At 40.0% G+C, this 252,685-nt stretch overlaps 1 protein-coding gene across 7 annotated transcripts; it reads right to left on the bottom strand.

Annotated features, from left to right (window-relative positions):
* Positions 1-10,020: 10,020 nt before the first annotated feature.
* FAM135A (family with sequence similarity 135 member A) lies at positions 10,021-157,233 on the bottom strand. 7 transcript variants are annotated; one of them, XM_088840491.1, is made up of 22 exons: positions 157,026-157,233; positions 133,338-133,427; positions 131,791-131,906; positions 111,237-111,316; positions 88,678-88,817; positions 88,495-88,565; positions 86,812-86,985; positions 83,639-83,765; positions 82,821-82,974; positions 78,798-78,875; positions 74,761-74,810; positions 67,899-68,054; positions 42,139-42,212; positions 40,675-40,829; positions 38,098-40,456; positions 34,963-35,132; positions 32,449-32,540; positions 31,871-31,968; positions 28,825-28,976; positions 26,934-27,044; positions 16,603-16,716; positions 10,021-12,019 (listed from the first exon to the last, which is right to left on the bottom strand). In XM_088840491.1, the coding sequence occupies exons 3-22, from the start codon at positions 131,865-131,867 to the stop codon at positions 11,814-11,816; spliced, it is 4,638 nt and encodes a 1,545-aa protein (XP_088696617.1). In that variant the 5' UTR covers positions 131,868-131,906; positions 133,338-133,427; positions 157,026-157,233; the 3' UTR covers positions 10,021-11,813. The 7 variants fall into 7 exon arrangements, with proteins under 7 accessions (XP_088696617.1, XP_055288787.1, XP_055288790.1 ...); XM_055432812.2 differs by lacking the exon at positions 157,026-157,233 and adding an exon at positions 156,408-156,679; XM_055432815.2 differs by lacking the exon at positions 157,026-157,233 and adding an exon at positions 156,408-156,679 and having other exon boundaries at positions 38,098-39,868.
* Positions 157,234-252,685: the final 95,452 nt, after the last annotated feature.

Genomic DNA, 252,685 nt, shown 5'->3' with positions numbered 1-252,685 from the left:
GTTGATGAAAACCTCAAATCGTGGCTGAAGGTGGACCCCCCCCAAACGGAGGGAATGCCTTCGTTTGTTCATCTTAATCCATTTGCTTCGCCTCAACTTGAAGGTGAAGGTCTCTTGGGAGCTCACTGTTCCAGGCCACAAAGATTGGCCAACTGGTACTCTTTTGCTTGTGCAATAGGTTTCTTTCCCCCTCAGTTCTAATTTTTTACATGTCTGCTTGTTCACTGAACTCGCACCCACTTACCGGGTGGACTGCAGTTTGAGTGCAGCACCAAGCAGAAGACTCTCAGCTGGTCCAGCTGCAGGGAGGTAGAACTGTGCACCTGCGATCCTGGTCCAGCGGCTCCAGTGACATTCGCAGAACGTATGGCAGGGCAGGAGGCTTCATGGGACCTGTGGAAGTCTACACAAAATCACAGTGGAGTCCCTTTGATTTTTTTTTTTTTTAGCAAAGTTTTTGGCTTGCTTTTGGGCCCATTACTTTGCCAACAAAGGTCCGTCTAGTCAAGGCTATGGTTTTTCCAGTAGTCATGTATGGATGTGAGAGTTGGACTATAAACAAAGCTGAGCACCAAAGAATTGATGCTTTTGAACTGTGGTGTTGGAGGAGACTCTTGAGAGTCCTTTGGACTGCAAGACGATCCAACCAGTCCATCCTAAAGGAAATCAGCCGTGAATATTCATTGGAAGGACTGATGCTGGAGCTGAAACTCCAATACTTTGGCCACCTGATGTGAAGAACTGACTCATTGGAAAAGACCCTGATGCTGGCAAAGATAGAAGGCAGGAAGAGAAGGGAACAACAGAGGATGAGATGGTTGGATGGCATCACCAACTCAATGGACATGAGTTTGAGTAAACTCCAGGAATTGGTGATGGACAGGGAGGCCTGGCATGCTGCAGTCCATGGGGTTGCAAAGAGTTGGACACGACTGAGTAACTGAACTGAACTGGGCCCTGGTAATGTCTGACCAAGTAACATCATGTGGCTGCAGAATCTGAGTTCTCTGAACTGGAGATATGATTCTCCTAGATAAGGACTCCTTTCACCAGGAGGAAGTGGCATTTTCAGAAAGGCCCAAAGCCCAGCAGTTTTCATTAAAAACTAGCTCGGTTGGTTGCACACACACCTTTTCACCCTTAGTTCATATTTACAGCTTGATGATGAGTTCCATGTGACCACTTGATCAAGGAAAAAAACTCAAAGCTACATTACAGAGGGCTTTGCTCAATATACTGACCAGCTGGCCAATGACTGCTTTGGTAATTTGAGCCCCATTTTACAGGTGCCTTGAGTGAACTCCGGGAGTTGGTGATGGACAGGGAGGCCTGGCGCGCTGTGATTCATGGGGTCGCGGAAAGTTGGACACGACTGAGCGACTGAACTGAACTGAACTGAGGAACAGCAGAGACAAAATAAAAATAAATCCTCCCAGAGGAAGGACTTTATCTTATACTCTGCCTGGAAGGAGACAGAACTTGAGATAAAGGTATACATCATTTCATGGGCACTGAAATCAGGTGGTGAGGGACTGGGAAAATGTAAAGGTTTTGTGATACTTTTTTGGAATTAGGACATCTCCAAATGACGTCAAAGCATAACATTTGGGTCCCACTGAATGCTCAAAAGAAGGGTCCTGTTGCAAAAGGGCTTTTAATCAGAACAAGATTCAGTTCAGATCAGTTGCTCAGTCATATCCAACTCTTTGCCAGGCTTCTGTGTCCATCACCAACCCTGGAGCTTGCTCAAACTCAGGTCCATACAGTCTGTGATGCCATCCCACCACCTCATCCTCTGTCGTCCCCTTCTCCCACCTTCGATCTTTCCCAGCATCAGCGTCTTTTCCAAGGAGTCGGTTCTTCACATCAGGTAGTCAAAGTACTGGAGCTTCAGCATCAGTCCTTTCAATGAACACTCAGGACTGATCTCCTTTAGAGTTGACTGGTTTGATTTCCTTGCAGTCCAAGGGACTCTCAAGAGTCTTCTCCAATACCACAGTTCAAAAGCATCACTTCTTCAGCGCTGAACTTTCTTTATGGTCCAACTCTCACATCTATACATGACTGCTGGAAAAACCAATCTTGTTGACTACAGAACAAGATTACTGTAGGTTATCTATTGCTGCCTAACATACCAACATTTTGTGGCTTAAAACAATAAACACCTTCTCACCCCTTTTGTGCCTCCTAAATCCAGGATGCCTCTGGCTCTGGGTATTAAATGAGATTGCAGTCAAGCTGTGAGCTGGGTTCATGTCTCACATAGAGGCTTAACTAGGGGAGGATCAGCTCCTGAGCTCACCCACCTGATTATTGGCAGGTATCAGTTCTTTGTGGCTTTTGGCCTGAAGACCTTTCTCAGTTCTTCACTATATGAGCTTCTCCAGAAGTCATCTTACAACATGGCATCTGAGTGTCCTTGAGTAAGCAGGAGAACAGTGGAGACTGCTGGAGATGGAAGGCACAGTCCCTTTGTAATCTCACCTCAGAAGTGACGACCTATCACTTTTGCTGAATTCTTCATTAGAAGTGAACCAGCAAACCCAGCCTATGTCAGAGAGAGGAGATTACACCAGGGGAGAATGCCAGCAGGTGGGGATCGCTGAAGGGCTTTTTAGAGGCTGGTTACCATCACGACAACTTTGTAGGCATCAGTCAGTCTCTGCCCCTCACCACAGCTGTGCTTGTTTAGTGCGTCCCTGACAAGACAGCCACAGTGGCATGGAGACATGCCTGTAGTGTTAACCTAGTTTCACCCTGGCCAAGTCTGATGGGCTAGCACCACTACTGCAGAGACCAACCCAATCCTGATATAGTATGGAACAGCCCGAGTGGCGGCTCTGATTACAAGTGACTCTACTATAATGAGTGAAGTGAAAGTTGCTGTCGTGTCAGACTCTTTGCTACCCCATGGACTATATAGTCCATGGAATTCTCCAGGCCAGAATACTGGAGTGGATAGCCTTTCCCTTCTCCAGGGAATTTTCCCAACCCAGGGATTGAACCGAGGTCTCCTACATCTATAATGGAGGAGGTAGTAATTTGCTGTATAGGAATAAACAATTATTCTGGGTTTGGATTGTTATGCCTGATTTGTGCACTTCATCTGTGGACTTACTGAATAACTTACATTACGTACACTTTATGTAGCCTCCCTTACAACATTGTTTCTTACAAAGAACTCACTGATGACTGTGGGTACAGAGGCCTGTGGGATAAACCAGCTTCATCACATATCCCATCAGCCCAGAAGCAACTGGTCTTGTAGGACAGCCCCATGTGAGAAAAATACACTTTGGGACCCTGTCCTAAAGGATCTGGCATATTTATCAAATGAATTAACAGTGTTCAGTGATAGCTCTCATGTTGACAAGAGTAACAGTGTCCAAGGAGTAGCAGAGGGATTGATATCTTGCTGTGACATCTGACAATTGTGGGAAGACACAGACTCCCATGGGTCAAGCATTCCTGCGTATTATTGCTGAGCATGCCAACTGCAGCTTCATTGCCTGGCAGGGCACTTTCTGTAGATGGTCACATGGGCATCTAAGTAGGTCAAGGCAACCACAGCATTACTACCATTTAACTGCTGCTCTCCTGGGGCATTCAGATGCTTATATCTTTCCTTTTCTCCTTTGCTTTTCCCTTCTCTTCTTTTCACAGCTATTGGTAAGGCCTCCTCAGCCATTTCACTTTTTTGCATTTCTTTTCCATGGGTATGGTCTTGGTCCCTGTCTCCTGTACAATGTCACGAACCTCCGTCCACAGTTCATCAGGCACTCTATCTATCAGATCTAGTCCCTTAAATCTATTTCTCACTTCCACAGTATAATCATAAGGGATTTGATTTAGGTCATATCTGAATGGTCTAGTGGTTTTCCCTACTTTCTTCAATTTAAGTCTGAATTTGGCAATAAGGAGTTCATGATCTGAGCCACAGTCAGCTCCTGGTCTTGTTTTTGCTAACTGTATACAGCTTCTCCATCTTTGGCTGCAAAGAATATAATCAATCTGATTTTGGTAAAAAATTAGATTCCAAGGGAACATTTCATGCAAAGATGGGCTCAATAAAGGACAGAAATGGTATGGACCTAACAGAAGCAGAAGATATTAAGAAGAGGTGACAAGAATACACAGAACTGTACAAAAAAGATCTTCACGACCAAGATAGTCATGATAACGTGATCACTGACCTAGAGCCAGACATCTTGGAATGTGAAGTCAAGTGGGCCTTAGAAAGCATCACTACGAACAAAGCGAGTCGGGGTGACGGAATTCCAGTTGAGCTATTTCAAATCTTGAAAGATGATGCTGTGAAAGTGCTGCACTCAATATGTCAGCAAATCTGGAAAACTCAGCAGTGGACACAGGACTGGAAAAGACCAGTCTTCATTCCAATCCCAAAGAAAGGGAATGCCTCAACTACCGCACAATTGCACTCATCTCACACGCTAGTAAAGTCATGCTCAAAATTCTCCAAGCCAGGCTTCAGCAATATGTGAACCGTGAACTTCCAGATGTTCAAGCAGATTTTAGAAAAGGCAGAGGCACCAGAGATCAAATTGCCAACATCCGCTGGATCATGGAGAAAGCAAGAGAGTTCCAGAAAAACATCTATTTCTGCTTCATTGACTATGCCAAAGCCTTTGACTGTGTGGATCACAATAGACTGTGGAACATTCTGAAAGAGATGGGAATAGCAGACCACCTGACCTGCCTCTTGAGAAACCTGTATGCAGGTCAGGAAGCAACAGTTAGAACTGGACATGGAACAACAGACTGGTTCCAAATAGGAAAAGGAGTGCGTCAAGGCTGTATATTGTCACCTTGCTTATTTAACTTCTATGCAGAGTACATCATGAGGAACGCTGGGCTGGAGGAAGCACAAGCTGGAATCAAGATTGCTGGGAGAAATATCAATAATCTCAGATATGCAAATGACACTACCCTTATGGCAGAAAGTGAAGAGGAACTCAAAAGCCTCTTGATGAAAGTGAAAGAGGAGAGTGAAAAGGTTGGCTTGAAGCTCAACATGCAGAAAACAAAGATCATCTGGTCCCATCACTTCATGGGAAATAGATGGAAAAACAGTGGAAACAGTGTCAGGCTTTATTTTTGGGGGCTCCAAAATCACTGCAGATGCTGATTGCAGCCATGAAATTAACAGACGCTTACTCCTTGGAAGGAAAGTTATGACCAACCTTGATATTATATTAAAAGGCAGAGACATTACTTTGCCAACCAAGGTCCGTCTAGTCAAGGCAATGGTTTTTCCCGTGGTCATGTATGGATGTGAGAGTTGGACTGTGAAGAAAGCTGATCGTCGAAGAATTGATGCTTTTGAACTGTGGTGCTGGAGAAGACTCTTGAGAGTCCCTTGCAGCGCAAGGAGGTCCAACCAGTCCATTCTAAGGGAGATCGATCCTGGGTGTTCATTGGAAGGACTGATGCTAAAGCTGAAACTCCAATACTTTGGCCACCTCATGCAACGAGTTGACTCACTGGAAAAGACTCTGATGCTGGGAAAGGTTCGGGGCGGGAGGAGAAGGGGACGACCGAGAATGAGATGGCTGGATGGCATCACTGACTCTGTGGACATGAGTTTGAGTGAACTCTGGGAGTTGGTGATGGACAGGGAGGCCTGGCGTGCTGTGATTCATGGGGTCGCGGAGAGTCGGACACGACTGAGCGACTGAACTGAACTGAACTCCTGGGGCAGAGAACTGGATTGTATGCTGCTGGGTAAAAAATAGCCCTGGGTTGCTTTTCTCTGATAATTAGTGATCTTTTCATGTGCTGTTTTGGTCCATCTCTGTGTCTTCTTTGGATAAGTGTCTATTAATAGATTTTGTGCCTATGTTTTGGTTGGGTTATTTGTGGGGTTTTATGTTTGGTTTTTTAATATTGAGCTGCAGGAGGGAGATGTTTGTATATTTTGGATATTAATCTCGTCAGTTGTTTGATTTGCAAATATTTTCTTCAATTCTGAGGGTTGTATTTTTACGGTTTCCTCTGCTGTGCAAAAGTTGTTTAATTAGATTCCATTTTTTAATTTTTGTTTTTATTTTCATTACTCGAGGAGGTGGGTCAAAAAATATCCTCCTGTAATTTATGTCAGAGTGTTCTGCCTGTGTTTTTTCCTAAGAGTTTTGTATTGTCTGGCCTTACATTCAGGTCTTTAATCCATTTAAATTTGTTTTTGTGTATGGTGTGGAAGTATTCTAATTTCATTATTTTCTATTTAACTGTCCAGTTTTCCTAGCACCACTAATTTAAGAGACTGCCTTTTCTTCATTGCATATTCTTGTCTACTTTGTAATAGATAAGGTACCATAGGTGCATGGGTTTATCTTTGGACTTTCAAATCTATTTCATTGATCTGTGTGTGTGTGTTTGTGTCAGTACCATACTGTGTTGATTACTGTAGCTTTGTAGTATAGTCTGACGTCAGGGAGTCTGATTCCTCCAGCTCCATTTTTCTTTCTCAGGATTGGTTTGGCTACTCAGGGTCTTCTGTGTTTCCAGAAAAATCATAAGTGAAAATCAAAACTACAATGAGGTATACCACCTCACACTGATCAGAATGGCCATCATCAAAAAACTGACAATAAATACTGAAGAGGATGTGGAGAAAAGGGAACAATCCTACACTGATAGTGGGAATATAAATTGGTACATCCACTATGAAGAACAGTATGGAGGTTCCTTAAAAAAAACAAAAAATAGAATTACCATATGACCTAGAAATTCCACTCCTGGACATATATCCAGAGAAAAGCATAATTGGAAATGATAGGTGCACCCCCAATGTTCACTGCAGCACTATTTACAGTAGGCAGGATGTGGAAGCAACCTAAATGTCCATCAACAGAAGAATGGATAAAGGAGAAACGGTGTGTATGCAATGGAATATTGCTCAAACATGAAAAGAACAATATAATGCACAGTGAAGTCTACTCAATACTCTATAACGGCTAATATGGGAATAGAATCTAAAAATAAAAACAAGTATATAACTGATTCACTTTGCTATACACATAAAACGAATACAACATTGTGTATCCACTCCAATAAAAGGTTTTGTTTTTTGTTTTTTAAATGGCTTGGGTCTCAGCCCTGGATTCTTCTCCCTAATGCAACCCAAAATGCTTGCTCCTGGACCTGCACTGGGTGTACACATGCCACCTGGCCCTCTGCATCACTGTGGGAACTGAGGTTCTAGGAACTGCTGTGAATATGCTGACACTTTGGCCATGACTTTGCTGTAATCAAGTTTCTTGTCTCTGACCCAAGAGTCTCCTGCCTTCAAGCATCCTTGGAATTGCAGCAAGACGGCAATTAAGACAAGCACAGTCTCAGACCCTCACTGCTTATCATCCATCTCCATGATTCCAGGTTCTGCCGGTATGCCAATTTTTGTGCCCAGTGTGGAGTAAAAGGGGATACAGTGTTTTCTCTGAGTTGGAAGCTGGGATTGTCAACTGGTCATTCTTAGCTCATCAGTGCAAATAGATGGGGAAAAAATGGAAACAGTGGCAGATTTTATTTTCTTGGCTCCAAAACCACTGCAGATGGTGACTGCAGCCATGAAATTAAGACGCTTGCTCCTTGGAAGGAAAGCTATGACAACCCTAGATGGCACAGTAAAAAACAGAGATATCCCTTTGCCCATGAAGGTCCATATAGTCAAAGCTATGGCTTTCCAGTAGTCATGTAAGGATGTGACAACTGGACCATAAAGAAGGCTGAGTGCTGAAAAATTGATGCTTTCAAACTATGATGTTGGAGAAGACTCTTCAGAGTTCCTTGGACTGCAAGGATATCAAACCAGTCAATCCTAAAGGAAATGAACCCTGAATATTCATTGGAAGGAGTGATGCTGAAGTTGAAGCTCCAGTATTTCAGCCATCTGATGCAAAGAGCTGACTCACTGTAAAAGACCCTGATGTTGGGGGAAGACTGAGGGCAGGAAGAGAAGGGGATGACAGAGGATGAGATGGTTGGATGACATCACTGACTCAATGGAAATGAGTATGAGCAAACTCCTGGGAAGTAGTAGACAGGGAAGCCTGGCATGCTGCAGTCCATGGGGACACAAAGTCTGACATGACTTAGTGACTGAACATCTGGGTAAGGGGTTAGAAGTGGTTAAGGTGCTAGCTGTAGTGATGGGCCATATGACCACAGGAGAAAAGGGAGTAGGGACTGTCTAGAACTGGGAGGACCTCATCTCCTGGAGTACCCGTTCACAATATCATGTTGAACTGTAAACATTAAGTAGACTACTGCAAGCATGTAGAGGCAAGATCACCCAAGTCTCAGATCTTTGGGTAAATAAATCAGCTGAGGTGCTGGCTGAACAGAAAGCAAACAGGGAATAAGAGGCAGTGGTGACAGCTCATAACCATCTAGCCTCGTAACTAGTGGCAGAACTGAAGACTATTTACCATGGCTTTGCTTTGAAACTGGAGAGTTTTGGGACATCAAACATGCTGCTCCTCAAATCCTGCCCTGGAGATTATGCTTCAGCTGGTCTGTTGTGGAGCCCCCCCAGCATTCACCAAGGAAACTTGCAAAGCACTGCTCTAGTTGTATGTTTTTCCGCACTGGCTCATGCATGTGCTTATACTGTTAATAACTTCTTTTCTCTCATTGTACATTGGGGGGTGGTGATGAAGTCATAGTTTTCTCTGTGGCTGCACATTACTGAGGCAAGATCATTACAGAACCAGTGGAGAAATGGACAGAACACCAACATCCTGGACCTGAAAATGGACGGGGTTGTTAACAGTATTAGGTGAGGAAGAAGCATTTGTAAAAATGTGAGTACAATATTTGTGATGCTGGAAAGGCAAAGAGGTGGACTGTAGTGGACATGGTGTGTTTTTCTATTTGGGGCTCAGTCATCACACCCATTCCTGAATTCTGGCAGAAGAAATGGTCCCATTTTCTGCTGGGGAAGCTGAGAAAGCCCGATACACTCACCTGGGTGGGTGCCTGGTAGCTTGAGTGCTGGCACAGGACAGCCTGTCAATCACACAATCATGAGACTTTGAATCTGGAATGAGTGATGCAAAGAAGCAGAAGTAATCCAGTTTTCAGAGGAATCCCTGCCATTAGAAACATACACAAACCTCTAGCTCCTCTGGAGTGGGAACTTGGCTATATATAATTTTGGTCACCTTACTTCCTTGGTTTCTACCTGTTTTCTAAGAATGGTTTTCCAGTCTTGCCGTCAATTTTGTGAACCATCTATATTTTTCAATAAATTCTTTTTCTGCTGAAGTTAATCATAATGGTTTTTGTTGTTTACAACTCAGAATTCTAACTGGTATACACTTTAATGAGATTCATTCTCTAAGAGTCAACTACACTGTTTCGGATGATCATTGACCCACCCCTGCACTCTGAATTTGAAGGTGAACAGTGTATAACAGTTTCTCTGGTAAATCAGAAGTTAAATCTACTGGACTGGAAACCATGATCACTGATATGTTTTTAAAACTATTAAAACAACAAACATCCAATCAACCAACCATGATCATAAGAGCAATTTTCCCTTAAAAACAGCAGTATGATTATGAATAATACTTTGATAAACCCAGAAGATTATTCAAACTCATAAGTGAAACTTCTTTTAGTTAAAAATAAGAAATGAAAAGAAATACAAGAAAAAAGTATGGTATTTTAAACTCAGGACCAAGGAATGTGAAGATGAAAAAATGTGTGTAGCAAAAATACAGGGTGAATAATGCATTTACATTTTCCAGTTATAATGCACTTGGTATATTATTGCTTACTCAATTAAAAATTTTTCATATGTTTTTAAAAAAGTAAACAATTATGAAGCATAATGAAATATGTTTTAACAAATGCAAATGATATAAATTATAAAAATAGTTCACAAAGGTATAAGTTACACAATCACACTGTCCTATAAAGTTAATTAATAGTCTATCCAATTATAAATAAAAATATACCTCTAGTATTCTGAAAATAAGCGAGTGTTTTAGCTGTTCCTCCAGATAGTCATTTGTTCATTTATTAGCAGCAGAGGCAATAACACAATGCTAAAAATAAACATGCATCAATTTTACAATACATATTTACAAAAGCTTTCTATCACAACTGGTAAATGCAAATAGACCTTCTATCTATCCTTAGTGCATTATTATTTTCACAAGTAAAACAGGAAAGGAAAATAGTGAATTTAATGCTATTCAGCACCTTGAGTAAAGTCAAGAGACTTAACATCATATATCAAAACATTTGCATCTGTGTCACCAAACATCTAAAGTTAATTATTTTGTTCCATGAATTATTGTATTTACATTACTCTTTAGTTCAACAAATTTTAGCAATATTTAAAAATTATCTAAATTCATAAAAGTATTTCATAAATTTCAACATTTAATTATTATGTACATACAAGGAAGTCAATGAAAAAGTTAAAGAAATATAGTCAGAAAGTTCAAGCAACATTACCAAATTTAGCAAAATTCCAACCAAATCAAGGCAGAGGGCATTCAAACATTCAAAAAATCTCTAGATGCTGTGACCATGAACATGAAAAGTTCCAGTAATAAAAGTCAATATGAGAAATAATGTTGAAATCACCGGTAGAAAATATATTTTAATAGGCATGACAGATGTTTACTAGCAACAGTAATAATAACTTTTTATAGAAAACTTTTATAACATTGTCATATATGAACTACCCGGTTTGAGAGGGCAAAATAGTTGATTTCAAAAAATATATTTTAGCAGCCATAATTTTATTTCCAGTTAAACATAGTAAAATGTTAAAAGTAAAATTTATGACTAACTAAATAATACCCCCATACTAGAAAATTTAAAATCCCATGTTATTCTAGCAATTCAGTTCAGTTCAGTCACTCAGCTGTGTCTGACTCTTTGTGACCCTATGCACTATGGCACACCAGTCTTCCCTGTCCATCACCAACTCCCAGAGCTTCCCTGTCTAGCACGTCGAGTCAGTGATGCCATCCAACCATCTCATCCTCTGTTGTCCCATTCTCCTCTTCCCTTCAATTCTTCCTAGCATCAGGGTCTTTTCCAAGGAGTCAGCTCTTCGCATCAGGTGGCCAAAATATTGGAGTTTCAGCTTAAGCATCAGTCCTTCCAATGAACACCCAGGACTGATCTCCTTTAGGATGGACTGGTTGAACCTTCTTGCCGTCCAAGGGACTCTCAAGAGTCTTCTCCAACACCACAGTTCAAAAGCATTGATTCTTCGGCGCTCAGCTTTCTTCACAGTCCAACTCTTACATCCATACATGACTACTGGAAAACCCATAGCTTTGACTAGACTGACCTTTGTTAGCAAAGTAATGTCTCTGCTTTTTAATATGCTGTCTAGATAGCTTCTCTTCCAAGGCGCAAGCGTCTTTTACATGGCTGCAGTCACCATCTGCAGCGATTCTGGAGTGATTCTAGCAATAATGGCCTTTAATATGATGTGTCTGATGTAAAGATTGTGGAAAGCCAATAATAAAACAATCATACATACATATGGGCTTAAAGTTTCACTGAAATACTTATGTAGCAAAATATATGAAAAAGTAATAGAAAAGTAAAAAGATGAAATTAAAAAATATTGCACAGGCACATTACCTAGAAAGTAAAGTTGATGTTTAAAAAGCTCTAAATATGGATGATATAAATTATCTTCCATATAAAAAGGTATAAATATTTCTTAGAACTTATCAGCATCTATAGTTTATTATAATAGATTATCTAAATCATTGTTGAATGAGGTAATTGTAAAGTCTCTAGCAATGTTTTTTTCAATTCTATTGGAAATATTTGAGGGCAGCAACCAGAAAGAATTTCTCGAGAAATATTTCTGAATCCAGAACAGCTATATGTGCAGCTCTGCCAATGAGTGAATCAGCTGTATTGGGCAATGCATTGATGACATTATAGCGAACCAAGTTACAGTCCTTGCTTTGCAGAACCGGGCGAAGTAAGTTGTGGATCATTTCTGAATAGATCTGTCCTATGGGACAAATATAAAAAAGGAAAATCTGTTCACAAAAAGAGCTGAAAAAAATTCTTCTCCAACTTTTACATAATTCAAAAAATTTAGTTACATTATTTCCATTTAAAGCAGAAAAATGTCTTTTAAAAGGACTTTTTGCTTGAATATAATGTTTGAGACTATTGTAGAGAAAATATAAATGATCAAATTATCTAGCCAACTAAAATAACAAATTTATTATACACTGTTTTTGTCAACTTGGTATTAATTAAAAATAATGACTATAGTAGAGCAAATAGTTTTTTTCAACATGAAGTCTCTTACGACTGTAGAGGAGCCATGATGAGACATTCTGACAATGCTAAATTTAAAACCTGAGTCTAGAGCAAACACTTTAAAAAAAAGTTTTCACGGCAGTTAACATTATTCCACATATTTCCAAATTATTTTGGAAAGAATAGTAACTTTCCATAATAAGAAGAACAATGTGAGTTGGCTCAAAGATCAAACAGAATTCTTTTTATTTTTTGGCCTGCAGGTTTATTTAATACTTGGTTTTGCTTTTAATTCCAAAGTTGTGCTCCTTTCTCTCTTTCTGGTTAATTCTTACAATGGGTTTATTGAGAGCATGCAAAGCATAAATGATAAAGTTTACATACATATACACATAAAAGCACAAACTGCCTTAAAAGGGGCAAGACAGTTTTTAATGCTCATACAGTACTTCATTATTAACAGATGAGTGCTAACATATATCCATCAAACATGAATTTTAGGCATGAAGGTATTAAATTTCAGAGAAGAGGAAGGATGTAGTCTGGAGGAATGATGAGAAGGCAATAGTATACAGAAGCATAATTAGAGAAAGAGGAGAGAGAGGTGTTTAAAAGAGCGATAAATATCATACAGATTTACAAAAAAGGTTTTAAAAATTTCTTTTTTAAATTGAAGTATGGTTGATTTACAGTATTATATTAGTTTCAGGTATACACTGATTCTATATTTTCATAGATTATACTCCATTTGAAGTTCCTATAAAATATTGGCTACATTCCCTGTACTGTATACTCCTGTGTCTTCTCAGGTAGTGTCAGTGGTCAAGTGGTCTGTGCCAATGCAGGAGACATAAGATACATGGGTTCTATCCCTGGAAGATCCCCTGGAGTAGGGCATGGCTACCCACTCCAGTATTCCTGCCTGGAGAATCCCATGGACAGTGGAGCCTGGTGGACTAGAGTCAATAGGGTTGCAAAGAGTTGGACACGACTGAAGCGACTTAGTGTGCATGTATATTCTAATAGTTTGTTTTACACATAGTAGTTTGTATTTATCCATGTCTTGCCTCTCCCCAATCCTTCTCCCCAGTGGTAATCACTAGTTTGTTCTTTGTAGCTGTGAATTTGTTTCTTCTTTGTTATATTTAATCATTTGCTTTATTTTTTAGATTCCACATATAAGTGATAACACGTGTATATTTATCTTTCTCTGACTTATTTCACTAAGCATAATACCTCTAGGTCCATCCATGTTGTTACAAATGGCAATATTCCATTCTTTTAAATGGCTGAGTAATATTCCATTGTATATATGTATCACATCTTCTTTATTGATTCATCTGTTGATGGACACAGGTTGCTTCCATATCTTGACTACTATAAACAATGCTGCTATGACTACTGGGGTGAATGTATCTTTTGGAATTAGTGCTTTCTTTCTCTTTGGCAATATACCCAGAAGCAGAATTACTGGATCATATGGTAGTTCTATTTTTATTTTTTTGAAGAAACTCCATATTGTTTGTCACAATGGCTGAACCAGTTTACATTCCCACTACAAATGTACAAGGGCTCCCTTTTTTCCACATTCTCAACATTTGTTATTGTGATCTTGATTTGCATTTCCCTGATGATTAGCAATGTTGAGTGGCTTTTCATGTGCCTGTTGGCCATCTGTATGTTTTCTTTGGAGAAATGTCTGTTCAGGTGTTCTGCCCATTTTATAATCGGTATTATATTATAATCGGTATTGTTTTTGTTTTTGATGTTGAGTTGTAGAGCTGTTTATATAATTTGGTTTACTGGTCATATCATTTGCAAGTATTTTCTCCCATTCAGCAGGTGATCTTTTTGTTTTTTTTGATGGTTTCCTTTGCTGTGCAAGAGTGTTAACACTGAAAGTTTCAGTTAGGTCTCATTTGTTTATTTTTGCTTTTGTGGGTTCTTTACCACTAACGCCACTTGGGAAGCCCATTGAGAAGAGACAGATGCAAATATTGCTATGACTTGTGTCAAAGAGTGGTTTTTTTTTTTTTGGCCTATGTTTTCTTATAGGACATTTATGGTTTCTGATCTTATAGTTAGATCTTTAATCCATTTTGAGTTTAATTTCTTATATGTTGTGAGAAAACGTTCTACTTTTATCTTTTTACATGCAGCTGCCCAGTTTTTCCAGTGCCTTACTGAAGAGACTATCTTTCCCCATCGTGTGTTTCTGCCTCTTTCGTCACAGGTTAACTGACCATAGGTGTGTGGGTTTGTGTCTGGGGACTCTATTCTGTTCCGTTGATCTCTGTGGCTGTTTTTTGCCAGCACCATGTTGTTTTGATTACTGTAGTTTTATAGCATAGTCTGAAATCAGGGAGTGTGACTATCCAGCTTTGCTCTTTTTTTCCTCAAGATTGCTTTGGTTATTTGGGATCTTTTTTGGTTCCGTATAAATTTTAGGATTATTTGTTCTAGTTCTGTGAAAAATGCCACTGGTATGTTGATGAGGATTGTTCTGAACTTGTAAATTGCCTGGGGGAGTATAGACATTTTAACAGTGTTAATTCTTCCAATCCATGGATATCTTTCCATTTCTTTCTATCATCTTCAACTTCCTTCACCAGTGTCTCATAGTTTTCAGAGTATAGGTCTTTCGTCTCACTGATTAAGCTTATTCCTAGGGATTTTGTTTTTGATGCAATTTCAAACAGGGCTGTTTTCTTGCTTTCTCTTTCTTACAGTTCAATATCAGTGTATAGAAAAGCAAATAGTATCATTACATCTGCAAACAGTAACAGTTTTACTTCTTCTCTTCTACTTTGGATGACTTTATTTCTTTTTCTGTCTGATTGCTATGAGTTGTTGTTTTTCAGTCGCTCAGTCATGTCTGACTCTGTCGGTAAAGTAATACCTCTACTTTTAAAATATGCTGTCTAGGTGTGTCATAGCTTTTCTTCCAAGGAGCAAGCGTCTTTTAATTTCATGGCTGCAGTGATTTGGAAGCCCAAGAAAATAAAGTCTGTCAGTGTTTCCACTATTTCCCCATCTATTTGCCATGAAGTGATGGGACCAGAGGTCATGATCTTAGTTTTCTGGACTTTCAATACTATTTGAATAAAAGTGGCAAGAGTGGATTTATTCCTGATCTTAGAGGAAATGCTTTTCACTATTGAATATGAAGTTAGCTTTGGGTTTTGTTTCCCATAAATGGCCTTCATTATGTTGAGATATATTCTCTTTATACTCACTGTGACGAGTTTTCATCGTGAATGGACAGTGAATATTGTCAAACACTTTTTAAGCATCAATTGAGATGATCATGTGTTTTTTATCATTTGTTAATGTGATGTATCACATCAATTGATTTGCAGATAATGAACTATCCTTGAATCCCTAGGATAAGTCCCACTTTTGATGTGTGATCCTTTTAATACATTGTTGAATTTGGTTTGCTAATATTTTGTTGAGGACTTTTGCTTCTATGTTCATCAATGATACTGGCTTGTAATTTTCCTTTTTTGTGGCGCCTCTGTCCAGTTTTGATATCAGGGTGATGCTGGCTTTGCAGAATAATGTAAATCTTTCTTCACATTCAATTTTTTAGATAGTTTGAGGATAGCTATTACCTCTATTCAAACTTTTGGTAGAATTCACCAATGAATCTGTGTGATCCTGTACTTTTATTTGTTGGGAGGGTTTTTATTTTCTGATTAAATTCCACTGCTGGTAATTATGCTCATATTTTCTATTTCTTCCTGTTTCAGTTTGTGGAGATTTTACATTTCTAGAAATGTATTAATTTCTTTTAGGTTGTCCATTTTATTGGTGTATGATTGCTCACAGTCTCTTAGGATCTTTGTATTTTTGTGGTGTCAGATGTTGTTAACTATTCCGCTTTCATTTCTCATTTTATTTTGGTCCCCTCTTTTTTTCTTGACTAGTCTGCTTGCTGCCAATAAGTATAGTTACTTTACTCTTTGACTAAAAGTAAAGTATTGCCAAACGTGGAGCATGACCTTTACCACAACCACCAATCCCAAGAAACCAGAGGAAATTGAAGCACAAATTACTTCTGAAGCAATAAAATGGAGAAGCATTTGTAATTATATGAAAAAGAGATTTCAAAAGAAAAACTACTGTTTCACTGGCCAAAACATCTTACATGGCAGAAGAAAACGAAGGAAAATGGAGAAAGGATAGCTGTTACTATCAGCAGGTGGAAAAGGAAGTCAGAGGAAAGCAAAGACAAAAGAAAGAAGAGAACATGAATGCAAGAAAAATTTGGGAGAGACTCATATGTAGACAGAACTCTTAAATATTTCTAATTTACTTCGTTACCTGACTGTTTGTCCTTCAAAGCTGTCTTGCACATTTCAATGCGGGCAGAATGATAAGGAACATAGCGATCTTGCAGAGATCCCACTAGGACAACATTTCTGAAGTAGTGAAGCCCTGTGAAGAAAAAAATACTGAGTTACAGTGCAACAATTAACCAGATTTTAAATAACTTACTAGTATCATATTAAGTGACCATAAATGTACTTCCTCAGTAGTATTAAGTTTATGCCTTTTTAAGTACCTGATGAATTCCTTCTCCAAATTTCTAGGTATGCTCTACCAAAACTGCCAGTTTCATTGTACGTAGTTTATGTGCTGATATGAGAACTGTGTGTCTGCACTGAGAGAGGCCAAGGGTTGCGGTATGGGGGTGAGGGAGAAACTGGATAGGTGGACTGAAATTTTACTATAATGTTCTTATTTCCAAAGGCTATTCATCAATATTCAGAATTACTTCCTGTAACAAAAGTACACTCTTCCATAAAAACAAAACACTCTGTACGAAATCATTTAAAGCTGACTTTGTATTTTAAGTTTGCATTTGACCCTAGTCCAATATTACTTATATTTTCTCCTTATTTAGCATGATGTCAAGATTATACTTTGAATTTTTAATAAAAAATTTTATGATCCATTCAATAGACTTTTTGTTAGGTCTATTCAAGTTTTTTAGTTTTTCAGTAAACTAGATGAATTTAGGGCTTGTGTCCTTGGGATGCTTTGCTAAATAACTCATTTAAATACTGAAACTACATTCCTGACCACTTCAGCACTAGTGATGTTCTAATTTTACTATTTGGCTCAGACCAGTAAATACAAAATAAAATTTTATATGATGAATTAAATAAGGTACAAATAGATATTGGTAACACATTATAATTGGTTATTTAGTACATAAAATTTTGTTCTGGAATGTTCCAGAATAAAATTTTGAAACTTTCTGTGCCCTGAAATTCAGAGTCTTAGAGACAGTCAATTCTGGGGACTACTGTGGATCCAGAACATAAAAAGCTTTCACAGAAGCTCCGTGTCTTCCCTGGAACTTAAGGACCCTAATGATGAGAAGAGTTTAGACTGACACACAGCCAGGTGAAATGGTATATACCTTCTGTGCCAAATATAAGGTCATCCCTTTTTTTGTCAATGAGAAGACACTACTTTGTGGCCACTTGAATATATAAAATTCTAGGAATGTAAGTGAAATAACAAAATGGCTATAATAGGAATTAATTCAGTTGCCTAAACATTTAAAAAATTGTATTTTAGAAAGGTTAAGAAAAAGTTTTCCCCTTCATTCTCACATTTCATGAGACAAATTCATTTCCCTCTGACATTATTTGAAACCAGTGTCTTCACTGGAGTGACTCTGGGAATCATCTGTGTGAACTAAGCAGAGGTCTTCAAGCTGGCATACACTTACCCTTTGGGGTAATTTAAGACTTCATGGGGCAGATGAGCATTTACATCTTTAAGAAAACTGGTTTCTAGATCCCAGCTTCCATATGAGCACTTTCCTAAAAATGATTTTTCCTTCTTTTGCCTTATGAGAGAAAGACATTTCTCCAATCTATTTCAGATCTTATGGTACATACCCCGGGAAAATCAAACCAAAAATGAAAGAAGTCTTACTTTCTCTTACAAAAAGTTTGATATGATCAATTGTTTGACAGTTAAGAAATGACTGTGTCAATTACATGTCATGGCACATATTTCCCACAAATTAAATGAGCTAAATTTATAGCTCCAAGTCTTTACATTTTTATGAAAATACATGGCTGGATGGCATCACCGACTCTGTGGACATGAGTCTGAGTGTACTCCAGGAGTTGGTGATGGACAGGGAGGCCTGGCGTGCGATTCATGGGGTCGCGGAGAGTCGGACACGACTGAGCGACTGAAATAAACTGAACTGAACTGATACTACCTCACATGCCAGAAAATATATCCCTTGTAACTATTTAAAATTATAGAAAATAGTTGTAGGTATGACTATAAAATTATACAAGGGGATACAAACTGTTTCAAAATTCTTTTAAGGGGTCAACAAGCCAAAAAAATGTGAAAGCCACCATCCCATGGCGTATTATTTTCACTTCTAACCCAGTTACCTTAGGTGCTGTGCTTCTGAAATCTGGCGCTGTTAACTGAAACTTTATCCTGAGCTGCATGAAACCAGCCATGTAACAGCCCAGTTGGTTTTTTCTATTACTTAACATGTGTGTCCTCTGTAAAGGCAACCACACTGCACAGCTCTGGGGGCATCACTCACATCACACTGACAGTAATGATGCTGCACAGCCTGTGGCAGCCTTGCTCAGTAAAGGTCATTTCTGTACTTTTTCTCAAAATATCAGCATCTTTTACATTTTTACCAGTATGTAAAATATTATATATCTCTCATGTTAAACGTCACTCACTCAACAAATCTGTCCTTGGACTTTATGCTCCCCTCCAATTATCACCCCATTTACTGGCACTCTATTTCTATAGTTTATAAAAATTATATCATTAATTTAAAATTTATTTTCCCAAATAATCACTCTTTGTAGAGATTCTGCTGTGCTTCTACAGAAATAATGGCATTTGGGCTCAGAATCACTGCTTTAGATATTTAGATCCTTGAGAGGAGTGTTGGTGTCTCCTAGGTTCAGGCAGCTCGGTGGAGTGGAAGTACGCAAACCAAGAAAAGAAGAGGAGGGGGTGTCCAAGAAACCCCTACGCTCTTTGATTCCATGATGATAAAATAAATACAATCAAAGACACCGACACTGATATAGATACACGATACTGTTGCATTTTAAAATGTGATTTCCAAGATAGCACTGTACTTTAATTTAAAAAGGCACTGTACTTTAAAAATGCATTTTAAATTAAATTATTTTAATAACACGTTTTCAAGAACGATAAATACATATTACTGATAATGAGCATCCTGTATGGAAGGCCTGCTTTTTGCATTAGCCAAGAGAAACAGACTCTGGCCCCTTTTTTGAGTCTTTTGCTTCCATTCCTGTGTAGCAGTGTTGGCTGGAGAGGGCAGAAGCTCAAAGAGAAACATGGTGGTCCCCGAGGTGCAGTGCTGGTGGGAATCATGGCAGCACTTCATCTGAGCAAAGTCCAGCTGACAGACACATCTCAGGGCTGTGTTTGGGGAGCTCTGTGCTGTAGGTTCATCCTCTGTATACCTGCACTGACTCTACCTGCTCAAAGACAGCCTTGTCCACTGACCTTCACTCAGCCCAAGGTGACTAATTCTTGGTTGAAAAGTTACCTCTAACTTGGTAAAGTAATACTTTTTTCCCATCTGTAGAATGAGACAGTTTAACTAGAAAAGTTTCTAAATATTTTAGCTGCTTTTCAGGATTGCCATGAAAAAGATAAAAAGTAAATGTTCAAAATTTTTCTGGACTGTATAATTACATGACTTATGTATGAATGAACATTATAATAGTAAATTTTATCTTTATTATTTTAGTCTTCCTGATACTTTTGACTGCTCATTTGTTTTTCCTGAAAAATTTAATGAGCTTTAAAGCAATTCACGGGAGAATCCCATGGATAGAGGAGCCTGGTGGGATACAGTCCATAGGGTCATAAAGAGTCAGTCACAATTGAAGTGACTTAGCACACACACAAAGCAATTCATTTTGACTCACCTCTGTTTATTTTCTGGAATTGACAAAAATAGCTGTTGTGAACTGGTGGTTTTGCACCTCAGGGAACATTTAGTAGTGTCCAGAGACAATGCTGTTTCTCACAAGCAGAGGCGAGGACATGAGGGGCTAAGGTGTGTGTGCACTATTTACTGGGCAGAGGACAGGGATGCTGCTAAACATCCTACAATGCACAGGACAGACCCTGACAACAAAGAACATTCACCCCAGAATATCCAAAGTGCTGACAGGTTGAGAAATCCTGTGCTTTCTAAAGGGACATATTCCACACAATATTAAACTGTTCTTATTATTACTCATTTATTTTAAACACATTTGAAAGAATTCGCTTCTTAAAATGTGAGTTGATGCTGATGCTTTCCTATACTTTCAGAAACAAAATACAAATGTTAATTACAAATCAAGTCATACCTATTATTAAACATCTCTAATCTGCTGTAAGAAAAAATTATTTTGTGCCAAAGTGGTACAGCAAGAGACTTTTTTAATTGTTATATTTTATTCGTCAGAATTCAACAGCTGGTAAAGAGAGTCTAAGCAGATGTATTTAGGAATATCTTAAGAATATTTTGTTTTTGAAATTCTAACAATGGATAGTTTTTTCTTTGGCTATTTTCGAGGCCTCATCACGGAATGCTGGGAGCACCCCTGACCCTTCTTTCTCTGTGATCCTGACCATTCAGTACCACTGTCACCTAATCTACAGTTTACCTTCCACATTGCTCTAGTTCTAGCTTTTGATTAAGGAAAGTTATTACCCAGTGAAATGTTGCAGAGATAAAAAAGACTATTTCAAAATGAAGACCCACAGGGGAGGCCTTGCTTAAATAAAAAAGGGAAGAGGATAGGAGTCTGATTTTGCTTTAGACAGGTGATTTTAGGCTTTCTCAAAAGAACAAGAAACTGGCCGTTTAGAAGAAACAGAAGCAATAATCGGACCAAAGCATCTGAGACTTTGTATTTAGCTTTAGCAAATTAAAGTATAACAGAACAGTTACCACCAGGGCTCCTGTTTAAAAATACCTGAGAATGGCATACTGGCTAAGTAAATCGGTTAAGTAAATGCTGCTCTATGTTTTCCTGTTTTATTAATATTTACTTAACGTTTCTGACCTGAACCGATCTATTTATATCTTGTGAATAAAGAATTATATGTACATATACAGGTGTAGAGGTTTCCTAGGAATTGACTACTTATATTTCATTGAGATGACCAAAAAAAAAAAAAAAAGGGAAAAAACATAGCTCGGAGAGACTTGCTCCAACTCCTATGACAATATTATAATTTAAAATCAATTAATGAATATTTGTTGATATTTAAAACTAAAATTAGAAAAACCTCCTCAAACTCTTGAAAGCACAAATTCCTGGCTTAGCATGGCCTGCTCTGGCCATGCAGGCTGGTACTGGCTTGTTGGCAGCAGCGGGCACTCGGCCACTCCATGTATCTCAGCTGCAAAGCGGGGCAACGGGGCTCCTATGTCACAGTTAAATACATTCACAGGTATGACATGCTAGCACTTTAATACGTCATTTGAATAATTTTATAGCTAGCAATATTGACAGTTCTGCTAAATAAACTCCCCAAGTTCAGTTCAGTTCAGTTCAGTTCAGTCGCTCAGTCGTGTCCGACTCTCCGCGACCCCATGAATCACAGCACGCCAGGCCTCCCTGTCCATCACCAACTCCCGGAGTTCACTCAAACTCATGTCCACAGAATCGGTGATGCTCCCCAAACAGATTTATAAATCCATAATACTATTTTAGTTCAGGCACCTCTTCATTTAGAGGTGTTTTTACTAATTAATATTTACTGAGTTTTGTATTATTCAGAATGCTGATCATTTCACATGAATTATCTTTATCTTGTTTAACCTTTAACAGTCTTGTGAGAAAGACGGTATTACTCCCATTGTACCACTGGAAAAACTGAGGGTTATTTAGATTAAGTAAACTCGTCAGTGTTTCTGCTAAAACTAGTATCTATGTGTGCTTTCAAAGTTTGGCTCCTAAACAGTGCTGGTACAACCAGACGGGAGATGAGAGTCCTGTCACACATTATAAGGCAAATAATAAATCAGTAACTTGTAAGCAAAATTATAACTAATTCTTAGAAAAGAATTCAAGTGCAAAAGATCTATTCAGATCTACAAATAATTATAATATAAATATCTTTTCAGAGGGGAATGTCATAGATTACAGAATGTTTATAGTAAAATTTTACAGTTATACTTTCTCTCGTGTTTTTCTTATGTTATTATTGTTCTTGTTTTCGCTAAGTTGTGTCCTATTCTTTTGCGACCCCATGGACTGAGGCCGCCAGGCTCTTCTATCTATGGGATTTCTCAAGCAAAAACACTAGAGTGGGCTGCCATTTTCTTCTTGAGGGGATCTTCCTAACACAGGGATTGTACTCGCATCCCCTGCACTGTGGTGAGATTCTTTACTGCTGAGTCACAGGGGAAGCCCTGCTATTATTACTATTGCTAATTAAATGTTACTTTGTAAAATGCAGTATAAATACACAGACCCCAGGGAACATTTACATTCAGTTTTGCCTTTTATATATTTCCTATCCTGTTCCATCACTTCATGACAAATAGAAGGGGGAAAAGTGGAAGCAGTGACAGACATTATTTTCTTCGGCTTGAAAATCACTGTGGATGGTGACTGCAGCCATGAAATTAAAAGACACTTGCTCCTTGGAAGGAAAGCTATGACAAACCTAGACAGTGTATTAAAAAGCAGAGACATCCTTTTGCCAATAAAGGTCCATACAGTTAAAGCTATGGTTTCTCCAGTAGTCATGTACAGATGTGAGAGCTGGACCATAAAGAAGGCTGATTGCCAAAGAATTGATACTTTCGAACTGCAGTGCTGGAGAAAACTCTTGAGAGTCCCTTGGACAGCAAGGAGATCAAACCAGTCAATCAACCCTGAATATTCACTAGAAGGACTGATACTGAAGCTAAATTTCCAATACTTTGGCCATCTGAGCCAACTCATTGGAAAAGAGACTGATGCTAGGAAAGATAGAAAGTCAAAGGAGAAGTGGGCAGGGGAGGATGAGATGGGTAGAGAGAACAACCGTCTCAATGGACATGAATGTGAGCAAACTCTCAGGAGACAGTGGAGAACAGAGAAGCCTGGCGTGCTGCAGTCCATGGGGTCACAAGAGTCAGACACAGCTTAGTGACTGAACAACAACAAACCCTGTCAGCAGTACAAACTCCATAGCTAACACAATGGTTCTAGTCAGTCTAAGTTTGTTTCACATGAGAACTATGTGATGTTGTAGGAATATCTTGTGAGTCTGTGAATCAAGCATATACTTCTGTATACTGTGAATATCTCATTACTTTGTACCCTTAGAAACAAATTATAAAACTTCACCTAAAAAAGAACCTTTCTTTCACAGATGCTAATAAGCAATAACACATGAAATAACCATTTCCAATTATCTTCCTCATATTCATAACAGTATTTAAGGCAGAATCCTGAGAAGGATAAAACAAGACTTAAATGAAGTGGGCTGTATTCAATGACTAAGTCTGCCTGGTGTTCATATCAAATGTTTCAAGAGCAGGAGGAGGACATGGTGAAAGGGATGAAGATGAAAAATAGATTTAAAAGGCTAGAGATTAAGTTTACTAGTTTAAGTTACTCAAGAAACATGGGTTTGATTTTCAGCTTACCGTACAACATTTGACCTGCTTTTGGATACTGAACATAATATTGAAAAGATCACTGATTCGATGGCTTTGTAGTGAACACCTACTGGGAAGAACTATGCTAAGTGGTTCTTGAGGGTATTGTAAGTAGTACTGAGGGTACATGTAGGGGGTGGGTGGGAAAGGGTTGTCATGACAGATTCTACTCAGGGAAAAAAAGGCCAAGAGACACAAAGATGACTGACATGAGACAAGCTGTAATGAGTACAATAAAAGAGGTTCATATGTAACATTAGAGCAGCTCACAGATGACACTCACAACTCGGGATGTGGTATACACAAAGAAGTAGGATCCACCACAGATGACACTGAGATGGTTCACACCAAGTCATCCAGAGGACAAGCACCATTTAGAAAAGGTTGAAAGAAGAGGAAGCAGCAGAAGAAAACATGTTCAATTTCAGACACACTTAGTTTGAAATGTAAGCACAGGTATCCAGCAGGTAAATGCGGACTGGAATGAGGGCTGCCCAGAGACAGGAGACTCAGGATATGAAGGTATATACTGGGTACTAGTCGTGCGTGACTCTCTGTGACTCCAAAGACTTTAGGCCACCAAGCTCCTCTGTCCATGGAATTCTCAAGGCAAGAATACTGGAGTGGGTTGCCATTCCCTTCTCCAGGGGATTTGCCTAACCCAGGGATTGAACCTGGGTCTCCTGCATTGCCGACCGATTCTTTACCACGTGAGCCACCAGTGAAGGAACATTAAATCAGACAGGGAATCAAGGAAAGCTCTGGATAGGTGATGGTGTGGAGTGTAACTTCAGAGAATGACGAGGATTAGCTCTGCAAGCATGTGCAGTCACAGGGAGGAATGGTGGTAGAAAAAGCAGGGAACGGGGGAAGCACAAACATGTACGACATGACTACAGCCAAGGATGTGTGTGTTCAAAGAAGACAGGATATTACAGTGACAGAACGAGAAACTGGTTGAAATTTCAAGGTAGCGTGTAGCCACGTGTGGTTTCACAGTGGAGTGGAATGGAACGTTACCAGAGTTGAGAAAGGCTCTTTAATGCTTGATGAACCATTTAAAGAGCTGCTTGTGCAATTACCAAATTGATGCCATGATTAAGTATGTTAAGATTCAAGAAAATATCTTTTCCTAAAGTATAGCTGTGCAGTAAACATTTGTCAATGAACTCTTATCAAAGTTCTCACTGACCATGCAAAGAGGGACCAGGAAGGAGGTCATCATACTTAAGAAGGCAGCAGAGCCTGGGTGGGATAAGCCTCACAGGAAGCAGCTTCATGTGACGGTGGAGGCATAACTGCTGTGCTGGGATGGAGAGCAAGAGGACGCACTCCCCCTCCAGGTGGGCCTCAATAATGAGAAATCAGAAGTCCAGCTGCTTCTACAGCAAAGGTGGTAGGTACAGTGTGGCCTGTGTGGTCTGGACTGCTGCCTTTTTACTTTTTTCATAAATAAAATCTGTTTGAAACGCAGCCACACTCATCAACTCATGTGCTGGCTATAGCTGTTTTTGTGCTACACTGGTATGTTGAGTCGTTACAACTGAGACCCCATGGACCACAAGCCAAAATGTGTACTATCCAGCCCTTCAGCAAAAAAATGCACCACTCCTCTGCTCTGTCGCCAGTGGGAGCAGGGAGCTGGGGACCGCAGGCTGGGGAACTTTCTGCAGGAAGCAGAGATCACGGTCTGTTCAGAAGACACAGATGAATGCAGTCTGATCTCCACAAGTCGAGACTTCAAAGGACACAGTGGAAAAGAGTGTGCCAGGAAGACATGAGTATGAGGATAAGCCAGGGAGAGACAAAAGGTCAGAGGTGAGGTTACTTAGCGAGAGTGAGACTCGATGGGGAAAGACCAGCTGGGGACATCTGGGAGTAACAGTTTAGAATATTCATGTAAGATAGGGAATATATTTAATAACCCGTTAATGCCCCCTGATGGCTCAGTTGGTAAAGAATCTGCCTGCAATGCAGGAGACGCTGGTTTGATTCCTGGGTTAGGAAGATCCGCTGAAGGGACCACTCCAGTATTCTCGGGCTTCCCTTGTGGCTCAGCTGGTAAAGAATCCGTCTGCAATGTTGGAGACCTGAGTTCAATCCCCAGGTTGGGAAGATCCCCTGGAGAAGGAAAAGGCTACCCACTCCAGTATTCTGGCCTGGAGAATTCCATGGACTGTATAGTGCATGGGATCACAAAGAATCGGATACAACTGAGCGACTTTCACTTTCTTTCACTTAATGAGAGATGACTAACCAGATTCATGCAGCAGTGGCCAGAATTTGTAGAAGGAATAACTACTAATAGTTTGAAAGTGAAAGTGTTAGTTGTGTACTTGTGTCTGACTCTTTGTGACCCCATAGAATGCAGCCTCTGTCCATGGAATTCTCCAGGCAAGAATACTGGAGTGGGTTGCCATTCCCTTCTCCAGGGGATCTAACTGACCCAGGGATCAAACCCAGGTCTCATGCATTGCAGGCAGGTTCTTTACCATCCGAGCCACTGGGGAAGCCCCAAGAATACTGGAGTGGGTAGCCATCAGTTTCTCACATTTTCCAGAAATACTTTAATAATAAAGTAAAAAAATATGTGGCAGTTTAAAACAAGGGCTGAAGATTGGGGTTGGGGGCACTGAGAAGGGCATGAAAACTAGGACCCACAGAGGCCTAGTTCAAAAACTGACTAACTCATGGTATGAATTATAAATGCTAAAATTTTTAGGATAATCTCAAAATAGCTGTGTAACTCACAAGAAATAAATACAATCATATAAAAAATTAAATCATGCTATCAATTGTTTGGTTTTAACTGTGAGTTGATTTCATTAAGAAATTACAACCAACTGATAGTTTTTTAATCACCAGAAACACATGTTAATTTATTTGCTAAAGGTTTATTTTAAAAGAGGTTTTCAAGTGCATGTTTTTTAAACTGTTACTATATACTTACCTGCTTTATTACTAAGCTTGTATAAGAAAGTTTGGCGAGGGTCTGAATGATCACGACATGTCAATTGTAAAAGAGAACCTGATTTTTTCCATTTCTGCATAAACCACAGACCTAGAAAGTTATTAATGGTATGAGATATTTGAGAGTTATAAACTGGAAAATATAGTACCATATAACAAGGTTATTAATTTTAATATACCTATTTCACTTTAAAATGATATTCCTCGAATTAGCATTTTGCTGGTGAATAAAAAATGTATTTGCAAAATATTTCCATTTTTCTGATAATAAATATAAACAAACACAAACACACTGTGGTTAACAATGGGTTAATGGTTGACAGAAGTCTTTAATGGTTGACAGAAGGCTTGTTACTTCTATTGCATTCAGTAATTAAACAGGTAATGGTCTATCAAGAACAAATTTGGGGATATTACACCTTTAGATATACTCATTCAAATTAAGATGAAGTAAAGGGGGATAAAACTTCAGACACAGTTGTAGCTCCACATGCCTGAGCACCGAGGCTTTATAGCAACCACAGCTCAGTCCTGGCATGAGCAATTAGATGATGTTTTCTAGTAACACTGATTATAATTAAATTTTCATATTTAATTATATATTTTTGGCTGTGCTGGGTCTTTGGTGCTGTGCACGGGCTCTCTATCGTTGCAGCTGGTGGGGGATACTTTTTGTTGAGGCATGCAGGTGCTATAGCGTGGGCTCAGTAGCTGTGGCACATGGGTTTAGTTGCTCTGTGGCACGTGGGATCTTCCTGGGCCACAGATCAAACAGGTGCGCCCTGCACTGGCAGGCAGACTCTTAACCACCAGACCACCATGGAAGTCTAGTTTCCTGTATTTAAGTGCATCTTACCCTTAAGTGAAACCTCAATCACTCTGGAGCTGGTTTTTAAGACTATAGATTATTCATTTCTACTTTTGCTGATTCTAACATCACTGAGGTGAACGAGGAAAAGAGGAAAAAACCTTTTAATTGATTAAAGCTGCTAACTGCAATCCTATCTGGAGAAAAGTTTAGTGAAGGAAGAAATTTAAAAGAAACAAATTTAAAATACTGCGTATTATTCATACTGGGTTCTACTTTATATTATTTATACGTTTCATTTTTCTCTTGTCCTCTTTTTGAAACTAAAAATCTAGAGCAAGCCAGACTTTGAAAACCACCCTTCAAAATGAGATCCAAAGGAAAATGTTGTGGTTTATCTGTCAATGAAAGCAGTAGAGGAGAAAACGGAATAAAGTGTCTCAAGACTTGATGAAAAAAAGTCAGGATGACACCTAATTTATTCTTTCAATGACAATCAATTGACTACACTAGAAAAGCCATTTTAAAATTCTAAGGGAAAAACAAAGCCAAATAAGCACAAATCAAGTACAAGATCTCTCTTATGAGAATATTTATTCTAATAAAAATTGAGGTCTTAATTTTTATTTTCTTTAAAAAGTTTAGAATTTACTTTCTCATAATATTCCTTTATTGTTATCAAATCAAAATCAGAGTTAACATTCTATATGAAATATTTTATAACTTTATGTTAATTATAGATATTTATTTGTTATCTGCTCAACTAATAACAGTATAGCCTGTTTATAATACTAACATTTACTGAAAATAAACGTGTAATGAAAACAAGAGAAAAAAATGCTCCTGTGCCTTGACAAATATCTCAATAGGATGTCATTTTCTGAAATGAGTTTTATCAGCTTATTTCTTATGCATGACAAAATAGAAAAATAGCTGCATCTTCTGTTTCATGAAATTCTAAGTATGTGACAAAATGGCTCTAAAATAAACATCAGAAAATATTAAATTTGGATTTAAATCTCCCCAGGCCTTATTTTTTATACTGAACAATAAAACTTCTTACCTGTATTAACAAGAGCACTGCTATTGTAGAGTGTACCAAGATGAGGTCCAGAAAGTGAAAGAAAGGTATGAAGCCTGCTGAGGTAATATTTAAACCGTGGTCTTGTAAGCACTGAACGGATTATTAAATTGCCCAACGAATGTCCAATAAAGCTATAAGAGAAAAAAATGACATTTCTCCCATAGCATTAGTTTTAAAAACAAAAGTCAAAGCTGCTATCACTATACAGAGATGTGAAATACTAAGAATATAAAATTTTCTAATATGTTTTAAAACTATGATTTGATACTCTGAAATGATGTAACTTACATTTTGAAGGAAAAGTGTGAGAATGTAGCAGAAAATTCCTATGATTATATAATTTATATATTTAATCTTTAGAAAAAAGATATTACTCAACAGAAAATTTTTACTCCTAGTTTGCAACTGCTTAGAAATACATTTAAAAAGTAATAACACATTGACTACATGATAAATTTTCCTTTTTAGGTATACACAGCAAGTACAATAAACTGTGGAAAATTCTGAAAGAGATGGGAATACCAGACCACCTGACTTGCCTCCAAAGAAATCTGTATGCCGGTCAGGAAGCAACAGTTAGAACTGGACATGGAACAACAGACTGGTTCCAAATAGGAAAAGGAGTACGTCAAGGCTGTATATTGTCAGCCTGCTTATTTAACTTCTATGCAGAGTACATCATGAGGAACGCTGGGCTGGAGGAAGCACAAGCTGGAATCAAGATTGCTGGGAGAAATATCAGTAACCTCCGATATGCAGATGACACCACCCTTATGGCAGAAAGTGAAAAACTAAAGAGCCTCTTGATGAAAGTCAAAGAGGAGAGTGAAAAAGTTGGCTTAAAGCTCAAAATTCAGAAAACTAAAAGATCATGGCATCCGGTCCTATCACTTCATGGCAAATAGATGGGGAAACAGTGGAAACAGTGGCTGACTTTATTTTTCTGGGCTCCAAAATCATTGCAGATGGTGATTGTAGCCATGAAATTAAAAGACGCTTACTCCTTGAAAGGAAAGTTATGACCAACCTAGATAGCATATTAAAAAGCAGAGACATTACTTTGTCAACAAAGGTCCATCTAATCAAGGCTCTGGTTTTTCCCGTGGTCATGTATAGATGTGAGAGTTGGACAGTGAAGAAAGGTGAGCGCCGAAGAATTGATGCTTTTGAACTGTGGTATTGGAGAAGACTCTTGAGAAACCCTTGGACTGCAAGGAGATCCAACCAGTTCATCCTAAAGGAGATCAGTCCTGTGTGTTCATTGGAAGGACTGATGTTGAAGCTGAAACTCCAATACTTTGGCCACCTGATGCAAGGAAATGACTCATTTAAAAAGACCCTGATGATGGGAAAGATTGAGGGCAGGAGGAGAAGGGGACGACAGGGGATGAGATGCTTGGATGGCATCACTGACTGAATGGACATGAGTTTGGGTGGACTCTGGGAGTTGGTGGACAGGGAGGCCTCGCGTGCTACAGTCCATAGGGTCGCAAGGAGTTGGACACGACTGAGTGACTGAACTGAAGTCATGATTTAAAACAAAATAATGAAATCATATCAGTGAGGATGATTTAGGAGACATTACATTCCCATTTCTCTTATTTTTGGTCCACATTCCACATTGGGGGAGTTCTTTGACTGAATGCATTTCAAGACACATGAAATATACATGCATTTTCCTACTTAAGTGTAAGATTATACCAAAATAATAACTAATACAGAGTATTCATTTTTACTAAGGAATAGCTTAAATCAAAAGAGCCTTTTCTGCTTCCCATTATTTTACAATAGACAGTACATGAATCCCTGGGGACAATTAATAGTGAAAGAAGAGAGCCTAAGAGTTGTCTCAGCAATGGTTTATAGACAACGACTAGGGAGGAGCTGACAAAATTCCTGAAGCTGGGAAGGCAAGTCTGATATCAAACAGTTCTCAGTCAGCTAGATCAGGCCTCTAGATTTTATGGCTCACTATAACTGACAATCAATCTAAAAGAGGCATACTCTTGTGGATGAATTTAAAAAAACTGAAACAATAAACTTACTTTCTCATCATAAAATAACAAATTAATAAAAGGAATACAAAATGACTACAGAAAATTTAGCAAACACATGAAAACCCATAAATGGCAAAAATAATGAGAAAACAATCTCTTCTCCCCCACCCCCGACAACATACTCACATCTCCCACCATACTCTTAACAGAAACATTTTTTAAAAATGACTTCAGATAAAAACCTGCTTCTCTCTGCTCTTTGTCCCTATTCTATACTAACGGGAAATGGACTGAACAAAGGCCTATAGTATAAAGAGCTAGCCTCCTCCTCTGACCTACCTGGGATAGGACAACCATCAGCTTATTCTACTCTTTTTTGAGTCAAGAAGATTACTTTTAATTTTTTCTTTATTTCTTACTGGAAGAGAAGAAACAATCACTTTTCTCTCTCTCATTTCTACTCACAACATGTGATTAAAGAATGAGACATACTGGTTTCATCATCATCTCCTGCTTGGGTACTCTCAAAGTATAGTCATGACACTGAAAATATTCTTACAGTTTCATTTCTTTACATGTATCTCCCTACAACTTTTCTTTTTGGGAGCAGTTTTGTTGAGATATAATTCATATACCAAACAATTCACCCACTAAAAGTGTACAATTCAATGGTTTTTAGTGTATTTACAGAGTAGTGCAGCATCACTATAAAAATTTTAGAACATTCCACCACCTTTAAAAGAAACCCTACATTCTTTACTTAGCAGCCCCCATCTCCTTCTCCCACAGTCCTAAGTAATCATTGATCTACTTCTCTCTCTATAATTTTGCCAATTCTGGATAATTCACATAAACAGAATTATACAATATGTAGTATTTCCCTAAAATCTTTTAATTTTCTCTTTATATTAATTTGAATTGCTGTCTCCTATATTTTAGAATAGGACAAAAAATTTCCAGACTGTCTGTGTAATTTTTCTATAATTCATAGAGACATAAAAATAAGTTACATAAATTAGAAAAGTTACCTTATTTTTGAGACTGTTAGACTATATATCTGAATATATTGTATTATCTCATCCAGAAGGCGATCAGTCATGCTATCAAAATCAGCAAAAGTATCATTCTAAACAAAAGCAAAATACACACATTATATACACAGGAAAGACTGAATATAAACATTACCTTTAATTTGGGCACTGAAAATATGGCTAAAGACCAGTTATTTTTAGAGAAGTTAGTGAATGTAATATTCATTATACTAAAATGAACAAGTAGTGAATTTCCAGGAAAAAAGGCTCAGTTTATACTTTGCTTAGACTGTTTAGCCCACTAACAGAACTGAACATAAGGTTATTTAAAATGGTTTAATTATTTAATGAACTATTTGCATAGAAATGTGAAATACTAGAAATTTTGCACATGTAAAGAGCTCAAAAACTGAGTTATAAATCATTTCAAATTCCTTAGGATATGCATGACTGTTAAATTTCATAGAAATCAGAAAAATTATTTCTACTACTACAGACATTTTGTAGTAAGCAATATTTAAGTAGAAACTGGTAGAAACGTATATGTTTTCACTGAAAACACAGCCATACTGTACCTGATTTCTTTCGGACATAAGAAAATCAATTCGTTCCCCAGGCAGCCCAAGTTCAATGTAAGTTTTTACTAAACGGAGATCTGCACTGTTACCTAGAAAATGAAGAAAATGAAAATTCTGTCTAAAGGACAAGATAAAGCAAAAGATGCAGCATACATCTTCACAGGTTGTTAACTGTCTTGAGGATAAGTGGAGGGCCTAAGTCAGCTGTGAAGAGACAAGGCCCTGTGCACCAGAACCCACTGTGTTCATGTCACAGCTGATCACCTCCAACAGCCTGTGTCTTCAGAGGTCTTGCTGCACGATGCTATCAACCCCTCACGCCCACCCCGGCTCCCCCTGTGTCTGTCTCACAGTCAGCACACACTCCGCTAACCGCTGGCAATGGTGGCTGTGAGTGACCAACTGACCAGCTGACCAACTTGTCACCATCACTCTCTGCATGAGCATTTAACCAAACTTGAATGCATTTCCGATTTAATCTGTTGACTTTTTCTTTGGCAGTACTAGGTCAGACAAATAGAAATAAAAATCCATTTAAATAATCTAAAGTAGTTTAATTACTAAATTAAAAGATACATATAAATATAAAATATTTATAACAGCTATCATACATAAATATAAATAATTAGTATACACATATATAATACATAAATAATTAGTACCTTTAAAAATTAGTTTAGTGGCTTTTCAGTTAATTCTTTAGGCTTACTTAGGAATATATACATATCATCAATTGCTGAATTTTTACTCTATCCCTCCTTTTAGCTATGTCATGAACAGACAGAATTAACTGTTTTATTCCTGGTTTTTAAAAGAAATGCCTCTAGCATCTCATTACTAGGTATATGTTTTCCATGAGCTGTAAGTATATACACTTAATTACATTAATGAATTAGACTAGTGCTCTTTAAGGCTTAAAGTTTGATGCTTACTTGTCATAACTGGAAATGAATATTGAATTTTATATTACTTGATTTACTAATATAGTATATTTTATTAATAAATTTATTTACATTTACCTATCTTTGCATTTTGGGAATTAAACTCTATTTGCTGTAGCTACTTTAATATATTGATTCATTTGCTGGAGGGTTTTGGGAGACATTTAATCAATTAACTAATTCATTTTTCTACAATGTTACTAGAGTCTTATTAAGTATATTTATGTTAGATTGCTCCACTTTTTTTTTGGAGTGTGGGTGTTACATCTTTTTCAGATATAATAACAAGGTTAGGTTAACTTCAAGGAATAAAATAAGCTCCATTCCATCTTTTTTCCTATTATTCTGGACCAATTTCTATAACATGGGATAGTATTTCTTGGAAATTTCTTGGAAATTTCAAAAAGGACTTTATCAGAGATTCTATTAAGCCAAGAAACTTTTCTTGGAGGATAATTCTCTGAAAATTTTATTAGGGGAAGGAAAGAGGTTAGTATTTGAGGTATTTTATTTCTTGGGTTGCAGGTTTTTTTTAAATTAAAAATCTCCAATTTAATGAGAATTTACTAGTTTAGACCTGTGGTGGCTCAGACGGTAAAGAGTCTGTCTGCAGTGCGGGAGACCGGAGTTGGATCCTTGGGTTGGGAAAATACCCTGGAGAAGGAAATGGCAACCCACTCCAGTATTATTGCCTGGAGAATCCCATGGACAGAGGAGCCTGGCAAGAGTCTATGGAGTCTGTGGAGTTGCAAAGAATCGGACACGACTGGGAGACTTCACTTTAGTATTTTTATAATCCATAAAATCTTTTGTTACTTTGTTATTACAGAATCACATTCAGTTCAGTTCAGTTCAGTCGCTCAGTCGTGTCTGACTCTCTGTGACCCCATGAATCACAGCACGCCAGGCCTCCCTGTCCATCACCAACTCCCGGGGTTCACTCAAACTCATGAATACAGAGTCGGTGATGCCATCCAGCCATCTCATTCTCTGTCGTCCCCTTCTCCTGATAACACAGTAATACTCTGCTAGTCTAGAGATATCTGGTATCTTCTAACGCAGCTCCTAACCAAGAAAACTAGGCTGCTGAGTAACCAAAATAGCTGTCATAGAATTAGAGCAAGTAAAAACAGGTATTAAGAATTTAAATTATACCGGAATCAATCAGTGAATCTTTTATTCTTAGGTATTGATTTTTCTTACCCATAAAGTTTAAAGCACCAAGCTAGACAGAAGCAGAAAGACAGCCAAAGGGAGACAAAATGATTACCATGAGTGACAGCTGATGAAAATAACAGTAAGAGAGCAGACAGAAAAACCCCAAGTTAATATAAGCAAAATGTCGGCATGTGGATATCAATTCCATGGAAAATTTGCTTTTAAAAATATCTAATATTATACTCAGCAAAATTAAACATATCTCTGTTTTAGAATGTCTTTAAGATAATAATTAATATCAGCAATTTAGAAATCTTCTTTCAGGCCAATGATTAAATAAAACTAAACGAGATCTACTAGGAAAAGAAGATATTGAGTTGGTACGGATGTTATACCCACAGATGTTACACACCGTCTAGGCCGTGCACACAGACAATGAGATGGACTCCATCGTCACAATGGTCCTCCTCCTCCTCCTCCTCCACGCAAAAATAAGGGACTGAGGATGCCAGCAGAGGAACATCACTGTACATGAACCCAGGGAGTTTAAGTTGCTTCAGTTCATCCTTTGCCTGAAGGAAGCTAAAGCAAAATGTTATAAAAGATATTCTTTACTATTACATTCAGTTTTTAGAACCAAAAAGATAATCTGCTGAATTTACAGAACTACAGAAAAGGAAACCCAGAAATATTTGATTTTAAAATACTAAAATATATGGGATCACCTAAATGATTCAGAAATTAGACAGTGATTTTCTTTACTAAGGCTTCCCTGGTGGCTCAACTGATAAAGAATCTGCCTGCAATGCAGGAGACCTGGGTTCAATCCCTGTTTTTTAGTACATACTCTGATCAAATACAATGAGTAATTACACCCTGACGTCACTTAAAAATATTCTTTTAAAGTTGAAATTCACTAGAAAATATTAGGAATGGAGTTATGGCTTTTAGAAAAGCTGGTAGAAGTACCGTAAAACGAGTAACAGTCTGATGCTGATCCTGTGACCAAATCTGACCCTCCTTGCTCCTTTTAGTGCTATATGTGCTTAGTTACTCAGTCATGTCCGACTCTTTGCGACCCCATGGACTGTAGCCTGCCAGACTCCTCTGTCCATGGGGACTCTCCAGGCAAGAACAGTGGAGTGGGTTGCCATGCCCTCCTCCAGGGGAACTTCCCGATCCAAGTTCTGAACCAGGGTCTCCTGCACTGTAGGCAGATTCTTTACCAGCTGAGCTACCTGGGACATCCCTTGCTTCTTTTTAATCTTACATAAATGGAAAAAAAGGCACTATTCTACACAGTGTACTGGTGAGAACGGCAGGTATTATATTTAGTAGATTAAGTTATTTGTATTTTTCTCTAAAAATATCAGTAAGAAGGAATAGAACTAAGGGGGGATGTGATTAAATAAAATTGGCACAGACATATCTATTCAACTTGGGGATTGAGAACACGAAAAATTATGAACTATTTTAATATTATATCATTTGGGCTGATGAAAGTAAAACTCAAGTAAGCTGCTGAACACTAAACTGAGGGGGACACATAAGAATACTGCTTTCATGTTTGACTCAGGAAGAGACTGAGCTGCCAGGAGGTGGAACAACCTCCAACTTCCTAGCACATCTGTCATTGTTTAGTCACTTTGTGTCCAACTCTTTGCAACCCCCTGGACTACAGCCTGCCAGGCTCCTCTGTCCGTGAGATTTCTCAGGGAAGAATACTGGAGTGGTTTGCCATTTCCTTCTCCAGGGGATCTTCCGAACCCAAGGATTGAACCTCTGTCTCCTGCATTGGTAGGTGGATTCTTCACCGCTGAGCTACCAGGGAAGCCCCGTCCTAGCACATTATAATTCTTCAGTAGGCTCATTTCACCTGGTTCAAAATTGAGAATGGAGTACGTCAAGGTTATATATTGTCACCCTGCTTATTTAACTTCTATGCAGAGTACAACATGCAAAATGCCGGGCTGGATGAAGCACAAGCTGGAATCAAGAGTGCCGGGAGAAATATCAATATTCTCAGATATGCAGATGACATCACCCTTATGGCAGAAAGTGAAGAGGAACTAAAAACCCTCTTGATTACGGTGAAAGAGAGTGAAAAAACTGGCTTAAAACTCAACATTCAAAAAACTAAGATCATGGCATCCAGTCCCACCACTTCAAGGCAAACAGATGGGGAAACAAAGAAAACAGTGACAGACTTTATTTTTCTGGGCTCTAAAAGCACTGCAGATGGTGACTGCAGCCATGAAATTAGAAGATGCTTGCTCCTTGGAAGAAAAACTACGACAAATCTGGACAGCAATATTAAGAAGCAAAGACATCACTTTGCTAAGGTCTGTGAAGTCATATATGTCTGTGAGAATTGGACTATAAAGAAGGCTGAGCACTGAAGAATTGATGCTTTCCAACTGTAGTGCTGGAGAAGATTCTTGAGAGTCCCTTGCAAGAGGTCAAATCAATCAATCTTAAAGGAAATCAACCCTGAATATTCCTTGGAGGACTAATGTTGAAGCTGAAGCTCCAATACTGAGGCCACCGGATGCGAAGAGCCAACTCACTGGAAAATAACCTGAAGCTGGGAAAGATTGAAGGCAAGAGAAGGGGACGACAGAGGATGAGATGTTTGGATGGCATCACCAACTCAATGGACATGAGTTTGAGCAAACTCTGGAAGATCACGAAGGACAGGGAAACCTGGCGTGGTGTAGTCTGTGGGGTCACAAAGAGTTGGACACGGCTGAGTGACTGAGTAACAATAAATTCTCATCTCAGTAGATTCACTAGCTGTAGGCACCATGGATCTCACTTATGTGTACACATCAGAATAATCTGGGAACTTAAAAACCTACAGTAGCCAAACCTAGACATTTTACTCTAGGAACTATAAAGCTATCTGGAGTAAGGTAATAGAAAACTGTGCTATACTAGGAAATCTATGCCATCTTCAAATTTTTCTGGATTTTTTTTTTAACTGGACCATTAAATCTCGATTCTGGAACCACCGACTTAGCTGAGGCAATCTGGGTCTGGTAGGCTGAGGAAGTTTCTAGTAATTATCTCGCTCAGTCGTGTCCGACCCTTAGCGACCCCACGGACTGCAGCCTACCAGGCTCCTCCATCCATGGGATTTTCTAGGCAAAAGTACTGGAGTGGCTTGCCATTGCCTTCTCCGAATTATCTAGTACTGTCCTTAATTGCTAGATGTCCTTATGAAACCTAACTTCTGTCTGGGAGTAAATGGGGGAGAAATGATGCGGAAAAAGGGTTTTAAGCTCAACTATTACACTCTCTTACCACACAACTACCAATGAAAAAGTTATATCAGGGACGTGCAGCCTATAGAACAGGACAATCATACAGGAACCCACAGGTCTGTCTCAGGCAGCATACTGAGTTCACTTCTCCATTTTGGACAGCTAATCAAAGAAATACTTTCTGTATTACAGAAGTCAGAGAACATGAAATATGCATGTTTCCAGAGAAAGATATACATATGTTCTCTCTCTGGCAGCACGTGCCATCACGCTCCACTACTTACGCTTGTATCTGAGGCTTTGGCGAGTTTTCGTACCAGGACAGCGATGAGGTGCAGCTGTGGGAGGTGCTGCTTGGCTGCTTGGTAACAGCATCACACTTACTCTTAGAAGAGTACTTAACGCCACAAGGGGACTCTCGTGGTGCAGACGGGAAGGACAGACAGCCAGAAGCACAGACAGTAGGCACCGTTACACCATCCCTTAGATAGTCGCTGGCCAGTCTTTCAGACTTGGCGAGTCTTTCTTCTCCTAGGTCAGCTCTGTCTGCACAGTGAGCATCTCCTGCGGCCTCCAGAGCGGAGTAATCTGCCTCCTCATAATACCCGTTTTGAACCATTTGTTGATCCTGCTCTTCCTCTTCCTCATCTTTACCCTGCTCCCGCTGAGGACTACTCATTTCTTTTCCAGAAGTTTCTTTCTGAGGGCTAACTGAATGGCTGTAGCTAATAGCGCATATGTCAGAAACATCCGTACTGCTTTGACAGCCAAAATAATTTTCCACAAGCCCTTGCTTTACCATATCAGGACTGGCTGAAAAAGCATCACCTGTACCCAGGTAAGTTTCATCTTTAACTGCAGGGGTTTCTGAACACATTTGTTTGGGATTTAATGTATCACTGTTTTTTCTTTTCACAGTTCTATCTTCACTGCTATCTGCCCTGGTGGAAATGGAACCTGAAACGACACAAGGGGTGCCTGAACAAGCCAGTTCTGAACTTAATGGAACTGTGGTTCCTACAGAGTCACTGAATTTATCAGGACTCTGCGAGTCTTTACACACAGTGTCCAAGTTAGGTTTGGAGCTACAACTACTTTTCACATCACTGGAAGTATCTTCATCTGAAAAAACAAATTGTAAAGGGTCTTTAGTGCTTGAATTTAAGGAATGTATTTCTATAGTTTCATTGTCCGAATGCCCTGAAAATATGACACTCTGCTGCTGCAAAATAATACTTGACTTTTTCCTATCATCACATTTTGGCACATCAATTGTTCCTAGATTGAACACAGTTTTGCTATCGCTTAGGTGGCACTCAGATACAGCAGATTTCTTAGGATTTTCATCAGGTGACAGCTCGTCATCAGAAGGCAGAGAATTTATGGATGTTAAGGACGACTGGATCTCACTGAAAGCACTTGTACTCTCAGTACAGTGACTGCCTAGTGAAAACTTTACATTACAGTCAGGCTTCATCAAAAGCTGAGGAAATAACCTTTCATTGATGTAAAGACCTTGCCCTTGTACAGTTTCAAAGACTATGTCAGGGTTTGGATGTGCTGCAACAGAGCTTGGTTCACTTTCCACACCTGAGTCTGAGAACCGAGATGAGGCACATGTGGCACTAACGTCTGGTAACTTAATGGAGTCTCCACTCACTATAAGGTGGTACTCTCTTGTAGAAGCAGGTTGATTATTTCTTAACTTAGCTAATGATTCTCCGACAGAACGACACTTAGCTTCCTGCAAAGCTTCCTTTTCAAGTGTTATTTCCATAGATTTAGATTTACCGCTAGAGTCTAAGGACTCAAAGTTGGGCAGTTGTAAATTATCCGCAAATGTTTCATCTTGTTGAAGCTCTGTCCAAGGTCCTATTTTAACAGTTACTTTCTCTCCACTGAAACAGTCTTTATTACAGGGCTTAACTTCAATTGTCCTAACTCCTGAACTGGGGGCAGACTGATGATCATGGCAATCGTCAGATGAGCTTCTGGATGCCACACTGTGTTCCACTTGTGCAATTTCACTATCGTCTTGGGAGATACCAAGTTTACCTGAAATGGACAAATTTGCACAAAGATTTAGGCTGCCAGAGTTCAAAGGATCAAACAGGTCTGGTTGCATATTTTCAATATCTGGAGACTTTTGTTCAGTTCTTTCTGTATTAGCTGGCAAAAAGCCAGCTTCCTTTTGACTTGTCTGTCTGATGTAGGTCTTTGGATCAAAATTATATCCATATATTTTGGGGTCCAGACCTTCCTTCTGACTATGTGTAGGGTTGCCTTCAAAGCTTTTAAAGAGATCATTTGATGCTGTATTTTTCAAGCATTTGTAGCCTACCAAAACCACCAAATCCTTAGAGTTCTGTTTTATTAATTTTTTTGTGTTTTCGGGTTTCATTGTTTTCATGAGCTTAGTAACCTTAACCTTGGATTTATTTGATTCTTCATTCTTTCCTTTTAGAGACTTTGTTAGCTGCTTTTCACCTTCTGTAGACCAAAAACTGGAGGTCCCAGCAGGTCTGACTTTCAACTCTGGGCTGGAAAGTCCAGCTAGAGCGCTTTCTTCAGTCTCACATTTATCCATTCTACTGGACTCTGATCTCTGAAGACTCTGAATTCCCATCCAGGGTGCATCTAAGTCTTTTATCCAAAGAAAAAGAAATTCAGATTTAAGACAAGGTGTAAGAACTCATATGATTAAGACTACTTTTTCTGACTATAACTTTCTAATATCCTCAAAAATAAATAAAACTGGAGGGGGAGAAACAGTCCCACATTAAGGAATAGCTTTATGTATAGTAGGTAGAATATACTGCCAATGACACATAGTTTACATATTATAGTTAGATTACACTTACCTTCAGTAACTGAATCTAAATACCTATCTTCAAAGATAATAGGTAATGAAGTGAGATCTCCATCTAATTCACTACATTCAATAGGCAGGGGTGGGAGAGAGCTGCAGAAGGAAGTGTTTTTGATAGCAGTGCACATCTGCAGATGACTCTGAGCACTGAAAAACATGTCTCATGTCAGGCTGCAACTGAGATAATCACACCAGTTCCACCCCATAGTCCCCCAGGCACCGTCCCCTCATCAGCCATGTGCTCCCCACCACTCAAGACACAGCTCCTGACAAAGGAGTTTCATGCTGAGATAAAAACTGCTACAATGAAAATTATTGACTTATAAAATTAAGGTTTATTGACAAGTGTTATTTCAAAGTAATTTATCTGTACTTAATATATGAACTTTCTAATTAGCTGAGAACAGCACAGAAGAGAAAGACCAAAAGCTCAAATGCCTACTAATGATTTGATGATAATTGTGAAAAAGTGTTCCGTTCCTACTGCTTATTTAACACACACTGATAAACACAACAGCTATTTTAAATAAGGTATATAGTTTTCTAATATAAAAGTTTTTTTTAAAAAACTTTTTCTTATGAAAAATTTCCTAAACAAATCAAAGTACACAGAATAGCACAATAATCCCATCAGCTTCAACAATGAGCATTTTCCCTCTTGCTTTGTCTGGACCTCCACTCACACACCCTATGATTATTTACAGTTCTCTTTTGAGGTACAGTTCACAGGCACTGAAACAAATACACCTTAGCTGTATGGTTCTGATAAGTGGACACACAATCAGAACATTTCCACCTGTCTAGAGAGTATTCCAATGTCATCCCAGGCAAACTCTCAGCCCAAGTTAACACCAAGACAACCACTGTCCTGACTTTTACTTCACCTTAGTTTTATGTGTTCCTGAACTTCATATAAACAGAATCATATATAATTTATTCTTTTATGTCTCATTTCTTTTCATTCAGCATAATGTCCTCAAAATATTCTTTAAAGCCAAAGAAAACCAGATCTAAAAATACTCAGTCAGGAAAAAGGAAGGCATCTACTCTGGATATTTGAATTATAAGTCTTTTACATAACGGCAAGAAGTTCCAGTCATTTTGAGAACCAGCAATACATAATCGTAAATGTAAGAGATTCTGATCAGTGGAAATAAAGACACAACAAGATGACCAAATGGAAGGCTGGAACCAGGGCCTAGTGGGACTCCCAAGAGTGGGCAGATCTCATGTGTGGGATGGGATAACAGTGCAATGTGCTCCTTTACAGAAGGCAGGGGTATTTCATGAAGCAATTCACAAGATTAAACACACTTGACTAAACAGGAGATTTCTGAACTTCAAATTCTCATTTCTTTTGCTGTAAATATTGTACATTCCACCATGATAAATCCTGAGATGATATCTTATATAAAAGGAAACAAAATAACTTAAACTTAGGATTTGTGCTACTCACTGAAGTTCCTGGTATGCAATGGCAGCTTCTCTTGGATGTTCAAAACAAAAGAAGGCCTCAGAAAACCTGCGCACCTGAAAAGTTCCAAAAGGGAGTATGAATAACATGGCACATCTAACAAGTCAATCAGGTTTTAGGTGGCAGGATGAAAAACACCCTCCGCAAGGGCCCCCATAACCACCCCAATGAGGATTAACCTCTCTCCTCAGTGTTGCCAAACCTCTGTATGTTGGTACTTACTACATGAGTTAAAAGAAAGAACAGAATTCAGAGTAAGAAATTTTGGCTTACATTATGGATTCACCATTCATCCTCCTTGAAGACGGGGATTCTGTCCATCTCACGTACAGCTACATCCCCCACACCAAGAAGAGTGCCCAGCACACGAAAAATTGGTAGGACCACCTAGCTCCTGCTCCATGCTGTGTGCCAGGCAGCCCAGGACACGACAGGTGAGCTGATGGGTGGACTCACTGACACTGTGACCTCAGGCATTTCATCTTGGGAGCCTCGATGACTCACTTTCAATTACACTTAGTCTACATACAGGGTTATTGTGAAGAGTAAGCATAATTATGTGTTGGATATTTCTTTTTTAAACTGGAAGGTATATGTAAATATAAGCTATGACAATTACCATTGTAGCATTCACCACATTTTTCCTTAAAATAATTGTTTATGTGAATTGTCTCCCCTCTTAATGTGTGATGGTCTTAGAGTAGTAGCTATGTTTGGGATGATCTTTGCTATCTTCCTAAAATATATCTTGGTATGTTATAAAAGCAAGTGCTTCGTAAATACTGGTCAAATCTAGTTGAATATTTCTTCCATCATATTAGTATTTTGACCTTTTCATTTCTAATTATTCAAAGGCTTTGTCAGCTACAGACAGCAACTGAAGCACCAGTAAGGGCATGGAAAATATATTTTGTTTGAAGGGTACGTAGAAGAGAGAGAAATCAGATTATAGCTAGGAATTACATTACTTTGAAACTTTTTTCTAAAGGGAAAGAAGACTTGAGGTTCTTTGGTTTTAAATACACAATGAATTGGAGAAATGTTTTATTTGTCATCAAGATACAGCAAGTTGAGTTTCTGATTTCCTCAGCCTGTCTCCCTGAGTTGGTGAGACAGGATCTTCAGAGGGACAAGGGGAGGCATGAGACATCTGTGAGGGAAGGATGTAACTGTGTCTTAGCCTTCAAATGCTGCAACTGCCTCTTCTTGCTCTCTGACACTAGCGGAGAGATGAGGAAAACTATCGGCCTATCTGTCAGAGAGGTTTTCCTGAGGGCTATAAAATGTGAAGAAATCCAGCCTGAAGTGATTTGTGGCTGCAGCTGGGCCTGCCTTCTCAGCTTCCTACGATAACAGCCATCATTTCTGGAGAGGAGCCTCCCTCCTAAGTGCCATGCTTAGCACTTTACTTTTTTATTCTTTGATTTAAACCATATGAAAACCCTATGAAGTGAATATATTTTCATTTAACAAGTAAGAAAACTGGCAGAAGGAAGTTAAATACTTGGCCAAGACAACAGAGCTGGCCCGTGATACACCTGGGATTCAAATAAGGACTCAGGAAAAAGTGTCGTCTTGTGCTCCAATCACTGAGCTCTTCCCTTCTGCATTAAGACTCCCTATTACCAGAAAGTCTTTCCTTTCCTCTCTGAGCCCAGATGGAAGTTCTGGTCTAAACTTTCTCCTGCCCTGACTTTCATGCAGTGGAAACATGTGATGAATAAGGCTGGTGACCACACTGAGGCCATGACTAAGGCATCACTGCCACCTGACAGAAACACAGCTTAATTCTGGGCAAAAGGCATTCATAGAAAAAATGTTAAATTTACAATTCAAACTCAGGATATGAGTAATAGATATTAATACTTTGGTATACATAGTTGTGGGCTTCCCAGGTGGCCCTAGTGGTAAAGAACCCACCTGCCAATGTGGGAGACATTAGAGATGCAGGTTTGACCCCTGGGTCAGGAAGATCCCCTGGAGGAGGGCATGGCTACCCACTTCAGTATTCTTGCCTGGAGAATCCCATGGCAGAGGAGCCTGGTGGGCTACAGTCCATGGGGTCACAAAGAGTCGGACACGACTAAAGTGACTTAGCACACATACATAATTGTAAAACAAGCTTTGAGTATGTACCCTAATTTTAAAGAATCCACTCATTTGGCAACATCAACTATTCAAAATTTAACCAGGAAGTTAAAAAAAAAATAGCTTTCAAGGGTTCAGAATGGGTGTTTATAGTGCTTTACAGAATTAAATATTTCTTTTATCTGTGTTCATCCTAATATGTTGCTTAAAGTGCTAAATGATGTTTATTATGATAACTTTAAGTAGTATTTGTTATCACTGTAACTATGTTTATTAGTTATTAAAATTAATTGTAAGTAAAATTATTTATTAAATATTATTTAATAAATATTATTATTAAATATATTTTATTATTTAATAAATAATTCACAATTATTAAAATATTTTACTATTAAATATAATATTAAGATTATTAAATATAACATGTTTTATTAATATATTATTAAATATAATATTTTACTAATTTTAAATTATTAAAATATTTTATTTATTAAATAGATATTAGAATATATTTTATCATAAATATGACATTATTGCATTAAATATAATATTTATGATATAATTTTACATCAAAATATAATATTTTAATATAGATTATTAAAACACAATATTTAATTACTATTTACTAAATAACGTTATACATCCACATCCAAGTTAGAGTCTAATCATTAGTCTAGAGTCTAAATATGTGATATATTATTTATGTTGCCTTGAAGAAAGAACACATCTCACAAATGTTTACTGAACAAATATTTTTTACATTCTTGCATTATGCTCACAGTACCACTCAGGTATGACCTAAATCAAATCCCTTATGATTATACAGTGGAAGTGAGAAATAGATTTAAAGGACGAGATCTGATAGACAGAGTACCTCATGAACTATGGACGGAGGTTCGTGACATTGTACAGGAGACAGGAATCAAGACCATCCCCATGGAAAAGAAATGCAAAAAAGCAAAATGGCTGTCTGAGGAGGCCTTATAAATAGCTGTGAAAGAAGAGAAGCCAAAAGCAAAGGAGGAAAGGAAAGATATAGGCATCTGAATGCAGAGTTCCAAAGAACAGCAAGGAGAGATAAGAAAGCCTTCATCAGCAATCAATGCAAAGAAATAGAGGAAAAAAACAGAATGGGAAAGACTAGAGATCTTTTCAAGAAAATTAGAGATACCAAGCGAACATTTCATGCAAAGATGGGCTCAATAAAGGACAGAAATGGTATGGACCTAACAGAAGCAGAAGATATTAAGAAGAGGTGGCAGGAATACACAGATAAACTGTACAAAAAAGATCTTCACGACCCAGATAATCACGATGGTGTGATCACTCACCTAGAGACAGACATCCTGGAATGTGAAGTCAAGTGGGCCTTAGAGAGCATCACTATGAACAAAGTTAGTGGAGGTGATGGAATTCCAGTTGAGCTATTTCGAATCCTGAAAATGACACTGTGAAAGTGCTGCACTCAATATGCCAGCAAATTTGGAAAACTCAGCAGTGGCCACAGGACTGGAAAAGGTCAGTCTTCATTCCAATCCAAAGAAAGGCAATGCCAAAGAATGCTCAAACTACCGCACAATTGCACTCATCTCACACGCTAGTAAAGTGATGCTCAACATTCTCCAAGTAAGGCTTCAGCAATATGTTAACCGTGAACTTCCAGATGTTCAAGCAGGTTTTAGAAAAGGCAGAGGAACCAGAGATCAAATTTCCAACATCCTCTGGATCATTGAAAAAGCAAGAGAGTTCCAGAAAAACATCTACTTCTGCTTTATTCACTATGCCAAAGCCTTTGACTGTGTGGATCACAATAAACTGTGGAAAATTCTGAAAGAGATGGGAATACCAGACCACCTGACCTGCCTCATAAAATACATGTATGCAGGTCAGGAAGCAACAGTTAGAACTGGACATGGAACAACAGACTGGTTCCAAATAGGAAAAGGAGTACACCAAGATTGTATATTGTCACCCTGCTTATTTAACTTATATGCAGAGTACATCATGAGGAATGATGGGCTGGAAGAATCACAAGCTAGAATCACGACTGCCGGGAGAAATATCAATAACCTGAGATATGTGGATGACACCACCCTTATGGCAGAAAGTGAAGAGGAACTAAAAAGGCTCTTGATGAAAGTCAAAGAGGACAGTGAAAAAGTTGGTTTAAAGCTCAACATTCAGAAAACTAAGATCATGGCATCTGGTCCCATCACTTCATGGCAAATAGATGGGGAAACAGTGGAAACAGTGTCAGACTTTATTTTTTGTGGCTCCAAAATCACTGCAGATGCTGATTGCAGCCATGAAATTAAAAGACGCTTACTCCTTGGAAGGAAATTTATGACCAACCTAGATAGCATATTAAAAAGCAGCGATATTACTTGGCCAGCAAAGGTCCGTCTAGTCAAGGCTATGGTTTTTCCAGTAGTCATGTATGGATGTGAGAGTTGGACTGTGAAGAAAGCTGAGTGCTGAAGAATTGATGCTTCTGAACTGTGGTGTTAGAGAAGACTCTTGAGAGCCCCGTGGACTGCAAGGAGATCCAACCAGTCCATCCTAAAGGAGATCAGTCCTGGGTATTCATTGTAAAGACTAATGCTGAAGCTGAAACTGCAATACTTTGGCCACCTGATGTGAAGAGTTGACTCACTGGAAAATACCCTGATGCTGGGAGGGATTGGGGGCAGGAGGAGAAGTGGAAGACAGAGGATGAGATAGTTGTATGGTATCACCGACTCAATGGATATGAGTTTTGGTACAGTCCGGGAGTTAGTGACGGACAGGGAGACCTGGCGTGCTGCGATTCACGGGGTCTCTAAGAGTTGGACACGACTGAGCAACTGAATTGAAGTGAACTGAGGATACTTTAGAGTCCACTTTTTATACAAAACTGATTTATGCTTACTATTAGATACAATCCAGCAACTGAACTGAACTGAACTGATTAGATACAATTTTAAGTGATTTAAGTTACTTGGTTTCCAACTCCACAGTACATTAAAAGAGCAAATAAACCAAGTGAAAAGGAGAGTTAGAGAATACAGATTGTGTACAGAGGCACTAAGTGTACGTAAGTATATGAGGCAAAAGAAACTTGATGCTGAAACAAAAATGCCTTCCTACACAAGGTGCATAATGATAACTAACTCATTTTCAAAAGGCTAACTTAGGTTCCGCACACTCTACTTTAGAATGTAGGGGACCATTAGGCACATTACAAAGTTTCCATGTAAAGTGTTCAGAAATAATTTAAGAAAAAATTAGCCCTTTAAAAAGCACATATTGGATAAAAATAAAGTTCACTTTTGGTTAGACTTATTGAGTGACTGAACTGAACTGAATTTCCTGAAAACCCCTTCATGGATCACTGCCTTGTCATGGTGAAAAGGCTTGTGTAACTCAATGACGATATGAGCCATACCAAGCAGGGCCACCCAAGACAGACGGGGCACAATGGAAGGTTCTGACAAAATGTGATATACCGGAGGAGGGAACGGTAAACCATCCCAGTACACCTGCAGTGAAAACCCCATGAACTGTATAAAAAGGCAAAAAGATATGACACCAAAAGATGAGTCCCCTAGGTCGGAAGCTGTCCAATATGCTATTGGGAAAGAGCAGAGGACAACTACTAATAGCTCCAGAAAGAACGAAGCGGCTGGACCGGAGTGGGGACAACGCTCAGCTGTGAATGTGCCTGGTGATGAAAGTAGAATCCAATGCTGTAAAGAACAGTATTGTGTAGGAACCTGGAAAGTTAGGTCCAAGAATCAAGGGAAATTGGACATGATCAAGTAGGAGATGACAAGTGTAAATAAACACTGACATCTTAGGAATCAGTGAACTAAAATGGACAGAAATGGATGACTTTAACTCAGATGACCATTATATCTACTACTATGGGCAAGAATCCCATAGAAGTAATGAAGTAGCCCTCATAATCACAAAAGAGTTTGAAATGAAGCACTTGGGTGCAATCTCAAAAACGATAGAATGATGTCTGTTTGTTTCCAAGGCAAACCATTCAACATCACAGTAATTCAAGTCTCTGCCCCAACCACTGATGCTGAGGAAACTGAAGGTTGATCAGTTCTATGAAGACCTAGAAGATCTCCTAGAACTAATGCCAAAAAAAGATGTCCTATTCATCACAGGGATCGCAAGGAGCTGAACACAACTGAGTGGCTAAGCACAGCACAGCATTCATCATAGGGGACTGGAATGCAAAAGTAGGAAGTTTAAGAGATACCTGGAATAACAGGCAAGTTTGGCCTTGGAGTACAAAATGAAGCAGGGCAAAGGCTAACAACATTCTCCCAAGAGAATGCACTGGTCATAGCAAATACTCTTTTTCAACATCACAAGAAATGCTTTATACATGGATATCACCAAATAGTCAATGGTAAAATCAGATTGATTACATTCTTTGTAGCAGAAGATGGAGAAGCTCTGTACAGTTAGCAAAAACAAGACCTGGAGCTGACTGTGGCTCAGATCATAAGCTTCTCATAGCAAGATTCAGGCTTAAACTAAAGAAAGCAGGGAAAACTGCTAGGCCAGCCAGGAACAACTTAAATCAAACCACCTATGAATATACAGTGAAGGTGATGAATAGATTCAAGGGAATACATCTAGTAAACAGAGTGCCTGAAGAACTATGGACAGAGGTCCGTAATATTGTACAGGAGGCAGCGAACAAAACCACCCCAAAGAAAAAGAAAACCAAGAAGGTCAAGTGGTTGTCTGAGGAGGCTTTACAAATAGCTGAAGAAAGATAAGTGAAAAGCAAGGGAGAAAGGAAAACATACACCCAACTAAAGGCAGAGTTCCAGAGAATAGCAATGAGAGACAAAAAGGCCTTCCATGAACAATGCAAACAAATGGAGGAAAACAACAGAAGGGGAAAGACTAGCGATCTCAATAAGAAAACTGGACATATCAAAGGAACATTTCATCCAAAGATTGGCACAATAAAGGGCAGAAACAGTAAAGACCTAATAGAAGCAAAGAGACCAAGAAGAGATGGAAAGAACACCCAGAAGAACTGAACAAAAAATATCTCAATGCTCTGGATAGCCACAATGGTGTGGTCATTCACCTAGAGCTAGACATTCTGGAGTGTAAAGTCAAGTGGACCTTAGGAAGCACTGCTTAGGAAGCAGTAACTGTCAGTAAAGTTAGTGGAGGTGATGGAATTCCAGCAGAGCTATTTAAAATCCTCAAAGATGATGCTATCAGAGTGCTGCACTCAGTATGTCAGCAAATTTGGAAAAGCCCAGCAGTGGCCGAAAAACTGGAAAATGTCAATCCTCATCCCAGTTAGCAAGAAGAGCAGTACTAAAGAATGTTCAAACCACCAGACAATTGCAATCATATCCCATGCTAGTAAGGTTATGCTCAAAATCCTGCATGCTAGGTTTCAGCATTACGTGAACCAAGAACTTCCAGATGTCCAAACTGGGTTTAGAAAAGGCAGGGGAATCAAAGATCAACTTGTCAACATCTGCTGGATCACAGAGAAAGCAAGGGAATTCCCGAAAAATAAATCTACTTCTGTTTCACTGACTACACTAAAGCCTCTGACTGTGTGGATCATAACAAACTGTATTAAAGATATGGAAATACCAGACCACCTTATACCTGTCTCCTGAAAAACCTGTATGCTGGTCAAGAAGCAATACTGAGAACTTTGTATGGAACAACCAACTGCTTCAGGATTGAGAAAGGAGTATGACAAGGCTATTTACTATCACCCTGTTTATTCAGCTCATACAGAGTGCATCATGAGACATGCTGGGCTGGGAGGTACAAACCGGAATCAAGATTGCCAGGAGAAATATCAACAACCTCAGATATGTGGGTGATACCACTCTAATGGCAGAAAGAGAAGAGGAACTAAAGAAGCTCTTGATGAGGGTGAAGGAGGAGAATGAAAAAGTCAGCTTAAAACTAAACGTTAAAAAAACTAAGATCATGGCATCCGGTCCCATAATTTCACAGCAAATTAGAAGGGGAAAGGTGGAAGCAGTGACAGATTTCCTCTTCTTCGGCTCTAAAATCACTGTGGATGGTGACTGCAGCCATGAAATCAGAAGACAACTGCTCCTTGGCAGGAAAGCTATAACAAACCTAGACAGTGTGTTAAAAAGCAAAGACATCACTTTGCTGATAAAAGCCTGCACAGTCAAGGCTATGGTCTTTCTAGCAGTCACACAGAGTTGTGAGAGCTGGACCATAAAAATGGCTGAGTGCTGAAGAATTGATGCTTTCAAACTGTGGTGCTGGAGAAGACTCTTGAGAGTCCCCTGGACAGCAAGGAGATAAAACCAGTCAATCCTAAAGAAAATCAACCCTGAATTTCATTGGAAGGACTGATGCTGAAGCTAATGTTCCATCGCTTTCACCGCCTGATTAGAACAGCCGACTCACTGAAAAAGACCCTGATGCTGGGAAAGACTGAAGGCAGAAGACAGTGATAGAGAATGGGATGGTTGGATGGCATCACTGACTCAGTGGACATAAGTTTGAGCAAGTTCTGGGAGATGGTGAAGGACAGGTAAGCCTGGTGTGCTGCAGTCCATGGGGTCACAAAGGGTGGGACATGACTGAGGGACTGAACACTTATGTATTTGTATGTGTGTATACTGACAATGGAATATTACTCAGCCATAGAAAAGAATGAAATAATGCCACTTGCAGAAACATGGATGCACCTAGAGATTATCACACTGAGAGAGATAAGTCACAGAGAAAGATAAACATCCTATGATATCACTTATATGTGGAATCTAAAATATGACACAAATGAACTTATCTGTCAAACAGATTCACAGAGAACAGACTTGTGGTTGTCAAGAAGGAGGAGGACAGGAGGAGGGAAGGACTGGGAGTCTGGGGTTCACAGATGCAAACTATTATACACAGACCGGATAAACAACAAGGGCCTACTGTATGGCCCAGGGAACAATATTCAATATCCTGTGATAAACCATAGTGGAAAAGGAAAACAAAAAAACAGGAACCAAAACAAAAAGGTATTCTTTCCAGAGGCAGATACAACCTGCCTTGAGGGAAGACAGGCTACATGTCAGTTCCCACTCCCCTAGCAGAATCCTCTTATTTAGGGAAAGGCCTAACGCTGTTCTCAGGTGACACAGTGGTAAAGAATCTGCTTGCCAAGCAGGAGACACACGTTTGATCCGTGAGTCAGGAAGATCCCCTGAAGAAGGAAATGGCAACCTATTCTAATATTCTTCCCTGGGAAATCCCACAAAAGAGGAGTATGGTGGGCTACAGTCCAAGGGGTAGCAAAGAGTCAGATGTGTTGGTGACTAAACCACCACTACCACCCAACCCTGTTAATCAACTGGAGAACTTAAAAAAATCTACCCATGTCTGGGCCCCATTTAGCACTGGTAATTTTTAAAGTTCCCAAGATGACTCTAATACACAGCCAAAGTTGAAAAGCACTATTTAACTTCACTGAGACCAGGACAGAGAAACTGGTATTGGATTGACTCTACTGAAAACAACTTACAAAACCAGACAAAATACATGGAGTAACTGCTTCAAGCCCTGAAGAACACCCACTGGATATGCAAAGAAGTGGGAAAATGTACCTTACAATCAAGAGATAAAAGCAGTTTGTTGAAACAGACTCCATAATAACCCAGGTGCAAGCAAGAATTAAAAAATAAATAAATAAAACTAAAGTTTTGAAAGAGCAGTTTTAGAGAAAAATTGATCAGAAAGTATAGAAAATTCCAATTATACATCAAGCTCCCAGGTTTTTCCTATTATTTGCATCTTGTAATTGTTATAATTTGATGTTGGTCAGTCGCTAAGTCGTGTCCCACTCTTTTGCGACTCCACGGACTGTGGCCTGCCAGGCTCCTCTGTCCATGGGGTCTCCCAGGCAAGAATACTGGATTGGGTTACCATTTCCTTCTCCAATAATTTGATGCATTTGTTATAACTGATGAATCGATGTTGACACATCATCAGCAACTAAAGTTCATCATTTCATTAAGGTTCACCCTTGGTATTGTGCATGGTATGGGCTTTGACAAATGTATAAAGACAAATACCTACCATTACAATATCATAGAGAACAGCCCGTGCTCCACTCACTTGACTTTCTCCCAATTCCCCAGAGCCTCTGGCAACTACTGATCATTTCTTTAGTTTTTCCTTTCCCAGAATGTCATACAGTTGGAATCATATAGTAGGTAACTCTCTTCAGATTGGCTTCATTTAGCAAAAATAAATTTTTAAGGTTTTTCTATGTCTTTTCATGGTTTGATAGCTCATTTCTTCTTATTACTGAAAAAAATTCCATTAAATGGATAAACAAAGATTTATTCATTCACCTGATGAAGGACAGTTTCGTTCAAGTTTTGGCAATTATGAAAAAAGCTGCTATAATAAATGTGCAGGTTTTTGCATAGACCTAAGTTTCAATTAATTTTGGAAAAAGATAAAAAAGCATGATAGCTGGACTATAATGTAAGAGTATGTTTGGATTTGTCTGAAATTGCCAAACCATCTTCCAAACTGGCTGCACCATTCTGCATTCCCAACAGCAATGAATGAGAATTCCTGTTGAGTCCTCATTCTTAGCAATATTTGGTGTTGTCAGTGTTTCTGATTTTAGTCATTCTTACAGGTGTGTATGGCATCTCATTGTTTTAATTTGCAATTCTCTGATAATGTAAGTTGGGAATTTTCCTTCCTCAAGTGAATGGCTAGAGAGGGCTGGAATTGGGTCCTCCAGGTCAGCTGGGCTCCAGAAACACAGCTTCTGAAGAGGAAGGTCTTGTTAAGAAGGATAGAATGCTCTGAATGTATCTACAAATGACTATTTGCACCTCTCCTTGCATGAAGGGATTTCTCCGATCATCATTATGCGAATCTGGTAGGATTCCTTGAGCTAAAACTCATAAAAGTGTGGGTATCCTCTAAGACTGGGCCCTCTGGAGTTACTAACTCAATCTTGTCCACATTGAACCTCCAGAAATTTGTCAATTACAGTGTAAGTTTTGCTCCCCTTGTAACTGGCTCCTGGTGACTTCTGTTCACGTATGTGTTTCTGCTTTAGCAAGATGTGATTCTCTGAAACTGGCTATCTCTCTTTCCAGTTCAGGTGAGGTGGGCAGAAGTTTATCATTCAGCCTCAATTCTCAAATGGATTTAAAAAGATGTGTTGACATTTGGTTTGTTCAGCTCTTTTCTTGTTGGTAGAAAGGAAGTGATGAAGTCCAAGTCTCTTACAAACCAGATCAGAAACCAGAAGTCCAGGCCAGTACTTTTATGCAATAAATATACACTACCAAATGACTGAGAGCAGCTGATTATAATGAAGGAAGAGATGAGGAACCTCAGCAGAAAAGTGAAACCATTTGGAAGTAAGACTATCAGAAATGAAAATTTTACTAGGTAAGATTTAGACCAGATCAGACACTACAGAAATGAGTTAGTGAATTCAAAGATAGAATAACAAAAATTATTCACTCCAAACAACACAGAGAAAAAAAACTAAAGACCCCAAAATATCAAGTGTAACAAGTGATAGGAGAGTGCCAGAGAGAGCAAGCAGAGGGAAAAACTGGGGCATAAAAAAATCTATAGTTATGGCTAAAATTTTGATAAAAATATCACACTGAAGATCTGAGAATTAAAGCAAATCATAAGAAAGATAAATTAAGAAAATACAAGGCACATGAGAATTAAATTGCTAAAAACCAAAGATAAAAGAGAAGATCCTAACAGCAGCTGGAGGAAAACAACACTATAAATCAGTGTTCCCCGACCTTTCGGGCAGCAGGGAGGGACAGGTTTAGTGGAAGACAATTTTTCCATAGAAGGGGGTGGTGGTGGTGGTTTTCAGGTGATTCTCATAAGGGGAGCACACCCTAGATCCCTTGCAGGCACAGTTTCACAGTAGGGTTCATGGTCCTATGAGAATCTAATGCCACTGCTGACCTGACGGGTGGTGGAGCTCAAGTGGTAATGGGAGCAATGGGGAGATGTAAACACAGAAGAAGCTCTGCTCACTCACTTGCTTCTCACCTGTTGCTGTGCGGCCCTGTCTGCGGTCCAGGGGTTGGGAACCCTGATATCAATGACTGATTTAATATCACAGAGTATGGAGGACAGATGATAACGGTATGTCTTTAAAATAGCAAAGCAGAGATGAGAAAAAATGGCAATCCAGAATCCAAGTTAGATTTATATCATACTGTACCTGTAAGTTTAGCAGGGTCATAGGATATAAAATCAATATGCAAAAATCAATTGTACTTTTATACTCTAGTAACAACCTTTAAAAAAAGTGAAAATAAAAGACGATTTATAACAACATCACATAATATAACCACATAAAGTTTATAAATAAATTTAAGAGACTGAAAACTACAAAACACTTCTGAGAGAAATTAACGAAGACCTAAGTAAATAAGAAGCCAGGCCATGTTCACAGATTGGCTCAATATAATTAAGGGGAAAATTCTGTCTAAACTGAGCTATAGATTCTACTTAAACTGAAATTCCAGCATTATTTTTTTTCAGACTAAACTTTTCACTATGTATTGGGTATAGTATAGCCAATTAACAATGTTGCAGCAGTTTCAGGTTGGAGAAGGCAATGGCAACTCACTCCAGTACTCTTGCCTGGAAAATCCCATGGATGGAGGAACCTGGTAGGCTGCAGTCCATGGGGTCGCTAAGAGTTGGACACAACTGAGCAAATTCACTTTCACTTTTCACTTTCATGCATTGGAGAAGGAAATGGCAACCCACTCCAGTGTTCTTGCCTGGAGAATCCGAGGGATGGTGGAGCTTGGTGGGCTGCCGTCTATGGGGTCGCACAGAGTTGGACATGACTGAAGTGACAGCAGCAGCAGCACTTTCAGGTGAATAGAGAAGGGAATCAGCCGTCTATACAAATGTATCCATTCTCCTCCAAATCCCCCTCCCAAGCAGACTGGCATATAATGTTGAGTAGAGTTCCATGTGCTATACAATAGGTCCTTGTTGGTTATCCATTTTAAATATAGCAGTGTGTTCATGACCTTCCAAACTCCCTAACTATCCTTTTCCCCAGGCAACCATAAATTTGTTTTCTAAATCTGTGAGTCTCTGTTTTTTAAGTAAGTTCATTTGTATCACTTATTTTTAGATTCCACATATAAGAGATGTCATATGATATTTATCCTTCTCTGTCTGACTTACTTCATTCAGTATGACACTGTCTAGGTCCACCCATGTTGCAGCAAATGGCCTTATGTCATTCTTTTTAATGGAATAAAATTCCTTGGTATATACATACCACATCTTCTTTTTTAAAAAATTAATTTAATTGGAGGCTAATTACTTTACAATATTGTGGTGGTTTTTGCTACACATTGACATAAATCAGCCACAGGTGTACATGTGTCCCCCATCCTGAATGCCCCTCACACCTCCCTCCCCATCCCATCTCTCAGGGTCATCCCAGTGCACTGGCCCTGAGTGCCCTGTTTCATGCATCGAGTTTGGACTGGCGATCTATTTCACATATGATAATATATATGTTTCAATGCTATTCTCTCAAATCATCCCACCCTTGCCTTCTCCCACAGAGTCCTAAAGTCTGTTCTTTGTATCTGTGTCTCTTTTGCTGTCTCACATACAGCGTCATCATTACCATCTTTCTAAATTCCATATACATGCATTAATATACTGTATCGGTGTTTTTCTTTCTGACTTACTTCAGTCTGCATAACAGGCTCCAGTCTCATCCACCTCATGAGAACTGATTCAAATGTGTTCTTTTTAATGGCTGAGTAATACTCCATTGTGTATATGTACCAAAGCTTTCTTAGCCATTCGTCTGGAGATGGACATCTAGGTTGCTTCCACGTCCTTACTATTGTCAACAGTGCTGCAGTGAACACTGGGGTGCATGTGTCTATTTCAATTCTGGTTTACTCAGTGCGTATGCCAAGCAACACCACATCTTCTTTGTCCATTCTTCTATCAATGGACATTTAGGTTGCTTCCATGTCTTGGCTATTGTAAGCAGTGCTGCAATGAACACTGGGGTGCATGTATCCTTTCAAATCATGTTTTCCTCCTGATACATGCTGAGGAGTGGGACTACAGGGTCATACGGTAGCTCTATATTTAGTTTTTAAGGAAACTTCATACTGTTCTCCATAGTGGCTATACCAATTTACATTCCCACCATCAGTGTAAGAGGGTTCCCTACTCTCCATACCCTCCCCAGCATTTATTTTTTGTCAGTTTTTTGATGATAGCCATTATGACTAGTGTGAGGTGCTATCTCACTGCAGCTTTGATTTGCATTTCCTTAATAACTAGCAACGTTGAACATCTTTTCATGTGTCTGCTGGCCATCTATATGTCTTCTTTGGAGAAACATCTATTCAGGACTTCTGTCCATTTTTTGAGTGCTCTGTTGGTTTTCAAGCTGTTAAATGTTAAATTTCATGGTTTTCATCACAAACTGTTTGCAAATTCTGGAGATTAATCCCTTAACAGTTCAGTTCAGTTCAGTCACTCAGTCATGTCCGACTCTTTGTGACCCCATGAACCACAGCACACCAGGCCTCCCTGTCCATCACCAACTCCCGGAGTCCACCCAAACCATGTCCATCAGGTCGATGATGCCATCCAACCATCTCATCCTCTGTCATTCCCTTCTTGTCCTGCCCTCAATCTTTCCCAGCACTAAGGTTTTTTTCAAATGAGTCAGCTTTTCACATGAGGTGGCCAAAGTACTGGAGTTTCAGCTTCAGCATCAGTCCTTCCAATGAACACCCAGGACTAATCTTCTTTAGAATGGACTAGCTGGATCTCCTTGCAGTCCAAGGGACTCTCAAGAGTCTTCTCCAACACCACAGTTCAAAAGCATCAATTCTTTAGCACTCAGCTTTCTTCATAGTCCAACTCTCACATCCATACATGACCGCTAGAAAAACCGCAGCCTTGACTAGACGGAACTTTGCTGGCAAAGTAATGTCTCTACTCTTCAATATGCTATCTAGGTTGGTCATAACTTTTCTTCCAAGGAGCAAGCATCTTTTAATTTCATGGCTGCAATCACCATCTGCAGTGATTTTGGAGCCCAGAAAAATAAAGGCAGCCACTTTCCACTGTTTTCCCATCTATCTGCCATGAAGTGATGGGACCGGATGCCATGATCTTAGTTTTCTGAATGTTGAGCTTTAAGCCAACTTTTTCACTCTTCTCTTTCACTTTCATCAAGAGGCTTTTTAGTTCTTCTTCACTTTCTGCCATAAGGGTGTGTCATTTGCATATCTGAGGTTATTGCTATTTCTCCCGGCAATCTTGATTCCAGCTTGTGCTTCCTCCAGCCCAGCATTTCTCATGATGTACTCTGCATAGAAGTTAAATAAGCAGGTGACAATATACAGCCTGACATACTCCTTTTCCTATTTGGAGTAAGTCTGTTGTTCCATGTTCAGTTCTAACTGTTGCTTCCTGACCTGCATATAGGTTCCTCAAGAGGCAGGTCAGGTGGTCTGGTATTCCCATCTCTTTCAGAATTTTCCACAGTTTATTATCATCCACACAGTCAAAGGCTTTGGCATAGTGAATAAAGCATAAATAGATGTTTTTCTGGAACTCTATTGCTTTTTCCATGATCCAGTGGGTGTTGGCAACTTGATCTCTGGTTCCTCTGCCTTTTCTAAAACCAACTTGAACAACTGGAAGTTCATGGTTCACACACTGCTGAAGCCTGGCTTGGAGAATTTTAGGCATCACTTTACTAGCATGTGAGATGAGTGCAATTGTGTGGTAGTTTGAGCATTCTTTGGCATTGCCTTTCTTTGGTACTGGAATGAAAACAGACCTTTTCCAGTCCTGCTGAGTTTTCCATATTTGCTGGCATATCCTGGGTGTTCATTGGAAGGACTGATGCTTAAGCTGAAACTCCAATACTGTGGCCACCTCATGCGACGAGTTGACTCACTGGAATAGACTCTGATGCTAGGAAAGGTTGGGGGCGGGAGGAGAAGGGGACGACAGAGAATGAGATGGCTGGATGGCATCACCGACTCTGTGGACATGAGTTTGAGTGAACTCCGGGAGTTGGTGATGGACAGGGAGGCCTGGCGTGCTGATTCACGGGGTCGCGGAGAGTCGGACACGACTGAGCGACTGAACTGAACTGAACTGAGTGCAGCACTTTCACAGCGTCATCTTTCAGGATTTGAAATAGCTCAACTGGAATTCCATCACCTCCACCAGCTTTGTTCGTAGTGATGCTTCCTAAGGCCCACTTGACTTTGCATTCAGGGATGTCTGGCTCTAGGTGAGTGATCACACCATCGTGATTATCTCAGTCACATCATTTGCAAATATTTTCTCCCAATCTGTGGGTTGTCTTTTCATTTTGCTTATTGTTTCCTTTGCTGTGCAAAAGATTTTGAGTTTAAGTAGGTCCCATTTGTTTTTATTCCCATTATTCTGGGAAATGGATTGAAAAAGATACTGCTGTGATTTATGCCAGAGAGTGTTCTACCTATCCTTTCCTCCAGGAGTTTTACAGTGTCTGATCTCACATTCAGGTCTTTAATCCATTTTGAGATTATTTTTGTATACGGTTTATACATATACAAAGTGATCTAACTTCATTTTTTTAAATATGTACTGTCCAATTTTCCCAGCACCATTTGTTTAAAGAGACTGTCTTTCCAACATGCTTCGTCATCAATTAATTGACCATAGGTGAATGGGGTTATTTCTGCATTTTCTATCCTGTTCCATTGATCTATATTTCTAGTTTTGTGCCAGTACCATACTGTTTTTATGACTGTAGCTTTCTACTTTAGTCAGGAAGCCTGATTCCTCCAGCTCCACTTTTTAAGCTTGCTTTGGCTATTTTGGATCTTTTGTGTCTCCATACAAATTTTGAGATTTTTTTGGTTCTAGTTCTGTGAAAAATGTTATTGGTAATTTAATAGGGGTTGGTAGATTGCCTTGGGTACTATAGTCATTTTGACAATACTGATTTTTGCAGTCCAAAAACATGGTTTATCTTCCCATCTGTTTATGTCTTCTTTGGTTTCTTCCATCAGTATCTTAGTTTTCAGAGTACAGGTTTTTTTGTATCCTTAGGTAGATTTATCTCCAGATATTTCTTTTTGATGCAATGGTAAATGGAATTGCTTCCTAAATTTCTCTTTCTGATCTTTCATTGTTAGTGTAGAGAAATGCAACAGATTTCTGTGTATTAATTTTGTAACCTGCAAATTTACCAAATTCATTGATGAGTTTTAGTAGTTTTCTGGTAGCATCTTTAGGATCTATGTATAGTATCATGTCATCTGCAAACAGTGATAGTTTAACTTCTTTTCTAATTTAGATTCCCCTTACTGCTGCTTCTCTGATTGCTATAGTTAGGACTTCCAAAGCTGTGCTGAATAAAAGAGGCAAGAGTGAACATCCTAGTCTTATTCCTGATCTTAGAGGGAGCGCTGTCAGTTTTTCACTATTGAATATGATGCTAGCTGTCGGCTTGTCAAATATGGTTTTTATTATGTTGACTTATGTACCCTCTATGCCCACTTTCTGGAGAGTTTTTTAATACATAAATGGGTGCTGAATTTCATCAAAAGCTTTTTCAGCATCTATTGAGATGATCATATAGTTTTTATTCTTCAATTTGTTGATGTGGTATATTACCTTGATTGATTTGTGGATGTTGAAAAATGCTTGCATCCCTGGGATGAATCCCACTTGATCATAGTGTAAGATTTTTTGGGATACAGATTGCTAGTATTTTGTTGAGGACTTCTGCATCTATGTTCATCAGTGATACTGGATTATAATTTGTGTGTGTGTGTGTGTGTGGTATCTTTCTCTGGTTTTGGTATCAGAGTGATGGTGGCCCCAGAAAATGAGCTGGGGAGTTTTCCTTCCTCTGCGATTTTTTGGAACAGTTTCAGAAGGAGAGGTGTTAACTCTTCTCTAAACATTTGATAAAATTTGCCTGTGAAGCCGTCAGGGCCTGGACTTTTGTTTGTTGGGAGGTTTTTAATAACAGTTTCAATTTCAGTGCTTGTGACTGGTCTGTTCATGTTTCATTTCATCTTGGTTCAGTCTAAGGAGACTGTACCTTTCTAAGAACTTGTGCATTTCTTCTAGGTTTTCCATTTCATTGGCATACAACTGTTCATAGTAGTCTCTTATGATCCTTGGTATTTCTATGGAGTCAGTTGTAACTTCTCCTTTTTCATTTCTGATTTAATTGATTTGAATCCTCCCTTTTCTCCCCCTTGGATTCTGGCTAAAGGTTTATCAATTTTGCTTATCTTTTCAAAGAACAAGCTTTTAGTTTCATTGATCTTTGAGATTTTTTTTTTCTTTGTCTCTATTTCATTCATTTCTGCTCTGATTTTTATGATTTCCTTCCTTCTGTTAACCATAGGTTTGCTTTTTTTTGTTTTAGGTGTAAGGTTAGGTTGTTTGAGGTTTCTCTTGTTTCTTGAGGTAATTGTGTATTGCCATAAACTTTCCACTTAGAACTGCTTTTGCTGCATCCCGTAAGTTTTGGACCACTGTGCTTTCATTTTCATTTGTCTCTAAGTTTTTTTTTTTTTTTTAATTTCCTCTTTGAGTTGATTTTCAGTGATGGTTTCTGAGTAGCATATTGTTTAGTTGCCACTTATTTATGTTTTTAGAGTATTTTCTTGTGGTTTATTTCTAATTGCAGAGCTTTGTGACAGAAAAAATGATATAATTTCGATTTTCTTAAATTTACCAAGACTTGCCTTGTGGCCCAGCATATGGTCAATTCTGGAGAGTGTCCCATGTACACTTGAGAAGAATGTAAAGTCTGCCACTTTTGAGTGAAATGCTCTATAAACATCAATTAAATCCAACTGATCTAAACTGTCAGTTAAGGTTTGTGCTCCTTATTAATTTTCTGTCTAGAGAAAGTGGGGTATTAAAGTCCCCCACTATTATTCTGTTACTGTCGATTTCTCTGTTTATATTTGTTAGTATTTGCCTTACATATTGAGGTGCTCCTATGTTGGGTGCATATATATTTATAATTGTTATATCTTCTTCTCGGACTGAACATTTGATCATTATCAAGTGTCCTTATTTGTCTCTTATAACAGTCTTTAAAGTCTATTTTGTCTGATGTGAGTATTGTTACTCCAGCTTTCTTATGAATGCACTGTATGTGGAATACCTTCTCCAATCCCCTTACACTCAGTCTGTAAGTCTGAGGTGGGTCTCTTGTGGACAATATATCTATGGGTCTTGTTTCTGTATCTACCCAGCCAGTCTATGTCTTTTGGTTGGTGTCTTTAATACATTTACACTTAGGGCAATTATTAAGGCAATATGTATGATCCCAGAGGTCTCTTAGGCTGTCATTTCTTTTCATTCTTTTTTCTACATTCTGTTTTGCAGCAGTGATTTCCACCATTCTATCTTCCAGGTCACTAATCTGTTCTTTTGCCTCAGTTATTCTCCTATTAATTCCTTCTAGATTACTGTTCATCTCTGTTTGTTTGTTCTTTTGTTTTTCTAGGCCTTTGGTAAACATTTATTTCATCTTCTCAATCTTTGCTCACCATTCTTTTTCCAAGATCCTGGATCATCTTCACTATCATTATTCTGAATTCTTTTTAAGAATTTTCAGAATTATTCTGAATTCATTTAAGACCAATAAATAAATATATTGAGCAAACAAAAAAACTCCTTGAGAAATATAATTTACCAAAATTGATTGAAAAAGAAATAAAATGTAGCATGCCCACTAAGACTATAACACCTAAATCTAATCATAATAAAATTGAAGACCAGATTGAAGACTGGTCTAAATATTACTGGCTGAAGTTGTGAAAGACAAAGAAAATAAAAGGAAGAATGAAGATTAGGTGAGTCTGAAGAGTTTAAAGGGATGTGATAACTGATTGCAATGTGTGACCCTGAGATTGATCCTGGAAAAGGTTGTCACACAAGGTGTTATTAAGACAACTGACCAGATTTGAAAATGAATCATGTAGTAGGTATCAGTATTTCAGTACAGTTCAGTTACTCAGTCGTGTCTCTTTGGGACCCCATGGACTGCAGCACGCCAGGCCTCCCTGTCCATCACCAACTCCCAGAGATTGTTCAAACTCATATCTATCTAGTTGGTGATGCCATCCAATCATCTCATCTTATTTTCTGTTGTCCCCTTCTCTTCCTATCTTCAATCATTCCCAGTATCAGGGTCTTTTCCAGTGAGTCAGTTCTTAGCATCAGGTGGTCTAAGTATTGGAGTTAGTCCTTCCAATGAATATTCAGGACAGATTTCCTTTAGGATGGACTGGTTGGATCCCCTTGCTGTCTAGGGACTCTCAAGAGTCTTCTCCAACAACACAGTTCAGAAGTATCAATCCTTCAGTGCTCAGCTTTACTTATAGTCCAACTCACATCCATATATGACTACTGGAAAAACCATAGCTTTGACTAGATGGACCTTTGTTGGCAAACTAATGTCTCTGCTTTTCAATATGCTGTCTTTAACAGGCTGGTCTAGCTTTTCTTCTAAGGAGCAAGTGTCTTTTAATTTCATGGCTACAGTCACCATCTGCAGTGATTTTCGAGCCCCTCAAAATAGTCTCTCACTGTTTCCAATGTTTCCCCGTCTATTTGCCATGAAGTGATGGGCCTGGACACCATGATCTTAACTTTTTGAATGCTGAGTTTTAAGCCAGCTTTTTCACTCTCCTCTTTAACTTTCAAGAGGCTCTTTAGTTCTTCTTCGGATTCTGCCATAAGGGTGGTGTCATATGCGTATCTGAGATTATTCATATTTCTCTTGGAAATCTTGATAACAGCTTGTGCTTCATCCAGCCCAGCATTTTGCATGATGTACTCTGCATATAAGTTAAATAAGCAGGGTAACAGTATACAGCCTTGACGTATTCCTTTCCCAATTTGGAACCAGTCTGTTGTTTCATGTCCGGTTCTAACTGCTGCTTCTTGACCTCCATACAGGTATCTCAGGAAGAATTTTCCACAGTTTATTGTGATCCACACAGTCATAGGCTTTTTGGTGTAATCAATAAAGCAGAAGTAGATGTTTTTCTGGTAATCTCTTGCTTTTTCAATGATCTAGCAGATGTTGGCAATCTGATCTCTGGTTTCTCTGCCTTTTCTAAATCCAGCTTGAACATCTGGAAATTCACGTACTGTTGAAGCCTGGCTTGGAGAATTGTGAGCATTACTTTGCTAGAGTGTGAGATGAGCGCAATTGTGTGGTACTTTGAACATTCTTTGGCATTGCCTTTCTTTGGGACTGGAATGAAAACTGACCTTTTCCAGTCCTGTGACCACTGCTGAGTTTTCCAAATTTGCTGGCATATAGAGTGCAGCACTTTCACAGCATCCTCTTGTAGTGTCTGAAGTAGCTCAACTGGAATTCCATTACCTCCAGTAGGTCTGTTCGTAGTGATGCTCCCTAAGGCCCACTTGACTTTGCATTCAGGGATGTCTGGCTCTAGGTGAGTGATCACACCGTCATGGTTATTTTGGTCATTTAAGATCTTTTTTGTATAGTTCTTCTCTGTATTCTTGCCACCCCTTCTTAATCTCTTCTGCTTCTGTTAGGTCCCTACCTGTAGGTTTCTGCCCTTTATTGTGCCCATCTTTGCATGAAATTTTCCCTTGGTATCTCTAATTTTCTTGAGGAGATCTCTAGTCCTTCCCTTTCTACTATTTTCCTCTATTTCTTTGCACTGATCACTGAGGAAGGCTTTCTTATCTCTCCTTGCTATTATTTGAAACTCTGCGTTCAAATTGGTTTATCTTTCCTTTTCTCCTTTGCCTTTAGCTTCAGTATTAAATGTCTTAAAGTTGATCACTGTACTGTGGTTAAGTAAGAGGATATCTTTGTCCTTAGTCAATATGCCCTGAAGTATTTAAGGAAAAATGAGCATGATGTCTGTAACTATCAAATGGCCCAGAAAAAAAAAAATATGCTTGTGTATATTTATATGGGTGCTGTGCTGTGCTTGGTTGATCAGTCATGTCTGACTCTTTGTGACCCCATAGACTGTACCCTGCCAGCTCCTTTGTCCATGGGGATTCTCTCGGCAAGAATACTGGAGTGGGTTGCCATGCCCTCCTCCAGGGGGATCTTCCCAGCCCAGGGATTAAACACAGGTCTTCCGCATTGCAGGTGGATTCTTTACCACCTGGGCCACCAAGGAAGCTCAAGAATACTGAAGTGGGTAGCCTATCCCTTCTCCAGGGCAATTTCCTGACCCAGGAATCGAACTGGGATCTCCAGAATTGCAGGAGGATTCTTTACCAGTTGAGTGACTGGGAATGTGTATCTATTGACATAAAAAAGGAATGATGAAGCAAATATGCCAAAATGGTAACCTGTGATTCTGACAAAGAATATACGGGAGTAAGTTGTATCACTTCTGTAATACTTCTGATAGTTCCCTATTATATTTTAGAAACTATGATTTTGCCTTTCATGTCTGATTTTAGTCCATCTGGAACTGAATTTTATATAATTCAGTTATATAATACCCAACTGTCCCAATAAAATTAATTGAAAATGTCACATCTTCCTTGCTGATCTGTACATATTATGTCCAAATATAGGTGTGTCTTTTTCTTGCTTTTCCCTTGTGTTCCACCAGAGATCAAATTGCCAACATCTGCTGGATCATCAAAAAAGCAAGAGAGTTCCAGAAAAACATCTATTTCTGCTTTATTGACTATGCCAAAGCCTTTGACTGTGTGGATCACAATAAGCTGTGGAACATTCTGAAAGAGATGGGAATAGCAGACCACCTGACCTGCCTCTTGAGAAACCTGTATGCAGGTCAGGAAGCAACAGTTAGAACTGGACATGGAACAACAGACTGGTTCCAAATAGGAAAAGGAGTACATCAAGGTTGTATATTGTCACCCTGCTTATTTAACTTCTATGTAGAGTACATCATGAGGAATGCTGGGCTGGAAGAAGCACAAGCTGGAATCAAGATTGCTGGGAGAAATATCAATAACCTCAGATATGCAGATGACACCACCCTTATGGCAGAAAGTGAAGAGGAACTCAAAAGCCTCTTGTTGAAAGTGAAAGAGGAGAGTGAAAAAGTTGGCTTGAAGCTCAACATTCAGAAAACTAAGATCATGGCATCCGGTCCCATCACTTCATGGGAAATAGATGGAGAAACAGTGGAAAAGTGTCAGACTTTATTGTTTTGGGCTCCAAAATCACCGCGGATGCTGACTGCAGCCATGACGTTAAAAGACGCTTACTCCTTGGAAGGAAATTTACGACCAACCTGGATAGCATATTAAAAAGCAGAGACATTACTTTGCAACCAAGGTCCGTCTAGTCAAGGCTATGGTTTTTCCTGTGGTCATGTATGGATATGAGAGTTGGACTGTGAAGAAAGCTGATCGCCGAAGAATTGATGCTTTTGAACTGTGGTGTTGAAGAAGACTCTTGAGAGTCCCTTGGACTGCAAGGAGATCCAACCAGTCCATTCTAAGGGAGATCAGTCCTGGGTATTCATTGGAAGGACTGATGCTAAAGCTGAAACTCCAATACTTTGGCCACCTCATGCAAAGAGCTGACTCACTGGAAAAGACTCTGATGCTGGGAGGGATTGGGGGCGGGAGGAGAAGGGGATGACAGAGGATGAGATGGCTGGATGGCATCACTGACTCAATGGACATGAGTTTGAGTGAACTCTGGGAGTTGGTGATGGACAGGGAGGCCTGACGTGCTGTGACTCATGGGGTCACAAAGAGTCGGACACGACTTGAGTGACTGAACTGAACTGAACTTCATCAAAAGACTGCATGAAGATAGTGTAGAAAACCATGAAATGAGAAAAGATTTATAAAACATTTAACAAAGATCAGTACTTAGAATACACAGAAAACTATTATAAATCAAGAAGAAAAAGAAAACTAACCTGATAGAAAAATGGGCAGCCAGTTTGGACAGGTACTTCACAATCTACACAGTCAACAGTCATACAAAATGGTGCTCAAGTATTACCAAGTCATAACAAAATATAAATAAAACCAAAATGATATACTATTTTACATCCATCTTGCAAAAGTTTAAAAGTCTGCCAATATCAAGAATTGGGGAGGAGGTGCAGTAAGAACTTTCATATGGTGCTTGTGGGAGTGAAAATCAGCACCACTCTGGAAACCAGGGTAGCATTATATGATAGAATTGATGTTATTTGTACCCTATGACACAGAAATCTCTTTCATAGGTAAATATATCACAGAAACTGTTATGACAGGAAATATGTATAAGAATATTCACAGCAGCTTGGTTTACAGTAGCTACAAATATGCAATAATCCAAATATTTATCAACAGTAAAATGGACAAACAAATTATAGGTATATTCAAATGGAAATACATTATAGCAATGAAAATGAGCAAGCTACAGCTACTAACAATAACAACAAAATAGATTAATCTCCAAAACAAAATCTCAACTGAAAGAAGTAATATACAAAAGAATACACATGTATGAATTCATTTATGTAGAATTCAGTAATATAGGCTGAATAACTAAAAGAGAAAGAAGGAACTTACTAAGAAGGATGGTGATTCCTTGGAAATGTCATAAAGGGTAGAAATTGGAACAAATACATAGACCATGTCTGTGGTATTGACAATATTCTATTTCTTGATCTGGGTGATCGTTAAAAGGGTATGTGCTTTTAATCACTTGTTAAAATGTGCATGTTTTATTAAGTTTTCTGATTTTGATTACATATTGTGCTTTATGTAGTAGCTCAGATGGTAAAGAACCCACCTGCCAATGCAGGAGACCCCAGTTTGATCCCTGGGTTGGGAAGATCCCTTGGAGAAAGGAATGGCAACCCACTCCAGTGTTCCTGCCTAGGGAATTCCATGGAGGGACCATGGGGCCACAAAGAGTTGGACACGACTGACCAACTAACACTTTCACTTGTACTTTATAATTAAGAAAATAAAAACCAGAAAAGAAAATACACATGATGTTTTGTGGAACTAATTCAGGAAAATTAGTGTGCATACAGAGTACATAAAAAGATAAGGCTGAAAAGACAGAGATTTAATATCTCGAAGCCTCTTGACACAATAAAATTGTACAAAATTTTCTGCATAGTGTCTATACCAGACCTATAACAGCCTGCATGTCTAGATTACTCCCCCAAGCCTGCAAAGTTCATAATATATATCTCTAAATGAGGTGAAGGAAGGAGAGAGGAAATGAGGGTGTATGAGGTTTGGAGAGAGATATTCTGTCTATTCTGAGATGGCTTTTTAGTTCTGGTTTCTTTTTCTTAAGAGATCTAGTGATAATTCCTGTTCCTGGATTCCAAGAGCTATCCTTTATTGTATATTTTATTTCATATAGGTGGTGTTGTCTCTTAGTAGCATGGGTTGTAACTGAGATGGGTCATATACTCAACTGTATTGTTCTATTATTAACTTTAGGAATCAAACAATAACACAACGATGTCTCTTTTCTCATTTATGAACGTATTAAATAAAACTCAGAATTTTTATTCATAAGAAGTTTCTAAAGATAATGACAATACTCATAAAATGCTCTAAATCACTTTTTTATAACTTACCCTCAGAGTATGGTGCTCTTGTGCTAGTAATAATCTTAGTTCCTCATGCAGTGTTATAACTTCCAGAAACTGTCCCCATAAAGCCATTAAAAGTGAGCAAAGCTGTGCAAGATTCATATTTATAAGTTCTGCCAGTTCATCAGGATTTTCTATTCTCTGAAATGACAAGAAAAAAAAACTGCTCTCTGAGAATTACCGTAACACATATATTACTGAGACAATCAATACAAAGGCAAAGTTTTTAGTTTTAAAATATGTACATCTGTGCACGCTTGCATGTGTGTGTAGAGAGAGATCAACTGACCAATGGCTTTTTTCAATCTTGGTGGTTACTCTAGAATTTTTGACAATTTAACCAGTATTTCAATTTCTGAAATAATATCACATATAGTCTAAAATTACAAATCAGGATTCTATAGAACATGATCAAATTCAAACACTAAAACTAGGAATTTTAAGCACAACAAATCATGATCAAAGTTATAAAACTTTTGAAAGATTATGAAATCTTAAAATATGATTTATTTTCAATCAGTTAAGTCATTTAAAGGTCATGTGCTCCTCAGAAAGGGTTGAGATTCTCTCTAAAGCTGCTCTTCCTTCACATCTCTGCTCCTAGATTTTATTTTGCTCACAGAAACCCTTTCCCAGAGTTGTCAAACACTTCTTTCTTCTTCTTTTCTAACAATTCATGCATCCAGTATTTACAGAGTACATTTTACATGCTAGGGGGCTACATTCTACAGACACCAAGATTAACATGAAAAGCTCACAGTCTAATGAGGAGAGAAAAGTGGGTAAACAAATAAATATTTATTTTATGTATATATATTATGAATGTTCTAAAAGTGATATTAAGTTGTCCTGTTTATTTAAATATTCACCTTAATTGATGACAGAAATTAAGAGTACTGAATGAGATATAGAATTTTCTTGAAGGCTTTTAGTTTTCCTGAATTGATAAAGAACTTTTGAACAAAGAATAACAAAGACTATAAAGCAGAGTGATGTTTCTCATAAGGACGTTTTGTCCACTAAGGCAGCAGTCACTTTCTATGCCGATAGAATCTTGATGCAAAAATCTGTCTTTAATTATTAGGGGTCACACAGAGTCAGACACGACTGAAGCGACTTAGCAGCAGTAGCAGCAGCAACACTAGGAAATCTGCTTTAAATATATACATGGGTGCTGATTTCACTTTCCTGATGGGGGAAGTCATGTATTCAGATTGAGGTTAACAGCCACTCCCACAACTCATTTCCACCTGCACACCAACCACCACTACAACTACATCTCTGGGTCAAGTATCCCTGATGTCTACACCCAACAACTATTGGACAACTGCGCTTGGACAATTCACCATGTCCCCAGTTATACTCATTATATCTGCACCAGTCCCCTTCTAAAAAACAAATGAAACCTCTAAATGTTGCTCATCATATATGATATTCTCTTTGTTTATACAGACTCCTTTTAAAAGTCTGAAATTCAGCAGGCTTTGTTACCCTGACCCGAACCAAGCTTCCATTTATCTTTTAAACTCAGAGAACACATAAAACATAAACTCAGCAAAATAAGTAAGAACGGGCGGGATCATGTCTTATTCACTTGTGTGACTGGTAACCAGTACACAGTAGTTACTCAATAGATATGTACCAAACGAATGAATTAATTAATTAATAAGGAATTACAGGCTCAGATAAGGAAAACGTCCCCAGAATACAAGAAGTTCAGAAACTACTGACAAATTCCAGAATTCTAGAATGGAAGCTAATGAGTCAACAGATGATAAACACTGACTCAACACACAGAGAAATTCTACAGAAGGGTTTTGCCTCAGGGATGACGTATAAATATTATTAGAAATAAAGCTAAAAGTTTTTTTTGTCTCTTAACACATAGAAGATTAAAATGGAGTATAAATAAGCTGAAACCTGTAGTATGGTTTCAAGAATGAGTTTAATGAAGTCAGGAAAAGAAGATTAGAATAACTATTTGACAGTAATTGATGAAAGTGAAAGAGGAGAGTGAAAAAGTTGGCTTGAAGCTCAACATTCAGAAAACAAAGATCATGGCATCTGGTCCCATCACTTCATGGCAAATAGATGGGGAAACAGTGGAAACAGTGTCAGACTTCATTTTTTTGGGCTCCAAAATCACTGCGGATGCTGACTGCAGCCATGAAATTAAAAGACGCTTACTCCTTGGAAGGAAAGTTATGACCAGCCTAGATAGCATATTAAAAAGCAGAGACATTACTTTGCCAACCAAAGTCTGTCTAGTCAAGGCTATCGTTTTTCCCATGGTCATGTATGGATGTGAGAGTTGGACTGTGAAGAAGGCTGATCGCCGAAGAATTGATGCTTTTGAAGTGTGGTGTTGGAGAAGACTCTTGAGAGTCCCTTGGACTGCAAGGAGATCCAACCAGTCCATTCTAAAGGAGATCAATCCTGGGTGTTCATTGGAAGGACTGATGCTAAAGCTGAAACTGCAATACTTTGGCCACCTCATGCGACGAGTTGACTCACTGGAAAAGACTCTGATGCTGGGAAAGGTTGGGGGCGGGAGGAGAAGGGGACGACAGAGAATGAGATGGCTGGATGGCATCACCGACTCGATGGACATGAGTTTGAGTGAACTCCGGGAGTTGGTGATGGACAGGGAGGCCTGGCATGCTGTGATTCATGAGGTCACATAGAGTCGGACACGACTAAGCGACTGAACTAAACTGAACTGAGCTGAAAGAGTTAGCATGAAAACTACCTTGCATCATAGAGGAATATGTATTTCTTGAGTTAAAAAATCCATGTCAATGCACAGAGATTTACCTAATTCTTTTAAATGGCTACATGGTAGTTGACAATGCTTTATATTCGTTTGTTGAAATGAATTAGCACTTTTTGTGGGATACATATCTAAATAAGAACTATTTTGTGGCAGAGGATGTGGGTGTTTTGGGAACAGATGATGAACTGACCTAAAAAATGTTACCATTTCTACCCTCACCAACAGCCTATGCAGACACTAGTTTGCTTACCACCTTACCAACAATGGAGATTAGCAGTCACTTTCTTTTCTGCAAATTTCATGGTTAAAATAAAACCACTTTATTGCTTAAATCTGCATCTTCTTGGTCTTCAGTAAGAATGAATGTCACCTAAGCAGTTAACTTGCTCTAAGAACTGCATTTTGTACATTGCCTCTACGTGTACCCCTTTTTCCCAGGGGTGTTTTGAAACTGATACACAGGAGTTCTTTATATATTTTCAGTATCATTTGTCACTTTCAGGTATTGCAAATATTTTCCTTCAGTCTATTGCTTCCTCTCACCTTTATATTTTATTTTGTTTTAAAGAAGTTTTAAATCATCAATATCATATGGTTTAGCGTTACTCTGAAGAAGTTATTTCATATTCCAAGGATAGATTGCTTATATATACATGTATAAATATATTTGTCTTACAGATTTTTTTGACATTTAACTCAAGTCCATTTAGAATTTGCTTCTATAACATGTTATTTTACCATACTACTATGTAACTGTGGTCATGTATGGATGTGAGAGTTGGACTGTGAAGAAAGCTGATCGCCGAAGAATTGATGCTTTTGAACTGTGGTGCTGGAGAAGACTCTTGAGAGTCCCTTGGACTGCAAGGAGATCCAACCAGTCCATTCTAAAGGAGATCAATCCTGGGTGTTCATTGGAAGGACTGATGCTAAAGCTGAAACTCCAATACTTTGGCCACCTCATGCATTGAGTTGACTCACTGGAAAAGAGTCTGATGCTAGGAAGGATTGGGGGTGGGAGGAGACGGGGATGACAGAGAATGAGATGGCTGGATGGCATCACCAACTCGATGGACATGAGTCTGAGTGAACTCCGGGAGTTGGTGATGGACTGGGAGGCCTGGCGTGCTGTGATTCATGGGGTCGCAGAGTTGGACACGACTGAGCGACTGAACTGAACTGAACTGATGTAACCGAATGTTTGTGAAATTTTATTATATACTCAATTCTTACACATATTTAACGATTGTTCCAGTGCTATTTAGTTTCATTGATTTGTCTTCCTGTTCTTTTAGAGAAATCCTACCGTATTTCGATTTCCATTGTTGTAGTTTTTATATATATTTCAGCATACACTTGGGAAAGCCCCTCCATATTATTATTTTTTTCAAAATTTTTTCTTAGTCATTCTTACCTTTCTTCAAGTGATCTTTAAAATAAGTTTAATTTTAAAGTTTCCAACAGGATTTTGATATAGATGCATTAATGTTATTAACTTGTGAAAAACTGGGTAGCTTTCGGTGATCATTTACCTTTTCATCTGGGAGTATCATATTTTTATTCACTCAAATTTCCTTTAATGTCAGTGAATAAGTCAGTAGATTTTTTCTACATTTATCACAAACATCTTATTATTTCTAAAATCCTTTGGGACAACTATTATAACAACATTAGTGATTTTTTTTTTAAAAGAAGACACTTAGCTTACTTAAACCGTGGGGAAAGCTTCTAGAATGGGATATGAAATTGTCTCTTCTATGTATAATTTTACAAGGAGAAGGTAAATACCTTTTTCAAAGGGGAAAAGGTCTCATTTATATTTACACACAGAAATATATCCCAAAGTCAAATACGCATTTTTGTTTGATTTGTATCTCTGATGTCTTCCATTAACGTAGCTAAATAACAGTGAAATACATAGGGCTCCTAAAACAGTCAAAACATTTAGTTCCATGGGGAAGAAAAAGAAAAACAAAAATCTATTCAATTTAATTGCAAGAATGAACTGGTAGATAAACAGCCCAAGAGAAATTCATTTCTTGAAATAAAATAAATTTCCATTTCTAAACAATGTCATTTTATAAAAGTATGTAAATTTAAGTAATGCTTAAAAAAATCTGTCCAGAAAGTCTTTGAGTTAACTAACAGGAGGAAAAAGCACACTTCTGATCAGTTAATTGTCTCTGCTATTTCATTTATATGCAGAATATCCAGAACATCCACATATCTATGGGCAACTTATCTTTGACAAAGAAGGAAAATATACAAAGGAGAAAAGACAGTCTCTTCAATAAGCATTGCTTGGAAAACCAGTCAGCTACATGGAAAAGAATGAAATTAGAACACTTCTCAACACCATACACAAAAATAAACGCAAAATAGATTAAAGACCTAAATGTAAGACCAGAAACTATAAACCTCTTAGAGGAAAACATAGGAAGAACTCTCTTTGACATAAATCACAGCAGAATCCTGTAAGACCCACCTCCTAGAGTAATGGAAATAAAAATAGAAGTATACAAAGGGGACCTAGCTTTTGCACAATTAAGGAAACTATAAGCAAGGTGAAAAAGACAACCCTCAGAATGGCAGAAAATAATAGCAAGTGAAACAAATGACAAAGGGTTAATCTCCAAAATATATGAGCTGCTCAAGTGGTTCAATACCACACACACACACACAAAAAACCCAATCAAAAAGTGAGTGGAAGACCTAACCAGACACTTCTCTAAAGACATACATATGGGTAATAAACATGTGACAGGATGCTCAACATCACACATTATTAGAGAAATGTAAATCAAATCTACAATGAAGTATCACTTCACACCAGTCAGAATGGCCATCATCAAAAAAGTCTATAGATAATAAATGCTGGAGAGGGTGTGGAGAAAATGGAACCCTCTTATACTGTTGGTGGGAATGCAAATTGATATAGCCACTATGGAGAACAGTGTGGGAGATTCCTTTAAAAACTAGTGACTTCCCTGGTGGCTCAGATGGTAAAAGCGTCTGCCTACAATGTGGGAGACCCAGGTTCAATCCCTGGCTTGGGAAGATCTCCTGGAGGAGGAAATGACAACCCACTCCAGTATTCTTGCCTGGAAAATCCCATGGATGGAGAAGCCTGGTAGGCTATGGGGTCGCAAACAGTCAGACACGACTGAGCGACTTCACTTCACTTCACAGCTACCATATGACCCAGTAATACCCAGTAATATGGACACATACCCTGAGGAAACCATAACTGAAAAAGACACATGTACCCCAGTGTTCATTTCAGCACTATTTACATTAGTTAAACCTGGATGTCCATCAACTGATAAATGGATAAAGAAGTTGTGGTACATGTACAAAATGGAATATTGCTCATCTATAAAAAGGAATGTATTTGAGTCGGTTCTAATGAAGTGGATGAACCAAGAGCCTATTAGACAGAGTGAAGTAAGTTAGAAAGAGAAAGACAAATACTGTATATTAATACATATATATGGAATCTAGAAAGATGGTACTGATGATTCTATTTGCAGGGCAACAAGGGAGAAGCAGACATAAAGGACAGACTTCTGGACACAGCGAGGGAAGGAGAGGGTGGGATGATTTGCGAAAGCAGCACTGAAACATATACACTGCCATATGTTAAATAGACAGCCAGTGGGAATCTGCTGTATGACGCAGGAAACCCAAAGCCAGTGCTCTGTGACGACAAGACAGGTGGGATGGAGAGGAAGGCGGGAGGGAGGTTCAAGAGTAGGGGACACATGTGTACCTATGGCTGACTGATGCTGATGTATGGCAGAAACCATCACAATATTGCAAAGTAATTATCCTCCAATTAAAAATCAAATTAAATTAAAAAATTCTAATCAATAATGATTAGAAAAAAAGGTAATTTAACTTCACACTCAAATCAAATGTTGTCTGATCAACTAAGTTGTGTTTCTACCTAGAATCAACAATTTTATCTTTGCATTTGAGAAAGGAAAAATAATAATCTATTTTCAATAAAGTATTTAAAAAGGAAACAGAATCCATTCAAATAATTTGGTAATGTGAATTTTAAAAACCAAATACCTTAACTTCTTCACATAATTCAGTAAGTCGAGCTTCTACATCCATTTCCTCTGAAAGGAGTAAACAGTAATTAAAGTAAGTATTTCAGTGTTATATATCTGAAAACTATTTTTGAAATTTTATAAGTAAATTACTTTTAAAAACTTAGGAGGTTGCAAAATATCTGGACTATATTAAATGAATTGAATTTCAATGTAATATATTTCCATAAAAACATTAAATTAAGCAGGTAATGTGATGATTATTAAATTATATGTTCTGATTACAGGCATACCTCAAAAATACTGTGGTTCAGGTCCAGAACACTACATTTGGGCAAATACTGCAATAAAGCCAGCAACATGAATTGTTTTGTTCCTCAGTGTATATAAAAGTTATGTTTACACTATACTGTAGTATATTAAGTATACAATAGCATTATGTCTAAAAAAACAACGTATATACCTTCATTAAAAAATACTGTATTGATTAAAAAAATGCCAACCATCATCTGAGCCTTCAATGGGTTGTAATTTTTTTTGTAATAGTTACATAAAAAAAAAAAAACCACTGATCATAGATCACCATGCTATAGGAATAATAATGAAAAAGCTTGAAATATTGGGAGAACTACCAAAATGTGACACAGAGACACAAAATGGTGCCAACAGACTTGCTTGGTAGAGGGTTGCCATAAATCTTCAATTTGTGAAAACACAGTATCCTGAAGCGCAATAAGGTGAAATATGCCTGTATTAAATTAAGAATCTAACACTGTCAAGAAGTACTGACTATACGCCTCAAGTAACTTGCACAACTGCATCATGGAAAAGATAAAACATATAACTAAAGTTTTATTGTATTTTACATATTAAAAATTCTAGTAATCTTAGTATTTTGTATTACATATACACATACTTTACTTTTTACAAAAGCTATTTCTAAAAAGTTCAAGTCAAAATAATAAAAACATACCTGGAATATAAGCTACTGAATGAAAATGACAAAATTCTTTTCAACAAAAATGTAAGTTTATATCTTAGTTTAATAAATTTAGTTTCCTATAAGGCAGTCTAAAACCAAGGCCATTTTTTTCTATATAATCTTGACCTATATTTAATGTATGCTATAACCATTTACACAGGGGGGATGCACATTAACTTACAATTAAAATGGTAATATTTACAAAGGAATACAGAAACCAACAGAATAGAAAGATCAGTTATTTTTTGCAGGGAAAAGATTTTGCTAACACCTAAAATATCACATTTAGATACACTTATGTTTATCTGAAATCAAAGTAAAATGAGTTTTCCTAGGACAACTCTAACAGCATAGTTATCAACACACAAAATTCTGTAATTTTGCTGCTAGAGTGACTTTAATTGATCATTCTCACACAAAGACAAGAAAACATTTTTGTGGTATCTTTGAATTCATTCCTCAGCTCACTATCTCATAAGGTATACTAAATATTTACTTCTTGATAAAAGAATGGTAAACATTTAAATTTGATAAAATAAGCAGTTACACTGCTATGGAGAACATGACCAAGCTATGATCTGAACAACAAATACTCCACTGATAACTAAAACCAGTAGGACACACAAATGTTTTGTAATTCACAAAATATGTATAAATAACCACTGATAACTAAAGAAATTTGCTTCAATTTCACAAATCATTTCACTATCAGATAAATCAGTGGCTTCTAATGTTATGTTAAAAAAAAAATCTGCGACAAACCCTATGTTAAAATCGTAACTTTCATATCACTCATGATGTTTTCCTGAGATATAAGAAAATCAGCAAAACTGATCTCAGTAAGTTACCTATCCTATTCATTTTTAAAAAATGAGCATAAACTTTGTAGAGTTTGATACACTTTTGTCACCTTTACATACCAGAGCTTAAATGCAGAAACTGGTCTATTTGCATTATGATTCTTGAGAGCTACTTCAATGCAAACACCTTAAGGGATGCTTAAATGTAAAACTTAACTTCAATATCTTTGGTTGAAATGACTTAAAAATAATTTAGGAGTTTAACTGAGTTTAATTTCTTTTTAAAATGCCCATATATCTATTTATATAATTTCCTAGAGATTTACATAAATTTCTAGAATAACAAAGGTTATTATTTTCTTACTTTTTTTTTTTTTTTGCTGTGTCATATAGCTTGTGGGATCTCAGTTTCTCTACCAGGATTTGAACTCAGGCCATGAACAGTGAAAGCCTGGAATCCTAGCCAGTAGGCCACCAGGGAACTCCCTACAAACTTTTTTAACTTGGCTCCTCTTGCTAATCCAAGGTAGCAACCTAGAACACATCCTTCCATATTTTCAAATATACACATATATGAGATCTGGAGTTACTGTTTTATAAAAATGGGCTGTATTCTGCAAACTTTCAGCATGAAATCTCTCAGCAGTATTTCATACAAATCTGATATGCAGCTCTAAACCACTTTTTAAAAAATAGCTATATAATATTCCTTGGTGTAGGGACCTCATAATTTTCTTCATACTCTATTCATTGCTGAATGATGCACATTTATCTGTGTTTTCAGTGTTTTGTCACCAAGAGTACTACGATGAACATGCGTGCACAAATACCATTACAAAGTAGTAATCCTTTCTATGCTACAGAAAACTAGTACTCCTTTCTATGAACAAAAGTGCAACTGCTAGGTCAAAGGGTAAATGTATCTTAAATTTATTTCCTAAATCTATTTACCCACTTATCTATCCATTCATTCAACAGATATTTACAGTACAGTTTAGATAATGCTAATACAATGCCAAGAATAAAGGATAAAAGATACACATATTTTTAGAAGTATTATTTAACTAAGTTCATTATGTTTTAGTTTTGAATCAAGTCTTTTCCCATCCAACCAAAAACTGGGCCCTTCTTTATACAGACCTTATTAAATGAGCAGCATTTAAAAAAATCATTTAGAATGCTCACATGTAAACTGATAGGCTGGCAATACAACAGGAAATGAGAAGTACAATTTTTTGCTAAAAACAACACTAAAATATGTCATAAAAGACCATAATTTCATACCATGAATTCTTTAAGTTTATACTTAAGTTACTTAATGAGAGGATAAAATTATGTTCCAAAATAATGACCATAAATAAATCTTCAACTTTTTTTTTTTCCTTCCTGATAAGTTTCTTGCTTAACAATTTTAGTGAAAACTGACCCAATGTAAATATTTCTGAGCTAATTTTCATCTGAGAAATGTAGACAAAGATTTTGGCTCCTTAATTTCCTTTTGTCCATACTTCTGAAAACAGAGACAAACATTGTGATTTAATTTTATTTTTTATTTCTATAGCTTTACATAACTTTTAAAAAATGTTAATTGTGATGGTCTATTCAAAGTAAAAACTTTAAATATACTTAGGGAAAGATAATAAATTAAGCACTATTGCTATTAAGAACAAAAGTCTAAAACATATAGAGAAATATATCAATGAAATAATGAAATCAGAATATCTCTTTTCAAATATGTAATATATCTTGGTAGCAGTGATTTGATATTCCTATATTTTGGTTTTTAAATTTAGAATAAAAAAATAAATGCAAACTGACTCAAAAAACAAAACCAGATATTAAAGATGTTAGATCTCTCTTTATTTCTGTAATGCATGAAATTAGCTTCAGTTTTCACACCACATTTTATTACCTTTAGCCCTACCCAAAGACAAATTGACTTTGAACAAATTTAAGCCATTACCATTAAACTAACAAATTCTGGCAATGAACATGGTTTCTAAAAAGTGCTCTTTGCAGGAACTCTAAAATGAATATGGAAAAAAACCAAAGAACTCTGCATTTAATATGTCCAATTTTAAATGTTCCAAAAACCTGAACATTAAAAACTAAGAATTAACCAAAGCTAATCTACAAATCAAGTAAGTTCTTAAGTAAGGGTGGCAGGAATATACAATATTAAAAAATACATATTTATGAAATTTGATACTAAATTAAAGCAAAGTTTCATATTGATTAAAAGGGATTATTTACTTAACCTAATTGTGAACGTACCTAGACAGGTGTCTTTCTGGGCTGGTGGCTGCTTTCTTCTGAGAAGGCGCTCATAAAGGACCTGCATGTTGGCTTTGGCTAGTTATAAGGATTGCACACAGCACTAGTTACTATACTCCTTTTACAACAAAATTTACTAGAATTTTCCATTTGTGATTAATAGATTTAGTACTGATTTGCTAGTGTAACTGGATTAGAACACCAAAGCAGAATCTTTCAGTTAGTTAATTAGCTTATTAGAATTACAAATGATGTACATTCACGTTTATGTTACTTTGTTCTTTTTTCTAAGTGCATGTGCCACTCAACATTTCATAATCCAATATTATTTTTATGTTTTAATATCTTAAACTCAGAATTTTAAGAGTTGGCAAAGGTGTCAGTGATCAGCAAGGTCAATCCTCTGCTTTTACAAGTGTATAGACTGGGGCCAAAAAGGTTTCATAACTTGCTAAAGCCTAGATTTCAGAATTCATGATGCTCATTTTCAAAAACAATTCTTTACCAAACCAGTATTTTAACTGAATGTCATTAAAAAAATGTACATCATTCATCTACGAGAAAAGAAAAAGACACAAGCAAAATGGAATTCAAAGCATTATTTTTAAAAAGGGAATGGAGTTTAGATAAACTCTTCATAGCATGGCAGAATTTGAAGACTTTATTAGACTTATTTGAAATACAGACTTACTTAAAATATTGACTTTAAATATAGACTTATTTGAAAACTCAAGAAAAGTGCTAAATAGTAGAAGGAACTAGAATACACCCTCTAACCAAGAATTGCTTTTTATAAACTTCTTAAAACTGGTGGATACAATAATATTTAGTGAAGAGTGTTTTACAGAAATATCTGGTACCTAACAAATTTAGTTTTGCTAGGATAAAAATAAACAATGTTAACAGTTTAGAAAGCGCAATAGTTTTATTCTATAGTTAACAAAAATTTTAGATTTTTTCCTAGAAGAAGCATTCAAGAATAAACTAAAAATCACAACAAACAGAAAAGAAAATATAAATAATAATGAAAAGTTTAAGAATAACCTGAAATATTACTAATAAATATTTATTGAAGATGAATCTTGATTTTTAAAAATCCCTAGGAAACTACTATAAAGTGTGTGTTGATGCCTAGGTACTTTTCAATTGTCAACAAAAACTTCTGTGCTATTTCATTCACTCATCTATTCAACAAATATATTCTGAGTAAATACTATGTTTCAGGTACTAATAATTTTATTCTATCACTATTATCTACTTATCTAAAACTTAAGTCGGGGTTTGCTTTAGAATTTTATTTTCTGGTGAAATATTTTAAGCAAATAATTTGGAATAAAATTGATATTTATTTATTTAGTAACTGACTCCTGAAATTAAATATAAGGGTTTTTAAAAATTATGATATTTTCTATACTATATCCATAAGCTCAAAATAATATATGTCATAAAAGCCATCTTTATCTGAGAGAAAGGTAAAAAGCATATAAATAAATGAATTATCAAACTGAGGTTAGCTAAGTTAGTGATAAAGTGCTAATACTGTCTATGCTTTGAAATAAATCTTTGCCTTTGACAAGAGATGCCTGTTTAAACATTATTTCCTTTTGGAGAAAAATATTTTTTTCTTAGTTAAAATGTGGTGTAAGTATTTTCATTTGAAAATATTACAGGTTAAAACTATTTGGAAATTACATGGACAGGCCCACTTCACTTAGGGCGCTCTGTACTGAAACCACAAGGAATGCCGCCTGACTGGGGGTGCTTCTCTGGCCTCTCAAAGCTGGACTGATTCCTTATTAAGGGAATAGGGAGGTCAAAGCTCTCCAGAGACAGAGACCTGCCCTTTCCTCAGCACCTTGCTCAGCCCGAGGGAATTCCTCCATTAACACCCTCTGCTTTCTGCATGCTGTCATCTTTCCTTCCTGACACACTCTGCACATCTGGATCCCATCAATCCTCCTGCCCTTAGAGCAGAAGTCAGTTTGTATACACAGTCCCAGTTACTTACAAGTAGTAAGGAACAGCAGTGGTGCAAACATGCAGTCCTAAGCACTACATGATGATGCCTCTGTGAATTCTACAACATTCAACACCTAAACTGTTAACAGATTCTCCTCGGAAATGCCATTACACGTGGCTTCTGTGTTAACCACTACTTTTCAGGAACATGGTATTGTCCTTTATTAATATTATGGTTTGACAGTTTTGTGGTCTGACCATTAAACCTAAATTAAACAAAATTCATCACATAATGCTCCTAAGAAAACGTGTTTGAGTTCCAAAGGACAAAATTTAAAAATAAATGGAGTATAATTTACCCATTAATTAAGAATAAATAATAGCCTAAATTAGTTCTGTTCTATAAACAATTCTTTCCTTTTCAAAAAACAACATTTTTAAAAGTTCACATTTTGAGGCAGTAGTCTCTTAAAGAACTTTCCTAAGGAAAACAGATGGATGCTAAGTATATAAAACAGCAAGAAAAAAGACTATTTCAGAGAAGAGTAACCACAATGTTTCTGTGCTACTGTTTTTGTCTTGAGGAAGAACACATGAGCAAAAAAGAGCAAACGTTTTCCTACTGCTTGTAAAGGAGCTACAGTGAGATCCTTGAATTAAGCACTCTAAATCGTCAACTGAGTAATAGCTATTTAATGGAATATCTGAATAGTGGAATTATCAAACCCACTGGAGTCACTGCAGGTAAGTAGGTGTACAACAGCCAGCCTGTTCTCACAGCTGAATTTAAGTGAGGCACAGATCATTTCACTTCCCCATAATTCTTTTGTAGCTTAAGGTAGGCAATTATAAAAGTGGGCCAGTTAGTCTCAAAGCTAAGAATTATTTTCAGTAACAGTGACTATTTTTGATAGTGCATCAATATTGTTAAAAGACTAGGATCCTTGAGAAACAAAGAAATAAGAACAGTGATCAACTTCAGTAAAATTAAAAAGCAATTTCTCATTCATTCAAGTAAGTATGATGAAAATAATTTATTCCAAAAGAAATAATTAAAATGTGCTTTTTATGAGCCAATGGCAAGCCACTCCAGTACTCTTGCCTAGAGAATCCCATGGACGGAGAAGCCTGGTAGGCTGCAGTCCATGGGGTCGCTACGAGTCAGACATGACTGAGCGACTTCACTTTCACTTTACACTTTCACATATTGGAGAGGGAAATGGCAACCCACTCCAGTGCTCTTGCCTGGAGAATCCCAGGGACGGGGGAGCCTGGTGGGCTGCCGTCTACGGGGTCGCACAGAGTCGGACACAACTGAAGTGACTTAGCAGCAGCAGCTCATATTTGAAAATAAAAGCTTATAAAACTTTCATAAAATGTCTGAATAAAAATATTTTCATAAATCAATAATCTTGTGTGAAATGATATATGTATTTTGCAAACTATAAGTGGTATACAAAATCAAGGCAAATGATCTTTATTATGTGTTACAACATACAGGTATATATTAATGGACTAAAACTGAAGACTGATTTTTAGAAATTATTTAAGTGATTTTCAAAATGTTAAAACTGAGTAATGTTATTATTTTCTGAAGTGAAATAGAAGAAAGAAGATCTGAGATCACCTAAAATCAATATACTTTACAAAAGGTTCCAAGTACCTATAATCTGCTTAGACTATTAACTATTTGGAAGTATGGATTTAATTTACGTTATTACCTAATCTATTGAATTTATTTTCCCTAATTTATCTTCCTATCTAATAATTCTATGCATAATTACATTTGCTTTCTAGTACATTTTCTGGTTATAGTCTAAAGAGAAGAAGGCACACTGTTAAAAAAATCTATCAAAAGACTCATTTCAAACTTAGCACCAAGAAATTATTTCTCAGTATCATAAAATTTTTAAAAATTTCAGTCAGTAATTATGAAAGCCTGAAAAAGATGGAGTTGAGAGAGCAGTAAAGGTGAAGCACATCAAGGTGATTTAGTGCAGAAACTATGGCTAAGCTGGTAACAGCAGTATGAGAATGAAGAAGGCCTGGCTACTTTCAACATACCCAGTTCTAGTTTCTGACAAGAGGGGAGCTCTTCTGTTACCGCAATGAAGTAGCTGTGCAGCCCCTTGAAGGCCAGCAGCAGGGCAGCGCAGAGGGTGTAGTGGAAACGGTAGGCGTGCCGCAGGAAGGAGTCTGCGATGACGAAGCTGCAGCCCTGAACAAAGAGGTGGTTTGGGACACAGTGTTAGTAACCAGAGTCTAAAAATAGCACATCGAAACTTAGAAAAATAAAGGATTTACTAATCACAGTTATTCTAAAACATGTAAGAAGTCTAGCAGCATCTTAGGAAGTTGTTTTCATTCATACAGGTAAATTAAACAAGGAAATGTGACTTGAGAAATCAGTTTCATTGGACTTTAAAAACAAGCAGATCAAATGATGATTTTTGAAAATTTGAGATTCATATTGTATTTCAACTGAGGGACACTCTGTTTTTATAGTATGAACCCTCTCTTCTTTTAGGGGAGTACCAGCTATACTTATACTGCTGCAAGTTAGATCTCAACTCTGGCAGGGGTTCGTCACAGGCTCCTCTGGAATGATCCTACCAGCTCTGTTAAAAGAGCAGGAAGTGACAGGAACAAGTTAAAGAAGGCACTGCCTGTCAAAGATCCCTATTCATGAAATCTTGTAAAATCTTGAAGCATCGGGTTCGTTTTCATAAAAAACAACTAGAACCAATCAACTTGTGAAGATCATGTTTAATTAGATCTGTTAAGTCGTTGAGCTCAAATAATAAAAGAGCTATTACATCCACAGATATATAACAGTTAAAACACATTTCATTCAAAACAAGAGAGAACACATCAGTTCTTACATCTGGCGATAACTGCTTTGTGTAGTTAATACCAAAGACCACACTTTCAAGAGTAGGAATCACAGAATCTTTGTTTTGTGCTGGTGCATTTCTGTTTAACCAAGTCGTCTTCACAGGACGAGGAAAACTGGAGGAACAAGCATCACATTATTGTTGTCATAACAGTCTATTTATAGAGTGCTAAGTTAAATGTTTACAAAAGTAAGTCTTTGAGGAATAGAATAAAAAGCAAGGACTTTGCAAGATTAAGATTTCTAAAGTATTCTTAAAGTACTTTTACAATTTTTCCTTTAAAATTTGAATTATTATTATTTAAAAGACCTGAGATTAGATGCTTGAGACTACTTCTGTATTACTGGGCTTTGGCGAGGGATAAAACGGGGTGGGATCAAGAGTAGCTCAGGGACAAATGAGGGTCCAGCTTTAATTTGGAAATACTCACCTGTCAGAACTGGTGATCAAATTCACAAAGTTAACAGTCAAATATATGTGCTGCTTACAGAAATAGGAGGTCCCACTTAAGGGCAGAAAAAGGAAAACCACGAGTTTACTTGTTCTCTCTCTCCTTCAAAAACAAGGTATTTCCTTTCTCTTCACTAAAAGTCTATAAACTCTAAGATAACCTAAGTAAGTGCTTCAAGGCACTACCTCAATTACATAGGGAATGAACCACTGCTGTTAGTACTAACATTACATTTAATATATCACAAATTCTATAGAATAAGAACCATATTCTGCTTGAATGTTTAAAAATCATAGACATTTTTTTTTTTTCTAAGATGAAGTACTAGCTAATTATAAGAAGGCCAAAGCATTTGACTGCCTGGCAGTTTGGCAAAAGGGATAAGGCAGGAAAGTGAATCAAATGTACCAAAAGCAGAGGGCAGCCCTCATGTGCAAAATCAATTTGCTTTGCAACAATGAAATCTCTAGATTCTAGCCAAGAGGGTGTAGCAAGGCAATGGTAAATTCCACCTGCTATGACAGAACTGAGTTTCTCAAGACTGAGTCAAAGAAGCTGTACTTAAAAAAAAATCAAGTATAAGAAAAATGTTATGCAAAAAACAAGCAAAGAAAGAAATCCTAATTCCAGTTACTTAAAATAATTGATTTATATCTATAGTTGGGTTGATCATAATGTTTTATGTAAAAATAATGTCTAAAAAGGTAATATTATAAATTTTTTTTCCATTTATTTTAGAGGATTAAAAAGTCCAGCCATAACACAACTTCAGGGAAAAACTTGTCTTCACAGAAACACAGTGAGGAATGTTACTGGTGACAGGACCTTCTACCGCCTGCCACCAGGAGAGAGCCTTCTTCCCCTTTCCTTGCTTTCCTTCCCGACCCAGTCATCTAGTTTACAGGTCAAGAAGCGCAGGAAAGGCACTGTTCCCTCAAGGGCACAGCTCCAGCAGCAAGACAGGGGACTTCAGAGCCCAGAAAACAATGGAAAAAGGAGCAACCTCAGCTGTTACAGGCGTCCGAGTCTCCTCTCCCATCACTGACCAGAGCCAACAGCTAATCCTCTTGGCTTCTGATTCTGAGCCAAAAGTGTCTTCTCCTTCCAGCAAAAGGTCTCTAGGACGCGAGCTGCCTCTTTCCCCTACTAGCTTGTGGCAAAAACAGCTGCGTTGCAAGAGGAAGCACACATTGATGTTACCAGGATGAGTTCTATGTAATCAGGGACTAAAAAGCAGCACTAATAACCCAAGTGAACTTCAATGAACTGTTCCTACATTTTTTTAGAAAAGAAACTAAGCCATAAATGTATTTATTTGTTATAAAGAAAAAGGAATGGTTGGAATAGTATAGTTCAGGATTCTTACTGAAATTACAAAAATAAGAAATTCAGAAGACCACAGGAATGTATTTTATAAATAGATAAAAACTTCATTTCAAAACCTAACATGTAATTCATACCAATTATACTACTTATTCAAAAAATGTATTTCAAAAAATATACTTTCCTATCAAAGAAGTTTCATTACCATGCTATTAAATACTAATTTATTTAATTGACATCTAAAATTGTTCTGAAGATGTTTATAATAAAATTATGTATAATAATAGGAACACTTTCCTGTTTACAAAGTTATAGCAACTGAGAACAAGCTCTCAAAGGTCTAATAGGAAAGACAAACCTCACACAGTAACTAGTTACGGATCTTACTACAGAATAAGGAAGGCAAAAGTAGGTCATCAGGAGAAACAGACTCTTCCTGGCCCCATGCTCTAAAGACATCCCGGGAAAACACAGGGCAGCCCTGTGTCACAATTTTTTCAGCAACTTAAAGATATGCAAAAGGGTGTTACTAGGGGGAAAAATTGTTAGTGTCTTGATTTTCTATAAATTCTCAGGGTAATTCCAAAAACCACCTACTTAGTTTTCTGATAAGTCAGTTTAGCATCATAACCCTCGAGCATCATCCCTAATATCAGTTGCTAGAATAAGATTTATGCCAGAAATTATAAAGTAGTTCAGAAATCAAGTCAATTTGGAATCTTTTCACATAAGTTACTGACAAAGTATCATTTCTATTGCCCCTACTATACGGATGATGTTATTTTGAGAACTAAAGAGTTCGAACTGTATCCTCACATTAATGAAAAGACAATTCATCTCCCCATGGAAGTGAGCAGAAAAAACAATTATCCCATTGCATTCATTATGATATAGAATATTATTTACCTTTAGGCTATTTATTATAGTTTAAAAAGATTTATTTAGTAAAGATCCATAAAATTGGTTAATAACTTAGAAAACAAGAACTGTTGTATAGTATAGATGAAAGAAGATACAACTAAGTCCATTCAGAGAAAAGACAAAAAAAGCTATGAAAAGATGAATATACTTTCCCAGAGAATGAATGATTATAGTGTTGCATTACATAAATGCTATACTAAACAATGCTATATGGTTGCTTCCAGATTGTATTATTTTTTCCTGGTCAGTTTGACAAAGATTGCTCCATATTTTTGCAATAAAAAAGTCATCAATTTAATATTCCTATGCTCTTAAATTTTACTAACACTTTAGTATAAAAATGAAAGTATTAAATAAGTGTGACTGTAGAAATTCCTATTTCGGTTATCTTCACCAAAGCATATGCTTTCATTATAAAAATAAAAGACACTATATTAATAAGGATCAGGGAGCTGGTTACATTTACCTTATCAGTGGCTGATGTAGCGCAACCAGTGACGCATGGACTGTAACAGACACGACAGAAAGGTGGAAGTAATCAAACATGACGTTAACGTGGTGATGGAGGCCTCTCTGGAGGCTGAAATGCAGCTTCAGCGTACGGCTGCTTATTAGCTGCAAGGCGTTCAGATCATCTGCCCTATGAAAAGTAACCCGTTTGTGTGTTAATACAGAAATTTAGTGAAGGCCAACGTTTTGTAGAGTAATTTATCAAAATATTTCATTACTTAACTACTTTTTAAAAACAAAATGAGAACAATTTTTAAAGCATCACATTTGCATTAGACAGCAATATGAAATCTAACAATAAAGAAATAACCAGATCTTAGTTACAGTTTTCTATCTGTACTTACAGTTTCCATGTTAATAGACTGTTTTTCACTACTGTGCCTACAAAATGAGTCTTTTTTTGATACTTTAGGAAATACTCTCATCCTAAAATTATACTCCAGTAGGGAATACTGTTTATAGTAAAGCTGCAGTATCATGCAGGTCAAATCCTATTATGATAAATCCCAAAAGTTATTTAAGACTGTTTTTATGGTATAAAATTTTGTTATTAAATGTGGTTCAAAAATAAGCAAGTAATTAGTATATATTTTGTCATCAATATTTAGTCATTTATACATACAAAAACTGAAACAATGCCATGAAAATTACTTCCAAATATACACATATTTTTAACCAATATGTACCTACAGCTATGAACTATGTACTCATTTCAGCTTACCCTACTTAAATAATTCTGACTTGGTTTAAGAAAGAATTCCCTCAAGGACTTCTCTGCAATAAGCAAGTATTCCAGAGGAGCAGCAGCTACCATGTTAAGACTCTTACTCCTCTGCAGTGGGAAAGAGGGCATCTCACATCAGACCTCTCAGTACTATGGCTGCCTCAACATTTATGCCATAAACAGTCTGAATTCGTATACAATGTTCAAGAAGCATTTCTACAAAAGTAGAATAGTAAAATGGATGTTTCTTGTTTTAAATGGATACAAGCACAGTTTGTCCCTACAATGTGTGACTACTTGTCCAGATGTGTGGACAAGTTTAGGGTTGTTTTAGTCACTAAGTCGTGTGTGACTCATGGACTGTAACCCGCAAGGCTCTTCTGTCCATGGGACTGCCCAGGCAAGAATGCTGGAGTGGGCTGCCGTTTCCCTCTTAGGGGATCTTCCTGAACCAGGGTAGCCAGTCCTAAATCTTCCTCATGGACTCTGGAAACAACTGTCAGGTCTAAGAGCCACAAGTCTCGGTAACTCTCTGAAGATCAAGAAGGCCCCATCTGAAGATGGCATCACTCACGCCACCAAGAAAGAATAGCCAGTGATGCAGTGGAACAGAGCTGAGGCAGGTTTAAAGGCCACAAGGCAGCGGTGCTGTGTCAACAGTGCAATTTCCAAGAGTCTCAGAAGCGGTTTCATGTTTCTTCAGCTCATCTGGCTTTGCTACCTGCAGCTCCTGGAATCAGCATGAGCACAAAAAAGCAGAACTAACCATTCCCATGAGACTCTCCCAGGGGGGAGAAGTTCAAAATAAATAAGAAGAGGGTAGGCTGGGTTCCAAGAAGAAAATGGGGACTTTAATAGGGATAGGTAACAGTCACACATGACTACAGATTTTTAACTGTTTTTTAGCCTACTCACGAATAATCTCCATCTGTGAAGTGTAGATCCAAGGATAACAGAAAATTCATTTCCTCAAGGGTTTCTTCAATCTGAAGAGAAATCAGACTATGAGATGCCTTTTGAATATTTTATAGAAAGTTAGAAATACGCTTTGAGGCTTTACAAAAATATTTATCTAAATATATGTGAAGAAATGTTTACCTTTTTTTCATCCAACAACATTTTAACTTTGAAGATCATGACATCATTTAAAACAACCTCCTCATTTTTATATAGAATTTGAAATGTTTTACTGCAAATCAGAGAATCATGAACTGAAGCTGGAAAGGCTAAAGTCATACCTAAAATAGATAAGATATGCAATTGACAGGTAAAAGGCAAAATACAGCATAATTAACACTTGTGGTTACTTCAAAATACTATACATTTGATTATACAACTCCAACACCATTATTTTATATCACAGTATTGGAACATTTCTGAAAGTTTATTAATTACTATGATAAAAATGAATAGATAAGAACATTATAACCATTACAGAACTCTTGTACAACTAATCTTAATCTGAGAAGGTAAATGAGAAACCTCAGGGTGGATTTTAAGAGTGAACAGTTCATTCATACACCAGAGGAATCTGGTTGGCTTTTGTCCTGGTTGCTAGGAAGTAACTTCTAAGCCCTGGGAACAAAAAATTTGGTTGGCTTTTGTCCCTAATTCCTGAGAGCTAGCCTCTAAATCCAGAATTTCTCAGTGACAAAAGTGTCTGTTATTCACGGTAGCCCAGATAGTATACAACAAGGAGGTGACTCAGGATGGGGACTGGCCATACCCGTAAGACAACTATGTGACCGGAAAGTTGGGGTTTTCAGCCGCATGCTGTACGCCCAATGTCCAGGAGGAAAGGGGGCTGGAGACCGAGCCATGTGGCTACTGAGCCGATCAGTCAAGTCCACGTAACGCAACACCAACAAACACGAGACACTGAGCCGTGGCCCCTTCTCTCTGTGTTATCAGGCTTCCTGGGTGTGACATGTATTCCTGAATCCCTGGGGAAAGAACAATGGGAGCTTCACAGATCTGGGGCCCTCCAGACCTGGCTGAATGTGTCTGTTCTTTAATAACAAGTAGAATCGTGTGAGTTACTAGTGAATCATTGAACCTGAGGGGAGATCAGGACTCCCAACTTGCAGCCACATGATCAGAAGTGAGGTTAGCCTGTGGATCCTCCAGTCATAGCTGGTGTCTGAGATGAGAGCCTCTTAGGGAAAACTGCACACTGGAAAGGGTGGTCTGCCTCCAGGCTGTTGGTGTCAGCTCATCCCAACAGCCTACTTGCTGTCTTATTACTCTATCCTCCAGAAATGGTGGTGGTGGTGGTTTAGTCACTAAGTTGTGTCCAACTTGCGATCCCATAGACTGTAGCCCGCCAGGCCCCTCTGTCCACGGGATTCTCCAGGCAAGACCACTGGAGTGGCTTGCCATTTCCTTCTCCAGAGAAATATCCTCTAGAAGTAACATGACAAAAAAAGCAGCCATAGAAGCTAAAGTTGGTCAGTGGGCACCTCTGCGGGCAGAGAGCTCAGAGTATGACACCGGAGTCCGCCTGGAGCAAGGAGGGTGTCCCCGTGGGGTGAGGTTGGTGCCTCTGCAGGCGGGGACGGTGGTCCAGGCAGAGCAGGGCGCCGGGCACTCATGTGAGATGAGGCAGCAACTGCACGAGAGGGCATCTACGGCTTGCAGAGAAGGGGGTCCTGGCAGAGGAGCACCCTGACAGAGCAGCCACAAAAGGATGAAACTTCCACCTGAGTGTGAAGGTGGGCATGGGCAGCCTGATGCACTCCAACAGGGCCAGAGAGAGGAGAGGAGGCTGCCTGCAGGAGGACAGAGAGGCTCAGGAGGGGTGAGGAGGGTCATGGGGACGGGAGCTGTGTGAGGGGCTGAAGCCCCAGAGGTGCGTGGACACGTCCACGAGGGAGCGGGCACAGCGCAGCAGCCTGCTTATGGAAGGGACTGACAGGTAACCAAGAGCCTCAAGGACAGTGACAGCCAGCTTCCTCGCTGAAACCTCCAGGCAAAGGAGCGACACAAACAGAAAGGAGACCCAACTACAGAGTGCGTCCTGCAGCACTAGATGACAATCAGAAACACTGATGCGAACTCAAGGTCTTTCTATATGCCTAGATAAAGAAAAACAGGTGCAAACATGTCCATGTATGTATAAATACATGGTGTGTATACAGCTCTGTCCACTCAAAGAGGGTAAGAACACAACCCCAGTACTGGCTCCTAGCACTGTTCTCTTTAAGAGGAACCAGGGCTTTGGAGAAATGGCTGACTCCAGAGCTGGGCACACACAGGACAAGACAAATCTGGACCATCATTTCACACCAGAAAGTAAGTGCTAGAAAAATGAGGGTACACATCAAAAGAACAGGAAGCCAGCTTGAAGCGGCTACCCTGGTCAGATCTGGGATCAATCGAACATCAAAATAAATTATGAGAGAAATGGATTAACATGCACTGAATCATAGAGAAATTCACAAATCCACAGATATAAATAAATAAAAGCCCAGAAGTCTGAAGGGAAAAAGAGTGACTTTATAGGGAGAAGTGACATAGAATCAAATGATCCAAGTTAACATCACATGAATGGGACACATTGAGGGCATGTGCCACCTAATAAGATACAATGAGATGAGCACAGCATCACTCCTGAGACAGCCCTATCAAAGACCACAAGGGAATCACAGAACAATGAAAACTGAAGGACATTCTACAAAGTGTCAGGATTACAGTCTTCAAGAGTATTATGGTCCTGAGAGTCAAGGACAGACCGAGGATCTCTTCCAGAACAAAGGTGACCCACGAGGCACAGCACCTGTTATAGGGCACGATTCTGAACTGGATCATTTGCTGCAAAGGCCTTTATGGGGAGAGGTCACAAACTTCAATGGGTCTGAGGATACTGTGGCAGGGAGGTATCAATGTCAGTTTTATAATCTGATGCTTTCATTGGGTTATACAGGACAATTCTCTTGTCTGAAGGATATACACACTGAAGTGCTTGGGGATGGTGGAGCACAGTTCAGGAGAGAAGTGCTTTGTATCATACTTACAACTTTTCCCTTCACACACATATAAAGGAAATCAAGTAGATCACAAACTCAGCTTCTATAAAGGGGCAGAGGTGAAAAGAGGAAGAAACTTTCCTCAATGGAAAGAAAAACTTTAAAAAACTTTTAAAAAACTTTAAAACTCAGATGATGCAAAGGTAGAATCTGGCACCTCAGAAAGTGCCAGAACAGCTGCAGCTCCGGAGCAGGGCTTCTTCTTCCTCCATGATCCCCTCCCACGCACCCGCAGCTCCTGTGCGCCAATGGGTGCTTGCAGACAGGCTCTCTGCCTCCTATGGCCACTTCCAAATGGCAGCACCACGCACCACCTGCAGACTCCTGGAAGCCCTTATGCTTGAAGGCTCTAGCACTCAAGTCAAGGAGATTGTGTGTGCGTATATGCTTAGTCACTCAGTCATGTCCAACTCTTATAATCCCATGGACTGTAGCCCTCCAGCTCCTCTGTCCATGGGGCTTTTCAGGCAAGAATGCTGGACTGAGTTGCCATTCAGTTCAGTTCAGTTCAGTTCAGTCACTCAGTCGTGTCCGATTCTCCGTGACCCCATGAACCACAGCACGCCAGGCCTCCCTGTCCATCACCAACTTCCGGAATTCACTCTACTTTGTCCCAAACAACTCCAGGCATCACTGTGGGTGATAAATCGCCCCAATTCATTCCCTCCTCTCCCTCAGGGTTCTTGCCTTGCAGCCCTCCTAGCTCCCACTCCTAGACTGGTCCCCTAAAGCTTTACATGACCAATGACTGCAATCCTTTGGTAACTTACATTTCAATCAACACCCTCTCATGCCCTGGCCTTTCTTTCCAGTTCATTCTATCTAAGACCAGCACTTCAGCAATCCTTTGGCCCCCCTCTAAGGAGGAGAGTCCCCGAATCCTACTCTTCTCAGCCCTCTGCTTCCTCTCAAGTCCTCACTTCCCTCCCCCACTTTTACTTAAACTCCATGGTCCAGTGTCATCGGTACCCCTTCCTCAGTGCTGCCGAGTAGTCACACTGCTGCTGCTGCTAAGTCACTTCAGTCGTGTCTGACTCTGTGTGACCCCATAGAAGGCAGCCCACCAGGCTCCCCCGTCCCTGGGATTCTCCAGGCAAGAACACAGGAGTGGGCTGCCATTTCCCTCTCCAATGTGTGAAAGTGAAAAGTGAAAGTGAAGTCGCTCAGTCGTGTCTGACCCTTAGCGACCCCACGGACTGCAGCCTACCAGGCTCCTCCATCCATGGGATTTTCTAGGCAAGATTACTGGAGTGGCTTGCCACTGATTTTCAGAATTCATTCTGTCTCCACTTTCTCAGATGACTATTTCATATATTTCCTCCTCTTCCTCAGTCTCAACCAAGAAGTTTGGTTCTTATTTCATAAGAAGATATAAGCTCCACTAGGGCATCTATCCACAGACACCCCCTGAACAAGTTCCTCATTTCTCTGACCCCCCTTTCTGGCAAACGCCTCAAGGGATTCTCTGCGTTTAATGTCCCTGCTTCATCTCCCCCTTTCTCTCTTTGGCCCATTTCATGACAGCTGGTCTTCAGGATGTTCCCACCCTGACTCTCGCCGTGTGTCTTTCACATCCTCGTGTCCGCCTCCCACAAAGTCCTGGGAGGATCTGAGTGGACACAGCAGAGGTAACAGACTGCAACCTCTTGAGACCCTGAGCCAGATGTAAGCTGCTGAGCAACTTCCGGATTCCAGATCCAAAGAAACTGTGAGATAATGCTTGTTGTTTTAAACTAAGTTTGGGGGTAAATTCTGATACAACAATAACTAATCCACACTTAATTAGACTTTGGCCAAGTAACTGCCCTTATCAAGACCAAAGAATGACCTCCACTTTGCTAAAAGGAATGCTCAGTTCTTAGAACTCATTGTGGTTGACTTACAATCTGCCTCTGATCAGTGACACACTCTCTCCTTCCTGATGGCATCCTAGATGTTGCACTTTCCTGGTTTTGCTCCTACCTCATGGGCCATGCCCTTTTAGTCATTTTTTTTTTTTGCTCTTGTTTTCTTATCCAAGAAGCATAGCCTCATGGTTAAGGACAGACTGTGGTTGAAATTCAGGCTCTGCCACTTATTAGCCCTCATTCGGTTGTTACTAATCTCTTACTCCTACATCCGATCTTCAGTAAATCCCACGAGCTCTGCCAACAAACTATGCACATCCAGCACTACTGAGTGAGAGTGACAGAAGTACTTGAACTGAAACAACCCCACTGTTAGCAGTGCCCTGAATGGGATTCTAAAGTATAGGAGAAGAAACTGTACACAGAATTAACTATCCTAAACTGCTTTGAAATGACAGTAATTAACCTTCTATGAGGGTCACTTCTGTCCTCAATTAACATCAATATTTAAAGCTTTCAAAAAGATGTACCAATGATTTACATAATAAACTCTTTAAATTTTATTCTCAAATCAGGAGCCAAGGGCAAAAGGTGGCACAATTTCATTCATTTATTCACTCATCCAGTCAACAAGTATTTACTGAATACCTATTACAACAGCTATTATAATAATCCATTAGTCATCACATAATACTTTCTAGGTGTTAGAAAGTAAAATTAAAAACAGTAAAAACAGTAAAATTAAAGAGATAAGAACTTCTGACTTTTTGGAGCTCACATCCTAATGTGAAGGGAGACAGAGAATAAAAATAGTAAAGAAGAAACATGACACAGTGTGTTTGAAGGCAGTTAAGTGCTGCACAGAAAGGTAAAGAGAAGAAAGCAGGTGAGAAAGGCAGCGGTTTTAAACAGAGAAGCCAGGCAACACTTAATGGAGAAGCTGACCTCTCAGGAAGGAACGGAACGCACTCCCACATCCTCTCCCCGCTATGGGCCCCCTTCACCTGAGAAGTCTAGAAGCTTGTTCCCTGGAGAGGGTGAAACAAGAGCCCTCTGAAGGGGCGGTCACCTGCCAAAGCAGAGAGCACCAAGGTATGAGCAGAGGGATCCTGACCCCGGATGCAGGAGTTCGCAGAGCTCTTCCTCCTTGGGTTCCCAGAAGGCTGGCAGTTAAGAGTCTTCCTCTCTAGGAAGGAAACAGGCTAGTCTTCTCTGGCATCTGAGGAACTGGGATGAGTCTAAGATCTAACCCTACTTTCAAACCAACAAGCTAGCTGGCCACAGGGTCATGGTGCTGGCAGGAGACACGGGATTCCTGGGCCAGATATACACAGCAACAGCCTGAGTTTCAAGTTCACCTCAGTTCCCCTTCTTCTCACTCCCCAGGAACATGCGGGAGACACAGGTCAATACTATTCATACAGCGGGGTTCTGGTCACAGTTGAGGAACTCTAAGCTTAGGAAACCTCAATCTTCTTTAAGGGGCTATAAGAAAAACCTAGATAAACTCTGAACTGGAGCCAGACCTTATCCGTGTCAGTGTGTATGTGTGCGTCAGTTGCTCAGTCATGTCTGACTCTTTGTGACTCTATGGACTGTTATCTGCTGGCCTCCTCTGTTCATACCAGGCAAGAATACTGGAGTGGGTAGCCATTCCCTTCTCCAGGGAATCTTCCTGACCCAGGGATCAAACCCCGGGTCTCCTGCATTTCAGGCAAATTCTTTTACCATCTGAGCCACTACCTACACCTCCCAAAGCTCTTTACTACAGCAACATCTTTAAAAAGATGATTTGGAACAAAAGCCTTTCAGTGTCTCTGCTCACAAGATGTACAGAAACTGGGAAACCATAGAGAATTACTTTCAACAACTTAGAAGGTAAAATCTGATTTTCCACAACTCTTGCCGTGGGGAATCTGACAAGTAGGTATATCTATAATAGATGTATTATGCAAATTTATTTTATTAGATAAGATCTATAGATGCTGACTTCACAGATTCCTTAGCAATCGGCTCACCAACATCACTCTACTATGAAGCTCAAAGACACAAGTCCTAGGTATGCTTTACCAAATGTACAGTCAGCTTCCTTATCTCCTCCTGCAGGCACCTGAGGACAATCAGACGTCTGAAGAAGGCTTCTAACATGTAAGTTAGAAACCAAAACAGAGAGAAAAGCAACTTGTAGAGAGAAATTTAAAAAAATCTATCAGTGTTGTTCTTAGAGAAAAGATTGCATTCATGAAATAAGAAAATGCTGCTATAAATGGGGGAAAGAGAGGGATGGATTGGGAGGTTGGGATTAGCAGATGAAAACTACTGTATATAGGATGCATAAACAACCAGGTCCTACTGTACAGCACAGGGAACTATATTCACTATCCTGTGATAAACCATAATGGAAAAGAATATGAGAAAGAATGCATATAAATACATATATATGTACATGTGTATATATATCACCTTGCTGTACAGTAAAAACTAACACAAGATTAAATCAACTATATTTCAATACAATAAATTTTTAATAAGGAAAATGTTGCTACAACAAAGGAACAGTCACAAAACAAAAGAGCATTTGAATTTTAAAAGAAAAAATGGGGCAAGAGGGAGCAAGGAAAAACAGGGAAGTGAGGAGGGACAGAGAAAGAAAAAGGGAGAAAGAGAAAACTAAAAAGCTCAAAAAAGGGGTTAAAGTTGAATAAAAAAACCTATTATATACAACAAAAAGACAGAAATGGGAAAAAAGTAAGAGGAAAAATACTAAAAACTATGAGAACCAGTGAAGGTGATCAACCATCTAAATGACAGAAGTACTATAAAGAAAGAACACAGAAAACAGGTGGGAGAAAATAACAAACAGAACATTTCTCTGAACTGAGGTCCACGTGCTTCTGGAGGAAAAGGCCCAATGAGCCTCAGAGACCACAGGGGCATCATCGTGTGCGCTAGGGCTGCAGAAACAGAGAGAGGGTTCCATAGGATTCTTGACAGGGGAAAGGATCACATCCCTTGACCAGCAACAAGAACTTTGGGGCTGTCAACAGCCAAGCTGCAACCCCAAAAGACAAGGGGCCAACATTCCCAAAATTCTGAAGGAAAGAGAATTCCTTTCCAACCTAGAATTCCATGCTCAGCTAAACACATGTAAATAAAGACATTTTAGAGATTAAAGGTTTCAGTCTTTATGTCTGAAAGAAAAGTATGCCACTTTTCCCAACAAGATGTTGGAGAACAGGTTCCACCAAAATGAGACAAAAAACCCAGAGGAAAAAACAGGTGGAAGGGAAGAAGACCAACACACAAGGGAGGCCGAGGGAATGGCAGGAAGAGGGTGAAGGATGCTTCCAAAGAGGTCCTCTGTCTTAGACAGAGGTCATGCATCAAGATTGGATCAGTGTGCTCAGAACAGACAGCTATGTTGAGGTCTACCATCTTAAAAGACCTCTGCTGCCATGGTGCCTTTTTTTTTTTTAACCTAAGGACAAATTAAAAGCTTGGCCAGATTCCTTTCAGCACTAGCTGTGTTTGAGGACATACTCAGGACATTTCTGCCCTATGAGAGCCTAGATCATACAAGGGCAGTCTTTGCACCTCACAGAGGCTTTCTGCTTTGCCTTACTCCTAAGAGTTGCAGGAAGGAAAACTGAGCGGTAAGTGTAGATGCACACCAGCCTATCTCATACATTGTACGTCCAGTGCTCCATCACACCACAACCTTGTCGGGAGCCCTGGATGCATGAGCTCTGTGTTGCATACAACTCACTCCTGACCTTGCCTACTAACTCCCCTAGAGGTATCCTGACGCCCCTCAGTACGCAGAAGCACACCACAACCAGGGACTACTTGGCTTTCTCATGGATGCTCCTTTCAAATAGCAGTGTGACTGCAGCATCCCTTACACCAGGCTTGTGCTATTACTCAGTTCTTTCAAACTCAACCAGACCCGTCCATGGCAGACACTCGTAGGTCATGAAAGTATAAACAAAACAAAACAATGATTAACACAAAAGTCAGGAGAGGTGTTCAGGATGCCTTTATGGTACTAGTAATATTCCATTTCTTAAATGAAGGGTTAGGTACCTGGGTGTTTCTTTATCACTTAATAAAATGATGTTTTATATTAGCTTAAAAAATGTCTGAACATTTCACAATAAATTTTTAAATGCTTATTGTAAAGGTACTCTATGTCATGTACTGTTCTAAGCTAACTAGATCAAACCAAAAAACCACTCTCTCCACTCTCTCTGTAAATTGCATTTCCATTAAGTTTTACAGAGAAGGACAGAGCCATTACATCTCATAAGATGAGGAGATGAGGATGAACTTGGTCAGTGGAGTCAGGAAAGGCTTTGGTGGCAATACAGCACTTGAGTTAAAATATTATTAAAAAGTTTGTCAAATTAAGATGGAAAAGAAGAAAATTTCAAGAGGAAGGAGCAGAAATTTCATGAAGGCAAGGTCCACAGTCAGCACTTGTGGAGAAATGGAAACTTGTATGCACTGTTGGTGGGAATGTAAAATGGTATCGCTACTGTGGAAGGAGTATGGAGGTTCCTCAAAAAATTAAAAATAGAACCAACATATGGTCTAGCAATCCTACTTCTGGGTATTTATACAAAAGAATTGAAGGCACAAATATCCACACTCTTATGTTCACTGAAGCACTGTTCATAGTACTCAAGAGGTGGAAACAACTGAAAAGATCATCAACAGATGAATGGGAAGAAAGTGAGATATAAGATGGAATATTTTCAGCCTTATAAAAAAAAGGAAATCCTGTCATATGCTACCACATGGATGAACGATGAGGACTTACGCTAAGTGCATGCAGCAGGTCAGACAAATACTACCATGATTCTACTTACACAAGGGCTCTCAAACAGTCACTCGTGGAAGCAGAAAGCAGAGTGGTTGAAAGGGGCTGGGAGAGGAGTTTATGTTTCACCATGCTCAACTTACAGTTTCAGTCATGCAACAATGTGCATACAATTAGAAACACTTACTGAACACTGAAAAGTTTGTTACTAAAGGAGATTTCATGCTATGCACTTAAAAAAAAAAAAACAGTGTGATTTACTCCGGAGTGTTAGTAACCTACATTGTTGTTCAGTCACTTAGTCGTGTCCCACTCTTTGCAACCCCATAGACTGTCGCACACCAGGCCTTCCTATCTATCACCATCTCCCAGAGCCTGCTCAAACTCATGTTCATTGAGTTGGTGATGCCATCCAACCATCTCATCCTCTTTCGTCCCCTTCTCCTCCTGCCTTCAATCTTTCCCAGCATCAGGGCACTTTCTAATGAGTAGGCTCTTTGCAACAGGTGGCTGGAGTATTGGAGTTTCAGCTTCAGCATCAGTCCTTCCAATGAATATTAAGGACTGATTTCCTTTAGGATTGACTGGTTTGATTTCCATGAAGTCCAAGGGACTTTCAAGAGTCTTTTCAAACACCACAGTTCAAAAGTATCAATTTTTCAGCATTCAACCTTCTTTATAGTCCAACTCTCACATCCATACATGACTACTGGAAAAACCATGGACCTTTGTTGGCAAAGTAATGCCTCTGTTTTCAAATATGTTGTCTAGGTTTGTCATGGCTTTTCTTCCAAGGAGCAAGCATTTTTAATTTCATGGCTGTAGTCACCATCTGCAGTAATTTTGGAGCCCAAGAAAATAAAGTAATCTATGGCAATTTATTTAGACAAAAGCTTTGCGATTTCCGTCCTGAAGTGTTAGTCATTCAGTCATGTACAACTCTTTGCAACCCCATGGACTGTAGCCTTTCAGGCTCCCCAAGGTTAACATTAATTTCCTGACATTGTGCCCTGGGCCTGGGGTGCCTGGCTGATCTGATTACAGACCTTTAATTTATCCCTGTTTTCAGGCCCCCATCTCACTTTCCTTCGTCTGCTATTCCTGTCCGCACTCTTGTTGTGGGGTGGGGAAGTGTCCTGGAAAGGTCATTCAGCTCTCACTCTGCTTCCTGTCCTTCAAAACTCACTTTAATATTTTTGTTATTCCTTCTTACACTTCTCTATTGCTATTACCAAGGAGTCTTGGAAACAAGAAGACCCAGATATATACTATACTCCAGTTCATTGTCTTGAATCAGAAATTTCCCTACTTTTCAATATTTATTTGATAATATCCTCTCTCCAGGAGATTAGGAACCACATAAACATTTTTCATTGCTCTAATTTGTGCGTGAAAACCATGTCTTACACATAATAGGTACTCGGCAAGTATTTATTGAATAAATGAACTGTCATCGAACCTCTTAATTTAGTGCTCTATTTCCTTGTTGAAATGATTCTATTTTCACTTTGCCTATCAGTTGTCTAACCCCAAACATCAGTCCTACACTCTGAAAGACTTTATGTCCATTAAATCATGACAATTCAGATTTTATTCTTATCACCATCTTTGTGCATTTCTATTTCCTTTGGTTAAACAGTGAGCATTTGTATCCTTATTTATTCTATGAACAAGCGAGCATTCATTCAACCATAATTTGCCTCTAAAATCAGGAACTAAGAGATATGAACATAAATAAGAATACTGCTCTTGTTTTCAGAATTCCCAATCTAAGTTGGATAGAAACATTCAAGCAAATAATTGCAGTACAATGTGATAATCTCCTGACTCACTATTTCCGGAAACCAAAGCAAATGGTGCTGTAATTATCACTGTCTCTTCAACCAGGTAAAAAGACAGCAAATGGCAGTGACAGAGGAAGCTGCTGAATCCAGGGAAAGAATGTGGAGGCTTGTGTGCCAAATGGACTCAAGTTTCACAATCTACGCAGAGTCTACTGCAAGATTTAACTTTATGGTGTTTTCCTTTCACAGTTGTTTCTTTTCACAATTATTTGATTACTGGTAACAGTAATGGATTAATGACATAATATGAATTGCCTCCAGCTATATATTTCTTTAAACTTCCCTCATTATTGAATGATTCTTACTGTTTGTTTGTATTTAGAATTCCATTTTTGAACTGGAAAAATTTACAAGATGCTAAGAGCTGAAAGAAATCTATAGAAAGTGCTATGACAACAGGGTCTACTGTCACTGCTTATGGGAGTCATCTATGGGTTAATAAAGGAGACGATGAGGAGGAGGAAGGTGCACAGAATGCAAGGGAGGTGAGAACCCAGCAAATTTGTTCCAGAGAATCCACAGGGACAATGGTAGGAAATAAAAGTCAGACATGTAGGATGGGGTCAAGTCATGAAAACCTTCACAATTCAGCAAAACTGTCACAACATTTCAGTGACTCTCAAATGAAGGCCCTGAAAGGTTGGTGGGTAGGCAGAGCTTAAGGAGACAGCTAACAGGGGAGAGAGAGATGGTTCTTGTAGCAGCATTCCAAAATGCTGATGCTTTATTACAAGTGGTCAGTTAGCTGCTCCCAAGGCAAAGCACTGGGCCAACCCTTCCTTACTCTGGTAACTAGCCCTCACTTGCAGACTTCCTTTTTTTCTTGACATTAATTTTTTTCACCACTACAAAAGCACTAGGTGGTAGTAGGTAGGAAGAAAAATGCAATATATATACACAAAAAGAATCTTATCCAGAAGAGATGGCCTTAGAAAAATACTGGTCAAATACAAATAGCTGAAAATTTCCTTTTGTTAAACCAGGTTGATTTCTTATTAGTCCAACTGTTTATCTAGTTGTGAAGCTGCTATCAAATTGGAGAATATTCTTTTTTGGTAATAAGACTCCCTGCATGTTACTGCTTGAATTTTGTACAATTTCCCTTTCTTCTTCCTCAAAAATAGCAGTCATACAGAAGAACTAAATTGATTTTTTCCCAAAAAGAATGCCAAAATGGCCAACAGTCACACAAAAAGATGCTCAACATGGTTAATGATCAGAGAAATGCAAATCAAACCCACAGTGACCCTCACACCTGTTAGAATGATCATCATCAAAAAATCTACAAGCAATAAATGCTAGAGAGGGTGTGCGGAAAAGCGAACTCTCACAAGATGTTAGTGGGAATGTAAACTGGTCTGACCATGGTGGAAAACAATATGGAAGTTCCTCAAAAAATTAAAAAAAAAATCTGATTTAGAGAAATACAGGGAAAAAATTTAAAAAACAGATCCACTTCTGGGCATATATCCAAAGGCAATGGTGATGGGATTTTGAAGAGATCTATGCGCTCCTGTATTTATTGCAGCATCATTCACAATACTCAAGATGTGGAAACAATCACAGTGCCCATTAACGGATGAAAGGATAAAGACGACGTGGTGGACATACACACAATGCAATGTTATTAAGCCACAAGAAAGGAGGAAATCCTGTCATTTGCAACAACATGGATGGACCTTGAGCCCATTATGCTAAGTGAAATAAGTTGAGGGTAAAAATGAGTAGTAAATAAGCCATACAGATCTACTACACAATATAATGAATAAAGACAATACTGTACTATAATTATGTAACGTGATAGATGTTATTACAATGGCAATCACAATACAATATATAAATGTATCAAAGTAACTTGTACACAATGTTAAACTTGCACGTTACATTTATTCAATAAAAATTGTTATTCAATAACAAGAAAAGTAACTTACTTTAATTACTTCTTATTTTTTATTACTTCTCACTACAGCTGCTAGCTGCCATCCACAGAGCACTTACTATGTGCCAGGCACTGTGTTTCACATATATTGTTGTTAATCCTTCAGGCAATTTTATAGGGCAGGGATTAATTGCCATGTTATAGATACCAAGGCTCTGATAAGAGAAATAATTTGTCCAGGAAGCAAATGCCACTGCTGTTTGCTTCACAGGCTATGCCTGGTCTCTATGACGCACTGAAAAACTAGTTCAAACACATATGTGCAGTTAACTCTTATGATTTCCACAGAACACCCATGCCAGAAGGGAAAAGCAGTCTCACTGGGGAAGGAAAGACCCAAAGATGGTTCTAAAGAGGGCAAAACCATGTCAATCAGCTCCCCGGTGCACAAGCAAGGCTGGCCCTTACACACGGCATAGGGAAAAGCAGGAAAACGGCCCCAGTCAGCTTCCTCTTCATTCAGGGACTGTCTCTCCCAACATCGACAAGTGCTGAGATCCTAGAGTTTACCTCTTTCAGTTTTTTAACATCGTCGTCTATGGGGTCGCACAGAGTCGGACATGACTTAGCAGCAGCAGCAGGGCAGTTAAAATAGAAAAAGAAGCAGGACAAAGGCACCCAACATTCACAGAGCACCACACTGGGCCTCTCTACCGAATTTTCTCATTTAACTTTCAAAAACAAACTATAAGACAAGGATTATTTCCATTTCACTAATTAGGAAAGGCTCAGAGAAACTGAATAATTTGCTTAAAACTATACAGCTAGTAAATGGCAGAGTAAGACTTGAAACTAGTTATATCTAAATTCAAACACTCTCTGCACATTTAGCTGGTTTTATATGAATAGAAATGGAAGCCCAAGGATCCAGATTTCCTTTGTAAGTCACAGAGTCTAGGGTCTTTTCTGAGGTCTCTTCCTCCCTTGAGTTTTCCCTTCGTGACTTTGGTCATTCTGGTTCATACTTCTTATCCAAGAAATGGTTTATCGATTAAAAAAAAATTAGATATACTTATTAACATGAGATATGCTATACTGCATAATAGAAAATATAAAAATCATAGGAAAACATCAAATTAATTTTAATGTAAGTTTCAGCTCTTTGCAGTATTATATACTTCACAAACAGCATTCTAGACAGCTTCTTACTTTCTTGTATTAATAGAAGTCCATTAATAACACCCAACATGTATATGGTCCTTCACAGTTTACTATGAACTTTCACTTACTGTAAAGCAGGTTAATATTTTGAGACGAGAAACCGAAACTCACAGAGGTTGAGTTTTCCAAGGTAACATAAAAGGAAGCTGGTATCCTGATTCCACATAACTACTTTCTTAACCATAACAAAGTTGCATCTCTGACTCCAAACAGACCTATATAGCTATCTCGATGTCACAGGTGACCTGATCCAATACCAAAACAGGAACTAGATTTGCCTTGTCTTGCCAGAAACTAAGACTCTTCTTCTTTATGTTGGAAACTAATTTCAATTTTATAAACCCTTTCCCTCTTGTGTTACCATAAAAATGCAAATGTTGTTTACTTGTTTTTAACATTTGGAATAAACCCATGGACAAAATATACAAGATTTGACTACAGCTTCAAATCTGAATATGAATGTTAGTAATCTCGATAATGTAAAACAAAGGATATATCTAAGAGGCTGAGAAGTTGAGAGAAAAAGAAAATTTGAAAAAAGAGGTAAGATTATGTATATCTTTACTTTTCAAAATGAGGGGTCTGTCACATTTAGCTTTAAATGTATCATATGAAGTTCCAGTGATGATCAATGAGAGATGTGGATGATGGTATCTCTCCTAAAAAGCAGGAGGAGAGGAAGTGGTGTGAGATAAATTGTCATTCATCATCACTGGATGTGGATGTCCATGGAGAGGAAACCATTAGGACTAGAGAAACAGTTAAAAGTGGATGCATCTAGAGAAGGAGCTATGCTTTTCACTACTAATCTTTCTGGATTAATGGATCTTTAACTATTTGCATATATTACTTACAAAAAATTTTTGTTTTTCAGAGAAAAGGGATGAATATCAAAAAGCAAATAAAATAGTATATATTTCTTTATAAAAAATACTGTCACTATTAGAAATGGCTAGTTGTTATCAACTTTTTATCAAAACTGTACACAGTCCTCTAACCTTTCAAGCTGGGGCCTGCTTCCATGAACCGGCAATGTCCTCTCTGTTGTAGAAATCTCTGAATGCACTGTTATCATTCCATTTCCAACAGCCCATAAATACGCATTGTCTTTCATGACTGATGTTACTACAGATGAGAGCTATGTGCTGACCCAAACCTCTCCCTGTCAGCACAATCTCATGCTGGAAATAATTTAAATATGTTGCAATAAAACTCCCAACCCGTCTAACCTGCCCTATTGCAACTCACAGACAAAATCATTTTTTCTCTTCTTTCCAAAAGTTTTCCAGAAATATACACAAGGTGTAGGATATGGTAAAATATAAACCTGGAAAGAAACAGTCTTGAGATAAAAGCACAAATCTAAATTAGAAGAAAAATAGGACTTGTTAATAAAAAGTAGAGAAAATTCAAGCCCTTGGAAGAAAAAGTCAATTATTAAGGAACAGAAGTGAAAAGAGACTTAACATAAAGATATTTATGTTGTTTTCAAGGATGAGTCTAGAAGTGACTGGTATATAGTTATTAAAAGAAAGTCAAATACATAGGAGTAATTTCTGAAGGCAGAAAATTTTTGAAAGGATACATTTTCCTAACAAATTTACTAAAATTAAAAAGATACAAAAATAAAAGATACACACATTTCAAGGACTCTTAAAAATCATTTTAAAAAGGAACAAAGCTTGAAGGAAGAAGGATAGAAAGAAAGAAAAGAACCTCTTAGACTGGAACAAACTGGCTGCCTGCTACGCTCTTTGCTTGTCAGACTGTTGGGGAGGAAGCCCACCTGAGCATGAGGATACAATACTGCATCTACTGTGCCCGTAAACCTCTAACAAGTCACCATGCTGCACCAAGCACTGTTCTCTACGAATTTCACACTGACTTAGACATTCCACGTAACAGGCTATCTGAGGCAGCATGGCAGGAAGTACAACTGCAATGACACTGATGTCGCCACGGAGGTTTCAGAGGATGGCTCAGAGCTGTGGAACATGACGCACACATGAAAGGTAACCATTTCCTGTACTGGGCAGGAAAAGCAGCACATCTCACAATGCATTCAGGGCTACTTTACAGGTAAATGTCGACATCTTTGTGTACCATAAAGAACAAAAATATGACATTCCAAACTAGAGCTAAAGAAAATACACTGACAAAACATTTGGAATAAAAAATATCTTGCGTAATCATATTAGGTTCAACATTTTAGGAATGAGAGACAGAAGTTGGCTATTTTTTTTAAAAGTGTGAAAAATGTTTACATATCTTTTTCCTTCTGTCAAAAATCTATTTCTTGTGTTTCCCATTTTGGATGCTATAATTTAATTAAAAGTATATAAAAGAGGAGCCTGGAAGGCTACAGTCCATGGGGTGACAAAGAGTCAGACAAGACTGAGTGACTAACACTTTGACTCTTTCACGCAACCTCTTAAAAATTTTCTGGTATAATGTTTTGTTTATACATACATAAATAATGCTTTCTCTATAGGTTAAAATTACATATCATAGATGTCTACTGTTTTCCAAATCCAGGCGTCTCTTTTAAAAACTGGTATCTGCTATAAACAATTTATTTTTAAGATACTTTCTTTTGAAAACTAGCAAGCTATCAGGCCATTGACATCTTACAGTCAGTAATATGCAGTTGACTGTATCAGAAACTTGAAGCTGAACTGGTAACAACAATGACTAAATCTGGACTTGTAACTAATAAAAACCAAAGTAACAGTGGCTAGCAAAGGGCACTTAGAAAGAAGGCTCATTTAGGTATTTGTGAAACACAAATTTTCACAATGTCAAAATAACATTACTCTGCAAAAAATATTAATTACATGTAATATTTCTGTCATACCAGTGATCTGGAAAGGTCTCAAACAACATAACCTTACACCTCAAGAAACTAGAAAAAGAACAACGAAGCCCAAAGTTAGCAGAAGGAAGGGAATAACCAAGATAAGGGAAGAAGTAAATGAAATAGAGGTAAGAAAGACAACAGAAAAGATGAATGAAACTGGGTAGGTTTTTTGAAAAATAAAATTGACAAATCTTTAAAAAAGGAGACGACTCAAATAAAGTTATAAGTGAAACAGGAGACACTACAACAAATACCACAGAAATACAAGGAATAAAAGACTATGCTGAACAATGACCCCAACAAATCAGATAACTTAGAAGAAATGGATAAACTCCTAGAGACATACCTTACCAAGACTGAGTGATGAAAAAACAGAAAATCTGCACAGACCAGTAAAGAGTAAGGTAACTGAATCACTAATAAATCTCCCAACAAAATAACAGTCCAGGATGAGAAGGCTTCATAGGTGAAATATACCAAACATATAAAGAATTAATACCAATCCTTCTCAAATTCTTTCAAAAACTGACTAGCAAGAAACACTTTCAAACTAATTTACAAGGCTAGTACCACCCTAATACAGAAGCCAGACAAACACATTTGGAAAAGAAAATTACAGGAAAAGAATCTGAAAAAGAATAGATATACATAGATTGTTTTGACAACCCATTCTAGTATTCTTGTCTGGAGAACCCCATGGACAGAGGAGCCCAGAGGGCTGTAGTCCATGGGATAGCAAAGAGTGGGATCACAAAGAGTTGGACAGGACTGAGTGACTAAGTACAACACATACATATATGTTTAACTGAAAGGTAAGTCAGGTCCCTGTTACTTTATTTGGTCAGAAATCCAAGTGGAAGAGAGTTATATTCTCTTGGGACTCATCATGAATTTCATAAAGACTGAAGAGAATACATTATCCAGTGCTACAGGAAATGGCCAGAGTACCACACCTGAAGCTTGAAAGTTCAAGCCCTGAGCCTTTGGAGTGGGAACACTGACTCCAAGACCCTAGACCACCAGAGAACTAACCCTCAGTTCAGTTCAGTTGAGTTCATTCACTCAGTCATGTCCAACTCTGTGCGACACCATAGATGGCAGCCCTCAGTTCAGTTCAGTCGCTCAGTCGTGTCCGACTCTTTGCGACCCCATGAATCACAGCACGCCAGGCCTCCCTGTCCATCACCAACTCCCGGAGTTCACTCAAACTCATGTCCACAGAGTCGGTGATGCCATCCAGCCATATCATTCTCTGTCGTCCCCTTCTCCTCCTGCCCACAATCCCTCCCAGCATCAGAGTCTTTTCCAGAGAGTCAACTCGTCGCATGAGGTGGTCAAAGTATTGGAGTTTCAGCTTAAGCATCAGTCCTTCCAATGAACACCCAGGACTGATCTCCTTTAGAATGGACTGGTTGGATCTCCTTGCAGTCCAAGGGACTCTCAAGAGTCTTCTCCAATACCACAGTTCAAAAGCATCAATTCTTCGGCGATCAGCTTTCTTCACAGTCAAACTCTCACATCCATACATGACCACTGGAAAAACCATAGCCTTGACTAGACGGACCGTGGTTGGCAAAGTAATGTCTCTGCTTTTTAATATGTTATCCAGGTTGGTCATAACTTTCCTTCCAAGGAGTAAGAATCTTTTAATTTCATGGCTGCAGTCAGCATCTGCAGTGATTTTGGAGCCCCCCAAAATAAAGTCTGACACTGTTTCCCCGTCTATTTCCCATGAAGTGATGGGACCAGATGCCATGATCTTAGTTTTCTGAATGTTGAGCTTCAAGCCAAACTTTTCACTCTCCTCTTTCACTTTCATCAAGAGGCTTTTTGTTCCTCTTCACTTTCTGCCATTAGAGTGGCATCATCTGTATATCTGAAGTTGTTGATATTTCTCCCGGCAATCTTGATTCCAGCTTGTGATTCATCCAGCCCAGCATTTCACATGATGTATTTTGCATAGAAGTTAAATAAGCAGGGTGACAATATACAGGCTTGACATATTCCTTTCCCAATTTTGAACCAGTCCATTGTTCCATGTCCAGTTTTAACTGTTCCTTCTTGACCTTCATACAGATTTCTCAGGAGACAGGTAAGGTAGTCTGGTATTCCCATCTCTTTAAGAATTTTCCAGTTTGTTGTAATCTACACAAAGACTTTAGTATAGTCAATGAAGCAGATGTTTTTCTGGAATTCTTTTTTTTTTTTTTTTGTGAGCCAAGAGATGCTGGCAATTTGATCTCAGGTTCCTCTACCTTTTTAAAATTCAGCTTGTACATCTGAAAGTTCTTGGTTTACTAACTGCTGAAGCCTAGCTTGAAGGATTTAGAGCATTACCTTGCTAGCATGTGAAATGAGCACAATTGTACAGTAGTTTGAACATTCTTTGGCACTGCCTTTCTTTGGGATTGGAAGGAAAACTGACTTTTCCCAGTGCTGTGGCTACTGCTGAGTTTTCCAAATTTGCTGGCATAGTAAGTGCAACACTTTAACAGTGTCATCTTTTAGGATTTGAAAGAGCTCAGCTGGAATTCCATCACCTTCACTAGCTTTGTTAATGTCATGCTTCCTAAGGCCCCCTTGACTTCACATTCCAGGATGTCTGGTCCTAGGTGACTGACTGCACCATCGTGGTTATCCAGGTCATTAAGATCTTTTCTGTATAGCTCTTCTGTGTATTCTTGCCACCTCTTCTCAATCTCTTTTGTTTCTGTTAGGTCCCTGCCATTTCTGACCTTTTTTGTGCCCATCTTTGCATGAAATGTTCCCGTGGTATCTCTGATCTTCAAGAGATCTCTAGTCTTTCCCATTCTATTGTTTTCCTCTGTTTCATCACATTGTTCACTTAAGAAGGCTTTCTCGTCTCCACTTGTTATTCTCTGGAAGCCTGCACTCAGTTGGATATATCTTTCCCTTTCACTTCTCTTCTTTTCTCAGCTATTTGTAAGGCCTATTCAGACAATCATTTGCCGTCTTGCACTTCTTTTTCTTGGGGATGGTTTCGGTGACTGCTTCTGGTACAATGTTATAAACCTCTGTCCATAGTTCTTCAAGCACTGTCTACCAGATTTAATCCCTTGAATCTATTTGTCACTTTCACTGCATACTCATAAGGAATTTGATTTAGGTCATACTTGAATGGGCAAGTGGTTTTCTCTACTTTCTTCAATGTAGGCCTGAATTTGGCAGTAAGTTCATGATCTGAACCACAGTCAGCTCCAGGTCGTTTTTTCTGACTGTAAAGAGCTTGTCCATCTTTGACTGCAAAGAATTAATCAATCTGGCTTTTCAGCCAGAACCGCCATCTTCCAGTAATTCGCCAAAATGACCAACACAAAGGGAAAGAGGAGGGGCACCCGCTACATGTTCTCTAGGCCTTTTAGAAAATGTGGAGTTGTTCCTTTGGCCACATACATGCGCAATTACAAGAAGGGTGATACTGCAGATACCAAGGGAATGGGTACTGTTCAAAAAGGAATGCCCCGCAAATGGTACCCTGGCAAAGAGTCTACAGTGTTCCCAGTATGCTATTGGCATCACCGTAAACAAACAAGGGCAAGGTTCTTGCCAAGAGATTTAATGTGCGTATCGAGTACATTAAGCACTCTAAGAGCCGAGAGCTTCCTGAAACGTGTGAAGGAAAATTATCAGAAAAAGAAGGAAGCCAAAGAGAAAGGGACTTGGGTTCAGCTGAAGCGCCAGCCTGCTCCACCTAGAGAAGCACACTTTGTGAGGACCAATGGAAAGGAACCTGAACTGTTGGAGCCCGTTTCCATATGAATTCATGGCCTGATGGGTGTAAAAATAAAGACCTGGACTGTACAAATGTTTCTCTTGAGTAGAGGTGTTGTGTCCAAATTCAGTGGGTGATTTCTTTTCAAATTTAGTGTTTTTTCTTCCTGAAAGATGTAAGATACTTTGCTGTTCAGTATGCTCCATTTTTTAATAAACTGCCAGATATTATTGAAAAAAGAATTAATCGATCTGATTTTGCTATTGACCATCTGATGATGTCCATGTATAGAGTAGACTCTTAAGTTGCTGGAAGAGGGTGTCTGCTATGACCAGTATGTTCTCTTGGCAAAACTCTGTTAGCCTTTGCCCTGCTTCATTTTGTACTCCAGGGCTATACTCACCTATTACTCTAGGTAACTCTTGACTTTTTAATTCTGCACCCCCACAATTGAGCATCATTTCTGCTTTGGCCCAGCTCCTCATTCTTTCTGGAACTATTCTTCTGTTCTTCTCCAGTAGCATACTGGATACCTACCAACCTGGGGGGGGTTTCATCTTTCAGTGTTATGTCTTTTTTCCTTTTCATACTGTTCATGGTGTTCTTGAGGCAAGAATACTAAAGTGGTGTGCCATTCTCTTCTCCAGTGGACCATGTTTTGCTCAAACTCTCCACCATGACCCATCTGTCTTGGGTGGCCCTGCACAGAATGGCTCATAGCTTCACTGAGCTAGCTTTATATTAGGTGTTTTTTAATGTTTTGTGATACATTGAAAACTATTAACTCATATTAGAAATAAAAACACTCCAGCATGTTTCATTAATCATTGTATTTTCTAACTGCTTAACAGAATATACTGTATCAAGAAAGCTGAAAAAAATGCCCAATGATTACATCAGGGCTTCGGCTCAAATCCTTTACTGCTAGAGTGTCTCCTTAGAATATGAGTAAATAAAAGAGCTGTTATAACATGTCTATTTTATATTTTCTGACCCTTTATTTTCTCATTAATCAAGTAAAAAAAAAAGGTGAAAAAATAATCTCAAAATAAATACTATAAAATTTTATCATAAAACAGTTTTGTGATCATATGTCAAATTATGTGTCCACATTCACTAGGCATTTGTTAAAAGTACATATTACATGATATAACTGATATCACCCTTACTTATGTTTGCTTTCATGGAAATTTCACATACTTTCTTTTACTTGCTCATCCTAAGAAACCTAAGATAGAGACAAGGAATATATAATCAAGCCTGTTTTACTGAGGCCTCAAATATATTTTTATATGAAGTATGAGAATGATGCTCTTTGGCATCCTGTGTTCATAATTAAAAGATAAAAATAATTATGAAAAGTTATTATTGGTCGTTATAATCTTGCTTCAGTTTTTTTTTTTTTTTTCATTGAGAATATTCCTTGGCTTACCTGCTGCATGTAGCAAACTAGCTTCTACTCTGTGTGGAACTCTTGGTGGAATTTTCATAGATGCACGAATCTGGTAAAAACTAAAGCAAAAGAGACAAAAGAAGTCACTTCGAAACATTTAAAAAATACACAATGCCCCTATTTCTATAGATCTATATGTATTAAAAAATAAAGTCTGCTTTATAAATCTCCCATAGTATTTACTATTGGTGGAAAACAGTGTACCAGATCCACATACAGATCAAACATTACAACTGCATCGCATACAACCCAAAGAGAAACAGGCATATGTAAAGACAGAAACATTCTTATTTTAAATGAGAGAATGTTATAACAATAATAGGAGTTACTAAGGATTCTAAGGATTTCACTGCTTAATCTGTTTATTTTTTCATTTAAAAGACAATAAAAATATTCTTAAGCACAATTTTGAGAAAACACAGGATTAATAGCAAACAGTTTTAAAAATTGGTTTCATGCCATAAGACATGTATTATGTTGAAAGAATTAAGTTTTATTCAAGATCAGTGCTATTCTGTTTTGTTTATGTACTTTTACTTGCATCTACCAGTTATTAACAATCAGTTTAAATAGAAAAAACTATGAGGTAAAAACAAATGCTTCTGTTTTAACATCATTACACTATAAGTTTGTACATGTAATGGAGGATATATGTATCTAAGTATACAAACACACATGCACACAAAGGATTACTAAAAGCTAAATGATGATTATAAATCAGGGATGAGTTTAGATGGGACACTAGAGAGTTGAATATTTAATCTTCATTTTTCTTTAATGATTTCCCAGGCAGGAGTATAAATCTGTTAATAATACAAAGATTATTTAAAATACATAAATTTATTACTATGATTTCTAGGAAAGCATGGCGTTGGAGAGAATATATGGACAAGACCAGATTTAAATAGTGAAAGAAAGAGTAGTCAATTAAATTTAGAATTTTTAAAAATCACAATTTGGCCTTAAAGAGAACTGGCAAAATGCCACAGAGATAGATGCTGAGTTAAGATTAAGACGAGGTCACCCTGAAAACATGAGATGACTGAGAACAAAAATCAAAGTGGAAAAAGAAGGAACCTTGGCATTAGATAGCAAACTTTTAATTTTAATTAAAGATTAAATGAAACACTGATATTTTAAAATATTCAGGTATGCCATATAAGAGCTAAGAAAAAACAACTGATAAGTTTCATTTTAAACTTCTTAAAACATAGGAACTATGACCTACTTATAAGTGTACACCCACAATTATAATAGATTTGTACACATTAGTTCAAAGACATTTAAACAGCACGGCATTTACTGTATACCATTAGAGTATCTTATGTAAAATTCCTTGAACTTAAATGTGCATGTGTACATATAACACATACACGGACCGTTAATTCATGACTTATAGAGGACCCACTAATGTGTTAGCCACTGGGCTAAGTACTAGAGACACAGGGAAAACAAACCACTGGAAGTAATTACATACGTTATTTTAAACAACGTATGTTATTTTATATTTGTAACAGCAGCCTATTATGACTGTAAATACATTTTTTTAATTAGAATTAATGGTACTTTAAGGTACAAATCTCAAAAAATGAAAAAAACTTTCAAGAGTGTGTGTGTGTGTTAGCTTTCAAGACTGTGCATATGCTAACTAGTTTTTACATAAAATATCAAGCAATAAAATTTTTTAAACACAGGATAAAATAGTTCCTTTTTAAGGGCCATGGTGAGCTGGGCTACTTAGAACTTCTTGCTTAAAAAACAACCCAAACTGCCAAATAAAGTAAATGAAAATGTATCTTTATAAGATTATTGAAGAAGTAACAAAATAGTATGGAATTATCAAAAAAATCAGTCAGATCAAGCTACCAACGATATTTTTCACAGAACTAGAACAAATAATCTCACAATTTGTATGGAAATACAAAAAACCTCGAATAGCCAAAGCAATCTTGAGGAAGAAAAATGGAACTGGGGGAATTAACCTACCGGACTTCAGGCTCTACTACAAAGCCACAGTCATCAAGACAGTATGGTACTGGCATAAAGAAAGAAATATAGATCAATGGAACAAAATAGAAAGTCCAGAGATAAATCCACGCACCTATGGACACCTTATCTTTGACAAAGGAGGCAAGATTATAAAATGGAGAAAAGACAGTCTCTTTAACAAGCGGTGCTGGGAAAACTGGTCAGCCACTTGTAAAAGAGTGAAACTAGAACACTTCCTAACACCATACACCAAAATAAACTCAAAATGGATTAGAGAGCTAAATGTAAGACCAGAAACTATAAAACTCCTAGAGGAGAACGCAGGCAAAACACTCTCCGACATAAATCACAGCAGGATCCTCCAAGACCCACCTCCCAGAATATTGGAAATAAAAGCAAAACTAAACAAGTGGGACCTAATTAAAATAAAAAGCTTCTGCACAGCAAAGGAAACTATAAGCAAGGTGAAAAGACAGCCTTCAGAATGGGAGAAAATAATAGCAAATGAAGCAACTGATAAAGGATTCATCTCCAAAATATACAAGCAGCTCCTGCAGCTCAATTCCAGAAAAATAAATGACCCAATCAAAAAATGGGCCAAAGAACTAAACAGACATTTCTCCAAAGAAGACATAAAGATGGCTAACAAACACATGAAAAAATGCTCAACAGCCCTCATAATCAGAGAAATGCAAATCAAAACCATAATGAGATACCATTTCACCCCAGTCAGAATGACTGCTATCCAAAAGTCTACATGCAATAAATGCTGGAGAGGATGTGGAGAGAAGGGAACCCTCTTACCCTGTTGGTGGGAGTGCAAACTAGTACAGCCACTATGGAGAACAGTGTGGAGATTCCTCAAAAAAACTGGAAATAGAACTGCCATATGATCCAGCAATCGCAATCCTGGGCATACACACCGAGGAAACCAGAATTGAAAGAGACACATATACTCCAATGTTCATTGCAGCACTGTTTATAATAGCCAGGACATGGAAGCAACCTAGATGTCCATCTGCAGAGGAATGGATAAGAAAGCTTTGGTACATATACACAATGGAGTATTACTCAGCCATTAAAAAGAATGCATTTGAACCAGTTCTAATGAGGTGGATGAAACTAGAGTCTATTATACAGAGTGAAGTAAGCCAGAAAAAAAAACACCAATACAATATACTAACGCATATATATGGAATTTAGAAAGATGCAAATGATAACCCTGTATATGAGACGGCAAAAGAGACAAAGATGTATTAAACAGTCTTTGGGACTCTGTGGGAGAGGGTGAGGGTGGGATGGTTTGGGAGAATGGCACTGAAACATGTATATTATCATATGTGAAACGAATCGCCAGTTCAGGGTCGATGCATGTTACAGGATGCTTGGGGCTGGTATGCGGGGATGACCCAGAGGGAAGATAGGGGAGGAGGGATGTGGTAGGGGGGTTCGGGAGGGGGAACTCATGTACACCCGGGGCAGATTCATGTCAATGTATGGCAAAACCAACCAATATAATATTGTAAAATAATTAGCCTCCAATTAAAAAAAAATCAGTCAGGCAGGCAACGGCAATGAAGCTGTTTCTGTCCTGAGGGCATCTGCTGATCCATTCAGACAAATCTTACTTTCACTTTTAAAAACCTGGCTTATAGTCCTAATATATAAAGAGCATCTAAAAACAGAGAAAAAGACCAATTAACCTAAATAAGGGGGGGGAAAGATATTAATAAAGAGTTCACCAGAAAAGAAATGCAAATGTCTCTTAAACACATGAAAAAATGTTCAGTCTTATAATTTTAAAAACCACAAATTGAAACTAAAATGAGCTATCTTTTCTTGCCTATCACATTGAGGGAAATTGAACAATTTGACAAAATACTCTTTTGGTGACAGTCTGGGCAAAAAGGAATTCTGCACTGCTGGAGAGGTAAAAGGGTGCAAGCCCATGTGGTACGGAATTTAGCCACAAAGAGCAAAAACACACATATTTACTCTCTGACCTAGCATCACACCTGTCAGACTATCTCCCAAAGATACTTTAGCAAAAATTGTCAATGAAGTAGCATAAGCTATTCACTGCAGTATTAACTGCAATAAGAAAACTCGAGAAAAAATGTCTATCAATAAAGGACTGGCTGAATAAACTATGGTGCAGTACCACACAGTTATAAAACATAATCTTATATACATATATCTATATATGTGTGCGTGCATGCTAAGTCGCTTCAGCCGTGTCTGACTCTGCGACCCTGTGGACCATAGCCTGCCAGGCACCGGTGTCCTAGGGATTCTCCAGGCAAGAATACTGGAGTAGGTTGGCATGCCCTCCTCCAGGGGATCTTCCCAACCCAGGGATCAAACCCATGCCTCATATGTCCCCTGTACTGGCAGGCAGGTTCTTTACCACTAGCGCCACTAGCGTATCTGTAACTATATTTAGCATATCTGTAACTATATTTAGCATATCTATATCTATATTTAGCATATCTATATATACTACAAAGCAGTGATCTCTAAGATACATCTTTTTACAGAAAAAAGCAAGTATAGAATATGTATATTATGTTACCTTTGTTTGAGAATAAAGGACATGATTATGTATTTTTTGCCTGTTAAAAAAAGTAATAAAAGGGAAGACGGACATACACAAAACTAATAAAAAATAAAATGGCTTTTATAGGTGGGGAGACAGGGAAATGGGAGTGAAGAGAAGGAACCGGGATGAAAATAAGGCCTTTTTCAATGAACGTACTTCAGAGTTTTTATCTTGGAATCATAAAATCTTTTTATAAAAAAGCAAAATACATTAACTTTAAAAAGCAATCCCTTAAACCACCCTAAAATAACTGAACTTAAAATGTATCTACTTTTAAGTGCAATTTCACAGAGTACTTTCAAGTGATTTTTAAAATACAGTACTTTCAGTGCCTGTTCCTCATGGGATATACAATAAAAGAAAACCCCAAAGAGGTTCCAAACAACATTAATAGTCTTGCTGGATATGTGGCTACCATTATTTTGAAATTATCTTAGACATATCTATACACACATGAATAAAGCAATGAGTAATTATGTTATTAGGAACCAAGACTTTCAGTATAAGTGAAGAGATAGAAATATAAAATTAAAAAAATAAATCAAAAGTTAGAACAGGAAAACAGTAAAAATTTATGAAGTATTTTTCTTTTAAAAAATGTATTTTCTGTGTCAACTGAGAAGGCATAGAAACAATGATTCAATAAAATTGTGTACTTTTAACACATATATTATGATCTCTAAACACTATTTCCCATTAAAAGGAACTAGAGCCCCTTGGCTGATTCTAAATCTAGAACAGGGAATATCACTAGAGTCTGAAAAAACTAGCAACAGTAGGAGACAAACACTGCCTGGATTATCCCATGAGAAGTTTGCAGAAATCAACCTCCAGGGCTCCCTCTGAACATCAGGAAGAGTTATGATGCAATATAACCCATCAAGTACGATAAAAATACTTGCCCACCTGATGCGAAGAACTGACTCATTGGAAAAGACTCTGATGCCGGGAAAGACTGAAGGTGGGAGGAGAAGGGGACGACAGAGGATGAGATGGTTGGATGGCATCACTGACTCGATGGACATGAGTTTGAGTAAGCTCCAGGAGTTGGCGATGGACAGGGAAACCTGGCGTGTGGCAGCCCATGGGATCGCAAAGAGTCAGACACAACTGAGCGACTGAACAACAACATTCACAGATATTTTTTAAAAGTTGAAGGTTTGAAGCAACCACGTGTCAAGTGTCTATTGGCATGATTTTCGCAATAGCATTCACTCACTTTGTGTCTCAGTGTCATATTCTGATAATCCAGGCTGTGTTTCAAACTTTTTCATTATTATTGTATTTGTTACAGTGATCTGTGATCAGTGAACTTTGATGTTACTCTTGTCATTGTTTTGTGGAACCAAGAACCACTCATATTAGGCAGTGAACTGAAACGTCTCTGGCAGTCCAGTGATTAAGACTCTGTTTCCACTGCAGGGGGCACAGGTTCAATCTCCAGTTGGGGAACTAAAATCCTCCATGCCATGTGGCCAAAAAGTATAAATAAATAAATAAAATTGGGCCAAATTTTTTTAAACAGAAATTAAAAAAGAAAGACAGTGAACTAATAAATACTGTGTGTGTTTTGAGAGCTCTACTAACTGGCTGTACCCCCATCTCTCTCCCTCTCCCCAAGCCTCCCAGTTAAGACACACAATATTGAAATTAGGCCAATTAACAATCCTACAATGGCCTCTAAGTGAAAGGAAGCCGTGGTTGTTTCTCACTCTAAATCAAAAGCTAGAATTAATTAAGCTTAGTGAGGAAGGCACATTCAAGGCAGTAAACTCGGCCTCTTGTGCCAAACAGATAGCCAAGCTGTAGATTCAAAGGAAAAGCCCTGACAGAAATTACAAGTGCTACTCCAGTGAACACATGAATGAAAAGAAAGCAAACAACCTTACTGCTGATATGAAGAATGGTTTAGTGGTCTGAAAAGAAGATGAAACCAGCTATATACCATTCCCTTATGCCAAAGTCTAAAACCAGAGCAAGGCCTTAAATACCTTCAATTCTACGAAGGTTGAGTGAAGCAAGGAAGCTGTAGAAGGGAAGTTTGAAGCCAGCAGAGGCTGGATCAAGACACTTAAGCAAAGAGGCCATCATCATGAATAGAAGGGCAAGGTGAAGCTGCACATCACCCAGGAGATCTAGCTAAGATAATTCATGAAGGTGGCTATTCTAAACAACAGATTTTCAATGCAGATAAAACAGTCTTCTGTTGGAAAAATTTGCTATCTAGAAGTTTCATAGCTGGAGAGGAGAAGTCAATGCCTGCTTCAAAGCGTCAAAGAACCGGCTGATTCTCTTGTTAGGAGCTAATGCAGCTGGTGACTTAACTTGAAGTCAATGCTCATTCACCATTCTGAAAGTTCTAGAGCTAAATCTCTGCTGGTGCTCTATATATGAAACAACAAAGACTGGATGACATAACATCTGCTTAATAGTTTACTGATAAGTCCATTGTTGAAGCCTACTGCCCAGAAAAAAAGATAACTTTCAAAACGTTACAGCTCACTGAAAATGTACCTGGTTCCCTAAGAGCTCTGATGGAGATGGACAACAAAATTAAAGTTGTTTTCATTACTGATAACATAACATCTATTCTGCAGCCTATGGATCAAGAAGTAATTTCCAATTTAAGTCTTACAATTTAAAAAATACATTCTATAAGGCTATATTTTCCAGAGACAGTAATTCCTCTGGTGGATCTGTGCAAAGTGAATTGAAAACCTTCCAGAAAGAATTAATCATTCTAGATGCCATTAAGAATGTTCATGATTTATGGGAAGACGTCAAAACATCAACATTAAAATAGGAGTTGGGGCCTTCCCTGGTGAACCAGTGGCTAAGACTCATCACTCCCAATGCAGGGAGCCCAGAGTTCGATACCTGGTCAGGGAATCAGATCCCACATGCTGCAACTAAAGATCCTGAGTGTAGCAACTAATATCAGGTAAGGCCAAATAAATAAAGAAATGTTTGAAAAAAAATAAAATAAGGAGTTTGGAAGAAGCTGATTCCAACTTTCATGGATGACTTTGAGGGGTTCGAAACTTCAGTGGAGGGACTAAGATGCAGATGTGGTTAAGAAAGCAAGAGAACCACAATTCGAAGTGGAGCCTGAGATGTGCATAAATTACTGCAATTTCATGATAAGACTTTAATGGAAGAGGAGTTGCTTCTTCTGCATGAGCAGAGGCAGTGGTTTCTTGAGATGGAATCTACCGAAGATGCTGTGAAGACTGCTGAAATGACAACAAAGGATTTAGAATATTAAGTTTAGTTAATGAAGTAGGGATGGGGTTTGAAAGGATTAACTCCAATTCTTAAAGAAGTTCTATTGCAGAGAAAATAGTATGAAACATTGCTAAATGCCACAGAGAAATGTTTGGTGAAAGGAAGAGTCAACCAATGGGGCACACTTCACTGTTTTATTTTGTCATATTACCATGCCAACCTTGAGTTATCATCATCCTGATCAGTCAGCAGCTATCAACACTAAGGCAAGACCAGCAGCCAAAAGATTACAACTCACTGAAGGCTCACATGATGGTTGGCATTTTTTAGCAATAAAGTATTTTTAAATTAAGGTACGTCCATTGTTCTTCTAGACACAATCCTATTGTACATTTAATTTTTTAGACTACAGTATAAACAACTTTTACATGCTCCAGGAAATAAATTCCTGGGAAAGTGTTTATTCTGAAATTCACTTTATTGTGATGATCCGGAACTGAACTCACCATATCTCCAAGGTATGCCCGTACTAAATAAAAACTTACAATATTTGAAAGATGCTAGGGCAACAACAGAGTATTCTGAAAACTAAAAAATAAGGAAAGGAATAAAACATCTGCCATGCCTTTCTTTCTACAGGATAAACTGTATTTCAAAGTAACCAAATAGTTAATGAGGTAAAATTCTTCACAGAATTACAGCCAATTAGTGCAGAAGATATAATAAAATATCATCATTTTGTAAGCCTTAGTAATATAAAACAATGACTCTGGACAAAAGTTATCAATAGGTACCACCAATTAAGTGATATGGAACTGCATAATGGATATATCAGGTTGACAACACCTTACTCAAATTTATGAAAAGAGACATTTTCTGCTCCCAGGTGTAATGTAACAGGAAAAACACAGCATCACCTATGAACGATTTTTCTCAAAAACTATCGGAATTTAATTAAGCCTAAATTGAGCAATTATAAATAAAAAAAAAATTTAAGAGACATTAACATTCAAAAGGAGATCAGTCCTGGGTGTTCACTGGAAGGAATGATGCTAAAGCTGAAACTCCAATACTTTGGCCACCTCATGTGAAGAGTTGACTCACTGGAAAAGACTGATGCTGGGAGGGATTGGGGGCGGGAGGAGAAGGGGACGACAGAGAATGAGATGGCTGGAAAGCATCACCGACTCGATGGACAAGAGTTTGAGTGAACTCCGGGAGTTGGTGATGGACAGGGAGGCCTGGTGTGCTGTGATTCATGGGGTCGCAAAGAGTCGGACTCGACTGAGTGACTGAACTGAACATTCAAATGCAACGTATAAATTTTGGTGGGATACTGAATCAAACATAAATTATAAAAACACATTTATAAGATGACTGAAGAAATGAGAAGCCTGTTTTATTTGATACCAAGAAATTATTTTTAAAATTTCTTTAAGTGTGATAATGACTTTGCAGATTTTCAAAAACGAAAGTCTTCCTGCATTAGAGACATTGAAAAAAGAAATAAGGAGGTAAAATACAGAGGAAAAAACTTTGATAATTATTGGCTAGATGGTTGTTTTATATGTGCTTACTGTACTTTGATGTTTCAAAATTTTCCTTCAAGAAACAAAAGGTGGTCCTAGATTGGTATTTTCCAAGGGCCAGACATAAGAAAAGGAAAATCTCTCTAAAAGAATAAATCTGAATATCTCTGCAGAAATCAGAACATGAGAAAAAGAGCAATATGGGGAAAAAATATGAGGGAATATAAAAAGCACAAAATATAAGATAATGGATAGAAAGACAAACATTATCAACAATCACATTAACTATAAATGGACTAAATGTTCCAGTTAAAAGACAAAGAATGCTCTAAAGAATGAAAAAGGAAATACCACTGTATGTTGTTTACAACAGACAAAGCTAAAATACAAGGATAGAGAAAGTTTGAAAATAAAAGAATGGTAAAAGGTACACTTTGCAAATGCTAACCAAAAGAAAACTGATGTTACAATATTAATATTAGAACAAAGTTAAAAGCAAAAAGCATTATTAGGATATAAAAGTATTTTCATAAATGATGCGCTAAGTCATTTCAGTCAGGTCTGACTCTTTGAGATCCCATGAACTCCCACCAGGCTCCTCTGTCCATGGAATTCTCTAGGCAAGAATACTGGAGTGGGTTGCCATTTCCTTCACCAATCATTTCCCTTCATAATGATAAAAGCTTCAATTCATCAAGTAAGAATTTTTAATTTGTACATATCTGTTCTCAAAACATGGGATATTTAAAATCCAAAAGTGCCTTTAAACAAGAAAACTTAAAAACTATTTTGAGTTTTATGGTCACAATAATTTTAAATGTTTGTATCTGTCATCTTATTCTATAGTTTTTGATGTTGCTGATGTTTTCCGTTCTTTCATTTGCTATGTTAAAGCTGGTTAGTCTGCTTATTTTTTTTCCCAATAACCACATTTAACCATCAATTTCATTAGAAAGCAATTAAATATTTCAGAAACATCAGTATATAGGTACAAGACTTTATAGAAAGACATTTTTAAAAATTTTCCTTTACATTTAGGTAAGATGCCGAATTTAACAATTACTCCTCCTACCATTATTCTCCTTTTCCCATATTTCAATAATAAGTCTAGAAAACCAATTCACTAATCTGTTCAAAATGAGCAAAATTTAAATGGCCACAGGACTGGAAAAGGTCAGTTTTCATTCCAATCCCAAAGAAAGGCAACGCCAAAGAATGCTCAAACTACCGCAGAAATGCACTCATCTCACACGCTAGTAAAGTCATGCTCAAAATTCTCCAAGCCAGGCTTCAGCAATATGTGAACCATGAACTTCCAGATGTTCAAGCTGGTTTTAGAAAAGGCAGAGGAACCAAAGATCAAGTTGCCAACATCCGCTGGATCATGGAAAAAGCAAGAGAGTTCCAGATAAACATCGATTTCTGCTTTATTGACTATGCCAAAGCCTTTGCATGGATCACAATAAACTGGAAAATTCTGAAAGAGATGGGAATACCAGACCACCTGATCTGCCTCTTGAGAAACCTGTATGCAGGTCAGGAAGTGACAGAACTGGACGTGGAACAACAGACTGGTTCCAAATAGGAAAAGGTGTACATCAAGGCTGTATACAGTCACCCTGCTTATTTAACTTATATGTAGAGTACATCATGAGGAACGCTGGGCTAGAAGAAGCACAAGCTGGAATCAAGATTGCCGGGAGAAATATCAATAACCTCACATATGCAGATGATACCACCCTTATGGTAGAAAGTAAAGAAGAACTAAAAAGCCTCTTGATGAAAGTGAAAGAGGAGAGTGAAAAAGTTGGCTTGAAGCTCAACATTCAGAAAACAAAGATCATGGCATCTGGTCCCATTACTTCATGGGAAATAGATGGGGAAACAGTGAAAACAGTGTCAAACTTTATTGTTTTGGGCTCCAAAATCACTACAGATGCTGATTGCAGCCATTAAATTAAAAGATGCTTACTCCTTGGAAGGAAAGTTATGACCAACCTGGATAGCATATTAAAAAGCAGAGACATAACTTTGCCAACCAAGGTCCGTCTAGTCAAGGCTATGGTTTTTCCAGTGGTCATGTATGGATGTGAGAGTTGGACTGTGAAGAAAGCTGATCGCCGAAGAATTGACGCTTTTGAACTGTGGTGCTGGAGAATACTCTTGAGAGTCCCTTGGATGGCAAGGAGATCCAACCAGTCCATTCTAAAGGAGATCAGTCCTGGGTGTTCACTGGAAGGACTGATGCTTAAGCTGAAACTCCAATACTTTGGCCACCTTATGTGAAAAGCTGACTCACTGGAAAAGAGTCTGATGCTGGGAGGGATTGGGGGCAGGAGGAGAAGGGGACGACAGAGAATGATATGGCTGGATGGCATCACCGACTCTGTGAACATGAGTTTGAGTGAACTCCGGGAGTTGGTGATGGACAGGGAGGCCTGGCGTGCTGTGATTCATGGGGTCGCAAAGAGTCGGACACAACCGAGCGACTGAACTGAATTGAACTGAATGCTAGTCCCAGCTTCCCAAGTGGTGCTAGTGGTAAATAATCTGCCTGCCAGCGTAGGAGATGGAAGAGATGTGGGTTCGTTCCCTGGGTTGGGAAGATCCCCTGGAGGAGGGTATGGCACCCTACTCCAGTATTCTTGCCTGGAAAATCCAATGCTGGAGAGTCTGGGGGGCTACAGTTCGTAAAGCGTTGGACACGACTATAGCAACTTAGCATCATGAAGGCATGCAAGGCTAGTCCATTTGCCTCCTTCTAAAATGAATTAAACTCAACTCCATTCTAGAAGTCATTCACTAATTCTAAAGCTGTGTTCTTTAAACTGTGGTATGTACACAGGTGGATCTTTGTGACATGTTATCAATCTGCAGTAAAATAAAGTAAATCAACCCTATTTCAGAGCACACAATTTTAGTTAGTCCTTTTTTTTTTAAGGAAGACTTTCTCACTGAAGAAAGCAGCAAAAGTATTACATTTTGGAAAAAGTATTTCACCTTTTCTTGAATTAGTAACAAACTGTGCAGATGAGTACAACAGATAGCAATATCTTAACAAATTCCAGAAAAAAATGTTCTAATAATTTTGCAGTGGTCTCCAAAGAGAGGAAATTCCCCCTCCAGTTTAATACCTAACTTTAGTTGTTATATCTTCAATTTAATCCCACTTTCATATCCTTTATGCTGCTGAGAGCAGATGTCCAAACAGCAATCTTCCACATATATTTAAAAGGCAAAATTTCCTCCCCCATTTAAGCCCTCTTAAGAAATGAACTTTGAAAGAGTCATTTGGGAAGACCACCATCTTGAAATCATGTATTGCTAGTAAATAAACTCAAAACAAGTTAATTATACTGAGCTCTCATAGCACTCATTTATAAGACATACATCCACATACCATTAAATAACATCAAATTTATAATCGATGCTTTAGCATCTCAATTTTGTTTTCAAGAGTTTACAATCTACCATATTTTTAAAAAGAAAGAACAGATTAAAATGAAAATAAAGGTAGTTTTTCTTTATATTGTTAGTATCTTGACTATTTGTTTACCATTAAGGAAACAACGATGTAATTACAGTAAAAACGGACCTACTCCGATGTCACATGTTCTCTTTGTGTCTGTCTGGAGTTCAGGCCCTGCCTAACTGCTTCCTTATTGTGTAACAACAGTGGCAAAATTAAACACTCAGCCCTAGGGACGTGAGGACAAGTACTGTCACCAAACGTGCACAAGTAGTGCTTATTCATACTCCGCTTCCATTTAGTTCCTGCCATGAAATTAAAAGGCGCTTACTCCTTGGAAGGAAAGTTATGACCAACCTAGATAGCATATTAAAAAGCAGAGACATTACTTTACCAACAAAGGTCCGTCTAGTTAAGGCTATAGTTTTTCCAGTGGTCATGTATGGATGTGAGAGTTGGACTGTGAAGAAAGCTGATCGCCGAAGAATTGATGCTTTTGAACTGTGGCGTTGGAGAAGACTCTTGAGAGTCCCTTGGACTGCAAGGAGATCTAACCAGTCCATTCTAAAGGAGAACAATCCTGGGTGTTCACTGGAAGGACTGATGCTAAAGCTGAAACTCCAATACTCTGGCCACCTCATGTGACGAGTTGACTCACTGGACTCTGATGCTGGGAAAGGTTGGGGGCGGGAGGAGAAGGGGACGACAAAGAATGAGATGGCTGGATGGCATCACCGACTCGATGGACATGAGTCTGAGTGAACTCTGGGAGTTGGTGATGGACAGGGAGGCCTGGTGTGCTGTGACTCATGGGGTCGCAAGGAGTCGGACACGACTGAGCGACTGAACTGAACTGAACTGATGACTACATGGCTATGACTCCAGCACTATTCAGTCCTTGATGTTATTTTTAAAACATGAAAGTAAAACACTCCACAGGACTGCAGGCACATCTCATTTTATCACACTTCAGTTTACTGCACCCTATAGATCACGTGCTTTTTACGAATTGAAGTTTTGTGGTAACTCTGTGCTGAGCAGCCTACTGGTGCCATTTTCCCAACAGCATTTGCTCACTTTGTGTCTCTGTGCCACAGAAACTGTGGTAATTTTGACAAAATTTCACTTTCATTGCTATTATATTTGCTATGGTAATCTGTGATAGGTAATCTTTGACGTGACTACTGCAAAAAGATTATGCTTCACTGAAAGCTCAGATGATGGTTAGCATTTTCTAGCATTAAGGTACTTTTTACTTACAGTACGTACATTGTATCTTTAGACATAACAGACTACGGTTTAGTATAAACATCATGTTTATATGCACCGAGCAACCACAAACGTCATGTGACTTCACTGTGATACCCACTTTCCTGCAGTGTTCAGAAGCTGAACCTGCAGTATTTCTGAGGTCTGCCTCCATTTCATTACTTGAATTTTTAAGTTTCTCATCTCAGTCTCCTAAAAAGTCATTTCACATACAGAAAATAAACTGGAAAAGATATATTTCCTAGCATTTAAATAGAAATTTGGATAAATGTATCTGTTTATATATCAAAGCTGACAGTTGCTTAACGTAACAGCAAACACAAGCTCCAAGTTAACTGACTTATATGGCAAAGGCAGTGAAGGCTCAAAAAGTAGCATAAAGAAAAGATTTAAAGGGTAGGAACTAATTAAATCAGAATAGAAAATAGACTAAATTATATCCTTGCAAACATTCTTACAAATAAGTCAAGTAATATATCTAAAAACATTAAGTCTCTAATTACTAGATTTTTCAAAGATCAGTAACAACATTCAAGAGTCCTCAATGGATGTGGAAACTAGACTGCAGAACAGCAGAAAATAAATGAAAGCAGCAATCACACATGCTATGCTTATGATGGCTGACAGTAAGATGGAAGAGCAGTTCACTTAGACCATATTTACAGTTCCATAACTTCAATTATGAACTGTCTCTACTTGGATCTTACCTCACACTCAACCTAACAAAATGAACCAACCTTAAATTCCACACTACGATCCCTTGTAACTTCATTATGTACATCAGTATCACTAATATTGTCCAAGTCAATGTGATGCAAAACTTCAGCATTATCATTTAAATTTTTTATTAAAAATTCCAAATTTGTAAAAAGTAGAGCAGTGAACTCAAACCCCACTGCCCATTTTCTACCAATGAAAAAGATTTTGCCATATTTGATTCATATGTAATTTTTTTCTTTGCTGAGCTATTTCAAAGTAATCCTAGACATCATGTAAAGACATACCTCCACATACATATTTTTTAATGTTTTTTCTGTCTCTGCAATATCCTCCACATGGAATCAGTCATTAAATCCTACTCTTAATAACCTCATAGCTCAGTTGGTAAAGAATCCAACTGCAGTGCAGAAGACCCTGATCGATTCCTGGGTCAGGAAGATCCGCTGGAGAAGGGACAGGCTACCCACTCCAGTATTCTTGGGTTTCCCTGGTGGCTCAGCTGCAAGGTGAAAGACCTGGGTTCGATCCCTGGGTTGGGAAGATCCCCTGAAGAAGGGAAAGGCTACCCACTTTTTATTCTTGCCTGGAGAATTCCATGGACTCTGTAGTCCATGGGGTCGCAAAGAGTCAGACACAACTGAGCAACTTTCACTTTCACTTAATAACCTCAAAAGGTCTCACAGAAATTAATAACAATCCCAAAAAAACATAAAAGTGTATGGGAGACTGACTTTTAAAGGCCTCAATTTTTTTTCACCCATCCTCGTATCCATGCCTCTCACAGTAAGCCTCCCATCAACAAGTGGGGTGCAGGTCCCCATCCCTTTGGGCTGGCCTGACCACTTGTTTTAGGCAGTAGGCTGTGGCAGAGATGACAGTGAGCTAGTGCCAAGCCTAGGTCTTTTTGTAAGGTTTCTCTGTCTCCCTGGATTCCTGCCTCCTCGGTGAGAGTAACACTGCAGGATGAGAGGTGACAGAGCAGAGCTGAGTGCACCCAGGTGTCCGTTCTACACCACGCAGCTCCTGCCAGCCAACTGTGAGCGAGCCCAGCCAACCCAGACTGGTGCAACCATCCAGCTGGTCCACAGATCTGTGAGCTCAAATAAATGTTTGCCGTTGTGATGCCACTGAGGCTTTGGGTTTTTTGTTAGCTGCATTAAAATAACTAATACGGAAATTGGTACTAATAAAAACAAAATACGTGTCACTGACTTTGGGACCAAAGTAGTAGTTACAGTTACAAAGGCAAGAAAAATAATGAGGAAACTATATGAGACTTAAAAAACAGTGACCCGTGTTTTGAAGTGATAAACTTTTGGTGACTATGCTTTCGAACAATAACTTAAAAGAAGTTAGACTGTATCTAAAAGGAACTTTTTGGCTTAAGCAAGTTAATTTTCTGGCAGAATGCTGAAAATGTCACCTGGTTGCTCCAAGCCAAGTACAGTTAAGGTTCTGCAAGAAAGAGATGAGCTAAAGAAACACCTGGTCATTTTATAAGCAGAATCTAGAGAAAACCGAGAGGAACCAAGACTTCCTGGTGTGGAAAATAAAACTTCATACAAAGATCTAATCAAGGGTGTGACTGTAAATCCCTTTCTTAAGATCTCCAAAAGAGCTAAGGGCAGTGTCTAAGTAGACATTTTCAGCTTGACAAAAGGGCTTTTAGGAAGTTCAAGGGCAGGATTCCACAGAATTCTGATCTCCACACAGTAGTGATTCATCTAGAGAGCAGTCATGTCTCACTAAACAACAGTGGGTGTGGGTTTCAGAGCACGGAATCAACCATACCAGACACGCAGAATTCCCATCAAGTTTTATAGAAGTTTCACTGGCCAAAGAGCCACCAGCCCAGACCTGGGAAGGCTCTGTAACTTGTTTAGCCAGCAGAACACAGTGTGGTGACAACTGTGTCAATGTAGCAAACCGGCACCTTCTGCTCGCTTTCTTGGACTCCCCCTCTGCCAGGAGTACAAGCCCAGGCTGTCCTGCTGACAGGTGAGAGACCATGTGGAATAGAGCACAGCTGTCTTTGTTTTTTCAACAAGATGGCAAAGCCGAGATAAACCATCAACAATAGGATTATTTCTTTCATCATCTCCCCAGTCATGGCCCCACCACTACCTACCCAGCTCAGAGACTCAGGTTTATGTCCTGAGATATTGTGAGCCCTTCTACCCTGTCCCTGGGCCTCTATTTCTTCAGCCAGACCATCCATTCAGTATCATCATGCAATCCATATGTCAGTAAGTACTAATTGTAATAATGGTGATCATGTCATCGGTTCTTGGAAACCACCAGTGGCTACCCCAAACCCTAGTATCAACTCTCCTCCAGAAAAAAAAGCCCTTCACAAACATAACCTCTCCTCTGCTGTCTTTTCTTCTGCAATTCTACCAGAAAATGTCCAGCCTCTTCAGTTCAGTTCAGTCGCTCAGTCGTGTCCAACTCTCTGCGACCCCATGAATCACAGCACGCCAGGCCTCCCTGTCCATCACCAACTCCCGGAGTACACTCAAACTCATGTCCACAAAGTCGGTGATGCCATCCAGCCATCTCATTCTCTGTCATCCCCTTCTCCTCCCGCCCCCAACCTTTCCGAGCATCAGAGTCTTTTCCAGTGAGTCAACTCTTCGCATGAGGTGGCCAAAGTACTGGAGTTTCAACTTTAGCATCAGTCCTTCCAGTGAACACCCAGGACTGATCTCCTTTAGAATGGACTGATGGGATCTCCTTGCAGTCCAAGGGACTCTCAAGAGTCTTCTCCAACACCACAGTTCAAAAGCATCAATTCTTCGGCGATCAGCTTTCTTCACAGTCCAACTCTCACATCCATACATGACCACGGGAAAAACCATAGCCTTGACTAGACGGACCCTGGTTGGCAAAGCAATGTCTCTGCTTTTTAATATGCTCTCTAGGTTCATCATAACTTTCCTTCCAAGGAGTAAGTGTCTTTTAATTTCATGGCTGCAATCAGCATCTGCAGTGATTTTGGAGCCCCCCAAAATAAAGTCTGACACTGTTTCCACTGTTTTTCCATCTATTTCCCATGAAGTGATGGGACCAGATGCCATGATCTTTGTTTTCTGAATGTTGAGCTTCAAGCCAAACTTTTCACTCTCCTCTTTCACTTTCATCAAGAGGCCTTTGAATTCCTCTTCACTTTCTGCCATAAGGGTGGTGTCATCTGCATATCTGAGGTTATTGATATTTCTCCCAGCAATCTTGATTCCAGCTTGTGCTTCTTCCAGCCCAGCGTTCCTCATGATGTACTCTGCATAGAAGTTAAATAAGCAAGGTGACAATATATAGCCTTGACACACTCCTTTTCCTATTTGAAACCAGTCTGTTGTTCCATGTCCAGTTCTAACTGTTGCTTCCTGACCTGCATACAGGTTTCTCAAGAGGCAGGTCAGGTGGTCTGCTATTCCCATCTCTTTCAGAATTTTCCACAGTTTATTGTGATCCACATAGTCAAAGGCTTTGGCATAGTCAATGAAGCAGAAATAGATGTTTTTCTGGAACTCTCTTGCTTTCTCCATGATCCAGTGGATGTTGGCAACTTGATCTCTGGTTCCTCTGCCTTTTCTAAAACCTGCTTGAACATCTGGAAATCAGCCCTCAATACCCATTGGAAGCACTGATGCTGAAGCTCCAATACTTTGGCCACATGGTGCAAACAGCCAATTCATTGGAAAAGACCCTGATTCTGGGGAAAGATTGAAATCAGGAGGGGAAGGACAGAGGGTGAGATGGTTGGATGCATCCCTGACTCAATGGACGTGAGTTTAAGCAAATTCTGGGAGATAGTGAAGGACAGGGAAGCCTGGCGTGCTGCAGTACACGGGGTTGCAAAGAGTTGGACACGCCTTAGCGAATGAACAACAACATTTTTTTACGGAATAATGAGTAGACTTCCCTGAGCTATAGGTACGTTCTTGTTGCATAACTATTTAATGCATAGCAGTGTGTACATTTCATCCCCAAACTACCAACTTATCCCTCTTTCCCACATTTACCCTTTAGTAACCATCAGTTTGTATTCAAAGTCTGTGAGTCTTTTCTGCTTTATAAACAAGTCCATTTGTATCATCTTTTTAGATTCTACATATTGGTTATATCATCAGATATTTAACTCTCTCTGTCTGACTTACTTCAATTGGTATGATAATCTCTAGGTTCACCATGCTGCTGAAAATGACACTATTTCATTCTTTTTTAAGGTTGAGTAAAATTCAATTGTCTGAATTTGGCAATAAGGAGTTCATGATCTGAGCCACAGTCAGCTCCTGGTCTTGTTTTTGCTAACTGTATAGAGCTTCTCCATCTTTGGCTGCAAATAATATAATCGATCTGATTTCAGTGTTGACCATCTGGTGATGTCCATGTGTAGAGTCTTCTCTTGCGTTGCTGGAAGAGGGTGTTTGCTATGACCAGTGCGTTCTCTTGGCAAAAACTATTAGCCTTTGCCCTGCTTAATTCCGTGCTCCAAGGCCAAATTTGCCTGTTACTCCAGGTGTTTCTTGACTTCCTACTTTTGCATTCCAGTCCCCTTTAATGAAAAGGACATCATTTTTGGGTGTTAGTTCTAAAAGGTCTTGTAGGTCTTCATAGGACCGTTCAACTTCAGCTTCTTCAGCGTTACTGGTTGGGGCATAGACTTGGATGACTGTAATATTGAATGGTTTGCCTTGGAAATGAACAGAAATCATTCTGTCATTTTCAAGATTGCATCCAAGTACTGCATTTCAGACTCTTTCGTTGACTATGATGGCTACTCCATTTCTTCTAAGGGATTCCTGCCCACAGTAGTAGATATAATGGTCATCTGAGTTAAATTCACCCATTCCAGTCCATTTTACTTCGCTGATTCCTAGAATGTCGACATTCACTCTTGTCATCTCCTGTTTGACCACTTTCAATTTGCCTTGACTCTTGGACCTAACATTCCAGGTTCCTATGCAATATTGCTCTTTACAGCACCAGACCTTGCTTCTATCACCGGTCACATCCAGAACTGGGTATTGGTTTTGCTTTGGCTCCATCCCTTTATTCCTTCTAGAGTTATTTCTCCACTGATCTCCAGTAGCATATTGGGCACCTACCGACCTGGGGAATTCCTCATTCAGTATCCTATCATTTTGCCCTTTATAACTCTTTAAAATAAGAGTTATGTTCATTCCTGTTTCCAAGACTCGATTATCAATGTTTTCTCCCACCGAGAGGGTCTTTCACCTTATCCTCTCCCTATCACTCTTACCCATGCTTTGACCCTATCCCCTGTCATGGGCCTTTCCTGACATGCTAGCCCAGAAAGAGGTCTTTTGCTTCTGATTCCTAGAGCACTTTCTATATATACTTTTTAAAGAGTCATCATTTTATATTCCTATTTTGTATATGTATATTGTGTGTGTATATTCTGCTTTTTTGAAAGCCCACACACTGTCATCTTTTAAAAGAGCAGAAATGAAATCTTTATCAATTTTCATTGAAGTCCTCTCAGTGTTCAGTACAAATTCATAAACACAAGTTAAATATATCCAGAATCTTCATTAAATCCATAGAAATAATACTCATTTATTTAGAAATAAAATTTCACTACGAAAACCCTTGAATATAGCTCATTGTTTTCTTTCTATATGCTCGAACAAAAGTATGTACTTAAATTTAAATGAAAACTGTACAATTTATCTTATGCAAAATACAGAATTTTCACATTAAAATACAAACCCTCTCTGAAATAAATCCACATTGTAGAACTTGTTTAGCTCCACGGAGAATTCTACCATTGCTTGAACTTCAGTCATTTTTAGTTTATACTCAGAAGACAAATCTGGTAACAGCACCTTGGTTAAAGTAGGGGAAAAAAATCATGAGAAGCACACACAAAAAAATGCCAATTTACAAAATCATTAACATTAAACATATTTCAGAGTATTATATGCAGGGAGGAATTAAAAATGAAGGCAATTCATTTAGTGCTCCTGACTTAGCTTGATCCGACTGCACAGCACCAGAATCTACACTCACTATACACACGCACTAAGGAAATATTAGACAGCACTACCCCAGAAGATCTACCCTGTGTGAATGCTTTCCTAAGATTTGTTTCTCTTTGCGACAACTATGTTATAATAAATAATACAGCAAATTGTTAAAAGTAACTCTTGACTTTATCATTGGTAAAAGGTAACGTTTTAAGTGAAAAATTAAGTTATCTAATTATTCTCTTCTAGTTCTACACTGCACTTCACATAAAGGCAACTCAGAGTCAAAAAAAGAATTGGCGTTCTTTAATTCCCATTTAAATTTATGAAGCTTTTTCTCTGTCAGGTGAAGTTCTTAAATGACTGCTCATTTTTTAATTAAAAACAATTTTCCCCTCATTACAAAAGTCTAAAGTGTTCATTTTCAAGAGGTCAAAAAGAAAGAGACAAGAAAAAAAGGAAACATTTATAATTCTACCCACTGAAATACATACTTTGGTATATATTCTTTATATGTGTGTATATTTGTACATTTTCTATAAAACGAGGATCAAATTATGTATATTTAGTTTCATCTGCTTATTTCATTTATTTTTACCAATATTGATGTTAATAACTATTATACTGTGATATTATAATTTAAACTATCTCCTATTGTTAGGTATTAATAGTTCAATAGTTCCCATCTTCACACCATTTCAAAAAGCATCGTTGCAATCATCCTTATAAATAATACATACTTTAAAAAGCAATCTGATGTAGTAAGAAAGTGTTGAAAGACAATTCTGAGAGTCCTCATGTTACTGCATGTCTTGCAAGCAGAGACACTGACTGCCTTTATTTCAAACTATTTTTCAAGGACACATGTTTAGCAAAGCGTCAGGAATCAGGGACAGTGTCTCATACTGGAGTTAAGGGCAAATCTTTTTACTGTCCCACGTGATAAAGATAAAGTCTCCTCTGAGGCATAAATCAGCAGGCTCACTGTCCCTCACAAAAAATTCAGGTCCCTCAGCTAAGGCGTCCTCTCATGTAACACAAACTACTCTTAAGCAGGCTGCCTCGTACTCCAGCCACTGCTACTGCCCTGCATATAAACCATCCTTTTCTCTGACCCAGGAGGAGTCTTGAGTCTTCTGATGACATCCATGTTGCTCGGGAAGGCTAACTTGTTATTTGCAAGTGGGATAATATTGACCCTTCGCATTTCTTAAAACAGTTCTTCATAGAAATTTAGCAAATATTTTGATCTATTATGAATTAAACACAAAAGAAATGCCATAGTCTTACCTCTGCTGATCAAAACTTCATTTTAATATCATTAAATAACCAATGCTGCACTTCCAGTTAGTGATTCTTGCTAAAATAATAGTGCTCCCCCTATGAGAAAAAAAAATAACATCTCAAACAAAATAGGAGGCATACAAATGTCCATTTTAAGGAAACCTATGCTTTGTTACTTAGTACTTTCAATTTATCCAAAAGATCCATATTCTCCATAAGGCTTAGGAATAAAGGTTAGAAATTTGTTTTCATTCAGTTTTACATATCAATAGTTAACTATTATCTTTGTTATGATTCACATAATAATAATAAATAGAGCAGTATTTTCTTAGTTCAGTTGTTCAGAAACAATCCTCATGAATACCCAAAACATTATAAGTTTTTCACTTTTTAAAGAATTCTCTGTTTATTATTTTTGGCTGTGCTGGGTCTTTGCTGCTGTGCGTAGGTTTTCTCTAGTTGTGACAAGTCGGGGCTACTCTTCAGTTGCGGTACACGGGCTTCTCACTGTGGTGGCTTCTCTTGTTGTGGCGCACAGGCTCTAGGCATGTGGGCTCAGCAGTTATCACACATGGCTTAGCTACCCCACAGCATGTGGAATCTTCCCGGACCAGGAACCGAGCCTATGTCCCCTGCACTGGCAGGTGGATTCCGAACCACTGGAACCACCAGGAAGTCCTAAGCTTATCCATTTTTAAGATGTAGAACTCACCATTTTAAAATATGTCATTCCCTTGGTAGAAGAAATGATTTCTGAAACTTCACACACAGACAAATAGAGAGATATGAAACAAATAGAAAGATATGCTATGAGTTATTTAAAATATTTTGACGAAAAAGGTGCCTGGATACACTGTGGATAGTTTTTTTTTTCCCACACTTAGATTTTAAAAAAGTCTTTTGCCTTTGGTATAATTATTTTAGGTACTAAAAATGTTAGAATGAAGACCACATTCACACTTCTTCACAGATTTTTTTCTTCTTTCCATCATGTATATATAGACTTTACCACCTTCCTTAATTGTTAAAGCTTAGTATGGTGGAAAGGTCTGACAGACTGTGGTCCTCTGGAGAAGGGAATGGCAAACCACTTCAGTATACTTGCCTTGAGAACCCCATGAACAGTAAGAAAAGGCAAAATGATAGGATACTGACTGAGGAACTCCCCAGGTTGGTAGGTGCCCAATATGCTACTGGAGATCAGTGGAGAAATAAATCCAGAAAGAATGAAGGGAAGGAGCCAAAGCAAAAACAATACCCAGTTGTGGATGTGACCGGTAATAGAAGCAAGGTCCAATGCAGTAAAGAGCAATATTGCATAGGAACCTGGAATGTTAGGTCCAAGAGTCAAGGCAAATTGGAAGTGGTCAAACAGGAGATGACAAGAGTGAACATCAACATTCTAGGAATCAGCGAAGTAAAATGGACTGGAATGGGTGAATTTAACTCAGATGACCATTATATCTACTACTGTGGGCAGGAATCCCTTAGAAGAAATGGAGTAGCCATCATGGTCAACAAGAGTCCAAAATAAAGTACTTGGATGCAATCTCAAAAACGACAGAATGATCTCTGTTTGTTTCCAAGGCAAACCATTCAAAATTACAGTAATCCAAGCCTATGCCCCAACCAGTAACGCTGAAGAAGCCGAAGTTGAACGGTTCTATGAAGACCTACAAGACCTTTTAGAACTAACACCCAAAAAAGATGTCCTTTTCATTATAGGGGACTGGAATGCAAAAGTAGGAAGTCAAGAAACACCTGGAGTAACTGGCAAATCTGGCCTTGGAGCACGGAATGAAGCAGGACAAAGGCTAATAGTTTTTGCCAAGAGAATGCACTGATCATAGCAAACACCCTCTTCCAACAACACAAGAGAAGACTCTACACATGGACATCACCAGATGGTCAACACCGAAATCAGATTGATTATATTCTTTGCAGCCAAAGATGGAGAAGCTCTATACAGTTAGCAAAAACAAGACCAGGAGCTGACTGTGGCTCAGATCATGAACTCCTTATTGCCAAATTCAGACTTAAATTGAAGAAAGTAGGGAAAACCACTAGACCATTCAGATATGACCTCAATCAAATCCCTTATGATTATACTGTAGAAGTGAGAAATAGATTTAAGGGACTAGATCTGATAGTGTGCCTGATGAACTATGGACAGAGGTTCGTAACATTTGTACACGAGACAGGGAAAAGACGATCCCCATGGAAAAGAAATGCAAAAAAGCAAAATGGCTGTCTGAGGAGGCCTTACAAATAGCTGTGAAAAGAAGAGAAGTGAAAAGCAAAGGAGAAAAGGAAAGATATAAGCATCTGAAAGCAGAGTTCCAAAGAATAGCAAGGAGAGATAAGAAAGCCTTCCTCAGAGATCAATGCAAAGAAATAGAGGAAAACAACAGAATAGGAAAGACTAGAGACCTCTTCAAGAAAATTAGAGATACCAAGGGAATATTTCATGCAAAGATAGGCTCGATAAAGGACAGAAATGGTGTGGACCTAACAGAAGCAGAAGATATTAAGAAGAGGTGGCAAGAATGCACAGAAGAACTGTACAAAAAAGATCTTCACAACCAAGACAATCACGATGGTGTGATCACTCACCTACAGCCAGACATCTTGGAATGTGAAGTCAAGTGGGCCTTAGAAAGCATCACTACGAACAAAGCTAGTGGAGGTGATGGAATTCCAGTAGAGCTATTTCAAATCCTGAAAGATGATGCTGTGAAAGTGCTGCACTCAATATGCCAGCAAATTTGGAAAACTCAGCAGTGGCCACAGGACTGGGAAAGATCAGTTTTCATTCCAATCCCAAAGAAAGGCAATGCCAAAGAATGCTCAAACTACCACACAGCTGCACTCATCTCACATGCTAGTAAAGTCATGCTCAAAATTCTCCAAGCCAGGCTTCAGCAATACGTGAACCGTGAACTTCCAGATGTTCAAGCTGGTTTTAGAAAAGGCAGAGGAACCAGAGATCAAGTTGCCAACATCCACTGGATCATGGAGAAAGCAAGAGAGTTCCAGAAAAACATCTATTTCTGCTTCATTGACTATGCCAAAGCCTTTGACTGTGTGGATCACAATAAACTGAGGAAAAAATTCTGAAAGAGATGGGAATAGTAGACCACCTGACCTGCCTCTTGAGAAACCTGTATGCAGGTCAGGAAGCAACAGTTAGAACTGGACATGGAACAACAGACTGGTTCCAAATAGGAAAAGGAGTACATCAAGGTTGTATATTGTCACCCTGCTTATTTAACTTATATGCAGAGTACATCATGAGGAATGCTGGGCTGGAAGAAGCACAAGCTGGAATCAAGATTGCTGGGAGAAATATCAATAACCTAGATATGCAGATGACACCACCCTTATGGCAGAAAGTGAAAAGGAACTAAAAAGCCTCTTAAGGAAAGTGAAAGAGAGTGAAAAAGTTGGCTTGAAGCTCAACATTCAGAAAACAAAGATCATGGCATCTGGTTTCATCACTTCATGGGAAATAGATGGAGAAACAGTGGAAACAGTGTCAGACTTTATTGTTTTGGGCTCCAAAATCACTCCGGATGCTGACTGCAGTCATAAAATTAAAAGATGCTTACTCCTTGGAAGGAAAGTTATGACAAACCTAGATAGCAAATTGAAAAGCAGAGACATTACTTTGCCAACCAAGGTCTGTCTAGTCAAGGCAATGGTTTTTCCCATGGTTATGTATGGATGTGAGAGTTGGACTGTGAAGAAAGCTGATCGCCGAAGAATTGATGCTTTTGAACTGTGGTGTTGGAGAAGACTCTTGAGAGTCCCTTGGACTGCAAGGAGATCCCATCAGTCCATTCTAAAGGAGATCAGTCCTGGGTGTTCACTGGAAGGACTGATGCTAAAGTTGAAACTCCAGTACTTCGGCCACCTCATGCGAAGAGTTGACTCACTGGAAAAGACATGCTGGGAGGGATTGGGGGCAGGAGAAGGGGACGACAGAGAATAAGATGGCAGGATGGCATCACCGATTCAATGGACATGAGTTTGAGTGAACTCCAGGAGTTGGTGATGGACAGGGAGGCCTGGTGTGCTGTGATTCATGGGGTCGCGGAGTGTCGGACACGACTGAGCGACTGAACTCTACTGAACTGAACTGAATCACATCAAAAGATTTTTACAGTAACTATTTCTAAGGAGATCAAAATGATACTGTCTATATGTTTCCTGTTCATGGAAGTAGTCTCTTCTCTAAGACAGCTTCTCCTGTACATATATTCTTGTGTTCTACCCCTGACTGTGTCAAGTTTGGTTAGGTCTCTATGCCTTAACTCACTCAGAAATAAAATAGGTATTCATTCATTCAAACATTTATTGAACACTTACTATAAGCTAGCAAATGCAAGGGGTCAAGGCCCAGGTAAATTTCTGACACCTCAAAAAGCTCACTAGCCACCAGGAAGAGATTAATATACATTAAGTACAGCACAATGATTAAAACAAGGCTGAGGATCTGAGTCCAAATCCAACATTTTGGTAGTTTACCCCTCATGTCTCCATTTCCTTCATGGAACATAGCATCGCTACCGCCTGTATCAGTAGGCCTGTTATCTGAGGAAGAAATATATTTTTTCCTCATTTAAGCCATTTCACTTTTGTATCCCTTTACAGCAGCCTTTTCTTCAATACAGAAATTAATACCAGAATTAGAGAACTATCATAACAAAATTCTAAAATATGTGGCACTGGCTAAGTCACTGGGTAGCAGGCAACAGAGCAACAGACAAAACTATTAATAAACTAATGGTGACCCTGTTATATTGGAGCAAAACATGCCATAAACTGTTGCCGACAATAACTTACAGAACGTGGTGCCCATAAAAACCTCAGAACTTCAAGCTAAGAATGTGAAAAGAACCACGACGTTCATGTGTGTCAGTGGTTCTCTGCTGCCCTTACCCAGGCAAGAACTGGCCAGTTGGCAACGAAAGATGGAAGGAAATAGAGTAGAAATGGGTCCCTATAATCAACTCCTTCAATATTTGCATTATCAGGAGATAAGATTATTAGCACTTTCCCCAAAGACTTCTATTAAGACATTTTCTCAAAACAAATACAGTTGATTTGGAATGTATTCACTTCAGGTATACAGCAAAATGATTCAATTACATATATATTCCTTTTCAGACTCTTTTCCATTATAATTTCTTACAAGATATTGAATATAGTTCCTTGTGCTATACAATAGGTCCTTGTTATTTATTTTATATATAGTGGTTTTTATATCTCCTATCCCAATCCCCTAATTTCCTTTCTCCCCCACATTTCCCCTTTGGTAACGATAAATTTGTTTTCTATGTGAGTCTACATTTGTTTTGTGAATAAGTTCATTTGTATCTGTTGGTTTTTTTTTTTTTAGATTCCACATATAAGAGATATCATATGATTATCTGTCTTCCTCTATCTGACTTACTTCACTTAATATGATAATCTCTAGGTTCATCCATTTTTGCAAATGGTATTATTTCATTCTTTTTTATGGCATCACCAAGTCAATGGACATGAGTTTGGGTAAACTCTGGGAGTCGGTGATGGACAGGGAGGCCTGGTGTGCTGCAGTCCAAAGGGTTGCAGAGTTGGACATGACTGAGCTACTGAACTGAACTGAATATTCCAATGTATATATGTACCCCATATTTATCCATTTGTTTGTTGATGAACAGTTAGGTTGCTTCCACGTCTTAACTACCATAAATAGTACTGCTATGAACAGTGAGTTGCATGCATCTTTTCAAATTAGAGTTTTCATCTTTTCCAGATGTATGCACAGAAGTGGGACTGCTGGATCATACGGTAACTCTATTATTTTTAAGGAAACTCCATACTGTTCTCTATAGTGGCTGTACCAATTTACATTCGCACCAACACTGTAGGAGGGTTCCCTCTACTCCACACCCTCGCAAACATTTACTGATGATGGCCATTCTGACTGGTGTGAGACAATACCTCATTGTAGTTTCTATTTTTTATTGAAGTATAGTTGATTTACAATGTTGTGTTAACTTCTATGGAATAGCAAAGTGACTCAGTTATACACATATCCACTGTTTTTCGTTATGATTTATCTCAAGATAATATTATTTGTTCCCTATGCCATACAGCAGGACCTTGTTGTTTCTCTACCCTGTATGTAATGGTTTGCATCTACTAACCCCAAACTCCCAGTCCATCCTTCCCCAAACCCTCCCACTTGGTACACAAATCTGTTCTGTATGTCTGTAGATAAGTTTAATTTTAAATTCCACATATAAGTGATACCATATGGTACTTGTCTTTCTTTTTCTGACATACTTCACTCAGTATGATAATCTCTAGTTGCATCCATGTTGCTGTAAAAGGCCTTACTTCATTCCTTCCTACGCTGAGCAGTATGTCACCATATATATATGTATATGTATCCCCTGGAGAAGGAAATGGTAACCCACTCCAGTATTCTTGCCTGGAGAATCCCATGGATGGAGAAGCCTGGTAGGCTACAGTCCACGGGGTCGCAAAGAGTAGGACGCGACTGAACGGAACAGAACACACACATATATATATATTAATATACGCATGCATACCACATCTTCATCATTCATTCATCTATTGATGGACATCTAGGTTGTTTCCATGTCTTGACTATTGCAAACAGTGCTGCTACAGAACATAAAGACGCATGTATCTTTTTGAATTATAGTTTTGTCTGGATATATAGCCCAGAAGTGAGATTACTGGATCATACAGTAATTCTATTTTTAGTTTTCTGGGGAACCTCCAGCCTGTTTTCCATAATTGCTGTACTAAGTTGCCAATCAGTGGGAATGCTTTCTCCACACCCTCTCGAGCATTTGCTATTTGTAAACTTTTTAATGATGCTCATTCTCACCAGTATGCAGTGGTATTTCATTGAGGTTTTGCTTTTCATTTCTCTAATGGCTGACAATGTTAAGCATCTTTTCATTTGCCTATTGGTCACCTGCATGGCTCCTTTGGAGAAATGTCTATTTAGGTCTTCTGCCCGTTTTTTTGGGGGGGATTTGCTGAATCATATGAGTGGTTTGTATATTTTGGAAATTAGACCCTTGTCAGTTGCATTATTTGCAAATATTTTCTCTCATTTTGTAGCTAAATCTTCATTTTTTTATGGTTTCCTTTGCTGTGTAAAAGTTTATAAGTTTGATTAGGTTCCATTTATTTTTGATTTATTAGAGTGTTTGGTCTGCTTTACTCTAGGAGTTTTATAGTATCCAAACTTTCATTTAGGTCTTTAATCCACTTTGAGATTATTTTTGTATATGGAGTTAGAGAATGCTGCAATTTCATTTTTTTTACATGCAATTGCTCAGTTTTCTCAGCATACTTATTGAAGAGACTGTTTTTTCTCCTTTGTATATTCTTCTTCCTTTATCATTGATTAATTGACATAAGAGTAAGGGTTTATGTATATATAGGCTTTCTATCCTCTTTCATCAATCTATATGTCTGTTTTGGTGCCAGTACCATACTGTTTTGATTACTGTAGCTTTATAGTATAGTCTGAAGTCAAGGAGTATGATTCCTGAAGCTCTGCTTTTCTTTCTCAAGAATTTTTTGGATATTTGAGGTCTTTTGTGTTTCCATACACATCTTAAAATTTCTGTTCTCGAAAACCCTAACAATGCTACCAGTAAACTAATGGAACTCATCAATGAATTCAGTAAAGTTGCAGGGTACTAAATTAATATATAGAAATCTGTTGCTATTTCTGTAGACAAAAGTTAACTATCAGAAAGGAAAATTAAGGAACAATCCTATTTATCATTGCATCAAAAAGAATAAAATGCCAAGGAATAAACCTACCTAAGGAGGCGACATCTGTACTCCAAAAACTCTAAGACACAGATGTCAACAAAAACAGATGGAAAGATATACCATGTTCTTGAATTAGAAGAATCAATATTGTTAAAATGACCATCCCACCTAAGGCTATGTACAGATTTAATGCAATCCTTATCAAATTACCAATGGCATTTTTCACAGAACTTTTAAGACTTCCTGATGAAACAAAGAAATACAGCTCTGTGGATAAGATTATATTAGGGTGCTGCCATACCTCTCAGCAATGCCTCCTGTTTCAGATGACTTCAAGACAAACAGAAAGTGCTGAGTGCACAGGAAAGCAATAAATAAGTCAGGCTTAAGTACCACAGCAGGAAAGAACTATTTTGCCATAGTCTCTGGCATCAGAACTGAATGGAGACAAACACAACTGAATCCTGCTATATTTTTGAGAGAACTGTATTTGTCAAAGATATTAAAAGCTAACCTGCAAACACCTGTGACTGTGTAACTTGCAGGATGGCAAGCCTATCGTAGCACAAAGCTAACTATGAAAACCAGATGCCTTCCCAACAGGAAAAATTTTCAATACCAACTTCAGATGTGATCACGGAGGTTAACGTAAGGAAGAAACACCTGGACAGCAAAGACAGGGGTCAGAGTACAGTGAATATAGGCATTCTTACCAGAAGAACTGCTACACCATTACTGCCCAGCATTACCCTCAACCAGTGACCTCTCATTGTTTGCTTACCCAAATGGAAAATTTTATTATTCTTTTCCTGTTTTTGATCCACCACTATATGTCAGATGTATGTGGGAGGGGTGAGGGAGGAACAGTAACTGCTTTGTCTCCAGGTCACTGGACTTGCAGATCTAACAGGTGGATCTGTTCTCTCAGTTGGATTAATGTAACAGGAGGATGGATCCTGGATTGTCTCCTTTGGCAACGGCAACTGGATTATTTTCAATAGGCAGGATGAAAGATACACACAGATACTTTAGTAGGTGAACTGCAAGACTGTGGCTGACAACTTGTCATTTCTGCTTTCCTCTTCTTTTCCTGCTGAATGATCAGCAATCCTGAGACAATGTTTCCCAACCAGCCCTGAGGCAAGTGTGGCCAATTCATCCTTTCTGTGGACTGCAAACTGAAGTCCACAGACAGATATGCAATGTCTGCCTCACTTGTTGAAAAGGGAATTCTTGGCTCTGGATTTCATTGCTTCCTTTTCTACAGGTTGGAATACCTTCTTAATAGTGATCTAGTATCGATCACACAGATTAAGACAGAACTCTGAAAAATGGTAAAACAGAAAGATGGAAAGATTCTGGATTCTGGAATGGTTTCATAGAGCACAGACGTCAAATTTATCTAGGCTGCTCAGACTTTTGTTTTATAACTCTTTATCAAAGCAACTGTACCTAACCTATACCCTAAGTAACATGTCTTCCCTTCAATGGCTCAGAGGTTAAAGCGTCTGCCTCCAATGCGGGAGACCCAGGTTTGATGGGAAGATCCCCTAGAGAAGGAAATGGTAACCCACTCCAGTATTCTTGCCTGGACAATCCCATGGACGGAGAAGCCTAGTAGGCTACAGTCCATGGGGTCGCAAAGACTCAGACACGACTGAGCGACTTCACTTCAGGCTATTTTCAAAGAAGCAGGCAAATGATCCTTTATATTACATATGTTAATTAATAACTATATGTCACAATAAAATAAAATGCTATATGACAATATACATGATTTGAAAATAATTCAAATCGTCTCTCTTCTATTCCAAACCCCCAATGGATTCCGACCATGTTCAGTAGCACTACCTTACAATGGCCTACAAGACAACCTTACAGAACCTGGTTCTTCCACCACCCCTCTGACCTCATCTCCTAAGTCGGCCCACTCTAATCACACTGCTTGCTATTTCTCAAACACACCAAAGAGATGAATGCTTCGGGGCTTTTGCAGCTGTTGCCTCAGACACTCTTCCCTCCAGGATACCCAAATGACTCACCCATTTACCTCCTAGTGTTGATTCACTGAGTGAGACAAGGCTGTGCTCCATGGGATCAGTTTGGTTAGTTTTCTATGACTGTGGTTTTCATTCTGCCTGCCCTCTGATGGATGAGGGTAAGAGGCTTGTGGAAGCTTCCTGATGGGAAGTATTGGCTGTGGTGAAAACTGGGTCTTGCTTTGGTGAGCAAGGCCACACTCAGTAACTCTTTGATCCAATTTTCTGTTGATGGGTGGGGCTGTGTTCCCTCCCTGTAGTTTGGCCTGAGGTCAAACTATGGTAGGGGTAATGGTGACTTTCTGCAAAAGGACTTAGGTCAGCACCTGTGGCTCCTAGGACTGTTGTAGTCAATGATACTGACCCCGTGGCAGGCTGCTGGAGACTTTTCAGGCAAGTCTGGCTCAGTCTCTTGTGGGGTCACTGCTCCTATCTCCTGGGTCCTGGTGCATACAAGGTTTTGTTGTTCCCTCCAAGAGTTCGTTTCCCCAGTTCTGTGGAAGTTCTGTAATCAAATCCTGCTGACCTTCAAAGTCATATTCCCTGGGGATATGCAGTTCCTTTGCTGGATCCCCAGGTTGGGAAATCTGCTGTGGAGACTAGAACTTTTGCAACAGTATGAGAACTTCTTTGGTATAATTGTTCTGATCACATGAATCACAGCCTTGTCTAACTCAATGAAACTCTGAGCCATGCTGTGCCGGGCCACCCAAGATGGATGGGATATGTTGGAGAGTTCGGACAAAACATGGTCCACTGGAGAAGGGAACAGCAAACCACTTCAGCATTCTTACCTTGAGAACTCCATGAACAGTATGAAAAGGCAAAAAGATATGACACTGAAAGACGAACTCCCCAGGTCAGTAGGTGCCCAAGATGCTACTGCAGAAAGCAAAGAAATAGCTCCAGAAAGAATGAAGAGGCTGAGACAAAGCGGAAACAATGTCCAGTTGTGGATGTGACTGGTGGTGAAAGTAAAATCCAATGCTGTAAAGAACAATACTGCACAGGAACCTGGAATGTTAGGTCCATGAATCAAGGTAAATTGGAAGTGGTCAAAAAGCAGATGGCAAGAGTGAATTTTAGGAATCAGTGAACTCAAATGGACCAGAATGGGCCAATTTAATTCAGATGACCATCATATCTACTACTGTGGGCAAGAATCCCCAAGAAGAAATGGAGTAGCCATCACAGTCAACAGAAGAGTCAGAAATGCAGTACTTGGGTGCAATTTCAAAACGACAAAACTTCCTCAGTTCGTTTCCAATGCAAACCATTCAATATCACAGTAATATAAGGCTATGCCCCAACTACTAATGCTGAAGACGCTGAAGTTGAACGGTTCTGTGAAGACCTACAAGACCTTCTAAAACTAATACCAAAAAAAAAGATGTCCTTTTCATCATAGGGGACTGGACTGCAAAAGTAGGAAGTCAAGAGATATCTGTAGTAACAGGCAAGTTTGGCCGTGGCATATTGAATGAAGCAGGGCATAAGCTAATAGAGTTTTGCCAAGAGAACGCACTGGTAATAGCAAACACCCTCTTTGAACAACACAAGAGAAGACTCTACACATGGACATCACCAGATGGTCAACACCGAAATCAGATTGACTATATTTTTTGCAGCCAAAGATGGAGAAGCTCTATACAGTCAGCAAAAACAAGATTGGGAGCTGACTGTGGCTCAGATCATGAACTCCTTATTTCCAAATTTAGACTTAAATTGAAGAAAGTAGGAAAAACCACCAGGCCATTCAGATATGACCTATATCGATTCCCTTATGATTACAGAGCAGAAGTGACAAATAAGATTCAAGGGATTAGATCTGATAGACAAAAATGTCTGAGGAACTACGGACGGAGGTTTGTAATATTGTACAGGAAGCTGTGATCAAAACCATCCCTAAGAAAAAGAAATGCAAAAAGGCAAAACGGTTGTCTGAGGAGGCCTTACAAGTAACTGAGAAAAGAAGAGAAACTAAAGGCAAAGGAGAAAAGAAAAGATATACCCATCTGAATGCAGAGTTCCAAAGAATAGCAAGGAGAGAGAGGTAAGCTTTCTTAAGTGAACAATAGAGGAAAGAAATAGAAGGAAATAGAGGAAAACAATAGAATGGAAGACTAGAGATCTCTTCAAGAAAATTAGAGATAACAAGGGAACATTTCATGCAAAAATACGCACAATAAAGGACAGAAACCTAAAGTTAGGGACCTAACAGAAGCAGAAGAGATTAAGAAGAGGCGGCAAGAATACACAGAAGAAACTATACAAAAAAGATCTTATATGACACAGATAACCAGGATGGTGTGATCACTAACCTGCAGCCAGATATCTTGGAGTGTGAAGTCACATGGGCCTTAGGGAGCATCACTACGAACAAAGCTAGCGGAGATGATAGAATTCCAGCTGAGTTATTCATATCCTACAAGATGATGCTGTGAAAATGCTGCACTCAGCAAATTTGGAAAACTCAGCCATGGCCACAGGACTGGGAAAGGTCAGTTTTAATTCTAATCCCAAAGAAGGGCTATGCCAAACAATGTTCAAACTACTACACAATTGCACTCATTTCACACGTTAGCAAAATAATGCTCAAAATCAAGCTAGGCTTCAACAGTACATTAACCAAGAACTTTCAGATGTCCAAGTTGGATTTAGAAAAGGCGGATGAACCAGAGATCAAACTGCCAACATCCACTGGATCATAGCAAAAAGAGAGATTTCCAGAAAACTCAACAGAAATTTTTTCAAAAGAATTCCAGAAAAATATCTACTTCTGTTTCATTGACGATGCCAAGCCTTTGACTGTGTGGATCACAACAAAAGGTGGAAAATTCTTCAAGAGATGGGAATACCAGACCCACCTTGCTTGCCTCCTGAGAAACCTGTATGCAGGTCAAGAAGCAACAGTTAGAACTGGACACAGAACAACGGACTGGTTCCAAATTGGGAAAGGGATACGTCAAGGCTGTATATTGTCACCCTGCTTATTTAACTTATATGCAGAGTACATCATGTGAAATGCCGGGCTGGATGAAGCGTAAGCTGAAATCAAGACTGCCAGAATTATCAATAATCTCAGATATGCAGATGACACCACCCTTATGGCAGAAGGTGAAGAAGAGCTAAAGAGCCTCTTGATGAAAGTGAAAGAGAAAAGAGAAAAATCTGGCTTAAAACTCAACATTCAAAAAACGAAGATCATGGCATCAGGTCCCATAACTTCATGGCAAATAGATGGGGAAACAATGGAAATAGTGGCAGACTTTATTTTCTTGGGCTCAAAAATCACTGCAGATGGTGACTGCAGCCATGAAATTAAAAGACGATTGCTCCTTGGAAGAAAAGCCCTGACAAACCTAGACATCCTAGAAAGCAGACACATTACTTTGTCGACAAAGGTCCGTATAGTCAAAGCTATGGTTTTTCCAGTACAGATGTGAGAGCTGGACCATAAGTAAGTCTGAGCAGGGAAGAATTGATGCTTTTGAACTGTGGCACTGGAGAAGACGCTTGAGAGTCCCCTCAATTGCAGGGAGTTCAAACCAGTCTATCCTAAAGGAAATCAACCTTGAATTCTCATTGGAAGGACTGATACTGAAGCTCCAATACTCTGGCCATCTGATGCAAAGAACTGACTCACTGGAAAAGACCCTGATGCTGGGGAAGACTGAAGGCAGGAGGAAAAGGGGATGACAGAGGACGAACGAGATGTTTGGATGGCATCACTGACTCAATGGACATGATTCTGAGCAAACTCTGGGAGATGGTGAAGGAGAGGGAAGCCTAGTGTGTTGCAGTCCATGGGGTCACAAAGAGTCGGACATGACTGAGCAACTGAACAACAATAATTCCATAAATATAAACTATTATTATTTTTCTATTTAAATCCAACCAACTTGAAGAAAGGAATTATTACACTGATAAACTGAAAACAGACACGAATGAACAAATCTTTATGATAAAATTAATTACCAGTATAAATCCAAGGTTTGTTAGTAATTTCCTTCACTTTTCCTCTCATATCCTGCTGCACTTTCTGTTCTTTAGTTGTTGCCTAATTTTTCTCAATTTATCCCCTTTTACTGACTATTCCGTAAGTGGAAACATACAGTACAGGTACAGATATATACAGAGTAATACTAATAAATCTATTTTTCACCCCCCCAAAAAAAACAAAAAGAGTTATTTTTACATATTGGTAGAAGAAAAAACTCAAAGAAGAGACTAAAGGAAATGGAGAGTAGACAAAAGAGAAAGGAAAGAGAAATTCAGAGGACTCTCTCCTTTTCCCTGTTTTACGGTTACAGAAGGACTGCCACTCAGCTTGACACAGAGTCCTGGCTGGCCCGGCATGATCACAGGCTTCTAAATTTTCAAGCAGAAACTGAAAATGTTTTTTCTAAGAGTTTTCACCTAAATTTCTCCTAAATTTTAGACGTTGCCGACTAGTTAAAAAACAAACACAAATAAAACAAGCAAAAATCTATGCAGCTAAAATCAAATTCCTCTACAGGGCAAATTCATTCCAAGTTTGCAATCTTTGACTTAGCATAGGTTTTCATTTCACTCAGTTCATCAGGCAAAGATCTTTCATCAATCAGGGAAGTTCTGGCCTGTCTTCTCTCAAGAGTAAAAGTAGCCAAAAGAGAGGACTTCTTTCCTTTAACCCGTACATGCCTGGGAGACTTTCCACTGCCAGGAACTCCCTTTACCATGGCCTCTTTCACAGTCTGCTAGCAGGCTCAGATCTGTCACTTTCATCTGAGCCTGTGAAGCTGTAGGAACCCTGACTTATCTGAGACTGATCATCCGCTCTATTATCTTGGCCCTGGCAAAGTAGCCTAAACAGAGCAATCTGAGAGGTCTGTTCAAGTAGGCCCCTACCTGGGTCATTTCCAAGGTCCCTAAGAAAGAAATGAGCTAAACAGACTATAACCCTCAACCCAAAGACGCCACAGGGGAACCTCAAACAGGAACTGCCCTGATACGAAACGAGAACCGTTCGCTGAATGGCTCTGAGATCTGAGGAGCTATTTCTCTGACAATCCTTTAGTAATACCTCAGGGAAAGGCAGACTGCTCCCAAAGAAGCAAGATCATCTGTTGGTCTGAAAGACAGTTGGGCCCTCGAGAGCCGGTCCATCCCACACCACGGCCACGAACCACACGTGATCAGTAATTTGATTTACAGCACAATCAAAACTCAACTAGTGTGACTGAAGAAATGCATTTAAAATTTTTACTTTTACATTTACATCCAAATATTGAAGCAGTGTAAATATTTTTTAATTAAACATAACTTTATTGCCGACAGGACTGTATTTTACTTAAACTGTTACAGATTTAGTTACGAATTGAGATATGCTATAGATGTACACACTGGGTTTCAGAGACTTAGTACACAAAAGACTGTAAATATCTCATTAATGTTTTTTATATTGACCACCTCGTGAAATACAGAGAAGAGAATGGCAACCCACTCCAGTATTCTTGCCTGGAGAATCCCATGAACAGAGGAGCCTGACAGGCTACAGTCCAAACAGTCACACAGAGTCGGACACGACTGAAGCAACTTAGCATGCGTGCATCTTGAAATAATATTTTGCATATGTTGGGTTAAATAAAATATATTATACAAATTAATTTTATCAGTTTGTTTTTATTTTTAAAAATGCAGCTCCTTGGACATGTTTTATTACACATCTCTCTCAGATTTCTACTGGATCTGAGCCTAGGAATGCCAATCCATCCCCCCAACACTAGAGTGCACAGTAACTGTCCCAGAAACAGTGTTGGGTGCTTAAACACTTGGCCTAGCTTTTAAGACCAGGGCTGTTCACTCGCATCAGATCAGTTGAGACCTCCAATATCTGCAAGGGGAGTCCAGGCATGGATATCTGGAAAAATATGGAAGATGCTCCTGTACCATCCACACTATCCTGAAACAACAACTAACCATTTTGAACTTAGCCTGAACTCCTGACTGTTTCAGAAACCTAAAAAGAGGACAAAGACATGTCTGAAACTGAGAGGCACCACTCAGAGGTTCCTTAAAATAGACTGGAGACCACAGGCAATGATGAGATCCTCTCTCAGAAATCAAAGAGTGAACAGCCTTGACTCTTGAACTACAAACCCAAAATAGCTATCTTGAGGATGTTCCTTCTCCTAAAGCTGAGGGTAAACAAGCCAAACAAACTGGAGATTCCAGACACTCCCTTTGTCAACCCAGGAAATAAAGGGACCACTTCTGTCAATTATGAAGCCAACGGCTCCAGCTTCTAAATCCCATCACCCAGGTTAGCGGCCATGGGACAAATAGGTTCAGAGCCTGTAATACTGACAGTCCAAATAACAATGTCCAGCTGTATGCAGAAGTTAGGTACTAAAGACACCATATAAGGCAAAAATCATCTATGGACCCACTTATCTGTAGAACAGCTCCACATTAGCAATCAATACATCATTTATCAATGAGTAAAGCACATTCATTTTTTTCTTTCAGCTTTAGGAAAAAAATTCACTAGTTTTTCAGATGAACACTATACAATGCAGTAAACTTGCACTTAGGAGCCAAAGGGTAGAAAAACCTACTCAATGTAATGAGATGCTCACATTCAGACAGACACACAGGAACTGAAACCAAGTGAGGGAACACCAAGTTAAAGCCCAACCAGATAAGGGACTCACACTATGTCAGACATCTAGGGACTGAGAGTGACATTGGGATCTGGGACCAGTGAAGGGATGGGCATCTAATCTAACATGCACATTTCAATTCAGTTCAGTTCAGTTCAGATGCTCAGTCGTGTCCGACTCTCCGCGACCCCATGAATCACAGCACGCCAGGCCTCCCTGTCCATCACCAACTCCCGGAGCTCACCCAAACTCATGTCCACAGAGTTGGTGATGCCATCCAACCATTTCATTCTCTGTCGTCCCCTTCTTCTCCCGCCCCCAACCTTTCCCAGCATCAGTCTTTTCCAGTGAGTCAACTCATCGCATGAGGTGGCCAAAGTATTGCAGTTTCAGCTTCAGCATCAGTCCCTCCAATGAACACCCAGGATCAATCTCCCTTAGAATGGACTAGTTGGATCTCCTCGCGGTACAAGGGACTCTCAAGAGTCTTCTCCAGCACCACAGTTCAAAAGCATCAATTCTTCGGCGATCAGCTTTCTTCACAGTCCAACTCTCACATCCATACATGACCACGGGAAAAACCATAGCCTTGACTAGACGGACCTTTGTTGGCAAAGTAATGTCTCTGCTTTTTAATATATTATCAAGGTTGGTCATAACTTTCCTTCCAAGGAGTAAGTGTCTTTTAATTTCATGGCTGCAATCAGCATCTGTAGTGATTTTGGAGCCCAAAAACATAAAGTCTGACACTGTTTCCACTGTTTTTCCATCTATTTCCCATGAAGTGATGGGACCAGATGCCATGATCTTTGTTTTCTGAATGTTGAGCTTCAAGCCAACCCTTTCACTCTCCTCTTTCACTTTGAGGCTTTTGAGTTCCTCTTCACTTTTTGCCATAAGGGTAGTGTCATCTGCATATCTGAGATTATTGATATTTCTCCCAGCAATCTTGATTCCAGCTTGTGCTTCTTCCAGCCCAGCGTTCCTCATGATGTACTCTGGATATAAGTTAAATAAGCAGGGTGACAATATACAACCTTGACGTACTCCTTTTCCTATTTGGAACCAGTCTGTTGTTCCATGTACAGTTCTGACTGTTGCTTCCTGACCTGCATACAGATTTCTCAAGAGGCAGGTCAGGTGGTCTGGTATTCCCATCTCTTACATTTCAATTACAGTCTGTTAAATAGGAATAGGATGGGAACAAAGAGATCTTTTAGATCCTAATATCTTCAGATCCTTTTAGAAGGTTAACTCAATCCATTTAATAATAGTCAATTTTGGGTCCATTCCGGGGGGGGGTCTTCTCCCAATGAATAAGCAGGAAGCCCCAAAGAGGGGCACCCCAGAAGTGCTGTTCTCATAACTTTGTGAATAATAAAATATTTCTGTAACATCCAAGTTCTATGTGAGAGCAGGAAGATCCATCTCTTGGACAAAGTATCCTCAGCCATCACCTTTCCTAAGTACCACTCATTGAGGGCACAGCAGAACTCCAATACACAAAAGTCAGGCCCTTCAAGGCCCTCAGGCCTTTGAGCTAATCTTGATCAAGTCAAACCAGACAGACATAAACAGAATAACCAGCCACTGACATCTATAGAGTTGTACACCTGTAATCCTGCTATCTGGTATAACTCTGGCCACCTAAATTAAGTCTGCATTGGTTGGTTCAGTCTAAATATCTGGCCTATGGTCCTGTTTCTGGATTTACATTCAGTTCCCTTCTGGACTGACTGAGGTCTTGATACCCTGACCAGCTCTGAAAGCTCCCTCTTTCTGGAACTAAACACACTAAGCCACTGGATTACATCCTACTCTAAAATGGCCAAGTCACCTGGCACTCTCCTGACTCAGGATCACCATCACTCAGGCGGCTTTTAACCTTTCTGCCTTCACAATTATTCACACATGCAACACCCTTTCATCAGTAACATCTCTCATCTTAAAAGGTGATTTACAATGAAGAGGAGCTTAAAAGAATTGCTATGAATAAAGGGGATACGGAAAGTAAGGAAAATCACTGGTCTAGAATCTTGCTGTCACTTAATCACTCAACACAATTAACTCCTGAGGGCCATACACCATACTGCATAAGTTATATTTAGAAATATTTAAGAAAAGAATAGAGTACTAAGTTCTTCTCTTCTAGGGTGAGGGTAAGAGGGAGATCTTCCAGAAGAAAGAAAAGCAGAAAACCTTGACAGACAAACTCTATTTTAAAAAGCTGTATGTTTCCCTGTTGATACCAAATGTAGACCAAATAGCAATATCAAATACAAACACTGAGAACTTTTTGGAGCCTTTACTCTTATATAAGTAGCTCTTATTACTTCATCTCATTCTCATAAAAATCTCAAAGAGCTATTATTACTCCATTTTACAGGTGAAGAAACTAAGAAGCAAAAAGTTTACACAACTTATCCAAGGTCATATGGTTAGAAAACAATGGAAAAAGCACAAAACCTTCGAAAGTATCAAACTTCACAGCCTATATTTAAACTTATATAATTCTAAAGCCTACACCTTAATTGCTTTAGGAAACAGATTCAATAGTCAACAAGCCATGAAATAAATATGCCCCTACTAAACGAAAACCTGAAATCAGAATGCAATGTTGATTAAAAAAAAAATACACTTGATAAACTATATTCCGTTTTCCATGTAATTAACATTATTCCCTAATCATGAAATCTTAAAATTCCTCACACCCATAAATACAAAATCTGAAGTTTAAAGGCATTGACATTTCCTGTGTGTGTGTGTGTGCTCAACTGAGTCCAGCTCTTTGCAACCCCATGGACTGCAGCCCACCAGGCTCCTCTGTCCATGGAATTTTCCAGGCAGGAACACTGGAGAACAGGTTGCCATTTCCTCCTCCAGGGGATCTTCCCGACCCAGAGATGGAATCTGCATCTCCTGCATTGGCAGCCAGATTCTTTACCACTGCGCCACCTGGGAAGCCCTACTATCTTCTAATTTCTTAAAAATTTGGGTTTAAACAGTTGGGTCTAATAATAGAGAAATACATTACTTCTCATCTTAGAACTGACACTTAAGATTAAGGAGCAACCCTCAGAACACTATTAATTTTGAATAACTGTGTTAATATGAGAAAATCCATAGAAAAACAAAGTGTAAACCTAATGTAGAAAGAACATCAGTAGCCTCTGAGATCATTTTGATGGCTGATTTACTGCAGGAAGCACAGAAAGCAGAGAACCCCTCCTGCTCATTATGGGACACCTAATAAAAGGCGCCCCAGGGAGGGCAGGGCTTATTAAGAGCAGCTCACATGAAGTTTTCATGCTGTTCATATGCCATCAAACATACCTGACAGTGACACAACACAGAATGTCTTTGAGTATGTCATGTTATTATATACCTTAAAAATCCCAGAAGAGCCCAAAGAACCAAAACTAGTCACTCCTTTTAACATGAAAAGAAATTCATTATTTCACAGTCATTATCTGTTACCCAGTTCTGGGATCTGCCCAGCATTTCTCAAAAATATTTCATCAACAGAGAACAAAGCTCAGAACCAAAACAAAAAGTACAATCCTCTGTCTAAAAAATATTCCAAGAAACAAACAATGTTTTCTTAACAGCTTATGCTTTCCTGCTTTCTTCAGTACATCATTAACTTAGTAGCAGATAGACCTGGATTCTAATTCAGACTCTCTAAGCCTCAGTTTTCTCAAATGGAAAGATTTATAATTTCTACATTAAAAGCACCTGACACTTTTCATATTTCCATTAAGAAAAAAAGAGGCTCATTGTTATTAAATTTAGAACATCACTGACAACCAAGTATGAACCTATTAAAAAAATGGTAATCTTTAGAAATAAAATGGTAAAACCCACTGTGAAGATGTTTCATTATATTCCTTCTGAAAAATCTAGACCTGCCTAACAACTTGTGCTTCCCAACTTCTCTGAAAATCCACTGCGCCCATTAGGAATGCTTTTTTCTGTACTACCACTTTGCTTCTTACTCATATCCATTTCAAAACCTCCTTCCTGACAAACAACTCAAGGAAAAAAGGAAACAACGTTACTCACTTCAGACATATGCTCCCATCTCCATCCATTTATTTAAACACACAATAGAACATATCAAAAAACTCACTTTTAATCATTCTTAATACTTTGAATCAAAGGAAATCCTTGCCTTTTCTATCCCCTAAAGAACTCTCACATGTCTGTATCTACAGGAAACAAAGATAAACTGTCAGACAACATAAATTCATGGAAGCTACCAAAACACTGTTAACTTTACATTTTCAGTGTCAAATTCTGGCAAAGAAAGGGAAACATACTGAATGTGGCAGTATCTGTTTCATTGCATATGAAGATTCATCTAAACTTGTCCACATTTATAACACATGCTACTAAACTTAAGTCTGAAACTAAAAAAAAAAAAAAAAACCTGAATTGCAGTGATCTAGGATTTAAGCATTCAATTCTACTCCTATGACATAGTCTAAAAGAGACAAAAACTAAGTGTTTCATATAGCAATTTTTGTCTGTGGTGGCCCTTAAGCATGCTTAAATGATTAGGGTTTACTTCGCTTTTGAAAGATTAGTGGGTAGCCACTTGTTTACTCATATATTATAAGTAGAGACACTGGAGGTACACGGGTTAAGTGACTTCTACAAATTAATGTCATGAGTCACCCTAAGAGCGTAGATCCTCTGACATCCAGCCATGTGCCCATTGTCCGCCATGAATCTTTATTTTCATTTCTAAGAGCACAGAATCAACTTACTATAAACACCAACAAGACTGTGTAAGCATTTACTTTTTTAATAAATAGTTACCTAGAAATAGAAGGACTCGCCTTTGAAAGACGGGAAGATTTCCTTCAGAAGCAGCAGTTATCTCTATCTGCACTGGAAAAATCATTTTAAAAAATCTTAAAAGCTGAGTTCATCACCTCCAACCATACACAACAACTGCGGCTTCTTCCAAAAGAGGTGTGTTTTCACAACATCAACTTCTACTTTTATACTAATATCATATCAAATAAGAAACTACACATTTTTGTCTGGGTGCTTCCCTTCTGTACTACAGAAACAGAAAAATTGAATTACTACCTGACACAGAAGGAAGAATTTACTGTTTGTAGGCTGCTTTGAGATTACAGAATGAAATACATAATCCAGTTGCTCCTTAGTTCTAGAATAAAGGCAAACTTCACTGAGAGTGACTGCTTCAGCAGAGGCCTTCAAAATAAGATCCTACAATGTTATTTATATAGAGAAGTTTTTCATAAGCCAAATTTTTATCACAAAGAAATGGAGGAAAAAAACCTCCCCAACTGTTTAGAAAGTTCTTTTACCCAATTCACAAATTTAATACTTCTGTCCCTTACTAAATTTCTCCGTAAGGACACTAACTCCCTAAGCTAGTAAAAATTGTTAGCACTTATTGCAGAGAACAGAGACCATCATAAAAATGATGCGATCAACTGTAATGGCAAATGTATATCAAATTAATAATTTTTAATTTTTTTTTGATAAATTTCACTTAATATTCGTTCTTGGACAATTGTATTTCCTTGAGGACAATAAAATCTCCAAAATTTTTAGGTCTGGAGGTTAGCCTTTATATTTTCACCAAGGCTCTCCTCAAGTTGCTTCTTCTTGACATGTCAGGTAAACATGATTTTTCGAAAATTAAACGTTCGATCAGTTAAGTGTTAACAGGTTACGGCTACTGTCACTCCTGTTGGTACTTCCAGTTAGTGAAGAAAGAAAGATTTCATGAAACTGTCAATTGAACTAAGTATACTGAGGAGTTACCTAGGTTAGGTAGAAAGTAAAAGAGACTAGAACTCTTCACAGATTTCATAAAAAGTAAAACGGACAGGAGTTAAGAGACTCGACCTATGCAAACGGGAAAACAAGATCAAGGTTCGAGAGTTAAGGGTTGGGGTCAGGATGGAGAGAGACGGGAGGACAGGCAGGGACCGTCAGACGGAGAGGCGGTGAAGTCAGGGCACAGAGGAAGGATTCGGGGCTCCGGGGCCTCCGAAGATGAAGTCCTGCGCCGAATGATGCTGAAGCAAAACCCAGTCAGAAGCTAACGCAAGACGGGGAAGGAGAAGAACCGAAGGGGAAAACGGGCAGAGAGAGCCAAGGGAGGAATGACAGAGGGAGCGGAGAAGGGAGCCGGCGGCGAGCGAAGAGCCGGCCCGGGGGCGCCCAGCGGAGGGAGGGGACCCAGGGGCAGCCCGCCTCCCACGGAGGGGACGCCGGGGCTGAGGCGCGCGGAGCGGCAGGGAGAAGGCGCGAGGACGGGCGGGCGGCGAAGAGCGGCCGGGGGCTCGGGGGCCGCGCTCGGCTCGGGCCCGAGGAGCGGCGGGCAGCGCGGCTCCACAGCCCGAGCGCGCCCGCCGGCTGTCCCCGCCGACCTTCAGCGGCCCGGCGCCGGCTCCAGCCCGGAGCGGCCGGGAAGGGCCGGCGCCGCGAGCGGGGACCGGGCGCAGAGGAGGCCGCTCCCTGCCCGGCCGCGTGAAGGGGACACGAAGCGGGTCGCGGGGGTCGCGGGCCGGGACGGCCGGACGTCGAGAGCTCACCTCGCGCCCGGCTCGGCCTCCGCCGCCGCCGCCCGTCGAACCGAGGAGCCCGCGGTCTCGGTGGAAGAAGGCGGCCCCGCCCGGGTCAGCACCATCCCGCCGCAGGCCCCTCACATCGCCGTCGCAGCACCGCAACCGCCGCCGCTGAGGAGCCGGCTCGTAACCGCCGCCCGGCAAGCGGCCCCGCGCGGCCAGCGAGCATGCGCACTGCGCTGGTCCCCGAGGGAGCGCCGCGGGCCGCGCTACCTGCGAGCCACAGGTCCTGGCCGCGGCCCCGCCCCCTGGCCGCCCCGCCGGCCGCGCCCTCCCCTCGCCAGGCGAGGCCCCGCCCTCCAAGGCCTGCGCCCCGCCCCCCGCGCGCCGGGCGCTCCCGGGCCTCGGTTCCAGACCCAGCGCCGACTGAGATTTTGAGAGCTGCGTCCACCCTATCGGGCTCAGGCTCCCAAGCTCCCGCGAGAACGGGAAGTTGGCGTCAATAAAAGGCGCTGGCCGCAGGAAAGGGCCGAATTGCGGGTGTGAGGAGGGTGGGAGCTGGGGCTCTGGAGGCGAGGGAGGGCGAGGAGAGCGACTGCTGGGCTGTACTTCTCGCTTGGTCGTTTACTCTTCCCTCTTCCTCACCTTCTGCCTCCGATCCGGGGTGACGAGCCTGGTCCTGGCGCAGTTGAAGGGGAAGGGACAGCTGCCGTTGGGGAGATGCGCTCAGTTGCTGCATTTGAGGAGAGGTATCTGTGTTGCTATGGTTACAGCTTGGTGACGGACGCCTGAACGTAGCTCTTCGATTCCCTTGATGGATCCCGAGAAGTATAATCCTTCAGTGATCTACTACTTCACTCTCCCTAGTTTCTGAACCTTTTGTGGTGCGGAAAGCTCAGTGTGTTACAAAAGCAAAATTGAAAAGAAGGAAGTTGCGGCTGCAGCGTGTTTTACAATTGAGGGTGTTTAGTGGTGATAGCGCTTAATAGCACAGAACTGCACTTTTTAAAGTGGTTTAAGTGGCGGCGAGGGACGGATAAATTCTGCATTTTTGAGTAACAGGTACACACCACTGTATATAAAATAGATAACCAGTAAGGACATGCTGTATAGTACACGGAATTATACTATTTTGTAATAATCTGTAAGGGAAAAGAATCTGAACCACTTCACTGTAAACCCGAAACTAACACCACATTGTAAGTCAGCTATACTTAAATAAAGAATAAAGTTGGTTAAAATGGTTGTATTTTATGTAATATTTTATAACAATAAACATGGATTGGAAAGAAAAAGGTTAGTGCACCAATTTGGGAATAAAACCGATGCCTTGTAGTGTACGCCATTTGGGGGGCAGGTTTGGAATATAGTTTAACCTCTGGTTTTTCTTCATCTTAGTATGTGTTGTAACATGCTTAAAAGTGCCTTTTTGTCCTTTGATAACCAGTATATTAGCATTTACATGAAAGGCTTACCACTGTAGTTCCTAATTGCTGTCTTCATAAAAAAAAAAACAACCAAATAGTGCTTTACTGTCCTTTTACATAAAAGTTTGTTTTGTGATTTGAATTGCAGCCTCACAATTGAAAGCCTTTTTCTATTTTTTTTCAGTTCTGTCTTTCTTAGGAAAATATACTGAATATCCAATTATTTGCAATTCCATATCTATAATTTCCTTAAACTTCACCCTGTGCCAAGATTCCTTCTCTGTTAATGTATTCTTTTTGTTCAAATCTCATTTTAAAATCATCTGTGTGCCTGAGTGTATTAATCTTGGAGATACCAACATGAATGAAACAGAACTTGGGTGCAGTGTTTATGGAACTGCCTCATATTGTGACGTGTACAGTGTAGAGATGCATGCACAAGGAATTACTGGAGGTCAGAATAGGATTAATACAAGTTAGGTTGGGAGAAGTCATGAGTCAAGAAAGACTTCCAGGAGGAAATGATTCCAAAGAGTTAATGCAGTGGAATATATGTGTGTTTGAGGGCAGAGTGCATTAGGGAGAGGTGTCGGGAAAAGGATTGCTTGAACAAAACCATACAACCAGAAACTGATGCTTGCACAGAACGAGATTAAGCAATTTTGTGCCACAATTTGGGGATATGAAGCTAGAGAAGCAGGCAAATTTCAGATCATGGTGCCCTTTTAAAGGATTTCAAGGAAAGATCAATTTAATTAGTATTTTTTCATTACTTATTCAATGTGTGCCAAGCTCTGTGCTAGTTACTAGGATGCAATGAGGAGTGAGTCATTCCCAACTCTCAGGGAGTTTACAGTCTAATAAGGGGACACAGGTACCTCACAAGTCAAACATTGTACCAGAGTTAAAATTGGGGTAGGCAGAGGTCATTTGGGAGCCCAGAAGAAGAGCTCACTTCTAACTAACCTAGAGGGTAAGACAAGACTTCTGGAAATGATTTGTCAAGAGAAGAATAAAAAATACTCTCTTAAAAATTAGAAAAAAATGTATCTCCTGACATAGAGTGCAGAATGCCTTGATCTAGGTATCAGATTACCTGGTTCAGGTTCTAGCTTCACAGTACACTAATCTGAAGAGTCTGTATAATCTATGTAATCCTAACTTCTCTAGATCTCAGTTTGTCTTGTAACAAGAGATCAAATTATATTGTGTCAAAGGAAAGATATAAGCATATGAATGCAGAGTTCCAAAGAATAGCAAGGAGAGATAAGAAAGCCTTCCTCAGCGATCAATGCAAAGAAATAGAGGAAAACAACAGAATAGGAAAAACAAGAGATCTTTTCAAGAAAATTGGAGATATCAAGGGAATATTTCATGCAAAGATGGGCTCGATAAAGGACAGAAATGGTATGGACCTAACAGAAGCAGAAGATATTAAGAAGAGGTGGCAAGAATACACAGAAGAACTGTACAAAAAAGATCTTCACGACCAAGATAATCACGATGGCATGATCACTCACCTGGAACCAGACATCTTGGAGTGTGAAGTCAAGTGGGCCTTAGAGAGCATCACTATGAACAAAGCTAGTGGAGGTGATGGAATTCCAATTGAGCTATTTCAAATCCTGAAAGATGATGCTGTGAAAGTGCTGCACTCAGTATGCCAGCAAATTTGGAAAACTCAGCAATGGCCACAGGACTGCAAAAGGTCAGTCTTCATTCCAATCCCAAAGAAAGGGTATGCCAAAGAATGCTCAAACTACCGCACAATTGCACTCATCTCACATGCTAGTAAAGTCATGCTCAAAATTCTCCAAGCCAGGCTTCAGCAATATGTGAACCATGAATGTCCAGATGTTCAAGCAGGTTTCAGAAAAGGCAGAGGCACCAGAGATCAAATTGCCAACATCCCCTGGATCATGGAGAAAGCAAGAGAGTTCCAGAAAAACATCTATTTCTGCTTCATTGACTATGCCAAAGCCTTTGACTGTGTGGATCACAATAAACTGTGGAAAATTCCGAAAGAAATGGGAATAGCAGACCACCTGACCTGCCTCTTGAGAAATCTGTATGCAGGTCAGAAAGCAACAGTCAGAACTGGACACATGGAACAACAGACTGGTTCCAAATAGGAAAAGGAGTACGTCAAGGTTGTATATTGTCACCCTGCTTATTTAATTTCTATGCAGAGTACATCATGAGGAATGCTGGGCTGGAAGAAGCAGAGGCTGGAATCAAGATTGCTGGGAGAAGTATCAATAACCTCAGATATGCAGATGACACCACCCTTATGGCAGAAAGTGAAGAGGAACTCAAAGGCCTCTTGATGAAAGTGAAAGAGGAGAGTGAAAAGTCTGACTTAAAGCTCAACATTCAGAAAACTAAGATCATGGCATCTGGTCCCATCTCTTCATGGGAAATAGATGGGGAAACAGTGGAAATAGTGTCAGACTTTATTGTTTTGGGCTCCAAAATCACTGCAGATTCTGATTGCAGCCAGGAAATTAAAAGATGCTTACTCCTTGGAAGGAAAGTTATGACCAACGTAGACAGCATATTAAAAACCAGAGACATTACTTTGCCAACCAAGGTCCATCTAGTTAAGGCTATGGTTTTTCCCGTGGTCACGTATGGATGTGAGAGTTGGACTGTGAAGAAAGCTGATCGCCGAAGAATTGATGCTTTTGAACTGTGGTGTTGGAGAAGACTCTTGAGAGTCCCTTGGACTGCAAGGAGATCCAACCAGTCCATTCTAAAGGAGATCAATCCTGGGTGTTCTTTGGAAGGACTGATGCTAAAGCTGAAACTCCAATACTTTGGCCACCTCATGCGACAAATTGACTCACTGGAAAATGGTCTGATGCTGGGAGGGATTGGGGGTGGGAGGAGACGGGGACAACAGAGAATGAGGTGGCTGGATGGCATCACTGACTCGATGGACATGAGTTTGAGTGAACTCCGGGAGTTGGTGATGGACAGGGAGGCCTGGCGTGCTGTGATTCATGGGGTCGCAAAGAGTCAGACACGACTGAGCGACTGAACTGAACTGAACTGAACTGAACTGAAGGTCTTTTAGAAATTTTGTGACTTTAAATTTACTTTCCGTTTTGTGTCACACTTAACACACTTACCATTTAAACTATGTCATGTTATATATGTCATTTTCTATCCAAAACATGCATGCTCAAGGGATGCAAAGTTCGGATACTTTTTATCCCTTGGTTTACTAGCTATGGTCTACATGATTTAGCTTTGGCATAGAATGTATTCAAATATTTCCTAAGTTCTTCTAACTGGAGTGTTCTCTTAAACTTCTACACAGTCGCACAATATTGGCTCAGTTGAAGACTTGAGAGGTTAGAAGAAATGAGTATTGTAAATCTGGAAATAGCCTAGTGGAAAGATATCTATTTGTTGCTAGACATCAACTCACTCAGCAGGTAAACTTACTTTTTCTTTCTTGGGATTTATGATGGTTAAAATACTCCTGTTGCTTTAAGGAGGTCACTATCAATTGTAAAATTTTAAATTAACATTAAGATGTAGTCAAAATCATTCCACAACTTTTTGCAGGAATGTGATTCTTTATGGCATTTTATACAGGGAATTCTGACATCCTTTAAACAGTTTTTTTTAAAGAATTGGATTATTTTCTAATAAGTAGAGTATTATAATATTAATAAAATACTAAAACCCCTTCTGGGGCAACCATTCTTGAGTCTGTTTGAAATACAGATTTAATCATTTGCAAACACTTGAGAGTATGCTCACTGTACTCAAGACAAAATTTATATAATCTTACCAATGGAGAAGGAAATGGCAACCCACTCCAGTACTCTTGCCTGGAAAATCTCATGGACAGAGGAGCCTGGTAGGCTGCAGTCCATGGGGTCGCTAGGAATCGGACACGACTGAGTGACTTCACTTTCACTTTACACTTTCATGCATTGGAGAAGGAAACGGCAACCCACTCCAGTGTTCTTGCTGGAAAATCCCATGGACAGAGGAGCCTAGTAGGCTGCCATCTGTGGGGTCACACAGAGTCAGACACGACTGAAGTGACCTAGCAGCAACAGAAGCAATCTTACCAAATATAAGATGGGGCAAAACAAAGTTTCATTATAAGACTTCCTTCATGGGTTAGTCACAACTACAAACCAGAAGGGCAAATGTATTACTTCATAACTTAATGTCATAACATTTTTTTCATGAACTAATAACTGTGAAGGAACAATCACAATATAAAACTCAGTCTTCCCTGTAATACAATAGCAATCCCTCAAAAAAACAGAGAGGCAGTTTTTTTTCTTTCCTTCTTTCTTTCTCTTTCTATCTTTTTTACCAGGTAATGTTGGTTGCTTCTAAGAGGGAAACTCGGAGGGCTGGGCTTTTGGTGAGGGAAAGGAAAGAAGAATTTCTATTGTATATTCATCTGAGTTTGAACCTAGTGAGTATATTAATGGAAAACATGTTTGAATCTATATTAAACAACACAGTTTTTTAAATGTTTCTGGTTTTTAATAATGATACTACAGAAAAAACTACATAATGGATAAAAATGCAAACAAGTTTTTGCGATACAGTGTGAAAGGGGCAAACAGTGACTCCTTGGTTGCAGCTCAGATAATCTGGATTTCCTAAATCCAGAGTGTCTGCTTGGGTTATTCAGAGAGAATCTGTTAAGAAGATGTTCCTTCTACCACCACCCTCACTGAATCATTCCTGTGAAGAATAATTGTCTAGTACCATGTGACAGTACTAAAATGATTTCTGAATTATTCTCTTCCTCACATGCTTAAAGCGCACCATGAATTTTTTAAAAATAATGTTTATACTAGTTACGATTTGATCTGTGATAGCAAACATATCAGGGCAACTGTCTCACTGTTCTTATGACTCACACAGTCTTGTCTCAAGTCCCTATCCTTAACTCTAGCCACAAAGATTCTTTCTGCCTCCTATCAGATCTTATCACAGAGCTCTCCTGCCAACTCCTTTTCTCAACACACCCCAAACCCATCCTGCTCTCCTCTCCCCTCACACACAGTTCCATCTCCCTCTCCATCTCCCAGCATCTTTTAATGATCCTCCTCCCCTGCCATTTATGGATTGAACACATAATCAAACATCCAAAATAGTATTCTAACATCTACAACATATATTTGTATAAATTTCTTTTCTAGCTTCTTGATCTGTAAGATGGGCATCATAATAAGAAGCTACTTTATGAGAAAGTGAAATTATCGTGTGTGTGCTCAATCATTAATTTGTGTCCGACTCTTTTCAACCCCATAGACTGTATCCCACCAGGCTCCTCTGTCTGTGGTGTTTTCTAGGCAAAAATCCTGCAGTGTGTTGCCATTTCCTCCTCCAGAGATGCTCCCAACCCAGGAATCGACTCCCTGTCTCCTGCATCTCCTGCACTGATAGGCTGAAAAAGAAAGGTACATATTTCTGATTATTCCTGGCACTGGAAGGAAATAATGATAAGTAATGGGACATTCATAGAACAAGCTAACTTATAATAAGCATCCATCCATAATTAGTATTTAATTTCCCCTTAAAAAAAAGCATATACAATTCTAAACTCCCATTACAATTTGTGGACTATAGAGAATGTAAAATTAACCTCTTACGTTTAAAATCTCTTCACCAGAAAACTCTTCTTTCCACTTCTTAGTTTTTACATTGGAAAGATTGATGGGAACACAGTATAAGGAAAAAATCATTTTTCTATATTACAGTTCTCATTATGTTTTCCCCCCCTTGTGAAGTGAAAGTCTCTCAGTCGTGTCCAACATTTTGTGACCCCATTGACTATAGAGTCCTCGGACTTCTCCAGGCCAGAATACTGGAGGGGGTAGCCTATCTCTTCTCTATCTCTTTTCCAAACAAGGCATTGAAACGTGATCTCTTGCATTGCAGGTGGATTCTTTACCAGCTGAGCTATCAGGGAACCCCTTTTCCCTTAGGTAACTACCAAATTTATAAATCCTTAGATTTATTTAAAGTGTTTAACAGTTGCCAAATTTCTCTCAGGTATTGAAAAAATAAAAGCTTCTTTCTTTAAGAAATACAAATTTATTTATTGTTTTCACTGTGTTTTTAAAAGTTACCTAAATCACTATTTTTTAATTATTCAGGGGAAAAAAGCAGTTTAAAGTGATCTGGGAGGTGAAGAAATAGTTAGCTTTTGGATGATTCTATTTGTAGAAATTCCTTGACAAGAACATATGCCTTTGTACTTGCTTTTACAAGTTAAGAAAAAATTTTCTTGGCGGTTGTTTTTCTTTTTTGTTGCTTTGTCACCATGCAGAGTTTAAGAACTGAAAGCTAACAGAAGATTTTACTGTAACTCCTTTAAGAAAATATCTTCTGGTAATTTTTTGTTTCACATGCTAGGAAGGAAATGCTCAAAATCCTTCAAGCTAAGCTTCAACAGTCCATGAACCAAGAACTTCCAGATGTACAAGCCGGATTTAGAAAAGACAGAGGAACCAGATATCACATAGTGAACATTCGCTGGATCATCGAAAAAGCAAGGGAATTCCAAAAAAATCTACTTCTGCTTCATTGACTATGCTAAAACCTTTGACTGTGTAGATCACAACACAAAACTGTGGAAAATTGTTCAAGAGATGGGAACACCAAACCACCTTACTTGTCTCCAGAGAAACTTGTATGCAGGACAAGAAGCAACAGTTGGAACTGGACATGGAACAACAGATTGGTTCCAAATTGGGAAAGAAGTACATCAAGGCTGTATACTGTCACCCTGCTTATTTTACTTAAATGCAGAGTACATCCTACAAAATGCCTGACTGCACGAATCCCAAGCTGGAATCAACATTGTGGGGAGAAATATCAACAATCTCAGATATACAGATGATACCACTCTAAAGGCAGAAAGTGAAGAGAAACTAAAGAGCCTCTTGAGGGTGAAAGAGGCAAGTGAAAAAGCTGGCTTAAAACTCAACATTCAAAAAACTAAGGTCATGACATCCAATCCCATCACTTAATGGCAAATAGATGGGAAAACAATGGAAACTGACAGGCTTTATTTTCTTGGGCTCCAAAATCACTGCAGATGGTGACTGCGGTCATGAAATTAAAAGATGCTTGATCTTTGGAAGAAAAGCTGTGGCAAATCTAGACAGCATATTAAAAAGCAGAGACACCACTTTGCCAACAAAGGCCCATGCAGTCAAAGCTATGGTTTTTCCAGTAGTCATGTACAGATGTAAAGGTTGGACCATAAAGAAGGTTGAGTGCTGAAGAGATGATGCTCTCAAATTGTGGTGCTGGAGAAGACACTTGAGATGTCCCTTGGACAGCAAGGAGGTCAAAACTAGTCAATCCTAAAAGAAATCAGCCCTGAATATTCACTGGAGGGACTGATGCTAAAGCTCCAATACTTTGGCCACCTGATGCAAAGAGACGACTCACTGGAAAAAAAATCTTGATGCTGGGAAAGATTGAGGGCAGGAGGAGAAGGGGGCACCAGAGGATGAGATGATATCACTGACTCAATGGACATGAGTTTGAGGGAACTCTGGGAGACAGTGAAGGACAGGGAAGCCTGGCATCCTGCAGTTCATGGGGTTGCAAAAGGGTTGGACACAACTTAGAGACTGAACAACAACAATTTTTTGGTGGTTTAAATTGATCATATAAATACTATATTGTCAAGATTGAAATCTGTAGATGAAAATTTTACAAGTTTTAAAGCGAAATTTTATTAGATTTAAAAATAGTTTCTTGAGATAGAATTGACAAAAATTGCACTTATTAACATGTACAATATGGGTTGATGTTTGTAACATCATCACCGTAATCCGGATAAGGAGCATATTTAGTGACCATGAAAAGTTTTCTTGAGGCTCTTTGTAACTCTGTATCCTGTCCCTTTCGCTACCCATGCTAAGCACTATGCAAACCCAAACCAATTTATTTCGCTATGGTTGGACTTCATTTTCTAGAATTTTATATGAATGAAATCAATCATACAATGCCTACATTTTTTGTCTGACTTCTTGCACTCAGTGCAATTATTTTGAGATTCATCTATGTTGTTGTACATCCCAATAATTTATTCATTTTTATTGTTTAGTACTACTCCATTGGATTAGTCACCTCTGGCTACAACAGAACACCATAGATTGGGGGGCTTAGACAACAGAACTTTAGTTCCCATAGTTCTGGAAAGTCCAAGATCAAGGTGCTAGCATGTTTGACTCCCAGTGAGAGCTACGTTCCTGGCTTGCTGAAGGGTGCCTTCTTGTTGTAAGAGAAAGAGCAATATCTTCTTCTTACAAGATCACCAACCCTATTGAATTAGAGTACCACCCTTTAAACCTCATTTAAGGGAAGACATAAAGATGGCTAACAAACACATGAAAAAATGCTCAACATCCCTCATAATCAGAGAGATGCAAATCAAAACCACAATGAGATACCATTTCACACCAGTCAGAATGGCTGCTATCCAAAAGTCTACATGCAATAAATGCTGGAGAGGATGTGGAGAGAAAGGAACCCTCTTACACTGTTGGTGGGAATGCAAACTAGTACAGCCACTATGGAGAACAGTGTGGAGATTCCTCAAAAAACTGGAAATAGAACTGCCATATGATCCAGCAATCGCACTCCTGGGCATACACACCGAGGAAACCAGAATTGAAAGAGATACATGTACTCCAATGTTCATTGCAGCACTGTTTATAATAGCCAGGACATGGAAGCAACCTGGATGTCCATCTGCAGATGAATGGATAAGAAAGCTTTGGTACATATACACAATGGAGTATTACTCAGCCATTAAAAAGAATACATTTGAATCAGTTCTAATGAGGTGGATGAAACTGGAGCCTATTATACAGAGTGAAGTAAGCCAGAAAAAAAAAACCACCAATACAATATACTAACACATATATATGGAATTTAGAAAGATGCAAATGATAACCCTGTATACGAGACAGCAAAAGAGACACAGATGTATAGAACAGTCTTTGGGACTCTATGGGAGAGGGTGAGGGTGGGATGATTTGGGAGAATGGCATTGAAACATGTATGTTGTCATATGTGAAATGAATCAATAGTTCAGGGTCAATGCATGTTATAGGATGCTCGGGGCTGGCGTGTGGGGATGACCCAGAGGGAGGATAAAGGGAGGAGGGAGGTGGAAGGGGGGTTCAGGAGGGGGAACTTATGTAAACCCGGGGCGAATTCATGTCAATGTATGGCAAAACCAACCAATATAATATTGTAAAATAAAAAATAAAAAAATAAACCTCATTTAACCCTAAATGCCTTGTAAGTCTTATCTTCAAATACAGTCTCATTGGGGGTTAGGGAATCAGTGTATGATCTGGTGATGGCAGTTGTGGTGGAGTGGTGTTTCCAGTTTTGGATTATTACAAATTAAACAGCAGTGAACATTTTTACATGTATTCATATGAATATATACTTTCTCTTTGATAATACCTAGGAGTGGAATGAATGGATCATATGGCAGGTGTATGTTTAATTTTTAAAGAAACTATCAAATTGTTTTCCCAGTGATTTTATTAATTTGCATTCCCACAAGCAGTGTTTGAAAGTTTCAGTTGCTTTAAATCCTCTTGAATTTGGTATGGTCAATCTTTTTTAATGTTAGTATCTTAATAAGTATATAATGATATTTTATTGTGGTTAATTTATATTTATATAATAACGTGTAGAGAGAGACTTTTGTCATGAGTTCTTTGTCATCATGTAACTTTGATGACGTCTTTAACTTTTTTTCACATTTTGTTATGGGTTGTTTTCTTGCTATTGAGTTTTGAGTGTTCTTTATATATTCTGGACATACTGATCTAAGGTCACAAAGACTTTCTCCTATGTTTTGTTATGAAAGTTTTAACATTTAAATCTAAAATCTACTTTGAGTTTATTGTTATATGTGGTGTGAGATATGGATTGAAATTCTTTACTTTTTGCATATTGAAATCCATTTTTTCCAGCACCATTTGTTGAAAAGACAATTCTTTGTCCATTGAATTGCCTTTGCACCTTTGTTGAAAAATCAGGTGATGATATAGGAGTGTTTATTTCTCAATTTCTATCCTATTCCATTGACCTATTGACATATATTTATGCTAATATGGCTATATTTTGATTAGCTTTATTTTTTACTTTCATAAGTCTTGAAGCTAGGTAAAAAGTTTTTCAACTATATTCTTTCTCAAAATTATTTTTGCTACCTTAGATCCTTTTAATTTTCATATGCATTTAATTAGTTTGTCAGTTTCTGCGTTAAGACTTGCTAGAGTTTTGATTTGGTGGTATTTTGAATCATTAGGTCAATTTGTGAAAAATTGAAATCTTAATACTATTAATGATTATCATATCTTCTCATTTCTTTGGGTCTTCTTTGAACTCTCTCAGCAATATTTTCAAGTTCCAGAGTCCAGATCATACATAAATTTGTCAAATTTATCCCTAAGAATTTCATATTTTGATACTATTGTAAATTTTATTGTTTTTGTTTAAATTTGCAATTGCTATCTGTATATGAAAGGGTGAAGGTGGAATGATTGGGGAGAATGGAATTGTAGCATGTATATTATCATAAGTGACCAGTCCAGGTTCGATGCATACATTTTCCTCTGTTCATTTCTTTGCATTTGTGCTTTTTTAATAAAATTCTTTTTTAGAAATAAAAAAAAAATACAAAAAAAAAAAAAAGAAAATACAACTGATTTTTGTAAACTGTTATATCCTGGAACTTTGCACACTCACTTAAAGCTTCTAATAGCTATTTGTGTAGATTTCATTGGGTCTTCTATGTATATGATAACATCCTCTGTGAATGAAGATAGTTTTACTACTTTTTAATCAGGAGGCCTCTCATTTATTTTTCTTGTGTTATTGCACTAGCTGGAACCTCCTATACATTGGTGAAGCAAAATAGTGGGATCACCATCCTTGTCTTAATCTTAGAAAAAAATATTCCATCTTTCATTTGAAGTTTAATATTCAGTTCAGTTCAGCTGCTCAGTCATATCCGATTCTGCAACTCCATGGACTGTAGCATGCCAGGCCTCCCTGTCCATCACCAACTCCCAGAGCTTGCCCAAACTCATGTCCATCTCGTCAGTGATGCCATACATCCATCTCATCCTCTGTCGTCCCCTTCTCCTCCTGCCTTCAATCTTTCCCAGCATCCAGGTCTTTTCCAATGAGTCAATTCTTTGCATCAGGTGGCCAAATATTGGAGTTTCAGCTTCAGCATCAGTCCTTTCAATGAATATTCAGGACTGATTTCCTTTAGGATGGACTGGTTGGATCTCCTTGCAGTTCAAGGGACTCTCGAGAGTCTTCTCCAACACCACAGTTCAAAAGCATCGATTCTTTGGTGCTCAGCTTTCTTTTTAGTCCAACTCTCACATCCATACATGACTACTGGAAAAGCCATAGGTTTGACTAGACAGACCTTTGCTGACAAAGTAATGTCTCCGCTTTTTAATATGCTATCTACATTGGTCCTAGCTTTTCTTCCAGTGAGCAAGTGTCTTTTAATTTCAGTGTTACCTGAAGTTATTTGTTTGGTTTTGGCTTTTGTTTGTTTACTTTTTTTGGCAGATGTCATTTCTCAGGTTGAGGAAGTTCAATTTTTTTGCTGAGAGTTTTTATTAGGATTGAACATTTAATTTTGTCAACTGCTTTTTCTGAATCTATTGAGATGAATATATAGTTTTTCTTTATTAGCTTGTTAATATGGTGAATTACATTGAGCAATTTCAAATATTGAACAAATCTTCCATTCCTGGATAAACCCCAGTTGGTCATGATGTATTGTCTTTTTAAAATATAGTGTCAGACTCAATTTGCTAAAATGTTGTTTATAGTTTTTGCATCTAAGTCAATGAGGGATATTGGTCTAAGACTTTTTTTCTTGTGATAGCTTTATTTTATTTGGTATGCATACTAAGTCACTTCAGTAATATCCAATTCTTTGCAACACTTTGGACTGTAGTCTGCTAAGCTCCTCTGTCCATGGAATTCTCCAGTCAAAAATATTGGGGTAGGTTGCCATTCCCTTCTCCAGGGGATCTTCCCAACCCAGGGATTGAATCCCAGTCTCCTGCATTGCGGGCAGATTCATTACTGTCTGAGCCACCAGGGAAGTGCTTATCTTATTTTAGTATAAGGGTAATACTAACTTCATAAAATGAGTTGTGGAATACTCCTTCCTCAACAATTTTCTGGAAGAGTTTGTGTAGAATTGATATTTTTATTTCGTCCTTAAATGTTAGGTAGAATTCCCCAGCGAAGCCATCTAGGCCTGAGGTTTTCTTGGTGAGAAAAAAGTTTTAACGACAAATTTATGTTCTTAATTTTTTTTTTTATAGACTTCAGGCAGTTATGGGTATTACCTTCAGTAAGCTTTGATAATTTGTGTTTTTCAAGAAAAATTTGTTAATTTCATTAAGTTGTTAAATTTATTGGTGTACAGTTTTTCATAATGCTCTCTCAAGGCCCTTATAAAAGCAGCCCAAGAAGGCTGGAAAGTTTTCCTTTCCACTATGCAAGGGAAGAGTGAAAGGATGCCATCTGTGAACCAGGAAGAGGGCCCTCACCAGACACTGAAGCTGATAGTGTCTTAATCTTGGACTTCTAGCTTCGGTAACTATGAGCAATAATTGTATGTTGTTTACAAGTTACCTAGTTTATGGTATTTTGTTATAATAGTCCAAACAGAGTAAGACAAGGACTTAGGGTTTTCTAGTCTGTCACTAAAATAAGGGAACTTCCAGTTTCCTAGGTAATACTTCATATGCAGTGTCCTGGAACAGGAAGATGTTAATCTTCCTTTGAGTTTTACATGACTTAAAGATTCCTTTAAGGTAGAAACCATGTCTTGTTCTTCCTTCTATGACACAGTGCCTTGCACAGAGTGGGCTTCAGTGAATGTTCTCTTTTATATTTATGCTGTCATATACTTTGTTTCATTTCATGAAATAACTCATTAAGAATGCATATTAAGATGATATTTATTTTAAAATTCTGGGCCTCTGAAAAAAATTGAAATAGAACTCACTTACCTATTTTTATCTTTAAGGAATTAACGCTTAGTGGTAAAGAACCCACCTGCCAATGTAAGAGACAAGTCATATGGTTCAGTCCCTAGGTCAGGAAGATCCCCTGGAGGAGGGCATGGCAATCCACTCCAGTATTCTTGTCTGGAGAATCCCATGGACAAAGGGGCCTGATGGACTACAAACTATTGGGTCACAAAGAGTCGGACATGACTGAGCAACTTAGCACACTGCACAGACACAGCACAATATCAGGGAAATAAAACTAGTCCTGCTTGAAATCAGCTAATGAATCTTTGTAAGCAAATGAATAATCTGCCTTTCTTACAGGTAGACAGAGAGCATAAGATTTTAAATTGCGGATTTTCAAATTTGACGAACATACTGTTATTTAGCCCATCTCCTTCTTTCTGTCCAAAAGCAAATAAAAGAGCTTTGACATTCTGCAGCTGATATGTTCACGGTCCCTTGAGTCATTTGTCTAAAACTGTCTCTATTTCACTGATAATAACAAGGTCCCTGATTAGTCCTTCTTCTTTTCCGTCTTCTATTTTTGTTATTTTTAGTTTACTCTGAATATCTGCAACTTTCAGTTGATGCCCCTTCAAGGCATCTGCCAGTGAATTTTCTAACTGAAAATTTCATTGTTGTCAAGCTTGTGCGAAAATTCTTTGGTAGCTATCTAGGGTCAAGTGTAGATTTCTTAGCAAGCCCTCTACAAACTTGTAAAGTCTGAATCACAGATGGGAATGATATAGGCAGAAGGAGCAAAAAATGCCTGGGGCTCATGGGGTCAGGAAAAGTGTTTAAGGAAGGTGACTTTAGTTGGCTTTTACAGAGATGAGAATTACTACTTGTCACCCAGTAGAGATCAAAGTTATTGTTTAGATATGAGCTTTTTGGTTGTTTGTTTCTTGTTCTTTTCAGCAGAAACAACCCTTTATAATGGCAAAAGAACCAAAATAATAGGATGAGGATGAAAAACAAAAAGTAGTTGTGTAAATGAAGTGAAGCGCCTTGTTAACGCAGTGATGTATGCGTGTATATTTAAGGGAGGGAGATAGGAAGATAATTTATCATTTATAGGTGTTCAGATTCTTGTATATTTCAGGGAGGGAGACAGGAAGATTAATTTGTCATTCATAGGTGTTCAGATTCTTGTATATTTCAGGGAAGGAGATAGAAAGATAATTTATCATTTATAGGTGTTCAGATTCTTAGGCAGCATCCTTACCTTATGGAAAAACACCCTCGCTTGGAGATCCTTGATCCTGAGTTGGATACAGTGACTGAATGGGATTTTGAACTGCTTTCTTGTGAAGGGGTAAGTAGGGAAGAAGAGTGAAAGACAATGTCATGCCCAGGAGGATAGACCAGGGAAGGTTGCTTTGCTGTTTAATCCTATTTCTCTCTCCTCCTGGTACATGTTACTTTACATTTCCAGCCTCCCATAGTAGAAGTAACCATGTGACTAAGTTCTATCAGCAGGATGTTAGTGAAAGTGATGGGTACCATTTCCTGACCTAGCCCACAACAGAAGTTTCCCATGTGTGATTTTCTCTTTCTCCTTGTCTGCTGGTCAGATGTCAGTTCTCTGGTAGCCTCAGAGGTCACGTATGAAGATGGCAAAGGCCCATAGTGATGAGGTGGACAGTACATCCCACATTACCCCCATGGTTACTCCGGGCATCATCAAGGTAAAAATAATGGCCAGAATTTCCGCCAGACAGGTAGTGAGTGACTTGCTTTGTTATAAATGTATTTCCATGTAAAATATTTCACACTTATATAAAAATACGGAGAGAAGTATAAAAATGCCTGGGTTTCACATCCATTTTTGTCAAATCTTAATCCATTTTTTTTCTCTCTGTGATTCTCAGTGGTTTGCATTTTGGCTACTGTGAGGTTTTTGTATAGTGGTCTAAATGTGCATGTGTGTGTGCTCTGTTGTGTCTGACTCTCTGCAACCCATGGACTGTAGCCCACCAGGCTCCTCTGTCCATGGGATTTCCCAGGCAAGAATACTGTTGTGGGTTGCCATTTCCTCCTCCAGGGGATTTTCCTGACCTAGGGATTGAATCCATGTCTCCTGCATTTGTAGGCAGATTCTTTACCACTGAGCCACCTGGGATTGTTTTAAATTACTGATCTCAATTTCAAATCCATTTGTAAAACCACACATTTGTACAGATGATTTTATTACTTATATCTTTTAACTTCCCTTCTATCTTTGTGTGTGAAAGATTTCCTACCTTTATTGTATGTTTCCTTTACCAGTGAGTTTTTAATTTTCTAATTTTCTTCTTTCTAGGTGTGGCCTTTTGTTTTTTACCTAGAGAAGTTCCTTTAGACTATGTTGCAAAGCTGTTTTGGTGGTGCTGAATTCTTTTAGTTTTTGCTTGTCTATAAAGCTTTCGTTTGAACTGAATTTTGATGTTGCTTGTATTATGAGTTTTACCCTTGTTTTGAGAGTTATTTCTTATTGTGGTAGAATATCTACTTTGAAAGTTTCATTTTGTGGTTTTTTTAATTATAAAATTTTTATATAAAAAGTGCTATTATATATATGTGAAAGTGAAAGTGTTAGTCACTCACTCATGTCCAACTCTTTGCAACCCCATGGACCATAGCCCGCCAGGCTCCTCTGTCCATGGAATTCTCCAGGCAAGAATACTGGAGTGGGTTGCCACTTCCTTCTCCAGGGGATCTTCCTGATGCAGGGATGAAACTTATATCTTCTGCATTGCAGGTGGATTCTTTACCATCTGAGCCATCAGGGACGCCCCTATTTTATATATACATATAATACTGAGTAATTTTAAGCTTAGATATGCAGGCTGCATGCTAGTCACATTCGTTTTATTTGAACGGTTACTAATAGGCAATATAATATACTTGTCAATAGTTTTGGCTCTTAAAAACAAGCAAAACTTTGCTGTAAATTTTGGCTCAGCTGTGGAACTCTGGGCAAGTTACTGTCCCAAAAGAATAGCAACTTTTTGGAATTGTGAGCTTTGTTCATTGCAAAAGCATGTAAGGTGCTTAGCTCAGTACCTACTGCACAATAAAATACTGAACACAAAATTAACTTATTCGATTTCAGGAGAATGTTTTACCTACAGAGGATTAAACTTCCCTCATGTCCTTACATTTCAGAAGTGAGGTCCCGTTCGTGAGTTCTATGAATTACGAGCATCCTCAGGTCCCAAGCAGGTGAGCAGTGATTATGTTTGCCCTGATGACCAAGAAGAGGGGCTGCCTTGCTGTTGTCTTCCTCCTCCTGGCCTCCAGCTCCTCCTCTGAGCCGGGTGTGTGCCTGGCTGGTGGGAGATGTGTCCCAGAGCATTCTTGCCTGCAGTCACGCCACAGGCTTCCTTAAGGAAAACACAGCAGGGAGGCTAGGCTTTTCTCTGAGTGGAAAGAGGGCAGATGCTCCCAGTGCTGTCCGTCTTTCAGGCAGAGGCGGCACTTCTCGGGTTGCGGTCCCTCTTAAACACAGATGCTCACTTCCCGTCCCCCATTGCCTCAGTGAGAGTGCGGCCCTGTGCCTTATGGAAACAGCTCACAGCTTTATCCCTGGTGGCTCAGATGGTAAAGCATCTGCCTGCGATGTGGGAGATCAGGGTTTGATCCCTGGGTCGGGAAGATCCCCTGGAGAAGGATATGGCAATCCACTCCAGTACTTTTGCCTGGGAAATTCCATGGACAGAGGAGCCTCGTAGGTTACAGTCCATGGGGTCGCAAAGAGTTGGACACGACTGAGCAACTTCACAGCCTCATCAACGGTGAGATGGACAAACACTTACCGACCCTTTACAACAATAAGGCAATGCTGTTTAAAAACAAGAAAACATAGTTCTGTTGACAATGCACTTTTCTCCTGTTATCCTCAGAGTTTGTGTCATGATGCAGACATGATGGCAAGCTTTCCAGGACATTCAGCTTTCAGTCACAGTGCTCTGGCATTACTGGTTTGCTGAAATATGAAATATGAATATAAAAACACCTGACTCACCCAATTATTTCCTAGAATAGTTAGCTGGGTGGAGGCTCCCCGAGTTAATAACTAAACCCAGCCCTCAAATCTATTGGCAAAGGGCATGTTTAAGCTTAATGACTCTGTATCCACCCAGAGAGATAAAGGAGGCTTTGATATCCTATTCAGTTGGCTGGGAGTGGGGGTGGGCATGAGTCATTAGGTAGGTACCTGGGAACTGAAGGTGTGGCCTGTACTGGGAATATTTTGAAAGGTGAGTTGAAGTACTAGCCTAGTCCTTCAGAGACTGCCCCGCATCAAGCCTGAGGCAGCTGATGATTCAAGAAATAGGACTTGAACAAGAGAAGATCTTGTGCAAGAGAAGCATAGGGCAGAGCAAATAATCTCTGCATTATGACATGTGGGTCAAGAGTTATGCTGGCTCACACAGGATCCACAATCCCACTCCGGGGCATATAGCTGGACAAAACTGTAATTCAAAAGGAGGCATGCTCCTCGTTGTTCATTGCAGCACTATTTGCAATAGCCAAGACATGGAGGCAACCCAAATGTTCACTGACAGAGGAGCGAATAAAGAGGATGTGGTGTGTATATATATACCCACACATACCAATACATGGAGTATATACTGTTCCCTTGTATTTATATACAATGGAATATTATTCAGCCATAGAAAAGAATGGAATAATGCCATTGGCAGCACCGTGGGGGCCTAGAGATTGTCATACTAAGTAAGTCAGACAAAGAAAAGCAAATATCATATAATATTGCCTATATGGGGAATCTAAACTATGACACGAGTGAACTTAGCTACAAACAGAAACAGGCTCATGAACATAGAGAAAGAGACTTGTGGTTGCCCAGAGCAAGAGGGATGGGGGAGAGATGGATTGATCATTTGGGATTAGCAGATGCAAACTATTATACGTAGGATGGATAAACAACAAGGTCCTACTGTATAGCACAGAGAACTATATTCAACATCCTGTTCAGTTCAGTCGCTCAGTCGTGTCCGACTCTTTGCGACCCCATGAATCACAGCACGCCAGGCCTCCCCGTCCATCACCAACTCCCGGAGTTCACTCAAACTCATGTCCATCGAGTAGATGATGCCATCCAGCCACCTCATTCTCTGTCGTCCTCTTCTCCTCCTGCCCCCAATCCCTCCCAGCATCAGAGTCTTTTCCAGTGAGTCAACTCTTCACATGAGGTGAAAGACCATAAAAAAGAATATGAAAAAGAATGTATATATATATATATGTGTATAATGGAATCACTTTGCTGTACAGCAGAAATTAACATAACATTGTAAATAGACTATTAGTTCAATAAAATAAAATAAAATAAGCTATACAGGTTTAGAAAAGGAAAATTTCCACAGCTTAAAAAATTTCCTATCCAATCATACTGTTGAATGACCTACGGTATGTGAAATGTCTAGCTCAGTGTCTGGCCAGCATATAGTGTCACTCAATCTGTTTCTTCCCTTCATCTATGATCTTTGCTTTTTATTTTATTTTTTTAAGAGTAAGAGTACTTAAAGATGATATCTCTAAAAGTTTTATGTAAGTTCATATTTCTTAGGTATTAATTAGTATCTAAAGCCTAGCTCTCTCATTGGTTTTACTGTGAACAATAATGAAACATGACAGCAAATTTAGTCATCTGTATCAAATTTCTGACATATGGTTCAGAAATTATTTGGGGAAACATTTTGGAATGAAGACTCTTAGATCACTTTGGTATCTTACCATGGTCTTGCCAAAAACAAAACAAAACAAAACCAACCCTGTACATATAGTCAGAATATGAATTTTAAAACATCACTGTTAACTCCATGTAGTTACTCATTTTTGAATATTAAACCACCAGAGTGACATTTTAAATTTGGGGCCAATCTTTCCAGTTCTTTTCCTGAGAGAATAAATTATGCTTTGAAGTAATAGTAAACTAGAGAAATTTTTCAGCTGTTCCACAATAAATTATTCCACAAGCTAGAAAAAAAGTCATTCCACAAGTCCTAGTAAAAGTCACTGTATTATACAAGGTCCTGTTGTATAGCATGTTGTATAGTATTATAAAATACTCAATATTTTATAATAACCTATAAGGGGAAAAAATCCGAAAAAGAATATGTATGTATATTCATAACTGAATCACTTTGCTGTATACCTGAAACTAATACTAAATGTAAATCAACTGTATTTCTATTAAAAAAGCCACTGTATCCTGAATAGGGTAGCAGACACTCTAAAACACATAAAACCCAATGTATATAAGGCACGGACAATATAAAATATTTGAGAGCCTCTTTTTCAACTCCACCTGGTCACGTATTTCATGTTTTCTTAATGTGTGTATGAAATAATTCTATATACTTAAGACTTCATTAAACCTAAGTATATGAGGTAACTTCAAAATAATGTTTTTGTCAATAACATTTAATCATGCATCTCTCATTTAATGATATTTTATTAAAGTCAGGTTTTTCTTTTCCAAAATATGCTAATATTGCTATTTTCTAGAACAAAATATCAGTAAAAAAGAAAAAAGGATTTACTTGACTGAGTATTATGAAATTTTGATAGGTTGGATTTTAACTCTTTGAAGATTCGCTTTCCTATTGCACCTCTCCCCTCCCCCACACCCCTCTGCTCTAACACGTACCCTTTGGGGCAAGTTTCCCTTTAACAGATACAGCCTTGTTGCTGGGCCAGTCTGGCTACAGACAGGATGTGACTTGTAGGAAGGAGAAACCCTGGTGTCCCAGAAAGACTGAGGCTGCCAGTGAAGGGGCCAGCCTGCCTCTTCCCTTGCTTTGTTAGACAGTGCGTGTGTTTTGGGAGAAGTGGCCCACTGTAACCCAGGAGCATGGGGAGCTGTGACCCGGGCCAGGCTGTGTGTAGGAAAAGGGGAGAATTCAGGACACAGTACAATTCAAGGGCAGGAAAGAAGAGCCAGAAAGGGTGATTTGAAGACTTCAGATAATTTGGCAACGTTTTACCTAGGGCCTGTGAGTGTGTGTGTGTGTATAGGAAGGAAGTAGCATTGCGAAACATCCCCACGTACCACTGGCTAGCCTCCCTGTCTTTGAAAAACAACAATAAAAAACAAACTACTTTGAATTTCATAACAGGAAATAACATACTGGAAACTAGAGAATTGTGATGTAAAAATAAATCCAAGAACTTAGAACAATAGAGGCTAAATAATTTATTAAAATGGTTTGTATAATAGAAGTTGGGAATAATAGAATGGGAGCACCCAGTTTAGTCGACAAGGCATCAAATAAGGTAGTGAAAGTAGCTGAGAGCCAGACATTTGCCGGTTTTCAAACATATCCAAGGATTGGCAGCGCTCTCATCTCCAAATATCATTGTAACCTAAATTGTCTTCGCATTGCAACTTTCGTAAATTCAAATAATAGCAGTAAAGAACTGACAAAGGGTCAGTTGCATAGGTTTCAGAAAAACAAGTGTTGATTTCCCTTTAGTAAGAAAATCTAGTAGAGAAAAATGGGTTCTCATAGAATAAAAAAGACATGTTTCAAATTCCACTGTAGTCAAATCAGAGGGAGTTTCTCTGTCTATAATGAGTTCGGGTGATGCATATGCGATGAGTTATTAGAGAGCCACTGGTATTGTGTGATATGATATCCACTTAGAACATTATTTTGAAAATTGTTTATACCCACATCTAACGCAGATGGTGCCAGCCAGAAGCATTCCAGAAGTCATCACGTGCCACACAGGTAAACACCATGATTCTGAGGAGAAAGGGTCTTCCCCCGCCACTCCTAGCTAATTTATTACCTTCTCAGTCTAGCTCTCCGGAGAAGGCAATGGCAAGCCACTCCAGTACTCTTGCCTGGAAAATCCCATGGATGGAGGAGCCTGGTAGGCTGCAGTCCATGGGGTCGCTAAGAGTCTGGACACGACTGAGTGACTTGACTTTCACTTTTCACTTTCATGCATTGAAGAAGGAAATGGCAACCCACTCCAGTGTTCTTGCTTATAGAATCCCAGGGACGGGGGGGCCTAGTGGGCTGCTGTCTATGGGGTCGCACAGAGTCAGACACGACTGAAGCAACTGAGCAGCAGCAGCAGCTAGCTCTCAGGACCTGTGTTTCTTCTTCCAGACACAGAACACCTCTGCTCTCTTATCATGAACTCACCCACGTGAACCTTCACTATTTTTCATTTGACCTGACTTGTTTTCAGATGAAGAGTCAAAGAAGGGAGGAAATGAAGAGAAGGGACCTAAAGGGGTGCTCCAGTTTTGGGGTTCTCCTTGGTGGAGAGCCCTCTGTGGCTTCCAGAGTTGATAGATGTGGGTCTGAAACTGGTGCCCAGAGGTGGCTCTTCATATACTCATTGTTGAGAGTTTGTTTATTTTGCAGAAGTTGTCTTGTAAGTTTGCTTATAAAATGCACCTCTTACTTGCATTTATCCACTTGCTATGACTAATCTTTAGTCTCATTTTTTTGTTTTTGGCCTCAGTTTGATTCACTGTACTTTAACATATTTTTTTGTATACCATTTTTTAAACTTTTTTTTGTATAGACAACCAAATCCTTGAAAAGAGGTGAAGTAATGATCCTTTGATTAGAGAGCTCTACTGTCACTCTTATGCCCTAATGTTTTGTGAATGATGTTTAAAGTATTTAATAAATTGTGTCTTTAATATGATCATGGAAATGCTTTCCTAGTTAAACTCCAATTTACAACCAACTACTGAATGCCGAAAGTGAACAGAAATGCATTTATCTGTATAAATGACTTGAAATAATTACATCTAAGATGTCTTTTTTATGCTGTGTAGTGACCTTTCGGGGAGTTTTAAGCCATTCAGCTGGAGGATAAAAAATCCTCCAGACGTTTATACTAAGTATGACAACCGAGGTATGAGACTGATGGTTCTATGACTAAGCCTTGTACTTTATATAGCGTGTTATACAATCAGTTTTGGAATCTTTTAGACTGAGAGGATATTAAAACAATAATCGTTCCTTTTCCAATAACTCGCTTACACGTTAATCAGCATATTCAAGCTTCCTTCTCATTAGTTTTAAAAAATTCTAGGAAATACTTTCCATTGTGTGTTATGAGTGATTTTATTAAAGGATTAAAATCCTTTCAATAGACAATAGGGATGTGAAACTGGATACAGGTATTTTGTATCCTAAGCCAATGCTCCAGTCCCAGGTAAATCTGGAAAAGAACTCAATTTAATTATTTTATACTTTGTTTTATGGTAAAAGTAGCCATGTAATAAATTTTGCATGTCACATCTTACCTCAAATTCTCCATCCTGGCTCTTGTTTCTCCATTCAGAACACCAGAAAAAATGCTGAGAAAAATCTCTGGCCAAAAAAATTTTTTTTCTTGCAATACTAGAGTTCATACTTTTCATTGCATGTCTGCCATGTTCTTGATGAGAACTTTATTCCCCCCTCCGAAAAAGGGGGGGAAAAGGGACACCTCCGACCATCCTCCCATCATTAGCTGACCCTCAACTCCACTTCTGCACTGACTTCTGTATGTGGCCACAGGTGGCCTTGCTCCTGCTTTATAGACAAAACTGAAGCTCCAGATGGAAACTCTCTTCAGCTTTACCAGCGACAGTCGACACACTTCACTCACCGGTTCCCACACGTATCCTCAGGGTTTTCCTTCTCATGGGAGGAGTGTCGTTCTTTGGATAGAGGTTAGCCATTTATCTGTGCTCCCGATCACAGGCTCTCCAAAGCCCCGGTGCTGTGCTGCATACTATCCCCCAGTCTTTGTTCTGCTGCTGCTAATTTGCTTCAGTCGTGTCCGACTCTGTGCGACCCCATAGACGGCAGCCCACCAAGCTCCTCCATCCCTGGGATTCTCCAGGCAAAAGCACTGGAGTGGGTTGCCATTTCCTTCTCCAATGCAAGCACACGTGCTAAGTCGCTTCAGTCGTGTCCAACTCTGTGTGACCCTATGGACAGCAGCCCGCCAGGCTCCTCTGTCCACGGGATTCTCCAGGCCAGAATAGCGGAGTGGGTTGCCATTTCCTTCTCCCTTTGTTCTCCACTGGTCCCTCATCACAGCCCTTAGCCCTCTGCCCAGCCCCCAGGTGAGGATGTTCTGCACTTCAGTGCTTACCCTTTCCTTCTCTCCTGGGTGCCTCACAAACGAGATCTCACCCACATCCCTGGCTTCAAGTGCTCACTGAAGATGTCTGCATCTGGCTGTAGCCCTGACTGCTCTCCCAAGAGTGCTGGACACCCAGGGGACAGTTCTACTCATCTGTCCAAAGATGCCTTCATCATAAAATGTTCAAAATGAATCCATAATTGGGGACACTTTTATAATCTTATCTTCTCCTTAATAATGAATGGGGCTATGAATGTCCAAGCTTGAAGCCTAGAAGTCATCTTTGTCTCTTCCCTCGCTCTGACTGTCTACTTTCAGAAAATTACCAAGTTCTGTGATTTAATGATAATTAATTCTGCTTAATATGGACTGGGTATTTTTCTAAGAGGATTAAATGTATCATCTCAGTCTTCATCATTACTGTATTCTGCAGGTGGCTATTACTGTCACCATTTAATCTATTTATTTTTAAAGTACCCTTTTATTTACTTATGTTTAAAGTACATGTTTATTTGGCTGCATGGGGTCTCAGTTGTGGCATGCAGGATCTTGCGCTGCAGCGCGAGGGCTTCTTTCCAGTTGCGGCCCGTGGGCTCAGTTGTCCAGCAGCATGTGGGATCTTAGTTCCTCCACTAGGGATCAAACTGTGTTCCCTGCACTGGAAGGTGGATTCTCAACCACTGGACCACCAGGGAACTCCGCCACCAACATTTTAAAGGTAAGAAAGCTGAGCACAGAGAGGCAAAGCAATGTCAGGAGACAGGGTAATAAAGGGTAGGGCTGGGGTCTAATTACACAGCCTTCTTTCAGGCTTTCAGCAACCACACTCTGCTGCCTTCCAGCACGCTGCTGCTGCTGTTTAGTCATTTCAGTTGTGTCTGACACTTTGCGACCCTATAGACTGCAGCCTGCCAGAATCCTCTGACCATGAGATTCTCTAGGCAAGAATGCTAAAGTGGGTTGCCATGCCCTCCTCCAGGGGATCTTCCTGACCCTGGGATCAAACCCAGGCCTCCTGCATTGCAAGCAGATTCTTTACCACCGAGTTACCAGGGAAGTCTGCCTTTCAGCATGTCAGGACCCTAAATATCCTGAATTCATTTCCTCTTTCTTTTTCTTTATTAATTAATTTATTTTTTATTGAAGGATAATTGCTTTACATAATTTTGCTGTTTTCTCTCAAACCTCAACATGAATCATCCATAGGAACACATATATCCCCTCCCTTTTGACACTCTCTTCCATCTCCCACCCCACCCCACCCCTCTAGGTTGATCCAGAAGCCCCTGTTTGAGTTTCCTGAGACATACAGCAAATTCTCATTGGCTATCTATTTTGCATACGGTAATGTAAGTTTCCTTGTTTCTCTTTCCATACGTCTCGCCCTCTCCTCCCCTTCCCCATGTCAGTAAGTCTATTTTGTATGTCTGTTTCTCCATTGCTGCCCTGTAAATAAATTCTTCAGTACCATTTTTTTAGATTCCATATATATGCGTTGCTGCTGCTACTAAGTCGCTTCAGTTGTGTCTGACTTTGTGCAACCCCATGGACTGCAGCCTACCAGGCTCCTCCGTCCATGGGATTTTCCAGGCAAGATGACTGGAGTGGGGTGCCATTGCCTTCTCCAATATATGCGTTAGAATACAGTATTTATCTTTCTCTTTCTGACTCCCTTTACTCTGTATAATAGGTTCTAGGTTCATGCAGCTAATTAGAACTGACTTGGATGTGTTCCATTTTATGGCTAAGTAATATTCCATTGTGTATATGTACCACAATTTCTGTATTCATTCATCTGTCAATGGACATCTAGGTTGCTTCCGTGTTCTAGCTATTGTAAATAGTGCTGCAATGAACATTGGGATATATGAGTCTCTTTCAGTTTTGGTTTCCTCAGGGTATATGCCTAGGACTGGGATTCCTGGGTCATATGGTGGTTTTATTCCTAGGTTTTTAAGGAATCTCTATACCGTCTTCCATAGTGATTGTATCAATTTACATTCCCACCAACAGTGCAAGAGCATTCCCTTTTCTCTATACCCTCTCCAGCATCTATTGTTTGTAGAATTTTTGATCGGGGCCATTCTGACCAGTGTGAGGTGATATCTTATTGTAGTTTTGATTTGCATTTCTCTAATAATGAGGGATGTTGAGCATCTTTTCATGTGTTTGTTAGCCATCTGTATGTCTTCTTTGGAGAAATGTCTGCTTAGGTTTTTTTTCCCACTTTTTGATTGGGTTGTTTGTTTTTCTGGTATTGAGTTGTATGAGCTGCTTCCATATTTTGGAAATTAATCCTTTGTCAGTTGTTTCATTTGCTATTACTTTCTCCCATTCTGAGCATTGTCTTTTCACCTTGTTTATAGTTTCCTTTGCTCTGCAAAAGCTTTTAAGTTTAATCAGGTCCAGTTATTTACTTTTGTTTTTATTTCCATTAGTCTAGGATGTGGGTCATAGAGGATCTTATTTGATTTATTTTGTTGAGTGTTCTGCCTATGTTTTCCTCTAAGAGTTTTATAGTTTCTGGTCTTACATTTAGGTCTTTAATCCATTTTGAGTTTATCTTTGTGTATGGTGTTAGGAATTATTCTAATTTCATTCTTTTACATATAGCTGTCCAGTTTTCCCAGCACCATTTATTCAAGAGGCTGTCTTTGCCCCATTGTATGTTCTTGCCTCCTTTGTCAAAAATAAGGTACCCATAGGTGCATAGGTTTATTTCTGGGCTTTCTATCTTGTTCTATTGGTCTATATTTCTGTTTTTGTGCCAGTACCATACTGTTTTAATGACTGTAGCTTTGTAGTATTATCTGGAGTCAGGAAAGTTAATTTCTCCAGCTCCATTCTTTCTCAAGACTGCTTTGGCTATTTGGGGTTTTATGCGTTTCTATATGAATTGTGAAATTTTTTGTTCTAGTTCTGTGAAAAAATGCCATGGTAATTTGATAGGGATTGCATTAAATCTGTAGATTGTGTTTGGTAGTACAGTCATTTTCACAATATCGATTCTTCCTACCTAGGAACATGGAATATCTCTCCATCTGTTTATGTCGTCTTTGATTTCTTTCATCAGTGTCTTATACTTTTCTGTGTACAATTCTTTTGTTTCCATATGTAAGTTTATCCCTAGATATTTAATTTTTTTTGTTGCAATGGTGAATGGGATTGATTTCTTAATTTCTCTTTCTGATTTTTCATTGTTAGCATATAGTAATGCAAGTGACTTCTGTGTATTAATTTTGTATCCTGCAACTTTGCTAAGTTCACTGATTAGCTTGAGTAATTTTCTAATACTATCTTTAGGGTTTCCTATGTACAGTATCATGTCATCTGCAAACAGTGAGAGCTTTACTTCTCCTTTTACAATCTGGATTCCTTTTATTTTACTTCTCTGATTGCTGTAGCTGGGACTTCCAGAACTATGTTGAATAATAGTGGGGAAAGAGGATACCCTTGTCTTGTTCCTGATCTTAGGGGGAATGCTTTCAGTTTTTCACCATTGAGAATAATGTTTTCTGTAGGCTTATCATATGTGGCCTTTACTATGTTGAAGTAGGTTCTTTCTGTGCCCATTTTTTGAAGAGTTTTAATCATAAATGGGTGCTGAATTTTGTCAAGGAATTTTCTGCATCTATTGAGATGATCATATGGTTTTTATCTTTCAATTTGTTAATATGGTGTATCACATTGATTGATTCGCGTATATTGAAGAATGCGTGCATCTCTGGAATAAACCCAACTTGATCATGGTGTATGAGCTTATTGATGTGTTGCTGAATTCTGTTTGCTAAAATTTTGTTGAGGATTTTGCATCCATTTTCATCAGTGATACTGGCTGCAGTTTTCTTTCCTGTGTGTCTTTGTCTGGTTTTGGTATTAGGGTGATGGTGGCCTCGTAGAATGAGTTTGGAAGTGTTCCTTCCTCTGCAATTTTTTGAAAGAGTTTTAGAAGGGTAAGCATTAACTCTTCTCTAAATGTTTGACAGAATTCTCCTGTGAAGCCATCTGGTCCTGGGCTTTTGTTTTTTGGGAGATTTTTGATCACAGCTTCAATTTCAGTGCTTGTAATTGGGTTGTTTATAATTTCTATTTCTTCCTGGCTCAGTCTTGGAAGATTGAGCTGATTGACTTTTCTAGGAATCTTTCCATTTCTTCCAGGTTATCTATTTTATTGCCATTTAATTGTTTATAATATTAATCCTTTGTATTTCTGCATTGTCTGTTGTAACCTCTCCATTTTCATTTCTAATTTTGTTGATTTGATTCTTCTCTCTTTTTCTTGATGAGTCTGGCTAAAGGTTTGTCAACTTTTTCATCTTCTCAAAGAACCAGCTTTTAGTTTTATTAATATTTACTATTGTTTCTTTCATTTCTTTTTCATTTATTTCTGCTCAAATCTTTATGATTTCTTTCCTTCTACCAGTTTTGGTTTTTTTTTTAATTCTTCTTTTTCCAGTTGTTTTAGGTGTAAAGTTAGGTTGTGTATCCGATGTTTTTCTTGTTTCTTGAGGTAAGATTGTATTGCTATAAACTTCCCTCTTAGGACTGCTTTTGCTGCATCCCATAGGTTTTGAGTTGTCGTGTTTTCATTGTCATTTGCTTCTAGGAATTTTTTGATTTCCCTTTTGATTTCTTCAGTAACCTTTTGATTATTTAGAAACGTGTTATTTAGTCTCCATGTGTCTGTGTTTCTTACACCTTTTCTCTTGCAATTGATATCTAGTCTCATAGCACTGTGGTCCAGGGAGATGCTTGATACCATATCAATTTTCTTAAATTTACTGAGGTTTGATTTGTGACCCAAGATGTGGTCTCTCCCGGAGAATGTTCCATGTGCATTTGAGAAGAAGGTGTATTCTTCTGCATTTGGATGGAATGTCCTAAAGATATTTATGAGATCCATCTCATCTAATGTATCATTTAAGACTTGTGTTTCCTTATTAATGTTCTGTTTTAATGATCTGTCCATTGGTGTGAGTGGAGTTTTAAAGTCTCCTACTATTACTGTGTTACAGTCAATTTCTCCTTTTATATCTATTAATGTTAGTCTTATGTATTGAGGTGCTCCTATGTTGGGCATATAGATATTTACAATTGTTATGTCTTCCTCTTGGATTGATCCCTTGATAATTATGTAGTGTCCTTTCTTATTTCTTACAATCTTCTTTATTTTAAGGTCTATTTTGTCTGATATGAGGATTGCTCCTCCAGCTTTCTTTTGGTTCCCATTTGCATGGAATATATTTTTCCATCCTCTCACTTTCGGTATATATGTGTGTTGAGGTCCAAAGTGGATTTCTTGTAGACAGCATATATATGGATCTTGTTTTTGTATACATTCAGCCAGTCTGTGTCTTTTGGTTGGAGCATTTAATCGATTTACATTTAAAGTATTATTGATATATATGTTCCTATTGCCATTTTCTTAATTCTTTGGGGTCAATTTTGTAGATCTTTTTTTTTCACTTTTATTTCTTGACTATCTAAGTCCCTTTAACATTTGTTGTAAAGCTGGTTTGGTGGTGCTGAATTCTCTTAACTTTTGCTTGTCTGAAAACCTTTTTATTTCTCCATCAATTCTGAATGAGATCCTTGCTGGGTACAGTCATCTTGTTTGTAGACTTTCTTCTTTCAATACTTTAAATATAGCCTGCCATTCCCTTCTGGCCTTCAGAGTTTCAGCTGAAAGATCAGCTGTTAAACGTATGGGGTTTCCCTTGTACATTATTTGTTGCTTCTCCCTTGCTGCTTTTAATATTCTTTCTTTGTGTTTAGTCTTTGTTCATTTGATCAGTATGTGCTTTGGAAGTTTCTCCTTGGGTTTATACTGTATGGGACTCTTTGTGCCTCTTGGACTTGATTGACTATTTCCTTTTCCATGTTGGGGAAATTTTCATCTATAATCTCTTCAAAAATTTTCTCATGCCCTTTCTTTTTCTCTTCTTCTGGGACCCCTAAAATTCGAATGTTGGTGTGGTTGATATGGTCCCAGAGGTCTCTGAGACTGTCTTCAGTTCTTTTCATTCTATTTGCTTTATTCTGCTCTTAAGAAGTTATTTCCACCATTTTATCTTCCAGCTCACTGATTGGTTCTTCTGCTTCAGATATTCTGCTCTTGATTCTTTCTAGAATATTTTTAATTTCAGTAATTGTGTTGTTTGTTTCTGTATGTTTATTCTTTAATTCTTCTATATCTTTGTTAATTGATTCTTGAATTTTCTCCATTTTGTTTTCAAGATTTTTGATCATCTTTACTATCATTATTCTGAATTCTTTTTCAGGTACTTTGTATATTTCCTCTTCATTTATTTGGACTTCTGTGTTTCTAGTTTGTTCTTTCATTTGTGCAGTATTTCTCTGCCTTTTCATTATTATTATTTTTTTAAGTTATTGTGTTTGAGGGTTCCTTTTCCCAGGATTCAAGGTTTAATTCTTTCTTCCTTTTGGTTTCTGCCCGCTAAGGTTGGTCCAGTGGTTTGTGTAAGCTTCTTATAGGGTGAGATTTGTGCTGAGTTTTTGTTTGTTTGTTTGTTTTTCCTCTGATGGGCAAGACTGAGTGAGGTGGTAATCCTGTCTGCTGATTATTGGGTTTGTATTTTTGTTGTTTAGATGAGGCGTCCTGCACAGGGTGCGATTGGTGGTTGGATGATGCTTGGTCGTATATTCAAGTGGCTTCCTTTGTGTGAGTTCTCACTATTTGATACTCCCTAGGTTTAGTTCTCTGATAGTCTAGAGTCTTGGAGTCAGTGTTCCCACTCCAAAGGCTCAGGGCTTGATCTGGTCAGGAATGAAGATTCCACAAGTGGTTTGTTATGGCATTCAGTTCAGTTCAGTTCAGTCACTCAGTCGTGTCCGACTCTTTGTGACCCCATGAATCACAGCATGCCAGGCCTCCCTGTCCATCACCAACTCCCGGAGTTCACTCAAACTTATGTCCATCGAGTAGGTGATGCCATCCAGCCATCTCATTCTCTGTAGTCCCCGTCTCCTCCAGTCCCCAATCACTCCCAGCATCAGAGTCTTTTCCAGTGAGTCAACTCGTTGCATGAGGTGGCCAAAGTATTGCAGTTTCAGCTTTAGCATCAGTCCTTCCAATGAACACCCAGGATTGATCTCCTTTAGAATGGACTGGTTGGATCTCCTTGCAGTCCAAGGGACTCTCAAGAGTCTTCTCCAATACCACAGTTCAAAAGCATCAATTCTTCGGCGATCAGCTTTCTTCACAGTCCAATTCTCACATCCATACATGACCACGGGAAAAACCATAGCCTTGGCTAGACGGACCTTGGTTGGCAAAGTAATGTCTCTGCTTTTTAACATGCTATCTAGGTTGGTCATAACTTTCCTTCCAAGGAGTAAGCGTCTTTTAATTTCATGGCTGCAATCAGCATCTGCAGTGATTTTGGAGCCCAAAAAAATAAAGTCTGACACTGTTTCCCCATCTACTTCCCATGAAGTGATGGGACCAGATGCCATGATCTTTGTTTTCTGAATGTTGAGCTTTAAGCCAACCTTTTCACTCTCCTCTTTCACTTTCATCAAGAGACTTTTTAGTTCTTCACTTTCTGCCATAACGGTGGTGTCATCTGCATATCGGAGGTTACTGATATTTCTCCCAGCAATCTTGATTCCAGCTTGTGCTTCCTCCAGTCCAGCGTTCCTCATGATGTACTCTGCATAGAAGTTAAATAAGCAGGGTGACAATATACAACCTTGACGTACTCCTTTTCCTATTTGGAACCAGTCTGTTGTTCCATGTCCAGTTATAACTGTTGCTTCCTGACCTGCATACAGGTTTCTCAAGAGGCAGATCAGGTGGTCTGGTATTCCCATCTCTTTCAGAATTTTCTACAGTTTATTGTGATCCACACAGTCAAAGGCTTTGGCATAGTCAATGAAGCAGAAATAGATATTTTTCTGGAACTCTCTTGCTTTCTCCATGATCCAGCAAATGTTAAGTGATATTAAAACAAATATCGAAAAAGTAGAAACCAAAGATGAGTCCCAAATGGCAGTTATAAAATCCAGCAAATAATAATTAAAATAATGGAATATACACATATACACCCATGAGCAAAGTGAAAATAGCCCAGCAAAAATAAAGTGCAGTAGATTGACCCAATAAACAAAGGAAATAAAAAATTATATTTACCAGTTAAGAACAAAACTAACTTAAGCACTAACTGGAAAACAAAGCTAAAACAAGTTGCCAAGTGGGGAATAAAGCAATGAAAAAAAAACGAAAATATATGGTGAGAGGAAAGGAAAGAAAGAATAGATATGCAAAGATAGAGGTAGAGAAAAAAGATCTATATACATTAAAGGTTAACTGCAAGGGGAAAAGAACAGTAGGAAAGGCAAACAAAGTAATACATGTAGAAAAATATAATAAGCTTTAAAAAATTAAAAATTAAAATTACAAAAAAAGAAGAAAACGGATGAAGAAAGAAAAACTCCACAGCCAATGTAGAGGCAGAGGTTTATAACAATAGATAATGTGACTGACTATACACATATACATATACACCCATAAGCAAAATCAAAGCAGTACAGCAAAAATAAAGTACAATAGATTGACCCAGTGAACAAAGGAAACCAAAAATTATATTCACCAGAACAAAACTAATTAAAGCAGAAACTGAAAAACAAAACTAAAGCAAGGTGTCAATTGGGGAATAAAGTAATGAAAATAAAACTAACAAATATTTTGAGAGGAAAGCAGAGAAAGGAAAGAAAGAAAGAATAGATATTCAAAGTTAGATAGAGGCAGATAAAGAAGATTTATATACCTTAAAGTTTAACTGCAAGGGGAAAAGAACAGTAGGGAAAATAAGCAAAGGAATAAATATAGAAAAAATAATAGTAAGTTTAAAAAGTTAAAATTAAGAAAAGAGAAAAGCAAAAAAAAAAGAACTGCAAAAGTCCAACTTAGAGGCAGATGTTTATGACAAGAATAAAAAATGTTACTGAGGAAAAAAAAATGTGACTGAGAAAAAAAAATAGCTCAAAAGCTTAATTGGATTTCTTAGTGCCAATAAAATTGACAACTACAACAGAGGAAGAAAAAAAGAAAAAAGAAAAATAAATCCAAAAGAATCTACAGAGCAAGTCAAAAAATAAGAATAATAAATGTTTTTCTTGAGTCACTGCTGTCAGAGTCCTTTCCCTCGCTGGGAGTCACAGTCCACCTCACCTCCCTAGGATGCCCTCCAACACTGTGCTGATCTCTGGACCTGCTGTGGGGGAAGCTCAGATTCTAATCTGGTTCTGTTCCTCTGTGTTCTTGCCTCCAATGTCCACAACTATCAGAACTAGTGCATTTTCTTTTGTGGGAGCTCTCAATGACTTTTTATATATTCCATAGACACAGAGTCTGTCTAGTTGATCATGTGGATTTAATGTGCAGCTTGTACAGCTGGTGGGAAGGCTTTGGGTCTTCTTCCTTAGCTACACTGCCCCTGGGTTTCAATTGTGGTTTTATTTCCACCTCTGCATGTGGGTCATCCACTGGGGTTTGCTCCTGAGGCTGCCCTGGAGGACTTGGGTCTGCCCCTGTGAGGGCCAGTTGTCGAGTTGGTGCAGCTGCTTGGGTCACAGGGGTTCTGGCAGCACCAGGTACACAGGGGGTTTGGTGGCTAGGGCAGCAGGAAATGTAGTGCTCTAGAAGAGTATGGCAACCAGTATTGGCCAGTATTCTCCTGTATTCTTGCCTAGAGAACCCCCTGACAGAGAAGCCTGGCAGGCCACAGTCTACAGAGCTGCAAAGAGTTGAACACGACCAAAGTGACCCTGAATGCATAGATGCAAGACCTTTTCCCTCTGTGTCAGCTCTGCCACAGTGACAATTGAATGTGAAGGTGGCTCAGCTGCTTGACTTTCGGGTACCCTGGTGGCATCAAGTGTCTAGGGACATGGACTGCCTCCACCGCAGGAGTTATGGCCCTATCTGAGTCTTTTTTTGAGCCTCTTGTAGCTGATCAGAAGGTCTCTTTGACCAGTCTTTCTCCATAGCTCTGCCTATTCAGGCACTTAGAGGACTCCCTTGCCTGGGGTCCTTCTCTGTTGTTTGGCACATCAGGCACATAAAGGGATGCCCTGGTTGGGGTCCTTCTCTGTATATCAGTGCATCAGGCACATAGAGGGGCCCCCTGACTGGGGTCCTACCATGTAGTCCCATGCATCAGTCACTTATAGAAGTACCCTGGGTGGGGTCCTACTCTGTAGTTCAGTGTGTCAGGTGCTTGATGGGCCAGCCTATTGTTCAGCTGCTGTTGCTGGCCTGTGGGGAGAGACAGGCTATGGTGATGGTTCTACCCCCTACACGTGACTCAGCAGTATCTTCTTGCTTCCATGACTGCCTGGCTTTCCTCCACAGCCATTTCCCACCACGATCACCTCCCTCACAACTCCTCAGTCCGTCTCTCTGCAATCCACAGCAGCCCTTGCCCTGGGGTTGCTCCACTCCCTAAACTCCAGCTCCCAGCCACTGTACCTTGCAGGGGACCTGTGTCCCTGTTTGGGGTATGTATGGCTGCAGGAAGGACTGTCTGGTTCTCATTCCATTTAGGCTGCCACAGATCAGCTGTTTCACTCTCAGCCTTAAATGTTTCTCCTCTAACTCAGACAATTGCCCTGATGTGGGGATCAGACCCATGCTTCAGTTCCCCCACCCGCCAAGGGCAGGTCTGGTTCTACTAACACTCCTGTTTCCCCCCCTAGTACCTTCATCCTACTGAGTTTTGTGTGGTCCTATATATTCTTTTCCACTGATCCACTCTTGACCACTCTCAGCTGGTGTTCTGCATGCACTTCTGTGTCTGAAGGTGTATTCCTGATGCATCCATGGAGAGAGATGTACTCCACATCCACCTACTCCTCCACCATCTTGTTCTCCCATGCTCCCCTGTTCATATTTCAGCTGATTTTCATGTGCTTCCTTATTTCTTGCCTGTGTAACTTACTACAACTTCCTCCCCCAAATCCATTTTCTGGGATATGTCTGATAAGTAGTCCTAGTCAAATTTTCGGAAGTGCTGGCTTACCTGTGTCTTTGTAATTTATGGATTTGAATCTTTATTTCAGGAACATTTATTCAAACATACGCTAGTAAAGTCATGCTCAAAATTCTCCAAGCCAGGCTTCAGCAGTATGTAAACCGTGAACTCCCAGATGTTCAAGCAGGTTTTAGAAAAGGCAGAGGCACCAGAGATCAAATTGCCAACATCCGCTGGATCATGGAGAAAGCAAGAGAGTTTCAGAAAAACATCTATTTCTGCTTCATTGACTATGCCAAAGCCTTTGACTGTGTGGATCACAATAAACTGTGGAACATTCTGAAAGAGATGGGAATCCCAGACCACCTGACCTGCCTCTTGAGAAACCTGTATGCAGGTCAGGAAGCAACAGTTAGAACCGGTCATGGAACAACAGACTGGTTCCAAATAGGAAAAGGAGTGTGTCAAGGATGTATATTGTCACCTTGCTTATTTAACTTATATGCAGAGTACATCATGAGGAACGCTGGGCTGGAAGAAGCACAAGCTGGAATCAAGATTGCTGGGAGAAATATCAATAACCTCAGATATGCAGATGACACTACCCTTATGGCAGAAAGTGAAGAGGAACTCAAAAGCCTCTTGATGAAAGTGAAAGAGGAGAGTGAAAAGTTTGGCTTGAAGCTCAACATTCAGAAAACAAAGATCATGGCATCTGGTCCCATCACTTCATGGGAAATAGATGGAAAAACAGTGGAAACAGTGTCAGACTTTGTTTTTTTGGGCTCCAAAATCACTGCAGATGCTGATTGCAGCCATGAAATTAAAAGACGCTTGCTCCTTGGAAGGAAAGTTATGACCAACCTTGATAGTATATTAAAAAGCAGAGACATTACTTTGCCGACCAAGGTCCGTCTAGTCAAGGCAATGGTTTTTCCCGTGGTCATGTATGGATGTGAGAGTTGGACTGTGAAGAAAGCTGATCGTCGAAGAATTGATGCTTTTGAACTGTGGTGCTGGAGAAGACTCTTGGGAGTCCCTTGTACCGCAAGGAGATCCAACCAGTCCATTCTAAAGGAGATCAATCCTGGATGTTCATTGGAGGGACTGATGCTAAAGCTGAAACTCCAATACTTTGGCCACCTCATGAGACGAGTTGACTCACTGGAAAAGACTCTGATGCTGGGAAAGGTTGGGGGCGGGAGGAGAAGGGGACGACGGAGAATGAGATGGCTGGATGGCATCACCGACTCTGTGGACATGAGTTTGAGTGTACTCCGGGAGTTGGTGATGGACAGGGAGGCCTGGCGTGCTGTGATTCATGGGGTCGTGGAGAGTCGGACACGACTGAGCGACTGAACTGAACTGAACTGATTCAAACATACACTTGATTCTCCCCCTATTTCGTGAGCTCTTTTCTTTGAGAATAGTGATAATTTTTATGTTGTCCCATCCCTATTTTCCATCTTCTTCCTTATTTTTATCTCTGTGTTCTTTTTCATTTCATTTTGTTATTTCCTCAAGCCTATTCTCTTTGTTTCTAGATATGCTTTTATCCATGTCTGTTTTCCTTTTGGGGGGGCCTAAGGAGAAAATCCCATGGATGGAGGAGCCTGGTGGGCTGCAGTCCGTGGGGTCGCTAAGGGTCGGACATGACTGAGCGACTTCACTTTCACTTTTCACTTTCACACATTGGAGAAGGAAATGGCAGCCAGCTCCGGTGTTCTTGCCTGGAGAATCCCAGGGACGGGGGAGCCTGGTGGGCTTCCGTCTACGGGGTCGCACAGAGTCGGGCACGACTGAGGTGACTTAGCAGCAGCAGCAAGGAGAAATTCATTTCTGTAAAGTGTGTTAGTCACTTAGTCGTGTCCAACTCTTTGTGAACCCATGGACAGCTCCAGACAAGAATACTGGAGTAGGTAGCCATTTCCTTCTCCAAGGGATCTTTCCAACCTAGGGACTGAACCCAGCTCTCCTGCATTGCAGGCAGATTCCTTACCATCTGAACCACCAGGGATGCCCCAATATATTTTAACTATATTTTACAGCTAAAATATAGACCAAATAGTGCTCAAATTGACCGTGGTAACAGAGGCAGATGGGCTGGTAAACGTTTTGGATTGTCCCTCTGGGAAGGTAGAGTCTTTGTTTAATCAGAGGAATCTGAAGGGGTAAAGAAAATTGCTAGAATGGGGGCAGCAGTGGAGAAAGCTGGGCTCACTGTTCCCATCCTGAATAATGTCATATTCAAAAGAGTTCATTCCTGAGATCCCTAAGCTCACTTTTCATCTCCTGTTCTCTCTTTATCTCTTGCTTGATCACCTGTTTTTCAGGCTTATTTTGTCAGGAAGGGCAACTTGGTTTTAATTTCTTTGAATATTAGGTGCACTATTTGTTTGAAATTGACATATTTTGTAGGAAAATCCCTGAAGTACTGTATTCTTCATTTCACTTTTGTTTGTTTCTTTCCTCCCTTTTTCTTCAGTATCTCTGCTTCCATCAGGGAGATGGATATTTCAGAAAGAATGAAGAATAAAAACAGGTGATAGTTTCTGAAGTAAAAAAAAAAAATAGTGAAAGTCACTCAGTAAGTTTTAAGAGAGAATTTTGTGTGCTCAGTCACTCACTTGTGTCCAACTCTGTGACCTCACGGACTGCAGCACACCAGGCTGCTTTGTCCTGTCTTCCAGAGTTGGCTCCAATTCACGTCCATTGGGTCCATGATGCTATCTAATTATCTCATCCTCTTCTGCCCCCCTTTCCTTTTACCTTCATTCTTTCTCAGTGTCAGGGTCTTTTCCAGTGAGTCGGCTCTTTACATCAGGTAGCCAGAGTATTAGAGCTTCAGCTTCAGCATCAGTCTTTCCAATGAATATTCAGGGTTGATCTCCTTTAGGATGGACTGATTTGATCTCCTTGCAGTCCAAGGGACTCTAAAGAGTCTTCCCCAACACCACAGTTCAAAAACATCAATTCTTTGTCACTCAGCCTTCTTTATGATCCAACTCTCACATCCGTACATGACCACAGGAAAGACCATAGGTTTTTTTTTAGATAGTCACAATTTATTAGTTAGAAAACAAGCTATAAAATGTATACAATTCAACACATTTTTAAAAAAGACAAATATACAGAAATGACTAGGAGTATATGCATAAAGATTATATAGTGGTAATGTTCCGCTCTGTTCCGTTCCGTCGCTCAGTCGTGTCCGACTCTTTGCGACCCCGTGGACTGTAGCCTATCAGGCTTCTCCGTCCATGGGATTCTCCAGGCAAGAATACTGGAGTGGGTTACCGTTTCCTTCTCCAGGGGATCTTCCCGACCCAGGGATCGAACCCGGGTCTCCCGCATTGGAGGCAGACGCTTTAACCTCTGAGCCACCAGGGAAGCCCTCATCTGTGCTTTGAACCATTTTTTTTTTAAATTGAAGGCTAATTACTTTACAATATTGTATTGGTTTTGCCGTTCATTGACACGAATCTGCCCCGGGTGTCCATGTGTTCCCCATCTTGAACCCCCCTTCCACCTCCCTCCCCATCCCATCCCTCTGGGTCATCCTAGTGCACCAGCCATGAGCATCCTGTATCATGCATCGAACCTGGACTGGTAATTCGTTTCACATATGATAATATACATGTTTCAATGCCATTCTCCCAAATCATCCCACACTTGCCCTCTCCCACAGAGTCCAAAAAACTGTTCTATACATCTGTGTCTCTTTTGCTGTCTCGCATACAGGGTTATCATTATCATCTTTATAAATTCCATAGATATGCTTTAGTGTACTGTATTGGTGTTTTTCTTTCTGGCTTACTTCACTCTGTATAATAGGCTCCAGTTTCATCCCAATGTTCATCGCAGCACTGTTTATAATAGCCAGGACATGGAAGCAACCTAGATGTCCATCAGCAGATGAATGGATAAGAAAGCTGTGGTACATATACATAGTTTTGACTATACAGATCTTTATTGGTAAAGTGATGTCTCAGCTTTTCAACATGCTGTCTAGGTTTGTCATAGCTTTCCTTGCAAGGAACAAGTGTCTTTTAATTTCATGGCTTCAGTCATCATCTGCAGTGATTTTGGAGCCCAAGAAAATAAAATCTGTCACTACTTCTACTTTTTCCCCTTCTATTTGCCATGAAGTGATGGGAGCAGATGCCGCAATCTTAGTTTTCTGAATGTTGAGTTTCAAGCTGGCTTTTTCACTCTCCTCTTTACCCTCATCGACCAAGGGCTGAATCTGGATGATCCAGCACATAGATTTCTCATGGAGTTTAAAAAAGATACACCTTCAGCCAACGATGGTGAAAACCTTTATACCAGATAACTAGAGGCCTGTTTTCCAACAGTAGAAGGAAGATATGATATAGGTAACGTCCAACAAAAGGTTGCTTGTGTTCCAGCATAGAAAGGAGGAGAGAGAAGTGAAGGAGGGAAGAGATTCTGGAAGCATATGTCCTAGCTTTGACCTAATGACATGAAAGGGTGAAGAGCTTTCACCTCAGTTTTCCACTTAGGATTCTGACAGGAGCTTACCTCAGACTCTCCTGTGGAAATCTGGGTACTTCACAGTTATGTTTTTGGAGGCTCATATGTTTTGTTTCCCTGTTGTCTTATGCGCCCCTTCAGAGGCAAACCCAAGGAAAGGATTTTGATACAGGAGGATTTACTTGGGGCATGTTCCTCAGAAACACCAATAGGTTAGTGGAGAAGTTAGGTATAATGGAAGAAAGCTAGTAAGAGTGCAGTGCTGGCATACCCCACGGTGCTTCTCCTGTGTGTCTCCTTCACTTATCACAGCGAACACTTCACTGTGACACTTCTGATCACCACACGTCTGGGGTCCTTTCCGTGTGCCAAGCAATTCACCATGACACCAGCTGAGGGTCTTACAATTTAAATGAACTCTGACCTGTGTACTGGAGGTGGTGTCAGATCCCCTAGGTTAAGCTCTCGGTTCCCCAGGACTGCCCCAGCCCTGTTCAGGTGCCAGCTACAAGGAACAGATCCTCAGGGCACCCGGCACTTCTGTCTGACTTGGCCATCAATCAGGGTTCCCTTGTCGCCCTCCTCAGATTCCGTTAATTCTAGAGCAGCTCACTAAGTGGAGGGAACCACTGCATTTACCAGTTTGAAGGATGTTTTAAAGGATTCAGGTGAGAAGCCAGATGAAGATATCTGGGAGGGTCCTAAGCACAGGAGCTCCTGTCCTGGTGGAGGTGGGCTGCCTTACACTGACCCCCACCAGGACAGATGTGTTCACCAACCTGCAAGCCTCTAAACCCACCAATATTGGGATTTTTATGGAGGCTTCATCATGTAGGCCTGACCCATCATTAACTCCATTTTCAGTCCTTCTCAAGAGAATGTGGGGTAGGGATAAAATTCCAAGCCTCTAACTATGGCTTGTTCTTTCTTGTGACCAGTCCCACCCAGGAACCACCTAGGGGTTCACTCAGAGTTGTCTCATTGGAACAAAAGACCCTCCCATCACTCAAGAAATTACAAGGGTTCCCAGGAGCCCTACATCAGGAACCAGAGTCAAGGACCAAATTTTGAGCAAGGGATGTTCCCTGTGCTCTTATCACTTTTAGGAAATTACAAGGTTCTCAGGATCTTTGTGCCAGGAACCAGAGGCAGAGACCAATATGCAGATTTTCTATTATCTCACAGATGTACTGTCAAACAAGTTACCATGTGGGCAACTGGCATCTCACCTTGCTGGGGAGGCTGGGGAGTACATTAGAACCTGTATCTCAGGTGACCCACACCTCGGCAAAGGGGCTGAGGTCTTTATCTCCCAGACAGTCATTGGTGCTGCTCCCAAAGGACCTTAACTGTCCAGTGTTTCCTGACCGTCATGTGCTTATGAGTAGCCACTGGTGTCCAGAGAAAGTCTTCAGCCCCAAAACCAAGTTGGCCAATGGAGTCAGGCTGGCATCCATGGAAATGGCAAGCATCATCTGGACACTGACTGTATCTCATACAACTGGTCATTCACTTCCACGGGTAAGGATGCTGACTCCATGTGGCATCCTGATGGTAAGGCTCTGAGTCACCTGCTGTTGCTGCTGCTGCTAAGTCACTTCAGTCGTGTCTGACTCTGTGCGACCCCATAGATGGAAGCCCACCAGGCTCCCCCCTCCCTGGGATTCTCCAGGCAAGAACACTGGAGTGGGCTGCCATTTCCTTCTCCAATGTGTGAAAGTGAAAAGTGAAAATGAAGTCGCTCAGTCGTGTCCGACCCTTAGCGACCCCACGGACTGCAGCCTACCAGGCTCCTCCATCCATGGGATGTTCTAGGCAAGAGTACTGGAGTGGCTTGCCATTGCCTTCTCTGTTCTATCTGTAACAAGTCTTATCTGAAGCCTCTAGGTTCTGACTGGTAGGAAAAACAGTCCCATGTTAAGCCTATTACATTAAAAACCTACTCTGGCCCTAGAAGCTAAACAGTGTGTTCAGGTGAAGTTCAATCCATGGAGATATGCTCAAGCTGCCAGGTCCCCTCTCTTCCCATGTCTGCCACTTGCGACACCTCCACGGGTGACATCAGGCACCTGGAGAGAGGGGTGTACCTTCCTTGGCCTCTCGCGGTGGAGGAGTCAGGGTGTCACAGGTGTGTCCTCAGGTGTGACATCCTCTGTGTCATACTTTACATGTCATGTAAGTTTTGGCTAAGGTTTATTCTATTTAGCCATCATCCCAGTTTTAGAGTCATTGTTTACATTTTACACTAGTCATAAGCTCACCATGACACCCCTCTTCCTTGATAACCAAGCTCCTAACTGTTCACCACATAAGTGGTCCTGTGACCCCATCAGAGGGCCTCACTCACTGGTCACAGGAATTATAAATCTAAGGAATGAGCTTGGACCCCAGGCTGGCCCAGTCCAGCTCTCATTAGGATTGTTCAGTCTGGAGCTGGGACACTGGAAGGAAGTGAATCTGGAATTACAGATGACAGTGTCCCTTCCTTGGTGGAGAAGCTGCTCAGAGAGAATGAGGCAGGCATCACTGGGGGGCAGAAATGAGAGCGAGAGGGACAGTCTTGATGGAATTAAGATTCCCACTTCCGGTCACACCCAAAGCCAACCTTTGGCCTTTCTGTAGCATGGTTATGTGAGCCTGACAAGTCGCTTTTCAGAGTTTGCTTCTAATACTTGTAAGCAAGAGAATGTGCAAGTTACTACTGCTGTGTAACTCGTAATTGAGTAAGTGGGAGTGAAAAGCAAATTCAGACATTTAAGAACGTAACTGTGTACAACCACTTGGGGAAAACAATTTGACATTATCTGCTCAAGTTAAAGATATGTGTGCCAATGATATAGGAATTCCACTGCTAGAGATTCAATCATGAGAAACTTGCATATGGGCAAAAGGCATGTCTAAGAATGTTAACAGCATCATTTTTGGTAACAGAGTAAAACCCTCAAACTGGAAACAACCCAAATACCTTTTAGATGAAAGTTATGGCAGAAAGTGAAGAGGAACTAAAAAGCCTCTTGATGAAAGTGAAAGAGGAGAGTGAAAAAGTTGGCTTGAAGCTCAACATTCAGAAAACAAAGATCATGGCATCTGGTCCCATCACTTCATGGGAAATACATGGGGAAACAGTGGAAACAGTGTCAGACTTTATTTTTTTGGGCTCCAAAATCACTGCAGATGCTGATTGCAGTCATGAAATTAAAAGTCACTTACTCCTTGGAAGGAAAGTTATGACCAACCTAGATAGTATATTAAAAAGCAGAGACATTACTTTGCCAACAAAGGTCTGTCTAGTCAAGGCTATGGTTTTTCCAGTGGTCATGTATGGATGTGAGAGTTGGACTGTGAAGAAAGCTGATCACCAAAGAATTGATGCTTTTGAACTGTGGTGCTAGAGAAGACTTTTGAGAGTCCCTTGGACTGCAAGGAGATCCAACCAGTCCATTCTAAAGGAGAGCAATCCTGGGTGTTCATTGGAAGGACTGATGCTAAAGCTGAAACTCCAATACTTTGGCCACCTCATGCGAAGAGTTGACTCACTGGAAAAGACTCTGATGCTGGGAAGAATTGGGGGCAGGAGGAGAAGGGGACGACAGAGGATGAGACGGCTGGATGGCATCACCGACTCGATGGACATGAGTTTGAGTGAACTCCGGGAGTTGGTGATGGACAGGGAGGCCTGGCGTGCTGTGATTCATGGGGTCGCGGAGAGTTGGACACGACTGAGCGACTGAACTGAACTGAACTGAAGAATCAGTAGTTTATGATATATATTCAGAAAATTGAATGTAGAACACTGAAAATGAATGAAGTAAGATACACTTGTTGACATGGTAAATATATAGAAAAAAGGAATGCTGAATAAATAAAATTTATTGAAGAATGCTGCTACATGATTTCATTTATTTAATGCTTAATACCTCTGGAGCAGAACTGGCAACCCACTCCAGTATTCTTGCCTGGAGAATTTCATGGACAGAGGAGCCTGGCGGGCTACAGTCCATGGGGTCACAAAGAGTCAGACTCGACTGAGCGACTAACACACACAATGCTTGAAACCTATCAAGCTAAGCAATATGTGTAATTATATGTACCACATACACTTGGTAAAATTGCAGAGAAAAGCATGGAGTGACAGTCATGAAATTCAAAATAGCGTTTGCTTCTTATGGAGGAGAAAAGGAACAGAGCTTTTGATCTATTTCTTAAGCTGTGTGGTAGGTACATGGGTGTGTGTTTTGTTATTATTTTTTAAACTGTACATATAAATTGTACTGTCTTGTTCATAATGATATACTTCATTAAAGTAAATCCAAAAGTACTATGTTAATAAGTTAAGTCCGTTTTCAGATAGTAAATCACAGGACATTAAAAAACATGTTAAGAATTCAGTTTTGTGGAAGCAGTTGTCATCAAGTCTGATACCAAATTATTTCTAAGTTTCTAAATATTCTATAACTTAAAATAACACACATGGGCACACCACTCAAAGCTGTCTTATCTAGGTATATTAATAGTGTGAATCAATTCAAACAATGAAATGATAAGCCACTGACTATAACTTCATCTTCTGACGTCTTCAAGTTTTAGTTTAGTTCCTGGCTAATCACACCTAAATCAAAATAAATTCAAGATTTTTTTTTTTTTAAGTTGCAAAATGACAGCCTTTGCCCTTGTAAAGCTCAGAAAATTACTCACCTTCCCCTTTAGGACATACATTATTTCTCCATGTTTGGTTGGGAATCATAGAAACTACAGCTGAAAACATTGGTGGATCAAGCAAACATGACTATTTTTAAGATGATTTTTAATATAGTCAGCGCTAAACCTGCAAGTCATATGGAATTAGATGGGCACTGTACTTAGTGTTGAACGAATCCTGGCAACCTCCAATCAAATGCCTTCCAATTAAACATCATAAGACCTCTGTGGTGTGAGTCCTCTGGGCTGGTACACAGGCAAATATTTACACTAACTGGAGGCACAGCTGGACTCTAATTTTAGCAGTTCATGCAGATGCCACCCAGCATCTATACTGGGAGCCTGTGTTACCTCCCTCAGGCTTTTGAAATCCTTTACTGCAAAATATTAGTATAACATATGTTCATAGAAACGCATACAACACAAAGAGACAAGTGTTTTAAAGGGGACACAGATGTAACCACGTCACAGGTCAAGAAGTAGAACAGCCAGCATCCCAGAAGTCCCCCACGTGCCTCTCCTTACGGCGGCCCCCCACCCCATACCTTTTAGCCAGAACAAATATCCGGCTAAATTTTTTTTGTGCTAATTCCTTGCTTTGCTTTCTAGCTCTGCCCCCCTGACTGTGCATTGCCAAACAATATAGTTTAATTGTGGTTGTCTTTGTTCAGCATTACTTCTTTTACTTGACATTATATTACATGAGCTGCATTTGTGTTATTTTATATTGTTGTTTTGTCGATCAATCATGTCCGACCCTTTGTGACCTCATGGACTGCAGCCCACCAGGCTTCCCTGCCCATCACCATCTCCTGGAGCTTGCTCAAACTCTTGTCCATGGAGTCGGTGATGCCATCCAACCATCTCATCCTAGGTCATCCCCTCCTCCTCCCGCCTTCAATACTTCCCTCTCTCCAATGAGTTGTCGGCTCTTCCCATCAAGTGGCCAAAGTATTGGAGCTTCAGCTTCAGCATCAGTGCTTCCAATGAAACTCAGAGTTGATCTCCTTTAGAACAGACTGGTTGGATCTCCTTGCAGTCCAAGGGCCTCTCAGGAGTCTTCTCCAGCACCACAGTTCAAAAGCATTGATTCTTTGGTGCTCAGCTTTCCTCAGGTGCTCTCTTAAAACTTCTAAATCTTTCTGACATCCTCTATCTGCCCTGGTTTTTAATCTGTACAGCACTCTAGTGATGGGAGGGAACAATAATTTTACTTTGATGTGTTTGTAATTAGAATCTCCTTGATCTGCCTACCACATAATAATATTTTTAAAAATTATAACATTTTTTGAGTATCTACAGTGTGACAGGACTGCATGAAACAGAGTTCAAATAATATTAGTATATTCTTGATAATTCTTCACAGTGTGTAGGTTTAGCATATTGTTTTTACAGATAAGAAAGTGAAACTCAGAAAGATAAATAAGTTCAGGTCTTTCCAAGATTTAGTTATCAGGAGCACAAATTTTGTTTTTATTTTTTATAAAGTAAAAGTTTTTTTTTTTTTAAATCAAGACTAAAGTTCTTTACTAAAGGTTCTTTGTAGTAGGTTATTACAAAATATTGAGTAGAGTTCCCTGTGGTATACAGTAGGTCCTTTTAATCTGTTTTATATAGTGGTGTGTATATGTTAATCCCAAACTCCTGATATATCCCTCTCTCCCTTCCTGTCTGGTAACCATAATTTTGTTTTCTATGTCTGCTATTTTGTTTCTGATTTGTAAATAAGTGCATTAGTGTCCTTGTTTAGATTCCACATAAAGGTGATATCATATGGTATCTGTTTTTCTATGTCTGACAGTATGATTATCTATAGGTCCATCCATGTGGCTGCAAATGGCATCATTTCATTCTTTTTTTAATGGCTGGGTAATACTGATCCATGTCAAAGAATGAAATGAGAGCATTCTGTAACATCGTACACAAAAGTTAACTAGAAATGGAGTTCTGATTTTTATTTTTTACAGTTGTGCTCATGCTAAGTGAATCCTGAGTGAACGTGCCCTTTCACAGTGATCTCCGTCGGTCTCTCCAAGCTCCTGGCACTTGGCTTTCATGTTGCTCGGTGCGGGCATTCCTTGTCCTCCCCTGAAGGTTACAGCTTTTCTGCTGCTTTTGGCACAGAGGTAGCTTCCTTCTCGTCTGTGGCACCTGCAGAGAACTGGGAGTGTCCCTTCTAGGAAGCACTAGAGAGGCTACCGCTCCTGCCTTAGGGACCTAACACGGGAGCAGTCCAGATGGGCAAGGTGTCGGGATGAGGAGCCCAGAGCTGAGAGTGAGGCTCCATTGCTTCTGCTTGGCTGTCATTAGTCGTGATCCAGCTGTACGATCTTGGGAAAGTCCTTTAACCTCCCTGGGGCTCAGGTTCATCGTGAGTATGTGAAGAGGTCAGCCAGGAAATTTCACCCTGAGCTGAGTGTTAAACACCCTGAGTTCTTGTGTTAAATGCAGATCTGAGGATCTCATGAGAACCTTCCAGCTTGAGAATCCATCTGTGATTCCCAGCTTGGGAATCTCCATGTGATTCTGCGGCTAGCCTTGAGCTGGAGTCAGCAAAGTAAGGGATCACCTGATTCTTCTCTGATTTTAAAGTTCTGGGATAGAACTTTATAGAATAAGTTTTGGTACCTTATTATCTTTCATTAGAGCCAAGTACCTACTTATTTCAAAGAGCTCCATTTGCTTTTGTTAGTAAAAATAAACACAGGGCCATTAATATTTAAGATGCTAAATAAATCCTGGCTCTTAGTGAATGACAATAATACATGCAGGTATTAGTCATCAAAACAGCTTGGGACTGTTTGGTATTCATAAACAGAACAAAAAATGACTGCTCCAGTAAGACTGTACCCGTATAATTAAGAACTATTAACACAGCATAGCAGGAAACATAGCCGGGCTCTCTGGAGGACACGGTGGCCTCAGTACGATTGACAACAAGGAAGACACAGAGTGCCATGAAGTAATTTTTTTTTTTTTTTTCCAGTTGCTCAGTCGTGTCTGACTCTCCGCGACCCCGTGAATTACAGCACGCCAGGCCTCCCTGTCCATCACCAACTCCCGGAGTACACTCAAACTCATGTCCACAGAGTCGGTGATGCCATCCAGCCATCTCCATGAAGTCATAGGAGGAAACAAAGTAGTTTAACTCTCAGAACAACTTTAAAGTCCACTTATTTGATTATAAATACGCTAAATATCACCCCGCAGATTGGAGACAGGCTGCTGACTTATCTTTCATTTGGATATTGCATTTCTTACACATTTAAAAAATTTTGCATGACAGTTTAAGGGGAAAATTTCCTTATACTTTTAAATATTTTCTGGGGGTTGTTCCTTATATTCTGCAGAACTGGAGTCACCCAATTAATTGCTTTCAATTTTTTGGGGGGGGATTCTCTTTATCACTGGGAATAACCAACCTGAGATTTTGTAAGAGGTCTGCTGTTTCCCACCCCCTGTGCTCTGTAGTGGGCTTCCCTGGTGGCTCAGATGGTAAAGAATCTGCCTGCAATGCGGGAGAACCTGGGTTCAATTCCTGGGTTGGGAAGATCCGCTGGAGGAGGGCATGGCAACCCACTCCAGTATTCTTGCCTGGAGAATCCCCATGGACAGGAAGGCCCGGCAGATTATAGTCCATGGGGTGGCAAAGAGTCGGACATGACTGAGCGATTAAGCACAGCACAGCATATTCTGCAGTGTTCTCAAACCCATACAGGATGCAAGTGGTGCATCATCCATGAGAAGACTCACAAGCTAGGGGTTCTCAAGCAGCAGGCTAGCCCCCAAGGGAAGTGATAACAGAATCTTCAGGAGCTTGGGTAATTTCGAAAAGCTCCCCAGGTATTTTCCTCTAGTGCTAGAATTGCAGCGCTTGGATTAAAACTTGCCAACTAGCAATTGTTCACATATTCAGAAGAAAGCTGGAAACCTTGAATCCAGGAGTTGTTATTTTACTAAAAAACAAGACATTACTATTTGAAGTAAATTGGAAACTTCAATATCAATAGTGAATGATTGCTTTAAAAAGTGTATAGTTACTGATCACTGTATTCATAGAGACATTGTTAGTTGTTTACTTAATCATTTTACCCTTCTCCTCTCTTTTAATTTTTATTTATTTTTTACTTTTTGCTCACGTAGCTTGTGGGATCTAAGTTCCCCAACCAGGGATTGAACCCATGACCCCTACAGTGGAAGCATGGAGTCTTAACTTCTAGACTGCCAGCAAAGTCCCTACCCTTCTCTTTTTCCTAGCCCACCTGTAAGGTAAAATAGACAAAAGTTTTTAGTAATTATTCTCACTTTCTCTTCTTCCTCCTTTCTCATAGAAGACTTGAAAATTAACTTGGCTTAGAAGGACAGGTGAGGTTAATTACCTGAGAGGAGGCAGATGGGCAGGTGGTATCCCAGTCAGCTTAATGGACTGTGAGCACAGTGAGACGTCTGGCTCGGCTGAAGCAGGATGAAAGGATGAGGATGATCTAGCCTGTCAAGTGTCAGATGCCAGGCTGAAGAGGGGATAAGAATGAGTGAGAACTCACTGAGCTTGTGTGTGTGTGCAGAGATGTATTTTTATTGAGATACAAGTTACATGTAACATTATATGAGTTTCATGTGTATGACATCATGATTGATACCTGTATATATGGTGAAATGATCATGCAATAAGTCACGTTAACATCATCATCTCACAGAGTTACGGATTTATGTGTGTGTGTGGTGGGGGTGAGCTGGTGAGAGGGAGATAGAGATGAGAGCTTTTAAGGTCTCCTGTCCCACTGGATCTTTCAAATGGACAATCCCATGAAGTAACTGGCATTCTAGAAGACTAATCTGGCGTTCTATTCGCTTAACTGTCTCCTCACCCTACCAAATTCTATTCTATCAACTTGTATGATTTTGTTTGTCTTCCACAGCAAATCCCAAAGCTGCAGCTTTGCCCGCGTGGCTCTCCTGAACCACAGCTATGTTTCCATTTCCTAGACGTCTCCACTTGTATGACTCATAAACATTTCAAAATCAACATGTTCAAAACTGAACTCAATATATCCTCCTCCAACACCTGCTCACCCATTTCCCTTCCCTGTCTGAGTTAATGATCTTGCTGTCTAACTATTTGGCTAAGCTAAATCTATCCGAGCTTCTCCATTAATATTCATGCACAGTGCATTTTGTGTCATCTTGTTGATTCTACTTCCCTCTGGATCTTCCCTCTGCCTTTGTTCAGGTTTATGTTGTTTCCCGGGGAGACTCTTCCTCATGTATCCCAGTGCATCCAGTTTCTCTCCAGTCCAGTCCATCCTTCACATCGCTATGTTGGAGACATTTTCTAAAACAAATCTATATTCCATTATATTCCAAGTTTGGTTACATAGAGTGGCCATCCTCCCTGTTTTAGCAGAGAATCCAAGCTTCTCATTATGGCATTCAGGGAATAATCTGACCACAAACAACTTTTCAAACGTATTTCAACAATGCTCCAATGCTCAGTCTCTGCTTCATGGATGCTGGACAACTATGTGAACAAAAACCTTCCTTTCCTGCCCGTGTGGTTTTGCATATTTCATTCCTACAGTGTTCCTCCTGAATTCTTCAGCTAACAAACTCCTATTCTTTCATCAAAGTCCAGCTCGAATCACCCCACCACCTTTGCCAACCTTTCAGGGTGGCATTGCCAGGGATTTAGAGTCTCCTCCTCAGTTTAGCAAGACATATTGACATTTTCTCATCATTCAGATTCAAGAGGATTGATTCACATCAGTTAGACTCACGGCATTCACACAAGTATGACTTTTTAAAAATTTATATTTGATTGAAGGATACTCGCTTTAAAATATTGTGTTTTGTTTCTGCTATGCATCAACATGAATGAGACATAGGTATAATATGTCCCTTCCTTTGAACAAGTTTACTAATTTACTACGAAAAGCATAGCTATCAAGTGAATTGTAACGCTCATGCTGTAGCATGAGAACTAACGTGTAATGTGCATGTAACGAGCGTGGGAACCTGCTGCTCCCAGAAGGCTACATGGCTATCAGGTTGTTAGTCAGACGCAGAACCAGGATAAGAATATTAACGTGATGAGCCCAGTGGCAGCTGCCACCAAACCAAAATAACTTGATGCATCCCTCTGTGTTATAAGGATATTTGTGCCCTGCGACAGAGTGAACGTGAAAACTGCCAACGTGCCGCCTATCTGGGCTAATTCTGGAGACAGACCAGGACAGCCTTGCCCCCTTTTCTAGACTGCACAGACGCTATGTCCCCTTCACCCCTCGTCCTTTCTCCATGTCCAGGAACATTGGATGTTTTAGCTGTGACTATGATAGAGTCATCGTGGTCGCATCATCATACATCTTCCTGCCTTGTCCCCCGCCCCACCCTCCAGCCCCAGGAATTCCAGGAGCACTTCCTTGGGTTCATACACAAGCCTGGGACATCCCTGTGTGCCAGAGCCAGCTGTGGCCCTCAGACCTTGATGCTTCCAAAGGGGAGCAGGTCTGCTTTGGACTCCTGCCTCTCGGGCACTGATGGATCGCACCTCTCCTACCTGGCGACTCTAACCACCACCCTTTCCTGCCTGAAGAATAACGTCTTCAAGTTCTCCCTTAGTCCAGGCGTGTCCTCCCAGATTCGACTCTTCATAGAGCCGCCAGAGTAACTGTTCAAAGTCAGGTCCAATCCTGTCACTCCTTCCCTCGAGACCTTCCACTGGCTTCTCACCTCGCTCAGAGAAAGACCTCTGTCCTTCCCTGCCTGGATGACTCTGCTCTAGCTCCGGGCCTCCTTGCTCTCTGGACACACCGGGCACACCCCCCTTCAGACACTGATAGCTGCTGTCCCCTGTCCTGGTATTTCTCCTCCCCGGCTCCCCTCCCGGCCCTCCGCATCCCTGTGTTTAAAGCAGCAGCCCTCTCTCTCCCTTCCCTGCTCTGTTGCGCTTCATCGCACTTGCACCATTGACTCCAGGATACAGTAGTTGATCTGCCTATCGTGCGCATCTTGTCCCGGATGATGAACCCCGTGAGGGCTGAGGCTGAGTCTCTGGTTCTCTGCCGCACCCCACGGGGCTGGGACATTGCCGGCTCTGCTGTGTCACGGATGCTCCGCAAGCGCTGGAGTGAATACATCCGAAAGCTCTGCCTTCACTCGTACGGCAGGCATTCGTCTTCATTAGGAGGAAAAAACCCTGCAAAGGCAGGAGAGATAGTGTTTCTCTTTGGTGGCTGTATATACATAAATATTTAAAGCTTGAAAGGGAAAGTGTTAGTCGCTCAGTCATGCCCGATTCTTTGAGACCCCATGGACTGCAGCCCACCACACGCCATGGGGATTTTCCAGGCAAGAATACTGGAGTGGTTTGCCATTTCCTTCTTCAGGGGATCTTCCTGACCCAGGAATCAAACCCTGGTCTCCTGTAACTGCAGGTAGATTCTTTATTGACTGAACTAAATAAAAAGAGATTTGGAGGAAGTGACTCCTGTGATTGTAGGGGCTGGCAAGTTCAAAGCTGTAGGATGGGCTGGAAACCCAGGTAGGTTTTAAGCTGCAGCTTGACTCTAAAGGCAGACTGCAGGAAGAATTACCTGTTCTTCTGGGGAGCTTCAGTCTGATCTCTGGAGGTCTTCAACTGATCAGACGAGGCCCACCTACAACCAGCGGATAAATGGCTTTACTCTAAGTCTACCAATTTAAATGTGAATATCATCACCCTGGAGGAGGAAATGGCAACCCACTGCAGTATTCTTGCCTGGAAAATTCCATGGACAGAGGAGCCTGGCTGGCTATAGTCCATAGCTGCACAACTCTGCAGACAACTGAACACACACATAAGCACATCATTAAAATAAAAATACCTTTCTGGCAATATCAAGATTGGCACTGGGTCAAATATCTGGGTGCTTTGGCCTCATCAAAAGAGCACATAAAATTAACCATCAATCACAGTTCCTCAGTCCTGGGTTTTCAGGCTCCTTCGTTGACAGGGATCTGCTGAGGGAGAGAACCAATATGTATGCAACCAGATGTTGCTGGTAGTTTGTGCTGAACTTTGTGGTTTCTTTATTTTTCTGTATCAGTAGAAAAGTTAGTTGTTTACCAGCTTACTAGTTTAATAATTACTAACTTGTTCCTGGGCTTCCCTAGTGGCTCAGCGGTAAAGAATCCACTTGGAATGGAAGAGATGCAGGAGACAAGGGTTAGATCCCTGGGTCTGGAAGATTCCCTGGAGGATCATGGCATGGAAACCCACTCCAGTATTCTTGCCTAGAGAACTCCATGGGCAGAACTCCATGGGCATGGACTGAGTCTATAGCGTCACAAAGAGTCAGACACAATTGAAGTGACTCAGCACGCATGCACGCAACTTGCTCCTACCATTATCTTCCTAATCTTTTTTGATCAATAGCTTATTTAAGATCCCACAGCAATGAATTCTTAACTCACAGAGTAGGAAAAACCTACTTTGATATAGATTACTTTTTGAAAGCTTAGACTTTTAAAATCCACATAAGTAAAGCTATAGGTTTAAAAACAGCAACCGAAAAAGCATTTTGGACATGATATGAAAGCAAAACTGGATTGTATACTCTGCTATTTGCTATCTGAGCCTTCAATAATATACTTTTATTTCAGAAATACTGTTCATCTCATCATTATTCTTGAAAATGGCTTTCATCTCAGCCGTTATAATCTCCTGACTACAGCCTCAAGGATTTCAGAGTCCTGAATTCAGTGTGGACATGCTCCATCTAGCCCCACTTGCTCTGGGAGCTGCAGCATCTTCTAGGTGTCTCTACATTGTGCAAATGCTTGGTTTGGGGCCACTGGGCACTGTCTAAAAGAGAACACAGTGAAACATTGTAGTTAATAATGAAAAATCAGTTGGAAATCCATCACCCTGTTTACAGTGGTTCAGTGGGGTATACAAATGCACATTGCAGAAAAAGTGCTTTTAAAAAAATTGATATTTTTCAAATTATTTGTGTTTTTCCCCCTCAAAACAGAAGAAAAGAATTAAAGGAAATTTCCTTTTATATTCCTCCTTCTAGACATTCTGAAGATTTGTCTAACATGTCATGTAGTAGGTTGGCTCAAAAATTCATTCGGGTTTTTTATAAAATCTTATCAAAAAACCCAAATGAACTTTTGGGCCAACTGCTGTCCTTTTTGAGACTGACCTGTGATTTTCAAATGAATATCATAATCTCTCAGATTTTCCTTCTGAACACTTCCCATAAGGTTGGCAAGATGTCTATAAGGTACATGGAAAAAATATGACTTCATCTTATGCTTCCAGAGCATTTTTAGATTAGGTCATGCTTTTGGAAAACTTCGAGATATCTGGCATACAAATAAGTACATTTCTCACTATTCTTTTTTCTTATCTTTTCTTTTTTAAAAAATAATGTTTTGAAGTTGTGATCTGTATTCTGATAAGTGATTGCAGAAATTTTGGTGTGAGGTTAGAAATTTCGTTATGTATTGAGTAGCTTCAGGTGGTTTGAAATGTGATGAAGAAATGACAAGGTAGATGATGATTTGATATTTGATACCAGCGATGTTTGGAGCAGATCCCCAGTCATTGGTTTTTCCTGTTTGTCCACTGCTAACTTTTCGCCTTTTCATGGAGTTCTCATTGGAGAAGACCCTGATGCTGGGAAAGATTGAAGGCAAAAGGAGAAGGGGGTGGCAGAGGATGAGATGGCGAGGTAACAGCACAGGCTCAGTGGACATGTGTTTGAGCAAACTCCAGGAGATAGTGGAAGACAGAGGAACCTGTCAGGCAATAGTCCATGGGATCTCAAAGAGTAGGACATGACTTAGTGACTGCACAGCAATAACCACCACTGACTTATTGTACTTATTAGACTTTACAGGTTTGAAGTGAGGGTTCCCTATCAGTACTTCCACTGCAGCTAAGCTCTTATCAACTTTCTGACAGGCACATCTTTTCGGATTTTATCAAGGTTGCTGAGAAAGAGCTGAGAACAGTCTATCTTCTGTCGACAACGGAAACTCTGCTGGAACCTAGCCTTCTCCGTTGATGCAGCTTGCCCATGTCGCGGGTTTAGATAAATCTTATCCCTTCCCACTTCGGTGAAACAGTGGACGGCTGGGACTGCAGATGTTTTGCATCAGAATTTGGTAGCATGAGTATGTTACCCTTTAGCCACGATTTCCATAGATTCACAAGTCGGTAACTGGTCAGTATCTTCCCTTGTCTTCCCCACAGTTTTCACAGTACCACAGTTTCTTACGATGTATGTTTTCCCTTTCAAGCCTTTCTTCATATTTTCCTATGCATGTAGAATAAACATATTTGGGAATATAGTCTGTGTGGGAATCTACAGTTGAAAATATATTATATTGTCCTTGTTTCTATTTTAGATTTTTTGGTGCCCAGCGTATTTATTATTTGAGTTTTGCTGCATGTGGTGAGATTTATCTGTGGACTTTGTCATACTGCAGACTTCCTTTTCCTTACTTATCAGCTTCCCACACATTTCTAGTGATAACCTTTCACGTTTTCTTTTTATTTTTGGCCCCATGATATAGCACAATGTGATAACGCACTTGTAACTCTCATATACCATATCTTATCACCAAACGTAGTCTAATCTCAGCTAGCAGATGAGGGCTGGGTCAAATCAAATTGGCCAGGAAAAGTGACTTCTCTCGCAGTTTCCACTGTTAGTTTGGTGGCCATCACAGAAGTTTTAAGTGGCCTGGAATGTTTGTTAGGGTTTTTGGAAAAAAGTAGTTTTAGTTTCTACCCTTCTTTTCTTTCCTAGAGTCATAGAGGATTTGAGGATGCTGGCAGTCAGCAGCTGTCTTGAAAACCTCTTCCTGAGGCAGAATCATTGTTTCATTCAAATAAAAAGACAGGTCAGTTGTCAACAATACCCTACAGCCAGGCCTTGTAGTAGATTTGTTCTCATGTGCATGAGTGCATGCATGCTCAGTTGCTTTAATCATGTCTGACTCTGCAACACTATGGACTGTGGCTCCCAGCCTCCTCTGTCTATGGGATTCTCCAGGCAAGAATTCTGGAGCCGGTTGCCATGCCCTCCTCCAGGGGATCTTCGCAACCCAGGGATCGAACCTCTATGTCCTGTGTCTCCTGCATTGAATCTGCTGATTCTTTACCTCTGAGCCACCGGGGAAGCCCCATATTTGTTCTTAATAAAAGTTAGATAAAACCCAGTGTTTGTAAACGGCCTCACCTTTAAATGGAGTAGAGGAGTGTCTCACCAGGAACTGTGGTTGCAAGACACCCAAAGGATTGGATTTCTTTAATTCTGAGTCTCCATGCTCTCTTGTTCCTTCTTTTTGGTCTTTGCTTTCTCCTGCCTTCATGCTGGCTTTGCTTCCCCTCTGCTCCATGTCAGCCTGAAACCCCCAGTTTCCTCTCCCCTAGAACTAGAAACGCTAGGCTTTGTCTTGCTCTGTATGGATTCGAGCTCTCTCTCCACAGCCTCTCAGTCCCAGAACCAAGAACAAGTGGGCTCTGCCTTCGTTCTGTCAACCCTTTGACCTGTCAATAAATTAGCCAGCTCTGGGAAGTCTTGGTCCAGTCACCTGTGTCTGGGGGGTACTGTGCTGTGCTTAGTCGCTCAGTCAATTCCGACTCTTTGTGACCCCATGAACCGTAGCCTGCCAGGCTTCTCTGTCCACGGGATTCTCCAGGCAAGAACGCTGGAGTGGGTTGCCATGTCCTCCTCCAGGGGATCTTCCTAACCCAGGGATTGAATCCAGGTCTCCTGCATTGCAGGTGGTTTATTTACCATCTGAGCCACCAGGGAAGCCTGGGAATATTGAGTGGGTAGCCTACCCCTTCTCCAAGGGAACTTCTGAGCCAGGAATTGAACTGGGCTCTCCTGCATTGCTCGATAAAGGACAGAAATGGTATGGACCTAACAGAAGCAGAAGATATTAAGGAGAGGTGGAAAGAATACCCAGAAGAACTGTACAAAAAAGATCTTCACGACCAAGATAATCACGATGGTGTGATCACTCACCTAGAGCCAGCCATCTTGGAATGTAAAGTCAAGTAGACCTGAGAAAGCATCACTGTGAACAAAGCTAGTGGAGGTGATGGAATTCCAGTTGAGCTATTTCAAATCCTGAAAGATGATGCTGTGAAAGTGCTGCACTCAATATGCCAGCAAATTTGGAGAACTCAGCAGTGGCCACAGGACTGGAAAAGGTCAGTTTTCATTCCAATCCCAAAGAAAGGCAATGCCAAAGAATGCTCAAACTACCGCACAATGGCACTCATCTCACACGCTAGTAAAGTCATGCTCAAAATTCTCCAAGCCAGGCTTCAGCAATACGTGAACCGTGAAATTCCAGATATTCAAGCTTGATTTAGAAAAGTCATAGGAACCAGAGATCAAATTGCCAACATCTGCTGGATCACGGAAAAAGCAAGAGAGTTCCAGAGAAACATCTATTTCTGTTTCATTGACTATGCCAAAGCCTGTGACTGTGTGGATCACAATAAACTGTGGAAAATTCTGAAAGAGATGGGAATACCAGACCACCTGACCTGCCTCTTGAGAAACTTATATGCAGGTCAGGAAGCAACAGTTAGAACTGGACATGGAACAACAGACTGGTTCCAGATAGGAAAAGGAGTACGTCAAGGTTGTATATTGTCACCCTGCTTATTTAACTTCTATGCAGAGTACATCATGAGGAATGCTGGGCTGGAAGAAGCACAAGCTGGAATCAAGACTGCTGGGAGAAATATCAATAACCTCAGATATGCAAATGACACACCCTTATGGCAGAAAGTGAAGAGGAACTAAAAAGCCTCTTGATGAAAGTGAAAGAGGAGAGTGAAAAAGTTGGCTTGAAGCTCAACATTTAGAAAACAAAGATCATGGCATCTGGTCCCATCACTTTTGGGCTCTAAAATCACTGCGGATGCTGTTTGCAGCCATGAAATTAAAAGACGCTTACTCCTTGGAAGGAAAGTTATGACCAACCTAGATAACATGTTAAAAAGCAGAGACATTACTTTGCCAACAAAGGTCCGTCTAGTCAAGGCTCTGGTTTTTCCTGTGGTCATGTATGGATGTGAAAGTTGGACTGTGAAGAAAGCTGATCGCCGAAGAAATGATGCTTTTGAACTGTGTTTCTGGAGAAGACTCTTGAGAGTCCCTTGGACTGCAAGGAGATCCAACCAGTCCACTCTAAAGGAGATCAATCCTGGGTGTTCATTGGAAGGACTGATGCTAAAGCTGAAACTCCAATACTTTGGCCACCTCATGCGACAAGTTGACTCAGTGGAAAAGACTCTGATTCTGGGAGGGATTGGGGGCAGGAGGAGAAGGGGATGACAGAGAATGAGATGGCTGGATGGCATCACCGACTCGATGGACATGAGTTTGAGTGAACTCTGGGAGTTGGTGATGGACAGGGAGGCCTGGCGTGCTGTGATTCATGGGGTCTCAAAGAGTCAGACACGACTGAGTGACTGAACTGAGCTGAACTCCTGCATTGAAGGCAGAATCTTTACCAGCTGAGCTAGCTGGGAAGCTTGTCTTGGTGGTAGGATATGAAAAGATGTGGTAGAAACATGGATAGCTGGGCTGGTTCCTTGGGTGGGATTAAGGTAAGAGTAGTTTGCAGAGACAAAAGCTGAGGATGGAGTCAGTACCCCTAGACATGTTGGCCACTAGGAGCTTACACAACTATTTAAAGGAAAAGTCCTTTGGTGAATCTGGCAAAATAAGTCATTTTTTTCTTTTTGGTGGAACAATTTTCTGTACCTAGAATCACCCAGCGTGATTAAAATTGTTGGAATGCACAGTCTAATGTGGTAATGGCAACATTCTCCAGAGGATGCAAGAGGGAAATGAAAGAGGGAGTTTTTTTTCCTTTAGTTTCAATTCTGTTAGGAGATTTACATTTTCCTTTCCGTTGTACAAAAATACAAGTCTGAATTAAGCTGTGCAATTTAAGACCTTATTTCATGCATTTAACTCTTTTCTTTCTGCTACCTGTACAGGTGAAACTTCTGCAAGATCTTTTCGTTCTACCTCTAAAATACGCCCTGAATCTGACCACTTTGGCCATATCCACTGGCCGTGTTGTTTCTTTGCTTATAATACTCTAACGTCCACTCACTTCTGTTAGATGCACCTTACCACAGCTGACAAGAGACTGCACAACCCCGCAGCAGCCTGTTCTCCAGATTTCCCCTCACACACCTCTCTCCTTCCTGTCTTGTGTCCCATCCCCTGAGCATCGGCCTCCTCCTCCAGCAGCTATTCTCATCTCTGTGTGTCTTCACTTGCTCTGTTTGTTCCTTCGAACTGAAACTCCCTCTTTGCAGATCTTGGCATAGTTGGCACCTTATCAAATTTTTTTTTTGGCATAAGTGCAAATGTCACCTTCACATAGAGACCTCTTCTGACTCTCTGAACCAAATTAACCCTTCCCTCTCATAGCTCTTCATCATCCTTTCAAATTTTCTTTATAGCTCTTTTTTTTATCATCAAAAACGAGCTTATTTTGTTTTTAGGTGCTCTTATCTGTATCTGTTCACTGCAAGTAAAGGCCCCAGGTGCAGCAATCTTGTGTTGGTAATAGATGTGTCTTCGGTGCCTAGGATAATGTCTAGAGTTTAACCACCACTCTCTAAATATTTGCTGGATGAAGGAATAAAAAGAAAAATAAATGAATAAGTTTTGTCATGTTTCACATTGTGCTCTGTTTTTTACAGTTGCATTCGTATTATGATATTGGGGGGCACATGTTTTGAACTAAAAAGTGTTATGTGTCCCTGGGTCTTCTCAGGGTTACCATTTAGATTATAAATCTGAATCTCATCTGTATGTCTGCATGCTAAGTTGATTCAGTCGTGTCCGATTCTTTGTGACCCCATGGATGGTAGCCTACCAGACTTTTCTGTCCATGAGATTCTCCAGCCAATAATACTGGAGTGGGTTGCCATGCCCTCCTCCAGGGAATCATTTTGACCCAGGGGTCAAACCAGAATCTCGTATGATTCATGCACTGGAAGGCAGGTTCTTTACCATTAGCATCACCTGGGAGAGATGTTTGTTAAACCCAAAAGTAGAATATTAAAAGGGGCTTTCCTGGTGGCTCAGACAGGAAAGAATCCACCTGCAATGCGGGAGACCTGGGTTAGATCCCTGGGTTGGGAAGATCCCCTGGAGGAGGGCATGGCAACCCACTTCAGTTTTCTTGACTGGAAAATCCCCATGGACAGAGGAACCTGGCAGGTTACAGTCCAGGAGGTTGCAAAAAGTCAGACACGACTGAGCAACTAAGCACAACATATTAAAAAACCAAAAACATTGCCCTTTGCTTAATTCCACTTAAAAACTACATATCAATTGCCAATAAGACTATTCACGAGGTGCTCCATGATATTTGGAAGTAATATTGTTTCAATGATTTTGATGTATTTTCATATACAAATTGAAAAAACTTTCCCATTGTAATTTTGGTTTTATGCACAAATATAAAGGTACCTTACAGTCCATGGGGTTGCAAAAGAGTCTAGAGACACATTTATTAAATGCCCATTGCTATCTCCAAAGGACACCATGGAGAGGCCAAGCATGTTGTCCCTGGAGTCAGACAGATCTGGATTTGAATCCAAGTTCAGTAGCTTACTGACTTGGCCACCATGGCTTCAGTGCTTAACATGTGTAAAATGCCTGGTCCAGTGTTCAGTAATGGATGGTAACTGTCCTCATCACATTGTACATCAGTTTTATTGAGTTAGTTCATAAGGCATTTTGTGAGTCATCTGCAGGTGCTACTAGCAGATTGAGATCAAGTTTGAGAAACAGCACTTTCGAGAAATAAAAATAAAATTTCAAGCAAACTCAAAGTCAGATGCTATTTCAGAGTAGGTAGTCTTCAAGAAAAGTTTATACTGACACCTTTATCAAGAGGCAAAATAAACAGATGCAAATAAGAATTTAGTGAATTTAACAGTGTCATGTCTTAGGCAATTTGAGGATTTTATAATTTGCAAGTAAAATGTACAAAATCAAAATGAAGAGATATATAAATTGGCTTTTGAAAACAGGAAATGGCAAAGAGATTTGTATGTTTATTTATTAATATGAGTGTCTATTGTTGCTGGGCATGGTGATATGTTGAAATCACAAACTCATTTGAAATGTATAAATGAGTAGAAAAGCATCTGGAGCAATAGCCTTGATTTTGCTTCCAAATACATACAAATTATTTAAGTTATAATATATTGCTTGGACCAAGCCAGTTCAACAATTGGGCAATTACAGTCTCTTCAACAAATGGTGCTGAGACAACTGAATATTCACATGCAAAAGAATGAAGTTGGACTCAAACTTCACACATACAAAAGTTCATTCAATATGAGTCAGCAACCTAATGGAAGAGCTACACAATCAAACTCTTAGAGAAAAGCAGGAGTAAATCTGTGACCCTAAGTTAGACAATGGCTACTTAGAAATGACACCAAAAACAAAAGTGTCAAAAGAAAAAATGGAAGATTAAACCATGGCAAAAAACCTTTTGTGCTGCAAAGAGTGCCGTTAGAAAGTGAAAAGGCAACCAACTCTCAGTATTGGAAAAAATATTTGCAAATCATATATCAGATAAGCGACTTATATCCAGAATATATAAACAACACGCAGAACTCAGTAATTAAAAAAGACAACTCAATTACCAACAGGCAAAAAACTTGAATAGATATATCTCTAAAGAAAGTATATAAATGGGCTAGTGGCACTAGTTGTAAAGAATACATCTGCCCATGCAGGAGACATAAGAGACCTGGGTTCAATCCCTGGGTCAGTAAGATGCCCTGGAGAAGGAAATGGCAACCCACTCCAGTATTCTGGCCTGGAGAATCCCGTGGACGGAGGAGCCTGGTGGGTGACAGTCCATGGCGTCACAAAGAGTCAGACACAACTGAAGCCACTGGGCATGAGCATGAGTGGGAATATAAAATGGTGCAGCCACTATGGAAAGCAGTTTGGCATTTCCGCAAAAGGTTAAACATGGAATTATATGATCCAGAAATTCCACTCCTAGGTATAACCCCCTAAATTTGAAATCACATATACTTGTATGCCAGTGTTCACAGTAGCATTATTCAAAACAGCCAAAAGGTAGAGACAACCCAGATGTTCATCAACTGATGAATGGATTAAGAAAATGTGCTCTATCTTATTATATAATATTATCAATGTGATATATAAAATATTTTATATTTTCAGTAATAAATAGAAAAGAATACAGTTCTGATGCATGCTACATCATAGATGAATCTTGAAAACATTATTCTAAGTTCATGAAGCCAATCTCAAAAGACCACATATTGTTTGATTCCATTTATATGAAATATTCAGAACAGGCAAATCTATAGAAACACAGAGTAGATTAGGGTTTGCTGAGTGGGGGGTTGTAGAGGAAATGTGTACTGTCAGTTAGTGGGCACAGGGTTTCTTATAAAGGAAACAAAATGTTCTAAAGTTAGATTGTGGTGATGGTTTTATAATTTTGTGGCTTTATTGGAAAATATTGAATTGTACACTATAAATGGTTGAATTATATGGTATGTGAATTTTTTTTCCAGTAAGTTGTTAAAAAATATTGTTTCGAATGAAAATTACCGTTATATTTAAAGACATTTAAGTCATTCAATATACCACCAGATGGTTTCAATTTAAATTCAACCAAGTTGTTAATCTGTAAGTGTATGTTCCCAATAGTTGCAGATATATATTCTGTGTTCATTCCAAAGTGGGTGGAGGGGAGAATCATGGATTTTTAACCTCTGTATTTCTCCCTTATGCTATTCTGTTATAATATTTGTCATAGCTAAAAATAAGCAAATTTTAAGGAAAATATTTTTCTTTTCCACCACCATTTTCTTCCCCTTTCCTATGTGTGCCAACTTGTTAAATTCTAGTATCCTAAATTTTCATATGGGAAATGTGAATCTGGCATGAAGAAAGACTGATTAATTATTTGACCCAAGGTATTATAAAAGCTTTTCTATATGCCTACCATTCTTGACCCAAGGTATTATAAAAACTTTTCTGTATGCCTACCATTCCCAGTCGTGTCCAACTCTTTGTGACCTCATGGAATTCTCCAGGCCAGAATACTGGAGTGGGTAGCCTTTCCCTTCTCCAGGGGATCTTCCCGAGCCAGGGATCGAACCCAGGTCTCCTGAGCTGCAGGCAGATTCTTTACCTACTGAGCCACAAAAGAAACCCAAAGAAAGGCAATGCCAAAGAATGTTCAAACTACCACACAATTGCATTCGTCTCACACGCTAGCAAAGTAATATTCAAAATTCTCCAAGTCAGGCTTCAACATTACATGAACCGAGAACTTCCAGATGTTCAAGCTGGATTTAAAAAAGGCAGAGGAACCAGAGATCACATTGCCAACATCCGCTGGATCATCGAAAAAGCAAGAGTGTTCCAGAAAAACATCTACTTTTGCTTTATTGACTATGCCAAATCCTTTGACTGTGTGGATCACAATAAACTGTGGAAAATTCTTCAAGAGATGGGAATGCCAGACCACCTGACTTGCCTCGTGAGAGGTCTGTATATAGGTCAAGAAGCAACAGTTAGAACTGGACATGGAACAACAGACTGTTTCCAAATCGGGAAAGAAGTACGTCAAGGCTGTATATTGTCACCCTGCTTATTTAACTTGTGTGCAGAGTACATCATGAGGAATGCTGGGCTGGAGGAAGCACAAGCTGGAATCAAGATTGCTGGGAGAAATATCAATAACCTCAGATATGCAGATGATACCACCTTTATGGCCGAAAGCAAAGAACTAAAGAGCCTCTTGAAGAAAGTGAAAGAGGAGAGTGAAAAAGTTGGCTTAAAACTCAGCATTCAGAAAACTAAGATCATGGCATCTGATCCCATCACTTCATGGGAAATAGATGGGGAAACAGTGGAAACAGTGAGAGACTTTATTTTCTTGGGCTCCAAAATAACTGCAGATGGTGACTGCAGCCATGAAATTAAAAGACGCTAGCTCCTTGGGAGAAAAGCTACAACCAACCTAGACAGCATATTAAAAAGCAGAGACATTACTTTGCCAACCAAGTTCAGTCTAGTCAAAGCTATGGTTTTTCCAGTAGTCATGTATGAATGTGAGAGTTGGAGTATAAACAAATCTGAGCACTAAAGAATTGATGCTTTTGTACTGTGGTACTGGAGAAGACTCTTGAGAGTCCCTTGGACTGCAAGGAGATCCAACCAGTCCATTCTAAGGGAGATATGTACTGAATATTAATTTGAAGGACTGATCTTGAAAGTGAAACTCCAATACTTTGGCCATCTGATGTGAAGAACCTACTCATTGGGAAAGACCCAGAAGCTGGGAAAGATCGGTGGCAGGAGGAGAAGGGGACAACAGAGGATGAGATGGTTGGATGGCATCACCGACTCGATGGACATGAGTTTGAGTGAACTCCGGGAGTTGGTGATGGACAGGGAGGCCTGGTGTCCTGCAGTCTATGGCATCACAAGGGGTCGGACACGACTGAGCGACTGAACTGAACTGAACCATTCCCAGAGTTAACTACTTTTAGACTAAGGCTGAGTCGCCAGGTCTCTGCCATCTAGTGGCAGTATTGAAGAGCTGCTACTGGTTTTCTGCAGAGTTCTGAGTGCACAAACGTTGGTAGATGTCCAAGAAACTGTTAAGAACCATCAGCAAATTAATGACTGATCTTTATGTTTACTCTTTAGTTCAATGTACTGAGCTATATGTTTACACAAAGTTTTTATGACTTTATCAGTCATTTATTTTTTTGATGTTAGCAGCTTGAAACACAAAAACCTGGGACTTCAAGGCATACTAATTTATTACTAGTTTCTAATCACTTATAATTGAGGCAGATTGGATTTTACAAAGTCATTTCTGTTTGCAGACAATTGAAGAAATTGTTATTTCTTGTCAGTTTTTGTAATACCTACATTCAAGTTTAGTTTTTAAGTTCTGAAATTTTCCATATTAAACATCGGTTATGTTCACCATTTTAAATTGTTTTAATTTAATATACTTCCCTTCAAGTAATAGTGATGGATGTCTATAATATGGGTTATCTATAGGTTGAATTACCTTACATTTGTCAAGTTAAAGCTCAAAAATGATGCCTCGTTCCTTAGGATATGTAAAATCCATTGCTGGTAATGTGTTTATTGGCAATATTTAACGAGGCTTTTAAAAAGCCATTTTATAATAAGTATATTACATTGCTAAAGATAAGTTATGCTTACTTGAGAGTGGACTGCTTTTATAAAACTGACAGTATAAGGTTTGATTTAAATCAGCTTATTTTATTCAATGACAGAAAAATACTTCTTTATTAAAAGTGGAAAATGCCCAAGGTTAATTTTAAAAATTAAATGAAGTAGAATTGATACTTTTGAACTGTGGTGCTGGAGAAGACTCTTGAGAGTCCCTTGGACTGCAAGAAGATCCAACCAGTCCATTCTAAAGGAGATCAGTCCTGGGTGTTCATTGGAAGGACTGATGCTATAGCTGAAACTCCAATACTTTGGCCACCTCATGCGATGAGTTGACTCACTGGAAAAGAGTCTGATGCTGGGGGGGATTGGGGGTAGGAGGAGAAGGGGACGACAGAGAATGAGATGGCTGGATGGCATCACCGACTCGATGGACATGAGTTTGGGTGAACTTCGGGAGTTGGTGATGGACAGGGAGGCCTGGCGTGCTGTGGTTCATGGGGTCGCAGAGAGTCGGACACGACTGAGCGACTGAACTGAACTGAACTGATATAAAATAGAAATGAGGTGATTCGTTTACATTCTGGACTCATTTTAGCTCACTTCTGAGTAAATGTTAATTTTTTTTTAAAGAAAATCCTGTCGGCCACATAGGCAACACATTCAGTAATAACTTGGGTGAGGATTTTAATAAATTCTGCTTCCAGAGACTCAGCTATAGCATTTTTATTCAAATGAAACAAAATCTCATTATTATGGATGAATTTAGAGAGGATAAGCTTAGAACTTAATCCTCAACAGATTATCAGGTTTAGAACTGACACTGGCATCCTGTGAATCTGTCCATCTCTTTAGAAAATAGAATTCGCATATATGTGTATATTTGTAATTATAAAGCTGTTTATCTTTTGATGGGGTTGTACAGGGGAGGAGTGCAAAGGCTAGTGAAAAGCACATGGCTAGTGCTTTTTTTCCTGCCCAAATACTGTTGAGTGGTTCATTTTCTGTACATGGACCAAAACCCTATTGTTTTGGTTTGTGTATACGTTTGCCTGTTCTTTGAGTCTGATCAACCATTAATTTTTTCAGCGCTGATGAATTTCCAGGAGAAGTTTGTTGTATGTACACATGGGGAGAAATAATCTAATCTTCTCAGAAAGATATACACAGTTTGTCCCTTAAAGCTTAGATCTTACATTTTTGTCATTCTAGGGCTGGGCCAGACAGCCTGCGAATGTTTAACTCCAGCCCAGAAATCTATAAATAAGAATTGTGAAAAAGAGAGAGAAGGAACAATGCAGGGGTGGAGAAAAAAATGCAACACAGGTCTTGGAATGGAAATCTACGACTTCCACTGAGGCTGTTGCTTGAAAATCTGTAAGGGGATGGTTTCCCCACGAGTGAATACATGAACAGAGAAGAGTCCTTGAACTGTCTCTTTGAAGACGCTCTTTATTAATAAGAAAGAAGAGAAAAGGCAGGAAAGGACTCACATATGTTCACAGACATGTTAGGAAGGGATCCAGGAGAGATAGTTGTCCGTGAAGCCAGAGTACAAAGCTGGAAGACCTGCCCACAGTACAGAGGAAAACGCAGAAGCCGGATTTCCGGGGCCTTGGGTACTGGTCAGAGGTTGGGGCCTGTGGAGTCATTACCACTTGGAGACAGGAGGGGGCAGCAGAGAGCCGCAGAGTGGCCAGGTGACGCAAAGTCAACTTATAGGGGCCAAGGCAGCAGAAGACAGAAGCGAGGCTAGAACGCTTCGCCGTGATAGTTACAGAAGCTCCAGCGGAGCTGGCTAAGGGGTGAAGGCCTGCAGGGGACGCTCCTGTACAACCCCCAGCCCTGGAAGGTTTTCCCTTAAAGAACCTTTCAAACACCCACCTTAGGGTTGCTGCAAAGGCGTGGCCCAGTTCCTAAGAGACCCCAGGCTGTATGGAATGCTTTGCCTGGAGCCCGTGGGTCACACTCAGCTAAGTGACGCCAGCTGTGATTTCATCAGCACATGAAATCGGCTGTGGCTGCTGACCTTCCCTATGGCCCCTCATGGCTCGGGACTGTCCCCAGGAGCCATCCTTGACCTCACTTTCTGCCTAATGGCTACTGAGTTCTGTCTGGGAACTTGATCTCAGTGCTATTAATTTCAGGACAATGGAAGAACTCCTGAAGCAGTGGAAACCCGGGACTTCCACTGAGGCTAAGACAGTTTGTAAGGGGATGATCTCCCAACTCTATTTGGGCCGGTGTTTTTGTTGCTCTGGTCCCTGGAATGTGATGAGCACCCCACTGTGGGGACCAAGGTCAGGTTCAAGCTCGTGAGCCAAGGCCAGAAGCAGCTGGCTAGTGCTCTTGCACCTGAAAGGTAGGGTTTAGTCTCTTTCTCGGAGAAGGCAATGGCAAGCCACTCCAGTACTCTTGCCTAGAAAATCCCATGGATGGAGGAGCCTGGTAGGCTGCAGTCCGTGGGGTGGGTCGCTAAGGGTCGGACACCACTGAGTGACTTCACTTTCACTTTTCACTTTCACACATTGGAGAAGGAAATGGCAACCCACTCCAGTGTTCTTGCCTGGAGAATCCCAGGGAAGGGGGAGCCTGTTGGGCTTCCGTCTATGGGGTCACACAGAGTCGGACACAACTAAAGTGACTTAGCAGCAGCAGCAGCAGTCTCTTTCTATTCTTCTAGGAAGCTGGCACTGGCTGGCAAAATAGATGAATTAATCTTACTGTGTCTGCCATAAATGGGGATCCCTGCCTCAACCAAGACTGAAGCTGGGGAGGCTGAAGACCTGGTTGGTGGGCTGGTTGTAGGTGGATTCACGAGGGGCTTACTGAGGCCTGCTTGTGGTGCTGTGTGTGAACCAGCATGTCCTGGCTTCTGACACCTGACTGTCTGTCAACCAGTGCGATGTAACTGTCAGCGTCTCAGTTATATCACAGCGGCAACTGGCCGTGAAGGGAATACTTGCTACATAGAAGTTGGAACACTTTGCAGGTGAGCCTCCTGAATGAGCCTCCTCCTTCATTCTCACCTCGAATGAATGCTGGTGGTTCAACATTTGCCAGAACACCACTGCCCAGGCACCAGACTCAAGGCTGGTCCTCGTGCTGTTCAGACAGGGGTGCCCTTGACAGGTCTGCCCTAATCTCCAAAACTGCTCAGTATTATAACCCACAAAAGTGAAAGATCATCATTTTCCTGCCTATCCTCTGACCTTGTAGACACGGATTTTTGTTTTTTTTCTGAATAGTTTGGGTGTGAGGAGAAATCATTTGGATCAGGTCCAGGCCTGGCTGTGTGGTGTAGAAGCATCATCAAAGCTGGGACCAACAAAGATGCAGTGTTTACTTTGTCATTAGTTAACTTGGGTGAAAGAAAGCTAAGTGCCAAAGAATTGATGCTTTTGAACTGTCGTGTTGGAGAAGACTCTTGAGAGTCCCTTGGACAGCAAGGAGATCCAACCAGTCCACCCTAAAGGAAATCAGTCCTGAGTTCATTGGAAGGACTGATGCTGAAGCTGAAGCTCTAATGTTTTGGCCACCTAATACAAAGAACTGACTCACTGTAAAAGACCCTGATGCTGGGAAAGATTGAAGGCGGGAGGAGAAGGGGATGACAGAGGATGAGATGGTTGGTTGGATGGCATCACTGACTCGATGGACATAAGTTTGACTAAAGTCCAGGAGTTGGAGATGGACAGGGAGGCCTGGCGTGCTGCAGTCCACGGGGCTTCAGAGTCAGACACGACTGAGCGACTGAACTGAACTGAACCTGGGTGAAACAGATACCGCCCCCCCGCTCCACCTAAACTTGAGTTTGTTGCTTAGTAAAATAAAGGAACTTGGTCTAGCAAGCTCTAATTAACCCTGCTCTTGTGCTCTGAATTACAAATCTCATTTTCTTTAGGAATACCAAGCATCAGTATACTTAGGGTTCTCAGCTGTCAACTAAATAATTTGCCCCAAACCTCTACTTGTACTGAAGCTCTTTTAGCTCCCCTGAACATTGTGCATCAGATCTCTGGGCTTTGCACTTTATGTCCCCTTTTAAGGAATGTCCTGCTTTTCTGTCTGTCCATCTGACACAATCCTGCTCTTCTTTGAAGGGTCAGCGGGTATGTGGCCACTGCTGTAAGGCCCTCCAGGACTTCAGTGCCCCACTTGCTATCCCAGAGTCCTGACACCATTCACTCTGGCGCAGTGGGAGGGTGGGGAGGAAACCTGGCTGCAGGGGTGGGTCCCCCAGATTCCCAATTGGCTCCATCCCCGGCATTACCTCCTTGAGTGCATTTGCTCCGTTTAGCTTGGCTGAGCTTTGGATTCAGCTACTGCTTCACCTTCACGTCTCTGGCCAGCACTGCCCTTTGGATTTGATGGGATCCCTGGTGGCTCAGAGGTTAAAAGCGTCTGCCTCCAATGCGGGAGACCCGGGTTCGATCCCTGGGTTGGGAAGTTCCCTGGAGAAGAAAATGGCAGCCCACTCCAGTACTCTTGCCTGGAGAATCCCACGGACGGAGGAGCCTGGTAGGCTACAGTCCACGGGGTCGCAAAGAGTCGGACACGACTGAGCGACTTCACTTCACTTTGCATATGACTTTCCTTCCCCTTTTGTTCCTGACCCCAGGGACCACTTCTGTTATTCCACATCCATACCTCGACAATTCCTGAAATGCCAAGTGTGGCCACAGACCTAATTCCTTTCCCACCTGAGCAGGGTGTTGTGCTGAGAGTTTGGAAATTCACTGGGGGAGAAACTGTACTTTCACTTGGTGCTTGGTGTCTATTGTCGTGTCTGGAACAGAGAAGTACGCAGTGAATACTCAGTGAATGAATACATGAATGACTCGGAGGAGAGCTGGCCCAGCGGAAGATGTACTTAGGATGCAGATTTGATCTCACTTCTTGCAGGTTGAGTTTGGATTTTGCCCCTAGATTGGTGGTTCTCAGCCTTTTTTAGGGCCTCAAGGAGGATGTGAAAAAACTGAATATTCTTACCAGCAAAACAATACACAGCATAACAATTTTGGCTCAGAATTTCAATGTCTTCAAAGCTCCTGTCAAAGCCTCTCTGTTAATGCCATGAAACAGGCCCTGTAACACACAATGGGGAAACATGGAAAGGTTTTAGGTCTGGGAAAGACATGGTGAAGATAATGATTCAAGGAGGTATTTGGGGTGGACTGGAGGCAGGGAGCTGAGCACCTGGAGCGTCTGAGTATAAGGTGAGGAAGGGCCGGGATGGTGTGACACCGTGGGCCAGGAAAGAGACACAGGGAGGGAAGGACAGAGGGGCTCGGGTATGAGTTGCGTGGAGGAGCCACCTACCAGTGACTGTGCTCCGGAAGAAAGATCTCTGAAGTCTCACTTACTGACAAGATGACACATTAATAATTGTGTTTAAAAAATTTTATTTTATTGGCAGCTAGTTAATTAAAATGTTGCGTTAATTTCCGCTGTACAGCCAAGTGATTCAGTTACACACAGGCATATTCTTTCCCTACTCTTTTCCATTATGGCTTGTCACAGCTATATTGAACACAGTTCTCCGTGCTATCCAGTAGGACCTTGTTGCTTATCCATCCTGTGTGTAACAGTTTGTGTCTGCTGATCCCAAACTCTCAGTCCATCCCTCAACCACACCTTGTTTCTAAGATGACGCTGGCGCCCAGGAGTTATTACTTCTAGCTCTGGTGACTCGTGTCAGGAACAGTGGGTTGCACACTCAGTTACCCAGTGACTTGGGCATTCCTGGCTTAGGAACTCAGTGGGAGAGAGAAAGATAGGAGAGAGGGTGTCTTAGACAGCCTTCCAGAGATTTTAGAACTGGAAACTCTCCCTGCTCTCTCTCCCCTCCTACCCCCTCCTTCCTTCCCTTCCTTTCTTCCTGTATAAAGCAGAGCACACTTTTCTGTAGCTTGCATTTTTCCAACCTTTTTTTTTTTTTCAAATTAAGTGTGCCTTTTCCTCATGTTTGGTGTTCGATGCAAACAAGACGCCTGCCTTCAATCACTGTGGACAGTGACCTTGTGCTTCCATTGTCAGGCTGGTAAACTCTCTCCTACCCCATGGTTCCCAATCTAAATGTATGAAGTTGCTGGTGTGCACGGAGTCAGCATGGCAGTGACCGCTCAGAGATGCTTGAAAAACATAGAAGATTCAGAAGACATCAGGCTTAGAGTAAATTAAGACAAGGTGTTAAGAGTAGTCCGTGGGGACGAAGGTGAATACATTTAAACATGCGAGACAAGATGAACACAAACTCAGCCATTTGGAAATTCCCTTGATGAGGCCTCCATCAGAAGATGGGAGAAAGTGGTCCGTTTTGCTATTGTTAGGTTTTCTTCGGCTTTTAATCATTCCTTTTCTTATTTCTTTGTTTCTTCTCCCACTTTGCTTTCCTTTGCTCTTGTCTTTGAGCTAACATTCCTTCCAAGACTTCGCTCTGCACTGGTGTCTTGAATCTGTCTTTCATTTCTTTTCAGGAAGATGGACCTCTGCTTTCCTCCTGTCTTTTACTGCATTGCCAGTGTCTCTCCTGTCTCCTTCTCACCTGGATACAAGCTCCAGTGGACTCCAGCGGGCTTACTGTCTTCTCATGCAGTCATCTTGTCTTTCTCTCTCTTTTTTGGGGGGGCCAAACTCAGTGTGCTGTGCTTAGTCGCTCAGTTGTGTCTGACTCTTTGTGACCCCATTTACTGTAGCCCTCCAGGCGCCTCTGTCCACTGGGTTTTCCAGGCTAGAATACTGGAGTGGGCTGCCATGCCGTCCTCCAGGGGATCTTCCCAACCCAGGGATCACACCCAGGTCTCCTGCCTTGCAGGCGGACTCTTTACTCTCTGAGTCACTAGGGAAGCTCCAAACCCAGTGTAACCTATGCTTTCATCAGGATGCGAAACAGGTGATGCTGTGATAGCAGACGCGCATCAACTCTGCAGGGCTTAGCAGAAAGAGACAGGCCTCTGCCCACCGCACGGTCTGACCCGGGCTGTGTGCGTGCGTCTCTCCTGAGCCTGACCCAGAGACCATGGCTACATCCAGCCCCTCGCTGCCCTGCCAGAGTCTAGGCCTCTGTTCCCCTTAGGCTCCGCTTTAGAAAAGCGCTAGTCCTGTCCCCACTCGGATGCACAGGGCTGGGAAACCTTGAGCACGAGTACTGATGGACGTGGCGTATCCCAGTTTCTCAATGCCATGTTTCTGTTCCACATCTTTGAAGGAGAGAAAAGCAGATCGTGATCTGGGTACACACCATGGCCTTCAGGCTGCACCTGGCAGTGCTTGGGAAGATGAGGTCAGGATACTAAACTGAATATGTTAGTAAGATTGGAAAAGCGCTTTACGTTGAAGTATAGTTGGTTTATAACTTTGTGTTAATTTCTGCTGTACAGCAAAGTGATTCAGTTACACACACACACACATTCTTTTTCGTATGATTTTCCATCATGGTTTATCACGGGGTATCGAATATAGCTCCCTGTGCTATAAGATTTGTAGATCAGATTTTTAAATGGATCTAATCTGGACTGCAAGGAAATCCAACCAGTCCATTCTAAAGGAGATCAATCCTGGCTGTTCATTGGAAGGACTTATGCTAAAGCTGAAACTCCAATACTTTGGCCACCTCATGCGACGAGTTGACTCACTGGAAAAGAGTCTGATGCTAGGAGGGACTGGGGGTGGGAGGAGACGGGGACGACAGAGAATGAGATGGCTGGATGGCATCACCGACTCGATGGACACGAGTTTGGGTGAACTTCGGGAGTTGGTGATGGACAGGGAGGCCTGGCGTGCTGTGGTTCATGGGGTCGCAAAGAGTCGGACACGACTGAGCGACTGAACTGACTGACTGACTAAATCTGGACTGGATGTTTAAATATCCAAGGGGAACCTGGAAGCTATGGGGTCTGCCTGAGATGTTATTAAAGGTCAGGAAAGAATTGACAAAGTATATTTGAAAGCAGTGACTGGGAGAAAATAAACCAGTTAATATTTGTACCACACTGTGTCTAAGACTGTCCAGTACAAAACCTATGTTTAGTTTGGAGAATAATATCATCAAATATAAATAAGCCTATGCAATGATTTACTGTTCAATGTAAGCTACATGAAGAAACCAAAGATTAATATTCTTTTGTTTTTGAATGAGCTTAAACAATGACTTTACATCAGCTTAGATAACAAGAAAAGGAATTTAATCACATTTTAAATTAAATTCAAAGATAAATCTAAAAATAATTGAAGTTTGGCGAATGCCTTTCTGCCAAGAGTCGAATGCCTTTCTGCCAAGAGTGCTCTGAAACTGTCATAATTAAATTAGCATGTTTAATTTCCCTGGAGTATTGCAGCAGGTGCGAATCAGCCCTATTCATAAAGTACATCCCATTCAAACAAAGTAAATGCCCTTTAATGTCCTTGCAATGACCTCTGGGTGGAGTTTTCCAGTTCTCATAAATTCTCATACACAATCTTAGCTTCTAGGGGCTTTGGCATGAATTATGATTCAAAGATAGAGTTTGATTAATAATGCATGTCCATGGATAATTTAAAGAGCTCTTCCTTTACAGAAAAAAACATACTTGAGTTCTGAAGAAAATGTCTCAGATGGTGTTCAGAGAGCTGGGATGTGCCTGCCATGCCAGCCTGTCCTCTTGCTTTCTGAGCTGCCCCACCGCAACTGCTCTGTCTTTAAAGACTCCAGAGAAAGATGCCAGAATCTCACAGGCCAAGCGTCCTTCTGGCCACCACCAAACCGGTACATTATGGATCAGGCTGAACATTCTTCATTATATATTTCTTAAAACCAAGCCTATTATGTTCTTACAAATTTTCTTATTACTTATTTGTGTGAATTCTTTATTCTAATATTTTCAAGTTCCTTCCTCTTTTAAAAGACACAGCCTTTATTTATTATGAAGCAACACATGGTTGGAATATAAAATAATGTTCGGATTGGAAAGGCATTTATTGCATGATTTTAAAATTGGAAGGACCCTACAGGAACATCTATGAAAGTGAAAGTCCCTCAGTCGTGTCTGACTCTTTGCAAACCCATGGACTATACAATCCAAGGGATTCTCCAGGCCAGAATACTGGACTGGGTAGCCTTTCCCTGCTCCAGGGGACCTTCCCAACCCAGGGATCAAATCCAGGTCTCCTGCATTGTGGGTGGATTCTTTCACATCTGAGCCACAAGGGAAACCCAAGAATACTGGAGTGGGTAGCCTATCCCTTCTCCAGGGGATCTTCCTGACCCAGGAATCGAACTGGGGTATCCTGAATTGCAGGCGGATTCTTTACCAACTGAGCTATCAGGGAACATCTATGGTGCCACCTAATTTTACAGAATCTAAATTTTACAGAGTCTTCGAGTTGACTTAATGGCAGAGCTAGAACTCAACTAATTTTTGGGCTGGTGCTTTGTGCCTGATAAAATAATTTCTCCATAATAATTTCTCTTTGCATACATAGAGGGGATGGTAAAGCTGATTTAGGGTTTAAGCAAGCAAGAGTAATAGCAATAGCTAAAAAGTACTATGGACAAATTGCTTAGAGAATATAGACAAAATAAAATCCAAATTATTGTTCATAGTTGTGTACTAATTTATTTTATTATTCATTGGAGGGACTCTTGCTGAAGCTGATGCTCCAATACTTTGGCCACCTGATGCAAAGAACTGACTCATTGGAAAAGACCCTGATGCTGGGAAAGATTGAAGGCAGGAGAAAAAGGGGACGACAGAGGATGAGATGGTTCAATGGCATCACCGACTCGATGGACATGAGTTTGAGTAAGCTCTGGGAATTGGTGATAGACAGGGAGGCCTGGCGTGCTGCCGTCCATGCGTGTCAGACACGACTGAGCAACTGAACTGAACTGAACTGAATATCTGTTTGATCCACTAAATTATAAGTGCCAAGAGAGCAACAATTACATTTTAAATTATATTTTGATAACAGGCATATAATTGTCTTTTTAAAAAGAGATATTTAATTTGACAGCTTATATTTCTTCTTTAAATATTTTCTCTAATATTATATGAAATGTTCTACAGATAATTTCCAAGGTCTGAATTTCGTGAATTTTATGTACGTTTCTTTTTCATAAAGTCATCCTTTAAAGTAATTGCTGAACTTTACATATGTTTCTAAATGTCATCAGAAAAGCTACATTTCAGTACTTTCTTGAATTTTTGACATTGTTCTAAAGGATCTTTTCACTGCGATACTTGTTAATTATGTCACTTTAACACAGAGAAGTGAATCAATGAGATGTCTTCCAAACTGAGAGTGAATATTGATGAAACTGGGCTTCCCTGGGGGCTCAGCAGTAATGAATCTGCCTTCAATGCAGGAGACTTGGGGTTTGATCACTGAGTTGGGAAGATCCCCTGGAAGAGGGCATGGCAACCCACTCCAGTACTCTTCCCTGGAAAATCCCGTGGACTGAGGAGCCTGGTCGGCTACAATCCATAGGGTGCAAAGAGTCGGACATGACAGACGCGACTGAGCATGCACGCATACATTGATGAAACTGACAATTGATGTCTTTCATTGATGGCTGGTTTGACCTGTAGCTGGTCTGCTCCTGAGTCTAACAGAAAACTGAAAATATCACTATAAGTGAGTTTTGGGCTCTTTCTCTGGATTTATTTTTAGTTATTTTAAATAATAAAAAATTCACTAATATATTCTCATAAGAAAGTTAAATAAAATAGCAGTTGCAGAGCAAAAACTGAAGTTCTTCTTTACAACTGTCTTAATCTGCTCAGGTTGCCATTACAAAATACCACAGACTTGACAACAGATATCTCTTTTCTCACAGTTCTGGAAGCTGGAGGTCTGAGGCCTGGGTGACAGCACAGTGGGTTCTAGTGAGAGCTTTCTTCCTGGTTTGCAGATGGCCGCTTTCTTGCTTTGTGCTCACAGGGTGGACTCAAGAGGAAGCTCTCTGGTGTCTCTTCTTGAAGGACACTCATCCCATCGAGAGGGCCTGCTGACCTCATCTGAAGCCAACTACCTTCCAAGGCTTCCTTTCCAAATTACATCACAACAGGGGTTCGGGCCTCAATGTGTGAACGTGGGAGGGGAGACACACTCAGTCCATAGCAATAAAACTGGTGAACATTTGTGTGTGTGTGCATGCGTGCTCAGTTGCTCAGTTGTGTCCGACTCTGTGACCCCATGAGCTGTAGCTCTCCCGGCTCCTCTGTCCATGGGATTTCCCAGGCAAGAATACTAGAGTGGGTTGCCATTTCCTGCTTCAGGGGATCTTCCCAACCCTGGGATTGAACCTGTGTCTCTTGAGTTTCCTGCATTGGCAGGCGAATTTTTTTTTTACTGCTGTGCTTCCTGGGAAGCCCCAAACACTCTACTTTACTCCTCTCTCAGCCCTCACCCTTTCCGGATGAGCCTCTTCAGAGGTAATGTGACCAGCGAGTGGTGTTAATTCCTCTAAGTCCCCTGTGTGCTGTCTTGGGCTCTGTGTTTGGTGCCTGGGTCCATCAGGAGAGTGGCGCTGTAGCACGGGGCGTGTGGAACATGACCGCTGAGGCTGCTGGGCTGCTCTCCCCTCTGCGTCTGCCCCCTCATACCTCACTGAGGCCTGCCAGGCCTGTAGCTTGCAGCCAAGCAGCTGTTCATCAAGGAAGCCCCATGAGCCCCCACCCCTTTTATTCTAGAGGGAAAAAAAATGAGATGTAAAGAGGCAAATGGATTTCCAAGAGGCTGTCTAGCTGTTTGGTATCAGAGCCGGGTCTGGAATTCATGCCTCTGAATCTCGCTGAGAACTCTCCTCCAACACCACTTTGATTTTCTGGAACTCAAATTCCCTGCCTAAGATTCAGGGAAGAAATTCATAGGATTTGTCTTGTGATTTGGCTAATTTTGGAGAAGTATATTTTAGATCTTGAGTCTTTAAACTGACTCTTCCTAAACACAGCAGCAAAATAATAGAGACCATTTTAGTTTTGGGCACAAGACACAAAACAAATGTTTGAAATTGCTTTATCTGAAAGACAGGGTCATTTAAAATGATTTTTTGATTTTAGGTTCTATGAAGGTACAGAGGGACCATACTATTATTGTGTCCGACTCTTTGGCAGCCCATGGACCGTAACCTAACAGGCTCCTCTGTCCATGGGATTTTCTAGGCAAGAATCCTGAAGTGGACTGGTATTTCCTTTTCCAGGGGATCTTCCCAACTCAGGGACTGAACCTGGGTCTCCCACACTGCAGGCAGAAGCTTTACCGTCTGAGCCACCAGGGAAGCCATTAGAAAAGCAGAGAGGATCATATTTTTATAACAGGCTAAATCCGACTGTGTAAGTGAATGTGTATTAGTTGCCTGTTGTTATCAGCATATTATCACAAACTCAGCAGCTTAAAATAGCATAGATTTATTATTTTGCAGTTATGTAGGTCAGAAGCCTGCCAGGCTCAGCTGGTTTCCCTGTGAAGGGTGCCACAGGCTGAAATCAAGGTGCTGGTCAGCCTAGAGTCTTACCTGAGGGAGAATCCACTTCCATGCTCATTTGGCAGATTGCAGTTCCGCGTGGTACAGCACTGAGTCCCTCATTTCTGAACCGGGTGTTGACTGAGGGTTGCTCTCTGCGTCTGGAGGCTGCCTGCATCCCTGGCGTATGGCCTCTTTCCCCATCCTTAAAGCAGCCCTGGCGGCCCAGTCTGCATTTGTGACCTGTGGCCTCTTTCCCATCCTTAAAGCAGCAATGGTAGTTCAGTTTTTCCTCATTCTTATCTCTTGTGACTTCTCCTTTTGCCCTATCTTTCCTGCCTTCTTTTCTGTTGCATCTCTCTTATTAACTCTTCCATTTTCCTCTCCTATGTTTAAGCATCTTGCTTAAGAATATATTAGGTCCAGTTGAACAATCCAGTATAACATGGCTATTTTAATGCTCATAACCATAATCGCATTGACAAAGTGATTGATTATGGCTCCATTTTGCCATACAGAATAATATTGTTCTGGGAATTATGGAAATTTGGGGAGCTTACTCTTCTGCTTACTCAGCCTACCTTCCGGCACTCAAAGATTCACGTCCACCCCACATAACAAAATACATTCATCGCATACCAAGATCCCCAACAATCTCTTCTCATTGCAGCTAATTTAAAATCTCATCTCTAGAGTCTTAGATCTAATCACCTGATTCATCTAAATCAGCTATGAGTGAAATTTTCTTGGAGCACAATTCCTCTCCATCTATATCCCTGTGGAACTAAACAAACAAGCTGTTTCCTCCAAACGTACAGAGATGTGATGGGCATCAGCCGACAGGTTCAGACATTCTGGTTGACAGGGAGAGGAGAGTCAGCGGTGACCCATAATTCTGAAATCCCTTCGTGCAAGCTCCATTAGATTTAAAGGTTGGAGGGAACCTTGCTTCTGGGTTACACGCTCTGGGCTCTTGCTTCATGCTTTCTTTTTCACGAAAGGCAGCCCTTGTTTGCACCTGAGTAGTTTTATCAGTCTGTTTTTCCACAGGTAAAATTGTGGGGGTTTGCCAGCCCCTGGCAGTCCTAGGCGGTGGTGTTTCTGCTGCCATAACACTCTTAAGGACTCTGTGTGTCTTCCATGTATGTCATGGGGATTTGCTTGTACACAGATCTTTCCTTGATAATCTCATCTCTATTTATGGTTTCTGCTGGTCTGGCTGAAAGGATCTTTGGATACGGAGACTTTTAGTCTCTTCAGACAGCTCTTTATGCAACATTCTGAACTTTGGAGATTTCTAAGGTATTAGCAAAAAGGTTTTACAGACACAGCTGGGCTTTTCCTCTGTATATGTCTTCTTGAAAAGAGGATTTCTTCAAAGCCAGCAGTGACGGGTCAAGCCCTCCTCGGGTTTCGATTGACTCTTACGTCCCCTTCTGTCTCAGGCCTCTTCTGCCCCATCTCTCTGTCTGACTCCAGCCAGAGAAATATCCCTACATTGAAGTGCTCAAGTGATTAGAATGGGCACACTAATTCAGGAGTCTCCCTAATTCAGGATCCATACCATTATTTACACTTTCAACATCTTTTGCTATGCAGCGTAACAGTCACAGGCTCTGGGAGCTGACAGGTGGAAATCTTTGGAGGACTACTATTTTGCCTCCTACAGAGCGTAACCCCACACTATCATGTCACAGGTAGGAATAAGAGACAGGAGATGGCAACTGAAGAGGAAACAGCTCCTGGAAACCAAAGAACGTAGGAAAGTGTCCAGCATTTGGACCACAGGTGTCAGAGCAACTGTGGAAGGCTGGAAGCTGAGTGTCCTAAGCACCTGCTCAGCATCCTGACAACCCAGAAAAACCCTTCTGGTTTGAACCAGGAAGGCAAACTTAGGCAGCAAGGAAGCTCAAGTAGAAAAAAAAAAAGATTATATCTTTAGTCATCATGAAGAAGTCTGATCAGGAGTCTAGCTATGAAAGGACAGAGATAGGCTGGCTTCACAGACCAACACCAAACTCTGTTATGTTATGGTAACTGAGTGTTTTAATTTAGTTCTGAGTCCAAATTTGCTTGTCTCATCTTGCAGACATTCTTGTGAATGTAAGAGTATGAATGAGTCATAAACCAATAGCATCAAATTCTCTGAAACAATTTGCTAGGAGAACTCTATATAGCAGTGGCTCAGCGGTAAAGAATCTGCTTGCAATGCAGGAGTCACAGGGACGTGGGTTTGATCCCTGGGTTGGGAAGATCCCCTGGAGGAGGAAATGGCAACCCATTCCAGTGTTCTTTCTTGGAGAATCCTATGGACAGAGGAGCCTAGAGGGCTACAATCCATAGGACTGCAAAGAATTGGACACGACTGAAGTAACTGAGCACACGCACAGGAAAATTTCTGTTGAGTGTCAGAATTTTACCTGTTTAGAACACAGAGCCATAACATCTACCATCACTTATCAGAGTAGCAATATGGTAGTTGGATATTTTTTTCTGCAGTACAATCATTCATCTGGGTCACATGAATCACTCACCCTCTGACCTGGCAGTTCAATAGCCGTAGTTGGTACCCACAAGTAACTCACATTAAGATAGGCACTGGTACTCAAACAAGACACTTCCGAATCCTGGAAGAGTGTGCAGAAATCTATTTAAGGACTCTGCCATTTCCTTCTGCTTAATTTAAATTACATTGCCAGTGTGGCCCTCAAACTGTCTTGTACTAGAAAATTAATCCAAGAACCTCATTTGTGTCAGTTTCCTTTTCAGTGGCATTGGCTAGCAAACACAGAAGTATGATGAGATTCTACTGTTAGCCCAGCACTTAAATCAAGGCTATAGGCTCTCTTAAGTATAGATAGTGATTTTAGTGAGTTAATACTCCTTTCCTTGCCCCTATAATAGCTTGCTTTCTAAATGAGATTCTTTGCAAACCCCTTACATAGCGGGAACTCAAAGCAACTTAAAATTTGAAACAAGCCAATATCTAGTAGTTCACACAACATATTTAATCAGGAAGCTAAATCTTAAATGTAAAGAATTTCCAATTATCATGAATATAGACTTGGGCCACAGTAATAACTGAAAGGTTTCTTTTATTTTTGGTTTTTGGTGGTGAAATAAAGACTGTGGTCTGATAATAGAGTTATGCATGTGTGTGTAGGGGAAGCACTTATTGGCCATTTTTTTCATTTATGTCTTTCAGAATACTGGTATACACTTAGTGTATTCGAACCCCATTCCAGCACACTTCTTATGTGGAAGTAATTTTTGTTCATTGTGCCATGATCCCCTAGGACAGTGTGGAGCAGGGCTGGACAGTGGGGGAGAGTCTGTCGTTTTGCTTACCTAAATTTACAGCCATTTAATTTTTAGGTGACCTTTCCTCAAATGTGCCCCCCCCACCCCTGCCATGGAAACCTTCAGTCTTTCTACTAACCATGTGAATGTACTTTTTTTGGGGGGGGGGGAGATGGAAACTGATGAAAGGTTTGTATTTTCTGTACAAATTGATGCCTAGTGAAATAGAGACACATCTGTGGATGCAGGAAGCCAAGGCAGAAGAGGTCTTGGGAATATTCAGTTCAGTTTAGTCACTCAGTAGTGTCCGACTCTTTGTGACCCCATGGACTGCAGCAAGCCTGTCCATCACCAACTCCGTTGGAGCTTACTCAAAACTTTGGAGCTTACTCAAACTCATGCCCATCGAGTCACTGGTGCCATCCAACCATCTCATCCTCTGCTGTCCCCTTCCCCTCCTGCCCTTAATCTTTCTTAGCATCAGGGTCTTTTCCAATGAGTTGGCTCTTCACATCAGGTGGCCTAAGTATTGAAGCTTCAGCTTTAGCATCAGTCCTTCCAAAGAATATTCAGAACTGATTTCCTTTAGGACTGACTGGTTTGATCTCCTTTCCGTCCAAGAGCCTCTCAAGAGTATTCTTCAACACCACAGTTCAAAGGCATAAATTTTTTGGTGCTCAGCTTTCTTTATGATGCAACTCTCACATCCATACATGACTACTGGAAAGACCATAGCTTTGACCAGACGGACCTTTGTTGGCAAAGTTATGTCTCTGCTTTTAATATGCTGTCTAGGTTGGTCATAGCTTTTCTTCCAAGGAGCAAGCGTCTTTTAATTTCGTGGCTGCAGTCACCACCTGCAGTGATTTTGGAGCCCAAGGAAATAAAGCCTGTCCCTGTTTCCACTGTTTCCCTATCTATTTACCATGACGTGATGGGACTGAATGTCGTGATCTTTTCTTTTTTTTTTTGAATGTTGAGTTTTAAGCCAACTTTTTCACTCTCCTCTTTCACTTTCATCAAGAGGCTCTTTAGTTCCTCTTTGCTTTCTGTCATAAGCATGGTGTCATCTGCATATGTGAGGTTATTGATATTTCTGCCAGCAATCTTGATTCCAGCTTGTGTTTCATCCAGCCTGGCATTTCTCATGATGTACTCTGCATATAAGTTAAATAGTCACCTGAAAATCAGCAACATCCTGGGGAAGGCCTGGGTAGAACAGAGCACTTTCATCAAGAACTCAGGGAGTGGAGAGACCCCAATTACCATCTGCATGACGCATGTTAGCTCAATAAAGCACTTAAAGGTCATTGTCAGAACCATTGTCATCAGACACTGGTGTCAGTTAAAAGTTCAGCTCAACAGAAGAACCGTCCCTGAGAAGGCTTCCCTAGTAGCTCAGATGGTAAAGAATCTACCTGCAATGTAAGAGACCCAGCTTCGATCCCTGTGTTGGGAAGATCCCCTAGAGGAGGAAATGGTAACCCACTCCAGTATTCTTGTCTGGGATATCCCACGGACAGAGGAACTCGGTGGGCTACAGTCCATGGGGTCGCAAAGAGTCGGACAAAGAGTCAAACATGACTGAGTGCCTGACACTTTTGCCTTCACTTTCATCCCTGAGGGAGGACTCAGCACAGAGGTGATCCTCGCCTTCCTGACAGTCAGCTCCAGACACTGGAGAACAATCTGGCGAGACTTGGAAAATGGAACTCACAGCATCTTCCTGCTGCGTCTAAATCGAATTCCAACACTCATACCTTCGTCCTCTCACTCTGATTTGTACTTGAGTATTACACAAAATGAGATGACCTTGTCTGCCAGAGGTGAAGTCTGATTTACAGCTAACTGCTCATCCAGGGGAGCAGCCACGGCCAAGCACAACCACACGCTGCTATGCCTTTGGCATCGTGCTGGCAATTTCACAACTGTCATCAGCAGAGTCCTAAATACGCCAGGAAATCTGCAGTCTCAACACTGAAGGTTTGTTGTGTCTTCAGGATCTGTGAGCACACGTCTGTGAAGGAGGGGTCGGCCACGTGTTTGCTTTCAGGCAACTGTATGGTCAAAGTCGTTTTAGATATAAAGCGGGCTCTGAGTTGTTAATTTCTCAGTGAAAGGAAAGCTTTTTGCTTCTTGCTCTGACCTACTTAGGCTTTACCAAGGAGACTGCCGGACAAACAAGAACTGTCCTTGTCTGCTGTGGAGACGCCAGAAAAATGACGAGAAGGGCACACCAGGTCCTTTCATAAAACAAAACTGTCTTAAGCCACAACTCGTAGAATTCCCATCGGCTTTTCCAGACTTCACATATTTCTGCAGCATTTGAAGAAACATTTTAAAAAATGTTAAAATTTTCTCTAAATTGTAGCTGTTTTATCATTTGGTTCTGTAGTTAAGATATAAATAGAGAGTTAACACATGTGCGGGAGTTACTGGTTTATTTGAACACCATATTAAGAAATCTTTTGAGATGTGTGAAGTCGTGGCTATAAATATGTTGTTTTTAGAGCTGGGGATGTCGTTGATGGGTGCTACACATCTTGAAGTTACTTGAAACGAGATTTTCTGCAGTGATATATTTGTTCTAGCTAACTTTCTTGTGCTATCAGGTACTGAAAATAAGGAAAGAGTAACACGATATGAGCAAGGATGAGAGAAATACATATTTGCATATATAATATACATATAAACATACATATTATATAGAATATGTGTCTGCAACATATAATATATAATACATATTATGTATATAATATACATTTTTTTTCTTTGATAATGAGGCTGCAATATGAAAAAGAAAAGTTGGCAGACTGTATCAAGATGAATCTCACGTATCTTTTGACTCCTGGTGGAATCATTCTGCCTTTAAAGTCTTACATTTTGATGATGAACAAATTTGCTTTAGCTCCCTATTTTTGGCACATCCACAATAAATCATTATAACCTCACCTTGTTTTTTCCACTATTTTCTACAAGTTACAGAAATTTCTCTTCTTAAAATATGATTTCAATCATAATTGAATAATAACATCTGATATGTATTGAATGTGTCCATGGGCACATGCACAGCAGTTTGAGGTATTATTTCATTTAATCCTCAGAACAACTCCATGTAGGAGTATTCAGTTCAGTTCAGTTGCTCACTTGTGTCCGACTCTTTGAGACCCCATGAATCACAGCACGCCAGGCCTCCCTGTCCATCACCAACTCCTGGAGTTCACTCAAACTCACCTCCATCGAGTCGGTGATGCCATCCAGCCATCTCATCCTCTGTCGTCCCCTTCTCCTCCTGCCCCCAATCTCTTCTAGGAGTATTATTAGCCCTATTTTACAAATGAAATTATTCATATACTGTGAGGTTAGATAACTTGATTCATATACTGTGAGGCTAGTAAACTGTTGAACTGGGATACAGTAATAACAAATGTTAATCTCAAACTCCGAATTTATCCCCCGCCTTCCCCCTTTGGTAACCATAGTTTGCTTTCTATTTCTGTGAGTCTATTTTTGCTGGTAAATAAGGTCTTTTGTATCATTTTTTAGAATGATTTTGGGATTAATAAATACACTCTACTATAAATAAAAGGGCTTCCCAGGTGGTGCTGGTAGTAAAGAAACCTCCTGCCAATGCAAGAGACCTAAAGAGACGCGGGTTCTATCCCTGGGTCGGGAAGATCCCCTGGAGAAGGGCGTGGTGAACCCCTCCAGTATTCTTGCCTGGAGAATCCCATGGACAGAAGGAGGCTGGTGGGCCACAGTCCATAGGGTTGTAAAGAGTCGGATGTGACTGAAGAGGCTTAGCACACACCCATATATAAAAATAGATAATCAACAAGGACCTATTGTATAGCACAGGGAGCTATACACAATATCTTATAATAACTTATAAGGGAAAACAATCTAAAAAACATGTGTGTGTAACGATCACTTTGCTGTACACCTGAAACTAACACAACATTGTAAATCAACTGTACTTCAATAAAAATAAAAACCACAATTGCTAAGATTTATACAGCATTTATGTAACACTGAGACTCTTCACATCAACCCAACAATGGGGGAGAAAAAGTGACAAGAATAAATAGTGAAGGCGGCTGATTAAACCTTGTCAGTTTGACTTCACCTCTGAGTGTTTACTGCTTGTTACAATTAAGATATAAAGGTGTGCTGTCCATATGGTTGCCACTAGATTCATATCACAATTCAAATTTAAATTAACAGTTTAAAAAAGTTCCACTGTGTAGTGGCACTAGCTCCATTCAAGTGCCCATGGCAGATGCTACTGGCCCAGTGAAACCTATTCAAAACACTTTCTTCCTTACTTTTCTCTACTATGGAGCCTGGAAAGTGAAAAGTAATTTCTCTCGCTGCTGGGTATGGTCATGTTATTTATTCTGATCAACAGGTTGAAGGTAGATATCTGAGAAAGGCCTGTCTTATTTCCCAAAAGAGAAAATAAGAAGAGGAGAGTTTTGTTATTTACACTATCCATTATTTTTTCTTCTTGGATCATGGATATGATGCTTAGAGTGCAACAGCCATTTTGAGGACAATATCCACAAGCAAATGACAATGCAGCAGGAAAATAGTAGAAACCATTGATGATTCTCGTGATAACTTCTTCAGCTCTGAGCTATCTGCATTTGGAATTCTTATTGAGTGAGAAACATATGCTCCATACTTATTTAAACCACTATTTGCGCGTTTTACTGTCACTGTTTGTGGTTGCCCTCCTAACTGATTTGAGATGCATGTAAAATCCAGAATTAAACAACAGCAACGGCATCCAACAAGTGCCCAATAGCCATATGTGGCCTCAGCTACCATCCGGGACAGTATTGCTTAGTTTATTTCCATCACCACACAAAGTTCCCTAGAACAGTGCTGATCTGTAGACTCTACACAATGTTTTCCTGAGGAAATGTTAGTAAAATAGTGTGAATTCTAGAAAGAGACTCAGACGGTAAAGCAATCCCTGGGTCGGGAAGATCCCCTGGAGAAGGCAATGGCACCCCACTCCAGTACTCTTGCCTGGAGAATCCCATGGATGGAGGAGCCTGATAGGCTACAGTCCATGGGGTCATAGAGTTGGATACAACTCAACGACTTCTCTTTCTTTCTTTTATTGCCAACACATGAGCTCATCATCATTTGAGGTGGATTAATTTAACTGATGGACAGTTTAATTAACTTTATTTTTATTCTTTTTATCATAAATTCCATATGGGAGAGATTTCTGGTTGTGTCCTTAAATTCTGGAAATTTTGTGTTCTTATTTCAAATCTGTGACTCCCCTTCCAGGGGCATTGTAGCTCCAAATAAGCTTCCATTTCAGAACGTTAAGTGGTTAGACTATTTTCAAGGGGAAGAGAGGTACAAGGGAGTGTAAGTATTAAGAATTCACGCTGGCCTTCCGTGGTGGTTCAGGGGTTAAGAATTTGCCTTGCAATGCAGAGCACACTGGTTCGACCCCTGGTTGGGGAAGATCACACGTGCTGGGGAACAACTAAGTCAGTGCACGACAACACTGAGCCAGAGCTCTAGAGCCACGAGCAGCAACTCCTGAAGCCCGTGCTCCTCAACAGGAGAAACCACCATGATGAGAGTCGGCGCCCTCTAGCTAGAGTAGCTCCTGCTTGCAGCAACCAGAGGAAAGCCCCTGTGTGCCAGTGAAGACCCACCACCATCAAGGTAAATCAATCAACCTTGAATTCACTCCAAATATTGGCGTTCTCCCAATAAATAAATATACAGGATTCTTTGCTAAAAATAGCGCTGTTTAAATGAACCATCTCCCCCGCGTTGCATTCTGCTTAGTTATTTAAAATACACCTTGTCTTCTCTGGATGGTGCGTATAGCTTTATTTTAATGTTATTTCAAGAATAAAATAATCAAGAAGAAATGTTCTTACTTTGACTATTTTTGGTACTTTTATGGATATCTAAGTTGGGTTCTTCTCTCTTCATTTTTTGACTTGAAAATGAGAAAAACGCAGCTTGCTGCTTAAGTGCGGATGTTCTGGGTACCTGTTGGATTTGTTCCAGTTTCTAACGGTGCTCTGAATGATAATTTCAGAATTGACTGGATGCATTTCAGATGGAAACTTGTTTCTATGGCAACATATTGGATTTACAGACTGAAAGACTGTTCCAAATATCATTAATGAAAATTGCATATGCACGACACAAGTCCCCTCCTTCCCTAGAAAGCTCATTAAAAGGAATAAAAAGCTAGAGCAGGCTGAATCCAATTATCCAGTTGCCTATAGGTTGTCCATCCTACCCAGCCTAGAAACAAGCAATTTGGTTGCCAGTATGTGCTGAGGGGAGGGAGTTCCTTACCAGGGCAGCTTGGGTGCTGGCACTAGTGAGGTTAAGGAAGCTGCCGCTGGTTACTTGTGGGGGCATCTTGCTGGGGGCATGAGCTAGGCATCATTTCAGCAGGTGATGGAGCATGGGCCTTGTCTTCTTTTTTTAAAAAATTATTTATTTTTAACTGGAGGATAATTACTTTCTTATGTTGGTTTCTGCCATACAGCAGAATGAATCTGACACAGGTATGCATGTGTCCGCTTCTTCTTGAACCTCCCTTCCACATCCCAATTGAGAGACTAGGAGTGAAACATATACATTACCATATGTAAAAGAGCCAGACAGCAAGAATTTGCTGTATGATGCGTGAAGCTCAAATCCAATGCTCTGTGACAGCCTTGAAGGGTGGGATGGGGTGGTCCTTGTCTTTGAAGAAAGAACTCTACAAAGAGACCATGATTCTAAAATAAGCACAGAGTTTGTTAGAAGCACAGTATATGTGGGAGAGCACACAGAGAAGCAGTTTATTTAAGGAAGAGTGAAAAGCCAACCAGTCCATCCTAAAGGAGGTCAGTCCTGAGTGTTCATTGGAAGGACTGATGCTGAAGCTGAGGCTCCAGTACTTTGGCCACCCGATACGAAGAGCTGACTCATTGGAAAAGACCCTGATGCTGGGAAAGACTGAGGGCAGGAGGAGACGGGGAAGTCAGAGGATGAGACGGTTGGATGGCATCACCGACTCAATGGACATGAGTTTGGGTGGACTCCGGGAATTGGTGATGGACAGGGAGGCCTGGCGTGCTGCTGTTCATGGGGTCACAAAGAGTCGGACTGGACTGAGCGACTGAACTGAACTAACAGAAAATCACACACTCAAAGAAGAGTGTGAGCATCCTCGTGAATAGGGGTGGCTTAGGTGTTTAATATGGGGTTAATCTTCCAGGGTTTGGGTGAGGGAGCTCTCCTTTCCCTCCCCTAGGACTGCATCATCAGTGGCTCCTCATTTGGGCGTCCACCAGCCATCACTTTGAATCTTTCCTGGGAGCACCTAAACAAAACCTCTGTCAGGGGGGTGTGGGGTGTGGGTGGGGCAAAACCACAATTCAGATGATATTATAATGACATTTCAATGTGACCAAGGTTACTAGAGGATGGCTTGAGACCCCCTCCGTGCATGTGTCAGGCTGGGAAATCTCCTTGAGCCCAGAAACGAGGGGCCGTGGTGAGCTGCTTTGTCCTTTAACCCCATTATCAGCAACCTATGCCTTTTAATTTGTGCGTGTTCCACGTTTTCAAGGTCAGAGTTTGCTGCTCAGATGCCACAAAGTTTCTGTTTTAGATGCCATTCTGTGCATCATGGCCTCACTAAGTGCAAAACAAGAAGTTGGCTCTTCCTTCCCTTAATGCCTATAGGTGAGGAGGCTGTCCTTGGTCCCCACCCTGTCTTCACACCTCAGGCAGGTGACTCAGAGGCCCATTTCAGAGCTGGGTCTGAGAAGGAGGAGTCCAGGCACCAGAATGAAATCAAGGACTGGATTCAGTGCAGAGAATCCGCTGGGGAACAAAAGGAAAAACATGCAGCCATCTGGGACTGGGGTGGTGAGGAGGATGGTGCTGTGCTGAGTGGCCTTGGAAAGTAGAGATACCGTCTCCATCTGAAGGGAAGTCAAGTCTGTTTTTAAAAGTGAAGTGAAAGTGAAAGTTGCTCAGTAGTGTCTGACTCCTTGTGACCCCATGAACTGTACAGTCCAGTGGAATTCTCCAGGCCAGAATATTGGAGTGGGTAGCCTTTCCTTTTCCAGGGGATCTTCCCGACCCAGGGATCAAACCCAGGTCTCCCACACTGCAGGCAGATTCTTTACCAGCTGAGCCACCAGGGAAGCCCAAGAATATTGGAGTGGGTAGCCTATCCCTTCTCCAGCAGATCTTCCAGACCCAGGAATCGAACCGGGGTCTCCTGCATTGCAGGTGGATTCTTTACTGAATCAACTATGAGGGAAGTCTGTTTACTCTGCTGTGTAATAGGTGGGTCTCCCTCCAGGGTCAGGTCTGCACGCTTTAGCTGGGGTTCCCTAAGCTCTTCTGCAGCACGCTGCATCCCCCATGCAGGCCTTGCTGGCCATCTTCACTCCCCATGTGGGAACTGGAGCTCGGGGCCGGACACAAGTGCTGGTTCTCTGGCTACAGCCACAAAGAGTGAAGCTGTCGTTTGTCTCTGACCCTGGAGTCTCCTGTCCTCTGCCAGCATCTGTGAACACATGGTTGCTGGTCCTGTTAGCCTGCCAGGGGTTAGAATTTTAGACCCTTGACAGGTCTCAACAGTCAGTAGGGTTTGGAAGTGCTCTTCACCTTCCTTAGCTTGAGCCCTGAAATACTTTAAAAGAGACTGCGGTCACTCAAGGCACCAACAAGCGGCCCCAACCTCTCCACGCTCTCCTCACTGTAGTGAGCATTCGGGTGGGAAGAGCCTTGACCTTTGTGAGTAGGTCTCTGGCATCCCGTGTTGCCCTGTTTCCTGGGGTCTCTAGCATAAAGGATGGAGAGATTTAATTTCTGGTTGTCCTCATGTAATCAGATTTTGGATTTGATAGTGATGCCTCGTTTTAACCTTTTTTGTCATGTTTGTACGTTTGCGCAGGATCATTGTATGATCATTTGGTTTAGATCGTTCAGTTTTTGTCATCAATGGCTGCTACCATCTCACATGGATACTGACACCTGCTTTGAACTGGGTTTGAGTTTTTCTGTGCTTCCTTAGATTTGGCTACTGTGAAACATATCATGCATGTTTACGGCTAGCCTGGAGGTACTTTGCTTGACAAGCTAATATCCCTGAAAGTGAAAGTGTTAGTCACTCAGTCGTGTCCAGCTCTTTGCGATCCCATGGACTGTAACCCACCAGGCTTCCCTGTCCATGGAATTTTCCAGGAAAGAATATTGGAGTGGGTTGCTATTTCCTATTCCAGGGGATCTTCCCAACCCGGGGATCAAACTCTGTCTCTTGTATCCCCGCATTGCAGGTGGATTCTTCACGACTGAGCTACCAGGGACGTCTCATTTTTGATAGAGTATAACATTTCAATGCACTCTCCAACATAAAGCCTCTACAGGTTTTCCTCAGTAAAAGATCTCTAAAAAAATGATACAAATGAACTTATTTGCAAAAGAGTAATAGACTCACAGACATAGAAAAGCAACTCACGGTTACAAGAGGAGATGGGGTGATGGGAGATATAAATTAAGAGTTTGGAATTAATATATACATATATATAAAATTTATAAACAACAAGGATCCGCAATAGAGCACAGGAAACTATATTCAATAGCTTGCACAAACTGTAATGGAAAAGAAAATGAAAAAGAATAACTGAATCACTTTGCTATACACTTGAAACTAACACAACATTGTAAACTAACTATACCTCAAAAAAAAAAAAAAAATATGGAAAGTGTGGAAATGTGCCATGTCCAGGATTTCTCTGAGAAAAAGATATCCTAAAGATGGATGGGAATGGTATTGTAAAGACATTTTGTTAAACTTTTCCAGATGTTGGCAGTGTTTCTTAGCACACAGTATTGGAGAATTTGGAAATAATCGAGACTCTAACAATTTTAGGTCTGGTTGTTGATTCTACCACTTGTAACTCTGCCTGTCCAACCACTTTTAAGAGCATTTTAATTTTTTTAAGTTGCTGAACAGCCTTGTTGTTTAGTCGCTAAGTTGTGTCTGATTTTTTTGTGACCCAGTGGACTGTAGACCTCCATTGGATTTTCCCAAGTAAGAATGCTGGAGGGGGTTGGCATTTCCTTCTCCAGGAGATCTTTCTGACTCAGGGATCAAACCCATATGTCCTGCTTGTCAGTTGGATCCTTTACCTTGAGATTATGTAGCTTAGCTGCTGCTGCTGCTGTTAAGTCACTTCAGTCGTGTCCGACTCTGTGTGACCCCATAGATAGAAGCCCACCAGGCTCCCCCTTCCCTGGGATTCTCCAGGCAAGAACACTGGAGTGGGTTGCCATTTCCTTCTCCAGCACACACTAAAAAATGAATTAAGGGTTAGCACCCGAAACTCTGCCTCTCTGCCAGTCTATTGAGAGATTCACACAGGGACTCTACTGTTGGTTGTCACATGGTCAAGACTCTCTCTCATTACCACTGATGGATATCAGTTCCTTTTCTCCATGTGTGGCTAGTAGAAGGAAGTCTCCTTTGGTTTATGCTTTACCAAAGTCAACCGTAAGGAAGCAGATGAAAAGACTGACATATAGGGAGAAATTAGGAGTATAAAATAACGTTAAGAAAAAGGCAGCAGGCGTGAATTGCTTCAGGAACATCCTTGCAATTATGCTGGCCCCAAAATATGTGGTGATATAACTCAGATTTAAATATATGCTGAGAACAAATACACACAGCTAAAATGTAAATTATAAATCAACAGTTTTTACCGCTTTTAGACAGTTCTTCATAGCAGTTTTATGGTTCTATTTTTCTTTGGAAATATATAGGACAAATTGAAATACCAAAACTTAAGCAACAAATCATATTTATACTAGACACTATTATTCACCCTAAGGAGAAGTAATTAGGAACAAAATATTTCATACATATGAATAGAAAATCCTTTTTGCCTAAGGTCACAGCATTTATTTGAATACTTTCAAGGATATTATAAAGTTTATGAATTTGACTTGGGGCAATTTGTGATCCATCAATTAGCTGCAAGCTGTCTTGTTTATGCCTCACATTTGATTGAATTCATGTAGAGTCTGACACATTGTTATTTCCACTCTTCCTCCATGTTTTATTACTTAGTTTTGCTTAACTCATAAAATCTTCTCTAGGTAATTCTTCAGATACATTACGCATGATGGGTTTCAGCCCACAGGAACCACCAGTGTGGTCTTAGGTCATTTGATTTATCAGAGCCTTGATTTCTTCATATTATAATATCGAATCGAGGTCAGTTATCGCGCACACCACCGGAAGGATTCCAGATGATACATGCAGAGCGCGGTGGCAGCTTCCACGGTGGGGGTGAGGGTGGGGGTCGGGGAGGCGACTGGTGGATCGATCTACCCTATTCTGCAGGCATTCACCCCCTCCTGGGACCGCTCCCACCCGCACTCCTGGAAGAAGTGGGAAACTGGTCACACGACGCGTCCATTCGTGAATGGACTCAACAGGGCTCCACAGAGGCCGATGCTTCCTCTTCCTCCTCCACGACTGCCTCCTTCCGCGACTGTGGCCTTCCTGACAAAGCCCTGCAGGACCCCTATTGAACTTCGGAGTAAGTGCTTCTTAGGAATGGACCTAGGAGGTCAGCTTTCTTCCTTGAAGATTTAATGTATAGCCCTGAGGAAACCAAGGGGAACAGTTTTCATAGGAAGAGAGAGAAATAGGAACTTCAGGGATGAGTTTGATAAAAGGGAAGGAGAAGAAAGGAAAGAATACCAAAATACAGGAAAAAAGGCATTTTTGCTTTCTCTTCCCTAAATAAACATGATCATCAATAACAACAAATTTAAAAAAATCAATAATTTGAGGGAAAGTTACATTAAGAGTAAATGTAAGAGACTTCAGTTTAATTTATAACTTAGCTTATGAAAACGACAAGTAAACAAATACGATGGTGTAATTAGATTATTACTCAGATATCCAGGTGATATTGAGGGCAAAGCTGTGACTCTCTAACACAGGCGAGCTCCCCTGCCATGAGAGCCAACGGCGGGAAACACATGCTACCTGGTGGTCCCAGAGGAATGTGCCTGTGTTCCAAGTCCTTAAGTGGTGCCAGTGGGAGATGGGATAATGAAAAAGGGAAGGAAAAAGGATTAAAGCATGTCCTAAAGGCGCTCATCCGAAAGACATAGGGTAGTTAGCCTGCAGAGAGCTAATCTGAGGCAATATTAACAATGGTCTGAGTTTGGTTGGGTTTGCACTCATCTCCCACGCTAGTAACGTCACGCTCAAAATTCTCCAAGCCAGGCTTCAGCAGTATGTAAACCGTGAACTCCCAGATGTTCAAGCAGGTTTTAGAAAAGGCAGCGGCACCAGAGATCAAATTGCCAACATCCTCTGCATCATGGAGAAAGCAAGAGATTTCCAGAAAAACATCTATTTCTGCTTCATTGACTATGCCAAAGCCTTTGACTGTGTCGATCACAATAAACTGTGGAATATTCTGAAAGAGATGGGAATCCCAGACCACCTGACCTGCCTCTTGAGAAACCTGTATGCGGGTTAGGAAGCAACAGTCAGAACTGGACATGGAACAACAGACTGGTTCCAAATAGGAAAAGGTGTACGTCAAGGTTGTATATTGTCACCTTGCTTATTTAACTTATATGCAGAGTACATCATGAGGAACGCTGGGCTGGAAGAAGCACAAGCTGGAATCAAGATTGCTGGGAGAAATATCAATAACCTCAGATATGCAGATGACACTACCCTTATGGCAGAAAGTGAAGAGGAACTCAAAAGCCTCTTGATGAAAGTGAAAGAGGAGAGCGAAAAGTTTGGCTTGAAGCTCAACATTCAGAAAACAAAGATCATGGCATCTGGTCCCATCACTTCATGGGAAATAGATGGGGAAACAGTGGAAACAGTGTCAGACTTTATTTTTGGGGGCTCCAAAATCACTGCAGATGCTGATTGCAGCCATGAAATTAAAAGACGCTTGCTCCTTGGAAGGAAAGTTATGACCAACCTTGATAGTATATTAAAAAGCAGAGACATTACTTTGCCAACAAAGGTCCGTCTAGTCAAGGCAATGGTTTTTCCCGTGGTCATGTATGGATGTGAGAGTTGGACTGTGAAGAAAGCTGATCGCCGAAGAATCGATGCTTTTGAACTGTGGTGTTGGAGAAGACTCTTGAGAGTCCCTTATACTGCAAGGAGATCCAACCAGTCCATTCTACAGGAGATCAATCCTGGATGTTCATTGGAGGGACTGATGCTAAAGCTGAAACTGCAATACTTTGGCCACCTCATGCGACGAGTTGACTCACTGGAAAAGACTCTGATGCTGGGAAAGGTTGGGGGCGGGAGGAGAAGGGGACGACGGAGAATGAGATGGCTGGATGGCATCACCGACTCTGTGGACATGAGTTTGAGTGTACTCCGGGAGTTGGTGATGGACAGGGGGGCCTGGCGTGCTGTGATTCATGGGGTCGCGGAGAGTCGGACACGACTGAGCGACTGAACTGAACTGAATCTTGTTCTCTTTAAAACACACACACACACAGAGCAGGTGTAGACGGTGGGGGAAAAGGAGAAATAAGACACCATTTCTACTCTCAGGATTTTAACTTTCTTATTGAAAAGCTTAGTTTTACATAGAAGACATAAAGACTAATTTAAAGACAATATAAATTGGTAACATGATTGCTTATTTTTGTACTATTTTGTTTTCTGGTTTCAGAGATCATAATGCCTGTGGTAGAGAAGTTAGGAGTTAAAAACTGTGGAGAGGAAAATACTGATCACCCCTAATCCCTGAGCAACCCCTCTTTTGAGTTCAGATAGCATCTCTGCTCTACCTCTGGATTCTGACTTCTCCTTCTCAGCCCACAGATGTGGTCAGACTTTCCCTGTCTTTACAGAGGGGGCAACTGTGTCCCCCGCTCTCAGTTACTGTGCGATTAAATAAGTTAACAGAGATAAAAAGAAGAGTGCTCAGCCTGTAGCCGACACCATACACTTGCTATTTTAAAGTTATTATCATTTTTAAAAGTTTATTTATTTTTGGCTGCCCTGGGTTTTGATTGTTGTGTACCAGCTTTCTCTAATTGTGGTTAGCGGGGGCTTCTCTTGTTGCAGAGCAAGGGGGGGCTTCAGTAGTTGCGGTGCAAGGGCTGTGTTGCCCCACAGCATGTGGTATCTTCCCAGACCAGGGATTGAACCCGTGTCGCCTGCTTTGGCAGGTGGATTCTTAGCCACTGGACCACGAGGAGGTCCTAAAGTTATTATTTACAAAAGAGGAAGAAAGAACTCTGTTGAGTAGGTCCTGTCCTGGAACCACCATCTTAGCTTCTCCATCCCTGATGCCCTGACTGTCTTGACACCATTCTCTTCCCTCCCCTCGATGGTCAGACAATGCAAACCCACCCTCACACTTTCCCAGGGCAGCTGAGTCTCCATAGTCGCCTCCACTCTCCCCCAACATCCACCTGCCTTGCTACCCTGGTTGGTCCAAGGCCACATCTGAGCTTTTTCACCTTTTCTGGAAATAAAAAACACCCCAATCTTTAGCAACAATGCTCTGCCATCTCCTGTCAGACTTTACCCATGGGCATCTAAGCCTTTCAGTCTGCCTGTCTGCCCAGACCTAATCCGTGCCCAGTAAGCTCTTTCTTTCTGAAGTTTATCAACGTCTGCTTGTACTGGCAGTGTCACTGTGTGCCTGCCTGTCCTGCCAGACAGACGGCAGAGACCCACAGTGCTTACTTTTGTATCTCAAGAGCTTATATCAGGGATGTTGGTCAAACTGAGTTAAAGTCATGGAGTATTGCTTAGGGAACTTACTATTAATATTTGCTACTGGGCCAGGTATATAGTCTTCACTTCTCTGCTCCATTTTAAGCTTCTTGATTGAGTTGGGAGTTTGCCTTCTTCAGTCGTGATTACTGTGCAGTGTTTAAGACTGTGGTCCTACACATCATAGGTGCTTCCTGAATACTTCTGAAATGATCATTGGTTTACCTTTGTAGGGTACTTGTCACTCTCCCGCCTGGATGAGCCTGGGTCTCACAGTGAACCCCCGAGGGGGTCCTCACTGGGCAGAAAAGGAAGCCATCTCTGTGATTTCAAGACCAAGGAAGGACATTACTGGTGGAACAAGGGGGTAGCAAGTCCAAGTCTTCTGATTTTAGGTGCCTCTGCCTTTTCCACTATACCCTCCTGCTTGGGGAATGGAATGTGACATTATTCATTGCAAATAGCTTTTCCTATGAGCAATCAGAATGCAGAACACGGAAGCAACCTAAATGTCCAGTGACAGATGAGTGGATAAAGAAGGCGTGGTACATAAACACAATGGACTGTTACTCAGCCATGGTGAAGAGTGAGCAATGCCATGGGTGCAGCTAGAGATTATCATGCTAGGTGAAGTAATCCAGAAAGAGAAATGTCATATGATGTTACTGAGATGTGGAATCCAAAATAC

This window comes from Moschus berezovskii, chromosome 10, assembly GCF_049115385.1.
Source record: "Moschus berezovskii isolate FMDL1 chromosome 10, NW_MosBer_1.0, whole genome shotgun sequence".
In the NCBI taxonomy this organism is placed as follows: Eukaryota; Metazoa; Chordata; class Mammalia; order Artiodactyla; family Moschidae; genus Moschus; species Moschus berezovskii.
This window is presented reverse-complemented; position numbering and strand designations above follow the sequence as displayed.

Coding starts and splice junctions, on each gene's coding strand:
- FAM135A (XM_055432810.2), bottom strand. CDS start 156,502: ATGGTGCTGACCCGGGCGGGGCCGCCTTCTTCCACCGAGACCGCGGGC. Junction 88,566..88,677: donor TGTTGTTGGATGAAAAAAAG/GTAAACATTTCT, acceptor ATTTCTCTTCAG/ATTGAAGAAACCCTTGAGGA. Junction 82,975..83,638: donor CAAAGCAGTTATCGCCAGAT/GTAAGAACTGAT, acceptor CTCTTTGTTCAG/GGCTGCAGCTTCGTCATCGC.